This window comes from Hemiscyllium ocellatum, chromosome 26, assembly GCF_020745735.1.
Source record: "Hemiscyllium ocellatum isolate sHemOce1 chromosome 26, sHemOce1.pat.X.cur, whole genome shotgun sequence".
Classification (NCBI taxonomy): domain Eukaryota; kingdom Metazoa; phylum Chordata; class Chondrichthyes; order Orectolobiformes; family Hemiscylliidae; genus Hemiscyllium; species Hemiscyllium ocellatum.
In genome coordinates, this window is record NC_083426.1 from 35,503,279 (window position 1) to 35,791,636 (window position 288,358).

General features: G+C 38.9%; 1 protein-coding gene across 1 annotated transcript; it reads left to right on the forward strand.

Moving 5' to 3' along the window:
- The first annotated feature begins 4,154 nt into the window (after positions 1-4,154).
- nav1a (neuron navigator 1a) lies at positions 4,155-229,354 on the forward strand. Its single transcript, XM_060845494.1, has 27 exons — positions 4,155-4,305; positions 80,690-80,828; positions 95,123-95,417; positions 116,398-117,100; positions 131,887-132,321; positions 144,156-144,197; positions 147,071-147,192; positions 151,454-151,639; positions 160,816-160,868; positions 162,767-162,790; positions 163,104-163,181; positions 164,829-164,912; positions 166,585-166,696; positions 173,180-173,301; positions 188,295-188,470; positions 191,188-191,341; positions 195,038-195,206; positions 195,803-195,900; positions 199,721-199,816; positions 207,045-207,210; positions 209,192-209,427; positions 211,649-211,803; positions 212,351-212,422; positions 215,439-215,635; positions 218,678-218,796; positions 220,525-220,722; positions 227,033-229,354. The coding sequence occupies exons 1-27, from the start codon at positions 4,253-4,255 to the stop codon at positions 227,126-227,128; spliced, it is 4,380 nt and encodes a 1,459-aa protein (XP_060701477.1). The 5' UTR covers positions 4,155-4,252; the 3' UTR covers positions 227,129-229,354.
- The last annotated feature ends 59,004 nt before the right edge of the window (positions 229,355-288,358 follow it).

The window sequence follows — 288,358 nt, forward strand, 5'->3', positions numbered from 1 at the left end:
ATGGGAAATGTTCATCCTGGAGCTCCGTTACCAGTGGTGTGCCACAAGGATCTGTTTTGGGCCACTGCTGTTTGTCATCTCTATAAATTAACTGAATGTGGACACAGAAGGATGGGTTCGTAAATTTGCGGATGACACTAAGGTAGGCAGAGTTGTGGATTGTGCTGAAGGATGATGTGGGTTACAGAGGGACATTTTAAGATGCAGAGCTGGGCTGCAAAGTGGCAAATGGAGTTTAATGTGGAAAAGCATGAGGTAGTTCACTTTGGAAGAAATAACAGGGATGCAGAGTACTGGGCTAATGGTAAAATTCTTGCTAGTGTCGATAAATAGAGATCTCTCTGTCCTGGTGCATAAATCCCTGAAAGTTGCCATGCAGGTTGATGGGGTTGTTAAGAAGGCATATAGTGTATTGGCATTAATTGGTTGAATTGAGGAGCCACGAGGTCATGCTTCAACTGAACAAGACACTGGTAAGGCCGTACCTGAAGTATTGTGTGCAGTTCTAGTCACTGCATTGTAGGAAGGATGTGGAAGCTTTGGAAAGGGTTCAGAGGAAATGGAAGGAAGATCTTACAAGGCTGAGGGAACTGAAGCTGTTTTCATTGGAAGAAGAAGGTTGAGAGGTAACTTATTCGAGATGTAAAAGATAAACAGAGGGTTAGGTAGGGTGGACAATGAGAGACTTCTTCTTCAGATGGTGAAGGCTAACACAAGGAGACATAGCTTTAAATTAAGGGGTGATAGATTTAAGACAGTTTTGGGTAGTTTCTTCATTCAGAGACTAGTTGGGGTGTGGAACAGCCTGTCTGCAACAGTGGTAGACTCACCAACTTTAAGGACATTCAAACGGGCATTGGGCATACAAATGGATAATAATGGAAGGTGTAGGTTAAATGGGCATCAGATTATTTTCACGGGTTGATGCAACATTGAGGGCCAAAGGGCCTGTACTGCACTGTAACTTTCTATGTTCTATGTTTTCACTTTATACATTAAAAATCTAGATGAAGGAACTGAGGGCATTCTGGCTAAGTTTGCATACGATATTTAAGACGGAGATAGATTGGTTCTTGAGTCTTAAGGGTATTAAGGGTAACGGGATAAAGAGGAAGAATGGGGTCGAGACACTTATCAGCCATGATCGAATGGCAGAGCAGACTCAATGGGCTGTAAGTCCTGATTTCTGCTCCTATATCTTATGTTCTTATGGCCTTTCCACAGTGCACCAACATTATGTAAAACCACTGTAGTTCTCAAAGGGTTAAGAAGCGTTTAACTGATGTACATTTGTGGATGAACAGCTGCAGATACATTCATATGGATCCCAGCCAGTTGGCTCACCACTGTACAATTCCCTAGTGTTGAAACAAAAGATGCTTTGGTGGCATTTAGAATTGAAATTTGGAGAATGAATTCCCTAACACCAATCACAGGCATATATTGGTCATAAAATCCTCTGGAAAATAAGAAAATGTCTGTATGAAATGATGGATATATTACATTATGATGAACCGCAGTAATCCATCAGTACAGTTGCCACTCAATGTAATAGTCTAATATAAAATTGAATACATCTTTCAGCATTTGGATTTCAGTGGTATCTATTTAGTTTGTGGGCCATGTGTAACCAACTGGAAGTGCTCTGTGGGAGAGCTGTAACTCAAAATGTTTCCAGAAATAAATTATTCTGTTACTACACGGGCAATCATGAGTAGTATAGTGTTAATTGTATATGCGTCACTGAGGTTGCATTATACTAAACCAGTTTGGACATGACAATATAAAAAGTTACCATGCTTTCATGTGGAAAAGATCCAAATACCAAGCCGGAGGGGAAGGGTTAGAGTTAACACAAGAAATATAAAAAGCAGTCACTTTACAGGGAGAGTTTAGATAACTTATTTTTTTGTAAAGGGAGAGGATCAGTATTATTCCTGTTACGGGGTCATCAGAGCAATTGCATTTGATATTGTTTATGTAATTCTTATATGTGTTTGCAAAAAACAAACATTAGCCAGGCAATTAATTTTACCACTGTCATTAAGAGAAATTATTTGGCATTTCCACTTCTCAAATAACCGTTTCCAAATCGAACTGGACATGGTCTGCAGATTGCTCACTTTGCACCATTTACTACCGTATCAATATTTGATGGTGGATAGAATTTTATTTTTACTGTTACACTGCTCTTAGCAGTGAGACTCTTTGTAATTGCAGTTCATTGCTTTGTAAAGATACTGAATTTAATATTTCAACTCCACTCCTTTACGATCATGAGCTGGGATATAACATATTGCCTATTTCATATAAGCAGCACTAAGATAGTAGTTCAGTTGAGTAAAATTATTCAAACTCTTCAAGATGCTGTTTGAAAATACACTTTGAAATAATTGCATCCATTTATATATATTCATGATATTTATATACAAATCACTGAATGTAATACAGGCAAACTGAAGCTAATTTGTTCAAGTCATGGATTATTTTCCTGTCAGTTTTAAGGAAAAAAGTATTCATTTCAACACTTAATATTTCATCAAGAAACAGTTTTAGTTGTCATGCACCCAACTGATAAATGGTAATCTAATATCCTTTTGTCTTGTGCCACATTAACAGCTGATGTGCAATAAAGTTTGCTCCTGCAGTGTTTAAAAATTGTATGTGCAGTACTTTAGAACATACTTAATAGGTATAATGTTACTTGTGAATTAATATTAATTTCCTTTGACAAGTATTTTGAACTAAAGTTGGAATTATTTCTTAAAATTAAACAACATCTTGCAATTCACTTTTAAAAGACTTTAAAAACATCGCTACATCTTAGCATAATCACGGTTAGCTATGGCATGAAAAGTTGCAATTTATTTTGGAATAAACTTAGATGGCTAGCAATAACAGCTATTCGGGGCAATATTTAATTTCAGCTCAAAATGCAAAATTTAACATTTTTCATTTAAATATTTAAGTTTTTAAAAATAACTATTTGAGAGCATCCCTTTATTCTGACTGCTGACAGGCATTCAATTTTTTTTAATCAATGCATTGCTAATTCTGATTAGGACTTGGATGTAAGATCAAAAGATTGTCAGTTGTAATATATCGTCAAAAAAGTTCTTAATGAAGTGGCAATAACTATGGTAAAGGCAAAGTCCACCATTATAACTTTCCCTTTGATCATGTTATGTTTAAGTATGGTTCTCATCAATTGTTCACCTTTTTAGCCCTTTATCTTTCCTTCAAACATTGGGGTTTCATTCATTTTTGTCCATTTTTATTACATTCATTAATCAACTCTCCTTTCTTACTTTACTGTTTACTGCCTGCTCATATTTTCTTCCCCCTTATTTTTAATTCATTGTTGTGGATTGCTTTTTTGCTGTTAATTTTCTCCAATGGCTATCAGATAATGGGAGAAAACAGTGCAGAACAATTGCAGTGTTCACCTACGTGGTCAGTATGTTCTCGAAACAGTACATAAATGAGATAGTCAAATGGCGATTGTAAAAGAGTCAAATATTTAGAGAAGTTGGTTATGTTATTTGTGGCATTGCAATCAGTTCCCTCAATGCAAAAAGCTACTTAAAAAGTCACTGCAAATAATAAAGATAATCTAAATTTCCATTTTGGAGCAGACAGTGTTTGTATTTTCCATTTCAAACCCTTTTTCTTATTCATTCACTGAAGACCTTCTCTTTTTGTCCCTTTTGGTTTTCTAATAAGTGTGCTTTGGCTCAAAAAGCAGCAACAGGTTGTGGTTAAAAAGATGAATGTTGTTTCGGTTGAAGTAAAAGAATCCGGGAAAATGTGTTGTGCTGGTCAGGGGTGGGATTGTGCTCCCAGATAAACCACATTGATTCAATTAACACAGTTGTCTCAGGCAAACAGAGGGGTCACTTCATTGGTGGAAGAATTTTGTTCGAATCATATATTCCAAATTGAAGACCTGGCTTAACTAAGCAAAAAAAACAGAACCATAAATACATTGTTCGTGGTTGAACAGCGATGCGTTTATCCACAAGGGTGGATGGAAAATTTATTGGTCAGTCTGCTGTTTTGAATTTAAGACTGCAGCTGAAAGCTATCAAAGGGAGTGACTGGGAGCAGCTCAAGTTGCACTTCCCCATGTGGCTCATTTTCTGATTGTGAAGCAGTTGAATGGATGTGATTAGGCCTAACTCTGTGCTCGTTAATGAATATCATTATGTGTTCCAACTGAAACTGAAGAAAGTATTGCGTTGTTATTGAGAGCATGATTCACAGCCCTTTAGTGAAGATGAGCCGGACAATGCATTTCAATTTCAGGTAGGATAACTTAAATGCTCTGCTTGACTTTTGTTGAAAAATTCCAGGGCTTGGGACTATAGTGGCTTGTCTCAGAATGCTTCTAGGGTTTCCTCATTGAAAACTGTTGAATCCATTCATCAAAACATGTTCTGTGTATTGCGCTGTACAATTCTATGTAATTTAATATTATAACAGATTACCAAAAAATTGGCACATTTCCACAGCGGCACTGGCTTGTTCTTATAAAACTTGAGAGATAAGGTTAAAATTTGTTTTGTTTGCTCTGCTGAGCAGATAGTGAGAAAATCCTTTTACTAGTATTACAAGTTGATGTGTACTTTGTGGAAGGAAAATTATGGAAAGAGTTCACTAATCTCCTTATTTTTGAATTGTAAATTTGAGTTTTTCATATTTGACTCAAGCTGTGTGTTAATAATGTGATTGTTCAAGAGTTTTTCACCGCCCTTATTCTGCCTTCTCCTTTCCTGTAGCAGATTGGCTGTAATGTTGAACTCGTCCTTCCTCATACGGAAGTTTTCCTGTTAGAGTAAACAAGGCTATTGTTCTGTCCTCCCCCAAACTCAAGTGGGGAGGCCATTTGAACTGCACTTACTACCGTGCAAACCTTTCATCAGTAATCTCGGGGGAGAGTAATTACTGAACTGAGGATTCTCCCAGCCCTGATAAGCCAATCCTTGCTGCTTCCAATCTTGAACGTCTGCCCAAAACTGGCATGAAATAATTGACCAGTTGTGTCATCCAAAACTTTAAATTTGAGTAATGAGAGACAAGAAGTTGAAGTTTTCTTGTTTTGCACTCATCAGGGCCAGGAAACCGACTTGGAGGTGGGGGCAATTCCATGCCAATGATGGCACAGGCAATCACACCATCAATGCCACCCCCCAAAGCTTGCTCCATCAATTGTTGTCTCTTTTCTCAAAACTGTTTCATGTACCAAAGTCCTGAGGACTGTAAAACAAAAAGCTCCAACTTCTCTCCTCTTCTGGCAATGCTTATAACTATTAGGACTTTAACACGTTAAGGAGAAAAGGTTGCTATTTGTTTATCAGGAAGGCCAGGAACAATAGAAATCTAGCGCATTTAGCCAGCAACAGCGTCTGGAACCACTTTCAGCTTGGACCTCATTTGTGTGCTGTAAGTAAGATTCGGTTGCCAGATAGGGAGCTCATTCCATTTTATGATGACAGGGTAGAAACTGAGCCAGCTTCCATGTTGAACCTACAAGTGGAATCTGGTGGGAGGGAGAGCTGTATGTGCCACTGTCAGGGGCCCTTTTTGTCCTCTCTTAGACACTGCAGCTGCCTTCAGGTAAACCTCAATAAATATTTTAGACAACTTGTTTGTGGTAATAGTTTTCTACAAGAGAATGAAGTGTGTTGTATATGAAAGCAACTAACAACAAGGAAAGACTTATATTTTTCAACAAATAGTTAGGATCTGGAATGTGCTACTGCCTGAGGATGTGGTTGTAATAGATTCAGTTAGTTTCAAACAGGAATTGAATTATTATCTGTGGAGAAAAACATTTTGTGCAGTGTTCCGAAGAAAAGGTGAGATTGTGGGACCGAGTTGCTCTTAAAGTACCAGCATAGATTCAATGGGTTAAAAGACACCCTTCTCTGCTAGAAACATTTTCTGATTGTATTTATACCTGAAATTTAACCAAGTTTTGTATTTAAACAACATTCTCTGTACTTCAAGCAGATATACTATCAAACATGTTGCAGACCTAATCATTATACCAGGTGGTTAAATTTCTTCTCCCTCAGTAGTTCATTAATCAGATGAGCAGTTGTAAAATGACACAATTTTATCTTTGTGTGACTAAGATATTCATTGATGAAAGTCATGAATTTTGAATGATTGTCCCAACGTTTATAATCCGAATATATGAAGTTTAAAAGTTGCGTTTTTGCAGAAACATTTCTGATTCACTGAGTGGCCCAAGGATCCTCTGAATTATTTTTATGAATGGCTTTTGCTCAGTGTTTTTATTTCCATAAACCCTGGTTTCACGTGTTCCAATCAATGAGCGCATCGCCGTTCTTTTTTTTATATAATATATTTTTATTAAGAAAAAATAGATTTTTAAATATTACAACAAATACAAAACAATGCAATTCAAAACAGTACAAAAATAGTACAAAACTAAACCCAAATAATAAAAAAAATTCCCCAACCCACCCTCCTATACGAATGTATAAACATATATAGAGAAGTATAAAATTTTTTAAAAACCTAAACTAGCTATTTAACTAACTAAATAAATACCTAACAACAAACAAATAAATAGTGATAACTCAGCCCAGCCAAATAAAATACTCATACATTCACAGTTCCTCCTCCCTGGATGTTGGACTCATGAAGCACAATCGTTATGGCTATACAAAAGCCCTTGTTAGTGTGGCAGATAACTCTGTGTCCAGGTATTTCAAAAAGGGTTGCCATGTCTTATAAAAATTCTCAGTTTTGTGATGTACCATATTTGTGAGAAAATCCAGGGGAATATGCTCCATAACAATCTTCTGCCAACCCGACAGGCCTAGGGGGTTTTCTGATATCCAACCTAGCAAGATATTCTTCCTTGCACAGAATGTAAGAATATTGAAAAGTTTTACCTTATGCGAGTCTGCAGGAAATACAGTGGGTAGGCCCAAAAGGAGCGAAATAGGGTCCTTCTCCACCCCTATACCTAATATCCTCTCCATTGCACCCACCACAGCGCTCCAATATGTTTGAAGCCTGTCACAAGACCAAAGACAATGGGTAAGAATACCCGGACAGACCTTACACTTGGGGCATGCTGAAGCTACCCCTGGTTTAAATTTTGACAAACGGTCTGGGGCTAAGTGGAGAATCTTCAACTGTAAAGCATGGGTTCTATTGCAAATTGATATCTTCCTTACATTCTCCCAAATATCCTCCCATGCCTCTGAAGAAACCTTAACACCCAGCTCTCTTTCTCACATCTTGCACAGTCGATCAGACTCATCTGAGGTGGCACCCCCCAATTGGTGATATAGAGTACTGACAGAAAGTGTACTCTTAGCCCTTTAGTACCCCTCTTTCTATGTCAGATTTGTAGGGATTAGTCAAAAGTGTGGTCCTTTTTTGAATAAAATCCCTAACTTGAAAAAAACGAAAGAGGTCTCTATTAGGTAACTCGTACTTCCGTACTAACTGATCGAAGGACATCATTACATCTCCCTCAAATAAATCACCCATGCAAGATATACACTTAGCTGCCCAACGTTTAAATCCTGAATCTATCATACCTGGTTGAAAGCTCAGTATACCCACTAAAGGTGTAAACAAAGATGTTTTGCCAATATTACCTTCCCCCTACCGAATTGTCCTCCATACTTTAACAGTATTGATGACTATTGGGTTATGGCAATACTCCCTAACTGTCCTCACCTTGTCCAAAAACAGCAAACTGGGGTAAGGGGGCACCTTGCCTGGGAGACTTCGATATCTAGCCATATTGAAAAAGGGTCCCCACAAACCTAATCACTTGTAGGTCAAAAGCGAGCTTAATTGGTAATTTTTAATGTCCGGAAGGTCAACTCCCCCCAATCTGTGAGGCAACTGCAGTTTGGCTAATTTAATGAGGGGCCATTTATAGTGCCAGATAAAGGAGCTGAACCAACTGCTCAGTCTCCTGAGTGTTTATTGAAAATCAGAGGGAGCATCTGTATGGGGTATAGCAAACGAGGGAGAATATTCATCTTAATAAGCGCTATCCGACCCAACCATGAGACTGGAAGTGCCTCCCATCTTTGGAGATCTTGTTTAATTTTTTTCAAATAATTGAGTAGAATTGGCTTTGAACAGCCAATCCAGAACTGGAGTAATGAATATGCCCAAATACACAAAACCCCCCGTGACCACCTAAATGGGAATCTATAGTCACTCTCAAGAGCCAACTGTTTTGTAAGACCACCCATAAGCATAGCCTCTGATTTAGCAAAATTAATCTTATACCCTGAAAAAGTGCCAAATGTGTGAATGCATTGTATCAGGCAAGGCACGGAAACTGCTGGATTTGTCAAGAAAATTAGAACATAATTTGCATACAGCGAGATCTCACGTAATTTTGACGCCACTTCTGGAGCTGATCTATTGAGATCCCCATGAATAGCCTCTGCCAATGGTTCAATCACCAACATAAAAAGTAATGGTGAAAGGGGACAGCCCTACTGGCTGTCCCTAGAAATATTAAAATTGCTTGATCGTACCCCGTTGGTAATGACCGCAGCAAGAGGTACACTGTAGAGAACCTTTACCCATCTTATGAAAAATTCGCCCAGACCAAACCGGTCTAGAGTATTGAAAAGGTATGGCCACTCAACTCGGTCAAATGCCTTCTCTGCATTTAAAGAAATCACCAATCCCTGTATTGACTGCTGTTGAGATGCTTGAATTACGATAAGCAGCCTCCTAACATTATTGGAGGATCCGCGACCCTTTATGAAGCCCATCTGATCCTCTTTAATAATAGAGGGTAACACAGTCTCCAGCCTTAATGCGAGGGCCTTAGACAGGATCTTAAAGTCCAAATTTAAGAGCAAAATGGGCCTGTATGAAGCACAGTCTTCCGGATCCTTCCCTTTTTTAAGGATAAGTGAAATATTTACCTCTCTCAGAGATGGTGGGAGACAAACATGACTGTATGAATCATTAAACATATTCAGCATCGGGCCTGACAGTATACTTATAAATTCCTTACAGAATTCACTGGGAAGTTCATCAGGACCGGGCGCCTTTCCACTCTGAAGCTGCCTCACAGCTTCCTGCACTTCTTGCTCTGATAATGGGGCATTGAGAAAGGCCTGTTGTTCAGGAGTCACACCCGGGAGCTTCAGATCTCTAAAAGAGGATTCCATTTTGGCCTGCCCCACCTCACAATCCTCAGACTGATAATGGGGGAGTTGGATTGAAGGATCTGTTTCGAAGCTGTATGACTCTATAACACATCCTAGTCCCTGTCCCTCTCCCATTTGGTCATGGGTCTCTGAGCAATGATGATCATAATGCCACTGAGCTATTTTGAAGAGATTGTATTGATTAGTGAGATAATCAGCTTTATGAAGTTCAGTGACGGTCAGAAGACTGATTAAAACATAGTTATTCTGCTTCTGGACCTGGCCAAACTGGCCATAAACAGGTCCAGGCAGCGGGCCGTGGAGGGGACCGTTAGGGCCAACTGCCTGCCCCTCTTCAGCGGTTATGTTGGAGCTTGGGTGTCTCTGGAGAAGGAGCACGCAGTGTCCACCAACACCCTTGAGTTATTCAAGGAGAGGTGGGTGCCGCAGGGAGTGGAGTGCATTATTTCCCTGTCAAATTCTATTTTGATTTAACCCCTGCCCTCCCCTTCACTGTTTGATCATGCAGCATTGCCCTTTGATGTGAAGGGCACTGCTTGTCACTGGCCACTTAGGTATTTCCTTTCTTCCTGGTGGTGGAAACTGAATAAAGATTTGTGCGCCTTGTGTCTTTCACTGTGTCTCACACCTGTACACACACAACATGGGTGCTTGGGGAAATAAAATAAGCACTACTGCAGTTAGGCAGTAGTGTGGGGGTAATAATAAAAAGAACAGGAGGGTAAAAAAGAAACATGGTTATTTTATGGACATTGTAATCTTTATGTAATCTTTTCTTAGAGTCATAGCGTCATAGAGATGTACAGCACTGAAACAGACCCTATGGTCCAACAAGTCCATGCTGACCAGATATTCCAATCCAATCTAGTCCCACCTGCCAGCACCCAGCCCATATCCTTCCAAACCCTTCCTATTCATATACCCATCCAGATGCCTTTTAAATGTTGCAATTGTACAAACCTCCACCACTTCCTCTAGCAGCCTTTCCATACACGTACCATTTCTGCATGAAAAAGTTGCCCCTTAGGTTCCTTTTATATCTTTCCCCTCTCACACTCAACCTATGCCCTCTAGTTCTGGATTCCCCCACCCCAGAGAAAAGACTTTGTCTATTTATCCTATCCATGCCCCTCATGATTTCGTAAACCTTTATAAGGTCATCCCTCAGCCTCCGCGCTCCAGGGAAAATAGCCCCAGCCTGTTCAGCTTCTCCCTATAGTTCAAATCCTCCAACCCTGGCAACATCCTTGTAAATCTTTTCTGAACCCTTTCAAGTTTCACAACATCTTCCTGATAGGAAGGAGACCAGAATTGCAGACCCAATATTCCAACAGTGGCCTAACCAATGTTCTATACAGGCACAACATGACCTCCCGACTCCTGTACTCAATACTCTGGCCAATAAAGGAAATTATACCAAACGCCTTCTTCACTATCCTATCTACCTGCGACTCCACTTTCAAGGAGCTATGAGTCTGAACTCCAAGGTCTCTTTGTTCAACAACACTCCCTAGGACCTTACCATTAAGTGTATAAGTCCTGCTAAGATTTGCTTTCCCAAAATGAAGCGCCTCGCATTTATCTGAATTAAGTTCGATCTGCCATTCTCAGCCCATTGGCCCATCTGGTCCAGATCCTGTTGTAATCTGAGGTAACCCTCTTCGCTGTCCACTACGCCTCCAATTTTGGTGTCATCTGCAAACTTACTAACTATATCTCTTATGCTCACATCCAAATCACTCTCATAAATGACGAAAAGAAGTGGACCCAGCATCGATCCTTGTGGCACTCCACTGGTCACAGGCCTCCAGTCTGAAAAACAACCCTCCACCACCACCCTCTGTCTTCTACCTTTGAGTGAATTCTGTAACCAAATAGCTAGTTCTCTTTGCATTCCATGAGATCTAACCTTGCTAACCAGTCTCCATAGGGAACCTTGTCGAATGCCTTACTGAAGTCCATATAGATCACATCTACCACTCTGCCCTCTGTAAGAGGCCTAGAAATTTCAGTAAGTGGCCTAGATATCACTTCCCTAGCCTCCCACAGAGTTCTAGGGTATACCTGATCAGATCCTGGGGACTTATCTGTCTTTATGCATTTCCTCCATCCAGCACTTCCTCCTCTGTAATATGGACACTTTTCAATATGTCACCATCTATTTCACTACATTCTATATCTTTCATGTCCTTTTCCACAGTAAATACTGATGCAAAATACTTGTTTAGTATCTCCCCCATTTTCTGCAGCTCCACACAAAGGCTGCCTTCTTGATCTTTACCTCCTCTGTGCATGAATTATAAGAGTTTAAAAGCATAAAAGGCTGTTGCTGAATAAATGAGTGGATTTCTATTGCTCCTAGCCCTCCTGGTATCTTTTCTCCTTCACCTGTTACAGTCCTAATAGTTGTAAGTATTTTCATGATTCCTGTTAAGAGTTGTCTGTGAAATAGAACTTTCTTTTGGATCATTTAAACTCAGCGGTATGAAGTCTGCACAGTAGTTATGATGGATTATTTGACCTAGTTATTTCAATCTGATTTGCAATAGTACTTTCTGATTTATATTCTTCAAGGGCAGTATATCTTTTTGGCCAAGAACAAGATCTAATTCTTTGGAAGTAAAATAAATGTATATTTGTACAACTTCCTTCTGATTCACTCGAAGTTAGCATAATATAAATGTTACTTTGTTGGAATTGGTGGACATGAAGCTATTACATGACTTTCATTGAAAACATTCTTCATTTCAAGAAGGACTGAAGTACAAAGTTGAAACAAAACAGCTCTTCACAGCACAACCGTTAATAATGGACCTGGCAGAGGAGCTTTGAGCTTGCAAAAATGATTTCTTGAGATGGAGTAGTGATCTGACTTAATTCTTTCATCAAGATCCAAGTCCTTTAAGCTGACAATAGGGGAGATGTTTTCAGGTGATTGGTATCTTGTGCTGGTGTTTTGATGCTGGTATCGAAAGATGGAGTAACTTGTTGCAAGTTATATTTAAATCAAATGTGATGTCCTTATTGGCATTCATTTAAAAATATTTTAGTTTTATAATACAAGAACCAGATTTGTTTTAATTTAAATAGTTTGTATATTGTGCAGTTTTAGTCATAAGTGTAATTGCTTAAGATTTTTCTTTCCATCCCATATATTAAACTCCATTTGAATTATTGTAACATTGTCCATGTGACGTTCTCTAGATCTTCCTGTTCAATTCACTATGTTCCGATCACGATGATGGATGAGCAATAAGTAGTATCGCTTTAGTTCTGGGCCCAAGAGTACAGATTTAGAGTGACATCGTTTGAATTTTGTTTTCATTCCTGTTTCCCTATGGAAGGAAGTACCTCACTTTCACTTCTAGTTTAGGTGGCTAAAAGCAGAAATTCAGGAGAGGTAGGACTGGATTGTTTTATTGGCTTTTACAAAAGAGATGGAAGTAACTATTCTTACACAAACAGCATCTAAAAACCATTTTGCATACAACAAAGTACATCTGCAACTGAATTCCTTCTATTCTACACACAAAAAAATCACCTGGGTAAAGATATTGTTTGAATTATCACAATGTAATTGATTACAAACTGTGCAAGGAAATGGAGAAGAATTCTGTATAATCAAAGGATGATGCACCCACGAGCAGAGTTGGTTTTGAAGTAATTATAAACTGTAAACCTACCAGATCATTATGTTTGTCTTTGGGGATGTTTGCTGCCCCTTTAGGAGGATGGGTCAGGTGGCCTGGGATGGAAGCTTTACGTTATTCTCAGTCTTACTGTATAGCTGTAAAGAAGTGGAATAGTTTGTTCCTGGTTCTAGTACTAAAGGCTGACCGCACAATCAATTTACAAATTGCCCTAAAACATCATAACTGGTGATGAGGCTGAGTCACAGCCCACAGAGTGTGTGCTACCATCATTTTCAGAAAGAAGGGAGGAGATCAGATGTCACCTGGACCTTTGGAAATTGGCACATAATTGAGGAGAGCACTTGGTAGACTTGCTACAAGACAGAGCAAAATGTCGAGGTAACTGGTCGCAAGGGGACTGAGGTTGCAACCAGCAGCTGAGATGGTGAGTACTCACCCAGGGGCTTACTAATATCATTGTGGAGAGTATCACTGAGGGGATTTGGGTGGCAAGCAGTTACCACCTACCTAGATCCGAGTGGCAGGAAATGTTCCAGCTGGCAAGAAGACAAATAGTGACATAATTTTGAGCAATGGGACTGTTTGACAAAGATGCAGAAAGTTGGATTCTGTAAGCTGGACATGTTTATACCTTACATGAAGTGGCTGAAGACTTAATGGTACCAGTTTTCTTAAACACCAGTTGGAGCAAGTCCTTCCAGATTCTGAGGAGTCTGGTGCAATCAGAGAACCCAGTGGCGAATTATGTGAAGTATTATAAAGTCATTTGGCACCAAAGCCGCAGACTAAGGACAAACAGGAGACAGGTGGACCAGCTGGTTGCTGCACCTCACCAACGGAGGGATGTTCCTCAACATTCAGAGTTTGAACAACAATAGCCACAGAGGGGCTCCTTTACCAAGTGGCAGGAGTTTTTCGAAGTCCAGGAGACTACACCAACAAAGGCTGCTGAGACTAGGAGATAATCTTCTAGAAACTGCTATTCCCCCTGAGATCCTAATCATGTTGATGCAGACTTCTTACATGGGAGGTCGAATGGGGGGAGTGGTAATTTACCCATGTTTTCCATGTTTTTGTAAATATTGCTGACTATGTACAAATGTTGGCTACAATACCTGTATAATATTTACAATTGTTGTATATATAGAATATAGAAAAGTACAGCACAGAACAGGTCCTTTGGCCCACTATGTTGTGCCAAGGTTTAATCCTAATGTAAAATGTAATAACCTAACCTACACACCTCTACTCACTGCTATCCATGTGTATGTCCAGCAATCGCTTAAATATCCCAAATGAATCTGCTTCCACCCCCACAGCTGGCAACGCATTCCATGCATTCACAATTCTTTGCGTAAAGAACCTACCTCTGACGTCTCCTTTTATGCATCCTCCAAATATGTTCAAACTATGACTCCTCGTACCAGTCACTCCTGCCCTGGGGAAAAGTCTCTGGCTATTAACTCTATCTATTCCTCTCATTATCATGTATACCTCAATCAGGTCTCCGCTCTTCCTCCTTCTCTCCAGAGAGAAAAGTCCAAGCTTATTCAACCTTTCTTCATAAGGCAAGCCTTCCAGTCCAGGCAACATCCTGGTAAACCCTCTTTGCACCCTCGCCAAAGCCTCTGTATCTTTCCTATGGTAGGGCAACCAGAACTGGACACAATATTCCAAGTGTGGTCTCACCAGGGACTTGTAGAGCTGTAGCAAAACCTCGCAGCTCTTAAACTTGATCCCCCTGTTAATGAAAGCCAAAACACCATATGTTTTCTTAACGACCCTATCCACTTGGGTGGCAACTTTGAGGGATCTATGTACTTGCACACCCAGATCCCTCTGTTCCTCCACACTGCCAAGAATTCTGTCTTTAATCCGATATTCAGCATTTGAGTTCGACCTTCCAAAATGCATCACTTTGCATTTATCCAGGTTGAACTCCATCTGCCATTTCTCAGCCCAACTCTGCATCCTGTCGATGTCGCACTGCAGCCTGCAGTAGCCCTCGATACTATCGACGACACCTCCAACCTTTGTGTCATCTGCAAATTTACTAACCCATCTCTTAACCTCCTCGTCCAAGTCATTTATAAAAACTACAAAGAGCAGAGGCCCAAGGACAGAGCCCTGCAGGACCACACTCAACACTGACCTCCAGACAGAATACTTGCCATCTACAACCACTCTCTGCTTTCTGTCAGCCAGCCAATTCTGAATCCAGATAGCCAAATCTCCCTGTATCCCATACTTCCTGACTGTATGAATATGCCTACCATGGGGAACCCTACCAAATGTCTCGCTGAAGTCCACATACACCACATCCACTGCTTGACTGTCGTCAATCTGTCTTGTTTTCTCAAAGAACTCAATAAGATTTGTGAGGCATGACTTGCCCCCTCACAAAGCCATGCTGACTGCCTTTAATCACCTTATGACTATTTGGCAAAGCATAAGTCCTATCCCTCAGAATTCTTTCCAAAACTTTGCTGAACACAGATGTAAGACTGACTGGTCTGTAATTGCCAGGGATTTCCCTATTACCCTTCTTGAAAACAGGAACAACATTTGCCTCCTTCCAATCCTCCCATACAACTCCTGTGGAGAGTGAGGTGGCATATATCCTCGCCAGTGGCTTAGCAACCTCCTTTCTCGCTTCCCGGAGCTACCTAGGATAAATCTGGTCTGGTCCTGAGGACTTATCAAACATAATGCTTTCCAAAATTTCCAGCACATCAACTTCATCAATCTTGATCTGGTCAAGACTGTATCCCAGCTTCTCAAAGTTTTAATTCACAAAAGGTCCCTTTCTTTGGTGAAAGCCAAAGCAAAAAACTCGTTTAGGGCTTCCCCTATCTACTCCGACTCCACGCACAAGTTCCCTCTGCAATCCCTGATTGGCCCTACCTTCTCCCTGATCAAAATTCCTTTGTGTTCTCCCTAATCCTTCTTGCCAAGCCTTTTTCGTGCCCCCTCCTGGCTCTCATGAGTCCATTTCTGAGCTCCTTTCTAGCAAGCCTGTAATCCACTAAAGTTGAGTTAGATCCTTGCTTCCTCCACCTGACGTAAACTGCATTCTTCCTTTTGACGAGAAACTCCTCTGTTCTCATCATCCAAGGCTCCCTAATCTTACCCCTTCTTGCCTGTCTCAGAGGAACAAATTTGTGCATCACTTGCAACAACTGCTCCTTAAATAGTCTCCACATGTCTGCTGTGCCCTTTCTGCGGAACAATTGTACTTCCGAACTCCTGTCTGACAGCATCATTTCCTTTTCCCCAATTAAATATCATCCCTCGGTAACTGCTCCTTTCCCTCTCCAAGGCTATTGTAAATGTGAGGCAGTTGTGATCACTGTCACCAAAGTGTTCTCCCACTGCGAGATCTGACACCTGTCCTGGTTCATTGCCAAGCACCAAATCCAAGATGGCCTCTCCCCTTGTCGGTTTGTCTACATTCTGAGTAAGGAAACCCTCCTGAACACACCTGACAATATATCTTCATTAATGGGAGTTTTTGAAATTAAGAGGTAGAGGTGTAATGTATGTCCTTGGGGATGCTCGGTGTCCCTCAAGAGGGTTGGTCAGGTGACCCACAGCGGGAGCATTGGGTTGATCTCGGTCTGACTGTGTAGCTGTAAATGCATTGAATAAATCGTTTTGGGTTCAAGTGCTACTGGTCTATCTCATGGTCTATTTATAACTTTTGTAAATTGATTTAAAACATAATAATCATAGATAAATAAGGATCCACAAAAATCTTTATTTCAATTCTTCAAATAATGGTTTAAACAATATGCACCACAGTTAACTTTTTTTTTTCCTTATTTGGATTATGAGGTTTGTGAAGGATATATTTGCTGGACAGATACTGTTGCTTATCAAAAGGAATAATTGTGATGTCAAATACAAGCAAACCACATCTGATATTAGCATAAAAGAAATTGCAGAAAGTTTTCATAATTTCTTGGTAGAAATGGACCCACAAGTTGCTGCAGTAGTTCATCCAATTGCTATTAGTCAGACTTGTTCTGCACCTTTCAGTTCTTAAATACTTTGCGTAGCAAATTGCTGGAAGTGCAAACTGGTTATGTCACACGTGAAACCAATTCTGAATGAACAGAGTAAGCAGTGTTGTTTCTCCTTAATTAATCAGGTTGAAAGATTGTGAGGTTACCAGCGTTAGAACTGATGTGGAAGCATAAATTGAGTTTTGTGAACTCGGTGCTAAATTGGGTATGGAAAGAAATGTATACAAGGTGTTATAGAGCAAAATAATGGGAATAATATTTTTCATGTTTAATGCCTTATATTTTAAAAATATCTAACAACCATTAAAACCTGAAGGAGTAACAGTCCCTAGCTGTAATGCTATTTCAAAATAAAACTTTTACTCCACAGATTATCTGGTAGTAAGTAACGCTCACCATATCACTAGAAGGTACTTGGACTGAATGGGTAAAACTTTATTTTCAGTTGCTGTAAAGTCAGCAGTTTCTTACATTTATATAGCATCTTGGACAGATTATGCAAAAGCTTCACCAAAGAGGGAGTTTGCAAGGAGCATTTTAAAGGAACAAAGGGAAGTAGAGAGGCACATGGGTTCAGTGAAGGAATTCCTATGAAAATATCCAAGGCAGATGAAGGCACAGGGATCAACAGTGGAATGATTAATGTTGAGGTTGTGTAAGTAACTAGAATTAGAATAGTGCAGTTGTCTTGGAGGATCCTGTGATTGAAGGAGATGGCCGCAATTATAGAGCAACAAGGCCGTAGAAGAAATAAAAGAAAGAGTAAAGATTATGAAGTTGAGATATGGCTTAGCTGTGGTCTAATGATGATCATGAATCCATTGATTGTTCGGGAAAAAACCCATGTGGTTCACTAGTATCCTTTAGGGATGGAAACTGCCTTACCTGGTCTGGCCTACATGTGACTCCAGGCCCACAGCAATGAGGCTGATTCTTAACTGCAATAAATGCTGGCCCAGCCAATGAGGCCCTCATCCCATGAATGAATTTTTAAAAGTGGGAGGCAGTATATAGTCAGTAAGCATTGGGTAGATGGACTTATAGTTCATGTTTATGGCAGGTATAAAATGGGATGTTAACCAGGAAGCATCAGAATAGTCCAGTCTAGGGAGAAGCAATAAAGGCTTGGATAAGATCTCAGTACTGGATGGCTCCATTGATCAAATAGAAATGTTTGGATGCTCATCCCTGGGCCAGCTAATACAGCAGGTTATGAACAGTCATTATACCACAGAGAGAATTGGAGTTGGCAACCAGGAAATTACTTTCACGGCAGGGACTGAAAACAATCAAAACAGTTTCTGAATAGCTGGTTGAAGGAAATTTCTGCTGTTCGGTACTGGGTGTAGAACAAACTGTGAGAAATACAACGCTGTTACTGATAAAGTAAAACTAGATGTTGTCAGTTCACAGTAATTTGAAATTATCTTTTAGACATTGGTGTTGATGTTGAAGTTATCTTTTTGATAGTGATGTTACTGAGGAATAACAAATGGATGAGAACTAGGATGTCACTAAGAACAGATCATTGAAGGCTCCAAAGGGAGCACAAGCAGTTGTGCCTGGACATCCACAAGCAGGTGGTGACTGTGAAGCAGAGCAGCTGAAGGTTGAACAGACTCTATTTGCAAAAGATTTGCCTTGGGGGAAGGAGGCCACATGTGAAGAAGGAGCAAACAAGCATCAAAGATTTCATCAACCCAACGTAAACTATGGGCTTTATTTAATGTAAATACTTCCTTCTTTAGCCTTAATTCTTCTTCATGTTTGGAATGGCCAGATGCTAATGGTAAAGAATCCCTGATTCACAACCTCTCGGCCTTCTGTATATTTAAATCTCATCTTCATGTAAGGCTGAAGAAGTAGAAAGGAGCAGGGTGAGTGCAGTTGCATCCAGTCAGACAGTGGAGGAGAGAGGTATTCAAGCTGCACAATGCAGTGATGTGTGTCAGTACTGTGGAGAAGTAAAGAAGGATGAGGAGGGATAGTTTTCCAAAGTCTCAGCCATCTATTAGTTCATGGATATCATGGAACTACTGAAACTTAATACCTGTTTTGGTACAGACCGCTCTGGGGGTCCATGCATGTTCCCCAGGTGATAAAGCAAGTGGAATTTTGGCATTTTGTTCCTAAAGGAATAGTGTATAAAACTAGGGAAGTGTTGCTGTACATGGCATTAGTGAGACTGCACTTGGAGTATTGTGTGCAAGTTTTGGGCCCCTTACTTAAGGAGGGATGTAGTTGAGTTGGAGGCAGTTCAGAGAAGGTTGGGTAGATTGATTACAGAGTCTAAAGATCTGCAGAGTAGATACATTGGTTATGCTAAATTGCTCAGTGTCCAGAGATGTGCAAATTAGCTGGGTTACTGTGGGAAATGCAGGGTTATGAGGGTTGGGTGAGGAATAGATCTGGGTGGGATGCTGTTCAGAGGATTGGCATGGATTCGATGTGCCGAATGGCCTGCTTCCACACTGTCGAGATTCTATGACGCCATGAAGAGGGTTTTGTTTTAAGAAGAGACATTGAGCAGTTCAGGTGTAAACACTCTGCAATTCCGAAGAATGAGACAAAATCTCCTTGAGGTATAGTGTATGGCAAAGGGGATTGACAAGGTAGACGTAGGGCAATCTAGAACAAGAGGTGACAGTTTTAGGATAGGGAGTGGCAGATTTTTCAAAGGACTATGAATTTGTGGAATTCACTTCACCAGACTGCAGTGGATGCTGGGACATTGAGTAAATTTAAGGAGGAGATAGACATAACTTTTGTTAGTAATGGGTTGAAGGGTTATAGAGTATCATGTTGAGGTTGAAATGAGATCACTTATGATCGTACCGAATTTTAAAGCAAGCTTGAGGGGCTGATTTGCTGACTTCTGTTGCTTGTTCTTGTGTTATTTCAATACAAGTAGTAAGCCAGAGAGCAAAATACAAATTCATCAACCTCCTGCTGAACAGGTAACTGGGTGACTAACTCATGGATATTTGCATTTACTACCCATTTGACCCACCTCGGGTTGCTGTGTCATTTGGCAAAAATAGCAGTGCAATGAGACTCAGGTTTTAATTTGATAGAAAACTCTGAGCCGTCATTTTAACAATTAGTGTGTTTTGTACTGTGATTTGATGTACAGTATCAATTGTTTTCACTGATGTTGTCACGCTACAGGAATGAAACTACCTTTCTTGTGTTATTCCTCTGAATGTATTAAATATTTTTTTAAACCAACAGATTTTTCAAGAGGTTAAGATGTATTACCTTTAATTCAAATTGGTGTTGATCATATGGGCTAAATTGTAATTGCCGGCTGCTCCACTTTAAGGCCTGGATAGCATTTTATAAACTGAAGATAAATCAAAGGGGAAAATCTTGATTTTATCCATTTTTGTTTTTTTAAAAGAAATGTTGAAGTTGGGAAAGGGTACAGATGTCTGTATACACTTGAATATACTTGTTTAAAGTATCTGAATACAATATAGAGTCATAGCAAGTCATGGAAACAGACCCTTTGGTCCAACCATTCCATGTTGACCATGTTCCCAAACTAAACTAGTCCCACCTGCCTGCACTTGGCCCATATCCCACCAAGCCTTTCCTATTCATGAATGTATCCAAATGTATTTTAAATGTTGAAACTGTACCCACATCCACCACTTTCGCTGGCAGTTCATTCCACCCATGAACCACTCTGCGCAAAAAAAAACTTGACCCTCGTCCTTTTTGAATCTTTTCCCTCTCACCTTAAAAGTATGCCTTCCAGTTTTGAGCTTCCCCATCTTAGGGAAAAGACCCTTGTCATTCATCTTATCTATGCCCTCATGATTTCATAATCTCAAAATCACCTCTCATCTTCTTACACTCCATTGAAAGAAGTCCCAGCCTTTCCAGTCTATTTTTAGAACTCAAGCCCTCCATTCTCAGCAACTTCCTGGTGAGTCTTTTTTAAACCAGCTCCAGTTTAATAATATCCTTCCTATAACGTGGTGACCAGAATTGCACTTGGAACTCTTCTAGATTCTCACCCATGTCCTGTACTACCACAACGTGACATGGTACTGCACGCTCAAAGGTCTGAGCAATGCAGGCAAGCATGCTAAATGCCGCCTTAACTACTCTGTCTACCTGTGATGCAAATTTCAAAGAATTATGTACCTGAATCCCTAGGTCTTTCAGTTCTACAACACTACCCAGGACCCTATCTTTAATTCTATAAGACTTGTCCTTGTTTGTTTTACCAAAATGCAAACTTCATATTGATCCAAATTAAACCCCATCTGCCGCTCCATAGCCCATTGACCTGGGTAATCAAGATCTCTTTGTAATCTTGCAGATGATGCCCAAGTTAGTGATAGTGCAGAAGGTTACCTAAGATTGAGGATGATCTCATAAACTTTATTGAAGTTTATAACAACATGAATGGCATAGATAAGGTGAATTCTAAGAGCCTTTTCCTTAGGGTGGAGGAGTTCAATACCAGGTGGATTTTTTTAAGATGAGAGGAGAAAGATTTCATGGACATGAGGCACAACTTTATTACGCCGAGAATCGGTAGTGACAATAATTCAGTTGAATAAAGGGAACTATGGAGCTATGAGGGAGGAGCTGGCCAAAGTTCAATGGTGCAATACCTTAGCAGGGATGACAGTGGAGGAACAATAACAGATATTTCTGAGTATTATGCAGAAGATACAGAATCAGTTCATTCCAAAAAGGAAGAAAGATCCTATGAGGAGGCACGGGTGGCCGTGGCTGACGAGGGAAGTTAAGAAACATATCGAGTCAAAAGAGAAAAAAGTATAACATAGCAAAGATGAGTGGGAAAACGGAGGACTGGAAAGCTTTTTAAAGAACAACAGAGGATTACGAAGAAGGAAATATGCAGAGAAAAAAATGAGCTACGAAGGTAAACTGGCCAAAAATATAAAAGAGGATAGGAAAAGCTTTTTTAGGTATGTGAAAGGGAAAAAAATGGTTAAGACTAAAATTGGGCTCTTGAAGACAGAGCGGGAATATTTTACGGGGAAAACAGAAATGGCAGAAGAGTTCAATTGGCACTTCAGATCTGTGTTCACTGAGGAAGACACAAGCAATCTCCCAGAGATAACAGTGGCTGAAGGCCCTGAACTGAAGGGAATTTATATTTGCCAGGAATTGGTGTAGGAGAGACTGTTAGGTCTGAAGGCTGATAAGTCCCCGGGGCCTGATGGTCTACATCCCAGGGTACTGAAGGAGGTGGCTATAGAAATCGTGGATGCGTTGGTAATTATTTTCCAGAGTTCGATAGATTCAGGATCAGTTCCTGCGCATTGGAGGGTGGCTAATATTGCACCACATTATAAGAAAGGAGCGAGAGAGAAATCAGGAAATTATAGACCCATTAGTCTGACCTCAGTGGTGGGAAGGATGCTGGAGTCAATTATAAAGTATGAAATTACGACACATCTGGATAGCAGTAACAGGATAGGTCAGAGCCAGCATGGATTTATGAAGGAGAAATCATGCTTGACTCATCTTATGGAATTTTTTGAGGATGTAACTCTGAAGATGGACAAGGGAGATCCAGTGGATGTAGTGTACCTGGACTTTCGGAAAGCCTTTGATAAAGTCCCACAAAGGAGGTTAGTGAGCAAAATTCGGGCACATGGTATTGGGGACAAAGTACTGACTTGGATTGAAAATTGATTGGCTGACAGGAATCAAAGAATAGTGAGAAACGGCTCCCTTTCAGAATGGCAGGCGATGACCAGTGGGGTACCACAGGGATCAGTGCTGGGACCGCAGCTTTTTACAATATATATTAACGATATAGAAGATGGTATTAATAGTAACATTAGCAAATTTGCTGATGATTCAAAGCTGGGTGGCAGGGTGAAATGTGAGGAGGATGTTAGGAGATTACAGGGTGACCTGGACAGGTTAGGTGAGTGGACAGATGCAAAGCAGATGTAGTTTAATGTGGATAAATGTATGGTTATCCACTTTGGTGGCAAGAACAGGAAGGCAGATTACTACCTAAATGGAGTCCAGTTAGGTAAAGGGGCAGTACAAAGAGATCTGGGTGTTCTTGTACACCAGTCAATGAAGGCAAGCATGCAGGTACAGCAGGTAGTGAAGAAAGCTAATAGCATGCAGGCCTTCATAACAAGAGGGATTAAGTATAGAAGCAAAGAGGTTCTTCTGCAGCTGTACAGGTGAGACTGCACCTGGAATATTGTGTGCAGTTCTGGTCTTCAAATTTGAGGAAAGACATTCTGGCTATTGAGGGAGTGCAGCATAGGTTCATGAGGTCAATTCCTGGAATGTCGAGAGTATCTTAAGTTGAAAGATCGGAGTGACTGGGCTTGTATACCCTTGAGTTTAGAAGACTGAGAGGGGATCTGATTGAGATATATAAGATTATTAAAGGATTGGACACTCTGGAGGCAGGAAACATGTTTCCGCTGATGGGTGAGTCCCAAACCAGAGGACACAGCTTAAAAATAAAGGGTAGGCCATTTAGGACAGAAATGAGGAGAAACTTCTTCATCCAGAGAGTGGTGGGTGTGTGGAATACTCTGCCCCAGAAGGCAATGGAGACCCAGTCTCTGGATTCGTTTAAGAAAGAGTTGGATAGAGCTCTCAAGGATAGTGGAATCAAGGGTTATGGAGATAAGGCAGGAACAGGATACTGATTGTGATCATGGCTGATCATCCTCAATGAATGGTGGTGCAGGCTCGAAGGGCAGAATGGCATACTACTCCACCTATTGTCTATTGGTTCGTGTGTGGCATGAACTGCTAGTGAACGTGGTGCATGTGGCGACAGTTACAACATTTTAAAATACATTTGCATAAGCACATGAATAGGAAAGATTTGCAGGGATATGGGCCAACTCAGGCAGGTGGGACTAGTTTAGTTGGACTGGTTGGACCGAAGGGTCTGTTTCCATGAGGTGTGACTCTCTCTATGACTCTGTTATTTTCAGAATTGAAAATGTTATTTGAAAGCATAGTTTTCATCTACTCATTTCTATGAGGTGATGCTAAGAACAAAACATTTTTGCTTCTAAAATTTGGATCAATATTTGTTGAGCTGGAAAAGGATTTTCATTTAGTTTACAGTCAATTTCTTTACTCTGAGAATGCACAAGAGTTGTGTGTTATGGTCCTATTTCTGTTGTAGTGAGACTAACAATGCGAGTCCAAGGTTTTTGTGTGCACTTACAAATGACTTTGGGCAGTAGGAATAGCACGCAAAGCTGTTCCAAAGTACTGACAAGAAAGGTTGACATTACAGCTGTTTGAAACCACAGACCTTGCAAATGTATCAGTCACTGTATTCATGCCAAGCGTCACATTTTTGTGGTGCTGAAATACACTACATATTGTGCTTTGTGCTGCTGTAATGTTTTACAATGATTTCATGATAAGTCTTTTCAGATAATTGTTTAATAAAGAGCAGATTTCGGCAGAGAATTTAAATGTTAGACTGTTTCTGTTATGGATAATAGTAGCCATAACCTATTAGACCATTCTTAAGTTGTACAGCACCTTGCATGATTTCAGGGTGTCCCAAGTCCCAGTCAAGTATTTTTGAACAATTGTCATTGTCGGTAAATAGAAGAAAGTTAATGCAGAGTTAATCATTCAATTCATTTTGAGTCATTTTTTACCTTCAAATGAAAATCTCTCAGCACTCTGAACTGTTCTAAAGTCATAGCACATGTCCAGAAATTGCATTTTGTAAAGATGTAGTTTTTATAGATTGTAATAAATATAGAGAAAAAGATTGCTCTAGTTTGAAAATCTGTGATAATTTTTGTTCATTTGGTTAATACAAGTTTTTAAAATTCAAGCACCATATGGTAACAATTTTGGTATAAGAATTTGTTTAGAGGATAAGCAATTCACATTTCCTTATTTTGTTACAGGTAAGCATTAGTGTAGGAGGACAATGCAAATTGTTAAAGCTGTAATATGATTCTGTTTTTTTTAATCATGTAAAGCATATTGTTGCCAGATAAGTGTCTCTGAGTAGGTTGGGAACTTGAAGAGAAGGGATCAAATGATATGTTGAAATTTTAATAGAGATTTCAAATTGTTTTATATCTTTTAAAAGAAGGCTTGGAATGTTAAACGGAACTAGAAAAGTAAACAGGTAAGATTCTGCCACCTTATATCTCACAAGAACTTAATCTTTCATGCATTTTCCAATTGTTGCTCAGGTTTTTTGCCTTTTAGTTTGGAATATTGATGTTGCAAACCTTAATCTCAATGTTTGATCCATAGCTATGTGCACAACTGGCAGTCACATAAAAGTTGTGGGATGAATGATTGATTCAGTGATTTGAATATTTCAATTGTGACATGGTCTATAATGTTTCACTTATTTATCATATTGTAATAAGTGACAATGCAATATTTCCACAATCCCACTGCTGTTTATGCAGATCCAAAGTAGAAATGTAGACAGAACCATTATGTGCTTGCATTTTGTTCTTTCAAAAGTTACAAAAGTTATAATTCTGCAGCTAATAACCATTGTCTGTGGGGAAATGGCAGAGATGTTTAATATTACTTAGCCTCCTCGGTATTTACAGTAGGAAAGGAGGATATGTTTGCCAGAAGTCTCGATGAATTTAATAGCGGATAGGGAACAAGTACTAAATAAATTTCATCACTAACGAAAAAATTAATAGAATTAAAGAGTGATAAATCCCTGATGATTTCCATCCAAGATGTTAAAGAAAGTAGGGGAGCACATTGTAGATGCCTATAATCCCTCCAAGTTCCCTAGATCCAAGAGTTGTTCCTCCTAGATTGACACTCTGCTTTTTAAGGAGAGTGAAAGAGGAAACCCATGGAATTACAGACTAGCTAGTCGCAATTGTGCAGAAATTGTTGGAGTCTATAATCAAGGATGGAGTTTTTGAACACCTTAAATTTTCAGTTACTCCGGGAGAGCGAATGTAGATTTATGATGGGTCAGTCATGTCTGACAAACCTCATTGAATTTTTTTGAAGAGGTGTCTAAGATAGTAGACAAGGAATGTCTGTGGATATTGTTTCTGTGGATTTCCAGAAGGTATTTGATAAAATTCCACATAAGAGAGTGTTAACTATGGGAGAACCCCATAGAATTAAAGGTAAATTATTGACCTGGCTGGGAAATTGAGTGGCAGGTGACAGAAAATAGGGATAATGGGTAAATTCTTAAATTGGCAGGATTTGACCAATGGTCTTCCAAAAGGATCTCTGTTTGAGCTTCAATTACTCATTTATTAACAAATTGGATAATGACACAGAAAGTCATATATCCAAATTTATTGATGTTGCAAGTTCAGGGATATTGTAGACAGTGCAGGCGATAGCATTAAATTTCAAGCAGTTATCAATAAAGTAAAAAGATGAGTTCAGTGTAAGCAAGTGTGAGATTAGCCATTTTGTACTGATAAATGACAGAGCAGGATACTTAAGAACCTTAAGACGTTACCACATCTTAAGAAGGATGCATTGGTTTTGGATGGAGTACAGCATTTATTTACAAGAATGATATCTCGGATTTCAGGAGTTAAGTTATGAGGAGAAATTAGACAAATCAGGTCTATTTTCTCAAGAACTTAGAAGATTAAGGGATTATCTGATCAATTTCTTCAAGATATGAGCAGGAAAAGACAGGGTAGATGAAGATAAACTATTTCCACAGGTTGGAGGTTCCAAAACTCAGGATCATTGTTTGAGAATTAGGGTCAGACCATTCAAGAGCGACGTTAGGAAGCACTTCAATGCATAAAGGATAATCGATGCCCAGAACTCTCTTCCACAGACAGCAGTGGAAGCTGGATCAGTTGTTAATTTTAAATCTGAGATTTTATTTTGTTAAGCAAAGATATTAAAGGATTTGGCCAAAGACAGGCAGATGGAATTAGACAACAGATCAACCATGATTGTACTGAACAGTGTTTGGGGGTCAAAGAACTGAATGGCTTACTCCTGTTCCTGTGTTCCATTGATGGTGGCCATATTTTTCCCAATGTACAAGTGTTATTTCCATTACATGTTTCATCATTTTGAGGGATAGTTTTATAGTTGTGGGTGCCTGACCTTGGAATTAAATTTGACGTTGCTTTACTTATGTGTTTACACAACATTGTGGGCGGCATGGTGGCACAGTGGTTAGCACTGCTGCCTCACAGCGCCTGAGACCCGGGTTCATTTCCCGCCTCAGGCGACTGACTGTGTGGAGTTTGCACGTTCTCCCCGTGTCTGCGTGGGTTTCCTCCGGGTGCTCCGGTTTCCTCCCACAGTCCAAAGATGTGCGGGTCAGGTGAATTGGCCATGTTAAATTGCCCGTAGTGTTAGGTAAGGGGTAAATGTAAGGGTATGGGTGGGTTGCGCTTCGGCGGGTCGGTGTGGACTTGTTGGGCCGAAGGGCCTGTTTCCACACTAAGTAATCTAATCTAAACATTTCTGTCTGATCCAGTAAACACTTTTTTTTGTTCTGTATCTTTTAATTGATTTTCCTTTCATCAGAATGTGGACAAACTCCAATAATATTTACATTTTCAGATAAACCTCTTTCAGCATGACTCAGGCTCCATAACTTATTTATTTTGAAAACATGTTTATGTCAACATTGGATACTGAAAGCTTGGAGCAAAGGGAATCAAATACTGCTGCTTTTACAGATTGCCTCCAAAGTTTAACATTGTTGGGCATCAGCGTGTACCAGCAGAAAGAGAGGAGTCCAAAGTATTGGCAACTTAGCTGAGATACATTTGTTTGCACCAGAATGAAGAGAAAGAGAAGTGTCATTGTTTGAGGTGTGAAACCAAGTCACCTGTAAGAGTCCTGAGAAATATGAGCTGCATGGCTCAGTAACACCAAACCTGAACTTATCTCGGAGGAAGGAGCAGGGATGGGAATTTCATTTACATTCCGCAGGTTCTGCCACCTTCGCTAACAAGACTTAAATACTGTTTTTTGCTGTTTCACCACCAAAGTCTGCCAGATTTAAAGACTGGTTGAGTTATAGGCAGCGCCAGGCTGGAGATATACAAAGAGACAGAGTAGGTGAAGAGAACAAAGAACAAAGAAAATATAGGAAATGGCCCTTCGGCCCTCCAAGCCTACGATGATCCAGATCCTCTATCTCAACCTGTCACCTTTTTTCCAACGATCTGTACTCCTTTGCTCCCTGCCCATTCATGAATCTGTCTCGATACATCTTAAATGATGCTATCATGCTCACCTCTACCATCTCCGCTGGCAACATGTTCCAGGCACCCACCACCCTCTGCGTAAAGAATTTTCCACACATATCTCCCTTAAGCTTTTCCCCTCTCATCGTGAACTCATGAACCCTAGTACTTGAGTCCCCCACTCTGGGGGAAACAAAGCTTCTTGCTATCGACCCTGTCTAAACCTCTCATCATTTTGTAGAACTCAATCGGGTTCCCCCCTTAACTTCCATCTTTCTATTGAAAGTAATCCTAATTACTCAACCTCTCTTCATAGCTAGTACCTTCCATACTAGGCAACATCCTGGTAAACCTCCTCTGCACCCTCTCCAAAGCAACCACATCCTTTTGGTAATATGGCGACCAGAACTATACGCAATATTCCAAATGTGGCTGAATCAAAGCCCTATATAACTGTAACATGACCTGCCAACTCTTGTACTCAATACCACATCCAGTGGAGGAAAGCATGTTGTATGCTTTCTTGACCACTCTACCAACCTATGTTGCCACCTTCAGGAAAAAATGAACCTGACCACCCAGATATCTCTGTACATCAATTTTCCACAGGGCTTTTCCATTTACCATATAGTTCGCTCTTGAATTGGATCTTTCAAAATGCATCACCTCGCATTTGCCCAGATCAAAGTGCAGTTAAGTCAACCAACAAGAACAGAAGTTTCTGGAAAATGATAGCATCTATGAAGAGAAATCAGAGTTAACGTTTTAGGTCTGGTGACCTTTCCTCAGAACTGGACCTGAAGCATTAACTCCGATTTCTCTTCGCAGATGCTGCCAGAGCTGGTGAGCTTTTCCAGCAACTTCTGTTTTTGTTTCTAATTGACAGCATCCGCTGTTTGTTCGGTTTTTAGTTAAGTCGGCCACATTGCTGTGGGTCTGGAGTTATAAGTAGGCCAGACAGAATAAGGTATCAGGCATTCCTTCCCTAAAAGATATTCATGAATCAGATGGAGATTTTACAAAATGAATGATAGTTGTCATGCCCACTATTTATTAATTGAATTTAAATTAAGTTGGGATTTGAGCTGATGTTCTTAGAGCATTAGTCCAGTATTACTGTGAGTGATATTACCACTATGCTATCATCTTCACATAGTATTTTTGAATCAGCCTGTTCAAAGATGTTGTGACGGACTTCTGGAGCAGATGGAACTTCAGCCTAAGCTTCCGGCTCAGAGGTGGGACACTACAACTGCGCCATAACAACCCCTTACCTCCATATATTATTTACTAGAATTTAATTAAAAAGTATGCAGTCTCATTATAACATCTAAATAACAAACATGGTTTCTCCCAATGGAAACTAGTTATACCAATTCTTTTGGAAACCATTCATTTTTTGGCCCTCAGCAAATTGATGGAGTTCTGCAGCATTGCAGGACTGTGTAATGTGTTTAAGAGATGATATGTGTGTGCAGTTTTCTTGGCCTAACCTCCAATTTACTTCCATTAGATCTAGAAATGAATGTGTAAGAGTTGAGTCCTAACATTTTTACCCTCCATCAGTTTAAACGCACCTATTTTTGATAGTTAAAATTCCCTGAAGTGTATGGCTTGTTAATATCAAATGCGTAGAAAGAATGAATTATGTCAAAGAAGCTAAAAACATATTACTTTTGTTCATTCTATGATTTATAAAAAGAAACATTCAAATCCTAAACTACTTTAATGTAGTGGTTTCCAACCTGCAATTCATTGTGTCCTTGTGAAGTCCAATGTTCCCAGCAATGAGATTCTAAATGTTTGAAGAGCACAGCCAGATACATCTGCATTCCAAAATATTCAAAACAACAAGTTTGAAAGTTTCCAAATTGCCCATCCATCCTTGAGTACACTTTGACAATCAGTCTCGATGTCCATTGGAGTTGGCTCTTTCTACGGTGTCACACAGTATATGATTGCGATCTTTGTGGGGTTCAAGTTACACTACAGAGTCAAACTGGAAGTTGACTGCAGAGCTACCTATTCAGTATAATTGCATCTTTAGCAGTTTACTGTCTCAACTAAGTTAAATAAGCATACAGAACATTTGTGACCATATTTCCTCATTGGGTTTCTGCTACATGACTGAGTTGTGCAATTTATTAGGGTGAAATAAGATTTTCAGATGAAGAGTGCACTCCGTGTTCCTGGTTTTTATGACTCACTTGAATAGAAGCTATGCACCTTCAGGGGCTCCAATCTGCTAGCATTGAGGCCTTCTGTCTCTTGCTCTTCAGCACCATCTGAAAGACATAAGACCCATATCTACGAAAGATGAGAAAACAATTATTTTGTCCTATGTGTAAGACAGAAAATATACCAATATATTTAGGCATTTGAGTCAACTTACTTTGTTAGAAGTTAGGAAAGAGATGTCAGAAGCATTATTACATATGTATAATAATTAACTAGTAATGAGAACTGTGCCCCAGAATTCATGAACCCTTAATGTTATTCCTGCACCTGAAAAGGAAGATCGTTTCTTGGATGTGTTCTATGGGTGAGTTGATTTAGATCGATAATGAACACTTTACTTGAAGATTGATTAATTGAAATAATTCTAGGAGACAAAACTATAGTAGTATATATTTTCAAAGAAAAAGTCATTGGTCACAATTTTTTTGAATTATTTAAAGAAGTAACAAACATAAACAATGGTTTGTAATATATTTGTGTTTTTAGCGCAACTGTATAGTAGAATCCTGACTGGAGTTCAAGATAGTTAGCATATCTTGAGCTAGAAAAATACAAAACAGTGTTCTGTTTAAGGTTGCTGTTCAGGCCAGAAAAAGTGGGAAGTGGTTATTCACAGGGATCAGTCTGTGACCACTGTTGTTGAAAATTTTTATAAACAGATTCAACTGGGAATTGAAAATACACTTTCAAAAGATCCCAAAATTTGAGAACACTGACTAATTAATCTTGCTTATGCTAAGCCTTATACAAACCGAATGATCAGTTGGACAGTACATATTGTTCTTATAAACGCTAAAACATAGATCATACATTTTACGCATATTTTAACTCCGTGAAAGCTTTTAGGACAGCCATTCCCTGGTGCATTGCCCATGGTAATGTGTTGACCAATGAGAATCAACTTCCTTGGTTTGAATTTAAACAAAACCAATGACAGTTAACTGTACCCCTGTACATTTTCCATGGAAGTTCATCTTGCAATCAGGGTCTACTTGCCAAACAATTCATACCCTTGTTGTACAACTTGTTGTAGCCTTTGAGATTTTGTGTTTTATGATTCTGTCCTGATGCATACAAGACAAAAGCTTGAATAAATCTGTAGACAACTGTATGGAAGGTGTAGCTGATGCACAATGTGGCAAAACACAGGAAGACATTAATAAACTTGCAAAATAAACCAAATAACTGCATTATTTCATTCATTATGAAATTATATACTGCTAAAATAACAGTCCAAGTTGATATTAAAATCAAAGGATCTAGGAGTACAGATAGTTATGTCTCTAAATAATATGTGTTATCTAAAGGATAGAGAGGCATTGGAAAAGGTGAAAACAGATTTGCAAGGTTGATATTCAAACTGTAAAAGATATTATTATATCAGGAAATGGTGAATGCCTGTTCCTTTTAGAAAAAAGCAGGCGCGGGGAAGCCTGAGAGAGATTTTTTTATATGAAGAGAGGTTTTGAAAGGGTAGCTATCAAAGTGCTTCCCCACTCAAGTAGAGATGAATTTCCGACACATAGAAACCATGATTGACATTCAATTGGGATTCCAGTTTCATACTACATCTTACTCCAGCTTTCCCCAGGATGAGACCTGAATCTACTTGGAAATAATATAATTTTGAGGAAATTGAATGTGTATGTAATCCTGTGTAAATCTTTTTATGCACTCTGACAAAGTTATAGTGGACACAGTTTTGGTGGTGAATGCTCAACTACCTCTTCAAAGCCTGCCTGTGTTGCGTTTGAAATATACAAGATTCTCCAAGGGCTTCACATGGTATACACTGAGATTGTCCCCACTGTTTGTGGAGTTGAACATAAGTTGGGGGCACAATCTTAGCCCCAAGTGATCAGCCCCTTTATCCTGAGATAAGGAGAAATTACTTTATTCAATTGGTTATGAACATTCAGAAGTCTCCATTCCAAGAGTTTGTTGGTACTTCATTGCTGACTACATCTAAGGTTGGGTTGGACTGAATTTGGTCTCTAAGAAAATCACAGGATATGAGGAGTGGGTAGGAAGCTACAGTTGAAGCTGGAGAGTTTCTATGGTGGCACTAAATTGCAGGTCAAGCTTGATGCTCCAATTTCTGATGTTCATGTTGGGAATTCAGTTTCTCAGTTCTCAAGTGTCTCTGCTCTTTTGGTTTAAAAAAACCTAAATATTCAGGACTATACACAAAGAGAAATACATTTTCTTTTTTTTGGGGGGGGGGGGGGCATCCAAAACTAGAAACCACAAATGAGTTCACAAATATATCAATTCAAGAATTCAGGAGAAATATCCTAGGCGTATTTAAAGTTAAGCTAGGTAAGCATAAGAGGGATAAAGAACAGTACAATTTGCTGTTGGAGTTAAATGAAGAAATGGTAAAGGAGTCCTATGTGGATCCTAATTGCCAGCAAAGGCAAGTTGAAAAATAGGCCTGCTTTTGTGTTATAAACAATGTGGCAAAATTCAGTACCAGCTACAAGGGAGCAATTTGATGGAACTTTAACAGCACTTTTTCAAGTCTTGACTTCTGTTGCCTTAGAACAAGGCTGGGAGGCACATAGAAATGCTACCACATCCTCTCCAATGATAGGTCAGCCCAGCATGGAAGTATATCACCATTTATTCATTCGTGTGTCAATTCATGGAAGTTCCTCACTAACAGCACTGTAGGTGTAGCTACATCACATGGACGGCAGTTATTTAAGAATGTGCCAGATCAATGTCTTCTCGAAGGCAACTTGATGAAATTATATAAAAGGAACATTTGTAAAGTGAAGAAAATAAAACACATTGAGAATTAAAATGAAATAAATGACTTAATAGTCTTCAAGTTGATAGTGATTGATTGGCATCAATTGGACAGTTTTCTGCAAAAGCATTTATCGTTTAGAATCTTCCCCAAAGTCCACTTAATCCTGAGCATCTCCAAATGTAGTAACAAGGTTAATTATGCGCTGTAAAGCTGGATCTGTTTTTGAGAAACCAGATAAGCCGGTATCAGGAAGATTTGAAATTTGATTTAATTATAAAGTTATAAGTATAGTCTAGTCAATGACTGAATAAAATGCAAACAAGTAATTTCTGAAGAAATATGAAACTCTGAAGGAGGAGAAAACAAAAGTTTAATGTTAATTTGATACTAAATGAAACGTAACCAACTTTTAAAACTAGGATACAACATTGCCAAAGAGAGAATTAACTAGTTTCTGTGTCAGCAACAAAACTGGGTAGAGCTTCTTGGAAACTCTGATCTTGAATCTGTTCCAACTTGCAGTCTAGTCAATGGGTCTCCCAAGATATTTTCAATCCATTTGAAAATGTAATTGTTTGTGACACGACGATTATGTAATGATGTATATGCTAAGTGCATTTACATGGAGTAATGATCACTGCTGGTTAGTTCACCAGCTGGCAGAAGGTGTATGTCAAATAATAATTTTTGATTTAAGTCATGGAAAGAAAGCAATTGTGTCTAATGTACTGTATTTCCTGGCCTTAGGATATCTCAAAGTATTCATATTCAATGTGCTTTTGCAATGTAGTTCCTGTTATGATCTCGGAAACGTGACCATTTTTATGCACCGTAAAATTCGTGAACAGCCAAATACGTGATGAGAATTTCTGTTTCAATATGACTAAATGTTAAAATATTGAACAGGCCATTGGGAACATTCCATTTCTCCATTTCAATAGCCATGATTTATTTCATACTTACAGAGATGATAAACCAAGGTTAATTCTGTTATCCCAAATACAGCACTTGCCACAACCTTGATCCTTGGTAGGTATAGCATTGAGTGTTAGCTTAAATTGTGTGTACATGTTTCTGAGGTGACTCAGCTAAGCTGCCATCCTATTTCAGTCTTTTACATTAGTCTTAGGCTTTTCCTCCCACTCATTAATTTCACCTAAATTCTTGGTTATAACTTTCCAAAATGAACTTGGACGATAATTATTTAATCCACTGAAACTGACCTGGACTCAGCATTCTTCCTTGTTGTTTTGAGTATCTCTAAAGCATAACATAAAGCAGCACAGTGGCTCAATGGTTAGCACTGCTGCCTCTCAGAACCAGGGTCCCAAACCAGCCTTAGCCCGACAGTCTGTATAGAGTTTACAGATTCTGCCGGTGTCTGTAGGTGCTCCAGTTTCTTCCCACAGTCTGAAGCTATGCAGGGTCGGTGCTAAATTGACCATAGTGTCCAGTAATGTGTACGTTAAGTGGATTGGCTTTGGGAAATGCATGAATAGTGTAGGGGGATGAGTGTAGGGGGGATGCTCTTCTGAGAGTTGGTGTGTGGATTTGTTGGGCTGAATGGCCTGTTTCCACAATTCTTTAAAAAAAATGCTGGAAATAGCTAATAGATTAATCAGTTTTTGCAGAGAAAAATATAGCTTAGCAGTGTATGATATATTAATCTGTAACTTACCATTTTATGAATGATAGACCAATTTCAATATAACTAAATAAGGGAAAAATAAACTATCCAAAATTCTTCACGCTTTAGCTTCTGTCTTCATGTTGCTAAGGGCATAGGTTCATAACTCCAATAGTGCACTCACATTTAAAATGGCTAACATTGACTCCTCACGTTGGTAAATTTTAAATGCCAATGTTTTTAAAATGTTATTTCAATCCATTTGGCAAATTACAGAATTAACTTTGAACTAACTCCTATCTGTAGGAATAATAACAAATGACATGAGTACTGCATGAATAGATATGAAATAGTAATCAACAAATTTGCAAGTCATCTTGCCATACATGGTACTCAACATGTCGAGCAAATACAGAATTCCAAATAAAGAAGCAAGTAGAATGCTGAACCATGTACTGAGAATTGTGCCCAGTTGAGGCCACTGAGACCTAAAGGAACACACTGGGAGCTATTCAGTCACAAGGCTGGTAACTTGGTGTTAGTCTAGAGAATTGGGGATTTTGCAAACTTGACAGTAAAACTAATGATTTTTATTATTTGTTTCAAACTTCTACATTATGTCAAAAAGATAATTTGAATATTACTTCAAACTGAAAGTTCAAAATGACATAACACCAGGTTATAGTCCAACAGGGTTACTTGGAAGCACTAGCTTCTTGAGCACTGTTCCTTCATCGGGTGCTTGTGTATACATCAAACTGAGTATTCACAGAACATAAGTTTATATTAATATAGTAGCCTCAATTTAGTGAAGTGTCTCAAGGTATGTCAAATTGCAAAATCAAACAAAACTTGAGAGCTTGACAAAAAAATTTAGGACAGGTAACTAACAGCATAATCAAAGAGCTAAGTATTAAGGACCGTTCTCACATAGGAAAGAGTTGAAAAGGTTTCGGCAGGGTGTTCTAGATTTAAGATCTAGCTATGGCTACCAATGATAGAATGATTTCAAAACCTGGGATGATCAAGAAACATAGAAACATAGCAAATAGGTGCAGGGGTAGGCCCTTCAGCCCCTCGAGCCTGCATCATCATTCAATGATCACGGCTGATCATGCAAACGCAGTATCCCACTCCTGCCCTCTCCCCATACTCCTCGATCCCTTTAGCCGCAAGAGCCACGTCCAGCTCACGCTTGAATATATCTAATGAATCGGGTCCAACAGCTTCCTGTGGGAGAGAATTCCGCAGGTTCACCACTCTGAGTGAAGAAATTCTTCCTCATCTCTGTCCTGAATGGCACATCCCTTATACTTAGACTGTGACCTCTAGTTCTGTGATCCAAAATCGGGAGCATTCTTCCTTCATCTAGTTCCGTCAGAATTTTCTATACTTCTATGAGATCCCCTCTCACTCTTCAAAATTCCAGTGAATACAGGCCCAGTCGATCCAGTGTTTCCTCATTTGTCAGTCCTGCCATCCCGGGAATCAGTCTGGTAAACCTTCGCTAGACTCCGTCATTAGCAAGAAAGTTCTTCCTCAAACTAGGAGACCAAAACTGTATGTAATACTCAAGGTGCAGACTTACCAAGGCCAAGACTGCAATAAGTCCTCTTTACTCTGATACTCAAATCGTGTTGCTATGGAGGAGAGCATGTCATTAGATTTCCTCACTGTCTACTGCACCTGCGTGCTAACCTTCAGCGACTGTTCCACCATGATACCCAGGTCTCATTGCACCTCACTCTTTTCTCAACAGTAGAGGATTTCTGATAACTTTGAGGATTGTGGGGCTGTAGAGGATAAATAATGAGGCCATGGAGGTCTGGAAAATGGAGTGAAATTTTTAAAATCCAGAAGTTGCTCAAACATGAACTAAAATAGATGAAGCACAGGAATCATTGGTAAATAAGAATGAAAAAGGATTAAAACACGCCAAACACCATTTCACCTGATTTCAACAAGTGGCAAAGAGTGATAAGTAAATGGAATGGATAGCATATTTTTAAATAAGTAACAATGATTCGCTGCGGTGAGGCATGTGACTTATTAAGAGACAACTTCCATTGCAACTCTAACTTGCAGGAGGTCAGTCTCACTGACTTTAAGTACATTTAAGTCGTCATTGGACAAGCAAATGGATGTAAATGGAATAGTGTAGGTTAGATGGGCTTCAGATTGGTATGACAGGTCGGCGCAACATTGAGGGCCGAAGGGCCTGTACTGCGCTGTAATGTTCTATGTTCTATGATTCACAGATTCTCCATCGATTTTAAAGGGAAGTGCACATGATTCCTGCCCGTGTGAATAAGTGTAAAGAATTGTGTTGAAACAGCTTAGCATTAAATTACCAAGGACCAGATTTTGCTTTTGTAATGATAGGAAAATCGAGCATTTGCCATCATTACAAATTTGCAACTTGACAGTAATTATTGTATCCCCAAATGTGCATTGAATGTAAAAATCCAGAAGTTGCTGACACTGATTTAATAATTCTCCAGAAAGTGTGATCTTAAATTCCCCTTGAGTAGCAATCTTTGGTCATGCATTGATATTCCCTCCTGCACTGTAATGTCAACATAAAAAAAAAGTAGAAAAGAAACAACATAAATGTTGTGCTTTGGGAGAATTAGGTTGTTAACTATTTTCTGAGTCAGAACTACTTCTAAACAATCTCTCTGATTCTGAATAACTATTTTCAGTTTTGCAGTGCTGACTTTCTAGAATTTTCAAATAAATAGTTGTTAATGCAATTTTAAAAAACAATAAATCTTGGGACAAATACAAGTTATGCAATATCAATCATTATTTTGCTCTGTTAGATGCACTTTTTAGGGCATCAGTTAATTTTACTTTCTGGTTTTGACTTAAGACTTCAAATTCTTGGCCTCAATTGACATCCTTCGGTCCACAAGATACAAGTCAACAATGTGATGGAAGACTCTCTAATTGGCTAGATTGTGGTAGGTCCAATAACATTCAAGATGTTCAACATCATCCAAGATGCAGTCTCACAATTGATTGGTACCACATCTGCCATCTTCAGCATTCACTACCAATATATCATGACAGCAGGGTGCCAGTCTAGAAGATGCTGTGCAGTATGTCTCTAAGATTCCTTTTGGTAGCAGATGCATGGCAAGTTGCCCTCCAAGCCCCACACCATCCTGACGTGGAACTACATTGCTCTTCTGTCACTACTTCTACATCAAAATCCTGGAACTTCTTCACTAACAATACTGTGGATGTTGCAATGGCCTAAGCATTGCAATGGTCTAGAAGGCAGTTCACCAGTATTTTCTCCTAGACAGGCGTGGATGCCTAGCCAGTAATACCTAGTCCATGAAAACGTAAGGAAACGCACACAGTCTGTTACTGTGGAGGTAGATTTGGAAGTGGTTAAGTACTCTGGATAAACCAGCACGACTCATATCTAAGGTGTCTTTTTAAGATTACTACTTATTTACTATCCTATGAACTATTCACACTCTTAGACTTAGCACCAGGCTTACACAACATCTGTCTTCAGTTTCTTCATCATGTGATATCTTATCACCGCAGACATCGATTACTGTTTACGTGAGCCACTTTATATGAGACTAATAAAAGCATATACTTGCATCTGTTTTCCACAGCTTGTTTAATATTTGTAGTCATTCTTCCTGTGATTAGGGGATGAATCTACTTGATGTCATCCCAGTTGCTGGCCACGAGACCCCCTTGACTTGGGGCCTGAAACTAAAATCAAAAAGTAGAACCTCACACCAGAGATCATTAGATCTTTGTAGACAATGAAACAATGGTACAATTATTTTGCAGCTGAAAGCCTCCGTCAATAATTTTGAATTTTAAGTACTTTTCCTGTCTTAAATCTAAATACGTTGGCTTTTTTGCTTGTTTGGTGCATTTAATTTTTGAGGTTTAGAGGAACTAACACGGCATATGGATACGTGGTGCATGTTAACCTCAACAATATGTGATTTCAAAAGACAAACTACATGGAGAAGTGTACATCTTAACATAGCTGCTGTCGCTGATGGACTTGTATAGCCTGATGTGTTGTTGTCCCTTTGGTCACTGTAAGAGAGGGGACTATTAAATTTTGTTGGAAGAAGTAATGAACAATCTGGTTTTCTTTACTTGGTCTCTGTAACTTCGACCTATATGGAACCACAACTTCATTAGCTTGGCAGTATATTGTGGAAACATCAAAGATGAGCAATTACTGATGGGATGATAAAATTGCTGGCACTTATTTGAAGAAGATAAAACTTCTGGAATCTGAAGGTGCTGGACAAGCTCCTTGCGGTATTTAGTGTTGCTGTTCAGATTCAGTTTAATCTGAGCTGATGTTGTCTGGAAAATCCATTATTGCCTCATTTAGCAAAAATGATATAGATTACGCTGAAATGAGTTGAGTAAATGTCTCCTCTGAGTTTGTGTGGGTGTCTTGGCAATGAGTTTATCATTGCAAAATGGGCTAAAATTCTGGCAAGATTTCCCCTGTTGCAAATAGAGATAAAACAAAGACAAGATAGCAAAACAAAAATGCTGGTGACCTGCTTAGGCAATTTGCTGTCTCCATTTTCTGCCTGAGGCTAGGAGCAGAGCAGGGGGTGGGCGGAAAATCAAAGTCACTCCTTGTTAATTGGGCAGATTGAGGTCATTGGGAACTCATTACAATCATGGTTTGTGACCTGCCAAGATTCTAATGGGGGCAGGCAGTCATTAGGAGGTGACCAGCTGTAATCTGCTCAGAACTGGATGGCAGCACTGGAGCACTTGTTTACTGCCCAAAAAAGGATGAAAGTTTGGACAAAAAAATGTACTGAGTACCTTTACTCGACACACTCTCCGGTCTCACCAACTGTTTGCATTGATCACTTTGAACATGAAGATTCTCTTTCTTTAATGATGCACATTAGATTCAGGTTAAAATGTCATCTAGTGTCCTGTGAGTTGTCATTGACAGCCAAATGTACCCAACCTGTCAGGAAGAAATGGAAAATGTTATTCCAGAATCTAAACATTGTCATTCTCCATGGTTTCAATTTTTTCAGTACCTAAGATTGTATCTGGAATATATAAATGCACACTTCCAATTTTAGTAAGCAAGATATCAATATTTGATGAATGGAAAATATTCAGTTTGCAGCTTTTAACTTATTTGTTTGTGTTTGATGTACAATAACAATCTATTAATCCCACTAGTACCATTTTCCTGCACTTGTCTAATATCCTTAAGTGTTATGATATTTGAACTACTCATCCAAACAATTTATCTGGGAAGGATACAGTCCATTAAGTTATTTTTTTAAGTATTGCAATTCATAAAGTTTTTACAAAAAAAGTTGCAAGATGCTTAAAACCATTAGTGACATGTATAATGACTTCATCTGTGATGGACGAGAGCTGAGCATGGAAGAGTATGCTCGATAAAATTTGATCGTCTGCTGAAGGTCAGACTTATATAAATTCTATTTGAGCTCGACTGCGTGGATGAGAAGGGTGGCAGATGTGATGACAAGTGGCAAAACTGAAGCAAATTCAGGTGGTATTCTATCTACTATTCAATTATTGAGAGTTTTGATTAGATTCCCTACAGTGTGGAAACAGGCCCTTCTGCTCAATCAGTTCATACCGAACCTCCAAAGAGTAACCCACCCAGACCCATTTCCCTCTGACTAATGCACCTAGCACTATGGGCAATTTAGGATGGCCTATTCACCTGACTTGCACATCTTTGGACTGTGGGAGGAAACTGGAGCATCCGGAGGAAATTCACGCAGATACTGGGAGGATGTGCAAACTCTGCACAGTCACCCAAGGCTGGAATTGAACCTGGGATGCAGGTGCTGTCAGGTAACAGTGCTAACCACTGAGCCACTGTGCCACCCTAGCTTGAGTTTGCCATGACTTGATATCAGGCAGTTGGGCAGTGCAGAGCTAGTTAGAAGGACAAAGAACAGCTCCACATTACCCACATTTACTATCAGCAGTAAACTAATAGAAACGAAACAAGTGCTTGTACAAAATCTATTTGTGGAAAAGTGGAGGCAAAAGATACTGAGAAAACACTATAAATGATAGCTGGGAGAGAGAAAAAAAATTATTGATTCCAATAATGCACCTCAGTCAAGGAGTTCAATTTTAAATGAAAAACAGAATCACTGAGATGCTTTTTGATTATAGAGTGAACCTGAGCATTTGAAGGACTGGCTATTCTTAGTTGGAGCACCTGGTGGCCATGCAGCCTATGAATAGCAGAGGAGTGCTAATTATCAGCATCTCATGATAATAAGCAGTCAGCAAGAGTATTATATTCTTCCTGTGACAATACTAGCATAGATTCATATAGTGCAGTAAAGGCCCTTTGGCCCATCGAGTCTGCATCAACCGAACTATAGCTAAAGGCACTTGTCTAATATCCTTAAATGTTATGATATTTGAAGTACTCATCCAATTTTTTTAAAAAAAGTTATAGGATTTCCAGCCTCCACTACCTTCCCAGGCAATGCAGTCCAGATTCCCAACGCTCACTGAGTGAAGAGTTTTATCCCAAATCCCCTCTGAATCTCCTGTCCCTTACCCTAAAACAATGTCCTCTCATGATTGAGTCCTCAACCAAGGGGAACAGCTTCTCTCTACTCAACAGGCTGGTTCATGCATTTTAGTTGCTGTGCATCTATTTATAGGAGCAGTTGCATTTCCTAGCCTGTTTCCCAGTGAGTCTGAATTCCATCGAACATTAGCACGTTTTGTTTGATACTGCATCCAAATTTGTTTCAAAGTTCCATCCATGTATACCATCATGCTGTTTAGCATTTAATGAAGCTGCTCGATTTACAGACAATAAATAATTCCGAAACATGGTAAATGTGAAGGTGATGAGCCGCGCTGCTTTGCAAAAAAAAAACAATTTCACTGGATTTTCTTTTTGGCACAGGTAGCAAAAACTTGCTGGTTTACTGTGTTCATTCTAAAATGGTGTCTGTCTAGTACTGTGGTTTGGAATTAGGTCGAGAACTGAAGGAAGGGTGACATACAAATATTGTGTTATGAATCAGTGGAATAACTGAAACAATGAGTTGCACTTAAGTTGTATGACTACCCTTGTACAGTATGTGTCCACTTTTATTGACCTTTTTAGTGGTCTCTTTATGTTTCCATGTTTAATATTTTTCCATGTTTTTTTTATCAGTTCTTGTACCAAATTTCAATTGTAAGTAATGGCACAATTTTTCAAAATTTCTAACTGGTGTTACCTTTGCAGACTGAGAGTCTGGCATAAAGGGAGTAGATTGCTAAATACTGGTCTGTAGTCCAAACAGCCTCTTTTTCTCCTCTGTATATTGTGGCGTTTATAGCTGTGTTTATAGCCATGTGTTCACACGATCACTAGTAAAACCAAAGGAAAAGATACAAAGCAATCGAATATGTTCATTTATTTTTTGAGAGTTGTACACTAAAATATTTCACTTCGGTACCTTTTTTAACATTTTTTTTTGAATTTACATTGTTACATCTACGTTTGTGTCCAACTTGATTTCTAAAATCCAATTTAAATACTGGGAATGTGAGTCATTTGTATCTGTTTTTGGTTATTTTTCTCCCTATTAGCCTTTTTTTAATATTATTGGCATGTGGCTCAGTTGTGAAGTAGCTCTGAAATTATGTGCTGTGTGCCACTTCCTCCAGCTAGGAAGATTTCAAGAATGATGGAATTATTATGGAAAGGATGAGATGGAACACAAACGTCATCCAATTAAGCAAAATATGAAAAGATGGGGATCTGGCAGTAATCTTAGCTGTAGTGAGCCTGAAATTTGACTTCCCACTGGGGGCCAATTTCAAATATTCTTTGAATGAGTATTGTGCTGGGTAGAGAGGAGGGAATAATAGCACACCTTTTAAAATAAAATGTACTTATTTTGTCACTAGAAAATGTAATATATTACAAAAAACTTGTGCAAATGTCCCAAAGGTGGAAGAAACTATATGCAATTAATTGTTTTATCGTTCACTAAATTAGCCCATGAAGCGATTGTGTTAAATCAAATATTTCAATTCAAATATATAATTTTAATCTTTTAGATGCATATTCATAAAGTAAGCTATCAACAAGCTACTTTATGTGGATAAAATGCTGTTTAATAGGCAATGTTTAATTTTCCATAAACATGAATGATAGATTCATGCTTTGCAAGTTTTTTAGCATGAACTAAAATTAAACAGTACACTTACGTGATTAAAAGCAGTGCAAATAATTTAAATATTTCATTGTCATTTCTATGTAGTTAATTCTCTTCACAGGCTGTTTGTGGAGATGCAACAGTTATATTTTGGTGGGAGGCTGCCTGAAAATTTCATTTTCCGTGTATGTTAAATAATGTGCACCAAGGAAAACATACAGTTTTGTTCTTTCTCATTTGTTGCCATTAGCTAATGTTCCACAGCAAAGATATAAGAAGACATGATGGCACAGTGATAATGTCACTGCGCTGATAATAGTGGTCCAAGTTAATGCTCTGGGGATACTGGTTCAATTCCCACCACTGCAAGTAGTATAACTTAAATTGAGTTGATAAAATATGATAAGTCTGAGTAGTAATGAAAATTTAAACTTACATTATTAAAACACACTTGATTCACTTGTCTTTTTTTTCAGGATGGAAGTCTGCCATCCTTACCTCATCTGGCCGACATATGATTCCAGATTGACAATAATATAGCTAAATCTTAACTTTCCTCTGAAAAGGCCCAGCAGGCAATTCAGTTCCATGCAAGTAGGGCTGAGAACCAAATGCTGACCATGCCAGTGAAACTGGGCAGCACAGTAGTTCAGTGGTTAGCACTGCTGCCTTATAGCACCAGGAGCCCAGCTTCGATTCTACCTACAGGGAACTGTCTGTGTGGAGTTTGCATATTCTCTCCATGTCTGCATGTGTTTCCTCCAGGTGCTCCAGTTTTCTCCCACAGTCCAAAGATGTGCAGATTAGGTGGGTTAGCTGTGCTAAATTGCCCATATTGTCCAGGGATGTGTAGGTTAGGTGGATTAGCCATGATATATGTAGGGTTACAGGGCTAGGGCAGAAGATGGGTTTGTGTGCAGTGCTCCTCAGAGGGTCGGTGTGGACTCCTTGGCCTGAATACCCTGTTTCCATGCTGTAGGGATTCCATGACTTAGATCCCATGAATGAATAAATTCTCTTTTGTAATTTTTATTTGACACTCAGTCCATAATCGACCAGAATTGTTTAGTTTTGCTGTGAATATTGACTGGCTTTAAGGTTGATTTGTATTTATTATTTACCTTTTCTGGCTATATTCATGCTTTGTTGCAACCATTTCTTTAATTATACTCAGCATTTTTATTCTCGGTTAAATTTGTAATGGAACTCTCTTTGCTCTTGCACTCTCAGCACAGCCATGATCAACATAATTCCTTGGTTAGGTGCTCACCACAGTAGTCTTGGTTCTCGCATTCCTTCCATCAGTATTGCAACTTGTTGTTGAACAAGAAAGTAGCAGATCAGCAGGGTGGGGTTGTTGACTAGAGTGTTTTAAAACTATAGGTGTTTATCAGCTAAGTAATATAGCTCGTACAGCAAACAACTGATCAGTTTCTAAGTTGTACCATGGTTGTAAGTTAAATATTGCAGGTCAACTGAAAGCAAGAGAACCAACGCTAAACCTGTGATTGGCTGTTGTGTGAGACATCTAATGAGATTCAAAAATCATATCTATTCAGTGTAGAAATGCTCATTATGTGCAAAAGAAAATCCATCGAAAAGTTATCCACTAAGTGGATAAAGAACTAATGTTCATTCACCATTATGTGTGTTTTGTTTAAAGAAGTGACAGTTAATCATGTATAATAAATGAGTTATTTATACCAATAAATGAGTTATTTAACAGACCAAGTGATGCATCATAGAAATATAATGCTTTTTTCATCTTGTGTCACTCAATTAATTTCTGGGCACTTGCAAATTATTATTGAACCAATTAATGTATAATGTTTTTAATGATGTTTTATCTCCATTGTTATCCATTGGAATTTGAAGCAGTTAGAGCCTAATTTCAGAGTTATTTTAATCAGACTCAATCTAAGAAAACATATTACAAACATTGTACAGTCTGAAAGCAATATGAAGTATGTAGTGATCCCTTTGACTGAAGTTGGAATGAAAACAATATTTTCTTCAGCTAAATAAAAACATTTAACTGATGATAAATTGTTCATTGTTAAGTTTGTTTTTTTAGCATAAATGAAGTAGTATAATAAACGTGTTTTTTTTTCCATGTGATGTAAATAGTCATTAAAGAAAAAAGGATGCATGCAAGTTACCCATGAACTATCATTTGAAGTAATAATCTTGAGAAATGTATTTACCAGCCGGTCCTTATCTCATGCACTTCATAACCTCTGTATATTCCAGTGTGCTACTTTTGCCAGTGAAGTACTCTTAAAGTTTATTGTCTAGTGTGGAAATATATCATTGTATGGAAAAAAAGAAATTGGATGTGTCTTTGCTAGTAGTGGGCTGAGGCTTAGCAGTATTGCTCCCAAGTCAAAGATCACTTCGGGAATGGGATTGACGTTATTGCAGTACTCGTAGAGCTGCGCTGTTGCAGGTTCTATGTTTCAAAGTAAATATTAATCCATATTCCATTGTCTTCAAGTGCAAAATAAAGAGAAAAGGTTTTGTGGCAATATTCAAAGTCATTTTTTTTTTAAAGATATTTTTATTAGAAATTTAATAATTTGACAGATTTACAAAAATAAACAGAACTTTCAAGCACAAACATTAATATAAAAATAGATCTTAAATATATAATCATCAAAATTCAAAGGAATGAAGAAAGGGGAAGAAGAAAGAAAAACAATGAAACTCAGTTAACTACTAATCTAATCCACAATTATCCAGAGTGTATAGTTGAGTCACTTACATCCTTCAAACAAGAGAAAATGTTCTCTAATACACTCATAACAGTATAATAAAAAGAAAACTATTTCCAAACAATAAGAACAAAAAAAAATAAAACATGTTTGAATGGAGATCCTCCCCCTTGTTCTCAGGGGGCCTTACTTCCTTTCTAAAGGTCCACCATATCCTCTCCCAAACAGTGTCCCACCCTTGACCCGGGCGCTCCTTAATAGGATTTAGATATAATACCGAGCTAGAGTTAACAGTGAGCGCCCCACCCCCACCCCTCCCCACCCATACCTGAGTATATCTGATAGCATCAATGCCACGTACAAACACACATAATTATAAAATTACAACTCCAACAAATTACAGTTAAGTATAATAACATAAAATAGCAAGGGAAGACAACCCTGCTCCCAGAAGCAAAAGTAAAGTAGAGTAAAGTATCCACTTCTCCCCACGGAGTGTGGAAGAGGCAAGCCAACATTAATTGTCTCTTACGATTTATTTAAAAGAGTCTAAAAGTTCCTTAGCCTCTTCTGGTGATCTAAAATTATACTTGGATCCTTCGTGGTTAAAGCATAACGTCGCTGGGTAGCGTAAGGTGTATTGAATATTTAAGTTCCTTAGACATTTTTTCACCTCATCAAACGCCTTCCTCCTTCGTGCCAAAGCCGGGGAGAAGTCCTGAAATAACATAATCTTGGATCCTTCATGAATCATGGCTTTAGGATCCTTTCCAAGATATCTGGAGGCATCCAGGAGTATCTGCCTCTCCCTATAACGCTGCAGCCGGAACAGGACCGGGCGTGGGCGCTGGTTTGGGCCAGATCCGCGTACTGCGACCCGGTAGGCCCACTCCACCCTTACCCGGTCAGTTTCAGCCCCCAGGTTTAAAAGCTGGGGCAGCCATCGCTCCAGAAATACTGCTAACTGTCCCTTCTCTTCTTGTTCAGGGAGGCCCAGAAGACGGATATTCTTTCTCCGATTTCTATTATCCAGGTCATCGATGTAGATTTCAAAGGCCCGGACTCTCTGCTCCAGAGCTCGCACCTGTTCTGCAGCTGTTTGTGCTGCAGCCTCGGAGGTCGTGGCCTTTAGCTCCGCCCCCTCCACTCGCCCTGCAGTTCCTCAGTAGCCTGGCTGTGCTTTTGTAGCTTTTCTTCGAATGAGTTCCATCTCTGTCTGGATTCTGCGATGAAATTGACGAGTGTCGTTTCCAGCCTGGCAATCATCTCTACAAGGCCTGTTTTTACATCAGCTGCAGCCGGAGGAGAGGAGGGTGGGGGAGGGGTCTTTGTTTTCTGAGAGCTGCGGGATCCCTTTGGTTTACTCATTATCCACTTAATATTAAACTGCTTAAATATAATAGTAAGCAGCTAATTAAGGTTAGAAAATTTTTTTGGGTGGTTTGGTAAGTGTGGTGGGGGTTAGTAACTCACTTTACCCAGGTTTTGGGAAGAGCTCTGTAAACTCAGACTTGCTGAGTCGCCGCCATCTTGGATCTCCCAAAGTCATTTTTAAACATTTTTGTACATTTTTTTCCATTAATATAGTTCAGCAATCACAATTGTTAACCTGAAACAGGTGTAAAGCTTCCTGAAATACAAGATCCTTGAAACTTACCCAGTTTATGTAGCCAATTTATTATTTGCATATTTCAAATTAATTTTTTACATTGTAAAATTTTTAAAGTCATTTTCCTTCACTGCATATCACATGTGCTGATTCTTGAACAGGTCACAAGTTGATTCATTCTTGCTTCACCGAATCTGATATTGTTTCCTAGGGTGCTGGCCATTATGCACCTCATTCAAGTGATTACAGTGCATGAGTAAATCTTGGTTCTGATTGTACTGGCGACATCTCTGCAGAATATTACCCAATTCTACTGTAATGCCCCTAAGCCCAGGGTGCTCAAAGAGGCTAATGTCGAGAATTAAGAACAGATATTTCACTTTCTAACTCCAAGCTCATTGAAATACTGTACCATTGAGAGCTTAGATTTTTTTAAAATCAGTCCGTTCATTAATGTTATCACCTACCTCTAGAGCAAATACTTGAAACCATGTCTTCTGGTGCAGAGGTAGAGGCACTACTACTGTTCCATAAGAGCTCAGCCCCGCAATTTAGGATTAATTAGGGTTCCTTTCTAGTTAGTACAACCTTTTTTTTTTAAATGCTGAGTCATGGAACTCCAAGAATTGGGAGTATTTGTCAACTTACCTATGAATAAATTTGACATCGGAAGATACTCACTCCTAACAAAATAAACACTTCTCGTTTATTCAGTCTATGTTATTCAAAATGTTTTAAAATTTATCTAAAAAGTTTCTATACTGAAGTCAGGAAATGAATTCCTGCAAGTGGTTCTGTAAAGTTAAATCATAAATACTGATTGAAATGTTTTAAAATACATCCAGTCAGAAATAGCATGGCTCCAGGTTATAGTGTAATAGGTTTATTTGAGATCACACAAGGTTTTGGAGCTCTGCTCCTTCGACAGGTACAGTGAGACAACAGGGCAAAGACATGGAGTTAATTGGCAGAGAGATCAAAAGATCATACAACTGGTGTGAGTGGAGTGTCAGATAATAAATTTGTGCAGGTGGCCAAGAGTGTTAGTATGTAAAATGTTTATAAAGTCAGCGTCCATGCTGTGCTGTCATGACAGTCAGGCAGAACGATCAGAATATACAAAAGGTGACATCTCAGGTCAGACGCTGAATTGTAGACGTGAGCCTTTGTTCAGAATCTGTCGCAGAATTTTAACTTGGAATCAGGCCGGTTTTATTCCAAAAGCGGGAATTTAAAGATACTTTATTGGCTGACTGACTACAAATTGCGTGCTTATTGAACAATATAGAATATACCTACAAGCATCTTGGATGAAATGATTCATCCCATAGATTTTATTTATATATATGTGTGTGTGTGTGTGTGTGTGTATGTATGTATGTGTGTGTGTAAAATGTATGCAGTAGATTTTAGCAAAATCTGATTTCTATTTTTAGCTGTATGAAAACTTTCAAATGCAATTGCATAGCATTTAGAGCACAGAAACAACCATTTAGCGCAACAAATATTTAGTGCTTGCACTTCACACTCTTCCTCCCACCTTAATTAATGTCATTCTTTCAATATATTTCTCCGCTCCTTTTCTTCTCTGTGCATTTATTTACTTAATCTTTTCAGTTTGTTCACCTTTTTTCAACCACTCTGCATGGTACTGACACTCATGTTCTCAAGACTGAGTAAAGGGATTAGAGAGAGAACTCTGAAAAACAATGCAGTACAAAAACTTTGGTCAGAATCTTCACAGCCCCTGAATGACATGAGCCATGGATTGATTTGTTGGTAAAATATAGTGAGATCAGAAAAGTTGTGATTGTTAATATCTGAGGAAAAAATAATCTGATATTCTACCCGATATATTAATGATGAGAAGCGAAGCTGGTTAGTAAGTATGGAGAAGGGGGGCCTATTTGCATGATTTATTGTCTAATTTTGGTGTCACTGGCATGAATCTGTAAGGCGCTGGCAGTGGGAGTACTTCTGCCACTGGTGAATGCACAATAACGTATGTGTTGCAATAGGGGTCAAATGTGTACATAATGTGGAGAAATTAAAAGTCGCTAGAGCTCACGGAGTGAAATCCTCCATGAATCTCCCCAAAATTGACCCTTGGATGATTTTTGGTAAAATTAAACACTGTGAGGAAAATTGAAATCCTCCAAAACCACTGGGTGTGGGGTCAATTAAGACAATGAAATGTCACCTCAAAAGATTCAAACTTGAATATAACTTGCCCCAAAGTATCTACTTCAATTTTAAGGTACTTGGGAAAAAGGTTAGGGGGACCAACATACTCATGAGAGATGATTTGGTCAATTCAATATTGTTATAAGCCTATATGCTAAAGATGTAGTCTTTATTTGAAATTCAATCCTAGCCATCCAGGTTGGGGAAACCCAGCAGCTAAAGGGAGGTGGGAAATGCTGGTTCCAATTGGTAAGTTATTTTCTTTTCTCTTAATTGCAAGACCCAACAGACCTAGTTCACCAGCCCAACACATCCAGGGATAGCAACCTTATCTCATCTTCCAACCTCTTCCACAGAAGGGGAAAATACAAACTTTTCACGAGGGTGGAAGCAGCACATGTATTAGCAGATTCAAGAGCTGCTTCCACCCTGGTGTTATTAGACTTCTGAATGGACCTCTCAAATTTTAAATTTAATGTTGATTTCACTTTTTGTGTACCTGCTTTGCATCTGTAGCATTACCCCAATGCACTTTGTATGTTATGATCTGTCTGTACTGCATGCACATCAAAACTTTTCACTGTACCTAGGTATATGTGACAATAATAAATCAAATCAAATCAAATCAAATATTCCACATTGTCCCCTGATCTTTCAAATTCCTTCCTCCTCTCTGCTCCCTGGTTGCTTTTTCCCCCCATTTTTCTATCCCTCTATTCACATAATACATCTCCAAATACAAGCTCATATTGGGGACCTTAAAATTCTGAATACAAGATCATTTTCAAAACAAATGTCCATAATCCATACTTGCTTTCATGGAGGATCATTGTTAATGTGGAATGATTGAATTGAAGATGTTATTTCATGTAACTCCTATCTATTTGCAAGTGCAGTTTGAAGTGATATTTGTCACTTGCATACAATGCTGACATAAGGAAAACAGTAACTACCTTTATTGCTTTTCATTGTAAGAACCTCTTCAATTAGCAAGGAAGGTCTCTGAAATGAATGAATGAGCAATGGAAATAATGCCTGAATGTTGTCTAAAGTGTTTTTCGATTCTCTCCATTTCATTGCAGTGGAAGTTCCTGTGTGAGTTATTTATCGTTCGAAATAATAACAGAAAACAGCTCTTTGTATAACTGCTGTGACACCTTTCCCTCTACTCCTTGTCAAAAGAAAACTCTAGGTAAAGCAAAATACACTTCTGGTGTTTACAGGAGCAAACTATGACAACTGAGAACAAGTTAGTATGTTTGTCAGAAAAAGTATCAGTTACATCAGAAATGATTTTTTTTAAGAATTCTCCCTCGCACTGTTACTAATAGCTACCAGAACTGATGGGGACAAAGAGGTTTTAAAGCATACATTGTGGGAACAACCATATGGCAAACTTGGCTAATTACAAATGTTACAGTAAATTGTTGGACCATTATAATTACACTGGATATCTTGCATAATGCATTGCAATGTGTGCTTCACCGTTTTAGAACAAATGGACATAGAGACATCAGTTTTGTTTTTGTCCTACTACTAAGTTGTAACCACTATCACCTTGTTACTGTTGAACTCCCACCAAACTGAAAATAAATAATTTCAATATTCAGAAAGAACCAAGAGCTTTGATGGGATCTCACTTAAAGTCTCTAAGTCTTAAAATAAGCTACTTATTTATTCAGCTGTTTTCTACCATGAGTGATTGATCCACTGTCAGAGATCTCACTTCAAGTTCCATTTGGACTTTGCATACTGCATTGGAGAAACTGTGGTCAGGGTCTTTTTTTTACACAGTTTAGAATGGATAGATTGGTTGTGTAAGGAAACAATCTCAACTGTTTGCTTTAGGATGCTCATTGTTTTTTTAGAGATTTAGATCAATCACTGTTTTTGGTTTTAACTGATCATGCTGGAAATAACCTTATTCATTTTTATTTTTCATGCCATAATTTTCACCTGTGTCAAATTTCATGGCTTTGAATCTTGAGACACTTACTTTTGCACACACATATGAGCTTTTTCTTATGAAAACTTTGTTGCTGGCATTTAACACCACCTCTTGCCCAATTAACAATCAAAGCTTGTATAGGTAATAACTCAACCTTTGTATCTAAGCATCCTTGAATTTGAATGCATTTTACAGTGATATGATCTTTTCTGTGGGTTATCCCAATGTACTTTCTCATGAGTGAAGTTAACATTTGAAATGTCTCACTCCAGGATTGCTTAAAGGTCACTGTGTGGATACTCCTCTGAAGTTTGTGTTAAAATACCCTGACTCTCTCAAATTGTCTTTTTAAAATATGACTAACTGACATTGAGAAATGTGACGACATTGTGGACTTGATATGGTACAATCTTTCTTTTTTGGAATTTAATGTTATTTCTCAGTTACATAAATATATTCCATTTTTAAAATTTTGAGAATAGTCACATTAAATAAATAAAACAAGATCTCGCAACTTTTAGAATAAGAGATTTGTATATAATAGTAAGCCTAAAGAGTGGGAATATTATAGAGATCTGTGTAGGGTGTCAGCTTTTACAAAAAAAAGGAAAACATAAAAGAAACGAGACAGGAATGTAAAAATGAGTTGTAACAAATTTTTCCAAGTATATAAAAATAGTTGATTTTGAATGTTGTCACCTCAGTGCATATTCAAGACAGACAGGATGCTCTGGCATCTTTTGGGAAGACCCCAAGCACATAATTGGACAGCAGCTGACTTTACTCAGAATCAAGGAATCCTGCTAACTGGGCGATGCCAACCATTCAGAGGCTGGTAAGACTTCACTGCTTAGCAGCACCAGGGAGGCAGTGGCCAGTTTCAATAGTGCACTGAGTGTCTTTGAATGAGGGTCCCCTCCTGCCCTGAACCTGCAAGGATGAAAGGCTTTGGTTTTCAGACCTCATACATGATGAGTCACCACCTACCCCTTCCAGGATGAGGCCATTTATGTGAGCATTACTTGTCCACCTTAATAATTCTCCTTGATTTTTGTGTGTTGAAAAGAATGGAAGTCAGCATTCAAAAATAATTGAGATTTCCAAAGGAAAATAGTTGTGCCTGATCCTCATCCCCACTTACCTGTTTTTTCCCAATAACCCCAGATTCCCTTTTATCAAATATCCGCCTATCTCTACACGAACATATTTCATGATCCAACCACTACAGCCCCCTGCAATAAAGAATTCCACAGACTCCCTACCCTCACAAGAAATTCATCCTCATCTCTGTTTTAACTAGGCTATCATTTAATCTGAGGGTTTGCTACCTGTCCTGGACTCTCCAACAAGGATAGAGAAGTGGGGATGTTCACCGGTGATTAGTACAATGTTCAGCACCACTTGCAATGACTCCGGCATTGAACAAGTCCGCATTGAAGTGCAGCAAGACCTGGACAATATCCAGGTTTAGTTTGATAAGTGGAAAGTAACATTCGTCCCACACAAGAATGAGGCTTGTGATCATGATTCCTGATGAAGGGCTTATGCCCGAAACGTCGAATTTCCTATTCCTTGGATGCTGCCTGACCTGCTGTGCTTTAACCAGCAACACATTTTCAACTCAAGAATGAGGCAATACCCATCTCAAACAAGGAAGAACCATTGCCCATTGACATTCAGTGGCATTACCATCTCTGTATACTCTACTATCAAGATTCTGGAAGTTACCATTGACCAAAAGCCATACTGGACCAGCCATCTTAATACAGTGACTGCACGAGCAGGTCAGAGGTTAGGAATTCTGCATTAAATAGCTTGACACCTGATTCACCAAAGCATGTCCATCATAAGGCACAAGTTAGGAATGTGATGAAATGTTCCTTACTTGCTTGGGCAGTCACAGCTCTAATAACACTCTAGTAGCTTGACACCATCCAAGACAAAGCAGCTCATTGGATTGGCATTAAAACCTCAAATAATCAATCTCCCCCTACTGTTGCACAATAACAGCAATGTGTACCATTTGCAAGATAATTTGGAGCAATTCAACAAGGTTGATTGAACAATACCTTTCAAAGCTTTGACTGCTACTGTCTAGAAGGGGAATGACAGCAGATATATGGAAGCACCACCATCTGCAAGTTCCCCTCTGAGCCACTGTCCATCCTGACTTTGAAATATACCACTGTTCCTTCAGGGCTGCTGGGTCAAAATCCTCCAGTTTCTTCCTTAATGGCTTTGTGGATATACATACTCCAAATGGATGGCAGTGGTTCAAGGCAGCAGCTCACCACCAACTTCTTCAGGACAGCTGAAGATGGGCAATAATGTTGGCCCAGCTAGTGATGCCCACATTCTCCTGAACAAATAAATGGGAGGAGGAAAAACGCAAAGTATTGACTCTCATTTTCTAACTCTGAAATGTTAGCATGGCTGTTAAGAAACTCTTCATATGTTCACTGCAAAAATTCAGCAAATTGAAGGGGAGTGATCAGGATTACAGCATTGTAGACAGATTTTCAATTATGCAAATGGTGTCCAAATAGATCATTTACAGAATGCCTTACACTGTGGTTAACATATAATGGTGCGCAGCTTGAACATATGTGGCACCATTGTATTGTCTGTCATTAGAGCAGGTGGTAAGTAAGTGACCTAGTGTGAAGGGTTCAACCCTTGGCAAACTTCGAACAGATGCTCTCTGCATTTGATGACTTACGAAGCAGGAGATTGCATTCAAATTATAGCAAGGTTCAAATCTCTCTCTCTCCCTCTCTGTCATTCTTCCCCTTTTGACTGTAATGGGATAGATGCATTAATGTTCTACAAAAGTTTTGGGATGTTTACGGGCCAGCTGGCAGATTTTCCTTTTTGTATTTAGATAAAACTTATTGATTTTGGATTTTGTCAAGATTATAACTCTGAAATATTTGGTCAGTTTGCTCATCAGCCCAGCAGTCTGTATACTTGTCCACATTGGGAGGAAGAACCTTGCTTACATTTTAGGAGAATAGCAAAAACAAAAGTAATCCATTTCACCAGTTAACTAAAAATAAAAGCAAAGTGAACTAATAAATTATAAGTTTAAATTATTATGCCTGATTACGTCAAAATGTTAGGAGTGGAAGAGAGGACAGCTTCTAAGAAAAGGACCCTGTGCTTCTTGAATCAGCACAAGAGAGCATGGACATAAACTAAATAAACAAAGTGGATTTTGGGAGAACCACTTCAGTCTATTTCTACCTGTCATAGCTGAAGTACGATTTAGTAAGAAAGTAGGTGATTGGTGGGTATTTCTTCCATGTCCATTTTGAGTGTCTACGTAGTTTAATTCAGGAGTTGATACTTCAGCTTAAGAGTACAGTTAGGATATTCTTAAAATTTGCAACATACAAATTAATTAAATAGAATAGGGATGGCTGGACATGTGATGAGCTGTCGAATGTGGGAGCTGATGGATGCTCGTGTGATCCATGGTGACTACGTCGACAGCAAGCTTAAAGAACTGCAGCTCCAAGTTGGCAAGATGGAATCTGAGCTGTGAACACTGAGAAACATTATAGAGATTTCAGCGAACAGTATCTATTCTCTTAACTATGTTAAGACAAAGAGTCCCAAAGGAATTGTTGCCTGTGCTGGACAAGAATTTAGACTGTCAAGGGAAAGATTAGTTATTATGGTACCAATGAAATGGGTAATACTAGGAAAGAGGTTCTACTGAGATATTAAAAGTAGCTCAGGGCTGATTCTTTAAAAAGCAGAACCACTAACACACATACAAATTGACACAGGGTAAATAAGATTAGAGGGGTAAAAGATTGTTGGCAGGGAGGGGGAGGGAAGAAATGGGTTCCAATTCATTCAGCATTAGCCCCAGAACTGAAAAAAGAGCTTTTACATTGGGACGGTCACTGAGGTGGAGAAATAGATTGCATGATTTGAATATTATTGCCAAGCCTCAGCATATACATGAGGAAAACATGCAACAAAGGTTTAGGTATATAAATAAATCCTTGGTAGCACAGAATTTGATAGTGCTAAAAGGAAACCAAAAGTTCAATCTTTTCATCTTGTTCTCATCAAAATTATACAGACTTTGCAGGGGAGGAATAAAATAGACCCCAATTTTATGCAGAATGAGAAGTGGGTGCTGACTGGTTGAGTACTGTGACATAGAACTGGAGTAAGAATCATGAAAGGCTTTTGTCCGAAACGTCGATTTTCCTGCTCCTCGGATGCTACCTGAACTGCTGTGCTTTTCCAGCACCACTCTAATCTAGACTCTGGTTCCCAGCATCTGCAGTCATTGTTTTTTTTACCTAAGAATCATTAACAGCCAATCTTAATTCTCAGACAGGTAGATTCTGATCAGACATGGCATTACCATGTGGATGCAACAGAAGTTCACTGTCTCCAAGACCTCTTTGAAAAAGGCCACATCAATGTACAAATTCCTTCTTGCCTTTATAAAGCAAAGGCCAGGAGTATTTATGTATGTCAGTTCCAGCATGTGCAAATGCATCACACTACAGACCTGGCTGATGACCTTGAATTGACATCCAGTGCAATTCTTAGCACAGCATGGGTTATTTTTGCTTATTATTTCAAACATGTATATATTGTTATTTTTTAAACGTATATGTATGAATGGCCAGAACACAGTACTCTAACAAAGAAAGTGAAGGAGTGTTTTATCACTTTTGTTCTTGCTAAAATGCACATTAAATAGATTACCAAGTAATCAATGGACCAACTAATTTTATCCCCCAATTCCATTGCTCTGAGGATAATAGTAGTCTTCATAAGTACAACTTGGCTGAGGGGTAATTAAAAATAAAACTGTAGGGGACATTTATTTTTTCCTGAGATGATATCCATACTAAATTATAAGACCATATGAATACCATGGTCAGTTCTTGGCAGCTGTCCTCATACATTCCATCAGACTCTTCATGCATTGACCCATAGAAATGGGTCACTTTCACTCTGTCTCCAAGCTCCATCCCTTCATTTTAACAGTCACACACACAATTGAAAATTATACAGTAGAATGATCTGAACTCTGCAAATATTTATGAATATATTTTTGTTCCAAATGAATCAGTAAATATTTTGAATCATACATGCATAGACGTATGTGGCTGAGAACTGACTATATTTGATAGGTAAAGCTGACAAGGAGAACCCTTGGGCTAAACAAATGCCGAGCTAACAAATGTAAACCTTTACTCATGTGGGAAAACTCTCTTTCGATTTTATCTTGATTCCAGAATTGATCATTATTCCACAGTATGTGTTAGAGTATGAGGCGTGCTTGATGAAAACTTGCATTGGCATATACGTAATATCTTCACCCACGTTAATCAGTGATGTCTGAATGGATAATGACTTTACCAAACAGCAAAAATTCATAAGAGTGTATTTGACTGTTAGAATACCTGTAAAGCTAGCTAATCATTCTGATTATCCTACAATAATATCATGGAGTGAAATAGATCAAGTAGGTTACTCTTGTCCCTTTTGGATATCTCTAAAGAACAATTATGTGATATTCAAACAGATTGCAACCAAGGTCAATGAACAAGCCTTGATAAAGTGCATGAGAGCACTAGAATAAATTGAGCAGGAGTTGATGTATAACACCATTCAGTGGATGTCTGGCTTTTCTCCAAATAAGTCTTAACGCCAAGCCATCCAAGTAAGAGCTTTTGTAACACACAATACACCTCTGTGCACATGTATAGTTTGATTTACAAGATATGTCATGTACTTCATTCTTCTTTATGGATAGCCATTATTTTGTTCAGCACAACTGGTATTAATTTCTACTTTATGGTATCTTTTTTTATGAGAATGCCCAGTAAATATGCAGGGGTAGGAACTGGTATGAATAGTGTCTATTTTACTGTGGGATGGGGGTGGTAAAAGAACAAAGCTTACCTATGTAGCAGTGGAACAGTCTGCACCCAGTCGCCACGGTGATTTCCGCTACAAAATTCGTGGGGGGTGATTCATGAATATGCAAATGACCCCAATGCAATTTTATGAATGGCCTTTTTAGTAGAATATTTCTTGGCTAGAACCATTCTCCTGTTCAAGATATATGTCTAATTTTAAATGGACTTCCTATCAACAAAGTCATCTATTTTTCTGTAGAGAGTAAATTCAACAGTAGCATTTAGCATTTGTACTATTTGCCTCAGCCCTTCGTAACTGTGTATATCAGAAGGCAGTGACCACCATCAAAAGGGAATTTCTGTTTTACTTCAATAGCTTTATGATCTGCTGAGCAGCAGAATAAAATCTTACATCTAATCACTAAAAAGATTCTGTTCCCATTTTGTTTTCCATATGAGAATCCAGATTCAAACAATTGGAATGTTTTTTTTTCTGTATAAAATGCTCTTTTTCTCCTTTGCACATTCTCCCCATGTCTGCGTGGGTTTCCTGCAGGTGCTCAGGTTTCCTCCCACAGTCCAAAGATGTGCAGATTAGGTGTATTGGCCATGCTAAATTGCCCATAGTTGCCCATAGTGGGTCTGGGTGGGTTACTCTTCAGAGGGTCGGTGTGGACTTGTTGGGCCAAAGGGCCTGTTTCTACACTGTAGGGAATCTAATCTATCTAATCTAATCTAATCCCTTATCAAATACCGGTTAAACTAATTAACCAGCTAGTGATATCCCCTTTAAAAACTGCACAAACATGAGCTAGTGAATTCAGAATATTGTCATTTTAGAAGTGATGACTTATGAAATAAGGCGGGAACTCTGAAATTCTCTTTCTGTTTTGGATTTAATAACAATGTTACCAGCATTGGGGGGGAATTTTCACTTTAGGGATGGGAAACAGAATCTGAAACAGTTTCTAGGTCCCAATTCCACCTGCAGTATTTTTCAACTTTAAGAACTAATATTGGAACCATGAAACCAGTGTAAATAATGGTCTCCGTTGAAGAGAAGCCTGGGATTAACTAGTACAAATATAGAAAGATCAGGCTTAACTTGTGTGTGTGAGTATTTAATCAAGACCTAGTGTGAAATTGGTGAATTTACTCTCCATATTGGTGCAAACTTCTGTAATCATATAAGTTCCCATCTCTCCTCCAGCTCCTTTGTTACTTTCTAATTAATGGTGCTCCAATTTCCTGATGTATGTGGGACGCAGTTATATTGACATAAAATTCCTTCAAACGTCGAAAAAAAGGGCTGTCACCAGATCTTCTTACACAACAGTTGTTACTACTTTCAGGAATACTTTAGGATTTTACAGACTTTGATCCTGGGTCATTCTTGTGATAGAATACTCAAAAAAAAATGCTATTTTGAAAATAGTGTGCTTCAATAGTGCACATTAATATGTTGGCTGTAAACAGTATTCTGTGACTTTCTGCTAATTGTATTGACCTTAAATACTGGAAGAAATCAAATATTTGTCAAGTATGGGCATGAAATTAATTTACCATCGACCTTAGTTTTTAAGTTGTGCTTCACGTGAGGATTCGTGCTCATTAATGTTATTTTAAGTCATGGTGAATTATAAACAGTTGGAATTAAAATAATTTCTTTCAGAAAATACACTGACTGCAGCAGATTTCTATCTGATAGCTTTTGGAGTATTAAGATAATGTAAAACAAACATCCTCCTTGGCTTAAGAGTTTATCTGTTATCATTTCATGAGTGATCGAGTTGATGAAAGATATCATTTTCAAAACAAATTCTCAAACTTGTATGGCAGTAAATCACTTCAAAATACAGTAATAGTGTGTAAACCATGCCTTATCTTGTACATCGAAGGATCACCAGAATGGGATTGCATCCTAAAATGCTAAATCTTTGAAACTATGCAAAATTGCTTGCTGCTGTGTGCAAGATCAAAAATGAGGTTTTGGCATTAATAGCATTCACAGCATCTTGTTTAATTTATCTTTACCTCCCTAGGTAATTGTTCCATTGTTGACTGTATTGAATTAATGTACCAGAGTAATGAATGATACCTTATCTAGCATTTGAAATGTTGAACGTATTAATAACATTACTGCTACTACGAGCATTTTGTCTCCCTATTTGCTGTTAATATAGTAGAAATTCTGTGGTCTATTATGTGGTATTCAGTAGAAACCAATGAATATTGCAAATTAAAAATAATTTCACTGCCTTTGCACCTTCTGGCACTAAACAAGTTTCTGAAATGCCACTGTATTCTTGCTCATAGTTCATTCACCTTGCCCCAAATGTTTTCCCTTGATCCTTGCCCTACTTGCTAATTGCAGTTATTTTAATCAACCTATCCAGATGTGTTATGACACCTCCTGGAACTGTTGGGACTTGAACCCAGGCCACTGGCTGAGAGGTAGAGATGCTACCATTGCGCCACAAGGACCCCAAATTGTCAACCTGTTTAACTGTTGTAGGTAGGAGGAACTGCGCACAATATTAAAGCCCTATTTCAACAACTATAACATCAACAAGCCTGAACAAAACTTAAATGTCTAAAAGAAAACTCGCCAAAAATCCAACATTTCAAAATTGATAGGATTTATTCAACAAATTACCAATTGGATGAATTTGGGTGACAGTTGTGAATTGGGTTTTTACTAGAAAATCATCACCTGTCATTTTTAGTTTGTTTTGGTTTGGTTTCAACTAAGTATATTTTCATTAATGATTAACAATATGTGCCTAAATAACAATCCAGACAGAAGTACAGGAAACTACTTTTTAACTGGCACCATTCAGGTTAGACCTTTTAGATTTGAAACGTCTTGAGTTTCAAGTAGTTATGTAATCAAATGTGACTTTGTTTTCATTTTGTTAAGGATATTCAAGAAATAATACTTTGAAGGACAATGAAAGTGAAAGTAAATTCACAGTTGAAGCTTAATTTAAAATGGGAGAATTCTAGTTGCATCTCCACTTAAGTCTACTTCGCTTGAGTGTTTGAATATCTCCATGTGTTTTGTTTTATTTAATGAGGAATTTCCTAGTTGTGAAACAGAGTAGCTGATGAAGAAGATTATGTATTGCACATAATGAATTGCTGAGGATTTACTGAGTTTTAGTGCCACGTGATGGAGCAATGAAGGTCCACGTTTTTGCTGAATAATTTCAGGGCAGAAAGATGGTATTGAAGATGATTTGTGGCTGAATTGCCACTTAGCTTTAGTACATGACCAAGGAGTGCCATAATTTGCTGTTGAAGAGAACTGTTCCTAGCTTTAGATAGCAATTGAGTTGCCATTTGTGATAGGAAAAACAATTTTCCTTACAAAAGGACTACCTGCCGGAAGCCAAAAAATGGTATGGAAGCATTGTGAAAGAAAAAAAGTCTTCCTCTGCTTACTTGAACTGAAAAACAAATTCTATTTTTGGTAAATTGAAAATCCACTGCCAGATCAACAAGGTTAGTTTTTGCTCCAAGATGTGATATAAATACAAAATTAATGCTTTGGAAAATGTTCCTGAGGTCTTTTCTGTGAGGTTATATTGTAAAACCCATTACTCCTGTTTCAGTTTTTAAGGGTTGACTTAACAGGATTGTGGAATAATCATAGATTGTGATTTTCTTTTTGCTTTTGTTGCCATGCGAAAATTACACAACTCCAGGAAAACACGGGATTGGATTTGTCCTCTTGAATGTTTACAAATATGGCATCTGGTCTTTTGGCTTTGCTTATACCCAATGTTGAAATATTCTAAAGCTACAACAGCTGGAACTATTTTGCAACTAACCATGTAACAAAAATCTACTAAACATAGCAGCAATGGGCTAGAATTGGTTTTTGGGAGTTTTATTAAAATTGCTGTTTAATGTGCTAAATAGGCAGTCATATTCAGGAATAGGCTGCATTGTATTCAGCCACCTCTTTTATCCATCTTGTTTCTTCATAGTAAATTATGACTTAATATCATTCATACACATAAGGTTGGTAAATGTGCTGAAGCAAGAGTATGTGTATACGAAGCTTAGAAATGGATGTGGATGTGGAGTTAGTCTTGGTAGCCAGAACTGTCTGTTGAACTATATCCAATCTAATCAGAATATGGAGAGATTCCTCGGGACTTTTTTTTTTGGAAAATTCACTTGTGGCTATCATGGAGTAAGGTCTGTGTCACATGACCTGACTTCACTTCCTGTGAATTCATCAGTTAGCCTTCTGATAGCTTCGTACAACATATGCCTAAGTTATGTATATCTCATTTTTTATTCCATTTGCATAAATAAAATCATGGAATCCCTACAGTGTGGAAGAAGGCCATTCGGCCCATCTAGTCCACACTGACCTGCCAAAGAGCACCCTACCCAAACCCATCCCCTCTACCCTAGCCATGACTGATCCACCTATCCTGGCACACAATGGGGAATTTAGCATGGCCAATGCGCCTACCCTGCAAATCTTTGGACTTTGAGAGGAAACTGGAGCACCCAAAGGAAACCAACACATGGAGAATGTGCAAACTCTAAACAGCCAGTTGCCTGAGGCTGGAATTGAACCCGGGTCTCAAGTGCTATGAAGCAGCAGTGCTGACCACTGAGCCACCTTTAAGATCTTAGGTTAAATTATTTCATCTGTTACTAATCTTGAGCTGCAATTTTAAAAGGTTACTGTGATGAAGGGGAAGAATATTTATGGTGTAATGAATAGTAAAGAGTCATACTACAAGATTCCGTATTATAAGCAGCAATGCTTGAATAAGTCATGTCTTCCATTGTGGAATTTCAAGAAATACAGCGAGTTCCAAAATCTCATGCTGGAAAATCCTATGAGGTCAAAGAAATATGGATAGCTATCACATGAAGATCATAAGACTTTGTTGCAATTATGGCATGAAAAGCTCGGTTGACTGCTTTGCATTTCATAGGCTTTGCCTGGGAAGCTTTCCTGTACCACAACTCTGCCCCTGACGCTCTGTATCTGGTGTCTGATTTACTGTGTTTGTTTGTCCAACTCATCCATGCCAACCAGATATCCCAACCCAATCTGTTCCCACCTGCCAGCATCCAGTCCATATCCCTTCCTATTCAGATAACCATCCCAATGCCTTTTAAATATTGCAATTGTACTAGCCTCCACCACTTCCTTTGGCAGCTTATTCTGTATAAGTATCACCCTCTGCATGAAAAAGTTACTCCTTAGATCTCTTTTATATCTTTCCCCTCTCACCCTAAACCTATGCCCTCTAGTTCTGAACTCCCCCATCCCAGGGAAAAGACTTTGTCTATTTATCCTATCCATGCCCCTCATGATTTGTAAACCTCTATAATGTCACCACTCAGCCTCCGACGCTCCACGGAAAACAGCCCTAGACTATTTAACCTCTCCCTATAGCTCAAATCTTCTGATCCTGGAAACACCCTTGTAAATCTAGACCAGAATTGTACACAACATTTCAACAGTGGCCTAACCAATGTCCTGTACAGCTGCAACATGACCTTCCAACTCCTGGAGTCAATACTCTGACCAATAAAGGAAAGCATACCAAACGCCGCCTTCACTATTCTATCTACCTACGACTCCACTTTTAAGGAGCTATGAACCTGCACTCCAAGGTCTCTTTGTTCAGCAACACTTCCAAGGACCTTAGCATTAAGTGTATTAGTCCTGCTAAGACTTGCTCTTCCAAAATGCAGCACCTCACATTTATCTAAATTAAACTCTATCTGCCATTCCTCAGCCCATTGGCCCATTAGATCAAGATCCCATTGTAATCTGAGATAACCTTCTTCACTGTCCACTACACCTCCAATTTTGGTGTCATCTGCAAACTTAATAACTGTACCTCTTATGCTCACATCCAAATCATTTATGTAAATGACAAAAAGTAGAGAGCCCAGCACCGATCCTGGTGGCACTCCACTGATCACATTTGCCAAGCTATTAATGCTTATTGTGAGCTGTAAGTACAATTTTAAAAAATTTGATCTCTTTTTAACCAGGCATATTTAACTTTATGTGGATTTCTGATGCCTGTTCACTTCTTCCTCGCTAAACTGTTCTCTCAAGAACAGAATCTATAACAGCCAAGTGTGACTAGCTTCTAGCTTATGTTTGCTTTAATGCTTATCTTACCTAGTCTGAAGGAAAAGGCCTTGCTATTAATTGCAGTTTCTCTCTTGTTCAGCTTTCCATGAAGTTGGCTGCAGGCTGCTGCAGCTGCTGACTGGCTGTCAGAGCAGTAAGAACTTTTTAAAATTCTAAGATTAGATTCCCTACAGTGTGGAAACAGGCCCTTCGGCCCAACCAGTCCAAACTGACTCTCTGGAGAGTAACCCACCCAGATCCGTTCTCCTACATTTACTCTGACCAATGCACCTAACACTACGGGAAATTTAGCATGGCCAACTCACCTGACCTGCACATCTTTGGACTGTGGGAGGAAACCCACGCAGATACAGGGAGAATATGCAAACTCCACACAGACAGTCTCCTGAGGCTTGAATCGAACCTGGGACCCTGATGCTGTGAGGTAGCACTGCTAACCACTGAGCTGCCATGCAGGTTAAGTGTTCAGTACTGCTGCCGGGTCCCCCAGAATTCTCCCCACTGCTTAACACCACAAAGGTCACAATGGTGCCCTTTACTGTTGTCATGGTTTAGCTAAATTGATTCCAGCCCACAACGCAGGTCACTTTTTTGTTTGTGCTGCAATGCCAACCATTGTTAGCTTTGCATTGGGACATCTTATTACCCCCATCATCTTTCCTTTTTACTGGGTGTAAGGACCTCCTCGAGTTATAATAGTAGATGAAAAAAGTAGTGAATCTTCAAAGACCATTGCATAAAACAAGATGTACTTTACTGTATAATGGCTATTTTGATCTGTCAGTCACAGATATTAGTGAACATCGAGGCAATATAAAACATTATTTTCATTCACAAGCTCTTTTCATCTCTCTATTCTCATTTTTCTCTTAGTAAGCTGTTCGGGAAAAGTATTTGAACTTTGACTCAACTGAGGTTTCTGAATCCTATTGCACATTTAAGTACCTAAAAGTGCATTTCTTCTGCCCTGTATCAATCTCAAGGGAGCAACAAAATGCCATCTTCATAACCTCTTCAATTCAGAATCGTACTTCTTTATTGCAAAACCATATAACATGTTGCTTACCCGAACACTAAACATCAGTGGCTAGACTTTATAACTAGAATAATGTTGAAGTCAACAGTATTCATCATTATAATGGCAAAAGCTGACAGCAATGTCTGTTGTACACAAACAAACATGCAGTTAAATGCGCCAATCCAGAAATTGCCGTCACGAGATCCCCAGCTTCTCTACAGGGGATGCTGGTACTTGTGTTTTCCCAGAGGATTACTCCTGGTACTTTGTGGAATTTGCTATCCTTCCCAACTTGTCATAATGGGGTAAATGTTGTTTCAGGGAATTTGCTGACACCATTCCTCCTTAATCTTTGTTTTGTCTTGGGAATATTAAATGATTAGTGGTAGAAGTTATACCAGGCGTATCTACAGAGACACTGCTCTTGGATAAAGAGGCATGGTAGCAATAAACACAACTCCAGTACTAGTGCTCATGAAATCACTGAGTATATAAATAACTATTTCTTTTCAGTAAATTATCTCATCACAACAGATGTTTGTAACATCCATTAAAGGCACTGATATCATGCACAACAAGGTCCATATGGGAAAGCTGGTGAAGTTTACTTCCTCTTGTTGAAAACGTATAGGTTTTGCTTCTCCAACAGGTGCATTTCCACTTTGTACATTGAGTTTGCATTAAACAAAAGAAAAGTTTACCCCCTATGAAAAGCTGTTGACTCCTAATGGAATAACGTTATTAATATTTCAATCTTTTTAAAAAAAAAATCAGTTCCAAATGCATATCTGCCAGCACCAAAATTAGGTAAATGATTGCTTAAATCAGTATGCAGGAAATGTCAACAGACCCTGGCTATCTTTTTTGGGCTGCAATAAAGAGAATATAATGCTTCTGAAATTAGTGATATTGGGAAATGATTAAATGTACATTAAAATGGCCTGTTAAGAGTCATCAGTATGCATTGTAAGTGATATTGTGCTATGCAAATGTGACTACTTGAATGGAGTAGAGAGTACAGGAGGAATAATAGTTTTGGTTCACTTTCTTTCTAGAACCTTCCATGCACAGGACAACCCCAGAAAGGGATGTGAAGTGAAGAGTTTTTTTTAATATCCCCAGCCTCACCTGAACCAGTGTAGACTGGTTGAATGGCTTCCTGCTGCACAGTAACAATTGTATGGTTCTGTAGTAGGGCAGTTAACCTGAAACAGCTAACCCACTTGACCTGACCAAATGGAATTATGCAAGCAAAGAAATGAAGATTTGCATTTCTGTAGCTGCTTTTGTGACCACAGGATGTCTCAAAACACTTTAAAACCAGTGAAGTAATTTTGAAGGCTGATCCCTGTGTAATGCAGTTGGTTCCACAACACGATTAAAGAATTTAGACCGTTACTTGTAGAACGTGAACTTTCCTTACCAGTATTAGCTATGATGCAATTCCGGCCCCATTAGCTCAAATGGTGTGGCTGTTGCATAATCTTGTTATGACACAAGATTGTATGAGAACAAAGCTATCGAGTCATGTCAGAACCAACTGTATTGGAAACATTGCAGCAGGTTTTCACACAGCTGTCTGTTTGTTGTGACGCTGATGTGAGGGGTAAATATTGTCTGATTTCTGAGGGAAAGCTTGCGCTTTTCTTTGAAATAGCGTTCTGGGGCCTTGGAAACTGACACACCTCAACAGTGCATTAACACCAAACTTGTTTTTTTTTGTTCCAGTCCCAGGTGAGCCAAGAACCGAGAACCTTCAGACTCAAAGGTATCAGTGCTACCAAGTGAGCTGTGCTGACTTGTGTACCTGCCCCAACTCTGTGGGGTCTTCTCAATATACAGATCAGACTCTAATGTCTCAGCACTCAATCTGCCACTTTAAATTGAGACTTGAAGAAGCTAGCAGTGATAACCTTGCCCGCCCAGCTCAACCTAATCGATAAATAGGCAAAAAGCCCCAAAAGCTGAGTTCAGAAATTTAGTAAAACAGTTTGTCTGCCTCTTTTCTGTCTTGGACTGCAATTCCACTCCTGAATCACTTCAGGGTTTATTCAGAGTTTAGTCTCCAGGGATAGCTTCTTATCAGCCGATAGTGAGCAGCAGGCAGCTGATTCCCACTCTCTTCTTCCCCATGAAGTCAGAAAGCTGCATGTTAATGAAATCCAGCTGTTAAAATGTAGCAACGCTCCCTGCAATAGCTCTTAGGCCACCCACCCACTTCGCTGTGCTCCTGTCTGGGTGTTAAGATTGAAACCATTGACATATTTTTGTACAGAATATCGTTTGACCCTTACCACTGCCAAGTATAAGCCCACTCATTTATTTCCTCATCTTTCTTTCTCATCAAATCAATCCCAGTTTCTACATTTAGTCCATAATTTTTAAAAAATATTCCTCAAGTAATCTGTATGAACAATGGTAGTAATAAATAACATTTGGAAATTGTGGACATTCTGCATGATCGTTTGCTGATCCACCAGTCAACATTATGACAAATCTAGCTTTTTTAAAATAAAAACCCTTGAAATCAATGTTATATAACATTTAAAGCTGACTGGAATCATATGCCTGGAAAATTAGACAGACTGAAATGTTAAAATAGGCAGTTCCATGTTTTTCACTTATTTTGTCTCGACTTTGTTAACTTTGATCTGTAAGTTGTAAAGCAGATCAAGGTCATATTAAAATTCAGTTTCCACAATTGCTAGAGACAGAATTTCCATATGAGACATTTGAAAGGGTATACATTGGAGGCAAGGGGTCTTTTGAATAGCAGAGCAGGCTCAATGGACCCAATGACCTACTCCTGCCCCTAGTGTGTAAGTTTTGACCCTATTCAGCAGTTCCTCTGCAACAGTCTAGTGTACACTGTGTGATTCTACAAAAGAAGGCACATTCAAAGACTGTCGAAAAGGTGTGTTAAGCTGTGCCTCTGCCAACTAAGGTCCTGGCGCACTTACCTGGCAAAGAGTGTGGGAACCTGTCCTCTCATGGAACGGGTCTGCAGAGAGGCAGGTGCAGAATTGTGCCATCTGCAATCAGAATGGCTGCCATGTAACATGAGTCTGTTACATCAAGCAATGGTAATGGTCAGCTTAGCCTAAAACTTGGCCGTCGATTCAGGTGGACATATGCAGTGATGACCCACATGAAAGGGACTGTGGAGTGGCCCAATAAACAATGTTTCTTGCAGCCAATGTCATATCAATCCATTTTAGCAGCATCCTATAAAGGGCCATGTGTGAAATTGCTTTGTTATTTTGCTCATTCCCTAGCCCTTTTTCCTGGTTTTGCATATTGGGTTTTAATTCCATCTTCAATTTGTCAAGGTGACTTTCATGGATGTTGAAACATGGTACAGATATTAAAATTTCTGAATATTTGCTTAATTAGCATGAGGCCCAGTTTGAATTGTCCCCATTCCCTTAAAGTTTGGCACACGTAATATTAATCACCCATCATCATGCCTTTCTGAACCTGTACTTGAGATTTGAACCATTTCCTAATCGTTTACAACTGACCTATTTCCATGCCTGAATGTAACACATCAGTAAGCAAATCATCATGGTTCCATGTTGAGCAAAAGCTTCAAAGTACAATATTGAACACTCACTTGCTGTTATAGTTACTCATACAAGATTAATGTTGCTGAAGATTTAGCAATGTTCAATTTTTATGTTACCAAGCAATTACAATGCTAATTATATGGGAGCCAGCCTGTATTCACTCCAGAAGGTGACATTTTAACACATGGCAGTATTATTTAATGCAGAAGCATCATTTCTCTGTTCATGATTCAAAACAGTGTATGTTTAATTTACTACAATCATCCCATGATGAGCAAATTAGATCTAGACCATTTTCTCCAACATTTGTTACACTGTAATCAATGTGCTTGCCCTGTAGACAGAATTGTTTGCAGTTAACTATTACTTGGCCAACTCAGAGTGTCTCACATTCTTAAGTTTTTCTTGCACTTCAGTGCAAAGAACATTTTGTACCATAACTTGTAGTGTAAGTTGACAATCCTATAGAGATCAGTGGGATTTTTTTCGTGAAAGATGGGACTATAAGTTAAGGATTGGGAAGAAGCTGAGAAATCAGCGAGAAATAATGTTACGATGAGGTGGGGAGGGTTAAGATGACTTCCCTCTCTCCCTGCATCTCTTTTTCACCACAATAATTATCTTCTTTTTCATTTGTTTGCCAGTTGGTGAATGCTTACCTATCTTGGCACACATTGGCCAAGAGGCAGTTTACAGTGTGTCCTTTCTGGGCCAGAAAGGTTTGATTGACAATTGCACATAAAATAACAATGTCATTTACACAATTCTTATAGTGCTGAGTGTGAAGCTTAACTCTCTCTGGTGAGTTTAAAAGGCAAATGTAGAAAGTCAGCAATTCTTAAAAATGATGTGGAGGATAAGAGTGAATTATAAATTGCACGAAGCAAATGATGTAATGGTGCAAGTAAATCCATATATTATAGTGATTTGTGACTCATGGTGTGTTTGTTTTATGCTGATTCATGTGGGCATCACTGGCGAGTCCAATATTCATTGCCTAGACAATTTGATAATGGTAATAATGTTGAACTACAGCAGTCATTGATCCCAGTGAATTCTCAATATTTTATAGGGTGAGGAATTCCAGCGTTTTGAGTGACAATGAAAGGTAGAATACCAAGAAAGGGTGGTGAGTTTGATGCCCTTGATGCATTTGATGCCCTTGCCCATCTAGATTGTAAAAGTTGCAGGTTTGTGACATATTGTTGAAATCCTGGCAACTTGCTGCAGAGCATCATGTTGATATAATGTATTGAAATCACAGTGTGTTGAGGTTGAAGAACAGAAAAGTATTTAAGTTGGGGAAAGTAGGCTGCTTTGGATGATGAATTTGATGATGTCCAATTTATTGTGTGTTGAAGCCAACTCATGCAGGCAAATGGAATGTATTCATTGATTTACCACCCATTTAGTAGGTGGTGGAAGTTCTTCCAGGAAATAAATCCCTCACCATGGGATAGTTACAGTAATTACCTGATCGGTCTGGTTAAGTTTTTGTTCAGTAGAGACCCTTGGATGATGGGGATTTCATGATTGTAATGATGTTGAATGTCAAATAGAGGTAGTTAATATTTTACCCAGCACTTGTGTGGTGTGAATATTCTTTGCCATCTAATATTTCATTCCACATAAGCATGGACAGCTTCATCTCTTTAGAAATTGTGAATTTGATCACATTGAATACCAATCCAATTGTCATATTAGAAGATAACTTTGAGCACTGATAAGGGGCAAAATATTGGCAAGGACAAATCCAGAGTGGTGTGGCAATGTTTATCAAGAGCAAATGATGGTCTCTTTTCTCTTGATGAGGGAAGGCAGCAAGGTGACTCTTTAATGAATTATGAAAGGCTCTCACAGAATGGACATGTGTCAATGTGTAAAACTACAGGGTATCGATGTAAGATAGCCAGGGGAATTGTGACACTTGAGACACACTCTTACAAGAAGTGGCATTCTTTGAATTTATTCTTTCATGAAATGTAGGTGCTTGCTTTAGTTGTCCATTTCCACATTGCCCTCGAACTAGGTGATTTTCCAAAGCATTTCAGGATCAATCATGTTGCTGTGGATCTGGAGTCACATGTAGAAAGGCCAGGTCAGGTGAGGATCTATTTCATTTCGAAATAACTTTTGCAAAAACTCCACCTGATTTACTACAATTGGCAGTTTCATGGTCTTAATTACTGCAAATTGTTTCCACTTTCAACAGAATTATTAATTATATTTCAATTCCACCAGTTGCCCTGGTAGGATTTGAACTAGTGTTTCCTAAGCTTCAGTCTTTAAATTACTCAATCAGTGATGATGTTACCACTGTGTCACCATCTCCCCTGATTGAGCAGATTGATTCACATTTAAGGGCAGTCTAAATAGGTCGACTTGAGTGAAGGGAATATAAGGCTGTTAGGTGAGGATCCCGAAACGTCGATTTTACTGCTCCTCGGATGCTGCCTGAACTGCTGTGCTTTTCCAGCACCACTAATCCAGAATCTGGTTTCCAGCATCTGCAGTCATTTGTTTTTACCTAGTTGAGAGTGGCTTAAGTGGAGCATGGTTGGGCTGAATGGATCTTTGTGAGCTGTACATCCCATATAATCCTTTGTATTGGGCTGAAGCAATTGGTTTGCTACTGCCCCAACTAATTTTATTTGTGCTACTTGAGTCTCCAGCCAGTGGAGAGTTTTCCCAGTGACTTTTTATCATTCATGTGATGTGGATGTCACTGGCTAGACCAGCATTTATTGTTCATTCTTAATTGCTCTTAAGAATGTGGTGGTGAACTGCCCTCTTGAACTGTTGCAATTTCTTTGGTGCTATTAAGGAGGGTGTTGCAACCCTTGACTCAACAGTATATTTTATTGTGGCTTACGTCTCATCTCGTTGTGTGCCTATGTCTCTGCTGCCATAATCCTTCCAGATTGTCCGAGTCAAAAGTTTAGAAGGTGCTGTCTAATGAGTCTGGATGGATTTCTGCAGTGCATCTTGTAGATGATGCATAGTATTGCTATGAAATGTCAGAGGTGGAGAGAGTGAATGTTTGTGGATATGGTGCCAATGAAATTGGCTGCTTTGTCCTGGATGGTGTCAAGCTTCTTGCGTGTTGTTGGAGCTGCACCCTTCCGAAGAAGTCAGAGGTATTCCATCGCATTTCTCCCTTCTGTTGTACTCTGACAGCTTGATGCTGCATTCAATTTAATGTTACTTTGATGTGAGGGCAACTCATTCAATTTCTCCTTGAATTCTACTATTTTGTCCATGTTTGGTTGGATGAAGATTGCAGTGTGATCCGGAGCCATGTCATCCTGTCAGAAATGAGAATGTTTTAAATTTCTGAATTTAAAAATGGATTTTACTCATAAGTAGTAATGTGTTGTGAACTCTCCTTTATTTTCCTAAATTTGGTTCTCTCTTTATAGAATTGAGTAGTACTTTTCTTCACCTCATGCTTTTTATCATTACATCTGCTGCAACACAGAACCATACTTGTGGTGTATTATCCCTCAGGCACCCAAAAGGGACATTAATGGCATATGAACATTTTTAAAAATCTGGATAGCTTACAGTTTTTATAGATTATGTGCTGCACTATTCATTTGTCTCTCTCTTTTCTATTGTGTCAAATTTTAGTTTCATTTTAAGCAAATGTTACTCCAAGCTGGTAACACACGATATAAAACACACAGCACTTACCTGGCATTTGCTGTAGAGAACAAAGCAATTTCATCCTAAAGGATGAATATTCAGTGTCACAAACTTGGACCAAGTTGCTTTTATATCTCCTATATATTAATCAACTTCATACACTAGCAGAAGGTTGACATTATTGTAACAAACTAATAACAATCTATTTCAGTTTACCACCAAAAGTGAGGCAAAATTGCAAGAAATTTGGGAATACGTGCTAGCAAATTTAATGGAATTCATTCAAGTGCAATTAAGTACTCATTTCAAAAAATTGTTGAAAGCTATTTTCCTCTGGGGATGTCTGACCTACTGTGATATTGAACGGGAAAGGATTTTGACAGATTTTCTTAACTAAAAGACAGATTAAAACTGAGCATCATTATCCAATATCCTGTACAAGTTTCGGTACCATTCATTGTACAGCTGTCACGCAAATGCCACAGGGCCCATATTACATTTTTTTAAAGAGGTGAATCGGTCATTAAGGTTTTTTTGCTACTGTAAATCTGCTCTTCAGAATAATTTCAGCAAAGTTATAGAATTTGGAACAAAATTTTAAAATTGTTTAAGTTTTTCTTAATTCACTTCAGTTATTTGATCACTTTGCAGGTAGGAACTTTAGTTCATGAATTTAGAAGGACATTGGCCAAATGCTGATAAATGGGACTAGATTAATTTAGGATATCTGATCAGCATGGACGAGTTGGACCGAAGGGTCTGTTTCCATGCTGTATTTCTCTATTACTCTTGTAGTAAAATGAACAGCGAAATTTCACATTGAACATTATCACAACAAATGGCACGCTAACCAACAGAATGATTAATTGACCCCTGTGTTTTTAGGGAGCTGGCAGGTACTTGTACCATTCAGAGAGCCAGGCCAAATGAACTGTCTTGAGATCTGGCTGAATCTCAGGGCCAGAACTGATTTAAATGTTTTGACTCTGTTTTCCCAGTCTGCAGAGTGGCTAGAATTTTAACCCCACACCATTGCTGTGGAGTGACATTACAAAAATGGGGAGAGCACGGTCGTGGTTGGAGGCTAATGTGGTTTGAATGGGGGATTTGGTGAATAAATTGGTGCAGTGAGGAGGGACTATGGAGAGATTGGGAGAGTTATTGATAGATGCAGGCGTGCATGTTGAAGAGAAAACAGAGGCCATGGATGGATCAATAGGAATTGAATTGCAGGGACAGAAAAGGGTTATTTTGAAGGATAGGATATAAAACAAAATATATAAAGCAGATGAATTCCTCTGGTCCACACATAAAGCTGAATAAACCCTAATTTCTTTCATTATATCTGCCCTTTAGCAGGTTTTCTAAAGCCATATAGATTAAAGCATCTAAAGAATTATTCTTAGCATCTGGTGGACTGTTTCTAGAGAATTGTGAACTCCCCCTCCCTGCAAAATCCAGCTGAAAGCAAGATAATACATGGCTTGGAAAGGGTGGACGCTAAGAAATTGTTTCTGTTAGGCGAAGAGACTAGAACCCGTGGGCACAGCCTTAGAATTAGAGGGTGTAAATTCAGAACAGAAATGCAAAGACATCTCTTCAGCCAGAGAGTGGTGGGCCTGTGGAATTCATTGCCGCAGAGTGCAGTGGAGGCCGGGACGCTAAATGTCTTCAAGGCAGAGATTGAAAAATTCTTGATGTTACAAGGAATTAAGGGCTACAGGATGAATGCTGGTAAGTGGAGTTGAAATGCCCATCAGCCATGATTAAATAGCAGAGTGGACTCGATGGGCCGAATGGCCTTACTTCCACTCTTATGTCTTATGGTCTTATGGAAATAAAATCGATGTTATCTATGTTTGAAGCTGATTGGGCAGAGATTTCACATTTTTTGAACGGATCTTCTATTCACCCTGCTAGGTTACAGTTCCCACCTTCAAAGCTTCATTAAGCCAAATCTTTGCAAGCAGGTATAATTTTGCCCTCCCTTGAGTTGGTGAGAGAAATGGTAAGGAGGAGAAATAATGGGTGAGTTGGTCCTGGATAGAAATTTTTCGCTATATGACATCAATTAAGTGCTGGGAGAGACTGTGCACACCGGTGAATTAATCACCAGTAGGAGTGCCAGGGTGGTTAGCACTGCCATCTCACAGTGCCAGGGACCCAGGTTTGATGTGAGTCTTGAGCGACTGTTTGCATGGAGTTTGCACATTCTCCCTGTATCTGCGTAGGTTTCCTCTAGGTTTTCCAGTTTCCTCCCACTGTCTAAAGATGTGTAGACTAGGCGGATTGGCCTGGGGATAGGCTAGGAAGGGATGGGCTTGGCTGGGATGCTCTTCAGAGGGTCAGTGCAGACTCAGTGGGCTGCCTGGCCTTCTTATGCACCATAGGGATTCTATGATTCTAAGCTCTAATCAATTTGCCAGTATTGATCCTAAAGTAGCAATTTAATAACCACTAAATGATGTCAATGCACCATTGTCCTTATTACTTGCCTTCCTGGGAATTGGTACAGGGTAAATGGCCTGCAGGGTACGGGGTCTTGTGAAACCCACCCTCTTGTTCCTGATAGACTGGCTAACAATCCATAAAACTTCACAGCGCTGAGGTAGCACCCCAACACTGAATCAATGATTCTGTTATGAAAAATCTGATTTGATCATTGCCATGTTCTCTCTTGCTAAGAAGCTATTCTTCATTTTTAATTAAAGTAAAGGTGCTGCCACTAAAGGGCAAATGGATTCTATCATTTAAACATTTAAAACATTAGTGCTGCTTGTTTATAGAAATGTTAGCATGTTTTCTGTTTTAGAGAACAGCAAAAGGTGCTAATTCACCTGTAGCAATCTGATAATCAGGTTATATTAATTTGACCAAATAGAAGTCATTAGTGACCAGAATGGTGATGCAGCATTGCTAGAACCCCAGTGCAATATGTCATGGTGGATTGTATTTCAGATCCCTCACCTATTCTATTATAGACATGTCAGGCAGACTGAGTCTGTCCACAAACAAGTACAGTAAATGCAAACAGTTGCTGCAGAGCAACATTTGCAGAGATTTGGGATCAGATTGTGAATTACTGATGTGTAAAAAGTGTAAAGTTGGACTGGGTTAGGCTGGTCGGCTTTATATGATATATTGTAATTACCAGTCACCATCTCAGATGATTTGGCCTGCTGACCATAGCATTGCACTTCGAAGCAATTGAGCTATGTTATGAGAGAACAGTTTGCCTATAATTGCAAAGCAGTGTCCAAGTATTTTTAAAGTGTTGTTTCAAAACAGTTTGAATTTGCATTCTTTTGGGTACCGATATCCTATCATAACATACTACCTAAAACAGATTGTTTCAAATTTCTTCTACGGGGACAGTTGATTTGACTCTGATGCCCTGGGACAGATTTTTGCAGACTGGGAAGATTCCTCAGCCATTTTAAAATGGAGAGCCAAGACCCAGATGTGGAAGTCATGCTCCCATTTCTGACAATCCAATTTTTGCCACAATGGGGTGTAGTTTGGGCATGACTGTTGGGAGGAAACCTGAACTCAAGTTCATTTGAACTTGGTGTTAATTTTAAACATATTTTGTTTTGGCTGTTACAGAGGCCTTAACCCACAAAGTGAGAGTCACACATGTATGCAGTAGATGATAGCTTCATGAATGTTGAATAAGTTCTGTTCAACTGTCATGACTGAAGTTCTTTAACCCCACTCTTTAAACATGAAAAGCAAAAGGCTAAAGCTGTCAGTAGGAATTTTAAAACAAAGTCAGGGCACATGGTGTATATTAGGAAATAAATTATTTGGTTTTGCATTTTCAATAGCAGTCCTTGACACTTGAGCAAGGGCTATTTGTTACATAATAAAACACTCAGTCAGTTCCAAAAGCTACAGTTATTTCAGAAGGGGTTCAGAGTTAGCAGTTCTGTTGACCATTTCAAGAGGCTATTAAAGGATTTGCTGTTTTTGATGTAGAATCTGAATACATAAGTGTTTATTTTTGTGGGGGATTTTAAAGCTTCTAATGAGCATCATGAAAACTTTTTACACGATTTGTGTAGGAGTAGAAATTGTATTCCATTTTATTCTTCATCTCCATGCGGCTCATGAAGAGTGTCCATATTGGATATAGTTGGTGTAGCTACAGAAATTGAGTGGGTGATTTGAAGGGGAATACCTTAGGGGGCCTGAGTTGGTATGAAAGTAGTATGGGGGAATGAGGGGCCAGTGAGATTCTGGATAGAGTACATGATTAGCATGGAGGTGTCACAGGTGGTGCGAGGTGTGAGGGCTATAAATTCTCGTATCTTCTAAGGCAACTGACTTAATGAAACCAAGAAGCAAAACAGGCCATCCAATTGTCCACCTGCCTGTCTTTCCCAATGGGAAAGTTGGGTCTAATGTAAACCAAAATGGGTCTGCCAAATTGACTCCAACAAAGTACCTTGGTAACAAAATATACTTTCTACTTCTATTTTCACACCTATGTGTTTCAAGCATATTTTACCAAATGTCAAAATGTACAATTACAACACCCTGTAGTTATCTGACTGACAGAATGGTGACAAATTTAATCATGCAATAGGAATGCATATGGAGGATTACAAAGGAAATCTGGCTGAGTCTATCCATGCCAGTGATTTATAATCCATTCGACCATTTCCCCACCATTCCCCATCCAAATTTCTCATCACTGTCTATTCCTTATATTCTTTAGACCTGCCTGCTTCCCTTTAATTGCCTGTATTCAGTTTGTTTCAACTTCACACAGGACGTAAATGTAAATGGCATAGAATGCCACTTAATCAATTAAAAATATTTAATTTGTGTAGCAAGTTTTCTAGTGACTTTACGCTAGAAAATAAGTTTCATGATATACTCATTTTTTTTTGTATGTAATGATTTGCTTTAAATTGATATGAAAGAAACTTCCACTACATAGTTCTAATTTAGAATCTTGCCACAAATTCTCAAAATTAATGACCGGAAACTATTTTCAATTCAGAACTAAAAACTTCCTAAACCAGTGTGCAACAAGAATAACACGTTTTTTTTAATGTAAAATGATGCCATAATGGGCTTTATTCACTTAATTGAACATTTAATAGCACTACATTTAAATAGATCTTTACTGTAATAACATTCCATCAACGAGGCAACTGGCCTCTTTTAGAGTAGTCATTAAATCGTTGTAAAGCAAGACTCGTCCAGTATTCCTCTTTCTCTCCCTTTTTGAGTTTGATAAAGTTTTTAACCGTAGTACGGATTTTAGTGATTAGTCAAAGACCTGATTCCAATTATCAAATTAAGATTCGATAAACCGAGAAATAACTGACAGCATTAAGAAATGTGGTGCATTAGAATAAAAAAGCGTGTATAAAGATTGAATTGAGAGAAAAGGAAAATTGTGAAAAGATTAACGACTTTGAAGTTGATTCAATAAAAGCTGTAGTAAAAAATAATCTGTTGGAATGATTCCAATAGGTGTTTTTTTTTCCTGAATTGGAGTAGTCGATTGGTATTACAAAAACAATTTTTTTTCATTGAGAAAAACACATGCAACATGTTTAATAATTGGCTCAACTTTCTATGGCACTTTAATTAGTAATCAGTGTGTGAATGATGCAATTTTATGAAGCTCATGGGGGATTGAGAATTAACCATTCTTGGTGCAAATTTCCCAGGCAATAATAATTTGCAATTCACATCTTCCCCAGAAGTTGATGATCGACTTATTAATAATATCAAAAGCCTATAAACTCCCTTTGGCAGCAGAATCTGTGCTATTGTAATGTGGCCTCCCATGACTAGCCAGTCCTTTTACAACTTCATTCTACCTTATTTAAAACAGAACCTATTTGCTTTAGTTGTACCTCTGAAAATGTATTAAAGTATACTGTGTGAGTATGGTATCTGGCATTGTTATAAATGTTTCTGGCGTGTCTGTATAGAAGCTTTATAAAAAATCTAGGAGGCTGTTAAATCACACAAGCATTCTCAATTAGTTTAAATCAACAGCAGTATCAACATATATTGAATTGAAATAATAAACATTTGGGATTAAATAAGCATAAATTTAGGGTGTAGGTTTGCTCGCTGAGCTATAGGATTGATATCCAGATGTTTCATTACCTGGCTAGGTAACATCATCAGTGGCGACCTCCAAGTGAAGCGAAGCTGTTATCTCCTGCTTTCTATTTATATCTTTCTCCTGGATGGGGTTCCTGGGGTTTGTGGTGATGTCATTTCCTGTTCGTTTTCTGAGGGGTCTGGATATCAAACCTACAGCTCAGCGAGCAAACCTACACCGTAAACCTCAACCTGAGCTACAAATCTTGCAATAAGCATAAATTAAATAAAATTTACTTTGACTAATATTCCATTATCTTGTTGGTTGATTAGAGGTGGAGAAAATTGGATAATTTTTAAAAACTTTTAAAACTGTAACTTGCATTTCACATTCAATATCCAGTGGGGTTCCTCTCCAAACGGTATGTTCCTAAAGTTGAAACTAACGTGTCCATATTCCTGATTTACACTTTCAGGAGGTAAGATTAATCACCGGAAATGCAGTAAAAAAAAATCTATCTCTTTCAATTCTAAATGAGAGTAAATCTACAAAAACAGAGCATAACTTTTTAAGTTCAATTGGCGAATATATTTGCATATGTAAATGTGGCTCATTTGGACATTTGACAATCAAATTTCCATACATGTTGAGCAATAAACTCAAATAAAAAGCTAGAAGATTTGCCCAAAAACAAGAATGATTGACACAGATTGCTTTTAATAATAAATAACTTTCATTCAGCATACAAGTTCACCTTGTAAGTTTGCCTCAAGATAAAATATCAATTGACATGAAATCTACTGGTTTCCAAACACAAAGTGACACAATCTATGATTTCATTTACAAAGTAATTCAAAATATTAGTAAACATGTAATTCCAAGGCTTGAATTATTAAAGGTTATGCAAAACTTAAAATTAATGTTTTATTTTTGTAGGTCATTCTTTGCCTACAAAATATTGGAATTACAGGCAGAAAAGATTTTTTCAATATGCTTATTTTATCCTGTAAATTGCTTTGCCATTAATATTTTAAGCTATAATGCTGATTTGAATTGTTAAATTCATTATCTACTGTCCTCCTCCTGCAATAATTTATGATTGCATGCATATAAATGTCAATATAGTTTAGCCTCAGCACAAACAGACATGAATTATTCCTGCCTATTCCAGAAATTAACCTGTCCTGAATGGAGTTAACTCATGCACCTTTAGCACTACCTATTTTATTTCTGTTTATGTTTGATGGTTTCATACATACTTCAGTTTTAATTACTTTTCTCAACAGGAAATGTTAGTACTTCTGTGACCATTCTTGTTAAACTGCTATCTGCTTCTGGACCATGATCATTTTCTCCTTGTTACAATTGTTATAGGCATCATTTCATAGTTATCATTTCTCCACTTTCTATTTGCAAAAGTTATTTTAATTTGGCATCCTTTCTCATCCCTCCCAACTCTGGCATGAATGTACAAGCTTAATTGGCAGGTACGCTTCAGCTAGTCACCTACTGTCCTCCTCAGCTATGTGTGAGAAGATTTGCAAGCACACAGTTCAATTACCTTCGATGAATGATCCCTTTTCTTGACTGACAATCTTACCCAAGCCAAAAATGCACCATGTTACAACACAGTGAAAACCTGTCAACATGCTGTCGCTGTTCCGCTGATGATGCCTTAGACAATCCTCAGTTAAAAGGCTTACTTCAATATTTAAGCCTCAATTTTCCAGTGGTGTCATTTTGTTTTAAACTGGTTCCTGTGTATGTTGAAATAGTGCTGATCATACGAAAAGACTTGGTTGTCTGCCAGCCCATGGGTCTTCAGGTCATTATCACTTCTATTTTGTTTGCAAAATAACTTTATCACCCCATAATGATTAGAATCATAAATCTAACTGTAGAAGCTGTTATAGGTAATCTTCTCAGTTGAGCATGTAATATGCTGGTATCAAGATCTCTCCCCACTATTTTACTGGAAACAATTGTCTGAAAAGTTCTGCAAAATCACTAATGAAATCTGAAATAAAAAAAAACTTGATAAACTCAGCAGCTTCATCAACATCTCTTGTTGCCAAGCTTATTGAATTGGGGTAAAAGGTGGTTTTGGTTTTAGAACAGGTTTGTACTGAAATCTGTAAATAATGACGGTTTGTTTTGTACTCAATTCATTTATTTCATCCTTCATTAAAATAGTGGACAGATGATCTTGATAAGGCTTTCTTCATCATTTGTGCAACAATAAATGGAGAAGTCAAATGTCAGATTTGAACTCTGTAAAGTTAATGTGAGAAATCATTTAACATAACCGTAATGTCAAAAGTCAGAAATAAAATCAGGAAAAGGAAACCGAGTCCAAAGTTGGACCTCGAGCAATAATGAACAGTTTCTTTAAAGATAGACTTTATATCTCATATCTGTCTTTTCCATTTGCATCTAACCCCTAAGGTGCTGTACAGATTAAATTGTGTATTTAAAGGTAATGAATTATTACATTTTCTTCAGAACTAATGGATATGGCAATGGATTTAGTGAATGAGAGCATTGATTTTTCACAGCCATGATTAACTCTTAATTAGTTTATTGAAGATGTTGAACTCCACTGATCAGTTACAGTAACTGGGCCAGATTGAGTATGAATTATCTAGAGTCAAAAAGTGTGGTGCTGAAAAAGCACAGCCAGTCAGGCAGCATCCAAGGAGCAGGAGAGTCGACGTTTCGAGCATAAGCTCTTCATCCTCACCTGCATCTGCAGCCCTCACGTTCTTCTTGTGAATTATCCAGTCCAACTGGAAGAATTGGAATTTTATGTGGAGGGGTGAACTGGATGGACCAAAAGGAGTATTCCACCTGTGCTTATTTTTGTCATCTTTGTAGCAATGCATGTAAAATGTTTGCAAGTTTAATCAAATGTTCTAAATATTTTGTAGAAACCTGATAGCAGAGGCTTTTACGATTTGATTTTATTGCTGATCAGTGTAATGAGTTTTTATTATATCTTTTTTTAACTTTATTTTCATTGTTTGTTGCAGTTGGGATGAAAGTAGTTCTGTAAGCAGTGGCCTCAGTGACACCTCTGACAACCTTAGTTCTGAAGATTTAAATGCAAGTTCATCTCTCAACTCTTATCCAACTACACCAGTTGCTTCCAGAAGAAATTCTGGGATAGCGGTAAGCAAAATATTGTTTTAATAACATGATCGAGATTTTCTAAAAAAAAATCCTTCTCTGGACCATCAGGATAATTCTAGGTTAAAGATCACACGACACCACGTTATAGTCCAACACGTTTAATTGGAAGCACTAGCTTTCAGAGCACTCCTCCTTCATCAGGTGGTTGTGGAGGACACAATTGTAAGGCACAGAATTTATAGCAAACATTTAGTGTGATGTAACTGAAATTTTACATTGAAAAATACCTTGCTTGTTTGTTGAATCTTTCATCTGTTCAAGTACCATGATAGTTTCACTTCTTTCATGTATAAGTCACAAAACCTTTTCTTAAAAGTTGCATTCTCAGATTAGCTGTAACAATTGATGTTAGTTAGACCATATGTTGAAATCAGGATAATTCTAGCCTCTGTTGCCAGAGGCTAAAGTTATAGACAAAAAAACTGCAGATGCTGGAATCCAAGGTAGACAACCAAGAGGCTGGAAGTACACAGCAGACCAGGCAGCATCAAGAGGTGGAGAAGTCAATGTTTCATGTGTAACTCTTCTTCAGGAATAGGGGTGGGTGTAAGGGGAGCTGCAGTTAAAGGGTGGGGTGAGGAGGTTTGTGTGGAAGGGAGCAGGGTGGTCAGGTGGCGTTAGGTGAACGCAGGCAGAGGGTACGACCTGATTGGTTGATGAGAAGAATGAATCCAGTTGGTCGTTGGAAGGAACGGTCAATGAGAGAAATGGAAGGGAGGTGGAGAGGCTGGGAAGGAGTTGACTGATGGGAAGGGAAATAATTTGAAATTGGAGAACAGAGTGTTGAGTCCTCCGGGCTGTAGGCAGCCCAGGCAGAAGATGAAGTGTTGGTTCTCAAGATTTGCAGTCTGATTTGCTGTGGCAATGAAGGAGGCCAAGAACTGCTATGGCAATACATTGAAATATTGACTGCTCCAACTCCTGATGCTGCCTGGCTTGCTGTGTTCTTCCAGCCTCCCGCCGGTCTAGAGAGGCTCTAATTATTTCTGTTATTGGAGAACTATTATTTTCAAAGATGTAACAGTTGCTACTGTTCTTGTCTTTATCTTTATCACAAAGAGCCATATGGTGCCTATTTTTAATTTTACTGTCCACTAGCTTGAATTAAATATTGTAATATGAACGTAGTTCCACCTATGAGAAAAGAACCCTTATTTATGTGATCTTTCTCCATCTCCTGTTTTTTTTAATCTCATGTTTTTGTATCAATCATGAAAGAAATAAAGAACTGTGCATTTCTCAAGCTTTTTAACAAGCCCCCTCCTTCTTTTTATTTGAGAATTTTTGCCAAGTATTATATGACTATGTTGTTTTACACAATCCCCTTTTGTTCGAACATACTACTTGGGTGCAAGCCAAGAAGTGTGTTATAACACTTTGTTTTTGGCACACAACAGGACAGTGGCAAAGGGGCATGATTGATGTTGCATGCAAATGGGAAGTAAAGGGACTGAAGCTATATAGTTTTGCACAGGCGCTAGAGCCCACTGTGTCTATGCTTCGTAATATGTAATGTGGAAAGCAGCCAAATAAACATTTATAATCCAGTGTATTATAACAGAAAGCAGAGCAATTTGTACAGTAGTGCAGCTGTATTAATGTTAACTTTTGAAAGACATATATAGCAATGATTATATTTGCTTGTAACTGCTCATCTGTAGTCAGGAATTTACAGTCAAGACATTTACCAGATGCAGCAACGGTACGTGGTGCTTTCTTTAGCACACAAATCTCTGAGTGTGTGTGTATGTAAATTATGGTGTTCCACTTTGAGACTGAAAGAAGATTGTCTTCTGAAACTGCCATCCACTACCTATACTGCAGACGGTGAATGTGGCAAGCTGTAAATACCAATAGGAAAAGTAAGTCTGGACAAAAATAAAGCTGATTTTCTGATGCTAGTTTTTCAGTTGTGAGTTTGGACATTAATCCTGAAGCAAAGTTTTTGCTCTTGCTATGTTGTTTTTTTTTCCAGTCAAGTATAACAATACTGTGAAGAATATTCTTAACCATGCACCTAGACAAACTCTGCTCTGGCTTTTTTTCTTTCTGCTTTTGAAGTGGTAGGACTACAGGGAGCAGTGGACAGTAACCATGAAATAAACAGTAGTGTGTTCATACAACAGTGGAAAGCTACATAGTTTTAGTATGTTGTCCATATGATAAGACAAAAGATATAACTGTAGGCTAAAATTAGTTATGAGGTTGCTGAAACATGTAGTAGCTTTATTATTGTAAGACACTGCACAGGTTCAGTAACTTTTGAGAGAGTGTATATGTCAGTTGTACAAATTAAATTTCAAGCTTTTCAAGTTTTAATTTCGTGAGGTATCAAATGGCTAAGTTACATTCAGTAATGTTCCTGCAATAATGAGTGAGGGAAAGGAGTCAAATAGAGACTGTACTGTCAGGAACAGATGCTTGAAAATTCTGATAAAGTGCACCACAAGTTTAAACATCTGTTGTTGTACATATTGTGGTCTGTTTAAAATACCAGATTCCAATTTATGAAGTATTTCAGTCATTTGTAGCATGTATCCAAGTAACTTGAAACGAAATGGGAGCCCTTAATTGTTATATGTCAGTATTGAAATGTGTTCTGAAATGTTTAATTTACTAAAATGAAACCTTCATTCTAAATATCGTGCATTTATAAATACGAGCTTGCACTTTAATTTTGTCAAAGTTTGAAATGTAATGATCCCACTAACTGTACAAGTGCTTGCGCTCATGTAGAATAGATCAGATGCATGTTATTTTATAAGCAGTTTAACTTTTTTTTGCAGATAATTAAAAACAAAAATGTCGGATTTGTATACATTCCACAGTTAAATAATTTTGAATCAGCCAGAGCAGTGATAGGGTTAAAGACTTTCACTGCCTTTGTGGATAGTCAGCTGTTCATTTTTGACTCTAAGGCAGGCCACAATAAAGTGCTTTGATTCAAACCTTGATTCAAAGTGCCTTGAATGAGGTTACTTGTATAAATTGTAGCAAAGAAAGTCAAGGAAACTGAATGTGTGCAGGCATGCAGCACTAATAGCTGCTGTTAAAGCAACTTGTTCTAAACTAGTGCTGCATTGGTTATTTAATTAAGTAGCTTGGCACTGGACTTTAGCCACAGCTGACAACAGATGAGTCACAAATCTGCCATTATCATAGAGCACCATGTGTCGAGGTGTTTTACTAATTCCTCTATGAAGGAGGGCAAAAAAAGGGAAACAGATTTTCCATCTTCTTTCCAAAAATATTGAATGTGTATCAGTGCCCAGGCTTGATCTCCAACTCTTCTGTTGGCGAATGATATGATTGGTGACAAAGCTGACATTGCAGTACAGTACAGGGGGAGTTCTGTGCTGTCAGAGGTGCCATCTTTTAGATGGGATATTAAACAGATGTCCCATCTGTTTTCTGAGGTAGATGTAAAATATTCCATGCTGGGAAAGCAACAGATTTGTATCTAATGTCCTGGACAGTGTTTGTCTTTCAATCAACATCGGAAAACATGTTGTTTAGTCAGTACCACATTGCTGTTTGTGGAAGTGTGCTGTATGCAATATGGTTGTCATATTTCCCACATAGTGATAGACACACTTCAGAAGCACGTTAATGTCTGTGAAATGCTTTAAGCTGTCTGGTTGTAATGAAAGATGGTATAAATATGCAACTTCTGTAATGGAAGGATTTGCCACCCTTATGTAAAGAGATTACCAAATGTATTGATACAGGGGGAGGCTGAGTGTCCTGGTCAATCTCACATTGTTAGTCTAGGTATAGCAAATGATTAGGAAGGTAAATGGAACATTGAAATTTATTGCAGGAGAAATGAAAAATACAGGTCAGAAATTTATTGCTGTTGTATGGGCCTTGAGTGAGACTGTACTTGGAGTACCATGTACGCTTTTTTTGTGTTCCTGTCTCTTTGAAATAATTTTGTTCGAAGTTCCAAGAAAGTTCACTTGACTAATATGAGGTAAGAACTTTTCTTATGGAGAAAGGATGAGTACTTAGGGCCTATATCCACTGGATGTGGTGTGAGCTGTCTATTTGATTAGCTGACACCATCCATTCTCTGGTAGGAATCTGCAAGGCATGTTTGGTAAGAGAAGAAAACCCCATGATAGTTTAACAAGAAGACACTCTTGTCTAAACAAAATATGATTTATTGCAGGATAGCAGCTAGGTACAAGTTATATCACTTTCATTGATACCACTCCAGAATCTAAAGGTGAGAGCTAAATGTTGAGAGCCACCTTGATCCTGTCTGTCTGTATGACTCTATCGTAGTGGGTGCTGCTTAAAGCACATCTGTGTATTACTCCTTTTCAATGCTTATACCTTTACACAACAGATTCTGGAGAAATCTTGTAGGGGGGAATGGGACAAAGGAAATAGAGAATTTTCCTCTTAGCCATTGTTGGATGGAATTCTGTTCTACAGAAAGCAATGGAAACTGGGTCATTGAATTTATTCAAAACAGAATTAGATTTTTTTAATGACCATTGAGTCAAGAGTTGCGGGAAACATATAGGAAAGTGGATTTGAAACAACCAGATCAACCAGCCAGTTCAATCTTGATCTTATTGGTTTTCAGAATAGGCTGAAAGGACTAAATCTCCCAAATGTTGCATTGCAGAGGAGTCCATTCAACCCATCCTGTCTGGTTTAAATGAATGATTCAAGTGTCTGTTAGTTGGATCATTTCAAAAGCAGTGTGCAGTGTTACTAAGTACCAGACTCTCACTCTTTTCCAGTAACACTGCACACTGCTTTTGAAATGATTCAACTAACAGACACTTGAATCATTCATTTAAACCAGCCTCCATCGCATGTCCGGGCTGTACATTCCTGACACTATCTACTCATTGTGTTTCATTTTCTTTCACATTCATTTGCATAAGAAACAAATGCAATCATATCTGTGCCTTCTCAATTTTGAGTGGAAACAATTTCTAATAATCATGATTTTGAAAACTTGTATTAAGTATCTTCTAATCCTCTCCTCTCTAAGAAAAATCATCCCAGCTCCTCCAAAATATCCTCTAACTTTTCCCACTTCTCACTGGTAAACCTGTAATGTGTTCTTTCTAATCCATTTGCACCCTTCCTCACCTGTGATGTCCAGAACCATACACAGTACTGTAGCTAAGGATTAACATGCACAAGTTAAATATAACCTCCTCGCTGCCCCTATTAGATTAGATTATATTTAACTTGTACATGGTCATCCTCAGCTAAAGTACAGTTCTGGACATCACAGCTGAGGAAGGGTGTGAATGGATCGGAAAGAACACATTACAGGTTTACCAGTGCGAAGTGGAAAAAGCCCAGGATACCAAATGCATTAATAACTGCTCTTTCAAACTTCCCTGATGCACTTAATGCCTCATGCATGAACACACATCCAGGTATTTCCTCTTGCACACCCTTTTTTAGAGTGGTACTCTTTATAACGTAACTAGATGTTCTTTCTGCAATAATGTATCACTTCCTACTCTCCTCTGCATTGAACTTCATCTGTCATCTACTTGCCCATTCCACCAACTTTGTCAGTTAAAGTTCTACACTATCTTCCTCACAGTTTTCCAAGTTTATATTGATTGCACACTTTGAAATTCTCTCCTACATAACAAAGTCTGGATAATTAATGGCAGTGCTGAGAAGAAAGATGACCCAGAGGATTCAAGACACGGTACAGGGAGTTATCTAAATTGCTACCTTTGGACGTCCTTTTATTTTTATGAATTCATGGGATTTTGATGGTGGAATAACATTTATTGCCCATCCTTAATAGTCCTTGAGATGTTGGTGGTGATGAGCTGCCTTTTTGAACTGCTGGTTTAGATAGATCCAGAGTGAAGTTAGAAATGGAGTTCCAGGATTTTGATCCAACAACATTGAATTAATGGCATTATATTTCCAAGTCAGGATGGTGAGTGGCCTGGAGGGGAGCTCCCAAGTGGCATGTTTATCTTTGCAGCCCTTATCTTTCTTGGTGGTAGTGGTCGTGGGTTTGGAAGATGCTGTATAAGGTGCCTTGATGAATTTCTGCAATGAATCTTGTCAATGGTACACACTGCTACTGAGTGTCGATGGTGGGGATAGTGAAAGTGTAAATGTGATACCATTCAATTCAGCTACTTTGCCTTGGTGAATGGCACCAGCTGCTTGTGTGTTTTTGGAGTTGCACTCATCAAGGCAAGTGGGGAAATATTCCATCACACTCCTGACTTGTAACTTGTAGATGGCAGAAAGGTTTTGAGGAGTTGAGGTGAATGGCTTATTGCAGGGTTCCTAGTTAACGAACTGCTTTTGTAGATACTGTATTTATATAGCTCACTTAATTTCTGGTCAATGGCACTGTCCCAAGATGTTGAATTTGGGGCAGATTCTGTGATGGTAATAATATTGAATATCGAGTGGCAATGGTTGGGATCTCGTATCAAGAAAGTTCTTTGCCTCGCAGTTTGGTGCCATGGAATATTTATGGTACCTATCATCCCAAACCTGAATGTTGTCCCAGCCTGGCGATATCTGGACATAGTCTACTTCGGTTATCTGCAAATAGTGTTGAACACTGCAAAAATCATGAAACATCCCCATTTCTGATATTATGATGAAGGAAAGATCGTTGTTGAAGCAGCTGAAGATGATATGGCATAGGACATTACCCTGAGGCACGAAGGGCTCTTGTTGCGAAGTCCCTACCCTTGAGCCAGAAGGCCTGAGTTTAAGTCCCACCTGCTCCGAACATTTTGGTTCGGAAAATGGTCTGAGGAATGCCTGCAAACTTGTTCTGGAGCTGAAATGACTGACCTCCAACAGTGAAAACCATCTTCCTTTGTTCCTGGTATGATTCCAACCAGCAAAGAATTTTCTCTTGATTCACATTGACTCAATTTTTGCTTGGGATCATTGATGCCATGCACGGTCCAATATGGCTTTGATGTCAATGACCATCACTCTCCTCTTCCTCCCAGAATTTAGCTTTTGTGACCATGTTTGAACCAAGACTACAATGAGGCCAGGAATTGAGTGACCATGGCAGAATCCAAGCTGGGTGTCAGTGAGCAGGTTATTGCATTAGAAGTGCAGTTTGATAACACTATTGATGCCACCTTCCATCACTTTACTGATCAAGAGTAGATTTGATGAGACGGTAATTGGCAGGGTTTGATTTGTCCTGCTTTATGTGTATAAGACATAGCTGGGAAATTGTTCATGTGGCCAGGTAAATTTCAGTGTTGTGTCGTAGTTGTACGAGAACAGCTTGGCTTGGACATGGCAAGTTCAGGACTACATGTCCTTAGTATTAGATTAGATTACTTGCAGTGTGGAAACAGGCCCTTTGGCACAACAAGTCCACACTGACCCTCGAAGAGCAACCCTCCCAGACCCATTCCCTTGCATTTACCCCTTCATCTAACACTCTGGGCAATTTAGCATGGCCAATTCACCTAACCTGCACATCTTTGGACTGTGGGAGGAAACCAGAGCACCCAGAGGGAACCCACGCAGACACGGGGAGAATGTGCAAACTTCACACAGACAGTTGCCTGAGGTGGGAATTAAACCCGGATCTTTGGCACTGTGAGGCAGCAGTGCTAACCACTGTGCTACCATGCTGCCGTATTGTTGTTGAAAATGTCATTAAAGCCATATCCTTTACAGTATCCAGTGCCTTCAGCCTTGAGTGAATTAAATTGGCTGAAGACTGGCATCTGTGATGTTTGGGACCTCCAGAACTTCTGGCTAAAGATTGCTGCAAATGCTTCAGCCTTATCTTTTGCATTGATGTGCTGGGCTCCCAATCATTGAAGCTTTTATAACATTTATAACATCATAAGATATAGGATCAGAATTTGGCCATTCTACCCATTGAGTCTGCACTGCCATTCGATCATGGCTGATATGCCTTCGCCCCCATTTTCCACCTTCTCTCCATATCCCTTCGACCCATTACCAATTAAAAATTTGTCTAACTCCTTAATTTTACTCACTGTCCCAGCATCCACTGTACTTTGTGGTAGAGAATTCCACAGGTTCAAATACCTTTTTGAGAGAAGTAGTTGCTCCTCAAATCTATTTTAAATTTGCTTCCCCTTATCCTAAGACTATGATCTCTCACCCTAGAATGACCCACAAGAGGAAGCATCTGGTCCACGTCTACTTTATCCACACCTTTTATCATCTTGAATGTTCAATTTGATCTCCCCTCATTCTTCTAAAGTCCCGAGAGTGCAGGCAAAAAGTGTTGAACCTCTCTTCATATGACAAACCCTTCATCGTTTGTAGAGTTTCCTGCCTTAGTGAGTTTAGTAAATGACCCCGCAATTCATGATTGGATGTGGTAGGATTGCAAAGCTTAGATCTGATCTATTAGTTGTGAAATAGCTCATCCTTTCTATTATCTGCTGCTGATTTTCCTTTGCAAGCTTTGTGTCAGTCAGTCCTATGTTGTAACCTCATGGGGTTAATGCCTCATGCTGCTCCTGGTATGCCCTCCTGCACTCTTCTTTGAACCAGGGTTGATCTCCTGGTTCGATGATAATAATAGAGTGGGAGATATGCCAGCCATAAGGTTACAGATTATGCCCAGTCTTGAGTTGCTAGATCTGGTCAAAGTCTGTCCAATTAAGCCCAGTGAGAGTGCCACACAACACCTTGGAGAGTGTCCTTAATAATTCAACAGAACTTTGTCTCCACAAGGGCTGTGCAATGTTTATTCCTAGTGATTCAGTCATGGACAAATGCATTCAGATTGAGGATGATGTTTTACCCCCTCCTGTTAGTTCCTTCATCAGCTGTGGCAGACCTAGTATAACAGGCAAATCCCTTCAGATTCAAACTACGAGGTCAGCAGTGTTACTGCTGAGCCCCTCTTGGTGATGAACATTGAACATTGAATTTTCCCAACCAGAGTGCATTCTGTGCCCTTGCCATCCCCTGTGTTTTCTCCAAGTGGTGTTCAACATGGAGTAATGATTCACCAGCTGAGGCACGGTACTAGTGATGATCACTTTCAGATGGTGGCAATGTCACTGGACGTTAATCCAGATTGCCCAGCTCATATTCCAGGAACATGGGTCTGAATCCCAGCATAGCAGCTGGTGGAATTCTGAGACCCCCCCCCCCCCAAAAAAAAATCTGGAATTGAAAACAAATGCTAACCTAAGAGTGGGCTTTAAGGGCTGAATGACATTAGACTGATCCCATTTTCTGTGTTTCTAATGGTGCCCATATAACCACTGGTGTAAAAGCCCTAGTTCACTAATGTACTTGAGGGAATGAAATCACCTGTCTTTCCTTGGTCCCACCTATGTGTCACTCCAAACTCTCAGCCATATGGTTGAATCTTAGCTGCATTCTGGGCAATTAGGAAAGGGTGATAAATGCTGAATTAGCCAGGGACACCCACATCCTCGCAGCAGACTAGGGGAGCAATTCTTCAAGCAGGCTTTGAGGCCCATCTGCCTTTTCTATGGCCACAGTTGTTTGCATGCTCCCTAGATTTCTATGTCTGTCCCTCTTAGTTGTTTGATGCCTAAAGGGGTAGAGAATTGTGTTTGCATATTTTTCATCATCTTTTCCCTCATTGAGCTGGCAATAAAAATCAGGAAGATGCACCCTGATGTTGTTTAAATGTAATTTGAGCAGATGTGTGACACAGTACAAAATTAAATTATACTGCTTAATTATTTTGAAGATTCTTTTAGAGAGCAAGAATCTCTGTTTAAAATATGAAAGAGAGGTCCCAATCAGCTGTTGTGCCACTGTGGTTAAGCATATCCGTGTCTGGTGGTGGGATAGCATTTAACCTAGTTGAATTCACATTTGCAAGACAGAACATATGACACTGTTGGTGAAATGTACAGTATGATGATGGACAATATGGATAGCATCCATGACAATTATGTTCACAATATGCTGATTCTAATCCATTTGTTCTCCTTTTAAAAGCTTTGGTCAAAAAAAAGGTGATAACAGTGAAGTTTGGCATCTGACTCTTGGGAGAGAGATGTAGTCATTAGATATTGCAATTTAAAATAAGTGGTCACAGTTTCTTTTTGTTAAGTTACATTCACTGCTGATTGAATGGCAGCAGCATCTGCCAACTTTATCCCAAAAAGCATAATTTTAAATTAGAGACCATGTGCACGTCGTAATCCTTAATAAATTAAAGAAAACCCTCATTCTGTCCTTTTTAAAGGCAAAACCTTTTGAATTAACAAAAAAATAGTGAGTGCAGCAACCACATCAGTTTTACTATTCATTGAACTGGTTGCCCTTCCAAAGCTGCTCCTAGGAGAAAGTGAGGTCTGCAGATGCTGGAGATCAGAGCTGAAAATGTGTTGCTGAAACCTGAAGAAGGGCTTATGCCCGAAACCTCGAATCTCCTGTTCCCTGGATGCTGCCTGCAAAGCTGCTCCTACCCATGGAGAAGCAAAAAGGCAAACTTGCTTTTGGTTCACAGTTGGTTTAACCCTGTTTTGGTAAGAGATTTTTTTAATTGCAGAGTAATTTTTCAGAAAATTGAAGGTTAGAAAACTACAGATTCCAGATAGATATGATTTCTTGGAAGTTTGACAACAATTAATCTTTTGTATTCAAGAGGCAATGTATGTAAAGTTGACTTATAGCTAACAATATCCGTAAGATCAGTATTTATCATTTGTGGAAGATGCAAATTTTGCATACAATAAGATGGTCGTGTACTGCCTATACTTCAGAACTTGCAAACTTTAATAGGGCATTTATGGAATATTGATCTAGTAGATTGAAAAACATTTTTATGCTCACTTGTGTGTTTTGTCTTTTGTGGTTCTATTTAATACTTCACCTGTTAGTTGTAAAGATTCTCACAACATATGTTTGTTTAGAATGTACACTTTAGGATATTGATAAATCAATGGAATGTCAATCACCAAAGTAGGCAAGGACAGCAGATTTCTTCTCCAAAAGGACATCAGCAAGTCAATATGGTGGGCTTGGAAAAAGGGATGGTGTGGGAAGGACCCTTGGCCAATGGCTCCATATCCACATCAGCCACTCTGCAGTCCAAAGTTGACTCACAGGTGCACCATACCAACCAAGGTTGTTCTTTTAAAAAATATGTTCTTATTTTCAAATCTGAAATAGGTGTCATGATAGTGTCATGATAGTGATAAAACTTGGACTATTGATTACTTTTTAATGATGGGGATTTAATTACCTGGGACTCCTGTGGATCAAATTAAATACACAGGTTAACTGTTTTGTGAAACCAATGCAATAAAGGAAGTCATCTGAGCTTAAATTAGCATTTTTAGCAAGATTTAAAACTAGTCAAAAAAAAACCTGTATCTCCTAATTTGATTTACACCTGTATGATAAGCTTCACATATTGGAGATGAAAGACATCACCTACAGTTATCAAGCTTGAAATGAATGAAACAAGACATTGAAATACACAACCAGTCCACCGTCAAGGTGCGGTTTCTGACAGTTTAAGAGATTTAACTTATGTAAAACTAAAAACTGGGTCCTTGTACTCGATGTGATAACATAAATATTACCAAATCAGATAAAGATGTTGAAGGCAGTACACACAACTGAACTCAAGCAAGTTTATTTTCTCATCATGTCCTAATATTTCAATTTTAAACTAATTCACCTAATATTTTTGCACAAATGGCACAATATGTTTAGGAACCTGCAATCTAGAAAGCTTTTCAGTGTTTAATGATGATGCTTCAGCCATGAAGCTGCATTTTAATAAACAGAAAATTCAGGACAGGTCACTTAAGGACTTTGTTCTAAATCTTTTTTTTAAAAGAAGCACTTAAAAGGTCAGAAATAATATTTTGCATAAAGACAAAGCACAATGTTGAGAGAATCCTGTAAAGGTACTGGCAAAAGAAACCATGGGTGAAAAGTTAAAACATGGTTGGTATTGTTGTGGGAGATCTGTTTGAACACAGTTTAATGGAGAAGCTTAAACTTTTGAGCATTTTTTTTATAGGTACTTGCACAACTAACTGTATCCCAGCAACCAGGATTGTTTTAAGTTGTATTTTTTGGTGACTTATATAAATGTATTTGGCAGCAGTAGTTGAGGAATTGCCCAGACACTTGTGTATGTTCCATCTTTGAAGGTTTTTTCAGCTGTGCACGATGCAGAAAACATTTTTGTTTCCCAAATTGTGCATTTTGTAGAACACCATCTCTCCCTTTCTGAAGTGAAAGGATGATAAAAGTATGAGTTAATCTATTTTGTTTTGAAATTGTATTCTCAAACTTTCCACACAATTCAAATTTGCAAAATTGATATTTGGCAATCAAGACTCAAAACATTATCAAGCACATTGCTGAGACTTTAGTAAAGTTTAATCTGAGTTTAATAAGGCATAATAAAGTTAACCATATTTGTAAATTTTGGAAACTTGTCAGTTTTGTTTCTTGCACATGCCAAACCTACATGTTTACCATTAAAATATTTCTCATGGAACATCATTAATTGTAAAAGGATAGATCATAGTTGTGGAAAAATATAACAGAACCTGATTCAGTGCATTAGACATGTTAGTCATTTCTTTTTCCCTGGAAATCTGAACAAGCAAACTGTCCTCATCCCATTTCAAAGTGGTTAGTGTCAGCTACAAAAAGGAGAATGTGACTTCTGTGTTAGTGGTCAACTTTATCCCTTTCTTTATTATCCAAGGTATCTAGGTGTGACCTTTTCAATATTGTATGCTGAATGTTAAGCTAACATTATATTCTTACTTCCAATCATATGGAGAAGGTAAAAATGTCAGTGCATGACATCAAGACATGACAAGAAGTCAGTTGTCAATGTTATATATTTCTTTCGTTTGCTTACTAACTAGTCAATCAAATATATTTTTCCCTCCTCACTCTCTCTCTATCTCTCTATCTATCTCTCTCTCTATCTCTCTCTCTATCTCTCTCTATCTGTCTCACTGCATGCACACAGACCATCAAACAAGGGACATACATTGTTGGATAGATGGAAGCATTGGACAGGAGTTCATTAGTCTGAGTTCCAAGTTCTGTTTTCAGTTGAAACTTTTGTCTGGTTGGCTGGCCAGCTCAAATGCTTCAGTCGTCTTTCACCATATGCTTCTACTACATGATAAATGGCATAAGGTGGCTGGTTCACTTTTTTTTCAATAAAGTTTCTATCTTATCAGTTAAAAGTCACAGCTCATAATAACAGTTGAAGGAAACATAAACAAGTTCTCTTCAGAGAACGCAGGCCACTCCCAAGCTGAGGAAAACTGACCATGTGTTTTTCCGTCTCTGCTCTCTGTAACTTTGTCATTGATAACTGGTTACTTATTCACAGACCAATGAACTTCTTTTTGCCAGCCAGTGCTTCGTCCACACACCTTGCCTCAGACCCAAATTGTCTGCAACTCAAACTTCAATGACTGCCTGTTCAAACAGTTCTATATATGATGTTTGCTATGGAAGTCTAGTTACTTGCTTGCAAAACAATCAGTATCCTTTCAAATACCGGTTTACAACGCCGCTCTCTCATTTCTGGCTATTGGGGTTTTTTTTTCAAAAAGGCATGGTCCTTGCAAATCTTTTCTGCTAATTATTGTCAGGCTGTGGTGCAGTGGGACCGATTGCGAAACAGCACAGATGTGCTGGACCAAAAGCTTCCGACTCTGTTGTAACTGTTCTAAGACTTAAATTGGACTCTCAACAAACTGATCTGGGGTATAATTGCACTTAAGCTGTTGCAACTGAAGAAAGGATAATAAGTCAATTTTATCAGACAGTTATGTCTATTTTCATAACCTTTAGCCTGGCTCCATACCACATGAGAGTTTCATAAATCCTGAACCAGATGACTCGATTGAATCTTGTTTAAATCAGATATTGTATTTAAGACCATAAAATGTCGGAGCAGATGTAGGCCATTCACCCATTGAGCCTGCTCTGCCATTCAATGAGATCATGACTGACCTGTTCATCCTTAACTCGTCTTTCCCTCTAATCCATTTCTGACTAATTAACAATCTGTCTGTCTCCACCGCAATAGACTTAACAATGCAGCCTTGACAGCCCTCTGCTGTAAGGAATTCCACAGGTTCACTGTCCTCTGACAGCGACAACACCTCAATTTGTTAATAGTTGGTACATAATTTACGTAACAGAATTTAGCTTTAACACTAGTTACAATGTTGACTTTATAGCTTTGAATGGTTGGATTTTCATTTTTGTGCTGAGCACTTGTTGACTGATCAGTATAAATTACTTTGCAGCTCCGAACTGATGCAGAAAAGCGTTCCATGGTTGAGAGTGGTCTGACCTGGTACAGTGGTTCTGAAAGTAAAGGCCCGAAGAAGTCTGAGGGTGGCTATGATGCCAGCAATCTTAAGATGGATCAAAACACAAAGTGGAGACGTATCCGCACTGAGTCAGCAGAAGAAACGACAAAAGGAGAACTAAAGAAACAGCAATCCACTGGACAAACCAGTTCACTGAAAAAGGGTGCAGCACCAGTTGGAGTAACTTCACCAATGACCAGTTCAGGAGCAGGCTCTCTGAAAGTTGCTGGTAAGTACCAAGAATAGTTTTCAAAAAGAAAACACATACTTGCATTACTGGAAACCAAGCAAAATATTTTAAGTATCTGAATAAAACTATGTTTCAGTGCTTATATTAATAACCCCAAACTATTTGAAGATAACAATCTGGTAGATAAGCATCTTAATGCTGTATCTGCTTTTTAAAATGATGTTCTTCTAATTTGAAGTCACCTTAGCGTTGAGTTGCTGTAATCATCATTTATTGTCAACGAGGTGAAACTGTATCTGACTTGTTTGCTTCATTACTATTTTCTTCCATCTTTTCTAGAAAATCTGTGACTTTATAATGTACTTTACAAGGCATAAATATATATTTTAATATAAAGTCAGGAATATCACTTGCTAAATCACAACTCTATACTTTGCACATTACTATGCCAGCATTCAGTCTGAAGCATTCTGTTGAATGTTACTTACTTTTGAATCAAAAAATCATTTCAAATTTAGGAATTTCTTGCACAATGTACTGAGGCCCTTGTGAATGAACAAATGCAAGTCGTTCTAAGTGCAGCACATCACCACATCTTAGCAATAGTTGTGCTCAGACCTAATGGACAGCATTTGAAGCAAATGCATAGAAGTGTGGAGTTGATAGCATCGGGATCAGCTCTCCACCTTCTTATTTTCTGAATATCGCACCTTGCTCAATGAATAGACCATTTATCTACAAGTCTCAGCTAGACTTGGATAAGGTATGCGCTCATAATTCAGTTTGAAAAGTGTGGCCTCAGTATAACCTAAACTGCAATACTGATGGTTAAGTATTCCACTGGTCAAACTGTCTTATTTGAGATGACAGAAATGTTAAACTCAGTCCCGTTTTAACTATTTATGTAGATGTGAAAGACTTCATTAGTTTCTTCTGTTTGTTCATGTGATGTGAATGTTACTGGAAAGGCCCATTCTTATTGTCAACCCCCAATACCTCCTGACAAAATGGTGGTAATCTGCTGCCTTGAATATTGCAATCCAGATAATGTAGGTATATCCACCGTGTTATAAGATGGGAATTCCAGGATTTTCACCCAAAGATGTTAAAGAAATGGAGAAATTTTCAAGTCAGGTTGGTGTGTGAGTTGGAGGGGTTCCAATATATCTGAATCCCTTAATCTCCTTGGTGGTAGAGGTTGTGGGTTTGGAAGATGCTGTTGGAAAAGCCTTGGTGAATTGTTGCAGTGTGAGCTGTAGTCTCTAATATGTCAGTGGTGAGGGAAGTGAATGCTAAAGGTGGTGAATGGAGTATGGAGAATGGATAATCAAGCAGGCTGCATCCTTGTGAGCATTATTGGTGCTGCATTCCTCCAGGTAAAATGAGAAATAATCCATTATTAAAGGGTGGCATTGTGGTTCGGTGGTTAGCACTGCTGCCTCACAGCACCAAGGTCCTCAGTTCGATCCCAACCTTGGGCGACTGTGTGTGGAGTTTGCACATTCTCCCCATGTCTGTGTGGGTTTCCTCCAGGTGCTCCGGTTTCCTCCCACGGTCCAAAGATATGCAGGTCAGGTGAATTGGCCAAGTTAAATTGCCCATAGTGTTAGGTGCATTAATCAGATGGAAAAGGGTCTGAGTGGGTTACTCTTCGGAGGGTCGGTGTGGACTTGTTGGACCAAAGAGCCTGTGTCCACACTGTAGGATCTAATCTAATCCTGGCATGCACCTAATAGGTAGAAGAAAGCTTTGGGGGGATCCAGAGTTGAATTATTAGCCTCAGTTGCTGTTTTTTTTCCTGTTGGTATCAAAGCTGGCCATTTTCAGTAAATTTTAATGTGGGACCCTGACCCGTAGCAACCAGGACACATGGTGTGTTTCTAGCAGATCCCATATGATAAGATCACATCCCAATCAGACCCAAGTTATTCTGCATTACCTTTTGTAGATAGTAGCCATTACCTAGAGCTTGTGTGAAACAAATTTTAATTCCTGCTTATCATAGCAGTGCTGCATGTTGCCATGTCTTGATCTGAGGATACAAACAGCTTTAGTGTTTAAGAGTTGCTAACAGTTCCAAATACTGTATAATCAGCAAACATTCCCAATTTAAACAATGGAAATGTTTGAGCATCTCTGAGAAAGTATTGCAGCATTATTCGAAGGTGGGTCTCAAACAACTATAACCTTCCTTCTTTGCTAGGTCCCTTTGATGTCACACTTAGTCAAGTGTGGAATTGATTTTCAACTGTTAGATAATTTAAACAGCCTTAGCTGCTCTAACCGTTAGCTATCTCAATCAGTGAAATTGAAACAAAACTATTTAAAAACCAAACTCTAAAATGTTACTTCAATCCAATGTATAGTACCCTAAAAATTAGTAACATCAAAATATTAAACTGAGATTTCCTGTTGTGATTTCCTTTGTTCTCTATCTATTCTAACCCTGGCTTCTGGAAATTTCAATGCATTAACTCTGATTTTCCCCCCCCCCCACAGATGCTGCCAGACCCACTGAGCTTTTCCAGCAATTTCTGTTTTTGTTTCCATTTATTACTGAACGTGCTCTAAGGGAGTGTTTTATAAGAAATATCAATTTTGATTGTAAAGCCATTAAGTGAACAGCTGGCCATTGGTCTGTCTAAGGGAAAGTTCTTAATACTGTTGTGATCAAGTGCTGATTATAAACTCAGGATCATTTGGAAAATGTTGGGGGGAAATTCAAAACCTGCCACCTTGACAATAAGGATAAGTACAAAATAAGGATAGATGATGCTAGCATCTTCTCCAACCACGGTGTGTCTCCTCTTGAAAAGGTGCATACTAACTTTTGGTAGCACTGACTAGTTTTAACTGGTACGGTCCCCTCATGATATTGCCTGGATCCATCAAAAGGTGAGCAATGAACAACCCTAGCTAGATACTGCAACCTGACAAACTAGCCATTACGAATTTGATAGTGTTAACTATTTTGTAGCTGACAAGAGTTATTATTCATACGTGTCACCCAAGCTTTTCAGGCCAGTAAAAGTTGCATTCAGTGAATTTTGTCCCACCAGTTTACAGCACAAGAACTGAGCCATGATTCATCCTAGCTGTGAATATTAAGGGATGAACTGAAGGTGACGTATAAGTGAAGAGTTAATTTGTAGGAGTTCTTCCAGCTTGAAGCAAGACTGGTTGGAGTGGAACCATGTGAAAGCAGAAGTGAGGAAATCAGCAGCTAAACCTCATGGTACCAGGAATTTCCCTGCTCACCGCTGGAGAGCCACTAAGCAGTCTGTACTGACCAGAGCTGGCTTTGACTGAATCGCCACAGTATTACAGTGCAGAAGGGGGCCTTTCAGCCCATTGTGCCTACATTGTGCCAACTCATTTAAGTCACTGGTCAACTACCTTCTTTTAGAGATTCCAACTCTGAGTTTGCAGGTTGTCCTGCCAAGAGCCCTTTCTGCCAGGACTGCAGCTAACTCCTGAAACAGCCATGGAGGTGGCCAAAAATGCAGAACCTTTGTAGAACCTACTTGAGCTAGTCTGGTCAGACCAAATTACACAGGTTGGGGTTATATATTGATGGCTGGAGGGGGTAAATGTCATTTTTGACCTGATGTTAGAGGGTGTGTCAAATCAGAATGGTCCTCCTTCCTCCTTGAACATGCTGGAAAGGTAATGGCCTTGTGGTATTATTGGTGGGCTGTTAATCAAGAGACCCAGATAATTTTTTGAGGAGCCCAGTACAAATTCTGCCATAATGAATGACAGAATTTTATTTTAGTGATATTTGTTAAAAAACTTGAAGAATTAAAACGCTAATGATGATGATGAAATCATTGCCAATCATCAGGGGAAAAAAAAACGCCCCATCTGGTTCACTAATGCGCATTAGGGAAGGAACCTGACCTCGAGGTGACTCTAGATGCACAGCAATGGAGATGATTCTTTACTGCTTTTTGGGTAATTGGGAGTGGGCAATCAATGCAGGCCTAACCAGTGTTGCCCTCATCTTATGAATAAAAAAACATAAAAAGAGCTGCCATCTTTTACTGGCCAGCTTCACCATATGGCATTCTGCCCCTCTGTCACTGATGGAACACCAGTAGCAGAGGAATAAGGCTCTTGACTGGCCATTAATTCAATTAACTTCTGCCTCAATGCTTTGGCTGATCTAGTAGAGGAAATTTGAGTGCCTGGAGAGTCTACTGGGAGAGAGATGTGCAAGTTGAATGAATTAGCCATGCTAAATTGTCTATAGTGTTCAGGGATGTGTAAGTTAGGTGCATCAGTCAGGGGTAATTGTAGAGTAATAGAGGAATGGATCTGGGGGGGATACTGTTCAGAGGGTCAGTGTGGACTTGCTGGACCGAAGGACCTGTTTCCACACTGTAGAGATTCTGTTATATTCTATTCTTCTCTCTTGTGCCATTATGTGGTATCTCTGGCTCTGAGCCTGAAGCTCTGGGTTTTATTCCGACCCCGTGAGTTAGTAGCTAAGGCAGATATGTTCATCGTGCAATTACATGTTGAGCACCAACCTGCAACTCCTTCCAGCCCATACTCTTGGCAGGCAGTAAGAGTATGAGAGATCCTTCTTCCTGTGAAGGAAAAAAAATTGGAGCCTCCCCAGTGTCACTCTCCATAAGTCTACACTACGCCATGTATAAACGTGCATGTTGCCATAGCAATGCACATTCCAAATGAACTGTAACACACCATTGCCCCTAGAGTCTCATGATGCTAAGGCACCAAGAACAACTTGCAATAAAAATCAGCCACAGTTACAATCATTAATGATGCAACTTTGATCAGTGTTCTTTTTGTTTTGTTAGAAAGTGTAGAGAAACAGAAATGAGTGGTTAGAGGTTGCCCTTGGAATTTCAACAGTAAACTATATACTCAACAAGAGGACACACTATTCCTGAAGCCACAGTTTAATATTGTGTAATAAAGGTTATTAAGGCTACTTAACTTTGGGTTTAGTTATTTATTTTGATCTTCCTGTTTTTCATGAAATTTAATCGTGTACCTTGTACACATGCACCAGCCTGAGGCAGTTGAAGAATACTGTTTAATTGCTAATAAATCTGCTCTTGTACAGAGCAGTCCTCTGGAATGGAAAACTGGTAAGCATTTGGCAATACAGAGAATCTGTGTTCATAAATACAAGGCTAGCTTTTGAACTGTGACTGTTTATAAATATCGTGTTCATGTTTGAATTCATAAATACTGGGATCACAGGGACTAAGTAAATAAAGCAGAAAACTGAAATGGGCTAATTTATTGACTGAATTAGTGATGACTGAGGAAATGCTGTTCTCCACGAATATTTTTTTGCAAGTGAGTAGAGAAACTATTCACTATCCTTCAGACATTCCGAGCAAAAAGAGCAAGGGACTGTCATTAGTGATCGAGTGCAGTTGGCAATGCCTCTTCCTTAGAAAACCAACTCTGTGTATTCTTCTTATTTAGTTTAACTAGAAGTGTTAAGAACATACTTCTCTAGGAAAGCAGCTATACTGTGCTAATCTATTAAATGGAAGACCTTTCTCAACCTAACAGTGGAAAGTGAATGCAAGCTTTGGATTCCTTTACTCTAGGCAAGTTATTCAAGTTGTTGCTGGTTGACTCAACTCTGAAAGCAGACCATCCAACCTTAGTGTATGGAACAGAATTCAGGAATTTGTCAATTCACATGGGCAGGGAGGAAGCAAAATGTGCCTCACTTCCAAGGAGGACATTTTGACTTTCTCTTTAACATCTTGAACATGTGACACGTTAGATGGAATTGAATGTCAACAGTGATGGTGTTGCCCATTGGCTGAGAGAACCCGGTCTTTCACTTCATAAAATGCCAACTGTGCAGGGCATTCCTGGGATCAAAAGCTACATGCCAATCAGAAGCTGGCACATTGACATTGACAGCACCTTTAACAGGGCTTGTTCTTTTGCAAGCCTGAAAGCAGTAAGGCTTTGACATGAGCATTCCATGCGTACTGGCTTCAATGGATGGCTTCACTCCAGTCATAGGCTAAATTCGTAAAATGTGGCAGTGTCTCTACCTGCTATCTCCCATCTATCACCTCATTCACCCCAGGGACCTGTATTAAATTCCATTGAGCTCTTCTGGTTATCAAAGAAATTTGGTGCCTGATTGTAAGCACTTTTGAGAGCCAATATATTATCATTTGAAATTCAGATCCACTTTACAGCAGCTCATAGGAAAATTGAGTTTAAAATATGCACTTTTTCATTCTTTGAGTACATCATTCAACGACTGTTGGTAAATCAAACCCTCTGCTCAACTCTTTTAAATTGTTGGGTTGAATTTTCTGTTAACAATTTCCTGTCAGCTGTAAAACCAGCCAGAAACACCAAGTGCATCTTCTAAGCTTCACTGGATCTGCTGCTATAGTTTAAAAGCCACTTGCATCTGGAAATCAGATCACTGTGGATGGAAGCCTTTTGTGACCAGGCTAATCAGAGCACTGTGTCACATGGTGTAAAAAGCTGTAGCAGCTGCTAGGAGAACAACTTGTGTCTGAGAATCAAGCACAAAGGCAAGTGATTTGTGTGGAATAGGTTACCACTGGTTGGGGAGAGGCATCTGGGGGTTTGGAATCCAGTCTTGGCCATTCCCCAAGACTGACGCCCATGCCTTCAATGAAGTACTATATCTTTGCCTGAGGTTGCCACCTCACCCACAGCTGACAGCCAGCCCAAATTCTTTGACTCCAGTAAGTCTACTTGGTGACAGATCTGCTTATCATTGTTATTCCAAATGGTGGCAGGCTGAGATGGTGGTTTAGTCAGGGGAGAGGGTGGGAAGGACAGCCATTGATCTTCCTGCGCAGAACTCGATTCTGCTGGAGCTGGGAAGGTGACCGGACGGTGACGCCATGTTGCCAAATTAAAAGCGCTTCCCTTCTCCTGCCTTGCTTCCTCCAGGAGCAGTAGATTGTGCAAGTTTGTTTTCATTTGTGGCAGGTCGGTGTCCACTGACTGGCCAGTATTTAATACCTGTCCCTATTTGCCCATGTGAAGGTGGTGGTAAGCTACCTCCTTGAGCCACTGCAATCCACCTGCTATGGTTTGACCCACAATGCCGCCAGGGAGGGAATTCCAGGATTTTGACCCTGCGACAGTGAAGGAATGGCGATTATACCTCCAAGTAAGGATGGTGAATGGCTTAGAGGGGAGCTTGCAGGTGTTTGTGTTCCCATGTTTCTGCTGCCTTTGTCCTTCTAGATGGAGATGATTGTGTGTTTGGAAGGCGCTGTCTGAGGATCTTTGGTGAATTTCTGCAGTGCATCTTGTGAATAGTATACACTGCTGCTACTGGCTGTCAGTGGTGGAGGGAGTGGATGCTTTGGGACATAGCCTGCTTGATTGGCACTATGTCCTGAATAGTGTGAAACTCCTTGAGTGTTGTTGGGGATGCACTCCTCCAGGCAAGTAGGGAGCATTCAATTAAACCCCTGATGTGTGCATTGTAATTGGTAGACAGGCTTTGGGGAGTCAGGATGTAAGTTATTCTCTGCAATATTCCCAGCCTCTGAGCTGCTTTTGCAGCCACTGTGTTTATGTGGTGATTCCAGTAGAGTTTCTGTACAATCATAACCTTCAGGATGTTGATAGTAGAGGATTCAGTGAGGGTAACACCATTGAATGTCAAGGGGCATTGGTTAGATTGTTGTATTACTTGCCACCTGTTAGTCCAAGCCTGGATATTGTCCTGATCTTAAACCAAAAGAGAAAATGCTGGAAAATCTCAGCAGATCTGGCAGCATCTGTAAGGAGAGAAAAGAACTGACGTTTCGAGTCTAACTGACCCTAATCAAAGCACTGTGTCACATGGTGTAGAAAGCTGTAGCAGCTGCTAGGTAAGCAATTTGTGTCTGAGATCAAGCACAAAGGCAAGTGATTTGTGTGGAGTAGGTTGCCAATAGTTGGAGAGAGACATCTGAGGGTGTCGAATCCAGGAAAGGAGTGGGGCCATTCCCTAAGACTGACACCTATGCCTTCAATGAAGTACTATATCTGTCTGAGGTTGCCACCTCACCCACAGCTGACAGCCAGCCCAAACTCTTTGACTCCAGTCAGTCTATTTGGTGACAGATCTGCTTCTCATTGTTATTCCAAATGGTGGCAGGCTGAGATGGTGGTTTAGTCAGGGGGGAGGATGGGAAGGACAGCCATTGATCTTCCTGCAGAATTCGATTCTGATGGAGCTGGGAAGGTGACCTGAGATTTTCCAACATTTTCTCTTTTGGTTTCAGATTCCAGCATCCGCAGTAATTTGCTTTATTTATTGTCCTGATCTTGTTGCATTTGAACATAACTTCTCAGATACTGAAGCAGCCTACGTGGTTTTTAATGTGTTCATTTTGAGAAACTTGCCCGTCATTGGTAAAGATCCTGTGACCAGAAAACAAAGTTGTGAATAGCAGCTTGTGAACAGCTTTGTTGGTTCATGTGTATGATTAGTACCTGTTGTTCCACGTTATTTCGGAATTCACATTGTAGTATAAATGAGGCACCGGTGGTCTGCTTTAAGAGCAGGCAGTCTATATAACAAGAGCATTAGAAGCCACTTGCACGGTTGGAGGCAATGCCAGTAGTTTATTAAAGCTCCCACATGGCTTTGGGATTAATAAATTTATTTAACATTTCTGGTAAAGCAGTTAAAAATTGTGCACATTTGGAATCCAAATTACACTATGGAAAGGTTACAAGGGCCTGGAAGTTCAAGACACTATGTATTAAAATGAGGTATGTTTATAATAGGGTTTTATTCACAGACTTAGACTCATGCTGTGTGCTCTTTTTTGAGCAGTTAAAAGATTTGTGTAGGATTTTACAACACTTGATTGAAGGCATTGTTTTCATCATGAGACATTTCAATGGCAATAAAACAAACCTGACTTGGAGCTAAACCACTTCCTATTATACTGCCGAGGTGACCTGACCTGATGGTAGTTTGTAATCTCATTAAAAAAATCCAGATAAAGTATGGAATCATTGTGAGTTTAGTTTCAGTACAATGGATACTTTATAGACTGTCATCACATCGCACATAGGAATGAATAATCATAAATCATCAAATGTTATTCATATTGTTGTGACCAGGTGAGGGATTGAATGCCTTCGTTTTTGCCACCCTCTGGTTAAGTAGAAAATGTTTTTTGTTTGACAGGATTGTTGCCAATTCAGAGAGAACTTAACTGTTTCTGCAATGTGATCATAAGAACAGGGTTCTCTTAGTTTTAAGTGTAATAAAATTAGGTAAAACAATAACTAACATATTTTGTTGCACATGTGCATGCACTTGTCCCCACTCATTGGCTAAATTAGAATCTGTAAGTGTACATGGATTCTTAGTTTAGCGAATCAGCTTCAGGTTGAGTTCAGTAACTTTTGACTTAACAATGTAGACAACCAAGTTGATTGTTTGTCTGGAGACAAAGCTGTGGAGTTGAGATCTTTCTTAAATCTGTCTCTTGAACATGAGGTGAGATGGTATTTACCTAAGGAGACCGGCTCCAAATTTGAGTTGAGTGGAAAGAGAGAGGGGCAACAGTGACTCCTCTGAGATTCTCATTTACTTCTCTTGTATGACAGAGAAAATGCGTGCTTAACACATTAAGAGTTGGCTCGTCATGCAATCACTTTGACTGCCAATAATTCAAACATGATCATATATTCTAATTGTAATCTGGATTGGTTTTTGAGACATGATCTATCTTCAAACAAAGTTCCATTGACTTAATAATTGCTCTTTAATGGTTTATCTCCAAAAAGTAAATATCTCAGATTTCCATAGGTGCCTTGTTAAGGAGGTAGAAAATTTACTGCCTTTCATAATCCTCAGGGTGTCATTGTCTGTGGTGGATTTTGCAGGCTAACTGTTTTCATTCCAATGGGGTTAGAATTTAGGTGGTATAGCAATGCAAGATGCATGGCCATCTTGACTATGAGCTGAAATCAATTTGGGTCATTTTTTAAAAAGTTCTGTTTTCAAAATTTCAGTTTTGTGTTTCTACCTGATGAACTAGAAGCAACTGTTTGACATAAAGCTCATTATTGCGATTGTGGGCAATTATTACAGCTCCTTCGCAAGTTAATCTGGCTTCATCTGTTGGAGTTGCTTTAAAACAAACTTTGTTAGAATCATAGAATCCCTACAGTGGAGAAGCAGGTCATGCTGCCTATCAAGTCCGCACTGACACCTCCGCCGCCCCCCCCAAAGAGCATCCTACCCAGATGTTTATCGTGGATGGCTTTGACTGAATCTTTGGCTCTTGCATTGTGACATCTGCTCCCTTTTTGAACAAAGCTTTGCTCCCCAGTTGCCTGCATGATTGCACCTCTAACAACATTTGAAGTTTGACATCATCTAGAAAATAAAGCAACCATCTTGATGGGCACCATATTCAATCCTTCTACCATTCATTCAGAGTTGCAGCAGTGTGTACAATCTACAAGATGCACTGCAAAAATTTTTCAAGGCTCATTTGGTGGCACGTTCTAAACCCATGACAACTACCATCTCAAAGGACAAGGGGAGCAGATAATTGGGGACACCACCACCTGTAAGTTCCCCTCCAAGCCACTCACCATCCTGACTTGGAAATATAACACTGTTCCTTGACTGGGTCAAGGTCCTGGAATGTCCTCCATAATGGCATTGTGGGTCAACCAACACCAAATGAAATGCATCAATTCAAGAAGGCAGCTCACCACCGCCTTTTTCAGCAGCAATTAGGAAAGACCAGCCAGTGACGTCCACATCCCCAAATGAAGTTAAAGAAAATAAAAGTTGCTGTTTCATACATGAATATGATTAAACACCTACTTGATATACAGTTACCATTTCCTGCTCCCCATTCTTACTTCTGCTACTTTTTTGTTCAAGTATATTACCTTTAGCTAGAACTTTTCTGCCACCTTTTGGATGATGCTCACATTGTTTGCATTGTCCAAAGCCCCACCCTAAACTTTTCATCAAGTTTTCCATTCACCTTTCCCTTCTCCATCCTTATGATACATGGTCATTTTTATTTGATGTCAAACTTAATATTCACTCGCCGTGCTGCCTACAGCCTGAATAACTTGCTATGATGTCCAGAGTAATTTCCTCCAAGGGAGTCCAAAACCTTTGAATTTTTCTTCAGCTAGGACGTGTTCATTTGAAATGTTCGCCACCTTGTGGTTGATTCAGGATGGAGTTAATCTGTATTAAGTAAATACATGCTTAGTGAAGGATGTGCTAAAACTGAAACTGTGCATCAATAGGTAACCACATGATAGTTTTACAATGTTTTAATATGTATAATTCCTGAAGATTAAACATGATTTCAAATAACTGAAAATTATACGGAATCATTTTTGTTTCAATAGTACTCTCTAATTGGTTTCTTAAATATTAGATGTAATTTTTAAATTGCATTCTTATTTTAAACCTTAAAATGAATTTAATTTGAACATCCTACTCCAAAGGAGCCATTTGATGCTGCACGATCATTAATTTAATCTGGAAACCAATCAGTTTTCTGGGTGGGCAGCTTCCAGCACAGCCATTTTTAATCAATTTGTATAGCACCTAACTTGTGTTAGTAATTCTTAAGTCTTCTGTGTGGTTTGGCCAATTTTTGGGTGCACTGTGAAAGTAAAATCACTGTCAGCAGCATTATTGCCATGTCTGCAAGTTGATTCTCTGTCCTTTTAGGTTCTCAAAATCATTTCATTCCCTTTATAAAAAGTTACAGGGCAGTTGTTATGGCGGCTTTAACTTTCCAAATATTGACTGGAAATGTTATAGTTCAAGTACTTTAGATGGGTCAGTTTTTGTCTAATGTGTGCAGGAGGGTTTTCTGATACAGTTTGTAGATAGGCCAACAAGAGGCGAGGCCACATTGGATTTGGTACTGGGTAATGAACCAGGTCAGGTGTTAGATTTGAGGGTAGGTGAGCACTTTGGTGATAATAACCACAATTCAGTTACATTTACTTTAGCAATAAAAAGGGATAGGTATATACTGCAGGGCAAGAGTTATAGCAGGGGAAAAGCAATTATAATGTGATTGGGCAGAAGGATGTTGCAGGTTACAGAGGGACATAGATAAGTTGCAGAACTGAGCTGAGAGTTGACAAATGGAGTTTAATGCGGAAAGGTGTGAGGTGATTCAATTTGGAAGGAGTAACAGGAATACAGAGCACTGGTTTAATGGTAAGATTGTTGATACTGTGGATGACCAGAGAGATCTCAGTGTAAATGTGCATAAATCCCTCCAAAGTTGACACCCAGGTTGATAAGGTTGTTAAGCAGGTGTGTTACATTTTATTGGTAGAGGGATTGAGCCATGAGGTCATGTTGTAGCTGTACAAAACTCTGGTGCGGCTACACAGAGTATTGTGTACAGTTCTGGTCACCGCCTTATAGGAAGGATGTGGAAGCATCAGAAAGGGCGGGGAGGAGATTTACCAGGATGTTGCCTGCTATGGAGAGAAGGTCTTATGAGGAAAGGCTGATTGATTTGAGGCTGTTTTGTTTGAGAGAACAAGGTTAAAACGTGACTTAATAGAGACATACAAGATGATCAGAAGCTTGGATTGGGTGGACATCCTTTTCCTCAGATGGCGATGGCTAGCAAGAGGGGGCATAGCTTTAAATTAAGGGGTGATAGATATAGGACAGATGTCAGAGGTAGGTTCTTTACTCAGAGTAGTAGGAATACGAAATACCCTGCCTGCAACAGTAGTAGACTCGCCAACGTTAAGGCATTTAAGTGGCAATTGAATAAACATGGATGATAATGGAATGGTATAGATTAGATGGGCTTCAGATTGGTTTCACAGGTTGGCGCAACATCGAGGGCCAAAGGGCCTGTACTGCGCTGTAATGTCCTATGTACCTTCATACAATCATTTATAACCTTTTAAAACCTTCCTTCCCCTTTAAATTAAAAGTTCCAACCCTATTTAAAAGCTCTCCATGTCTGGATACTTCTCCTGGCCCCGTGCTTGTGCAATGTCCAGCCTCCATCAGGTCAATCTTCTCATGGAAGTCACAAGCTGCAGTGTTTATTCAGCTGATAATGCACGAACTGGATTTGTGACATGTGAGAAATGTAGCTCTCAATTATTTCAGTAGAACTAACCTTTTCTTCTCTCTAGAGATTCTAACTACTGTGGTATTTACTTTATTGCTAGCTTTTGGTACTGCTGGCAGACCAGGGAGGCTTTCTTATTACCAGAGCATGTAGCCCAACAAAGTCATAACACTAAGAATTGCTTTATTACCCCAGAAATCAGTCAGCCTGCTTGTTGCTTTATTAGGGATAGTAGATCACTTATAGACAAACACTTTGTGTGCAGCCAAATAGTTCCATTTGGGAATGGATGGGCCAGTTGAAAGCCATCGAAGAGACATCTGCTGTCCATGAACCCATCCCAGTCCCTCTCTCCTGTGTCCTGGAATCCAGTATAGATCCAATGTTAAGCTTCAAATATTAGCAACAGCAGCTACTGCTCTGGGTGATGCTGCCAGCCTTTATTTGGTTGGAGGTTCTCTGAGGCTTCCTTCACCCTAATTGTGTAGCTAGCCCCATTCCATTGAATGCCTGATAAGCACTTAGGGCGACCTGTAACACTGGAACAAAATCCAGCCCAGGGAGTACAACATTCTTTCTTGGCCATTTTATTAGTTACATGTTCAGCTAAGAGAAGAATATTCCCCTTTTCCAAGGTGATTTTTATGTAAAATTATGAAAACTGTACAATGCACAATGTGCATTCTTATTTTATTACAGCGGGAGGGCATTTGAGTAGTTTATTAATATACATAATTTACTGCAGCAGTTAGTTTAAAAAAAAAGGTACACATTAAAAAGTAAACTTTATTGCAATTACATGGATTCATTCTCTTCATCAAAAGTTCATCAGTGAGATTTTTAAAAATTGCTGCATTATATTTTATGGATCTCATTCAAGGTATTACATCTGTGTACTCAGGAGAAATAATTAATTTTTTAAAATTTTGTGAATGAAGTAGAATACACACAAGTTGCCAATTGCAATGTTGACCATGCTTGATCTAATGCCAGAAGTTGACTCCAATTCTGGTTTCTCTTTGCGATTGTGAGGTGCAGAATTTGTTTTCTGTTTGTCTCTCTCTTCTCCCCACTCCCCTGCTGTAAGCCTGTTCTTTTTAATCATGGAGTGGATGCTGAAGCATAATGGTAGAGGTTCTAATTTGAGACCTAATTTGAAAAGTACTTTTCTCCCTGAAGTTGCCACTCCTTTGTGCATTGACAAAATTAACATTGATCACAGACAAATTGGCAGTATATTAAAATATTGATTCCCTTTCTCCATATACATATGAATTCACATGAATGGTTGTGGCCAGGTTTTGATTTGATTAAAACAACAGTGATAATTAGTTCATGTATGAGTTTGAGAACAGCTTTGTGGGAAAGGTTTCAATTCCAGCCGTGGTTTTAAAACTAGCGCAAAAGATGGTGTGAGCTCAAATTGTGTTATATGCAATTAGCACTTACAATTCCACAACATATTGACTCCATTATGCAGTGTCTGGTGAATTGTTTGATGTAGAATCTTTTTTAAGATGGCATGGATTGAAGTGAAAGTCACTCTGGGCCCAAGGGAACATGTTCTGTCCCTCACTAGAAGGAGGTGGAGATAGTGGTGAATTATAGGTCTGGAAATTTCCACCAGGGTTTATACTTGAATGGCTTTAAGCACCACCTACTGTGATGGTATGAGTAAAGAAGGAGCTTGTAGGAGTCTGACCTGAGGCTAGTTGACTTCTTAATATTTTTCTTAGTAATGCAGGTCATATTCATGTAAACTATAAATAGCTTCATTAGTACAATAACATTCATGACTCGAAACTTTTCTAGTGAGACTAGAAAGGTGGATATCCTATCTACAGTGGATTACTGCAAGATTGCAGGACCCTACACAGCATTGTAGCTATCAGTAGCCTCAACCTAACCTTGATGAAGGTTTGGAGGGATTGGATAGATTCTAGCCCTTCTAGCCCTCCCAACAATGGACAACATCAAATAAAAACCTTTCTATTCTGTAGCGACCTGTGAAGAAGGTTGTAAGTGACTTCAAATGAACGTGCTCTTGGATTTTAGATGAAATATAATAGAGTGAAGCTTGAAATGAAGAACTGTGGGAAGAATGAGAGTTTGGAATAAATGTGAATGTCAGGAAGAAATCCTATTTCTAAATGTTTTGAAAGGAACGAACACTACTAGTGCAGTTAACAATGTATTGGAAGAGTAAGGAGAATCACAGGTTTCACTGAACGATGGATTTGATATCTAGAGTAACCTTGGTAACCTTACTGATACAAATCTAAATACTACTTGGGAAAAATGTTGCCAGCCCTCTCCTGCCTCCCAAAAGGTTTTCCAAGTATCCGATCTTCATTTTGTAAGGCAAGAAACTGAATAAAAGCCATGTCATGTATTCAAATCAATAAACATAACTTTGAAGTTGGTTAAGTCAACATAGAAGTACAATTGTGCATCATCTTAGTCTGCATGAATCAATAATACTGTTGTGAACTAAGGATGTGGGGCTTCTATTAATTTTAAATTGACAAATGGTGGTCTTTAGTTTACTATTTTCCTCTTAATCTTTAGCTCCTGGTTCCTGTCACACAGATTTTAGTAGGGAGCACACTGTACTAAACACATCAGATGTTTTGCAGTTGGGATCAAGAGCGATCTCTTTTTTTTAATGGATTCTGTGGATGGATGAATGACTTAGCCAAATTCAAAGATATGCTTATTGATTTGAATACATGACATGGCTATTATTCAGTTTCTTGCCTTACAAAATGAAGATTTGCCACTTGGAAAACCTACTGGGAGGCATGGAAGGGCTGACGACAACATGTTTCCCAAGTAGTTAGATTTGTATCATTAAAGTTACCAAGGTTCCTTTAGATATCATTATATATTTGTTCAATAAAGCCTATGATTCTATTACTCTTTCAAGTCTACTTGGGGGCAATAAACGAAGCATGTTGCTCGTGATCGAATGTTAGTCCATCATCAAGCATGCGTCCTGTTATTCTGTCTATGAAAAAGCAGCACAAGTCCATAACGAGCTCTCACCAAATTCAAGCCAATTGGGTGTGGAATATTGAGCCCTCGTGCAGTCAGTTCACAGAATGTTTGATTGGCAAATGCATTATAAAAGTAAATGTGGCAGAATAGACTAATTGGCTTCCTTTATTTAGTATCTGCAGAAGAAAGCTGCTATAGATAAAATAAACATCTTTCTTCATTTTATAGTTAATAATCTAATGTTTTATACTTTAATGGATTACTGTCTTGTGATTTACCAAGTGGTGTTGCTTCTCTTTATATAATCTATACATCATGCAGTAATGAATTTATGACTGGAGAAACGTTTTTAGCCATCTAAGCCATCATCATTTGCATGGGTTTTGATGCAATGTTACACCTCAGCTGGCTATATTTTTAGTTATAACTTGTTCAGTCATTTGCATGTAATGGTAAAGTCACTGATTTATATTCCCATTTAGGGAGCTATAGTGCAGGTCAGAAAAGGATCTCCAGCACAGTAACACTGGTTCTTTAGCTTATGCTTCTTTTCAAAAGGCATTCCTTGTTGGACGTCCAACTATGAGTAACTCACTGAATAGCAATTGAAAAAATCTGAAATCAATCATAAAAATCTAACATTAACAAACTTAATTGTCGGTTTCGTTCTTTTGCCCTTCAGGGCTTTCGCAGTGATTAAAACTACAGATTTTATCACAAGTATCTTTATTTAGACAGCTGTATTAAATCCTATTAAACCAGTCATCGATATTGAAATGCCAACGGTGTACTTAACATCCCACTTTTTTTTCTCTAAATGTCATCACAGGAGTGTGAAATGGGAGAATGTTTGCAACTCGAAGGCCAAGGATAGATTTTCTCCATTGACAAGTGAAGGGATGACCTATGATCTGATTAGTTAAGGCAGAGAGATAATGACAGAAAATCAAAGATAAGATGGTGCCACCATTCTTTCACTTGCTGTTCAGGTGTTGACACTTTGCTCTCACTATTTGACACTTTTGATCACCTGTAAAGACTTGTTATTCAGCCTGTCGACTCTCCACTCACACTGTATGTACTACCATTTGACACCCTTGATTACCTAGAATTATCTTGCAATGATCCCTCCGCCTTTAAATTTTGTGCCTGTGTGTTTCCCTCCACTTCACTGGACGAAGGAGCAGTGCTCCGAAAGCTTGTGATTTCAAATAAACCTGTTAGACTATAACCTGGTGTCATGTGACTTCTGACTTCATCTGCCTGAGTCCAACACCAGCATCTCCACATCTTGATTTATACCAGTCAGTCTCACTGCAAACAAAACATAATTCTGTCAAGTGGAACTTGTTCATTGCCATTCACTCAGTTTTAACATTGACATAGTCTGCCAATGTCAGTAGTGCATTAGTTGTATTCGAAGGCAGGAGTAACCTAGTTGCAATGTTGAAGCTACCATCTCTTTGGAATGGACATTAGCTCAAGCTTGGAGCTGCTAGCTACATAGATTGCACAAGGTTCCATGCGTTCTGAATTTAAAGGCGATTAGGAAAATTACTGCTTGGAAACTATTTCAATTCATGAAAATTATTTTAGCCACTCACAACGTTTCCACTTAATCTTCAGTTGTTAATTTTCTTAATTCATGAAACAGACTGCTGCCATTGTTTTATACCTGTATTGTGCCAGTGGTCATTACACATGTTCTGTTGTGCAACTGACCATAAAATTAGGTGTTAATCTCGTAACACTTACAACACAGAAGTTTGCACTGCTAATGCTTTCATTTTCTCCTGAGAGGAAGTAAATTAACATAAAATCTAAACATTGATCATCGTCCTTTCAGATCCTAAATGTTATCTACCTGATGCCCCCATTTTATCCATCATTAACAACTGAAAAAGATGCACACTATGTATGGATACTGGATTTCAGCCACATTGACAGCCTTATTTTGTAAAACACAAGGAATTTATGACTATGACACTAGTAAATACTAAAACATGTGGCCCCACGTACTATATTTCACAAGCTAATTGGTTAAATTACATTTTAGAGTTAGAAGCACAGGGTTCTGACTGAAATATAAATCCTCTTGTTTAGGCTGAGGCAAGGACTGGAAATTTATTTTTTCCCCATTCAAATGTGTTTGCTGCTACCAGTGCTAACATACCCCTGGAGCAGGGTGCACAGGACAAAGTTTTGTTGAGAGTGTTAACAGATACCAGGAACAACCACAGGGCGGGTGATACCAGTAGTTCAAATTCCTAGATTAGTGTTCTAAGGTTGTGGGTTCAGATCCCACCATAGCAGATATTGAAATTTAATTTGAATAACATTCTGGAATAAAAAGCTAACCTAAGATGGGAGCTTATCTAATTCATTAATGTCCCTTCCATCCTTACCTAATCAGGCCTGCATATGACTTCAAACCAACAGTAATGTGGTTGACTCTTAGTTGTCCCTTGGGCAGAAAATCATCCCATGAACAAATTAGGAAAAATAAATAAAAAGACTAGTCCATTATCATTGCAAGCATGTTACTTGTAGATTGACTTTCTAAATATGAAGGTTGAATTCAGCAGCTGTGATGGCATATTTGGAGGTTACTTGTTTGTGTGCACTCAGTAAGCTCCTTGGTCCTCACTAGTTCTGTGACTACAACACTTTCAGGTTGCCTGTACTCGTTTGGCAGAACTTATGGCTAATTTCTGCAAATCTTTTTCTTATGAATTGAGAACTTTTTCTATTTTCTTTCCTGATTATATTGTGTCTCAAAGACTTGGGAGTTCAGTTTTAAAATATTGTGTCACAGAAATATCTGGAATGCCAGAACAAAGACAATGAACCAACTGGACGTCACTGGCATTAGTGTAGTTTGGTGTTAGTTGGTCAGCATAGATGTGGTGGGTCGAAGGCCCTGTTTCTCTACCTATTGCTTCTATGATTCTCCAGATCAACTTTCCTGACAACTCTCTTATTCCATCTTTGTCTTTAAATTTAGCAGATTACATATCCAGTATAAGTACTCTGAGCAGAAAATTGCTTCCAGTTAAATGTTAGGAAGATCAAATATATTGTCTTCACTCCCTATAACATACTCCATTTCCTCTTCCTGTCTGGGGCTTACCTGCTGCAGCTCAGTTTCATGACTGACTCAGCAATGAGATTTCATCCACAAAACCACACAGTCACTAAGGCTTCTGATTTCAATCTCTTCATACCCTTATTACCTCCAGATCTGACTATTTCAATACGTTACTGGCTGATTCTCCATATTTTGCCTTCTACAAAGCTGGCGTCATTTACAATCCTGCCTGTGTCCTTTCTTGAAGTTGTAGTTGTTCATCCATCACTCTTGTGCTCACTGACTCACACTGCCTTCCGGTTAAACAGTGCTCAATTTTACAAATCTTAACCTTAATTCAAAATCCCTCTATTACTTGGCCACTTCCTATCTTTGCAACTTCCTCCAGTTTTACACTGGCTGAGATATCTGTGCTGTTCTAATATTGGCATCTCAACACCCTTAATTTTTATTGCATCACCACTGGTGATTGTGTCTTCAGCTGTTTAGACCCTAAGATCTGGGATACAGCCTTAAACACCTTGACTCATCTTTCCTCCTTTTGAGAGATTCCTTAACATCTACATTATTGGACTTTGCTTTAGTCATCAGCTCTAATCTCATTATATGCCCTCATGATGTGCATCGTTATGCAATGTTTCTGTTCACTACTAGAAAGTACTGATGTATCATTTTTAGGTACAAAATGCATTATGTCATGCTTTTTAAAATCCATTTGCCATTGTTTTGCTTAATCCAGTAATATCTTGTCCTTTCATTTACATCACTTATATGCCTTTATGTTTGTGTTATTGATAAACTTGGATGTGAGGCTCTCTATCCTATTATCTAAGCCATTAAGAAGTACAGTGAATAATTCAGACTCCAATAAAGGACATTCCAGATCACAGTTTGCTAATTAGTCTACTTGTCTGTTTTTCCTGTCTTCTGTCACTTGGCCAATTCTTACCAAATCAATAATTTACTTTAAATTCCACACACTTTTATTTTAGCAGGCAATTTCTTGAAAGTGTTAATGGAATGCCTTTGAAGACCCATATAATTGCCATCCATAGGCATTTCCCCATCTATTACTTCAAATTTCTTCAAATGTTCAGTCAGGTTTGTTAGGCATGACCATTTACAAATTCATGCTGGCTCTCTGAGCAGCAGACAGTTACATTTGTTCAGATACGCTATGCTGGATTTTCGCAGTGAGAGGTGGATCAAATTAGGAAAGTTCATGTTTAAACATGCATTTGAATATCTTGATGGAATTGAGTCTATAATCCCTGAAAGCTGTCTAAACCGTCAAGGGGTAATTGATTGATTGCCGTCAGTAGGGTGACTGATCGCCAATGCTGGCTGGTTAGAAGTTGTGCTCACTTACCTGACACTTTGACCCAGTTGTATTACGACATCTTAGGCAGTCTTGCCTTCAGCAATAGTGACTAAAAGCACCTTCACCAGTGGCACCTGTGCCAAAAATAACCTAAGATTAATAAAATAACCATTTTGAAGAATTGCTCACTATAAGGAACAATCAATAGATCCTTGCACATTATTTGACCAATTGCAAGCAAGCATTTTTTCCATTGCTGTTGTAATAAGGAAAAGAAATTCCTTTTTAGAAAAAGCTGCATATTGAAATAAGAATAGCAAGTAAGTGCAATAAGAAAAAACATTGAGAACTCTTAGTAAATTAGTGAGCTTTTGGTGAGGGAGTTCTTAATCCAACTTAACAGTAGATAACAAGAAGATGTAATATCTTGTGTTAGCAGTGAAAATCATTATATTGTCTGTATTTATTTAATTTATTTCTCCTTTATTCTTTCTTTTGTGTTTTCAGGTAAAATTGATTCTAAAGTACAAGACAAAGGAAAATTGGCTCTCAAAGGAACAACTTTGCAAAGATCTTCATCTGATGCTAGCCGAGACAGAGTTGGAGAAACACGCAAACCTCCATCAGGCATTTCAAGACCTTCTACTGGTGGATCTTTTGGTTACAAGAAGCCCACTACAGGCACAGCAACAGTGATGACATCTGGTGGGAACACGGCATCAGCAACAAAATCTCAGAAATCTACAGGCATCCCTGTGAAACCAACAAACTCCAGGAAAACCAGCCTTGATGTTTCCCAAAACCACGATGGCTTTATGTCATCAGGAGCGAGGACAGCTGTGCAATATCGTAGCTTGCCACGTCCAGCCAAATCAAGTTCTGTTAGCATCACTGGTCGCGGAGGGGTAAATAGGCCTGTTAGTAGCAACATTGACCCAAGCCTCATTAGCAGCAAGCATGGAAGCATCCCAGTTTCCCGACTGAAAGAACCCTCAAAAATTGGTATGGGGCGAGCAAATTCAGTGCCAGTGAATCAAACTGATCGTGAGAAGGAGAAGGCAAAAGCAAAGGCAGTTGCTTCTGATTCTGAGTGCACAACTACATCAAGTTCTACAAAGGCCTCTCCAGCTCCAGAAAGTCACAGTAAACCACAAGGAATGCGACAGCAAAGCTCCAAATTCTCAGAGATATCTTCTCCAACAGCACAAAGGTAATCTGGAGGGATATTTAGATTTATGTAATTGGAATAAAAGTTTAGTAATGTAATTCATATATTGCATGCCTTTACTTAGTGTATTTAGTATCACTGTAGTTCAGTTAATTATTCACAATCATAATTTTCCTCAGCATTTTGTTACATGTTCTTAAAATACTGGAAGATGAACACAATTTTGAGTTACTTGAAACCAGATTGACTCCCATTGTTGTTGTTTGCTTGGTTTCTGGTTTTGTCTCAGATGGCACCTACCTTGATGGCTCACTACTATCTAATTTGTAAGGATTTCTCCAATCCCATGCACCAATTGTTTTTCTGTATTTTCCAATCAACTCCATTTTGTAATGCAGAAAAGGAACAAAACCTCATAGAAGGATCTGCCATGCGAACAACTAAGCCAACCATTAGTTAATTGATAGTTATGTACATTGCAAGTCCAGTACTTCTGTATCATGAAAATATGGAGAGTACAAACTGAAAATATTCTCGTCTTTGCATTCACTATTGTTTAGTACAGGCAACCAAACAATCAAGGGCACAAAGAACAATGCAATTTTCTGACAGTGATTATTTGTTATTAATAATAGAACCACGAGATTTTTGCATGCCTGATGTAATTGTTGAAATATGTTTTTCTTCTATGTAGCATTTTCTAAATGTCTCAGTTTGGTCAGATTTGAATTATAAGGGCATTTCTGATCCAATACACTTGGCACTGTAAACCTATATTAGTTACATGAACAAAATAAGGGAACGCTCATTACTTGTCGATCAAATTGTCGGTGAGATGCAAACCATTTATCATTTAAGATTTATTTGTGATCATTGTGAATTGAGCGTATTGTGGCATTCCTCAACACATGCTTTTCAGTCCATATATACCACTGGGGTTCTCCATTTCCTTGCACAATGCAGATTTCCTCTGTCGTACTGTTTTAGAATTGTATTGTTACTTAAATTAATTTTTGGAATGGGGGTAGAACTGGTTGGGTCTGTATTTATTACCTTTCCCTAGTTGCTATTAAAAATAGTAGTGAGCTGCTGCCTTGAACTGTTGTAGTTCATTTAGTACAGATAGACCCAGTGTGACATTAGGGATGTGTCCCAGGATTCTGGCTCTGCAACATTGAAAAGAATAGCCATTATATTTCTAAGTCATGGTGGTGAATTGCTTTATAGAGGAGGGGCTCTTGTTGGTGGTGGCATTCCTATTTATCTACTTCCCTTGTCTTTCCAGATGATAGTGATTTTGGGGTTGTAAAGCTCTGTCTAAGGAGCCTTGGAGTATTTTTGCATCTTGTAGATGATCGACACTATTATTACTGAATGTCAGTGGTGGAGGAAGTGGATGCTTTGAAAATGCAATGCCACTTTCGTGGGCTGCCTGTCCTGGATGGTATCAAGCAATTTGAGTATTGTTGGAGCTACACTCTTCTAGGAAAGCGAGGATTATTCCATCACACTCCTGAATTGTACCTTGAAGATGGTGGACAGGCTTTGTGGAATCAAGAGATGATTTACTTGTAGCAGGATTTATAGCATCTGACACGCTGTAGTAGCCACAGTATTTGAATGGCTCTGGCAGTTTCAGTTCAGATTTCCAGCATCGACAGTACTTTGCTTTTTCTTGCATTGCTAGTTCAGTTGAATTTCAGCTCAATGGATGTTGGTAGTGGGAGATTCAGTGATGGTAAACTCATTGACTGTCAATGGAAGATGGTTAGTTTTGTCTTTGATGGAAACAGTCATTGCCTAGAAGTTGTGTGGCAGGAACATCACTTTCCATCTCTCAGCCTAAACCTGGATATAGTCTGGGTGTTACTTTATTTGGGCATGGACTGCCGCAGTATCTGAGGAATTGCAAATGGTGCTGAATATTACATCATCAGCAGCAAACATCCCCACTTCTGATCTTGAAGGAAAGATCATTGAAACAGTGGTTAGGCTGAGGCATTAATCTGAGGGACTCCTGGAAGGATGTCCTGGAGCTGAAGTGACTGACCTCCAACAAACTCAACAATTTTCTTTTGTGGTAAGTATGTGGTAGGTAGGTATGATACTAGAAATGTTGCGTGAGAATTTACCATAAAGAACTGCTGAACCAAATGAGCCATTCTGGCAGTTTGAGGTGAAGCTGCCAAAGTTGACACTACATTGAATAATCCATGATGTGGAGGTACCAGTACTGGACTGGGGTGGACAAAGTCAGAGGTTGCACACCAGGTTATAGTCCAGGTGAGGTCTGATGAAGGAGCAGCGCTCTGAAAGCTTGTAATTTCAAATAAACCTATTGGACTATAACTGGTAACATGTGACTTCTGACTTTGAATAATCCAGTACACAGTGTGATGATGATCTATCCAAACACTGGGTTTCCAGATGGTGCTAGGGTCAGCATATATAAAGTGACAGATTGGCATATAAATCTTTGCTATCTCACGTTTTCCAATTTTGTTCTTGTCATGTGGGAGTCACTGACACTAACTGTAGCATTTATGACCCATCCCTCGGTGTCCTTGGTGGGTCTTTAGGCATTATTGCACTCTGGTAAAAGTGGTCCCATAATATGATTAAACACTTTCAAGATTTCGATTCAGCAATAATGACACAATAATGAACTGTTCTGGGTAGTTTGTGTCTTTGTGCAAACTTAGGGTTAATGCTATTCTCACGTAGCTGTTGTGCATGTCCTCTAGTAGTAGAGGTTATATGGTTGGGCACTTATGCTGAAGAAGTGTTAAACACCATTGGGAATAAAGCAGGCAAATGCATTCTGCATCAGCCATCAAATATATTCCCGTTTGCATACAATGCTGTACAAAATCTTTGAGGAACCCAGTTATTCAATACGCTATCACCAGAGACTGAACTCTGAGAGTTAAACTTGGCACTTGACAGTAAGAAAATATGGTCATTTTGTATGCTTAGTTCTATTTGTGAAAAAAAGAACAATTTGAACGATAGTACTTGGGCTTAATTAAAATAAGTTTGAAACACAGACCAAATTAAACAGGGATGATGCCATGCTGCAAGAGATCCCAATTTTTTAGAGTTAATTAAAATGAAGGAAAATCAGACCAACTTTTCTTTAAACATTTTCCCATCTGTTTTCATCTCTACAGTCTGCTTTAACTGTCAGTTAATTACAGCACAGTAGGAGCCCCTTAAACCTTTGTCAAACAAAGATAGCTTGGACTCAATCAGTCAGTGGTAATCCCCTGACCTTCTCCTGTGACCCTCTAAGTTTATTTCCTTCGTGCATGTAAACATAGAAATCATAGATTGTTTCTGCTACCATTGAACTCATGGGAGGCACATTCCTAGTCGTTACAACTAGGCAGTAAATTAAATTCTTCCTCTCACATCCCTTGCATCTCTGAAATCATGTAGATACACAAAAACTGAGGTAAAAGCAGCAATAGCTGTAAATACTCTGTAGTACTTGAAGGATTTGTGCAGAGAGAAGCAGCTAATAGGTCAGATTGGTGATCTTAGGGACTCGGAGTTAACTCTTTTTTTTTCTCTCTCCACAGATCCCATTAGATTTGCTTTTAATTTCCAGCATTTACTGGTCTAATTCATTCTATTTTCCCATTTTAAGAAGTGAAATTGCTCAGCTTTAATTCCATTGCATGAGGCAAGTTGGCAATTTGAATTTCACCATCCTCCCATTATGGCAGTAATAGTGGATTGTCTGAAATATGTCAGTTATCTTGAATTTCTGCCCTCCACGATTGAGTCCTCCACTATCACCTGATGAAGGAGCGTCGCTCCGAAAGCTAGTGTGCTTCCAATTAAACCTGTTGGACTATAACCTGGTGTTATGTGATTTTTAACTTTGTACACCCCAGTCCAACACCAGCATCTCCAAATCTTGAATTTCAGCATTGCAAAATTATTGATGTCCCCTTGACTTCAACTTTAGAAGAAACTGCATTTATATTGGAAAACATAGTACTTCTCCAATTTAATGGTGTCTGAAATGTCAAAATGGAAAATGACAATATTGTTACATTATGCAGAAGCTGCATTTGGTGAAGTTGAGGATCAAAGGCTGGCCAAAGGAAAATTGGAACAGAGGAGTGTGGAGAGAAGAAATGCACAGATGATAGCTTCGAAAGTAGCTGGTTGAGTGATAGTTGGGATGGGGGCCAAGATGCTTAGAGCAGTTTTTGTGATGGACAGAATGTGGATTTATAAACTCAGACTGAGGACATGTGAAGTTGTGAGCAGACTGATCCAACTTGAGATAGCAGCTGGGAAGATTAATGTAAGTAGAGGTAAAGTTAGAGTTTTTGATGACTGTAGCTTTAATGGAGGAAATGGCTAAAAGGAGGAAAGTTCAGCTGTTCCATGATGAAATATTAAGGAAACAATTTAACAATTGAGGCAGTGGAAAGATTGAGAGAGGTGGAGTTGGGTGCCCTGCAACCTACGTACAGAATCTGAAATTATTTTGGACATTTTTGGCATGGTGCATCCAATAGATATTGATGAGGAGAGTGCCAAAACCCTCAGGATTTCACAGCTAATGGTGCGACAGTGGGAAGAAAAGGTATTGTTTGAAATTTCTTGACAAAATTTGTTCAGAAAGAATAGACCAGGTCAGCCCCACTGAATGGAATATTAAAGAAGAAACATTGGAAGGTGACAGTTTGACAGTTGAAGTGCCATATGATCATATGAAGAGAAGTTTGTTCTCTCTTTATCTATTTCTGGTAAATAATTTAGATTAGATTAGATTACTTGCAGTGTGGAAACAGGCCCTTCGGCCCAACAAGTCCACACCGACCCGCCGAAGCGCAACCCACCCATACCCCTACACATACCCCTTACCTTACACTACGGGCAATTTAGCATGGCCAATTCACCTGACCCGCACATCTTTGGACTGTGGGAGGAAACCGGAGCACCCGGAGGAAACCCACGCAGACACGGGGAGAATGTGCAAACTCCACACAGTCAGTGTACAAATGAAAATGGGAATGGATTTCTGGTTGAGCTGAACTGTTGGTGTAAATTTTGCACCAATCTGCAAGTTGGAAAGAGTGGCACGGTGGCTCAGTGGTTAGCACTGCTGCCTCACAGTACCAGAGACCCTGGTTTGATTCCAGCCTCAGGCTACTGTCTATGTGGTGTTTGCACATTCTCCCTGTGTCTTCATGGGTTTCCTACAATCTAAAGATATGCAGACTAGGTGAATTGGCCATGCTAATTTGCCTGTAACGTTCAGAGGCATGTAGGTCAGGGTAAATGAAGGGTAATAGGGTCAGTGAATGGGCCTTGGTGGGTTACTCTTCAGCAGGTCGGTGTGGACTTGTTGGGCCAATGGCCTGTTTCCACACTGTAGGAATCCGATAAACTTCAAAGATTGGCTGATTGAAACAAATGCATGCACGTTGTACAGGAAGTGCACGTTGTACAGGAAGTGCACGTTGTACAGGAAGTTCAGAAAACTGATGCTCTTTGTTGAATCTGGATTGATATTCATACAGAAATGGGTAGAACTATAGCGCAATGCATGCACTAGGTATTCCAAATTTTAAGAGGACTAACCAGTCATTAATTAAGATATTGGCAAAGACTACTCAAAATGGTGCAAAGCCCTTTGTACAAGTTACATCTCTATGGAGTGAGAAGTGGGAGCATACTTCCACGTTGGTCAAAAATACTTGGGGTTACTTCTGTCCCAGATTAATCCACTTTCACATTGCATCACCATGAGTAACTTTCTTGAGCATCTATAAAATCCAAATCCATTTTTTTTAATTCTTTCATTGGACGTGGGTGTTGCTGGGTGTTGTTCATTCATTGTCCATCCCTAATTGCCTTTGAGAAAGTGACATTGGTCTGTCCTCTGGAACTGCTGCAGTGAGCATGCTATAGGTTGACCCAGAAGGCCTTTAGGAAGGGAATTCCAGGATTTGAACCCAGTGAAAGAACTGTGATATATTTCCAAGTGAGGATGACGAGTGTCCTGAAGGAAAGAATGTGTCAGTGTGGCAGGAGTGAATGCTTGTGGATGGTGTGCTAATCAAATGGGCAGCTTTGTCCTGGATGGTGTCAAATTCTTGAAGTTTATTGGAGCTGCACCCATTTAGACAAGTGCAGAATATGCACCTTGTATGTGGTGAACAGACTTTGGAGAGTCAGGAGATGAGTTACTTGCCACAGTATTCCTAGCCTCTAGCCTGTTGTTGTAGCCACTTTATTTATGTGGTGAGTCCAGTTGAGTTGCTGGTCAATGGTAACCCCCAGATTGTTGATAGTGGGAGGTTCACTGATGGTAAACGCCATTGAATGTCAAGGGCTGGTGGTTCGAGTGTCTCTCATTAGAGATGCCCATTGTATGAATGTTACTTTCACTTGTCAGCTCAAGGCTGGATGTTGACCAATTGTAGACATTGTGCGATCATTCATGAACATCTCTACTTCTGACCTTTCGATGGAGGGAAGATCATCGATGAAGCAACAGCTGATATTCGGGCCTAGGGCAGTACCCTGAGGAACTCCATCAGAGATGCATTGGAGCTGAGATGACTGATTTCCAACAATCTTCCTATTTGCCAGATATGACTCCAACCAGTGGAGACTTTGCCCCCTGATATCTATCACCATCAAATGATTTGCATTGGAATGCTACTGTAAATTTTAATTTGTGACTTTAAGGAAGGTCATTTTTGAATTTAAGATTTTTAACTTCAATTATGTATGAATATATCATATCCAAACACTGATTAAAAATAATTTGTGAAATACTTCTGACGGGCAAGGCTTAAATCTAGACCTTCTGGCCCAGAGGTAGGGACACTACCATTAGGCCACACAGCCTTATTGTGTATGAATGTGGTGGTTTGGAAGTTAAACTTCTAATTGTACGGTTCTGGTACCATGCGATATACTTCAAACTGTGATGTGGATGTACATTTATGAGCTAATAATGCATTTCATGCTGTTGAAAGCTTAATTGACCTAATTGAATTGGATTTTTCATGGAAATAATTGCATAATGCTGTTGAGGTTGGAAGTTTAAATTAATGGATTTCTGGCATAAAAATTAGTGTGTGAACAGAGTATGAGCACTTAATGTACTTGGCTGAAATTCTTCTCAGCACCATTTATTGCACATCAACTCTGAACAGTAGAGGAAGTATTTTCTGATTAATGTATCAACTACAATGGTATAGCCTCTGTTTAGCTGCAAATGGGAATAGTAAAGAAGTGTGGGCATGTACTCTTGGGATATATGCTTTCTTAGCAGTAAGTGTTTGGCTTAGAATATTGAGGTCAGTTTTCAATCTTGGGTCAGATGAAAGAAAACTTTCCCCCAGGTGTTCCCTGTGTTGTTGCTTTTCAGGAATGCCTTCTGCATTAAGTGCTAACCAGACATTTTAATGAGGCAGTGTGTTGCAGTTCCCTGAATCAGGTCCTCTTAAGGATGGAAGCCCTGCCTATTGAGAGCTGCCTTTCAACAGCAGGCAGCCCTTCAGTAGCTCGGCAGCGCCACTGGGAGGTAATGACGGACATTGGTAGTACACCCATTGGAAGGTCAGCTTGCTATCGTCCCAGGAACAGGTGGAAGATAATGAGAGAAGAGCTGGGGATATTGTGTCGAGGAGAAATGATGGTCAGCAGTAGGGGTTGAGGGTGTGTTTTCCAAAGCTGTGATCTTCAATCTTGCAGTGAGGGTTTTGTAATTCAGGCACCCGCATGGTAAGTGCTTCACCCTTTCCTCAGTAATTATTGTTCATTATTTGCCCATAAGAGGACCTCAATTGCCAGTGGAGTGGGAATGCTGTGGAGTACAGTAGGCTTTTCCACCACCGACTTCATCAGGGTAGGAGTGGGAAAGTGGTTGGGCTCCCAACTCCATTCTCTCTCTCTCTCTCTCTCTCTCTCTTTTTCTCTCTCTCACACACACTCACTTGGTTGAAAGCCACCAATGCCACCAGACTTGCCAGGGGAGAGGGCACTAACTTCCCCACAAAGTCACTATTTGTAAAGCCAAAGCTGTTGTTTTGCTTTTCAACTTGTCCTGCCAAATTCAAAGCTTTGAACTGTACTCCTAGGTTTCTTTGTGCACTTCACCTCTTTTTATTCTGTGCCATTTTCACTTATTTTGCCACTCATTATGTTTACTAATGCAGATCATTTCATTCTGTGTCATATGTTGCAATCTGTCACCATTAGTCACTACTGCGATCTTTTATCCAAATTTGTAATGATGCTGCCACTGCCCTTTTGTCCTAAGGACTTCAATTTTGCTTTCTTATGTTTTCTTTCTTATGTTAAACCTTGTGGAAGGTATCTTTGAGAAGCCTATACAGAACATAAACCACATTTCCCTCACCAATCTGTGCTTTCATGGTTTCAGACTAAAGTCATAAGTATTTGAAATTGAAAGATCATTCTGTGTAGAAGTACATTTAGCTTTTTAAATAATAAACGGTCCATATGAGTTTAAAAATATTCAAGGCTGTAAATTATGAATATTCAGTGTTTTTATTAACATCAACAGTATCTAATACAGTGGAGCCTAATTCTTGCATGAAAATTCTTGCATAGTAAGTTTGTCTTTTAACACAAAATGATGCAAAAGGAAAATTCCCATATTCTGTTACATTCTTTGAATAATACTTGATTTTCCTGTCGACTATAGCTTTCCCTTGTGTTCCTTTGGCACATTTTCCATCATAGACATCCAAGTAAGAACACATAAAGTATGGAAACAATTAAACTGTTAAATTGGCTTGCTCCAAGATTTGCTTGTTAATGGACAAGAGAAAATAGGAAACAAATGGAAAGTGAGCACAAAAGGCAATCCCAAAAACTACCCAAGAAAATGGAAAGTTTTAAAAAATATTTTCTTTCCACAAGACTTAATACAGCAGCTAAGCCTTGAAAATTGGGTACAGAGACCACAACGCACGACTAACTCTTGGCCTGTTAAATGAAGTGCAGGAAGGACCGCTTCTTCATGATGCCTCTCAATATGATATCTGTATGCAGCCAGCTCTAAACCCAATATTGACTGACCGCACAAGTGCTACCACTTAAAGCTAAATGGTGCCTCTTGTGTGGGAGATGCATTGTGGTTAGTGTGAATGCTGTGAGGCCTCTGGGAGGAGGAGAAAAGTTGAACATGGGACCAACAGGTCTTCGGGCTTCCAGTTGTAGCAGGGGTGGCCTTGATGGACCAGCGACCAAATTATAATTAGTTGGTAACTATTTCTAAATGGGGTTGTCCATTCTTGCACTGAACCTCACACAGATGAAGGCACGTTAAGAGAAGATCAGCTGGATCCTTGAACTGTAGAATTCTAACACTGTCACTAAATTGATGTGAATGTCACATTCTTCCTAGTCTAAGAGTCTGGCGGACATTCCCATGGAGTGTACCTGGCACCTCCTTGGATGACAATTTCAAGGTCTCATGTCAGCACCAGAAAAAAAAATGAGCTTGAGAATGTAGCTCAGGGGGCAACATCTGGGTTTGTTTCCTGTCTTCCTCACATTACACTCCAACTGATCTCTCCAAGACATGTGCTTTGCTTTCCTGGGGAACTTGGGCTTGGAGCCCACAAGAGGGAAAGGTTGAGGGGAGCAGCAATTTGATCATTTTCAAATAATCAGAAGATCTGGGCAATTAAATCCTTATCCAAGTTTGATTTTGTTGCATAGCCTGATTATATAATCATCTATTAGAATCATAGAATTTTACAGTAGGGAAGGAGGCCATTTGACCTATCATGTCTCGACTGGCTCTGGAAAGAGCTACACAGCTAGTCCCACTCTCCAGCCTTATCTCTGCGGTGCTCTATCTTCATCACTTTATTAATTATTATCATATGCACTTTGGTAGCTATAAATAACCATTCATTTAAGCTGATTTGCCTCCTGCATGAGATCTGTCATTCACATGGCTTTGGGGTGATTCATGGCTCCTTCTGTCACACTGTTCCTTTTGTGTAAACCTTAAACATATGTAAGTGTGTAACCTCACCCAAAGTGTCATACAGATCAGACAGGCATGTGTGCTTGTGAAACTTACTAGCTAGCCTTTGTGTTTAGCAGTAAAGGAACAGTGCCCACCATTCACAGTACTGACAGCTGTCAACAAGAGATTGTGCTGATATTTAAACTGACAGTTGCTGCCATTGTGCTAATAATCCAATCCAATGCCATTTTCAGGTGATCAGGACAGGCAACAGCAACACTCTATAATCATTCAAACTGAGCTTTCCTTACTGATGCTTGCAGGGTTTAAACCAGGAATTGTAAATTTGATTAAAATTGGATACAGAAAACAAAGTTCTGGAAAGAAAGATGTAACTGAGAGATATCAGAGAGACACTTGAAGTTTTTGTTTAAGAAAAACTAACACAGCTTAAATTTTGAAACAATAAAATGCTGCACTTGTAAAATAACATTATTAAGAGCTATTTGTGCTGACAATAATTAAATGATCATGCCATTAAAATTCATTTGCATCTCAATGCTTTTCCAGCAACGTTCATAAATAACTGGTGAGTAGTGGCACAACTTAGGTTGGTGGAAATATTGAGGTTTTGTGAGAGAGGTAGCAAAATAATAGAGGTGCAAGTTAATGTGGAGCACAATTTGAGTATGTTTAGGTTTAACTATGTGTGTGTGTGTACTCCAGAAGTTGCTATCTGATTCACTCCGTAATAATAACGATGAATATTATTAGCATCATCATTACTCTTGATGCAAAGTCTGGTGTATTTTCACTTTTACCATTAGTGTCACCTATTCTCTTTGCCTTCACAAATAATAGGATCAACAATACTAGTTTAACCATTACCATCTTGTTACTGGAACCCAGCCACCACCTTCATCATTCATTACCTTTATCAGTGATGTGCAATAGCAGTTGTGTGTACCATCTGCAAGAAGCAGTAACTCACAAGGCTACTTTAACTGTGTCTTCCAAACCCATGACTTCTACTGCTTAGTCAAGCAAAGGCAACAGGCGTACGGAAGCACACTACTGGTGAAAACATCCCCTCCAGGTCCTATATGATCCTGACTTGGAATTATATAATTATTTCTTCTGTTGTGTTTGGGATTCTGATCAGCATGGACTAATTGGACTGAAGGGTCTGTTTCCATGCTGTATGACTATGACTCAGTAAATTTTAGGTGTCCTTTTATCTCCAGTTCAAGACAACTACTCTCCTCCACCCTCTCCAAGGCAGTTACAAATGAGCAGTAAACAGTGGCCTAACCAGTAACGTCCACATCCTATATATAAATAAAACAAAACCCTTAACTGCTAAACAAACCAGCAATGTAAATGTTGTATTCTATCACTTGATCAGGTAACTTTAAGGACACACTTCCTGCCATTTAGGAAGGAGCAGTGTGGCTGAAGTTTGTTTGTTTTCTCCAAGCTCAAGCACATTGAGATTGCCTATGCTGGGCCTCTGCAGTCATGTTCTTTTGAATGCTAATTGAAGCAACAGCCTGATGATTCAACTGTGCCATAAGATTCTGACTTACCTTTACATCACTGCCTATTCTTGCCATCTACTGGCCAACCACTTGACAGTGATTTGAGTCAGTCTACACTGTGTGTGCTTCTAAGTTTTCACTGTGCACCAGAATGAAGCTAATATTGGTCCCAGATGTAGGAGATGGGAGAGTTATAATTATAACTTAGATTATAATTCAGTATGTGATGGGAAGCCATGTCATATTAATAGTGCAGACTAAACTCTGTCTATAGTAGGCACAGCCAAAATTGTAGCGTCTTACCTGTCAATCCTCAGTAAGAAGGTATCAGGAACATTTATAGCAAAACAGAAGGCACAGAGAAAGAGAAAACCTGCCAACTGGTCCCCTGTATTGTTAACGTCCTGATTCTGGCAAACACACACATTGGACTGAATTTAACACTCTCCCAGTGGCAAATTTGGTGATTTAGAAATGGAATGTTTAATTGGGTAATGTTTCCAATAAAAAACAAAATTTAAGACTCATCCAACTCATCAATTCAGTATGATTTGTCATTTTAATTACAATTGGGTTAGTTGATGTATCATGGTTTGCCATTCAGTACCATTTTAGCAGTTATAAGTTTTCAAAGTGAAGATTTAGAAATAAATATGAAAGACAAAACATGGTCAATAGCTGTTGTATATTTTTACTGTATTGAGGTGTAATGGTTGGAATTTCATGCCTCTGTAGTAATGGGTTATGGGTAGTGTGTGAAACAATGTGGTATGGAGGGAACATGTTGTGTGTCACCTATTTCTCTTCGCTGTTTAATTTAAATCAGTGGCTGTGTAGGGGTGTGGGGTCAGCGTGACTGTGCTTGAGCCAATTATTAGGGACTTGAAAGCGCTGCCTGCTGACTCTGACTCGGTAAAATTGTTTTTAAAAAAAACAGGAGGAGTTTGCCACATGAGAAAGCAAACTCAGAATATTGAGGATGGGGGTTCCCTACTAGTCAAGCAGCCTGTATCCAATGTAAGGATGCATACATTCCAAAGCTGGAGTGTCAACCCTTAGTTTGAACACCCCCGACCAACCTATTATGCCTTTCATCCCTTCTCTTGATGCCTGCTCAACTAGCCCTGGCAAGGCCTTCCTGCTTCCATCAAGTCCCCAGTATTGTTCTTGCTCAAGGACTGACTACAGCCCCAGGTCTTGGTGCTGCTACTAGAACTGGACAGCTGCTGCCTGTCTAATTAGCAGCTCATCCAAACAGGCCATCCTCTCCCATGTGGGCAGAAGCACATGTTTGCACTGTGTCTCATAGGCTGCAAGAGCTCGGATCTGCATTGCTGACATTACAGCCACTAAGTGGAGTCTCCCCTTCAATGTAAAATTCAATAAGTCTACCATGTCAAAAAGCTGTGTTTGTAATATTAGGTTAGTCCATTGTCATTATGAAGTGCAAGGTGCGCTTTGAATACTGTTAAGAGGATAACTGTTGTATGACTCTTAATTAGGAGTCCTACATAAATAGAGTACACAGAACACATTTCCCAGCCAGTGTTGATTCACAGTACAAGATGGGGCATTATTTAACATTATTTATATTCCACTTAGAGTGTTTGTGTGAAGCTGGCTGCTGTCGGAAATTTAAGTTACTTGATGTGTAAAGGAGATAATCCATTTTTATTACTCCCAAGAGATCAGTCTACTAATACATAACAATAAATTACAAGCAACTTTTAAACCTTGTCCTGTGTGTCGTAAAAATGATCTCTCCTTTTCTATTAATGCATTGTTTTTATTTATGTGCAGTTTTAAATGCATAACCTTGCTTAAAATGTTGTGTTTGCTTTTTTTTATATAGTTCCTCTAATGCCTTCGCCGAAGTGTCTTGCTTTTGTCTTTTATTAACTTACTCATGGAATCCTCATGTTTGAAACTTTGAACTGCAAATTATAAAACAACCACAGTTTTCCAATGCCAAAAATCAATGTTTTGGTATATGGTTTGTATTTTAAATCGGGCACTATCCTCATTAGTGGACAGCCTCAGTTTCTAACCCCACAAATACTTCCTGGTACCTTTACAACTGGGTGCTCAGGATTGAACAAACAATATAGACTGTAGAGCAAATATGTTTGGTCATTTAAGACTCCTACACTAAATGCAGTAAATGCGGATAACATTTCAAAATGTTGACCATTCACACCTGGCAGTACACTTTGTTTTTGCACAGAGGTTATAAGTTCATTGCCATTTCTAAAGGGAATTAGAGGCTACAATGATCAACATCTATGGTTCCTAACAAGAGTTGAATGAACTTTGCCTGACTATATCTGTGCAAATCCTGTACTGTTGAGGCCTAATCTTAGCACTTCCTTTGACATAAAGCATTCTGGCTTACTTTATTCTTCAATATGTTCTAAATTTATTTATACAGAAGTACTTTGCTTTTAAGTGTCATCACAAGTCCCATGGTACCATTTTTCTGGTTAATTGATCCAATTTTAAAAAAACTCTGCCAACATGGAGTTGGAAATGTTGTTTTTGCTCTGAACAGATCAATGAGGTGATTATAAGTTCTGTTATACTACATATCCAAATCTCTGCTTGGTACCTACACCCTGCAAGGCCTAGCTAGCAATGCTAATTGCAGCTGCAACTTGCACTAAATTGAACAACAAAGCAGCTTATTGCATCTTAATTTTTCATCTTTATAAGAATCATAAATGACTCCTGTTTTCTTTGAATATTAAGATTTTTTTTTCGTTATGCAAGACTCCAGGAATTCATTTGGTATCTCAATGATACAATGATGCAAATCCAAAATATTTTGAGACTAACTACTAGAGATGGCAAAATACCTCTCATCTTTAATCTGATCAATAACTTCTCTTTTGCAGCTCTTAGTATGGACTGATACTGATTTTAAAACTACCTTGTCAACAATTGCAGCTATATAATAGAATTGCAAAAAATACATTAACAGTGGAAAATGATCTTATTTATGATTAATATCATCACTAGTCTCGATTAAAATGTACATTGTCACCTTTCTAAGAAGTTAATTAGAATTGTATCTCATCTACAATCCAGTTAAGCTAAAAACAATAATTTACAACTGAAGTCAAATGTCTTAATATTTTTACATGCTTTTTAACTGATTAGTATTGATGTCTGATTTTAAGTGGTTTTCATTCTCAACTTTATGATTCGTGAGAAAGCGCCATGTTTTTTTTCAATGTTCATCCAAGATCTATTGCAAATTTCTCTTTATATTACATTAACCAAGTGTGTTTTTTTCTCTTCCACACCAGGGTGATAAGTTCAAAAGGAATCAGCAAACCACCACCAATAGCCAATATTGACAAAATCAATTCGAATAGCTTGGACTCTGCAACCTCAGGACATGTCTCTATGACTAGCAATGTTGCCAATGAAACTGTGACCAAAACCCCTGATGTCCAGTCAACCGCAATCAGTTTGGCTCCATGTTTAACACCCAGTCCTGCCCCTGTTCTTAATGTAAATTCTAGTACCTTTAGTCAGGGCCTTGGTCTAGTTAGCAATTTCACAAGCAACAAAGAAAGTCTAATGTACCCTAAACTTAGTAGCCTACATACCAGCATGGAATCTTTGGATCTCCCATTGAGTGTTCCTTGTTCATTCTCTGCGAGTGGTACACTTTCAAGGGAAGAGGATCACACTGGGCTTGCATGGACTGGGAGTTCCAGATTCTCACAAATGGAGAGGTATGTTAGTAATTTGACTAAGATTGATTTAGAGGTATGGAACTGGATACAATAAGGCAGTATCTTTGGCAACCTTTAAGGTGGATAATGCTAATTTATTTCAAGGCTTTTTTTAAGATTGATTTAATAGAGCATTGAGTCATTTTACATTGTTGAATTAAAATATGTTTATACCTATTTCAAAATGTGAAATAATGTCAAAGATTTGAACCACAAGTGATCTCTTAAGCTCTCAGCCAATGAAAAGTCGAGTTGTCAGTTTAATTAAATTTTCTCCTTAAGCAGTCAATCAGGATAGAGGATGTCTTGCTTGAACTATAGAACACAAGATTTGAAGAATTGCCGATTCATTGTGCAAACTGCAGACTCTGCCATGTGTGTACAAGTGGTGCTTGAAGGGTTGGCTGGATGGTTGTTTTGAATGCTCATGCACTCCCTCCAATGCCTTGGCTTAGTCTGTGCACATTCCTTTTGTAGTCATTTTATGCTATTCTGAACAAGTCTTCTCCATTTTCGAGAATCACAAACCAGAGTCTCCCAGAACTTGATGGGTATGCTTGACCTTCTCATGGATGTTTTGAAGACACTGCTAAAGCATTTTTGATATCCTTCTGGCATTGCCTGCTAAAACTGAATTTCAGAGTAGAGCAATTGCTTTAGAGGTCAGAGCTATGAATAGTATGTCCCAACCAGTGGAGCTCATTGTGTTTGATTGGCAACACAATGCTGAGCAAGCTGAAATGGTAAAGGATGCTGCTGTTGGACCAACATTTTTGTCACTGGATTTGCAAGGTCTTGTAAATGCATTGCATTTGGTACTTGCCCAGTGCTTTTGAAGCATCTGTTGTAGATTTCCCAAGTCGTCAGGCCATACACGGATCACAACTGCCTGGTAAACCATTGGCTTAGTCTCCGATTTGAGTTCTTTCTCAAATGTTCTTTTTCTCAGTCAGCCAAAGACTGGCATATTGGAGGCAATGATAAATTTCATTGCCTATGTTGGCCTTTACTGAGAGGAGGCTCCCAGGATACAGAAAATGTTATGTATATATTCTCTTAATTAATCAGGATCTATGAATCTGTTGCTTGAACAAATTTTTGTTTTTTTTCCACAGGATATTACTACTGATGTTGTAAACCTTTTAAGAGATTGAACTAGATGAGTTTACTTTCCATGTCAGTAGGAATGTGCTTTTTTTAACTTATATTAAATGAACACAGCTTCTAAATTTAATGCATGACAAAAGTGTGTGATAAGCACCAGATCAGATTTGTAGAAAGGCATCAGAAGAAGCTGGACTTGTTTGCATTGTTCGTGCTTGACAAAGTTCACACATAATTGATATTGATTCACAAATCAGTAATATTTTATAATGCTTTAAACTGCCTGTGTTGTGTTTCTTGCACAAGAAAATTGCTTCTATAGGTATCCATTAAGTAGAGCAATAGAGTTAAATCTGTAAAAGTATATCTGCATACTTTTAACAGGTTTCATTCATCCAAGTGTGAACAAGTATTTTAAGTAGCAATCACTGTACCATACGTAATCACTAATGCTTTATATTCTTAAATACAATATGGTAAAGAATTTAGGATCAGTGTTTCATATTTGTGTATTTTTAAAGTGGAAAAAACATGCTACGTTTTCAATAAGAAAATCTAATTGAGTATGACTAAATGTACCTTTGCTTAAGGATCAAGTTTGGTCCGCAACATTTAACTTCTATTATAAAACTGTCAGTTTGTTATGATGCATGTTCCCTAATTATTTTAGTGCTGTGAAAATATAGAATCATAGAGATGTACAGCACAGAAACAAACGCTTCGGTGCAACTCATCCATGTCGACCAGAAATCCTAAATAATTGAGTTACATTTGCCAGCATTTGGCCCTATCGCTCTAAACCCTTCCTAGTATATTCATCCGGGTGCCTCTTAAATGTTGCAATTGTACTAGCCTCCATGACTTCCTCTGACAGCTCATTCCATACACGCACCACATTCTACATGAAAATGTTGCTCCTGAGGTCCCTTTTAAATCTTTCCCCTCTCACCTTCAACCTATGCCCTCTGGTTTTGAACTCCCCCCAGCCTGGAGAAAAAGCCTTGTCTATTTACCCAGTCTATACCCCTCATGATTTTAAAAGTCTCTGAGGTCACCCCTCAGCCTCCAACGCTCCATGGAAAACAGACCCAGCCTATTCAGCCTCTCTTTATAGCTCAAATCATCCAATCCTGGCAACAGCCTTGTAAAGCTTTTCTGAACCCTTTCAAGTTTCAAAAACATCCTTCCAAACTTTTTTTATGTGAAAAAGGTTTAACTTTTTTTTAGGATTTAATAACTTGCAATCAAAATGGAACTTTTCAAAATCTCTGTTTTAAAGTGGGAATACAATATTTCAATAATTATCTTGCCACACTCGAGTAGTTAGCTACACAAGTATGACTGGCATAGCATTCCAGAACTACGCACTGTTGTATACAGTATTTGGATAAAGATACCATCAAAGTGAAGAAAGGACAATTTTGCCTAGAAATCTCATTTATTCAAAGTGTAAAGCCCAACATAGAGATTTGTGCTTTCCCAGTTTAAAGCTGTTGTTCCTTTGACAGCATCCATTTGCCATAGTTTCACATCAAACTTTACAACATTCCATTCTGTTGATAAACCAAGTTTATTTGTGGATGTTGCTTTTGCTATCTGCAATCAGTTTAAGAAGCTTTATAATAATGAGCAATAAGAACTAGGAGCAGGAGTAGGCCATCCAGCCCTTCAAGTCTGCTCCGCCATTCAATAACATCATGGCTGATCATTTCGTGGGCCTAGATCAACTTACCCATGCTGTCATCGTATCCCTTAATTCCTTTATTATTCAAAATAAAATCTACCTTCGTTTTAAAATTTTACTGAAGTAGCTTCAACTACTTCCCTAGGCAAGGAATTCCATAGATTAAAATCCCTCAGGGTAAAGAAGTTCTTTCTCAATATAGTCTTCAACATTCAGACTCTGATTTAATTTCATTCCTTTCCAGAATATATTGGTGCATGGAAATGACAATTGAAATGTGAATTGAAATTCTAGCATCTGAAGAACTGTCTCCTTTAAATTGAAGATCACTGTATCTGTGACCTTTGGTACTTGTACTTGGCCTCATTAATGTTCAGTATCATTTTGTAATTGAGCTTGCACTTTGAGAAATCCTTCTACATAAAACTAAGAGCCCCAAAAGCATTTCTTAGATATGCTATAATGATTGCCACTATTTTATTTCTAACATCTGCATGTAATTGTAAATCTCTTTAAATTTAGACAACAACTCCAGATCAAGATTCAAATCTGAATCAAGTAAGGTCATGCAGTAGTATAGCAGTAGTCAGACTGTTGGAGTTGAATCACGAACTGTCAACGACCCATATATCTATACGTTCCATTAAAATATGTATGAATTCAATCTGCTCTCTACAGTTTTGTGAAATTGTGATTCATAAATTTGTTAGATGTCCTGCAAAATTGTAAAATGTACAGAAAAGATCAAATATAGACATGTTAAAATGGATGTTAGATATTCTATGTTGCTTTCTCTCTCAAAACGCTTTATGCCTGGCAGATCAATTGGAGACGTGTATTTAATTTATCACAGTTGTACAAGTTAGCTACATATTCCAAATATTCTGATTTTCTGTCAAATATAAAATGATATCCTTCAAAAGCAGGCATAGATACATGTTGAATATATTCAGTTGTGTGCTAACGTTCAGAAGTATAAATTAGGCATTGAATAAACAATATGAATATACAATATAATAAACAATAATCTCCTTAAACTTGAAGACTATTGTTTATTGCATTGTGTAATTAAGTTTAAGGAGATTCTTCAGAAGCTAGAACCATCCTTTAATGACCACCTTCTTGCATGGCAATCATTTTTCAGTCAATTAAATGAAATGTATCTAAACTCACTAAATCTTCCTGAATTAATTGCAGATAACCAAAGCAGCATTGCCAACTAACCTTAACTTTATATAGGAATGGAATATTGAAATAGTTGTTGGATGACTGTGACAAGTGGATGCTGTCAAATAAACTGTAAAAACACAAGTCTATCTTTGGATAAAACTGTGCTTGCTAGAAATCTAAAAACAGAAACAGAAATTGTTGGAAAAACTCAGCAAGTCTGACAGCATCTGTTGGGAGAAAGCAGAGCTAACATTTTGAGTCCAGTGAACCTTCAAAATTTCTGTTTTTTGTTCTCATTTAGGATTTGCTTTTAATTACTCTCATTTTAATTGCTATTGATGTGACCTTTCAGGAGGCTGGAAATCTCCTGAACAATTCTTGAAGAAGGGTTATATCTGAAACATTGACTTCTCCACCTCTTGATGCTGCCTGGCTTGCTGTGTTCTTCCAGCCTTCTGCCTATCTACTTTGGATTCCAGCATCTGCATTTTTTTTTGTGTCTAATTAATGCAACTTTTGGCTTGTGTCATTAGTTTGATGTTAATGGTTACATTTTTGCACATTATCGCATGCAATATTTTCAAAGGTAGTAAGATTGAATTTAACAAGACAAGGCGTTTAGGATTGGAGTCTGAGTACTGTTTACTAGAGGGTACAGGTTTAAGGTGAGAGGAGAAAGATTTAAAAGGGACTTAAGGGTCAACGTTTTCATGCAGAGAGTGAAATAAGTTGCTGGAGGAGGTGATGAAAGCTGGTACAATTTTGACATTTTAAAGGGCATCTGGATGAGTATATGAATAGGAAGGGATTAGAGGGATGTGAGCCAAATGCTGGAAAATGGGACCACATTAATTTAGATATCTGGTTGGTGTGGACGAGTTGGACTGATGGCCGCGTTTCCATTCTGTACATCTCTATGACTCTGTAACTGAATGGAATTGCCAAACATCTACAGATTATAGGAACATGAATGCAACTCTCAAAATCAAGTGCAATACTACTTTACTTCTCAGTACATGAAGGCCAGTAGTGGGAAAATTGCTCATGCATTCTGTGGGTTTTTTTGCCAAAACATTGTTACCCCTGAAATGTTCTTGTAGTCACAGAATTTATATGGCTGATCCATTTCAGTTTCTGATGAATGGTGTTAAGTATTTAGTTGTTTCAGACATCACAAAAGAGTTGACGGTGAGACTTCCAAATTCTAACAAATTGAAGATACTTTTTTTAGTATAAAAACAGAATTAAGCAGTAATTATTAGATTGTCTCGTTCTTTTTTACTGTTGTTTTCATGTTTCAGCTTTGGTGTGCTGCTCTTTTTATTCCAATGACCTCACTGCGTCTCCAATTATAGTTTTCCCTTTCGCTCTTTGCTCATTACTGCTTGTTTTATTTTTTAACACACACGCGTGACACACAGGCTACGGTATTTGGGTCTACCTTCATATGGTTATATGAAGAGGCACATGATTAGTCCCTGGTGGTCTAGCCCTGGCCCCCTTTCACTGTGTGATAGTTTTGCACATACTTGAACATTTTTACAGTTTCAGACTAATTCAAATCAGTTTGAACTGCCCTGTGCTCCAATTACTTTCCAAATCCTTAGTGTATTTTGGCTTCTCGAACAAAGAACATGACAGCTCAGGAACAGGCCCTTCAGCCCTCCAAACCTGCACCGATCCATATCCTCTATCCAAATCTACCATCTATTTTCTAAGGATCTGTATCCCTTTGCTCCCTGCCTGTTCATGTGTCTCTCTCTGGATACATCTTAAATGTTTGTGAAGACTTATTGGACTTAGTGTTCTGTGTAGCTGCTTCATGTACTCATGTATAAAAGTTACTGCTCTTGTAACAAGTCACATCTGCATGTTCTCACCAGCAGAATCTAAGCTGTTCTTCCATCTAATTCCTCTAAAACTTCACTTCGTTCCTTTTTGGATAATAATATTACAATTTTCTTCTTCGATGTCTTGATTGAACCTACCTCCGCCATGCTCGCAGGAAATGAGTTCTAGATCTTAATCACTTGTGTGATAAAAGTTTTTTCTCATACTTCCTTACTCCTTTTGCCTATTACCTAAAATCTATGCTCTGTTGTTATTGATGCCTCCATGGGAACAGATTTTGTTCAGGTGCCTCTTGATTTTGAATACCTCCATCAAATCAGCTTCCATCTTTCTCTTTTCAAGGAAAAATAGTCCCAGTTCCTCCAGTGTATCTATGCCACTGAAATTCCTTATCCCTGGAAACATGCACGCTTTTTCTTTCCTCAATTTTTTTATTGTAAAGTTTAGTATCTGCAACTGGACACAATGTTGCAGTTGACCACAAATTAACATAACCACTGTTATCAACAGCCCTTGGGCAATGTTCTCCTGTTTATTACCATTTCACATGGGACATCTCAAATTGTCACACTCCCAGTAAAGGAGGATGAGCTGTCTCCCCTTTATTAACCTGCCATCATAGTTGTTGGAACAAGTCTAAAGAGGATCCCTTCCCTTGTGGAAATCTTTCTCTCAATTAAATGTGTTTATGTTTTAAAAGGAGCCAATTAAATCAAGCTTTCTTGAGTTAGCAAAAGAGTGAATTTATTAGTTACTAAATGGAAGAAGAAATATTATGCAACACACACAAATAGCATTGATTTTAGGTGAGTGAATGGATGTTTGAAAAGCTTGACTTTGCAGGTCAAGATGAAAGGCCTTAATTCTATTTCTTTATGACTATGGTTCACTTGCTTGCACACAGGAGAGAGACTTCCTTTTCATTTGAAGTATAAGCATGATTTGCTGTGACCTTCAGAGTATCCACTAACATGGAGAAATCAGAGTTGGAATTGGCTTTTAATCCCTGCTTTTGTATATTCTTAAAGGGAAAAACACAGTTGTGTCCCTTGCCTCATGCCCATGATCTGGAATTTAACCCACAGGGTATGTATTTTTGCTGAGAGGAGGGGACTAGTTTGTCTTTCACCTTTTGACGTTTGCAATCTCATTCTTTAAAACTGCTTTTGCATTCTACAAGGTGTGACATTCCATATTTCCACTCCAGGTGATCACTGGACTGATATTCCCAGTCATCTATCTTGCTCTTTCTTTTTAAGAAAATAAAACACTTTGTCATTAAGAAGTTAAATCTATCCATAGGTGATCCATTGTTGTGATCCATGGCATGGACAACTCAATCATCATTTAACTAAGTTGAAGTGACTATGCGAAATTAACAGCAGCTCAACCTGTCCAGGCAGCATCAAAGAGTTAAGAATTATTAGACCCAGAGTCCTTTGCTCCTGCATCACCCTCAGAATTGTGCCCTTTAGTTTACTTTTGTCTCTCCACGTTCTGCCTATCAAATCTGATCAAATTATACTTCTATGCATTGATATTCACCTGCCACTTTGCCATCCATTCCACCTATGTGTTTGTATACTATGAAATTCTACACTAATGACTCCAAACATCACACTGCTTTTGGATCAGACATAAATTTAAAATTGTGCCCTGTTCACAAGTGTCTAGGTCATTAACCTCTATTAGGCAAAGAAATAGTCCGAAGAAGCCCAGGAGAACTCGTCAACAAATGTGGGTCATGATGAGGGAAGACTTTTGGCCAATAATTTTTGATTGAAGCATCAGGACAAAATACAAGAATGTAAATTTCAGGTGATCACACTTTATACTACAAGAGGAAAAGGCCCTGATTAGTTGGCAAGTTGACTCTTGTTGAGGTGTTGCCATGGAACAAGGAAGAGTGAACTATTGGCCCTTGAGCTCCTTGGCAAATGAAAACTGGCACAAATTGTGAAGATATTCATTTTTTGTGTAGAGAATGAATTTCTGTGTATTAATCCATGCCATTGTAGCAAAGGTAAATAGATCATGTTACAAACTCAACTGATTAACTTAATTTGCTGTCAGTATAGTTATGAGCACATTCAGGATTTTTAAGCATGTGACATTCAATCATGGAATCCTATCTAACAGTAGACCTTTTGGTTTGGATTTTATATGTCTGAGCTGGTTGAGTATAGACAGTACCCATGAATAGTCAAAAGTACACAGCAGTTGAACTGACAACAAACTTTTCTAACTGGGTCAGAGTGTTCTACATTTCTATGGACTGTATATGTCAGAGTGTTGCTATGTTTGTCAGATTTTTGGCACAAATCTCCTAATGTTAATGAAGTGGACTTCCTAGGATTAACTGGGTAAGCTATTCCTGGTCGATAGTTGGTTTTATTTTTCTTTGACTTGTCCATAGCAGTTTGAAGTAACAGAGTAGTTTGTCTATCCTTACTTGAAAGTGTATAAATGCAGCAGCTGGGTTTCTAAAGCAATTCAGTCATCACTATTATTTAAACTACATTTTTTTTTAACTCCAGAGTTATTTAATTGAATTCATTTCCCCCAACTGCTATACTAGGCTTTAAACTCCAGTCTCCACAGCATTAGCACAGACCTTTGCATTACTAGTCCAGTAACATTATCAGGAGCAATAGTATAGTGATACACACGTAATGAAAATCAACTTGCTACGTTGAAAATGATGGCATTGAATTTTATAATGAGTGGTTAGGTTTCTTTTTCTTCGCAGCCATATTGTAATCCACCTTTAAATCATATGATTCTCATTATTTAGTCTTCTACTTGAATTAAAATAAACTGAATCGGGTGATGGAGCAGAAAGAGGCCAATATGATACTTTGCAATATTAAAATGCTGGATGACATAGCATTATAATTGATTGCTATTTATATTGAGCAATTAATTCCCCATTCCATTGTTCTTCAACAAAGCAATCAGAAAGTGTCTCTCTATTTGCCCTTACTTCACCAGAAGCCAGGGCTAGGAGAAAAGGCTGCAAGTGGTGCCAAACAAGAGGGTCCTAGGCTTCAGCAGGGCCAAGGCTCAGGCACCACTGCCCCTCTCTCAATGGCCTCCATGTGCTCACAACAATGTGCTATACTCTGGGACAAATTTCCAAACATCAAGATGCAGTTGCTCTGGAGCAAGCCCCTGTATTATTGGATTTAATGATTTTTGTTTAGAAAAAGAAGTACCCCTCATGATAGCAAATGGCAGATTATATGTCCATCTGTCATTTGCAGATGTGTCCCTACAATCTATGTTGCTAATGGTGTTACGGGAAGTTACAAGGGATGTGTCAGAGATAAAGGTTATAAGAGTTATCTGGTGGGAGTTGGAGACTGCAAGGGGTTTGGAGAAAGGGACACTGTAAGAGAGCTCAGCGAAAATGGGAAAACAACAAATGAGAGTGGTGGGAAGAGAGTGAAAGGATGGAAGGGATGTGAAGAGAGGGAGAACTGCAAAAGTGAAGGAAGAAAGAATTTTCAAATAAGCGAACTGTTGTACTCATGTCAACAAAATGAACGTTCAGCTAACTGAACCAGAAAAGCTTAAAATCACTAAGGTGATTAGTTACTTGCAAATAAATCTGGAATCTTAAATTAAGCTTGCTTGTGTTCAGGAGCTACTTTCTGGAGAAGATGCAGTGAATGTTATTGCACTGTATACTCTATAGCAGGTTGAATTTTGAACTCAAACCTGAGAATGTCAGACAAAGAAGTAACTGCTTTAACATCTGCCAGGGTTGTGCATATGTGATGGGAATGAAATCTGTGACCTCATTAGACTGTAGAAGGTGTGTTTAAGGTGTTGGTTTATTAGTATGTTTCTGTGAGATGAAAAACTAATGTTTCATTGTTAACTTTTATACCTGTTGAACTGATGGCAATTTAAATACTATGGTATATATGAAAATAATCCTTTGTGTGCTATGGCTTTATATTTGATGGACAGTCAAAGATAAACCTTCACTCTGAGATGTGAGGCTGTGCATGTGTTCCATGATAAATGTGCCGACATAGACTGCAGCATTGACGAATAGTTCTGGAGGTCGTAATAGAACAAAATCTGGAGGGTATGCTGATGATGATTATTGAGGACATTGTGGAATTCTTCTTGAACTCTGTTTTTGTGCATGTCCAAATACTCTATCCATGAACTCAAATAAGGAATTTCTGAAAGCAAAGAAGTAGCAACCCAAAAATAAATATTCTGTGCCCTGTTCTAGAATCAGTGGTATTTTGCAATTCAATTAATAGCTCCATAGTGGGCATTATTTAATTATGGTTAGTTTCAGTTTAACATAACAAACAATATATTACTCAGTTGCAAAGTATTTTTTCCATTACCAAATGCCACTCTTCCTTGGATTGAAATAATACATTCTTGATGGTCAATGCTTTGTTGCTCGTTTACTGAAAGTGTTTTTAGCCATATTTTATCTTGTAAAGTTAAACTGGTGAAAGTTAAATACAGTACAATATGTTGATGTTTTCAAGATGCTCCCATTTCCATGTGGAATTATTACTACTTGTGCTTTTTGTGAAATATTGTTGCTGTCCAGATATTGAATCAGTCCAGGTTCAAAGGAATAGCTGCATAATACAAATGACCAAGATGTGTGCAATTGTCTGTAAAAGCTGTGGTTGTAAAGTATATCATAGTGAAACCTGAGATTTTAATGGGCTTTATAAATAGACACATCCTCTGGAAAAATCAAAAAGACTTTGTTTAAAAAAAGAATAATATGTGTGTGTATAAGATATAAGTTATCGTGAGAGTGATCCAGTTTCCCTGACACTAACCACAATGTAGGACAAATTACACAAGGAGAAATATTGGGTTTATGTGATCGAGGGACAGGAATAATTATGGATTAATTTAACCTACACAATAACTGGAAAAATCAGATTGGTGATATTAGCCTTGCTATGAGCTCACTTTTGAGAGAGTTGCTTAGAGTGGTATATTCATGAACTGACCAGAGATCAGGTTATAATAGATTTGGTATTGTGCACTGTGACAGATTAATTAGTGACATTAAAGTAAAGGCACCTCTAACCAGCAACAGTTATAGCATCAATAATTTTACATCAGCTTGAAAGGGAAAAAAGTGGGTCAAAGGCTGATATTTTAAACTTATCAAAGGGCAACTATAAAAGTGAGCATGAAAGTTGAGCTAGCTGAAGTGAACTGAGATCAGTAAAAAAAAAAGTGACAGATATTTTAAGGAGATATTTTTGAGTACTCAATAGGTACATTCATACAATAAAGGAAAATTCCAAGGGGCAGACCCAACATCTGTGCTTAAAAAAAGTAAAAACAGCATCTAACTTAAGGAAAAAGCATATTATTCTATAAAAGTGGGTGGAAGGCCAAATGACTGGTCAAAATACAAAGCACAACAATTTGTAATTGCACTTCTGTTCTTTTTCCAAAAATGAACTACAGACTTTAAGGTTAAAAAATAAAGGCAAATGAGTCCCAAATATAGTTTTTGATTAATTTAAGGTAAGTTTATATAAAATCATTGAGGAAATCTGTAATGCAGAAACATGAATTATTAGTGCTAGAGTGCATCATGCTGTTTATTTGATCTGGATTTGGTCAGTAGGCCCTCAACTTGAAGACTATCTTGATGAAGGATTCATCCAACAAAAACACTGTTGGTAAAGTGGTTCTAGGTCAGGCTTGATGCATGTTGAAACAGCTGTCCCAAACGTGAGATTAATAGATGACTAGCTGAATTTTCTGAGGGTGATGCTGGAGATAGGGCAACAGAAATAAACAGTAAAATCAAAGTGTCAATAAAGTTGAAGTAATATTGGTTAACTGGGTATAAATGTAAAGTGTGCCTCCACATTTTTTTTAGTCATATTCCCATCAAAATTACATCCATTCTTTTCTCATCAGTTGTTTGTTAGTAACTGTGTACTTAAGTTGTAGATGTTTTGTCTGTTCTCATATATGATGTTGTATCAGTGTTCCATGTTTGTTTTTGTAGTGCACAACGTGACAGAAATACTCTGCCGAAAAAAGGACTAAGGTAAACTACCATTTCGTGCGGTTTGTTGCAAACTCTAAATTCCAGGCTAAGTTCCTGTATCCCTATATGTCATGGCATAATAGAGAAACTGAATTTGAAACCTGGGTTGACTGATGTCTATTTCCTCCGGCGTGGGTTTCCTCCGGGTGCTCCGGTTTCCTCCCACAGTCCAAAGATGTGCGGGTCAGGTGAATTGGCCATGCTAAATTGCCCATAGTGTTAGGTAGGGGTAAAATGTAGGGGTGTGGGTGGGTTGCGCTTCGGCGGGTCGGTGTGGACTTGTTGGGCCGAAGGGCCTGTTTCCACACTGTAAGTCTGATCTAATCTAATCTAATCTATTGATTGATGTACAGACAAAACCAGACACCCTGTTGAGCAATTTTTAAAAAAACATTCCTGGATCAAAAAACGTAATATTGAAGAATAAAATAATTATGATTAAGAAGACAGGTTACAGTACATTTCAAAAATGTGGTCTAAGCAATATGATTGATTCATTTCAATTTAATTAATTATGCCACTGAAAATCGTACTTCAAAATCACAATACATGCCTGCTCATGTCCAAGAAGCCGGTGAACAATACAGACCTCAGGTTTGATTTGTGTTATGTTGTGCTGTATTAGCTGTTCTCAGCTGAAGCAAGATTGAGGTCACTACAGAGGAGAAAGTTTGTGAAAGACACTAGTTATACCTCCAGAGCAATTTGCTATGTTTACAGAGTAGAAAACTGAAACTAGAGTGTTGAGTCTTGCACATGAACAGCTGAACTGGGGCTTGGTAACCCGTGTTCACGTACTTGTTCCCTAAACTTCAGGAGGAGTGAGAACTTTTTAAAACAAAACCATGTAAATCCCACATGGTTTTATGTCTATCCTACAGATTATGAAAGAGGATCGAAATGGCAACCACACCCTCTTTGCATCCATTTAGTTTTAAGTAAATCTGAACTGGCACGAGCAAGTGGGGTTTCAGTCATTAATTCACAAACTAAACAAATCCATTCATGGAACTATTGTGTGCTGCAATGTGGACCTCACATGATCCATACCCATCTCATTTAACATACATATAATCCATAACCATCTCATATAACATACATATACACTTGATGTTGATGCATTGTTTTGTTTTTCTTATTTTCTAACAAGTTATCTTCAAATTGCTTCATATTTGTCCAGCCTCATTTTGCCTGGATTGAAAGTTACAAAGTGGATGAACTTCAACTAAATTCCTAAGCAATTTGTCATGAGATAATTCTTCCTGGATACTTTCTCAATTAAAAGCTTGAAGACTTGGAAAGCATGAATACAATGACTAGTCATATAACTCACACTTCTACAATGCTTTTGCTGCATAATGCTTTGAATACTTAAAACAAGAACAGGTGCATTTACTTCACTGGAATTCATCAATAAATATATTAGAAGTGAAACTTTCCTTGGGTAAAACAAATGGTGTCACTTTGGTTCCTAATTATAAAACTTGCTTGATATGTTCTATTGGCTTTTGACTTTGAGGAATTTCTGTAGCAGGATGAGTACGTCCCATAAACAAGATATACTTTGGAGTGGACTTTGGTTATTAGTTCATGTAGCCATCTTGCTAGGTTTATCCCAGATGATTCTAAGTTTAGAAATTAGTCCCTGTATGAAAGTAGCATTGCTAATGCGTTATTGAGATGCAAACACTAATATGAAAGTACAATCAACTGCACCCACATGAATATAACTTCCTGAATTAGAGAAGCCATTTCACTCCCACTGTTCCTCGCTGTCAAACTGTTTTGTGTATAGATAAATATTTTGAAGACACATTTAGAAGTTTAAGACTGTACTGGTCTAATGATCTTACATGTATAATCAAGCACAGTGAATGCATCTTAACATCTCATGTCTTATCTACTATTTTTCTAGTTTCAAAACTTAACTGGCCGTCTCCATTCACTAGAACTTAACTCAACTTCACTTCCCACAGATTTGGCCTGGCTTGCTGAATGTTTCCAATACTTTTTGTTTTTATTTCTGGATTGCTAACAACCTGGTGGTGCTAGTCTCAGCAACATAGCAACTACCCTCTATGCTCGATGCATCTTATGTACTTTAATGGATTGGGCCCCATTATGTTAGCAGTTGATTCAACACCAGATCGAAGTGTTATTGGCATTAATGTCTTTCTCCAAATCTCATTATTGGCTAAAACAAGGCAAGTATGCAAGTTTTGCTTTTCCCATATGTCAGAAAGTACTTTATTTCCTTTGTGGACTATATGTCTTCACTTGCTGTACTTGGGCATTGTAGATACCGAGCACACACAGGGAAAGACATTTGTTGAAGTTAGTTCATTTGCATACCTGAGATCTAGGAAAGACACACTTGTGTTCTGTGTAGCTCAGCAATAGCCCAAACAAGAGATATTTGCCTTCTAAACAGAAAGCTAAGAGTTTAAAGTTTTTCTTATGTGTTATTTCTGAAATGTGAGCAATGAATTGACAATGTTCTCCTTCCTCTCTGATTTAACTATGTTGTTTCTCTTTCAATCAAAAGCATGTTAATTCTGGGGAAGTTGGGGAACTCCGTATAAAATGGCATGGGGGTCAGCAAGCAACCAAAAAGAGGTTGCTCAAAAATATCTGTTTGACTCGGAGTTCCTCAAGTTACATCGTAAAGTTCACACTGTTCTATTATTAATGCATTAATGGTGCAACATTTGAAGTGATCTTGTCTCAAGCTCATTTAGTGATAACAAACATTTTGAAATTGTGAACTGAAATGTTAACGTATGTTTTTACTCCATTAACTTTCACATTCTTAGCATGACTCACACACTTGTCAAGATCTAACTCATTTGTACCTGGCCTCCCCTCATTTATAGATATGGAACAAGTTCACAGCAGGACGACAAGGAATGGCTCCATGCACGTTCTATTGGAGGTCCTGTAGACTCGGAGAGCCAGTTACTCTCTTCCCCATCAGCAGTTCCATTATCAAACTTGGGTCAGTATATTTTTGATTACCAAATAAATTGTAGAAAAAACTGCATTTTAGTGAGTTTGAGAAAATTTGTAGCCCATATTGAGGTTCTGGATGTAGGTTTGCTCATTGAGCTGGAAGGCTCGTTTCCAGACATTTTGTCACCATACAAGGTAACATCTTCAGTGAGCCATTGATTGAAGCACTGGTGTGTAGCCCACTTTCTATTTTTGTGTTTGGGTTTCCTTGGGTTGATGACGTCATTTCCTGTGTTGACATCATTTCCTGTGGTGATGTCATTTCCTGTTCTTTTTCTCAGATAAGATGTTACCTAGTACGGTGATGAAACGTCTGAAAATGAACCTTCCAGCTCAGCGTGCAAACCTACATCCAGAAGCTGCATTTTAGATTTTCTTTTTTACCAATCAATTTGTTTAGCTATTTTGAAAATTAACCATTTCTGCCCTGAATCAGGTGAGTGTAGAATATATTAAAAATAACAAGTTTTATTTAATGATGACATCCAGGGATATGAAAATAGTATGGGAAAGTAGTGTTGAGACATAAGGGAAATCATAATCGAGATTAGCAGAGTAGGCTGGAGGTGAAGGGTCACTCACTCCTGCTCCTATTTTACTGTGTCTCTGTTTAGGATATGTCTTAAAGGCATAACTTGACTGACTGTACAACTTAAATATCATAAGATAAAATATCTGATAACATTTCCATATAAGTATCTGACACGGTGCCATATTTTTGATAGATAGGCATTTCAATTCTCTGAATTTTATAACTAAATCCTGCTACCAAAAAACATTCTGAAGAAGAGTCATATCAGATTCAAAATGGTAACTCTATTTTCATCTCCACAGATGCTGCTAGATGTGCTTTTGATTGCATGATTATTGCACTTTGCAAATGGTAGGAAGAAGTGAATGATTATTGTTGGAATCATTGCTCATAATTTACAGAACAGGACCTCAGGAATCCCCATTGTATCCTGCAGGTCAAAAACTCACCATCTTCCAGTTTGCCATAAAAATAACCTGTTGCTTGCAGTGCTTTCAACTGTCTCTCAAAAAGGGTTTTTTCAGTAGAAATGCCCCTTTCCTAACTGTAGAAACTGAAAACTCGATACGTCAAAGTACCTTGTTAGAATTAAAGTATTTGATGTGATTAGTACAAGCAGAAAATGCTGGAACTGCTGATTTGCGGAGTCCAGCAAGTTCTGTTTGTATTTCAGATTTCAATCATTTGAAGCATTCCACTTTCAGAGATCATTTTTGGTTTTAAAAGGAAATAAAAATAAAATCTCAGTACAAATGTGAACAGCAAATAACTTGTCTATGATTGATCGCTCTTGGATCATGGCATAGAAAGTCATATGTAAATTTGCTGATGACACAAAGATAAGTGGCATTATAGACAATGTAGATGATAGCTTAAAATTACGAAGTTAGTCTAAGTGAATGGACATAACTATGGCAAATGGAGTTTAATGTAAGCAACTGCAAGGTTATCCATTTTGGACCAAAAAAGGATCTATCAGGTTGTTTTCTGGATGGTAAAAAATTATAATGTAATGAATGTCCAAAGAGATTTGGGGGTTTGGGTGCATAGAGTTTTGTGGTATTTTAAACTGGAACTGAAAATAAACAAGAGAAAGCTAATGGAATGCTGGCCTTTACACCTAGAGGGCTTGAGGTTGCAGAAGTTATGCTGCAGTTATGCAAAACCCGAGATAAACTCCCTCGGAGTACTGTGAACAGATCTGGGCACTAAAATTTGGGAAGGATGTATTGGCCTTGGAGGGAGTACAACGTTGGTTTGCGAGAATGATACCTGAACGTTAGGGGTGAAATTATAAGAAGAGATTTGTACAAATTGCATTCTGAAGAAGAGTCATTGGACTCAAAAAGACAACTCTGCGTTTTCTCAAAAGATGCTGCTAGACCTAATGAGATTTTCCAGCAATTTTGTTTCTGTCTTCCAAAATCCGCAGTTCTTTTTTAGTTGTAGCATTTAGGCCTGTTTTCTCTAGAATTTAGAAGTCTTCAACATATTAACAAGAAAAGGCCAGGTAAGTAACTACTTCCATTGGTTTGGGATTCAGAAACAAGGGGGTGCAATCTGTGAATTGGGCAAGATGTTAGGAAACAATTCTTCACACCAAAGGATGGTAGATTTTTGGAACTCTTCCACAATCCCATGACAATAGGTGCTAGGTCAGTTGTTAATTTTAAAGCTGAGATTTTATTTTGTAAAGCAAAGGTGTAAAGAGATATTGGCCAAAGGCAGATATAGTGAATTAGGCCATGATCTCATTTAATGGAGGAGCAGGCTTAGGGACTGAGTGGCTTAATCCTGTTCCTCTGTTTCTATATTTCTATTTCCATAAGCTTATTTTCTTACCATCAAATATATTCAATGATCTCTAAGAGGTGTTACACCAAATATCAAAGTTTAGGTCAGTATTGTTCTTAAGCAATGTGATTACTGTAACACTGCCTTTTGTAACAATATCTGACTGTGCACTGAAATCTTCAACAGTTTTGTGTGCAGTTTGGAATTTCTCAAATTCTCCTACTATTTCAGAATTAATTTCATTGGTAGAAGCAGCTACCTTGTTACATTTTTGAAAGGCAGAATTTGACTTCTGTAAGTCTAACATTTGTTTTATTTGGCAGTATGATGAAGTGATATTGGCATGAACAGTTTGCTGAGATCAGAAGACTCATTCGTTTCTGTGAGACATGACGAATGTTTCTTTCTCACAGAGTAGTCAGTGTGTAAAAGATGTGACATTCAAAGGAATGCATGCCAAACAATGATTACAAACTGGGACATGGGACTTGCATTGGTTACATATGATCTTGTTCACAGATCTTTATCTTTATACCTGAATGAAAAGCATCTGCAACACAAATCCTAAGAAGTAGCAAAAAGATAATAACTTCATGTAATTGCATTTGAGTGCTGTGCTGTAATAACACTTGAAAGTATGGATAATGCAAATTTACAAACTGTTGTACTGAATAGTGAAGCATCTTACTTGCTTCACACTTGTACACTATTAAAACTGATTAACAGAGTCTTAAATTGCTGCACCCTTTTCTGTATTGTTGAATTAAGTTTGTAGCACACGCAACTTCAAACTGCTAGAACAATATTTTAATTATTGTTAAGTGTAATGAAAGCAAGTTCATCATACAGTCATTTGTTTTGAGATTGGCATTAAAAAGAAAGGTGGCAAAGTTTAAATACGTCACCAATATGAACGTAGCTTGGATAAATGACCCTGAAAAGTCTTAAGCTCATTAAAGCCAGAACTCTCCTAAGATAGCTGAGGATGCAACGTTGCAAATGTTTCTTGCTGTTTTTTTAAAAAATATATTTGTTTTGCAATTTTTTTTAACTTTACAAACCTATAAAATTATTGAAAAATACTATCAATAACAAATATCAGTATAATAAAAACAAAAAAAGCACAAATTACTATACAACTACTGTCTACTACCCTACCCTACAATACAAAACAAACCCTAACACTATGCAAAGCAACACCAAAAAAAGAAAGAAAAGCTAAAAAACAAATAAAAAAACCTCAAAATACAGAACAGCTATGCTCGGCGCAAAGCTCCCAAACAAAGGAACGGGAGCATTGTGTAGATACCTGTATTAACTCAGGAGACTCCCTCCAGGGCCCAGGGCTTGACAAATCTAACCAACCTGATGAGACAAACGCCCTAATTAGGATAACTGACAAATCTATATCCAAATAACTCAAGTAGGGCTGCCATGTCTTATAATAATGGTCTGTTATGTGGTGCACCAGGTTTGTAAAAAAAGTCCAAGGGAATGTGTCTTGCTGTATTTTTAACAAACCTTTTTTACTTCAGTCTGACATTTATAGTCTTTTTCGTATTTGTATATGCCTCAAGAACCTGTAATGAAATTAGTTTTGTGGTGGTATGTATTGTTCATTTACCAGTTTGCCAGTGTGTAACTGTCAAGCAAATGTTAAAGCAAGTTTACTGACAGTGACAACGGAATTTGAAGTAACATAACTGTCACCTTATGAACAACAACAGAGATAATGTTCGAGAAATACCTGGTCCAGTTCAACAAATGAGATTCAGGTTAATAAGCAACCTTGCTCAAGTGCAAAATATTTTGCCAGATCTTTTCCTTTAATTTCTCTGTATAGTTTCTCACAACAAATCCCACCTTGTCCTCACTTTGCAATGTGCTGTTTTAATGAAGGTAATTGTTCCTTTATTAACAGCAAGCCCGACTGGAGTGTCCCAACTGGGCAGCCCCACTCCGAAAATGATGCGGTCAAACAGCATTCCAACTCATGATTCCTCTTTCGATTTGTATGGAAGTTTGCAGATGGGAAGCACAGTTTCTTTGGCGGAAAGACCTAAAGGAATGATCCGCTCTGGATCATTTAGGGATCCTGTGGATGAAGGTAGGAGAGAATGTTCAAACTTTCAGCCAATATTATGTAAAATATATTTATCTTGTTTGATGTTGCACGATTACATAGTCGGGTAAGTCATTATTAGTTTGTAGGTGATTTGTACAAGGTACCTTGAATTTTGAATAATTCTCTCAGGGTTGAAGCCAGGAAGAAACAATGCTCTGAATGTATAGTTGTTTGGCACCTTCCATAACATCAGAATCCCAATGCATTAACAAGCCAATTCAAAACCCTACAGTGTGGAAACTGGCCATTTGGCCCAACAAGTCCACACCCATCCTCCAAAGAGTATTCCACCTAGACCCATTCCCCTATCCTATTCCTCTACATTTCCCCTAACTAATGCACCTAGCCTACACATTCCAGAACACAGTGGACAATTTAGCATGGCCATTTCACTTAATCTGCACAGCTTTGTATTCTGGGAGAAAACCTGAGCACTCGGAGGAAATCCATGCAGACATGGGGAGAATGCGCAAACTCCACACAGTTGCCCGAGGCTGGAATCGAACCTGGGTCCCTGACACTATGAGGCAGTAATGCTAACCAATGAGCTACTATGCTGCCCATTTTTCCAGTTACTTACATTGACATTGAATCCTTCTGACTAGGTTACATATTTCATATTATTCAGAAAACTCAAGAATGGCTGAATTTTCCACGACCTTCAGGATAGGGTTTGAGGAGGAAAGGCCCTCCTGAAGCTAAGTTGAGCCATATCAGTGGGTAATCATGTGCTCTACTGGATTTTTACCACTAGTCATGTTGTGGGGATGACATTATGTGGAAATAATCAGGTAAACCCTGGCAACTTTCCAGTGTACTCTGCTGTTGCCTGTCTCTAAGAGACAACATAGCGTCATAGAGATGTACAGCATGGAAACAGACCCTTGGGTCCAACCCGTCCCTGCCGACCAGATATCCCAACCCAATCTAGTCCCACTTGCTACCACCCGGCCCATTTCCCTCCAAACCCTTCCTATTCATATGCCCATCCAAATTCCTCTTAAATGTTGCAATTGTACCAGCCTTCACCACATCCTCTGGCAGCTCATTCCATACACGTACCACCCTCTGTGTGAAAAGATTGCCCCTTATGTCTCTTTTATTTCTTTCCCCTCTCACCCTAAACCTATGACCTCTAGTTCTGGACTGCCCGATCCCAGGGAAAAGACTTTGTTTATTTATCCTATCCATGCCCCTCATAATTTTGTAAACCTCAATAAGGTCACCCCTCAGCCTCCGACGCTAAACATAGAAGATAGATCAGCAACACTTAAAGCTCTGTAAACCTTGATTAATTTATTAAGTAATTAAATGAGTAATATAATGCTTTTAACTACTAGAGATAATTCTACCACTGGGTTCTGTAACTAACCCCAAACATTATTACTGAGATAATTGGCAGTGTGCCAGGCTGGAATTCTTCTTGGTGTCTTCACCACACCTGCAGACATGTGGTAACTTCTGCATTGTTAATCTTTGAAGTTCTGCTGAACAAAAGATTTTCTCAGGCTCTTTGTACATTGGTCTTTGTGCCAAGTGTATGCCTTATTTGGAATTATCTGTGCACGTGAACCAATCCTCAACATTTCATCTTTATTTGGTAGAGACAGTAGTTAGTGAATTCCTGCAACCTTAGTCCTGAATGACTCAGCATAATTCCACTCACGTAATAGCCAATTATGGAGCATCATATCAGTTCCTGTTATCTTCAGCCTTATCCAAAACTATGTCGGAAGAGCTTCTCCTGTTTGGGCAGTCCTGGCCTACAAAGTAACTTACCAGTGCAAAAGACCACTCAGTCAAAATTGGAGTCACCTCTCTTTGGTGACCCTTTCTCCTTCAATCCATCACAAGTGGGGTCTGCCTGACTAACCAGAGTACCTGTAGATTAAACAGACGTGCTGGTGAAAGCATAAATGTATGAATATGTTGCCTTTATCTAGGTGCAGAAACAGCGGTGTTTTCCCTAGCCTAACTGAACTACCAGCCCTCTGACTGGGCTGCTGGCTCTTCACAGATGCCTATTACCTTTAATGGGATGGTAGGCCAGGCTGTAACCACTTAACTGACTCCTACACAATGAAATGTAGTGTAGGTCCCATCACTTGTCAAAATGGGGCAGTCTTTTGTTTCCACCCTGGCAACAATATCACCAGTTTTTAATCCTAACAAAATATAAATGTGTCAACTGTTGCTTTACATAATGTGTAAACTAATTGACCAAGAATATTATGTTGAAGAAGGAATTGTTGCTGTTTAAAGTAATCTGGACATCAAGCTGTTGATACAAGTCCTATTTTTGATGGATGTTTTGAAATGCATGTCTTCTAAAGAGTAATTCTATTCGTCTTGGCCCAGATGACAGTAACACGGATTGACTCCCTTGTGGTTGCAAACTGCCTTGTCTCAGCTGGTAGATTTAAATTATAGCTGTCACTGCATGTTCATATAAAGAAGATCTGTATACTGTTAACATGGATAAGTTCCTTCTAGAAAGGCAGTAGAAAATGTATTTTGAGGAAGGAAACGATAATTCTGTACTAGAGCACACAGCTCCCATTTAATTGAAGTAGTGACTGTGCTCCAGACCCCCAGCATGTCTATTTTGTTTCTATAAAAGATAAGACATATCAATGTTATGGCCCAAGAATTCCTGAGAGTAAGAGCACAATTGGAACATTATCCAAACAGGGGAGGTAATTGCTTTTTTTCCCAGGAGTTATTCTCTTTCTTCACATTTCATACCTTGTTTAATGTTTTGTGCAGCACATCTTTATTAAATTTGTGTGTGTGTTTCAGCACTCACTTATGTATTTGCTGTTTTATATTCTCTTCTTTCTTTTACCTGGCTCCAACTCAATGGAGCTGCCTTTCCATTGTTGTCTGGAACATTTTCCGATAATTGATGTGAAATGTGCACTTGCCTGTTTTTAGTATATCTATTTGAGTTTCCCACTACAGCATTCCAACTCAAACATCCCCCTGGGAAATGACCACACAGTACACCGATCAGATAACAGCAAGATTGTGTGTCTACCTTGGGGGTACAATTAACATTATCAGCAAATGCTATTTATATCCAAGCCTTTAAATTATTCTTTCACAAGTTCTTTTTTCGCTACCCTACGGATTTCTGTACTATTCATAAGAACCAGATGGAGAACTCAGTGGAGGTGCTTTAGCACTGATAAACTGTGAAGGAGTTGTCAGCAAAGACATGAGCTGTTGTCTGAGGCTAAAAATATTTGCTTTGTCACTGCCCGGCAGTATTGTAATTTATATGGGGAGCACAGGTAATTGTACAGGGCCCTCCATATACACTGCTTACAGAACCAAGAGGTTAGCAGTTTTCTGTCAGTTTTATTCCTCTACTTTACTTTTCAATTTTTGGCTGGTTGGCCATCGGAAAAACTGAGCTAGATAGTTGTCATTGCAGCATTGACTAAAATTATGTTTGGGGGCCATATAAAAATTCCAATGCTGAGAAGATTGACCAGCAATTTAAATATTCTGATTGGCAATTATTCTGCATCTTAAAGCCTGAGATGCTGGAGGATTATGATTTGCTTAAGTTTTAGTAGTTACTCAGGAAAGGTTAGAGGATTGAAGACCTACTCTATCCCTTGAGTAACTTTAAAACTGAACTTTCCCTCAACAACAGTCCCTGATTCTGACAGACTTGAAATCTATTCCATGGCCAACATGTGGTTTTCCCCCCTCAGACTGGCTTCACAGCTACCCCATCCTTCCCTACTGCCTGTCCCCTCAAGGTTCCGTAAATGTCCCTCCACCTACCTGCCAATCTATCCCCTCCAATCGTACCCTTTCTCACTCTCTCACCTGGCAACTTATTTCCAGACTTCTCCTACACACATCTCCTTCCACAGCCATTGTCAAATAGTTGGCTGTATAACTGGACATTTAAATCACAGAATTAAAACTCACTATCTGCTGCTAAAGGGGCATGTGGTATCTAAAATGATCCTGTCCCTTGCTGTCTCTGAGGATTTATGCACTGGTCTCCATTGATTTGTAGCAAACTCCTGTCCAATACTAACAGAGTAAAAATCATCTAATGTATCTGTGTATTCTTATTTGGCCAAGGTCCCAAGTAGAATTTTTGGCCATGATTGGAATTTCTGGGCTGTTATGAATGCATTACCTGTCTTCGTGTGTACTTTTTTTTTATTTTCAATGTCAGCCCTGAGTGTTTGAAAGTACCTCTTGTTTTAAAAAAAAGCTGCTGTCCCTACCCCCTCAAACTGCTGCTCTATCAGCAGCTCTTCATTCACAGCAGCGCCATTAGCCAAAGTGGTGGCCAGTCCTGGAACTGTGACCACCAAGATGGAAGTGACCCCAGAATCCAGGCAAGACAAGTCAAGCAGTCAAGATACTGGCGAGGAGTGCAGAGTCGGAGACAGAGGAGAGCAACAGGATTCCTAATCAGCATGGTAACCCCTCACTCCCATTTCCCCAGTCTACAAGGAGTGTAGTGATTGTAATGAGGTCAACCAGGTGGACCACATGGAACGGGTTTCCTGATTGAGCCAGATTAACAGCCCCAATCAGGGAGCCCTGATTGACAGTTAAGAACAGGCGTGTCCCTCCCCTTCACTGTTTGATCGCAAGCATTGCCTTTGATGTGAAGGGCACTGCTTGTCACTGGCCACCCGGGTGTTTTCCTATCTTCCTGGTGGTGGGAATTGAATAAAGATTTGTGCACTTTGTGTCTCACTGTCTCACACCTGCACACACACACACCATGGGAGCTGGGGGAAAAACATAAGCACTACCACAGTTAGGCGGTAGTGTGGGGGTTAATTTAAAAAAAAAGGCCTTTTTAAAAAAAAGAGAAAAAAAGAAAAAGAACATGTTTAAAAAAAAAAGTAAACAGGAAATTTGATCACACAGCATTAAAAAAAAGAACAGGCGTGTCCCTCCCCTTCACTGTTTGATCACACAGCATTGCCCTTTGATATGAAGGGCACTGCTTGACACTGGCCACCCGGGTGTTTTCCTATCTTCCTGGTGGTAGAAATTGAGTAAAGATTCGTGCACTTTGTGTCTCTCACTGTGTCTCACATCTGTACAAAAAAAAGACAAAAAAAGAAAGAAAAGGAAAATAAAGAAAAAAGTACATGAGTGTCAGAGATTCTGTTCACTGAGAGCTGGTTCTGAGGGAGCTGGGTCAGACTTGTTGGCAGGATACTGACCTATGTGGAGCTATTTCAATGAGGCTGTACTTTTATTGAACAGGATCCTTTTGTGAAAGAATGTTCCACATTCCCCAGATCTGCAGAGTTGTCCCAGCAATGTTTGTATTTGTTTCTGATTTCCAACATCCACAGTTCTGTGGTTTGTCTTTCTGATGTTTCACCTTGCTGAGGCCAGAACTGGATGACACAGTTTAAGATTAAGAGCTCTCGCTTTTAGGTAGTCAAGAATATTCAACCTGAGGAATTCTCTTCCCCACAAAGCATTGGATGCGGGTCATTATCTTTATTCAAGATTGAATTAGATTGTTGATTTGTACGAATTCTAGGGTTCTGGGGGAGCAGAGAGGATTGTAGGACTTGAGACCAAAATGAATCAACCATGAGCTTATTGAATGGTGAAGCAGACTTGAAGGGCAGAATGTCTTCCTTCTGCTACAAATCTCTGGATGCACAGCCACTTCTTCCTCCCTGTCTGCTCCCATGGACCGGACTAAATTGTGCCCCTCACTTTGCATGCTTTTCCAAAACTTCCCCAAGTCTGGCATGTAATTAAGAGAGCAATCCTGCTTCTAGCTACATAAATTTTGTGAAAAAGACTGTAATTAAAATTTTAGTTCAAGAAAATTGGCTTACAGATTCCTATTCATTCACATCCCTGTTATTGTGATGGATTTCCTTTCCATTTGTGTCTTTGACTAATATGTTAGACTGTGTCATGGTGTTTAATGGTGGCAAAGCCTAAGAAAGAATGATAAATTTGAAGCTACATATATTTAGGAAATGTATGTGCATGAAACTGGGGATGTCTGAACACTAGGTCGTCTTCCCCTACCCAATCCCATTATTACGGTTCTTCATTGGACCAGTACACTGCAATGGTGCTAGAAATGTTCATGTAAAAGGCTTTAGTTGTTTATAATACTTTTTCTTCTTCTTGAGTTCTCTGCCTAATGCCAGATCTAACCCTCAACTAATTCCCAGCACAGATGGAGCAAGAAGGCAAATCCCAGACCAATGACAGCCCAGAATGGGGGATCGAACCCCACACGGTTGGCTCCATTCTGATGCACATTGTCTAACCAACTGATCCTTCAAAAAGAATCCAAGCTGCTATACTGTGCACACTTTTACACTAATGTTAGAAGCTCCAGTTTCTTTCCATCACATGACTGAGCAAGAAGCCCTCCTTTTACTAAATGCCTTTGGATGTAGAATTTACTAACTGGTACACAACCTGTTTGATTGCATTATGCATACAGCTACCTTGGTTATAACCGTCTAGAGTGCATCTTGAAGCCTAAGCTGCTAACCATGTGTCAGGAATGTTACCACTGAAGTGTTGTGTGCAATATGTTAACAACAGTCCTGTTAACAAAATTCAAAGCTTGCGTTAAATTTTACTTTGTATTTCCCTTTTAATATTCATTCTAATGCAATAATGAAAATAGCACAGTTACCATCACAAATCACAAGATGAGCCTGTGGTAGGTCTGAACGTTTTGTATCTCTACATGGTGTCCTAATAAGGAAATTTCTAAGCACCAATGACTCCCGCATTTCTGGCTTTTGATTTGTTTCAGAATTTAACTAGTGAAAACTAGATAATAAATGTTGATGTGAAACAAAGTTACTCTCTTCCCTGTCAGTAAAACTAATTCCATTACCGTTGAGTGATTCATTAACAGAAATCACACTATCCTGCAGTGGTGCAAGGTTAAACTTCCAGAATTTTGTAAAGAGCCAACTGCAAAGATTTCAATTTTCAGGATTTCCATTGCTCTACAGGTTTTACTGACATTTTGATAAAATGAAAATTGTTTCCCTTGAATATGTACATCTGTGTGTCAGCCCCAATCAGAATAGCAACACAAACTTTGGAGAACTGAATGAGTTCCTGTTTATGTACTGACTGTGAGGGGTCCACATGTAAATTCGATTGGGAATGCAAAGCTCCACCTTTTGAAATGTAGCTGAGTTGGAAGTCTGCAATGTATTCAGTTAACTGGTCCTGCAGAGTTATTTAACCATTTATTCGCTGTGGTTTTGTAGTAATGGCATAAAATATTGAGGATGCTATCATGCCCATTTATATCAAGCTCACTGATCATTGCAAACGTACGCATCTGATTGATGTCTGTAACCACGACAGAACCAAGTAGGAAGGCTTCATTGAGCTGTCTCTGAAATACAGCCTTTAACACAAATGCTTAGTGTCTCTGGCCATGAAGACCTGAAGGTTGATGCCACAGATTTGTGGGACCTGTGTCCCATTGTTTGCACAATGGACTCTAGGACTTATAAAAGTGTTTTTACCATCCTCAAACAACATGAGTTTGAGGATGGTAAATACTTTGCCAGTATACGTCAAGTAAGAATTCTCTACCTCATTTTGAGAGGGTGCCGTACTCTCAAAGATCTGTTTTTTAAAAGGTAAAGGTGCCAGAGTCTGACCAGACAATAGAGCTGTTGCTTCATTAGAGAGACCTGACGAGAGGTGGTCAAACTTGAGGGCCATCGCACTTCAGCCAGGCGAGTGGTTAAGGAGGAGAGTCCTTAATGGTAACCTCAGCCAGTGCAGCAATTCAACCCATACTACTGGTGTCACTGTGCATCATAAACCAACTGTCCAACCAAACTGAGCCAACTGACAGTTATTAAACAGAGGCCCTTGTAGTCAGGTAGATGTAAAAAAATCCTTCAACTCGGTTCAGGGAAGAGCAGAGAATTCTTCTGTTGTTGAGCCAATGATGACAAAAATATTGATTTTTTTTTCACAAATATATTGTTGGAGAGTTCATGTTCTGTTCAATTGGATGTCATGTTTGCCTACATAACAGGCATAGCTTTCAACAGTAATTGAAATTTGGAGATCATTTGGAGCACCATCTCTTAACTACATTAATCCCAAATTAATTCCACTGACTTATTAACTCTTTATTTGAGAGTGTATAACAATTCTGCACAAATAAGGTTTTCCCAGTCCTCTTCTTGCATCTCAGATTCAGTTTTAAAAGGGTAGAATTTAATCAAACCATTTTAGTTGTTAGACGCCCTTACTCAGGCTGTACATCAGTGCCAAAAAGGGTGGCACTGGAAAAGCACGTAGGTCAGGCAGCATCCGAGGAGCATGAAACATCAACTTTCCTGCTCCTCGGTTGCTGCCTGACCTGCTGTGCCTTTTCCAGTGCCACCCTTTTCAGCACTGACTTCTCCAGCATCTGCAGTCCTCACTTTCTCCTGCACTCAGCGCCTCAGTTGTAGGAAAATATTCTGTGATTAAGGTGAAAAAGACCCCATACAGGAAATTTGCCTATTTGCAGTGACAGGTCATTTAGTCTCGTTAATCAATCCATTATCACTATTTATCTCTGAGCTCACCAGATGTTAACGATGGCTTGGGGATTAAACTGGAGTTGCAGAGCCTCTCAGATGTTGTCCAGCCAGCAGTGTCTTTGAGTTCGTCTTTGTTAGTCATTCAGTGTCCAATCACAAAAGGGAACTGAGGAAAATGTTCCTGTGTCTGACTCACTCCTGCCAGATTTGTTCACTGGGCCAGTTTTCCCTTTTGGAAAGGGAAGAACTGGAAATATTAATATCCATTCTGCTTCTCCAAACTGCAACTTTACTCAAGCAAGACATGACAGAGAATGGACATCAAACGTTTTCTCAGCCTGGAGACTTAGTGAGGTGGTGTACCACAAAGAAATGGGCAGAAAACATTAGCAAAGAAAAGTAACATTGGACCAAGGAAGACTTTATGACATAAGTGATGTTTGCAAACACTGATTCAGTTTTTTTTAAAATCGTCTTTAAGAAGTGTGATTGTAGTTTAGTATTACAATGTGCATTATTATAAATCAGGAATAGGGACATGTTATGTTTCTATTTTGTGATATAAATATATTTTGGTGCAATAATCGCCTATGAAAAACTATTTTGCAGTTCATGGCTCAGTGCTTTCACTCTCCTCCACAACATCATCTGTTCATTCCACAGTAAGTCTTGTTAACCTGTTGCTTTTTTAAAATTGAGAATTAAGTTTTATTAGTGTCATTAAATCTCTGACTTTAATTGTATCTATATTTAACAAGAAATATTCACAGGCATGAGTTGATGATTCAATGCAATTCTGAAAATATAAAATAAAATTGCATTTATTTTGTTCATGTATCAATATTCGATATGAAATATTCTGCAGTATGCTGAAGAGTAAAATAGTTTTATGGATTCGGTTTCTGTAAAATCTACATTCTGAATCAATCTACTGTCTCTTAACAGAGGAACATGTTCTGAGCAGCTCTGCAATGTGTGCAGTACAGAGAACATTGCAATACTTTGTGGATTTGCTATTTTCTGTGATGAGAAAATGAATGAGTCTAGAGGCCAGTTGACCCATTAGGTTGGATTTAAGTCTTGTCTATGGTGAGAAAATAGCTGAGTAGGCCCACTTAATTTCAGGAAATGCTGCATGTTTGTCTTCCATGGTGGATCGTGCCTAATTGTGACTTCTGTTGGGTCTCCACAGTATTGATAGGGATCCCCACCAGGTCTGTAACCAATGGGTGAAACCCCAGTCAGATCGATGAAAAAGCTCACTCATTGGATCATGTTGGTACTTAATATAGCTATCCAATTCATCTCACTGCCTACTCTTTCCACATAACCTTTCAAAATTCCTCATGTATATCCTATTCTCTGTTGAAAGTTATTATTTTATTTGTTTTCATCATCCTTTCAGGCTGTGAATTCTAGATTGCACCAATTTGCTGTTTTAAGAAGACTTCTCCACATTAATAAACCTGCCTAACTCTCCTGAAATTTTTTCAATTTATTTGTCTTCTGGTCATCAATGCTCCTGTGAATGTAAACTTTTTAAAATCTATTTCCTTTTTCAAGGCCTCAATCCATCCCTACCCCCCCCCCCCCCCCCCACCCCCACCCCCACCTCACCCACTCTTCTCTAAGGCAAGCAATCTCAGGCTTGCTACATTTTTTCAACTATTGGAAAAGATCAAAAGGCATATGGGAGTTCTTCATAATAGAATAGCAGAAATCTAACGTCAGCACCTGAAATTTGGGGGAGAAGAATGTAATTCCTTAATCTGAAAATTGCAGTAAATGTAGTCACTTTCTCTCCTTTTTAAATCCCCCACTGGCAGGTATTCTGATTTACAGTAGTAAGATACTCTATTTGGAAGAGAATGGTTAATACCCATCATGCCTCTATTGCTAACCTCCTACACAGCGATGAGTAATTGCCTTGGCCATTTGGTTGTCATGTGACAACCTCAGCAAACACTGTGGAGAGTATAGCACTGCTTCTTGAAACAAACTGTTGTGTTGGTATGTTGGAGGAAATAAATGCAATTTGAATACAAATTGATTATCACAAAGAAGCTACTTTGTCAGACACTTTCTCGTTTTGAAATTTATATTGAGGTGGACATTAAATGGACATGAATTCTGCAAGGAATATGATTATCTCTGACTCCACGTTATTATCAGTCTGAGAACTGCCTGTTTAGAAAGTCCCAGATTGTCTCATATTTGTGTGCATCATGCAACAAAATAATCACTGCAAAATGTCAATATAGAGATGCAGTGCAGAGATAAGAGTTATGGCCTTTTCAGAAAAGAAGTATCTTTCCTGTACTTCAATAAACTAAGCCAGTCTTGTTTGATTTTGTGTACTGACATTTACTGTGTCAATACATTGAATATTGACTGCAGCTTGCAGTTGCTTTTAATTTCCTGAGCCATAAAATACATTCAGAGCTCGCGTGCTTCCTTCCAACATCAGCTGTATTTAGATGGAACATATCAACATTTAGAAGCCTTCCTCCATCATTAATTTGAGAGTTTGAATATAATGTTTTATTTTCCATTCCTGCAGAGTGAAGACAAGGCCCAAGGAGAGGTAGGAGCATCCAGTGATTTATTGATTTGTTTCTGTGCAATGTAATAAGTAATGGAGATTTTGTTCATTAGCATGTTCATTTAAATATTTGTTCACCATAAAATGGACACATTCTTTACTCCTCCTTGTGCACATTAATGTAAAGTAGCAATTTTTATCAATTTTTGGCTCCGCCAAGATCTTTTACTGGTAAAAGGAATCAGTATATCAAAAGTGTTTGCTTGATGAGACATATTGAAATAAAATCTGTCTTTCATTTGGTGTTTGCAATCATATAAACAACTTGGAGTCAGTGTGGAAATATTTGTTGCAGCATATTCGCAAACTGCGTAGGGAACTGGAGTCCTCACATGACAAGGTTTCTGCACTTACATCACAACTATCTACAAATGTAAGTTGTTTCTTTGTACTTTCTTCACAACAATGTTCTATTTAATAAACCACATCTGTTGTTGCATTTCTGTCAAAAGTAATGTGATAACGACTAAAGCCATGGAGCAGTACATTATAACAAGTATTCAGGGTATTCTAGATTCTGATTTTGGCCAATATCATCATAATGCCCAGTAAAAGTATCCATAGAAAAACAAATCACTAGGGTCCAGGCTAGGTTTCCTGTAAATGGTGGGGCAAGGTACCATGGAAGAATAGTTAATAACTAACCCCTCAGAAAATGAACAGGAAATGACATCACCACAAACCCCAGGAACCCCATCCATGACAAACATAAATAGAAAGCAGGAGACAACAGCTTCGCTTCACTTGGAGGTCGCCACTGATGATGTTACCTAGCCAGGTAATGAAACGTCTGGATATCAAACCTACAGCTCAGCGAGCAAACCTACACCCTAAAGTTAATAACTAATTAACAGGTTCTTATATCCTATGTTACTTCCTTTAAAACATCCACTCCAATGGGCACTAAATGCCTTTCAGTCAATATATTACTCCTGTTGCATTGCAGTGAAACCTATTTTAAATATTTTTGTTTTCTTAATACCTGCTGTGCTTACTCTGTGCCTGTAATTCCAATACTTTATCCTGAGCAATTTTATTGACTGAAAAATGGTTCTCATGGTTGCAAAACCAGCCACAAGGACAACATATAAGCCCCTACTCTTTGCACTTCTTCACTGTTTCATTTTAATATTTGGAATCTGCATTGGAATTTAATTCAGTGAAGTGAAAAGTTAATCTCAAAACAGTTGACAGAGGGAAGAATTAACATTTGGTGTCCAACTTCCCAGCTGGAATAATTGGTTCATGAATGCTGACTATTGGATATTTTTGATCAGCAAGTGGGATGCTAACGAGACATTGCTTTTCACATCACTATGTGTCCCTGGTGCTGCTGGGCTGCATTCACAACCTGATGATACAATTGGTCCCTTGCTGAAATTACCACTTTTCAACTCCATGTGGGAGCATTGTCCATCTCTTTGCCCATGAAAGACCTGCCGGTTCTCATTCATAATCCAGACCATTTGCAGGTAAATTTTCTGCTCACTGATCTGAGGAAGCCAAAGTCAATTGTGACCAGTGGTATCTCACCTAAGCTCAGCAAATCATTCTAACAGGGCGAGAATTAAATCAGAGTGCTTCTGTTCTGCACTTTATCAAGGCTTCAGTTTGATTTATTGTATTTATTTTGAATTTATCCACATTTACAACATCATGATCATCCCTTGCATCATATAATCCTTTCTTTACCAATTGTTAGCTCCAAAATTATATCATCCGTGAAGTCCTTAACAACATCGTTATGCTTTCTTTTACCATTTATTAACTTTTTGAAATGAAAGTTCGATGTATTTCAGTCACAATTTTTTTTATTGAACTAAAAAAGAAAAGGTTACTCAACAAGTTATCAGGTGCATTGTACATTGAGTGCCCAAGATATACCTGTGATAATTTGTTAACTGTATGTCAAGGAGCAAAACTAACTTTGTGTAAATGTTTTTGAACATTTTAGAATGTGTTTCAGAAAAAGATAAATTAAAAAGTTGTTTTCTTTGGTTGTTTCTCTCCTAATTTTTAGGCTCATCTTGTGGCAGCATTTGAACAAAGTTTGACGAACATGACATCTCGTTTACAGAGCCTCGCTTTGACAGCAGAGCAGAAGGTCTGTGAGAATCAAACTTGATTGCCTCTAAAAGCCAATCTTAGGTTTATCAACAAAGTACCGGGTTGATGATACTAATGTCTAAGTAGTGTGCTATGAAACCATAGCCAATAATCACTACTGTTTAAACTAAGACTACATCAGATCATTCCATCTACACAGATTGTAAAGTTCTACATTGTTGAGACAGATTATGATCTCAGTTCCTAAGTACTCGTGTGTAGGAGTATACTGAGAAAGAGAAAGAAACTCGGTGGAGAATTACCATCTGTTCTATCATATTGGCAGATGGTGCACAGCAGGTTTTTGTGCTGTAATAGGGTAAATAATACAGAACATTCATCGCCATAATGATATTTTGGATGCTGTGTCAATGTGGTATTTATAAACGAAAAGCAAGAAGACAGTTTCTGACATTACCATGAAAATTTAGAGAAGTACAATTGAGCACTGCACTATATTTCAGTGGTGGACAGATGAATTTCAAGTAATGTCGCAACCGAGATTGCTTCTGAATACTGGTATAACTATCAATAGGAAACATGGTCCAGGCAGATATTCTAATACACCAACTTGGGTTTCTTCAATCTGATAAAAGTTTTAACAAGCAAAAATGGCATAAACTGTCTAGTTGTTAAGCTAACAGATTAAAAAAAACATATTTTGCTGTAATCCATCACTCAAGAACAGGAAATGGCTGGTGAAGTATTGATACAGAATGGTCTCTTTGTTGTACAAAATGGCAATTGCATTTTATGAACCAAAAAGGTTACATCTCAAAATGGGTGAATTGATTGGTGAATGACAGTTTATTATTTGCAGTCAACCATGTGTAATTTTTGAACAGTAATATTAATATTGCTGCTGAGACTATCTTTAGATTACTTACAGTGTGGAAACAGGCCCTTCGGCCCATCAAGTTCACACCGACCTGCCCTTCGGCCCAACAAGTCCACACCGACCGCTGAGTTGCATTTCCATTTTTTTCTCTCAAGCAAAGAAACACAATGTTTTGGTTGAACATAGCTTGTCTTCTATTTATAAGCTCATGCAAAGGTTTTATGGAAAAAGAAAAGAGAAACAATGAAGCAGATGGCTCCTACTTGACCTGGACACAGACTGAACCATGTTGAAACCAATAATTCAGAGCTGCTTTAAGGACGTTCCCATTGAGGACATTGGAATACGTGTACCTTCCTGCATTGTGCAACACTTAGACAATACACAGGCTTCACACAAGCACATCTGCAGCAAAGATCCTTTCATTTTTTTCAATCAAAATCTAATTAATATTTAAACTTCAGTAATAAGGACTGACGGTTAAAACTGATTTTGAGCAAAGTCTCTATAATACTGCTGCAAAACTCGGCAAGCGATTTCAGTGTTTCTTTCTCACTACAGATTTAAGCAAAAACATTTTAATCTCAGTTAATCATAACTTTTTCGTGAATTAAATTATTCCCATACCCTGTACAGTAATTGGATTCTTTTCACTGATGTTCTGCATGATGCTGGGTCTACTGAATAAAAAGATTGCAGTCAATTTATCAAAGATTAAATATTGCACACTATTTTTGATATAAGGTGATGTTGTTCACTGATACTATTTTCAGGTTCAGCACTGTGATGTTTCTGTAAAGTTCTTTCTTTTTTATTGTTTAACTTCAAACAGGATTCAGAGTTATTTGATCTCAAAGAAACAATTGATATGTTGCATAAAAAGAATGCAGAAGCACAAGCTGTAATACAGGGAGCATTGAACAATCCAGACTTGACACCCAAAGGTAAGCTTTAATCTGTTATACAAGAACTGGACAATAGCTTCCCTTCAGTCACTAACCCTTAGCTAGCAAAGTGTTCTAATTCCCATGCTTCCTTACTTTTTATTCTTCTTTCTCCCTCTGTCTTTCTAAAATAGGCTATATTCACTATAGAAAAACTGTTGTTAATTATGACTGGACAAACTCTCATAATTATAGTCCAGTTGGCTTAATGTGTATGGTGAATATTTTCCCTCTTTAATTAAAGATGAAATTACTACATATCTAGAGGGAGTAAAGGTGACTAGAAACAATCAACATTGAGTTCATAAAGAAGGACTGTGCTTGACAAACCCTATAAGGAATTTGGCGAACAGAAGTGCTGGGTAGGAGAAATGCAGTGAAAATGCCCCTTGAGTGTAGCAACTCGTCAAAGATTTTCAGAAGGCTATTGATAAAGATTTAAGACTATGCAATGAGGGAAAAGATAACTTTTCAGAAGGGAGGACTTTAAAAATAGAACTTAAGAATATTTTCTCAGTAATTGGAACTGGTAGACTGTACTCAAAAAGGCTTTTTCTCTTGGGGTATTAACATGATAGGAGACATGGCATATAATTCTGAGGACCAAAGGAAGATGAAAGTGGTGTAATTGTTATGGTGGAATGGAAGAAATAGGTATATGGAATTTTGTGAGAGTGTGCATAAGTTGCCACATTTTGGGTGGGGGTAGGAAAATGATTGATAAAACCATTTCTCCATGTAGCTAAAGTCATTCGCATGCACCAAAAAAAAACAAGTTTTATGCTGATTTAAAGCAAAAGGAATATTGAAATGTAAAGGTAAATCTTTATAAAATCCTATAAGATCATTGTCTGTGTGCTGTGTCCAGTTGTAGTTTCACAAAAAGAATGTTGAGGCAACAGGACATAAAGCAACTTTTCCAGCATGCTACCGGATGTACGGCGAAACAATTTTAAAAAATTAGAAATTGAGTCTTATATTGCCAGTGATTTAAAAAGTGAGTAAATAGCACTCTTAACTGTAGTGAAGAGATATGACTAAGTAAAAAAGGATTATACCATTTCTAGTGAATGAAGTGTCTTGATGAAGTCTTCAGCCATCTGATCAAATTTAACAACATTACACAGAGGAAATAAGGTATGAAAGGATTAGGAACAAAGACCATGTTGACATGTTCAATGATGAATGCAATAGAGTATGCAAGGAGCAGCATCAGGCATTCCTGAAAATGAAGGATCAACCTGGTACAGCTACACCACAAGACTACTATATGCTAAGCAGTGTAGGCAACATGTAATAGAGCTAAGTGATCACACAACCAACGGATCAGATCTAAATTCTCTAGTCCTGCAACATCTACTTTTGAATTGTGGTGGTCACGTAAACAACTCAATGTAGGAGGGAACGTCACAAATGCCCCCAGTGATGGGAGTAACCAGCATGTCAGTGGAAAAAGTGTAAGTATCTTTTAGCCAGAAATGCCAATGATAAATCACTGCTTCCTCCCAGGTTCCTCAGCATCACAGTTGTCAGTCTTCAGCCAGTTGGATCAAATTCACATGATATCAAGAAACAGCTTAAGTTGCTGGATACTGACAATGTGCTGGCTATAGTATGCAAGACTACAGCCCCTAAGGTAGCCTTGCTTCTTACTAAGCTGTTCAATACAGCTACATCACTGGGTTCTACCCTGGAAAGTCAAACATAGGTCAAATATATCCTGTTTACAAAAAAGCAAGACAAATCTAAAGCCACTAATTACTGCTGTGCTGTCTGAGCCGGTATTTATTGCACATCTTTATGTTGCTGATGGTAATGAGCTGCCTTCTTGAACTGCTGCCATCCTTTCTGTGTAGTTGCACCCTTAACGGTGTTGGGGAGGGAGTTGTAGGATTTTGACCCAATGCCAGTGAAAAGTTAGCGAGAGTCCCAGGTCAAGATAATGTATGGTCTACAGTGGAATGTGCTTTCAGTGGTTTTACCATACATCTGCTGCCTTTGTCCTTGATGGTAGAGGTTGTAGATTTAGAAAATACTGTTTGATGATCCAGCAGGAAGCAAATTTAAGTAATAAGGTGATCCATTTAATTTGGTCATCAGTATTTCAACATTGGTGAACTGAGCCCAGGAGCCACTCCCTTGTGCTCCCCTAGAGGCAGAGTGAAATAACTCCACACAGGCCAATATCCCATTACTAAGTCTCCCTTTATCTACACATGGAAAGACCTTGACACTTCTCCAGGTTCAGAGCCAGCCGTCAGAGTGTCAGAAAGTCTGTCTGTCTGTCTGCCAGGGTTCCCTGATTGGACTGGATTAACAGCGCCAATCAGGGAACTCATATTCTGAGAGGTCTACCTGGCTGACCTCATTACAGTCATTACAGGAAGGCTAAAAGTTGCATGTAGTTGCGATGGCCCCAGCAACTAGATCAGAGGACGTTCAATGGATTTATACTTTTATAGGTTTAGTAGTTTCTTTAGCCTTTCTCATGAAAGCTTTAAGGCTTTTGCACACCTCAGCAGTGGCAGCATTACAGGTGGGGCTGCACACCTGCCCATGCCTCTCAGTTAGCAAGTCTGGCAGCTGCAAATTCATCAGTTGCCATTGGTACAAATGAGGTGGAATTCCTGTCATCCTCCTGCATACTTTTGACACCTGAATATTGTCCAATGTTGGTCCCTGCCTTCAGAAGTAAAATTCTGTGAAGTGTTGAGGAAGCCATTTTTAAAGCTGTAAATTCCATCGCCCACATTGCCTGTTGTTGGGATGTTAATATTGAGAATTATCATGTGCTTCCCTACTTTTGTTATTCCTGCTATAGCAGATCCTCTGGGCAAAGTTTTCTCCTTCCTGGTGGGGTGAGAGGTCATCTCCTCTGCACAGAAACTCTTCAGCCACGTTCTCAAACAGACTCGTTACCACAGCCACATCTCCTTTCCTGACCTCTCCGCCCCCATCCCACTCCGGCCTATCACCCTCACCTTGACCGCCTTCCACCTATCACATCTCCATCGCCCCTCCCCCAAGTCCCTCCTCCCTACCTTTTATCTTAGCCTGCTTGGCACACTCTCCTCATTCCTGATGAAGGGCTTATGCCCGAAACGTTGAATTTCCTATTCCTTGGATGCTGCCTGACCTGCTGTGCTTTAACCAGCAACACATTTTCAGCTGTGATCTCCAGCATCTGCAGACCTCATTTTTTACCCGAAGATTTTAACCTACTGCGAATCCTCTTACAAGGATGCCTTCCTTGAAGAAGCTCTCTTCCTCCCTCTACAAGGATTTCAGTGAGTCTCTCTCTTACTGCACCCCCCAGGTCATCTCCTCTGCACAGAAACTCTTCAGCCACGTTCTCAAACAGACTCGTTACCACAGCCACATCTCCTTTCCTGACCTCTCCGCCCCCACCCCACTCCGGCCTATCACCCTCACCTTGACCTCCTTCCACCTATCACATCTCCATCGCCCCTCCCCCAAGTCCCTCCTCCCTACCTTTTATTTTAGCCTGCTGGACACATTTTCCTCATTCCTGATGAAGGGCTTTTGCCCGAAACGTCGAATTTCCTATTCCTTGGATGCTGCCTGACCTGCTGTGCTTTAACCAGCAACACATTTTCAGGGGTGAGAGTAATGGCAAATAAGGTCTCAACATAGGGAGAGAATGGGGGAAAGAAATCGGATTCTTAATGTGCAAATTAAGACATATTTTCCTGAGCCATAAATAGCAACTTTGCAATTTACTACTCAGCAGTAACTAAGCTGATTCTGCGTATTTGAATCTCATTAAAACCCCTCCTCGACCTTCTTCTAGCACACTTCCAAAACACCTCCCCTGAGAAAGTAACTGATGCAAAACCTGACATGTAAAACTGAGTGGCTGGTAGGCAGCTGCAGCTTACTGAATGGCTGTCCCAGTCATCACGCAACTGCTTCATCTACTCAATGTTCCTATAGACTGCCATTCTCCTCAACCACTCATTCACACCATTTGGCATCAGAGAACCACTACCAGGATCATTATGTCTGTTATTGGACTAGCAGCACTAGGTCAGACCCTTCAGTATTTTACTCTGGAGCAGACACTGATAACTCACATATTTCATGCCAGGTCTCTTTGCATATGCACCTGGTGTGTCTGCACAGGTTTTTTTTTGTGCTGATATGACACACAGCATCTTCGCACTCTCTGCTTTGTGCACTTATGGGAAGCTGCCAGTCTCTCTCTTTCTTTTTCTGGTAATAGTGCTTTCTTCGTGCACAAGTGATGAGCAGTGAGCTACTGTCTGCCACCCTGTGCTATTTAACATAACTTGTTCACACAAATGATGAGGAAGGCAGCTTGTGACAATACAGAGCATTGAACAGTGAATCTAGTAACAACTTGTCCCTGTATAGGATGATGCTATCTCAGATTCAGAGCTGCAGCATGTGCCAGCAGCTTATACGGCAAACACTTTGCAAGAGCTGCAAGCACATGGCCAAGAGTAAAAGGGATTGTGATGATGCTATAGCTTTAAGAGGTGCTTTTTGTCCTTTTTTTAATGAAGAGAGATTGAGAGAGAGAGACGACAATCAGTCTGTTCCAAGCCAATGAAGTAAGCAGCTTGTGAGGCCTTGGGTTTTTTTCTGTTGGAAAAAGAGAAGTAGCATGAATGTGTAGGGTCAAGCTCCCACAGAATTTCAGTTTAGCTTTGAATAGCAGTTGGGGTTTTGCTGTGCACCTAAAAGCTTGGGTTCTCTATCTCTGCTAGAATTTTCTCTTGATGCTCTTCCCTCCTGGACTGGAGAAACCATGCATGTGCGGCAATCTATTTTACTGAATTTGCCTTTGCTAAGGGTGTGTTTATTACTGCATTGAAACAGTTCTTGTTTAGGAGTTAAACAATCTGTTTTTCTGTTAAGTTTTCCAATAAAATTAAACCTGGACCAATTCTTATTTCATTTGTTTGTATTTTAACTGTAGAACAAGAATAAAGTGTGTTTTGCTTAAAACCAAGTAGTGTAACCAATCAAGTTACATCTGGAACACAGTACCTTATATTTGCCTTTTGATAAGAAAAAGTTAGGGTCTAGGCCATCTCCTTTATATATTTATGGGGGGGAGGAGGGGTTAGTGTGATCCATAACAGGAACCTTGGTGGGTTAAAGGGATTTGTAAGTTGAGAATGTACCATCTCAGACAGTGAGCTTGTCCTATTTAAGCCCTGGGGCGTTGGCCACAGTCAGCCTTGCAGATCATGAAAGGAGTCAGTAACTTACAAGTAGGTCATTCAGAAAGCTGTTAAGATATCAGACCAAGAGGTGCAGTTTTTACCCTGCAGTGAGACAAAGAGATTAAGTATAATGGGAGTGAATGCAAGAGCAGTTAGTGGTCATGCGTGAACAGGAGACACAGTGACACGTCTCAGTGAGGGGGTAGGAAGTGCAGAGGGCCAGTACAGTTAGTAACTGGACATGGAGGTGGGTGAGAGCCCTTCAGTGGACATGGTGCGTGCAATACTGATGATTGTAGTCCCTTAGCCTTGATAAGATGCATGTGCTGAGTTAGACATAATAAATGCTGGTTTTGAGTGTGAGGTAGTACAAAGGACTGTGGCACTTACATTGGGCGGGTTGCAGGTGATCATTGATCATCTTGTGGCATTTCTACAGGTCACAACTCTGTCTTATGCCACTGTCGAGGCTGGCTGTGTCTGTTGGCATGACAGTCAGCAGTGCAAAGAATTGACCTTCTCTCCACCACCAGATTCCTGTCCTTGAAGTGGAGAGCTAGTTTGTCTTTCATTTAAAATGTTTGCAGAGTCAAAGGACCTCACTTCAAGAAGTAATTCCTGTCTTGCAATATCTGAAGTGGTGTACAAGTTACAATCTAAAATGTGGTAACAAAGGTGTGTGACTCCATCAGCCTCACCAGTGATGAGCAATTCTCTGACCATGTGACCATGTAAATTAATGAAGTGAAATGTGAAAGGATATGTGAGAAATTTCACTCTGGCTCATGGCAGACTGGACTGGAAAGTTCAGTCCTTAGTGTGTGGTCTATAACTCAGTTGGAAATCAGAAACTAAACAAATCCTCCTGCTATGCTTAAAAATGCTGCCACGCATCATAACAACAGAAAATATTGCTTACAAACTGTGTATCTTTGTTAATGCAAAACCCTATACAACAGTAACTTTAATTACAGTCTAGCATTTTATGGTTTAACTTGAGCTATGTTAACTGGACTAAATGCCAAAATATTTCTGAAACGTAACTCACCAGCTGAAATGTGAATCCGTGTGTCAATTATCTTATTACACTGAATTATCTCAGAAAAGATTGATTGAGATTTTGGTTTAACATATCTTTCTAAGATTTTGGTAAAAGAACAAATGTTAACTGTGGGATAAATGAGAAATATTCAAAATTTCCCTTGAAAAGGATCCACTTTGTCAACAGATAGCTGTAACGTGCTTCCACTATATCGTCTTCTTTTAACAGAATTGCGTATAAAAAGGCAGAATTCATCAGACAGTATCTCCAGTCTCAACAGCATCACAAGCCATTCCAGCATAGGGAGTGGTAAAGATGCTGATGCCAAAAAGAAGAAGAAGAAAAGCTGGGTAAGTTAATGCATTTCTCTTTACGTGAAGGTCAAATGTGATACACTTGACACCTGTCTAGATTGACTGCTCATACACAGAAAGTGTACCCTCTGCTGTTAGTGTCACCAAGTACAGCCATGTGTAAAACCCATTCATTTTGGATAATAACCTGCCACTGGAGCTGGACGTTGTTGAAAATGCTCATGCTGAGTTATTTTATGGAACTGGGTAACACTGAGCTTCAGGAGCTAGTAAATTGGTTCCAGTCTCTAAGCTGATGTCATTCATATCGAAACATTAACCACTTTCTCAGGCTATTGTGCACAGCTGTGGTATGAAAACAGACGTCCTGCTGCGGTCCATTAAAATTGTGTCTTGATGTCCCAATAGACATATCAGCATCTTCCAAAATAATTCAATTGTTGTCAATGTTTATGTAAGAACACATAAAGAAGTAATATTTTTAAGCTCTACTTTCTACATGAACATTTTACCCTGTAAAATGTTCATGTAGAAAGTAGAGCTTAAAAATATTACTTCTTTATGTGTTCTTACATAAACATTGACAACAATTGAATTATTTTACAGGGTAAAATGTTCAATTGATAATACACGAAACAACATTTTGTATATTGATTTGATTATTAAACAAATGTGAGTAAAATCTGTAATAGCACCATGCAGCCTAAAAAAAAAGTTTAAACCATATCAAGACAGTGTACGTAAAACGAAAAAGAGAATCACTGTAAAGTAAAATACTGCAGGTTTTACAGACATAAGTGAAAAATGGCACATAATGTTAGCTCATCCTTCTGGACATTGATTCTTCCTCAGGAACAACCACAATCTGAATTTAATGGAGGTGACAGGGTCTCATCTACCTGTTGGAGAGCCTTGACTTATCTCTTTTAAGAAAACCTGCCAAATGGTATCCCTCTCAGGCACTTAATTGGACAGCCTGGGTCTTCCCATGGAACCAAAACCTGACACCATGATTAGAGAGGGCATCTGGGTGTCTTTGGGTCAGCATGGACAAGATGGGCTTCATGGGCCTTCTGTGCTGTACCTTTTCTATGAGTCTAAGTCCTGAATGCCAACAGCTGTCAGCTGAAAATGTGTTGCTGGTTAAAGCACAGCAGGTTAGGCAGCATCTCAGGAATAGGGAATTCGACGTTTCGAGCATAAGCCCTTCATCAGGAATCAACAGCTGTCAGCCAAGCAAAGGCTAGGGAGGCAGTGGTTGTTGTTTAAATGTCCTGTCTGAGGGCTAGGGTTGTTGCTGAGTCTCAGTCCACTGATGTAGGATGAGGAGTTTGTTTTACCTCCCTCTGCATGAGAAGTCACCCAATCACCACTGGATTAATGCCAACAGCTAGTTGATGCTTTTAAAGGCCTCAATTGAGAGCAAGGCAGAAAGGACATTTGTGAGGCTTACTGCTGTGAACTTAATCAGTGCATGGGCGATGACATTATATTCCACTTTATATGAGTGATACTAAGAAAACATAATTCTTAATTTACTGTTGCATGCTTGAGAAGAAAGAAAAATCTTTAGTTTAGAACACATCTGTCACATTTTGATGAAAATGACACGTGAATGAAGCTTCTTAATTCATTCACTTAAATAAAGTCGCAGATCTGATTAAACAACTACTCCTGACTAGAATTGTGATGTCGGTAAGAGTTAACAATAATTTATTAAGGTTATTACTTTTAAACATTCATGTTTTATACTGTCAACCACATCTTTAAAGGCATGCAGCGAAGTGTTTATATTTAGCCTGTCAAAAACTCTAGCAATTCCCTCTATACTGCTCAGTTTCTTACTCCTCTCATGGTCTCCACTAACACCATAATGTTAAAAGGTACCCTTAATGTGGAATGTGACTGAGATGCATGATTATAATATCGATGCCATATCAAATAACTTCAAACAATATTTTGAAAGATACCTATGTTTGCCCATATAATTTAATTTTAATAATAAAATTGACCTTTTCTGTTTTACATACAGCTGTACATTATTGAAATGAATCCCATATGCATAAATTTTGGTCTCAGTTCACTTAAGCATTTCCAAATGTCAGATTTTCCAGGCAATTGGGAGAATGATTTGAACTGATCATGTCATTAAGTGTACACATCAAATTTTGGTGTGGATTTCTAAATCATTATACAGAAACACAAATTGAACTGCCACCAACATTTGAAACCCTTCCTTTTTTTTTCTTTTCCAATCTAATTGCTACTTGTTTAAATGGTGGGTGCTGTCGCTGCTTCTAATGATTGGTTTGTGGAAATTGGGGGTTACCTAATGTTCCAAGGATCATGAGAAACCAAAGTACCTTCAATAAAGTTTATTGCAGAATAGATCATCCAAACCAAGTTTTGTCAGCTTTATACTACTGCTCTTGCCAGTAATTCCTGCAAGACCTTACAACTGAGAACATATCTGGCCCTCATGTGGGAGATCTTCTTGCATTTACATCTAATTAATGGAACAAACAAATGCAGCAGGTATCAGACCATTAAGTAAGTACCTATAGCAGACATCTTCTGATTTTCTGTCATTCATTTAACTCAATGAACTTTGACATGTTTTGATATATCTGCTTTTCTAATATGCCAAAAGTTCCAGTATGCCTGGGCACAGACCCAGAACCTTGCCTCTGCTTATGCTTTTGAAAAAGCAAATTAAGTTAACATTTCATGCAATCCCTCGTAACCTTCCAAAAGATGCTGACATTTGCCTTACATCTGAGATTTGAACCTTTGCAGAAATGTGATTAGTTTGAGATTTCCTTAATTTAGAAGCAACAACTCTGACCTGCACAAAAATTAAGTTGCTGATCTCCATCAAATTATATATGTCCTTCAAATCATAGTTTCCTTTTTTTTATGATCAGGTGAGCCAGGATGGAATTGGCTCCTTACTTTTCAGTCTTCCTACTTGACATTGACACAGAATACTCCCAGTGCTTGAATGACATGGTGAGAAATTTGGAAAAGGAATTCAGGCATGTTATCCAAAGGGGCTTTCTTTTCATTAAGACCAAAAACGTTGCAATTTCCAACTGAGACCTGGATCTTAAGACAAGATTCTCAGTAGTGTACAATAAGAGGTTCACTAACATGGATATTCACTTATTGTCACCATCATTATTGGTTAATTTAATTGGTTTAACTCATTTGTACGCAGTCTCCTTTCGCCCACCTGCCAGATAACAATTAGACACCAAGAATTCCTGACATACAAGTACCTGCCAACCCCAGACCTCCCTTGGACACCAGGCACCACCAAGACACACTTCATGGGTAATGATTGCACACATCTTATGTCCACAGACCTTGGTCTTTGATATGTACAGTTTCCATGCATCATCATGGCACATTTCTAAACCACTTGCAACATGTTGCTGCACTTCGAAGCTGCGTTCTGGAGTTCTTCAACACCTCTCATTGGAATGCTGCCGCAAAGATGCTGTGCATGCTGGGACAGACACAGAATGGACCAGACTAGATCTCGGGACTACTAATCCTCTCTCTTGGCTAAGTCACTTAGCGCCTACCTCAGTGTTCAAAGTATTCCTCCCTTGTCCTTTCTATTTGCACTTTCTCCCTTAGATGCTCACAGGACTTCCATCTTGCCTTGCTGTTTCATATGGACACAAAGCCAGGTAGCCTGGCATGGTTTTCAGCAGTCATCTGTCAATGGGGGGGATCCTGTTGCTTTATACCACCACCATGTGCCAGCTTTGCATTTACCATTGTAATTGTGTGTGCTTTAAGTAAGGTGATGGGCAATTTAGCATGGCCAATTCACCTGACCTGCACATCTTTGGATTGTAGGAGGAAACCAGAGTACCCGGAGGAAACCCACGCAGACACGGGGAGAATGTGCATACTCCACACAGACAGTTGCCTGAGGCAGGAAATGAACCCTAGTCCCTGGCACTGTGAGGCAGCAGTGCTAACCTTGAGCCGCTGTGCCGCCCACGTGTTCCTTGTAACAGAACGGTAGCACATGAGCCTTGGTGGGAGATGGGTGTAGAGCAGAGGTCAAATGAGTGGGAGGTAACACATAGAGGTAGTGTGATTTTCCTTGGCAGAGCAGAGGAAGTCATCAACCTTCTTCCTATGCTTCCCTGTTTTTTCATAACTCTGGAGACTGCACTGATCCTAATGGTAACCATTGACTGGATTGGCATGGTCTGTTGTCATGGCATCCTCTGCTGGTCTTGAGGGAAGAACACATCACTCCTCTCCATGCTGTCTACCAAGAGATCCAGGTCCCTATGCATGGTAATGTGCCAATCTCCCCTTGTCTGCCACCTCTGAAGTGAATGTCTCCATTTGTGCTGGGTAGCTCCAGACTGCCAGTGATTGATTGGCTGGACTGACTGACTGAATGGCTGCCTGTTAGATTTGACAACAGGGATCCCAGAATAACCCAGCAGCAATGAGCACTTCTGCCTACGGCAAAGTAGAGAATCAGAATAGCATCAAAACGTAGTGGGTAGTTAATGGAGTGAGTTTGGGATGATCGCTCAGGAATACTCACTCAACCTCATGGAAAGAAACTCAATTAAAATAATGCTTGGCTTATTTCTGGTTAAAACATAGCCCTATGATTTTGTAGAACAAGGCTAGAACTCTCTTTAATAAACATGCAGTTATTTGATGTTTACTGTATTGGTAAGGAAATGGTATTATCACTGGGTTGTTAGTCCAGATGCCCACGTAATGTTCTGGGGACCCGAATCCCACCACAGCAGATGGTGGGATGTAAATTTAATAAAAGTCCTAAATTAAGCATCTACTGATGTTCTTGAATCCATTGTTGACTGTCCGAAAGACCCATCTGGTTCACTAATGTCCTTTAGGGAAGGAAACTGCCTTCCTTACCCGGTCTGGCCTGGAATCACAGTGATGTGTTTGACTTTTAACTGCCCTCTGAGCAATTAGGGATTGGCAGTAAATGCTGACCTAACCAGCAACACCTTCACCCCCTGAATGAAATTTTTATAAAGCCAATTCCAAGTTTTTCTTGAATGAAGGGAATAACAGGCTTATTATCGAACAAACCCCAAGTAAAATAACAGAGACTATGTCTCGTATACATACATATAGATATGGAGTTAGAGGGATAATATCCAGTACAAAAGAAAGATAAATCAAAATATAATTTAAGGTCTTTGGTTCCCTTGAGGTATAAGGTTTTAACCTGAGAGCACAGTTGATTAGCAGTGTCTTGGATCAACATTATCCATGAATATTGTAGATCTCTAAGTTCTCTGTTACCAGCAGTTCTTTTCCAATTGGTGTTTTACTAGGGCTGTGTTCTTTGAAAGGCAGAGAGAGAGAAAGCACTTTCTCAAATTCTGGAAACACAAATCCATTTCCACTGCTGTACCACATGCAGTTCTGTGAAATACTGGCTGGTTTGTTGACATCAATGCCTGAGGTCATTTTTTTTTCAGCTTGACAATTGTGCATGACATCTTTCATCTCCAATATGTGAAACTTATCATACAGGTATTAATCAAAATAGGTGATGGTGACCTTTTCATGCCTAATTGGTGAGCCACATCTTTCCCAAAATATTAATTTCAGTTCAGATTATTTTGTCTATTTCACATTGACTTCATGAATTTTGCCTAAACTCTGTGTTTATCTGATCACTGTGACCATTTAAGTCAATGGTTTTTCATCTTTAGAACTGTGTTAGTCTATGAAAGTCCTCGGTGTTGAAGTCAGATGACAAAATTTAAGTATCAGTAATCCAGATTTTACAAATGGGGCTGTAATGCAGTGTGAATATCAAGTCAACTTGAAATCCAGTTGTGCTTACAAAACTTTCACCAGTAACTAAGTAAAGGAAAAGTATCATAATTTTAAAAATATGGTTATAGTTCAGGAGAAATGACTATTAATGAGCAAATGTTTTTCAATCAAAATTATAGTAGACTGTTAAATCTCATAATCAAAAAACCAAACTTCATTTGGATTAATGAAATACATGCTAAGGGTAACAAGTATTGCTTTGTTCTTCCTCCCATGCTGACACAAACTTTTTTTCAGGTTTACGAGGTAAGTGCTCTCCATATGTCAACCATGTGAGGAAATCGCATAATACATCCAGTCTGGATGAATGCCATTCACTGACATCTGAATCCATCAGACCCATCAAGACTCTTAAAGCACTTTGAACTACTTGCACAATTCAGCGATAGTATATATCCCCGTGGTTTATTAACTTGTTACTCATGTATCATAGCAGTTCATTATTGACTGCTTTGTAGCTTTGTGCAAAATTTTTGTTATTACTGGTTTTGGAATTGCCATGACTACCATTACCAGGGTATTAATTCCACATTACTAAGTTGTGAAATTTAAGTAATGAATGTGATTGTATTTCATAACAAGTGCTTTAAGAGTAGGTATAACCAATATGTATGAAGTATATGCCTTCATTGCTATCACTGAACAGAGTGAATTGGATATTTCAATAATGATCTATTTGTTGCACTCTGTTTGCTGTTTAAGGTAATTTCACAGTTAGGGCTGTCATGAATGTCTTGTGTTAAAACTCTATTATTTTATTTCTGGTCTTCTTTGAAAACAAAGGTCTGAATTTTCAATTAATTTTCTCAGCCGTTGCTGTGTTCCCGCAAAGTACATATTTACAGCCCTTGCATGGCTTAAGATAAAATAAACAGAATCTATCATGAGAACAAATACATACATTTGCAATGTGACCATAATTCCAGGATAAGCAGGGTTACATAAGAAGTGGACAAGGCCATTCAGCCTTTCTAGCCTTTTCCACCATTCAGTGAGATCATGGCTGACCTGTGGCCCATAGCCCTTGATACAAATTTAAAACTAACAACTGATTTAGTATCAGCTGCCACTTGTGGAAGAGAACTCCAAACTTCCTCCACCCTTTATGTATAGGCATATTTCCTAACATCTTTGGGTTGGATCAATTGAGGGGACAGGAGCTTGATGTCAGGAGGAACAAACGTCTCCATGAAAACTAACAAATATTGTTGTGAAGATATTTAGCACCTTCCTGAGGCTGTCTCCACCTTATCACAACTTCTGGGTTTACTGTGCCCTGGGATTCACTGTCGGCCACAGTTAAACCTGCAAACAAAGTTGATGAGTGTGGATGCCTTGATTTAAGCCATCCAGAATGCAAACCCACCCTCTGGGGCTGATTTAACCGCTTGACCATTGTCCTGCCTCAGTAAGAGCTGAGCAGTTTGAAGCTGACACACTTCCATCTTTTGCTCACCCATGTTAAAATTTTCCATCAGGATCTTTAATTCCTTTAGAATCAATTGTCCAGGAAAATATCAACAAACATTTAAAGAGATTTGCATTAATTCAGAGAAAGGAAGAGAACAAAGGATAAACCAGGAAACTACAGGCCTGTCAGTCTAAGTGGTTGGTGGGCTCAGTGGTGGGGAATCTATTGGAAGCAATACAGGGAGACAGACTAATCTACGCGTGGAGAGGCAAAGATTAATCAAGAACCGTCAGCATGGGTTTTAATGGGAGGTCATGTCAGATCAACTTGATTGAATTTTTTGAAGAGGGAAGGTTCTTGAAAGGATCCCACCTGGGAGACTGATAGCAAAGATAAGAGCCCATGGAATCTAAGGATATTTGGCTAATTGACTGACGGGCAGGTAACAGAGTGTGTGGGTGAGCTGTGTTTTTGTGACTGGAAACATGTGTCTAGTGGAGTTCCACAGGGATCAAGTGAGGTACTTGGTATTTATGGTATACATAAATGACTTAGACTTGAATGTAGAAGTGTTGATCAGTAGGTTCACAGATAATATGAAAGTTGGTCAAATGGGAAATAATGACAAAGATAGACTTAAAGGAGGATATAGACAGTCTGGTCAGATGATCAGTGGTAAATGGAACTCAATCTGGATTAACGTGAGGTAATGCAGTCAGACAGGACAAACATGGCAAAGGAATACATGATGGACAGTCAGACCCTGGGAATCCCCAAGGATCAGAGGGATCTTAATATGCAAGTCCACTAGTTCTTTAAGGTGGTAGGACAGGTAAAGTGGTTGAGAAGGCATATGGAATACTTGCTTTTATTAGCTGATGTATAGAGTTTAAGAGCAGGGAGGTAATGCTGGAACTGTATAAAAAAGTTATATCATTTACAGCTAGAACACTGTGTGCAGTTCTGGAATCCATATTATAGGGTGGATGTGAGAGTGCTGGAGAGGAGATTTACCAGGATGTAGTCTGGGCTGGAAAATTTCAGTTCTGAAGAGGGATTGGATGGACTGGGTCTGTTTCCCTAGGAGCATCAGAAGCTGAGGGGGAACGTGATTGAGATGCATTAAAAAGAAGAACGTAGACAGGAAGAAATGTTTCCCTTTACTGGAGAGGTCAATGACAGGGGCATTGATCTATGTTAAGGGCCAGGAGGTTTTGAGGAAATGTCAGGAACGTTCTTTTCACCCAGAGAGCAGTGGGAATCTGGAACTGTCTGCTTGTAGGCCATGGTAGAGGCAGAAACACTCATAACTTGTAAAAAGCATTTAGACATGCATTTGCAAGGCCAAAACATAAAAGGCCATGGAGCAGATGCTGGAAAATGGGATTGGACTCAATAGACCGAAGGCCTTTTTCTGTGCTAGATCTCTGACTCTATAACCAACAGAGATTTATAAAAGGCACATTGTGATTTGGCCAGTACAGTTGATCTAGCTTCATGAAGTTACAGAGAATGTTGATGGATATTTTATCAGAACTTTTGATAAAATTTCACAAAAGTGATGGCCACCTAAACTGGGGTACAGTTCAAAGTTTGTGAGAAGATTTGTAGCTCGGGTGCTCGTTGTTGTGGTTCTGTTCGCTGAGCTGGGAGTTTTTGTTGCAAACGTTTCGTCCCCTTTCTCGGTGACATCTTCAGTGTTTGGGAGCCTCCTGTGAAGCGTTTCTGTGCTGATTCCTCCGGCATTTATACTGGTTTGAATCTGCCGCTTCCGGTTGTCAGTTGCTGTCCGCTGCAGTGGCTGGTATATAGGGTCTAGGTCGATGTGTCTGTTGATAGAATTTGTGGATGAATGCCATGCCTCTAGGAATTCCCTGGCTGTTCTCTGTTTGGCCTGCCCTATAATAGTGGTGTTGTCCCAATCGAATTCATGTTGTTTGCCATCTGAGTGTATGGCTACTAGGGATAGCTGGTCGTGTCGTTTCGTGGCTAGTTGGTGTTCATGGATGCGGGTTGTTAGCTGTCTTCCTGTTTGTCCTATGTAGTGTTTTGTGCAGTCCTTGCATGGAATTTTATACACTACATTGGTTTTGCTCATGCTGGGTATCGGGTCCTTTGTCCTGGTGAGTTGTTGTCTGAGAGTGCCTGTTGGTTTGTGTGCTGTTATGAGTCCTAGTGGTCGCAGCTGTCAGTTCAGAAATGCTCCTGATGTATGGTAGTGTGGCTAGTCCTTTGGGTTGTGGCATGTCCTCATTTCGTTGTCTTTCCTTTAGGCATCTGTTGATGAAATCGCGCGGGTATCCGTTTTTGGTGAATACCTTGTATAGGTGTTCTTCTTCCTCTTTTTGTAGTTCTGGTGTGCTGCAGTGTGTTGTGGCCCTTTTGAATAATGTCCTGATGCAACTTCGTTTGTGTGTGTTGGGGGGGTTGCTTTCATAGTTCAGGACTTGGTCTGTGTGTGTGGCTTTTCTGTATACCTTCGTGATGAATTCTCCATGCGGTGTTCTCTGTACCATCATGTCTAGGAATGGGAGCTGGTTGTCCTTTTCTTCCTCTCTCGTGAATCGGATTCCTGTGAGTGTGGCGTTGATGATCCGGTGTGTGTTCTCTATTTCTGTTTTTTTAATGATTACAAAGGTATCGTCCACATATCTGACCCAGAGTTTGGGTTGAAATTGCGTTAAAATGTTTAAATAGGTACAGTTTAAATGAGGAGATCATTGTCAGCTTGGATAAATTTTGGGTTGAGGACAAAAAAAACACAGTCCTGATAAATTATTGTCAGTGTTTTAGATTAAAAGATGATGTCATGATCCACAAAGAGTGGATCCTGCAACCACTGGTTTTTAACACAAGATATAATTGGTTATTGGACTATAAAGTAAAATTTCAGAACTTTATGATGACTGCACAAATTCATAAATTAGCGAGTCAGCTAGACAAGTAAAAGGTAGAATCTAGTACATCAGGGTGAGACAATATAAACTTAATGTCAGAGTTCTAAAAAGTGTGCAGATGCAGAGGGAGTTGGGGTCTATTTGCATTGATCCTTAGCAGGGGTAAGATAATACAGTAATTTACAAAACATTGGCTATCATGACTAAAGCTGCCTGGCTTGCTGTGTTTTTCCAGCACCACATTTTTCAACTCTGGTCTCCAGCATCTGCAGTCCTCACTTTCTCCTAAAGACATTGAATAAACAAGCAGGAATATTGTATTAAAACCTTAAGAATGTCTGAGTAGATCATTGTTCCAGCCTAAGGGAGGGTAGAGGAAAGAGACCTGACTATTTATTGTGACTACTGTTTCTGGTAGCACTGAAGGGGCAGGACAGCTACTGGCTATCAGGTTGATCAGCAGCTCTCTGGACTAGCTGTGATCTGAGGCAATTACGGCTCTAGAGAAATTAAATATGTTGTGGCTTCACAGCCATGCACTGGTTGACTCATTCACTGATTGTACTGTTTTTATACCGGCCACAGAGTGTGGAATACAACAATGATTCGTGATCAAGAGGGGTTATGGAATCCTTTCAGCATCAGTTATGTAGGTACTTGAAGGAATAAGAGCAATGGAAGAGAATAGGCACATTGGAATAATTTACATAGGGTGAGGATAAAGACCAAATGGATGAGCTGAGCTGAATGGCTCATTTTGTTATAATTTGTATGGATGTGTTAATTAAGTTTGACAACAAATTGAATATGTATAAAATGTTGTAAATTTGGGTTTGTATGAATGTGGTAATTAATGTGATATAATTTCATTAATTTGCAAACTGCATTAAGATACATGGAGTGAGTAACTGATTTAGTGAATCACTAATTTCTATATATTAGTGAATAATTAAGCTAATTATAAATGAGAGTAATTAATGTATTGAATGGCAAGATGATGTAAAGTGTCGCTCACTTACTAGAAGTGCTGTTGGGTTGGGATGAAAGACTGAGGATTTTTGTTATAATTGGTTGAGTGCAGTGATGGAGTGGAGATTTCACATATTATTTCCCATAACAGGCAATTTGCTTTGGATTTGTGTGAAATGGTGTCAGTATGTAAGGAGGACAGTGTACGTTTTAATAGTAAGGAATATATGTTCCAATAGCCAAAGATGAAATCATCACCTCTTTTGTAAAATGGCTGAATCATAAATGCGTTCATGCATTTCTGGGGTAAGGTGGTATTTTGGCATCCTGCTGTGTGAATAAATACTTTAGATGCTGATAGATGAGCACATGACAGAGTGGATTTTCACGCCCAGAGTCAGGACTCAGACATGCAAGGGAGACCGATACAAAAATAGAAATTTCTGGGGAAACTTGGCAGCATCTGTGCAGAGAAAGCAGAGTTAACATTTCAGGTCTTGTGACCCTTTTTCAGAACTAGTTCAGAAGGGAAATAGTTGCCCATTGCTACTATTAAAGTGTCAATTTAGTTAATGTCCAGTAAGTGAGTTCATGATCAGTTCAGGATTGCAAGTAGGTTCCCATGCTGGAGGACCAATGGGAAATTCGACAACAGTGACAAATTTGATACAGGAGTGGGGCTTATCATTAACACATTACCTGTTGTTTGTTTCAAACCCATCTAATCCCCACAATTTAACCAAACATCAGAATGATGGTAGACATGCGAGTTAGCATTAAGAACTTTCATACCTGTCCACTTCCAAACTGTCTATCCCCATAAACCCTTCAATCAGAATTGAGGTATGGACCTGATGGCTTCAGCATGCATTAAAAGTAATCAAATTTGGGTATCTCCCATTATCTTCAGAAAGTCTACTGGAAATAATGTGATGTATTCATCCCAGAGCTTATGTTGAATTTCATCCCTTGGACTTTATTAGAAACAGAGCTGTACACATTAACCAATAAGCTTCAATCTCTTAAATAAATTTAACCATCTGTCAATTTCTGACCTGGAGTTTTCTTTTCTTAAAAACCAATTGTATGCCCCAGCTTGACATTTACGGCTTAAACTGCTCATTAGTACAGTGGAAAATGTTCAATGTTGAAGTTGTATTTATTTGTTCAAACTACACAATATGTATCAGTTTGCAGAAAGTCTCAAAAGATTCAGGTATTTAGTTAGGTTGCTTTACAAGCACCTTATGAAATACTTTACAACCTGATTAACTTGCCTGCCCAGCAAAATTCTCCTGAGCTGCTGAATGGCATAAGTTTCACAGATTCTCCTGTATACACACAAATTGTATGAAAACAAAGTGAATGCACTGCACAGTTAATAAATTTCAGATTCCCTCAGAACAGAATTAATAGTCTGATGTACTGGATTTGGTATCTTTACAATCATGAATAGTAATATGTAGTATTCTAATAGTGTGACTTGGGATTGTAACAATAATAGTTTCATGTCATAAAAGAAACTGGATGTCATAACCTTGCATATAAACTCTGTGTAATACTCCAGTCTTCTAAGATAGAGCATGTCCTGGTCAAATAAAGTCAATGAAACATAAAGAAGCTGGCTTTGTTCATGGATTCTAATTGACAGAACAGCATAATAATTTTCGATGATTAACTTATTTTATGATTCCTCCTTCAACACATGAAGCAATAAAGAATGCTATGGCTACACTGGTAGCAGGCTTAGTTGACTTGTTCTAGTCTGCCTTATCACTGCATTTTCCCAGCTGTCGTCCTAATGGCATCTTGTCTCCTTCATGTCTCCTTTGGCAGCCGTTCTCTGAATTGACTCACTGATGATATCTTAATCTTCTTTTGTTTTGCTCCTGAACAGGGAGTTGACTATTCAATCTCTTAACTCCTTTTCCTTCTGCTGCTGGGTTAGCAGAGCCATTATTTAAGCCAACCAGCACCTCCTGGACCAAAGCAGCTATTATTACCCACTGCTCACAGGATGAATAGAGTCATTCCAACCCAATGGGTTGGGATGGTTCACAGGAACTCTCACTGAACTTGCATTGTTTTATTTGAAGTTTGACACATTTGCCTTGGTTCCTATAGATACATTTCCTCCTCATCCCATTTCTGGCTTTAAAAAAATGTGAATTAAATTGTGCTGGGATATAAATCACATCCACAGTATTTGTGGCTCAAGACACAAGTCCCAAAATAGAAGACTCACTGAATCTTTAACCCAATATTAACCATCTACTTTGTTGTCAGGCAGATACTTTCATTATGATTGAACTTTAAAATTAATACAAATGGAGAGTACAGATAAGTTATAATACTCTTTCTATTGCCATTCAGTGTTAAACACATTCAATTTGTTGTTCACCTGATTCAGTGAACAACCAGTAGAGTAAAATATAGAAAACTTGTTTTTTTGATCTGTACGTCCCTTTTCAATTGCACCCATTGTAATCCAGGAATTCTGCTTGTTCTGTGTTTAATCCATTGCAGTTCACAGTAAACTAATTACATGCAAATGACAAAATGGAATCTTACATGAACAATTATGTGGTTGGACAAAAAATTCATGCCTCAGGATTCCAGCATATTTCAAACACGTTTTTATTTCTTAAAACCAAAAGAACTGCGGATGTTGTAAATCAGAAACACAAGTTGCTGGAAAAGCTCAGCCGGTCTAGCAGCATCTGCAAAGAGAAATCACAGTTAACATTTTGGGTCCATTGAGAAAACTGTTCTGAGGAAGGATCACTGGACCTGCTTTCTCTTCACAGATGCTGCCAGACCTGCTGAGTTTTTCCAGCAACTCCTGTTTTTGCTTTTAAGTGCCATCTATAAAGCATTCATTGCAATTTGATGTGCATATTTTTGAATATGATGTGTTGTTTTGCATCCCTATAGGGTTTAGAGAATGTGCTTTGTTTCTTGAGGGAAAGTCTATAATGAAGCTCAAAGAATCCATGTCATGACAGCCCTAAAATCATCATGTGTCACTCCAGTTTGTATTCCTTTGTAATGTTGTGTATTACTAAAATTGTTACATTTTTACATCTAAGTTTTTTACAATATGTGCCTGAGACTTACTTAGCTCCCTGGTATAGCATAAATGTCATTACTTTTATGTATGTTACTATAGCATAACATTTTGGACAATCATTTTAAATTCAAATCAACTTGGCAGATCTAAATTGGGCCTGTAAAACTGCTAATTCCACTTCTGCTGCAGGTTAAGTATTTGGCAGACATAGAGCAAAGGTGCATAATCTTTAGGAGAACAAAGTGGTGTTTATTTCACTCAGGTAAAACTAAAGGGTCAACGATAGTCAGACATCTAAAGTATTGGACATTACCTCACAGGCTTGGGTGAGACTCCTCAGTTCATATTCTGCAACCATTGAGTCAGCTTTGCCAAATTTCATTAGGATTCCTTCGTGGCATTCCGTTATTGAGATTCAGAGAATGTTTAAAATACAATTTTCTGAAGTTGGAAATAGCTGATAAAGCATACGGCACATTGCTATGTAGGACTTCATGTCCCAGAACAATTTACCTCACTCAGTGAATACTCTTGACAAAAGTAAATGTTTGAAAAAGGAAAACAAAGTTTTGAAGCTTTCTCTAGTTTAAAAGAAAATCACCTTCCCATCATTTTAAAGGCCTGCTGTGGTTTCCACAGAAATGAATGTGATACCTATAGATTGTATATTTTTCAAATTATTTCATTTTTCTTTGTTTTTCCTTCCCACTAACAGAAGATGCATACACAGAAATGAAGCCCATTATATTTTCACACTGTTACCTTTTTATGTTTCTAAGCAGTGCTGTTCCATGCTGTTAAATTTTACTTTATTTTTCAGTTGCGAAGCTCATTTAAGCAAGCCTTTACCCTCAAAAAGGCTCCGAAATCAGCATCTTCCTATTCCGACATTGAAGAAATAGCAACACCAGATTCTTCGGTGCCATCTTCCCCTAAAGTACAGCGTGAAGATGCAGATTCAACAGCCTCCACCAAACCATCACATTCATCCACTGAGTAAATAAAACTATTTTCAGCTTTTTTGCTCGCTGTTCTCTTAGCTGTTCATATAGAATATATTGAACTATTATAATTGATTTATGAAGTTAATTTTGTTCAATTGACATGTAAACCTTTGCATTTATGTAACGCCTTTCATGACCTCAGGACTTCACAAACTGCTGTGCAGCCAGTGAAATTCTTCTAGAGTGTAGACATTGTTCAAATGTACGAAACACACCTGCCAGTTTAAACAGCAAACTCTTCAAAGAATTATGCTGATCACCAAATAATCCCTTTTTACGGTGTTCTTTGATGGATAAATATTATCCTTGTTTTTCTGCAAACAGTGCTATGGATTCTTTTACAGTGAGGGTAAATGAAACCTTTTGCTTAATGCCTCATTGGATGTAATGAAGCATGTTTGCCTTGTGTGTTGATTTGATTTATTTATCACAAAGCATTGAATCATAAGAACTATATTTGCAGAGGTTCTTGGTGGGATTGTGGGGGGTTTGGTGCGGGGTCATTGATTCCTTTCTTAATTATGAATCTTAGAATCCCTACAGTGTGGAAACAGGCCCTTTGGCCCAACAAGTCCACACCGACCCTCCAAAGAATATGCAACACAAGCTCAATCATGATTACTCTACATTTACCCCTGACTATTGCATCTAACCTACATAGTCCTGAACACTCCGGGTAATTTAGCATGGTCAATTCACCTAACCTGCACATCTTTGGACTGTGGGAGGAAACTGGAGCATCCCACACACACGGGGAAAATGTGCAAGCTCTGCACAGGCAATCGCCTGAGGCTGGAATTGAACCCAGGTCCCTGGCGCTGTGAGGCAGCAGTGCTAACCACTGAGCCACCGTGTCGCTCTATGTTAGAATGTGAAATGGTAGAAAATATTTCGTAATTGTGAAGTTTTCCAAACCTTGCCTTGTGTGAGAGCCTGCATCCAATGATGATAAATGATATGTTTACCACTTAAATGATATGCTTCAAGACAAACAAAATCTTTGTTGCAGGTAATAAATTTGGGGTTCTGTCATTGGTAGTATGTGTGGTTTGGCAACAAAGCTTTGATTAGCTTAGACAGCTTTGAAATCTTTTGAAGTTCTTTAGGTAGTCTGTGGAAGTTCTTGAGGTAGAGGTGCCAGTGTTGCACTGGGGTGGACAAAGTCAGAAATCACATAACACCAGGTCATAGTTCAACAGGTCCATTTGAAATACAAGCTTTCGGAGTGCTGACCATTCATCAGGAGAAGTGAAGAAAAACATAGAAGCACAGAATTTACAGGCAGAGAGATCAAAAGATCGTACAAATGGTGTGATTGCAGCATTAACAGGCTGAATGAAAAGCCTTTGCAGGTGATCAAAAGTGTCAGACAGTGTGAGTAAAGTGTCAACAGCTGAATAGTAAGCGAAGAGAATAACCTACAGTCCAATTAATTGATGCAGAGAGATTATTACAATAAATTAAAAATAAGGTGGTGCTGGAGACAAACCAAATGGCTGGAAAAACACAGTAGGTATAACAGTCGCAGGCCGAAGGTCTAACCAGACAAATATTTTGTTGTACGTATGCATCTTCTGCACCTTGAACAAGCAAAATGAATCTTGTTCAGCTAATACGTTGAGCCACTTTGCCTTCAGCCAGCTGGCATCCATATGTCCCTTGTCCCTAATTTTCCTTCAGTCTGCTCATGATCATGTGCAGATCCCATCCTTAATCTATCCTCTTATGATCTGTGCAGTGTCTGATATACTCTGACTGCAACTGCAAACACATAATCCAGTGAGTGTTATACCTTTATTATCACTCTCATCTTGCTGTTCCTAAAGCACCTGGGCAGCCCATATCTTTCGAGGTCTGAAAGGGAAACAAAACAACACAAGGCTAAGGTTGTGTTGCAGAAAATGTGTTCAAATAAGTAATATGTGCTTACATCATCTGTCGCTTTTAAATAAGGAAATAAAGTGGAAAAGGGATAAGTGCAGTATTAAAAGGAGTATTAGGACTGATAATAGTTTCATGATTTGTGGTTTCACCACTGAGTTTCGGCTTCACCAATCACTGTCGTAATCTGTCAATGCAACAATTTTAAAATTCTTATCCTTGTGTTCAAATGTTGTCCTGGCCTCTTTCAATCTATATATGTACCTTCCTCCAACCCTACAACATGTGAAGGTCATTGGTATCCCTGCGCTTACACCTCCTGTTTCCATTACTGCACCGCTGGGAGCCTTAGCTTTGCTGCTGACACCTGATTGTCTAGAATTTACCCTGTAAACCCCTCAACTTATCTGTCTATGTATATCTCGCTCTTTCTCTCTTTCTCTGTCTCTCTTTCTCTTTCTTTGTCTCTCTAATTCTTAAATGCTGTGTATTTGAACATTGCAAAACTCTTAATCTCCCCTTACATTACTAAGTGTGAAAATTGTGTTTTATTGTACAACTATGAAGTATATTGGATGTTTACAATGTTACAAGCTTAATATATTTACAGTTGTTCATGAAGTTAGATTAGAGAAAAGCCATGATTACATTAATTGATAAAATGGGATTGAGGGACTAAATAGCCTACGCTTGTTGCGTGTTCCCATTTGAGTTTCATTTTATTAATGACAGCAATTTAACTAAACTCATCATTCTAACTCAAATTTCTGATATGGTGTGAAAGCACTGCTGTTGTCCTGAGAAGAAAGTAAACTGTTTTTAATGCAGGGTCTATGATTCCCGTGAACCTGAGTTGAAGGAAGTATCAAACCTACGGAATGAGTTGTGGGATAAGGAAAGGAAATTAACAGATATCCGCCTTGAGGCTCTTAGTTCAGCTCACCAGCTGGAGCAGTTACGAGAAGCCATGCATAACATGCAGGTATGTTCCTTATTGAGTGAGGGAATCAATCCTGTACAAATGCAAACTGTATGCTTACTTTTGTCCGGTTATGAAGTACCTTTTTGGTCAAAATTGCCTTTTATGTAAGAACAGTTGGCATTAAGAGTTTTTGTCGAACCTGTCGTTTTTAAGGTGGAAGCTGCTAATATTTGCCTTGCTGAAGGACACATGAATCTGACAACAACAGATACTGTTCTCGATGAATGGATAAGCCCTCACCTGCATTTGGCAAGATTTGAGGGACAAGCTGGTATCTTCTCCACCAGCTTTTGTTGTTGGGAACCTGTTTCACTTTCTTATGGTCATAAGTCAAAACTCAGTTTGTCAGATTTATTTAACATTTGCCTTTGGATATGCCATTAGTGTTTTTCGTATATTTTGAATATTACTGAAAAAAGACTGTGTTGAAAGTTGTTTTTGGAATTTTGAAACAAATGGCTATTCAAACTAAATTATTTTCTAAGATTCAGTCTGAAGCACAACCTGATTTAAATTTAATTCTTGCTGCAAGGAATACTTTTGAAAATAAGACATTTTGAAAAAAAGGTTGATTAAGTATTGAGCAACTCTCATTGGCACATACACCAGATGGTAACGCACTGTGCATCACATGATGATAAATGCAGTGAAAACATGTTACATTGGTGAATATGTCAGAAATAGTTTTCATTTGAGACATTGCAGTAGTGAGAAAATGCAATCTTTTTAAAGCATTGTTCATAATATCATCTCACCTTTTCTTACATTATCCATGTCATTAAAATTACACTCAATATATGCCACAACATAACCAGTCTTCCAATCAGGTTTCCTACCTTTAGTATATCCTAAAGGTTTCTACAGAGAGAAAAGAAAAGTCTGAAATGGCAACCATGTTCATCCCACATTTAAAAGCTATTTTGAAACTTCCAATTACCATACACAGCTTCTCACCTGAGAGAACAGTGGGCTGCTGCATGCAATTTCTTCCAAATGATTCCTGAGAGTAATGGAAGAGAAGCCAAGATCAGACCACCCCTTCGTTTTCTTTTCCCTCCCATGAAGAAACATCCCTCCTTCATTCAGTACTTGACAGTCCAGTTGAAAGCAAAAATTGCTGTGCAGAAATCTGTTGTCAGAAATTTACATCCAGTTATTCTTGTATTATTGTCCATGCAACGTTGTCTTGTTTAAATGTGAGTTTTGAAGAATCAGACTTTCAGAATTGATTGTTGGAGAATATTTCTTGCAAATCTTCATGTGCCTGGTGGGATGATTTGCTTGGCACCTTACTGCAGTGCAACAGTTGATGTGGCACCTCCGGTGTGTATTTCGTAAGTTATATAACAGGCTTGACACAATCACATTGTAAAGTATAGCTAAATTGAGAACACAAGCCATTATATTTCTTGCTTTAACACTATTAACATTCTTACTAACATATTCTCTCAGACAGTACCAGCATAATGTAGCCATACTCACTATAGGGAATTGGTTAGCCCAGTTAGGTGGTTTGACGGTGTGCCAACAATGCAGGTTCAGTTCTTGTACCTGCTAAGGATCACCTTAACTGTGCCAAATTGACCCATTTATTAAAAGGAAGAGTTTCTCCATACCTACCATGACTGTACATCTCAACACTTTGTACAGGTCAGACTCCCAGCTAGCCCTCTCTTCTCTCAGGAAAACAAGCCCAGCCTATCATGTAGTCTCTCTTCATTGCTCCAACCCAGGCAACATCCTGGTGAATCTTTTCCACACCCTTTCTAGTGCAATCACATCCTTCCTATAGTGTGATGACCAGAACTGTACAAAGTACTCTAGCTGTGACCCGACTACCATTCTGTACATCTCCATCATAACCTAGTTTCTCTTGTGTTTAATGATTAGATTAACAAAGGTCAGTATCCTGTATCCCTTCTGAAGCAATTCATGTACCTGTCTTGCCTTCAAGGATATATGGACATATATCAAGTCCACTCTTGTTCTCTACTTCATAGGGCTCATGATCTGATATATCTTTCCCTCTAGCATTGCCTTCATGCCAGAGGATCAACTCTGGTTCAATGAAGGGTGAAAGGAGGGTGTGCCAGGGGCAGCAAGCATTGATTCCTGATGAAGGGCTTATGCTCGAAACGTCGAATTCTCTATTCCTGAGATGCTGCCTGGCCTGCTGTGCTTTGACCAGCAACACATTTGCAGCTTCCTAAAAATCTGGCATCAACCTTGAGAAGGTGAAATTACTGGACTACCTGCATGTCAAATAGTAGAATGAGCATGTGATAGAGCTCAGTACTCCCACGAACAATGGATCAGGCAAATCTTTGCAATACTGCCACATCTAGTTGTGAAATGGTAAGCTGATCTCCATTGAGGTGATGAGCACCTCACTGCATAAGACAAGGCTGAAACATTTGCATCTACCTTCAATCAAGGGAGGAGAGCACAATCCCCTTCTGAATCCTGAAGACCCCAGCATCGTACATGTAATTTTCAGCCAAATCAGTTCACTCCATGTGCTATCAAGAAACAACTGAAGTCCATTGATACTGGAAAGGCTGTAGGCACTGAAATACTTTGGAAATAGTACTGAAGACATCTGCTCCAGAATTAACTGTGCTACAGGGGAACTACAACACTTGGCAATGTGAAAAATCACCAGTACGTCCTGTACACACAATGTAGGACAAATCCAATCCAACTTAATTACCTGGGCCTCTCCTCAATTATCAGTAAAGTTGAGGATGGTATCACTGTTAGTTCTGTCAACACCATTTACGCAGCGATTGTGATAAGCAATAAATGCTACCTTTGTTCAGAATGCCTACATCCTGAGAAAAAATGTTTTAAAAACAAAGTGTGTTGAATTATGATAATCTGATTAAACAAATTTTTGCTGCGGCTTTGTAATTCACATTTTGAACAATATCTAAGACTACTTTTCTCAGAGCACAATATCTGCTTGAATCTGAATCATAATGATATTTTATTTTTAAAAGTTGTGATAGTGTGACTGAGTGAGAATTTTCTTTGCGTGTCATTTTTTCATCTATATTTTGTGAACCAAAGTTTGACGATTCAATGCTGTTTGACTGGAATGTAATAGTTCAATAATTGACTTCATGTTCTTAGTTATGTGACTACAACTGCATAGTTTGGTCACAGTAACTAAATGGGGATAAGTTTCCTTTTTAACAATTTCGGTAGAACCCTGATATTACGGATTCCTTGTCCATTGTAAAACTGACTGATTTCAGTTATATTGCTTTCAGTGAAATGTAAAGCAGTTGAGTTTGAGAGTGCATAGACTTTCTGCTTTGTTAGATCATCATCCAAGCAGCAAAGATGTGAAAGTACATAATTGCTTTCTCAATAATTGCAATAGTTCTCATTTGTTGAACAGTTGATAATATTTTTAAATTTTCTGTCTTCAGTCTTGAGGTGATAGATTTATAACAATCTGCATTATACGCCTCTAAGTAAAATCTGTTAAAGTATGAGGCTTCATCAGTTCTACTGAATAATTTTACAGAGAGCAATTTTCAATTCTTAGTATTGAAAATATCAAAACTCTGTCAAAGTAATATCGGAAGTGAGGACTTCAAAGACTTCCTTTTTATGATTAAATACTTGGTCTGTGATCCCAGCACAATAAGAGACAAATGTGTTCATTAAGTTGTTCTTGCCTTTCCCCAGGTGGAAATTGAGGCATTAAAACTGGAGAATGACCGTCTCAAAGCAGATACCGGCTCTGGGACATCACAGACCGTCACATTATCATCTGCCACCTCCTCTCCTCGGCGATCATTGGGACTCACCTTAGCTCACTCATTCAGTCTCAGTCTGACAGATTCCGTTGACCAAGGTAATGCTTTTGATCCACAAAACAGAAATGCCTCTGATATCCACTAACTCTCTCATCAGCTACAACACTATTAAGACTGCCAGAACTGACTTCATAATAAGTAAGGTCTTCACCTCTGGCATGCTACAGGAAGTCAGCTTGGAAAACTGAAGCAGCTGTCCCCCACAGCCAGCAGTTGTTATTTTTTTGTCATCTCCTCGTGTCATTGTTGCTTGGCCTCTTCCAGTTCAGCCTCCTATTTGATTTACTCAAGATTAATCAGTTTGCTTAAAAGGAAAAATTAGACACTGATTATAGAAACCTGACAGGATTCAGGTGCTCAATTACTTGACTTAAAATCTACATTTCACGATTACCCTTTAGTTCGGAAACTCCCTGATGTTTCCATGGCAATTTATTGTAAACCATAAGTCTGTCATGCTATTAAGCAATGTATTTGTGCCTACTTGGGGAGCTGTTCTCCTTCAATACAATGGAGTTTTTTTCCACCAATATTTGTTATAGATGTGTAATTAATGCAATATAAAAAGAATGCTGAGGTTTGCTCCCACTTGGTAAATGCACTTTTGAAGTATTTTGTCTTGTTTCCAATTCAGATGTATCACCAATGGATGGAGTGACTAGTTCATCCCTGAAAGAGGAAAGGAATGTTCGAATTGTGGTTCACCTCACCGAGGAACAGATTTGCAATGAAGTAAGATGCATGTTAATGTAGACATAGTTTGGAATTACGATATTATGTGTAAACATGATTGCTTTCTCCAGTCAAGGCCACGAATAGTTGAATCATAGAGCTCAATTTTACTGGGCACTCCACTCATGAGCAGAAGATTAGGTGGGGTATGATTAAATTAGGGCACCATGTCATTGGCAGTGGGCTCCCCACTGGCCCACTCATCCTGCCCATACCATAGTTTTGTAGGCATTAAGGGAGCTGTTGGGTGGATTGCTCATCTGTGGCCCAAGTGAGGCACTTGAGTGGACAATGAATGACCAGTTAAGGCCCTCATCCTGGTGCTGCTCCAATCTAATGGGCAATGGGACAGATTCCCACCATTATGTAGCCAAGTAGATTTAGCCTTGCCTTTTGGCATAGCTCCACTTGGATTCCAGACATACCTATGCCCACCGCTGAATGCCACCACCTTGATCTACTTGCAGTACCAGTGATGACCACTGCACCTGATTGGCGCTAGCAGTGTGCAGAGCTGCCAGCCTCCAATTAGCCCACAGCTCAGTGAAATGGAGAGACAGACTGAAGTCCTGCCTCATAGTAATCAAAATGTGATTCCCCTGAAAAAGTACAGTAAAGGAGCCAGCTAAGCAAAGATGGGATCGCTGTTTAAACTGAACACTGGGCTGCAGAGAGCCTGCCGTTTTGTAAAATCCAGACCATGTAGTCAGGACAATCTCTGGTTATTTTCCTTGATCATCAGCTGAAGTAGCTATTTGCAATGAGTAGACCTCTGCAGTCTTTGTGAAGGAGATAAAAACGAGTTGATGTTCATGATCCCATTTGCTATCACCAAGGGCACACATTCCTGTTGGATGTGGGCACAGTCAGGATCTTCTGTTATGACTTTTGTGTTTTCCACATCAAGATTTCATATCCATAAATTACTCTGCCAATATTTCTATGTTTGCTGCTAGTGGGTCAAGATTGGGAGGATGTACCCACCTATCTTAGCTTCCTTGTGAAGTATTCCATTATGAGTGAAAAGGCATGCAATGTTTAGCATCTAGGAAGTGGTATCCCAATGAAGAGTTAGCATCTTACAACAAGAACGAAGGATGAGAAAGTTTTGAATAAAAAAGTAGGGTGAACGAAAACAAACTCCTTGTTCTGTGTTTCATTTTTTTAAATGTATGAACCTTGATTGTCCATTGTTCTGTATTCTCCAAAGTCCAAATGAATTTTGCTGTAAGTTGGGAGACCAGATGGAATTGAGTAGCAAAATAGTTTCTTTGTTTCAGACTATGGTTCTTTCGCAGGCAAGCTGGCAGTACATGAGCTGAGCAGCAGGCTCATAACTTTCCCACTATGCTTGGCCACAGATTCAAGATTGCTGGTAAAACAGCTCCCCCGACAGGAATTATTGCCCATGAGCTTCAAAGATACAGCAATTTGCAGAATGCACTCAACTGTGGTGATGCCATCAGCAGTTTTCCCCTCATTGTTGTTAAAAGTGCTTGCATTGCAGACTGAACTGTTTGTTGATTTTCGTGCTCACCCCATTATTTGGATGGATGTGGTTGTCTTCTTAAAAAGCTCCCTTCTGGATTTAGTGGCTGCATTTATACACAGGTACTTAGGGACTCAAGTAGATCTGTGGTCACAGCAGGAATAATGGAGCTGAATGCTGGTAGAAAGGATTAATTCAGGACTATGTGGAGAGACAGTATCAGCCAAATTTACACAACCTGTCGTCCTAACTTAATCCTTTCAATTTCTGAAATAATTCTAGTGAATTTGCGCTGGTGCAAAATATATTTCCTGAGGTGCAGTGCCCAAAATTGAATAAATTCTTTCCATTGATTTGACTAAAGCCCTTCATAGCTGAAGTATAACATGCTCCCCTTTTGACAGTCATCTAATAAGACTATAATATATTGTTATATTATCTGATCTGGTTACTTTTTTTGTACTTCTGAACTAGTTTATGATTAATGTACAGTACGTGGAAAATCTTGACACTTCTGCAGTTCTCACCTTCTTCATTATTAAACATATATTTTGTTTTTTTTTGTTTAAATTGACCCTTGTATCATTTGCACACTGGATGAACAATATTAAATGAAGCATTTTATTGGGCAAAAGCAACAAACGGCCTCTTCGTGGTTAATAGCAAAAAAAGTTCATTGCGGTTTTAATTTATTGCAATGCAAGGCAAAAGAGTGTAATACAATTTTACTAGAATTAAAGAAATAGGCATCTCATGAATAATTTACCCAGTTGTCAGTTCTCACGTGAAATTATAATAAAATAAGACTATGATAACCTTGGTCTAAAACATCACAATTTGATTGACAATTAGCACTTTTCCTTCTTTCCTTCTCTCATCCAAAATTCAATCATAAAATTTTCATAATTACTTAATTGTTGTTGATCCAAACTGGTGAGAGTATGTTACGATGTGAAGGTGCCAGGTTGGACTGGGTTGAACAAAGTCAAAAATCACACTACACTAGGTTATAGTCTAACAGGTTTATTTGAAAACATTAGTTTTCAGAGCATTGAGCCTTCATCAGAGGTACAGAGGGAGGAGGCATTAGACACAGAATTTGTAAGTAAAAGCTCGAAGGGTCATACAACTGATGCAAATGTATTCAACAAACCTTAAATGGCTGACTCCCTCCCATTAAATCCTTAATCAGTTAGAAAGGAGATGCAGGTTTCAAATGATGAAAATGCAAATCCCAGAATTTCTTTCAAGACACTGCCACACCAGAGGTGACATATCAGGACAGACAATACATTTTAAGTGTGAGGCCTCCATCTGTGTGGAGTCAGAGTGGTTTTATTTCAAACCAGGAATTTATAAACCTGCTACACTGACTCACTGGGTCTACAGATTGTGTATGTTTTTTGACCAAAACAGAATGTATCTGCAAATGCAAATTTACCCCATAGACTTATGTGCATTTGTGTGTGCATGTGAGATAAAGAGTGGATGGGTTTAAAATTAGTGGTTATACTAAATAAGGCCAAGGAAATTTATTGATATTCCTCCTTAAAAGCCTAATTCAGTGTTAACTGGTGATGAAGTTGAAGCCTATTAACTCTTGCCACATTTGAACCCTTCTGGCATAACCATTGTAAGACAGTTCTATCCTTTAAAAGAAATTTTAACACTTGCAACTCCTCTAATGCTTGGCATTCTTAAATAGTAATTGAGGATAGATTAATTTTTGAATTCCCGAGCAAAATGACGGGAAACGTTATGACAACGCTCCCACATCATTTGCATTGAGTACAGATGTGACCGAGACTCCATTTCTTCTGAATCCCGTGCTAAAAAGAGGAAGCATGTAACACTGAGGATAATATTTTCTTGGTCTCTTAAAAAAACTGTCAGAACTTGCACTTTGCACAGTGCTGTTTTGATTTGAGGCAAAAATATCGCTATTTAAACATAAAAATATATGTTATTTCTTCAGCAAAACCAACAATTTCTCTATCATTTTAAGTAAGTTGGAATAACCTGTGTCTGATCTGTCTGGGAGTTGATGTTGAACTGGCTAATTGAACATCTTAGCTTGCAATCAAATCTTTTTGTTTCGTCCCCAGTGTTGTACAACACACTTGATATGTTTTGTTTAATGTGCAGACCTCATGAATTTCCAGACACTGGAAAAGACTTCCCTATTTCAATCCTCTAGCACCTTAAGCTCCAATTACAAAGTAACTGCATTTACTCCATATTTTGTGTGTGTGTGTGTCTGTGTGTGTGTCTGTGTTGTTTCAAACTATTCCAATCAGGGACATAATCCTACCTCTTTTTCTTCCCCAACAGACCCAAAAGCAGCAAGAATTTTTCATTGGTTCCACCAAAGTAAATGCAACAACTGACTGGACTATGTTAGATGGAGTTATCTGTCAAGTATTTAAGGTTTGTCTGCTTTATTGTTATATGAGATGACTTTTCTACCTAGCATCCTTCTGACAATTGTTTGCAGTGGAAGAATTCATGTATGTAAAGCTAGTGAGCAGCAGACTCCAATCAAGCTTCCCAATGCTGCTTGTCAGTCGAGGGCATCTGAATATCAGTCAGCTCAAATGACAAGCTGGATTGGGAGCAAGCCTTTGAAGGGGGGAAGTTTGGCAAGAGGGTTGTGAAACCAGAATGGGTCTGGTTATAATCAAAGTAGATCTGGAAAAGCTGACCTCAATACAAAAAAAAATGTAGGTGTTTGGACTCAGAATAGTATTTTGCAAAGCATTTCACACTTGATATGTGCCATTTTCAAATTTGGCAGGAAGCGTGCCTGAACTGAAATATTTTCTAGAAGAGGAGACCACTGCTCCAAGTGTGCATCTGGGCTCTAATTTCACCCTTCAATTGTACCGTGACACAACTTAGGATCATCGAATTTTACAGTAGAGAAGGAGAACATGTGACTTATCGAGTCTGTACCAGCTCCCACCAGAGCTACCTAGCTTGACCCATGCTCCAACTCTATCTGTATAGCCCTTTAACCTCATCACTTTCTAACATACATCCAGCTCTCTTTTGAAATCACCTCCTCCATTCTCTCGGGTGGTACATTCCATTTCCTCACAGCTCTGAGTCAGGAAGTTTCTCCTCCTCTCATTCTCTCTTGCTGACAGCCTTGAAATTGTGACCTCTGGTTACTGACTTACCAACAAGTGGAAACAGAATATCCTCTTTACCCTGTCAATAATCTTTCCTTGTATTTAAAATCCTTCATTGCTGGTATCATTCTAGTAAATCTCTTTCGAACTCTCTCCAGGACTGCAACCATCTTTCCTTAAATTCAGTGCCCAGAACTGAACACAATACTCTAAATGTAATCTGGCCATTGATTTGTAGAGGTGCAGCATCACTCCCTTGCTTTTATACTCTATGCCGCTATTCGTAAACCTAACTTGCTTGCCCACTTTTAGAGAATTATGCACATGATCCCCAAGTCCCTCTGCACCTTTGTAGAGTCTATTTACTCCAGTTGCCCCTTACCACTGTGTCTGTAAGGACAACTTTTCACAACATCTAGATTTCTGAGATAACTAACTGACATTCCTTTTACAGATTTTTTCCCTTGAGTGCATAAAGTCAAAATAAGATTTTATTTTTCTTTTTATAAACAGAACTGATGTTGCATTAATGTTTTCTGATGAGTAATCCAAAATCCCAGGCTAATGTTCTGGGGATTCAAGTTCAAATCTAGTCATAAAAGATGGTGAAATTTGAATTCAATAAAAAAAACTGTAATAGCAACATATAACCGCTATCAATTGTCGTATGAAAAGGAAAAGACTCTTTAATGTCCTTCAGAGAACAAAATCTTCCATCTTTACCTGGCATGGCCTAGTAAATGAATCAGTTCAAGGGTAATTAGAGATGGTCATAAACGAGGAGCGGCTGAGGATCCTGGGATTGTATTCATTGGAGTTTAGAAGATTAAGGGGAGACTTAATAGAAACTTACAAGATAATACATGGCTTGGAAAGGGTGGACGCTAGGAAATTTTTTCTGTTAGGCGAGGAGATTAGGACCCGTGGACACAGCCTTAAAATTAGAGGGGGTCAATTCAGAACAGAAATGCGGAGACATTTCTTCAGCCAGAAAGTGGTGGGCCTGTGGAATTCATTGCCGCAGAGTGCAGTGAAGGCCGAGATGCTAAATATCTTCAAGGCAGAGATTGATAGATTCTTGATGTCACGAGGAATTAAAGGCTATGGGGAGAATGTGGGTAAGTGGAGTTGAAATGCCCATCAGCCATGATTGAATGGTGGAGTGGACTGGATGGGCTGAATGGCCTTACTTCCACTCCTATGTCTTATGGTCTTATGGTTCCCCAGCCAGAAATTCTATGAATAAATAAAAAAAATTATTTCTTCTGCCTTGGGATGTAATTATGTATTATGTTTATGGTGTAATTAATATGTTAGAGCTGTTCCTGCTTAGGATTGTGATGTTGTTGCATTCATTCATAAATGATAGAGGTGGGTCTAACAATATTAATCAATGTTGATATTTCAGTTGTGAAAAGAAGAAATGCACTCATTTGTTCTATAAATGAATCAATTAGAATTGAATAGAGAGGGGGTGTTTTATTGCTGGGTGGGTTTTGTGGTGCTGTACACAGTCAAAAGAAGAGCAAATGTGTTTGGCAAATTTTAGTTGTGTGACAAAAATAAAGCAATAGTATGTTGTGTTCTGGATTAACAACCACTGACAGCTTTCGGTTAGGGTGTAAGTGCTGTCACCAATCTTCCTTTCTTGTCCAGAACTAGAAGGCAGAGGTTTAGGGTGAGAGGGGAAAGATATAAAAGAGACCTAAGGGGCAACTTTTTCACACAGAGGGTGGTACATATGGAATGAGCTGCCAGAGGAAGTGGCAGAGGCTGGTACAATTACAACTTTAAAAGGCATCTAGATGGGTATATGAAAAGGAAGAGTTTGGAGGGATATGGGCCGGGTGCTGGCAGGTGAGACTAGATTGGGTTGGGATATCTGGTCAGCATGGATGAGTTGGACCGAAGAGTCTGTTTCCATGCTGTACGTCTTTGAGTCTATGACTCTAGTCTTTGAAACAAATCATTAATCAGGTGAGACAATCTCTAGTGTGGCACTATAACATTAATTACTTTATTTTACCGATATCTTTTCTTGATCCAATTTTGTAATGTTATTTTGAACTATTATGCTTTGAATTGTGTTAGAATTCAGACACTGGTTGACAGTGATTTGATTGTGAACTTCTTTGTTCGAAGTTGTAAACCATGTGATCTAGTTCCATTGCCAAGTTTCATGCCTACGTTTAGTAAAGTTTTACTTTTCATGCTCCAAATATTTTTGTAAGATTTGCCACAGCATGTGAAGGATTCTTAAACTACGTAATAAAGCTGGACAGTTAAGCAATAAACTAGTCATTAAGTTTATTTGGTGGTCTCCAGCAGCACCAAATAATGGCTCCATTCTAACTATAAAATAGGCTTGTTTTGTGAAATGCTAGCATAATTCACTTGTTCCAAATACCTTATTCAAAATTAATGCAAGGCATATAGGCCTCTCTGCTGCTCTCTTTTCATTGCAGTTCCCGAGAGCAGGCCAAAAGATTGTGGAATTTCAGTGCAAGTATAGTCAGTGTGAATTGAGTTTAATGATCTCTTGCCCTGGATTAAAAAGAATCATACTGGATGTTAACCTCACCTGCAAAACAAGCTACGTCCCCAGATCTAGTTCACCACCATTGCACATTTCTGCCAATCACATGCCTTTTGCAGGCCTTCACAGTAGGTGTTAAACTTGACCTTTTTAAAGTGCAAAAAGGCCCTAATTGCCAGATTTTAAAGTAAGCTTTTGAATAAATTTTATGTAATTTAGTAACATAACAATTGGTTACTTAAAACTAGGTTACTTAGTGGTTTTTTTAAAAAGTTGGTGTTATGTGCGATAAACCAAATCTTATTGATCAAATTGCATGCACTAAGTTACCACACTTGCGTTTATTAAAGACTGTCTCTTGGTGAGTGTGTTTAAATTTTGCACTCTGCTGGACCCTGATACTCATTTGCTAAACTCAAGACTTAGCTTGAAGTATGAGCAGTGGCCTCCTATGTCCACCCTTAGTTGAGATAGCTGACCTCAGATAGTCTCAGCACACATATGCCCAGGCAAAGCATGCACTAGTCGCACATTTTGTTTTCGTACAGTTTATAAGTTCGGGAGCTTGCCTGAAGTGTTACTCCATTTTAGTTTCATTGCAGTCCATGTGTGTTTTTATCAAGATGGTATTGTAACTGCACCTGTCCAGTCTGCATTTTTAAATGGACCACCAGGTTGCTCCCAGTTCACTGATTCTCACTGTCTCGCTTGACCATTTTGTTCCTTCCCACTGCTGGTGAGGCCTTCAGACAGCAGTAATGAATGAGGGGGGAGTGAGAGAGGGAAGCACAGAAAGTAAGGCAACCAGAACGAATTAGTAAACAGGAGAGAGTAGTTGAGCAATTGATAGTGACGTACTTGTGAGTAAGAAATGTCAAATTAGAGGCAAGTAGAACAAGTAGCAAGTTGAAAGCAGACTTTTGGGCCAGTTATGTTCAAGGCAGCAAATAGGATTTTAATGTAGAGATTCCAGGCCAAGGACATAATCCATCTCATTACATGATTTCTTTTGGGAAAGGGATGTATATTTAACATATTCTCAATTATTTGGGGGAGGGGGGGCACATTAGGAGTGCAGAGTAAGAAATTGCTGGAGTTTATTTCATGGTTTCTGGGATGTGAGGTAATTTGAGGTTATGAAATCAATTAGCATTCCCACTTCCAATTGTTAGCCAGTACCAACAGCTGAAAGTTCTCACAATTACAGGCTGGACAGTCAGTGAGTTTAGGAAACAAACCAAATCTTGGAAAGACTGTGCAGGCAGCATCTATGAAGACTGAAATCGAGTCAGTGTTTCAGTTTGATGACCTATCTTTAAGTGATAGCAAGGTTGGCCTGCCTTTGGCACTCGCTCGTGATCAAACATTCTGCTGACAGGCATTACCGAGCCTCATGTGAGTGGTGACCAGCCAAGCAACGTAACTGGCAGCAGTTGGCTGGCATGCTGCCAGAACTCAGCAAGGAATTCAACTGTTCAAGAGCAAATTGGCAATAAATATATTCTGCTCTGCAGGCCAATGCACTTCTGAATTGCATACGTCTGTGCATTCTGTGTGCTGGAAGATCTGGCCAACACTGTGCCCCTCATTATCCTGTTGAGTCACTGGCAGTATCCAAGCTTTACTGAACGCAAGAATATAATTCTGATTTCCATGTGAGTTTTCCATAATTGTCTTTGAGGAGCTTGTCTCCTTTGCACCAGAGTCCACTATCAGGGAGGTTTGTTGTAGTGGGTGCTAACAGAAGAAGAGAAAAAATTGAAGGTTTGAAAAAAAAAGACAATATCCACATAACCAATGCATCAAACCAACACTTTTATACTTAACTTCTTGCCTCCTGTTTTGAAATTAAGGAGATAGTCCTGTACTCACTGTCCAATCTGCAATTGTGGAATCAGCTGTTGGTACTGGCTAACAATTGGAAGTGGAAATGCTGATTGATTTCATGACCTCAAATTACCTTACATCCCAGAAGCCATGAAATAAACTACAGCTCTTTCTTCAGCACGGAGTGCACAGTCCCACCACTTGTGTGCAATGGAATACAGTTGCCCATTTTGTAAAGAAGGGGTGAATGTTTTGGAGGATGGAGGTCTACTTGCTGAAGGATTGACAACTTGCCAACATTCAATGCCAGTGTCCCCTTAGAATCTGATTCAAGCTCAAGATATTGGGCCGGTGCAGATTCCAGAAGCTGCAGCTGTCACTCAGGATCTGTTGGGATCTGGATCCACTGTTACTGAAGTAGTGTTGGATTATAATTCCATAAGTAATTTCAAAAGGCAGTTGCCCAGGTACTAAAACCACACTTTGTCACTCAGGGTTCTGACACAGTCTAAACTGTGGACCTACTAAAATCAGTGAGTATTTTAATATTCACATTCCCTGTCACTGTGCGAACATTGAACAGTACAGCACAGTAAGGCCTTTCAGCCCTCTATGTTGTGCTGACCTTTTATCCTACTGTAAGATCAAACTACCTGACATAACCTTCCTTTTTTTTTCAAAAAAAAGGTACACCAGTTCAATCAAATATGACTGGGTTATTACTGTCAGTGATTATTTTATGAACAACTGAATATGTCCTTAAACAGTGGTGCTATTTTTGCCGAGTACTGTCAACTGAATATTTTAAATAAGATTTATTTTTAGTTTCCACCTTCAATTATGCGCTCTGCCTTACACACATCATGGACTCTGACAACTCAGGAAGGTGGCTTATCACCAACTTCTTGGGGGTAATTATGGATGGGCAATAAATGCTGACCTTGCCTGTGACACTTTTTAAAAATGCCTCACTATTTAGATAAGCACAGGTTGATTTTTTCCCAGTTGCCCTGGAGGAGATGGTGGGGAGCTACCTTCTTGAGCCACTGCAGTCTGTGATATAGGTACACCCATAATGCTGCTCGGAAGGGCATTTTGACCCTGGAACACTAATGGAAGGCTGCTATAGTTCCAAGTCAGTGTGATCAGTGGCTTGGAGAGGAACTTGCTAGTGGTGAAACTGACATGCATTTGCTGATCATATCTTACCGATAGAGATCACAGGTTTGGAAGTGGGCAGCTGCTGCATTGCACTTTGTATATGGTGCAGACTGCTGCTACTCTGTGCCAGTGTTCGACAGAGTCGATGTTTAAGGTGTGGATAAAGTGTTATTTCAGTGAGCTCCATTGTCCAGGATGATGTCAAGCTTCTTGAAGCCAAGCAAGAGGAGGGTATTCTGTCACACTCCTGACCTGTTTCTTTAGATGATAGATAAACTTTAGAGAATCAAGAGGTGTGTTACTACAGCATTCTGACCTTGTGAAGATGCAGTTTAGATAGCTGGTTCCAGGCTACTTCCTGATGAAGTGCTCCTCGGATGCTGCCTGACCTGCTGTGCTTTTTAAACACAACTATAATCTTGACTCAGTTCACTCATGTTAATGGTAACCTCCCTGATATTGCTACAGGGGATTCTGCAATAGTAATGTCACTGCCTGTCAAGGATAGATGGTTAAATTCTCTCTTGTTGGTGATGGTCATGACTGTCATGCATAGTTGTTACTTGCAGCTTGTCAGCTCAGACTTGAATATTGTCCTATACTTGCTGCATGCGTTGCTTCAGTCTCTGAGTAGTCATGAGTGTTTTAATAACCGACTCCTCTAATAAAGCAAAGGATCAGATATGTTTACTTAATAGCCTTATCATGTTTTCTTGAAAGTTTGTGTACATTTTACAGAGAGGTATCTCTGTTTCTGCACTTTCTTTAAATTAACTCAATCTCGCTTTACAGAAATGTCTGAACTGCTTCAAATGAAATAGAGAACCAAGTGCTTACTTTGTATTTGAAGATTCAATTCAAATTTAAGGTTCAACAATGGTTTTAATTGTAATTACATTTACTGTATGCACAAAATAGATACCTACGAAATTTTGCACAAGTTAAACAAAATATTCAGTAAAATGTGTCCCCATCTTATGAGGCTGTACTTTTCTCATAGGACTACATTACAAAGGTGGATCCAGTTTCTAGTCTTGGATTGAACACAGACGCCATTTACTGCTACAGCATCGATCACGTAAAACGTGTATTTGGAACAGATGCACCAGACATGCTGCCCTATAGATATATGGGAAAAGATTCCACATTCTCTGTAACTTTGAAAGGTCAGTGAATAAAAGAAATAGCACACAATTTCCAAACACTTCGCTCAAATTTTACCCTTTTTTTGTTATAAAATGTGCTTGCTTTTCGTTGATGATCAGTTCAAGATTGTTGGTCACTGTTTTGATTTTTGGGAGTCATAGAGAATGTTTGTGATACTTTGAGAGTTGTAATGGTCTAGCTGTATCAATGAGTCTCTATTTGTGCTGAGACAGACTCAATAATATCAACCCAAATGAAACAGTTCCAAGATCATCATTATTTAGACATGGCATAACCACACAACATTGATTATCAGAGACAGAAAATATTTGGCTGGTTCTGCACTTGAGTATCTACCCAGTATCCAAATAATTATGATTTCAAATATTTTAAAACATCTGTTATACCTGTTATAAACTATTTAAGTACCATCTGCATTTTTGTAACACCTTTGAAAGTTTGCTGGCATCTATCTCCAATGCATTGATGCCACTCAGGACCCCGTGGCTCTGCACAGCCTCTAACCCAGGCTCCATTTACTCTGATTCTCTGCTGTTCCAGCTGTTACCATCCCCCCCTACCCTATGCCCTGGCTCCCCACTGCTGCTTCCCTGCTTTATTAATCCCAGCCAGCTTTCTGTACCCCCTGGGCTCCTCCTTTTTAAGATGCAGCCTCTGATCTTTTCTACTGTGCCCTGGATATCCAGCTTCCCTTTTCATGCCAATCACAACCCCTTCCAGCACATAGCATAATCGGGCTTAGAAATGCTGCGTTAAATAAGGAGACCTTTGAAAATAACAGGAGGCTTATTCCCCATGCCCATGATGCACGGTACAGTGTAAACATGATGAGTCAAATAGAAAGCAAAGTGTTGTAGAAACTCAGCACCTCTGATAGTTCCTGTGGAGAGAGAGAAAAAAAATACAAAGCTAACATTTCAAGTTTGATATGAGTCATCATCTAAATTCAAGCCAAGTTGGGTCCAAATTGTCAGCAATTTCCACTAACAGAATGACCCTTAATCAATCAAAATTCCTGATTGGTAACTCCAGATCGGTCAGCTGAGCTTCGGCCAGTTGGACCCGAGTTAGACCAGGCAACAGAGCAAAATAATAGAAAAGCCATCTTTAATGTCCGATCCCTGTCTCTGTCTCCCTGCAATACCTCCTCCCCCACCCTCCCAGGACCCCGCTGGTCAGTTTAAGGAGGTTGATGACCTAGACTCTGAATACTGTACTTGCCTGTTTCCCCTCCTGTTTGTCTAGCTGCAACAACAAAGGCTGCACAGTTGCTCCTGGATTTTGCACTCCAGTAACAAAACGCTGAAAACATGTTTGACTGCATTGACGATGTTACGGACTGTATCACAATCATCTGAAGACCACGCCATTAACAGGAAGAATTTACTGATTTTTTTTTCCAGAGCTAACTTCGAGCAATGTTCATGATTTTTACTGTAAAAATTCAGGCCATTTTAAGATCTGAATAAATAGTACAATAAGGATCCCAATCGCATGCTTGCTGTGCCACTGTATGTTCATTTTGTTTTTGACACGAGGTGAGCTGAAACCAATTGCAAATGGGCTTCCTTGGCTTTCCCAAAGCTCAGCTTAACATGAATTTGTGGGCAGGCCCCCTGCAATTCAACTTGTTGAAATTTTATTGTCAATGTGCCCTTCCAATTGCACTGTTACTGCATAATGCAAGGAAAATCCCTTTTGTGATGTCAACAGAATTTTTTTAAATTTAAGCCTAATATTGCAAATTTTGGAACCAGATGCAACACAAAAAAAAGTCTAAGTGGCAATTGCGAAGACAAACTTAGCTGGTACTTTATATAGGAAGGTTATGACATTAAAACTCACAGATCTATTAATGAATGCGCAATATAATGAGTTGCTAGTAGGTAGAGCATGATTTAAGCTTTCTTTGTGCATTGAACAATATTTGAAAAAAAAAGGATGTATTTTGGAGAATTAATCCAACTGGTTTTCTTTCAGGATTGAAAGAGAAAAGTGTGGACAGTTTGGTTTTTGAAACCCTAATTCCGAAACCGATGATGCAGCATTACATCAGCCTTCTCCTGAAACATCGAAGGCTTATTTTGTCAGGGCCCAGTGGGACTGGGAAGTCCTACCTATCCATTCGCTTGGCCGAGTACTTGGTTCAGAGATCAGGACGAGAGGTCACGGATGAAATCATTGTAACATTTAATATGGACACACATTCATGCAAGGTAATTATAAGAAGGTATTGCCAGTTGATGAAACTCCTTTGTGTAGTTTCTTTGTCTCCCAGACGTTGCAGAAATGGAGTGACTTGAAATTTTAAATCCGTAGGCATGCAGAATTATTTTCTTTCATGTGCTCTGAATTGTTGCATGTTTAAGTCTGTGGCGAAACAAAGCTCCATTATGCCTCAAACAGAGAGATTTCTGTTTTCTATTTGGTTTCTCGATGGCGGCGTCATTAAACAAGATAATGTGATTTAAAAACTGACTGAAGTCAGCTGTATTTTTAAAATGGGTCTTTTGTCATTGTCTGTGGAAGCCAAGTACACACAAGTGTGTAGCTGGAAAGCAGGAAGAATTCCAGAAGCTCAAATCTTGTTCTGCCAAAAAGACAGAGCAGGATTTTATGTTCACTGTCTGATTGTACCCTGACCCCAATTCCAGGGTCAGGTTTTGTTCAATAAAATTGATATGTCCCCTTGGAAGATTCAGCCAGCTGGTTGAATATAGGATGCCACAGCATGTGACAGTGGCTGGGACACAATCCCAGCTTTCCTTGGGTCAATCACTCATTTACAAGGATACCAGCCTTACCTCCTTCTCCAACATTCATTCCAAAGTGGGGGAGCAACAGAAGGAAAAACAAGTCACCATCCCAGGTAGGAATGGAATTTCAAGAGCATGGCAAATGTAATTTAAAATTAAAGCCATATAAGCATTAGAACCCTTGTCAATCACACTTAAAGAGCTCTATTCATCATTGGTCAGGTAAGTTGAAAAGAATGCAAATTGAAAAGTTCTCTACTTGCCTCATACTCTGCTTTTATGTAAATGTTTTGTAAATAAATCAGTTTAGCTTGAGAATTGTGGTCTGACAGTGGAGTCAGAATGTCATCAGAGAATAGTCAGTGGTGCATAATACTGTGAAAAAGATAATTGTGGGTATTATGTCATGGTACTCAATTCGCGCAATGGATTCTGTCCAAATCCTGTCACTCAGTGTATTGGAGTCATGGAGCTGTCTATGGAACCTGTTTTTTCCAGTGTGTGGTGAAAGTTAAGGGATTGGAAGACAGCCAAAATTGTAAAACTGCTTGCTTACTTCATACTGCTGTTTGGAGATAGAATAACCAAATTGCACTCAAACTTACCAACTTTGATTAGATTAGAAAGTAGCCTGGGCTTCTTTTCTCTAGAAGACTTAAAATATAAGCTTCAAATTTTGAATGGGTCGTCTAGGTGTTGTATTATGTCTCATGATTAGTACTATTATTACTATTATAGCATGTGACCTAAGGGTATAAAAGTCTCAAATGCAATCATCTTTGGGATCACTTGAGGTAGGATGTAATTGAAGCATGCTTTTCTTTGGAACTGAATAGTTTAATCTGAGTTCAGACGCACTGCTTGTATATGTAATATTTGTATATATTAGTTAGCTGTAATAAATGTTCTTTTCTTCAATGTGCCAGCAGTGGTGCATTTATCCAAAACCAGTTTCTAATATTACAAGTGAGAATATGAGCATTGCCTCATCATGTAATAAAGACCGTGCTGGAGGCACAACCCGCATGAGTATATTAGTTGTCAAGAAAGTGCTCATGAGGAGACCAAAATCTGGAGCATGAGATCTAACGTAGTCACCAAAACAATCCAAAAGAGAATTTTGGAGAAACATCTTCTTCACATGGTAGAATTTGAACATTGTTATCAAGTGGGATAATTGAGACCAAACATACAGCACGTAATACCAACGGATGAAGGCCAATGCTGATAGGGTTGGACAAGAAAGAGAAAGAGACTCATGTGAAACAAAACTGCAAGTCTGAGTGGTGGGCTGAATGGCCAGTTTGCGCTATATAATCTATGCAGAATAGAGCAGAAGGCAGTGAGTTGAAATTGCACTCTCTGGCTATTATTTAACTTTTCTTCAAAATGGCTGACCAATATCATTGAGAAGTATCAACTCAGTTATAATTGGCAACAAAAAATTTGAAGTTTTGCTGGACTTGAATATTTGGAGCCATATTTCAAGACTCTCAAAAACTTTAATGTCATTGGTTTAAAGAGAGTTTGTAAGGAGAAACAAATTAGTCCGGATGAACATGATGTAATTTTATAAATTAAGTGAAACCACTTTGGAGCCTCGTTCATTAATACTTTTATATTGAAAAATCCAATCCAAACATCATTTGTTTTTTAAAACATATTTGTTTTATTTCTGTAGGATTTGCAGCTGTATCTTTCCAATCTTGCCAATCAAATTGACAGAGAAACCAGCACTGGGAATGTCCCATTGGTGATAATCCTTGATGACCTCAGTGAGCCGGGTTCCTTGAGTGAACTTGTCAATGGTGCTCTTACATGCAAATATCATAAATGGTTTGTTTTTTTCGATCTACTAATGCATGCTATGACTCCTTTACAATTAAATATACATCAAATTGTTAAAAGCTTGTAGTAAAACCTAGCGTTTGTTGGGAAATCACAAAAGTCAAAAGCTCCAGAGTAACAAGGCAGTTCAGTGTTGGACTAAAGTGATTTGCAGTGTTATTGCTAGAGTAACAGGACACAGAACATACAGCTTCTTTCATTACTTTCACACCAAAAAAGTGGAACATCTAAACAATGTGCACAAACCACCAAACTTTTATCATTGTGAGCTTAAAAAAAGCTGCAGTGCTTCAAACTATGAAATGATTATTAAATGTAGATGTTGTCAACTGTTTGTGCACTACATCTCTTACACTGATTTTTCTGAGCATCACCAGTCTTTCTAGCCGGAGCTATTCTAAGTGTTAAATAGGTATTCAAAAACTCCATGCTATTTGCAACTAAAGAACATGCATTTCAGACAATCCTGAAATTGATAACCATTTAACATGGCAGTTTAAACAGTGTATTTTCTTTTGTTTTTCTTACAATATAGCCCATATGTAATTGGAACGACTAACCAGCCTGTCAAAACAACACCAAACCATGGCCTTCACCTCAGTTTCAGGTAAAGTGCAGATCTGTGTATGTACTAAGTAGAATTCATACCTTTTTCATCGGGTGAGTTGGACCTTTCATAAAAGAAAAATAAATGAATAAATCTCAGACTAATTTAGGCCAAATCTTTCCCTAACTGAATGTTTGAAATCAAAATAAACCATACTGATCTGTCAATCACTGAAAGGAAAATAGCGGGTTAATGTTTTGGTCTCAACTTGCCATGATGCCATACAATGAAGATTTGTAAAAATAACGAATTAATTACAAATTAGAACTCTTACTTGTTTATTTTTTTCTGATCTTTATCTCCCTTGACAGTTTTTCTGTATTCTGCAGCACCATTTGATTTTCATGCACATGTCTCGATGTCGAGAAACGAAAATTGCTGGAGAGACCCAGGATCAGTAAAGAGAAAACATTTAGTCCAGTGTCTTCTCTTCAGAACTGGTCACAGCACAGGAACCTTTGTATTTATGTTGCTGATAGGATTGAAAACAGAAAAGGAGTGAACAGATAGAAGGAGAGGGAGCCCAGAGAGAGGGGTGGGGGGAGCAAGAGAGAGAGAGAGGAGGAGTGAGGGAAAAGAAAGGAGTCAAGATTAGAGTGGCACTGGAAAAGCGCAGCATCCGAGGAGCAGGAAAATCGACGTTTTGGGCAGGAGCCCTTCATCAGGATTTTCCTGCTCCTCGGATACTGCCTGACCTGCGTTTTTCCAGCGCCACCCTAACCTTGACTCTAATCTCCAGCATCTGCAGTCCTCACTTTCGCCTGGGAAAAGAAAGATGTCAGGCAAAGGGTTTGTTGGTAATAAGCAAGAGAGAAGAGAAGCTGCATAGGTGATAATAATGATTTGGAGGATCCAGTGTTGGACTGAGGTGGACAAAGTTAAAAATCACGCCACATTCAGTTATAGTCCAACAGATTTATTTGGAGGCACTATCTTTCAAAGGCTGCTCCTTCATCAGGTGGTTCATCAACCACCCAATGAAGAGGCAGCGCATCAAAAGCTAGTGCCTCCAAATAAACCTGTTAGACTATAATCTGGTGTGTGATTTTTAGCTTAAATGATAACAGGTACAATGAGTAGGTGAAAATGGGTTGGCTTTTTTCATGACAGGACCTGTGGTGTGAGGCAAGATAATAGACAACCTAAATACTACAATTTCCTATCTACAATCAATTCTGAAGAAGGGTCACTGGACTTGAACTGTTAACTCTGTTTTCTCTTCACAAATGCTGCCAGACCTGATAGGTTTCTCCAGCAATTTCTGCTGTTGTTTGTTTCAGATTGTACAGTTCTTTGTTTAATTTTATTTAAAATGTCTGGAGCTAGAGAAGGCTTAAGTGGAGGGAAGAATTTAGTATGGTACCCAAATAAACGTGATTTGACCTCAACCAAATGCCAATAGAAGTGTCTTTCTTTCCTCCCTTCCACTAGTTCAGTGCTGTGATGGTTTTCTGCTTACACTAAGGGCTTGTACCCAAGCTGTCCTGGAAATATGCCTCATAACATTCCATGCAAACTTCAGAAGAGCTGATGGCTGGACAAATCAAGTTTTATTGAGGAAACACAACTAATCCTGAGGAACACATTGAGTACATTCCAAGAGATGTCCATTTGGTTCTTGAATAATTCATTCATGGGACATGGGCGTCACTGGCTGGCAGTATTTTTATTGCCTGTCTCTCGATGCCCTTGAAAAGATGGTGGTGAGCTGCCTTCCTGAACTACTGCAATCAATGTGCTGTGGGTTGACCCACAACGCCATCAGAGAGGAAATTCCCAGATTTAGACTCCGCAATGCTGAAGGAATGGTTGTATGTTTTCAAGTCCGAATAGTGAGTTGCTTGGCGGGGAACTTGCAAGTGGTGGTGTTCCCATGTACCTACTCTTCTTGTCCTTCGAGATGGAAGTGGTTATGGGTTTGGGAAGTGCTGTCTGAGGATCTTCGATGAATTTCTGTAGTGCATCCTGTAGATAGTTCACACTGTGCCCTATAGATGGTGAACAGGCTTTGGGGAGTTAGGAGGTGAGTTATTTGCCACAGTATTCATAGCCTCTGACCTGCTTTTGTAGCCATTATGTTTATGTGGTGAATCCATTTGAGTTTCTTGTCAATAGTAATGCCAAAGATGTTGTTAGTGGGGGATTCAGCGATGGTAATGCCATTGGTGTTCAAGGGATGGTGGTTAGATTGTCTCTTATTTGCAGGTTGTCATTGCCTACCTTTATGTGTCATCAAAGTTATTTGCCAATTGGAAGCTCAAATCTGGATATTGTCCAGATCTTGTTGCATTTTACGTAGATGGTTTCAGTGTCTGAAGAGTTGTGAATAGTGCTGAACATTATGCAATTGTCCATATGAGTGGTTGATAAAAAGGGGCCAGTTTTATTCAGGAGCTCACTATACTTTTGAAGTAACACTTGCTGCTGTAGTATTCTTGGCTGGTAGATCTCCTAGCAGCTTGTGGTGTATCTGAGCTGACTATGCAAGCAACCTCATCCCTTGAGGTTTGGTGCAGATTTCTGTCTTGGATTAATTGGAAGTTCAGTTTTGCTGTGTTTGCACCAGCAACTCCCAAGGAATTAAGGGCTGTATGTTTTAGAAGTCAAGTCAAAACCTTCTTAAATTGTATTATACTTTGATTTTAGCATACATAATATTTGGAGGTTTTTTTTACTTAAAATTAAATTCTGCGAAGAATTGTTTTATAAAAGTTAAAGAAAAGGCAAACTGGACAATTAACAGATTGAAGTCCCAACATTTTCTTTACAATACAATGAGACAGTTGGGCTCCATTGAACTAATTACATGTTCTTCAGTTGAACAACAATAATTGCAGAAAATCAGTTGATGAATTGTATTTGATGAGTAAGGAGTATTTCTCTTCCTTTTATGAATATGAATAATTGTGGTATTATTCTCCTGAGCTTGTACCAAAACAAAATATTTTTTCCCATAGTACTTTCTTTATCTGCAAACAGAAAATATTAAATGACAATGCTTAATTTTGATCTCTAGGCTGGTGCCATTTTCAAACAATGCAGAGCCTGCCAACGGATTTCTAAGTCGCTATTTACAACGGAAACTGATTGAATCAGAAAATGTTGCAAATGCAAACAACAATGAAATCCTCAATATTCTTAACTGGGTGCCAAAGTTATGGTACCATCTCCATACATTTCTGGAAATGTATAGTACATCTGATTTCCTTATTGGTAAGTGCTCGTGCTTTGGTATTAAAGATCACTTGATGTCCATCAGTGACTGATTCTTTAACTTATTGTCTGTTAATTTGCTAGAAAGGCATCTAAATCTTAATATTTTAAAGTTCATGTGTTTTAGTCATAATTCGTCTTGTCAGTGTCTTACTTTGAAAACTTCTTGTGAAATCTAGCTGGGTCTATGAAAAATGTTTGAATTAATAAACAGCCCTGACATTTTCTCTCAATTTGCTAATGTCCTGGGCAACAGCATCAGTTAGTGTGTGCTCTTGACTATCAACTACAAAGCCAGTGAGAAATGCACACTAAACCTTTGAAGAGGGTACATCAGACCTTATGCCAGTTGGGCAGTTCCACAAAAGTTGAGAGCCTTTGTCTAGAATCGGGTCCCTGTCGGTGAAAATCCTCCTAAACAGAAGCTGACTGACAGATCCTGCACTCAACAGCCACTCGTAGGAGGCAGTGGCTGCTGACCAGGAAAAAAACAGTGTTGATTTGTGGAGATATGGGTTGTTGTGGGGAGGTCCAGGGTTGAGAGTTGAGGGATGCCATGGAGTTGACCACAAGTGCAGTGGTGATGGCTCTCAGCAGCCTCTCCCTGCCCTCCATAACACTTTGAGTGCCATTATGATCAAGTGCTCCCAACCCCTCCTAGTTGATGTTCAGCCGCGTTGTTTTTGACTTTGGGATTTCAGCGTTTCCGAATAGAGTAGGGTTGTATATATAAGCCAGTCTTCAGGGGAGCTGACGACTACCAGTAGGCCATTCATCTTCTTAAGCTTACTCCACCATTTAATCAGGATCGATCTATGCCTTGATGCAATTGATCTGCCTTTGATCCCAGCGATTTGAAGGAAGTGAGGACTGCAGATGCTGGTGATCAGAGTTTAGAGTGTCATACTGGAAAAGCACAGCCGGTCAGGCAGCACCTGAGGAGCAGAAGAATCGACGTTTCAGGGATAAGCCCTTCATCAGGAATATCTGGGGTGCCGAAGGGGGCTGACAGATAAATAGGAGTGGGGAGTGGGGCTGGGGGGAGGTAGCTGAGAAGGTGATAGGAGATACATGTGGGAGGTGATGGTGATAGGTCGGAGCAGAGGGTGACACAGATAGATGGGAAGGAAGATGGACAGGTGGGACAGTTGAAGAGAACGGTGCTGAGTTGGAGGGTTCGATCTGGGATGAGTTGGGGGGGGGGGGGGGGGGAAGGGAATTTGAGGAAACTGGTGCATTCGCCATTGATGCCGTGTGGTTGGAGGATTCTAAGGTGGAAAATGAGGCATTCCTCCTCCATGCATCAAGTGGCTAGGATTTGATAATGGAGGAGACCCAGGACTTGGTGGAGTGGGAGGAGGAGTTCAAGTGGTTGGCCACAGGATGGTGGGGTTGTTTGGTGAGTGTGTCCCAGAGATGTTCTCTGAAATGTTCTGCAAGTAGGCATCCTGCCTCCCCAATGTAGAGGAAACCACATCAAGAGCAACGGACACAGTAGATGAGATGCTGGAAAAACACAGCAGGTCAGGCAGCATCCGAAGAGCAGATTCCTGATGAAGGGCTTTTGCCCGAAACGTCAATTTTCCTGCTCCTCGGATGCTGCCTGACCTGCTGTACTTTTCCAGCACCACTCTGATCTAAACTCTGGTTTCCAGCATCTGCAGTCCTCACTTTTGCACAGTAGGTGAGGTGTTTGGATGTGCAGGAAAATCTCTGCTGGACATGCAAGGATTCTTTGGGGCTTTGGAAGGAGGTGAGGAGGGTGGGTGTCGGAGCAGGTTTTGCACCACTCGCAGCAGCAAGGGAAGGTGCCATGAGTGGATGGTGCGTCGATGGGAGGCGTGGACCTAACAGGGAGTCACGGAGGGAATGGTCTCTGTGGAATGCTGATAGGGGTGGGGAGGAAAATATATCTCTGGTGGGGTCTGAATGTAGGTGGCAGAAGTGGCAACGGATGATATGTTGTGTCCAGAGATTGGAGGGGGGAGGGTGTAGAAGCTAGGGACCGGGGGGGGGCTTAATCCTTGTTGCAGTTGGAGGGGTGCACTAGAGGGCATTGTTGACCATGTGGGAGGGGAAATTGTCCTTGAATTAGGAGGCCACCTGGGATGTTCTGGAGTGGAATTGTTCCTCCTGGGAACAGATACTGCGAAGGCAGAGGAGGAAAAATTGGGAGCAAGAGATAGCATTTTTGCAGGAGGGTGAGTGGGAAGATGGTGTAGTCCAGATAATTGTGGGAGTCGGTTGGTTTGAAGTAGATGTTCGTGTTGAGTCAGTTGCTAGAGAGTAGAGACAGAGAACCTCAGACATGTGTATCCCTGTTCCTTTGTTGCCTGGAATTAGAGAAGTTTTCTTTGGGTGAGGAGAGATGGGGTGGGGGAAGGTATCTTCAGCAAATGGGCTGTTGGGGTGTCAGAGAGCTACTGTCACTGAGGATCCCAGTCATGGAAATTTCAGGTGATCAACATCAATGTACAGAGATTTCGATTGATAGTTGTATGGGGGAGGAAGAATACTTGGGCCTGATTTTCTTCTTTGTGAAGTGGAATTTGGTGCCAAATTGACATCTACTGACTGTTCCTGGTTTCCAGAGCATGGTAAGCACTCTGACACCGCCTACAGCCCATTTGATAAAGGTGCCTCTCCCCATGCTCTCCCCCCTTCACCCCCCAAAAACAACTTGTGTCGTTAGGAGTTCCAGGCAACAAAGGAACATGGATCCATACGTCGGAAGTTCTCATGTGACTTGGAGGGGAGCGTGGATATAGAGGTGTTCCCATTCATCTATTTCCCTTGTGGTCAGGGTTTATTACTCTTTATTATTCTACCTTTCTTCCTCACTTTAATTTCTGGTCCACATACTCAGTGTGATTGGCAGTGTCATGTAGAGCTGGTAGTTAGTCAGCCATCATTTGTCTACTTCACTAAATATTTGAATGTATACCCTCTCCTTCATCTTATTAACTTCTAAAATAATAAAAGTCTGAGACATGTAGCCATTTTAGGATATGGATATGACTATTTTTATCTATTCCTTTGCAGGTCCTTGTTTTTTCCTGTCCTCTCCAGTCAATGTGGCCGAGTTCAGGGAATGGTTTATTGACTTATGGAATTATTCCATTCTCCCCTATCTTCAGGAAGGAGTTAATGATGGCATCAAGGTGATTATATGTATTTGATTAAATACCTACATTAATTGAGATTAGTTGACTGGATGATTAGTTTATGATACAGACTGACACTAACAGCTCAGGTTCAACTTCCATATTGGCCAAGGTTGGCATGATGGTCCTGCCTTTTCAACCTTGCCCTCACCTGAGGCTTTGTGACCATCTCGCTTTTTTTACAAGCAACCCTATGCTCCTCTTGGTTGTCTTCACTATCTTCTGGTCTGACAGACAGGAACTCTAATGCAATAAAAATATTCAGCATTGCATCTTATCATCTAGTAACCTGTCTGGGAATGTTTAAAAGAAAGGGAAATTTAACATGTCAAAGGCTGAGGTTCAAATGTAAATTAAGATTCTGATTACAACCAGTGCCAATTCAGTGTGAATCTTGCTTCCAAATGCAGGAGCTGTGTGAGATTTATATGGAGGTGGTGATTCCTGGACCCCAGGTGAAAAGTGTTGTGTTGTACAGAAATCTGAGGATTTTGAAAATTTAACGTCATAATGAAAAACTTTGTCAGTTCCTATATTCCGATTGCTATTACCAACAAAAAACAAAATCCAATTTCATCAAATTCTGCTTTGATTTAATAAAACTTGAAATTGAATTCTTCAGTGTTTGGATGGAATCGTCTGACATTTTGGTCTGCTGGATTTTCAAAGCTGTTCCTAATTTAAAAAAACAGTTTTCCATATTCTAACCTAATTCCTTTCATCTGTTCCCGTTTGTGTCAGGACCATATCTTAGCGCCAATGTTCAAATAAAAGAAAACAAACTTGTTCCCCTTCTTTGTTGAGACCCAGAGCTAATAAAATCTGAGGACATCCTTGTACTGGATTTTATGTCTCATAGAGTGTGCTTTTGACAGGGGATTCACAAAATGTTTTAAATGATGAGCCCATCAGCCCTCATCCATCCAACCCCTTGAACTCATCCTGAGAATAGAATGCGAAGGTGCCAAAATCAATAGCCTAGTCACAATATATAAATGAATAATTCATGGCCAATTGAGCTTTTAAGCTAGTATTCACCTCCCTTCCTATTTATATAGAGTACACGCTTCCCAGAGTGGGCAATTGCTCAGAACTCCTGGCTTCCTTCTTTTCAGGATGGGATTCATTGAATTTCTTCTGTGGTGATTCTAATAACTCGTAGACCACCACTGACTTTTGTCCTTAGATGGGAGAAGGACAAGCATCATTCCCCCCTTATCTCTTGCATTCCTAATGCAATTCTCTACCCCATCTTTTCTAAGTATCAGTCTGATTCTTGACATTTAGTGTTGATTATTCACAAGTTTAAGAAGAGAAATCAAAACTGCTTACAATGTAACTGCAGTGTCACGCTAAGTCTCTCTCCTCAAAAGTATTGTCTACTTGAGAACTTCCTCGAGATTGTTGAAGTAATCTCGAGACATCATACTAATAACATTTGTATTGAGAACTAGAGCAGTCAAATACTTGGGTCAATGAGATTTCACTAGCCTTTTGAAGTTTACAATTGTCTGAAGTTTGAAGAAAGGAAACATGTATAATCATCAGCAACCATTTAAATTGACATTTAAGAGAAAAAAAACAATACATGTCAGTATCATGCATTCATTTACATTGAAATTCACAATTAGCTTTAGAAATTCATTTTTGATATGTCTGATAGAAAGTAGTTTTAAAATAAACTTGACCTTTTAATTGTCTCTAATCTTTCCGTTTTTGTCTTAGACATATGGACGAAAGGCTGTGTGGGAAGATCCCGCTAAGTGGGTGCAGGATACTCTACCTTGGTCAACTGCTTCACAAGATCGCTCCAAGATCTTCCATTTGCCTCCACCAAGTACGGGATCCCAGGTTCCAGGTCCTCCATCGGACAAAAGAAAGATCAAAGAGACCGCACCGACTTCACTTGAATCAGACCCACTTGTAAGTGTTGCAGCTATGCCTCTTCTTTCTGTTAAAGTTCACACAATGCCAAGTTATAGTCTAAACAGGTTTGGAAGTACAAGCTTTTGGGGTGCTGCTACCTGATGAAGGAGCAGCGCTCTGAAAACTAGTGCTTTCAAATTAGACTACAACCTGGTGTTGTGTGATTTTTAACTTTGTCCACCCCAGTCCAACACTGACACCTCCACATCATGGCTATCATCTTTCAGTGGCTGTGAAATTCGGAGCTTCACTAGCTACAGAGTAAAAGTAGGCATGAGCCTCAAATGTTGAAATAACACTGTGTATCATTTTTGTGATATTAACAAAAATTGCTATTGCCTTGGAAAGGAATGCTTGGTGGGAAATCTATTGATGTTCTTTGAGTTGTGGAATATCATCATAAAGGTCCAAAACATATCTGAAGAAGGGTCATGGAAATGTTAAGCCTGCTTTCTCTCCACAGATGCTGCCAGACCTGCTGAGTTTTCCCAGCATTTTCTGTTTTTTTTTCTTGTGTTAAATTAGTTTGAAGTCCACATAGAGTGCAACTTCAATCACCATTTCAACACTATTTTCTGACAAGGTAATGTGCAAAACTTTGCTACATTGCATTTATTTCTATTGTGCTAAGTTGAACATGTCTCCTTATACATTTTGCCTTTAAAAAGTCCTTATTCATTGACTCATCTTGTGTATATGTTAAACCCTGATTTTTGACCAAAAATATTCAGTCACACTCTAGTTACCATCACTTGACATTGAAGTTAAACATGGGCTGATGAGAGCCACTGCATTTGAAGACAGCAGTTCAGTTCCCTGTGTCTGTGCCGAATAATAAAATTACAATGTGGCTTCCTCTGTGTTCATTTTTGACAGCAGTGTTGGCAGGAAGTGTCTCTGACCTAGCAACTCTGCAAGCATTTGCATGGCAGTGAGACAATAGAGAGGTGGATTTCACCCTTTCAAAATCAGCACTCGTGTATGTCTCCTTTTTAAGTTTTTTTCTAAAAATTTAGTCTCAGAAGTACTACTGTCTCACAAGTATATACAGTAAAATGTTTGAGAGCATTTGGGCTCTTTTAATTGTCTATCAGTCTTTGCTATGATGATCTCCTGAAGAAGTAGCTTACCAATGTTCACTCTCCAAGATATAACAGAAGGAATGGTTGCTTCAGCCAAGCATTGGTCAAAAGAGAGTGACGAAGCAGCACAAGGATATAGAATGAGGGAAGAGAAAATATTAACAGTACTTTGGAGAGGAAAGAGGAAATACATGTGACAAATGCAACAAAAGAGGCAATTGTGTGGAAGAACAAAAGAAGCTCAGTTTGCTTCACTGAGGAATCAGTGAGTCATTCAATCAACCCAGCAATTCCACTCCATCTTTGAATTAAATTCTATTCTAGGATTGGCAATCTCTGTTTTTTCTGTACTTTATTCATATATTCTTTCATCTCCAGAGCACCGATCCTGCATAATGTGTCCCTGACCTCAAATACAGTTATCTCTAACAAATGACATAACTTATTAGCTACTCCTTAAAAAATATAATGATCTTTCATCTCTGAGCATGCACACTGAATTTAAGAGAAAACTAAAACCCTCTTCGCTGAAGACCGATTGTTGTGGAAGTATTCCATTCACTTTGGTTTGTAACTTTTGATGTAAGGGACATGCGGATCCTTCATTCAGAGGAATTATGTGTGCTCCAACTTCACAGTCTGATAACTCGGTTAGAGCAATATTGAGGTGAAAATCAGATCTATCCCTTTATCCAAACTCAGCAGGTATTTGTCATTTCAGCAAAGCACCACATGACTTGAACTCCACATCGAATCCACTCTCAATAACATAAGAATACTTAAGTTATTCTTATGGAATAACATAAGTATCTTTAAATATCTCATTTCTGAACTTTTGGCAGACTTATTTCATATTTTCAGGTAAGTTAAAATGAATTTCACCTTTCTATAGCACATGCACTGAATGTTGATGAAGAGCCCGCATCTTTATGGTATATCACGTTAGTGGCTTGCAGAAGCCAGCAGCATTAACTTGGAATTAATTATGTTGTTAGTTAAAGCTGAAACTGTTTAATTACCAAATTCGTTGAAAAAATGTCTTCATCTTTCTTCTCATACATACTGTAATAAAAATCAAATGTAGCATCAATTGATCACAATGCACAGAATAGGAAATTCTCATCTAATGTTGCAGAGTTACATGAGTTAGAAACGTGCATACTTATTTTACTTGAAATATAATTCAATCTAATTTAACAGGGGGAAGTGTACTCACATCATATAGGATTCATATAGGGTTTGACAGGTTAAAGGTTGAGACGATGGATCCCTTCATGGGACAGTCTAGGACCAGAGGGCACAGTCTCAGAATAAAGGATTGCCAATTTATGACTAAATGAGGAGGAATTATTTCTCTGAGGGTTTGAGTGTCTTTGGAACTCATTAACTGAGAGGGCACAGTACTCGTCTAGATTTAAGGCTGAGATAGATCCTTGATCAGTCAGGAAATCAAGGGTTACAGGGAAAAGGCAGGAAAGTGAACATGAGGAATGTTGATCAGCCACAAACCTATTAAATGATGGAGCAGTTGAAAAGGGCTAAATAGCTGACTCCTGTGCCCATTTCGTACGGAATAATATACAGAGCAACATTTTTTAACATAGATAATTTAATATTTTTGTGTATTACTGGTAAACGCAAGTTGCCATGGACAATAAACATATTTTTGTCAACCAAATATTGATACCAGAAATTAATAACTTATTAGAAGACACAGGAGATATAGTATTAATTTCACATAAGAATTTCACTTCGTTAATAACCTTAATTTATGATAGTGTTGAAAACTTAGATTTAATCTCAAAACTGTTTCGTTTCATGCCTGAACTTTAAGTTGCCTCTTCATTTGGTGCTGGTCACTAAATTGTAAGTTTTAAATTATCTAAGGGAACATCCTGAGTCTGATTAATTGTGCTCCCTGATGATATGAAGCTTGATGTTACTCAATGGGTGATTGTTTTATTCACTAATATACGCTCAACTTCCATGGAGAGCTGATTGGACAGTTGTGTATCTTTAAGCTGCTGCAGGGTTTAAACATCGTCACTCCTAATAACAGTTTTAATCAAACTCTTTGTGGACTTCAAGTCAAATAGCAGTGTCAAAACCATTGATAATTTGAAGTGAATCTGTAACCTCTCCTCATCCGAGTGTTACAGAACTTCAGCAACAGCTGGTGATGGTGAGGGAGAGCACTGAACAGAGGAGATCAAGCAGTTGTGCTGAGACCCTCAGCAGCAGATGGAGATGGTGAGCAAAGGCAAGTGAAGAAGTCAAGCATACCTTTATCTAGAAACAAGATAAGGGAGATGGAATCTCTTTGGGAGATGGAATTTCTTAAACCAGTGTTAGCCACAAGCTTCATTTCATGTAAATATGTCTCCATCATCCAGATAGGATAGTGGAAATGAGTCAACAGTAGTCTGCACTTTCATTCTGAGAGTGAATGAAAATGGCCTGAGTTCTTTCTGGAGCTAGTTTATGCCAATGAAGAAGATGATTTTTAAAGCTGCATTTTGGGCTCATCAATCACTTGATCTAGAAAATAGAAATACGCGTTGTTTGAATTGTTTTATTTCAGTAAAGCTGTCATTGAATACCGAATCAATAGTAAGGTTTCTGTTATGTTCTACCTTATATATCGGACTCTGCCACCTTAAGCTAATTTTTGTACCATTGCAGAGCAAACACTCCTTTCTTAAGAACACAGACTTTGCAGCTGCTATTTTGATAAACTGTAACTGATTTACCAGCTATCAAGAACAGAACATTCTTACCTACACCTTCTAGCTTGTAATGCACTTATTTTGTATTCCATTCAAAGATGTACATCAGCCTTTTTTTAGTTTTGTTTTCTTTTAATTAAGACAAACTTAGAAATGTACTTTATTTTGGAAGAACTTGCATTCTATTCAGAAAAAAGATATTAATACTATTTTTGGGGGGTCAATGCCTTATCTACAGATGTGTACAGCTATCGTGCCAGAATTGTCTGTTGTCTGGTCGGACTTCAATTTATTTTCCAAATTTCTACCACTAAGATATTGATCATTTATAGATGACTACCGCTACTTCCTCTAACTTGTTGCATATACCATTCCTCAAGAAATAAACAGTGTGGGGGATGTCATGGTATTTAAGATTCCAACAAAGAGTTATTAAGACTAACTGTTATGTACAAACATTACCTTCACAGGTACATAATTGAGCTGACATTCTGCTATTCAGTTAAACAGAGAACAGTTACAACATGTTTAATGTCATGCTTAGAGTGAATTTTGGGAAGACAGAATACATATCTTTATGGCTGAAAATGTGTTGCTGGAAAAGTGCAGCAGGTCAGGCAGCATCCAAGGAGCAGGAGAATTGACGCTTTGGGCATGAGCCCTTCTTCAGGAATGAGGAAAGTGTGCCAAGCAGGCTAAGATAAAAGGTAGGGAGGAGGGACTTGGGGGAGGGGTGTTGGAAATGCAATAGGTGGAAGGAGGTTAAGGTGAGGGTGATAAGGTGTGGGTGATAGGCTGGGGTGGGGCGGAGAGGTCAGGAAGAAGATGCAGGTTAGGAAGGTGGTGCTGAGTTCAAGGGTTGGGACTGAGACAAGGAGGGGGGGAGGGGAAATGAGGAAACTGGAGAAAACTGAGTTCATCCCTTGTGGTTGGAGGGTTCCTAGGCAGAAGATGAGGCGCTCTTCCTCCAGCCATCGTGTTGCTATGGTCTGGCGATGGAGGAGTCCAAGGATCTGCATGTCCTTAGTAGAGTGGGAGGGGGAGTTGAAGTGTTGAGCCACGGGGTGGTTGGGTTGGTTGGTCCGAGTGTCCCAGAGGTGTTCTCTGAAACGTTCCACAAGTCAAAATTGTCTATTGTCTGGTTGGACTTTTCCTACTTGCGGAACGTTTCAGAGAACGCCTCTGGACACCTGGACCAACCAACCCAACCACCCCGTGGATTAACACTTCAACTCCCCCTCCCACTCTACTAAGGACATGCAGATCCTTGGACTACTCCATTGCCAGACCATAGCAACACGATGGCTGGAGGAAGAGCACCTCATCTTCCGCCTAGGAACCCTCCAACCACAAGGATGAACTCAGATTTCTCCAGTTTCCTCATTTCCCCTCCCCCCTCCTTGTCTCAGTCCCAACCCTCGAACTCAGCACCACCTTCCTAACGTGCATCTTCTTCCTGACCTCTCTGCCCCCACCTCCACTCTGGCTTATCACCTTCACCTTAACCCCCTTCCACCTATCGCATTTCCAATGCCCCTCCCCCAAGTCCCTCCTCCCTACCTTTTATCTTAGCCTGCTTGGCACACTTTCCTCATTCCTGAAGAAGGGCTCATGCCCGAAACGTCGATTCTCCTGCTCCTTGGATGCTGCCTGACCTGCTGCACTTTTCCAGCAACACATTTTCAGCTCTGATCTCCAGCATCTGCAGTCCTCACTTTCTGCTACATATCTTTATACACATGCTATGGTGCAGTGATCATATCATGGGCATTTCTTTTAAAGGTATATGGGAAAACTGACTCAGACATTATACAACATTGCACCTATTAGAAGACTACTTGTGCCCTCCAATTTTTCACTTTTTTTTCTCTCTGTGGTACCTGGGTGAGAAACAGTGAGACCAAAAGCTTGAAGCAAATATCTCAGTCTCTCTAAACTGGCTACTGGAATGTAACTCGGTCTCCCACATGATTCACTTACCTGCAACCAAATGAAATAGATGTGCAAATTTGAACCAATAAGATGTTTGTGGTGAATGTGTTGAACAGTTAGCAGAGACTAGTACCTCGTAGAGCTTGTTGCTGCGAAGAGCCTCTGATCTGAGGTCTTCTCTGTGATAAAAAGTTTTGTGGTGTTGCTGTGAAAAAGTGTTTTGTATGAGTTTGGATGTTAAAACTTTATAATGTCATTTCTGATAGTGCAATATATCTGGCACACACATACAATAGCCTGAGTGCCCTCTTCCTGAGCTTTAACAATCCTGTGATTCTGTAAAATACACAAGCTGGTACTGCCAAATTATTGAAAACCGAAAGAGCTGCGGATGCTGGAAATCAGAAACAAAAACAGAAATTTGCTGGAGAAGCACAGCAGGTCCAGCAGTATCTGTGGAGAGAAATCAGTTAACCTTTTAGGTCCACTGACCGTTCCTCAGAACTGAGGAAAGAAAGAACTTTTTAGTTCAATCCTAAAGCTTTGTTTCTTTATATTTATTTGCAGATGACAATGCTACTGAGGCTCCAGGAAGCAGCCAATTATACCCAAAGTTGTGAAGGCGAAAACATCATGGAATCGTCTTTGCAATCGACACATTGAGAGGAAAAATGCATCAAGGAATATGGGAGCCATCTTGTTTTTAATCATGCCACAACTACACTTTGGATATTGTAGTCATGAAACAGAAGTATATTCTGTCATAGATGTAGTTAGGTAGAGGGCTAAATTAATGGATGGGTAAAATTGTAGGTGTAAAGCCCAAAATCATATGTAAGTTAACTGTGATCATTTATTGTAAATCATATTACCTAGCCATCTGGAAGAAAAAGAAACATCTAACTATATGGACTGTTAATGCTGTATTTGTACTTTATAATTCAAACTTCAAAAGTGCATGGCAATCATTTAAGCAGAAACAAATAAGATTTTAGTGAGCTTTATTAAGGTTAACTCCTCATCTACAACTCAAACAATTATAGGAGCCATCGCTGTTCCACTACTGCTGCCATCTCAGATGTCACACTGGTGCTGATTGGAGAACCTCTCCACTAATTTCTACCACTTATCGAGCTCAACACCTCATTAGTTCACACAGCTAAGATGTGAATCATGGTGAAACCACTAAAGCAGAAATTTGTTGTTTTCCAAGTTCTAACCTAGTAATTGTTCATCTTGTAATTGAAATATCTTTGTGCCCTGAATTTAAAAGTGAAATGTTTTCTGAAATTAGGATGTGCTTTCAGTTTTAAGGTGGTAATGCGAATATATTCTATCACTGTTCTTGGTAGGGTGAAATATTCCAGGTTACTGGGCACTTAGAACATAGAACATAGAAAAATACAGCACAGAACAGGCCCTTTGGCTCACAACGTTGTGTCGAAGATTATTCCTAATCTAAAATAAGATAGTCATGATTTGGAGATGCCGGTGTTGGACTGGGGTGTACAAAGTTAAAAAGTACACAACACCAGGCTATAGTCCAACAGGGTTAATTGGAAGCACTAGCTTTCGAAGTGCCGCTCCTTCAACAGGTGGTTGTGGACAACCTGATGAAGGAGCGGCGCTCTGAAAGCTAGTGTGCTTCCAATTAAACTTGTTTGACTATAACCTGGTGTTGTGTGATTTCTAACTGGAATAAGATAACCTTACCTACGCACCCCTCAATTTACTGCTGTCCATGTGAATGCCCAGCAGTTGCTTCAATGTCCCTAATGACTCTGCTTCCACCACCACTGCCAGCAACGCATTCCATGCATTAGTACTAAAAATGGTGATTCCCATCCTATGCACTCTGGATGCAGAGGCATAAATTAAAGATAAAGGCCATCATATTAGAAGAAATATTTTTCTTCTGCATTGAATTGTACCTGATTCCTGCCTATGTTTTAGTTTCCAAAATTTCCAGAATTTGAGGAAAAATCAACTGTCAAGCACAAGATCATCAACAAATAAATAGCAATGTGGCTGTGTTCTCTGATTCAATGTCCTGCTAAATGCAATTACTACTTCATAAAAATATGAAAACTATATAAACAAGGAAACAGTTGCTGAAATCTTACTAAAGCAACATTCCATTTCACATCTAACACTAGACATTCGTCCTGTACAATGGCATGAAACCGGCAACCAAAGATAATTTTACATGAGGGAAATTGCTGGCTACTAATCCTTTCTGAAAATTTTCGAGTGGTCGCTATTTTCAAATGTGATCTATATACTATGGTATTATGAACATCAGTAGCATAGGTTTGTTGCAGCCAAATCTGACAACAAAGAACATCCATTTCTGATTACAAATGTCAATTTTCTAAAGGATGTTCTATCAAGGTTCTGGAATTTATATAATTGACGTTTAGATGTGCAACTATACCATGGGACTTTAAATGTAGCTCTTTCAAGAAATCTTTTACCATTTTCTAAACTTCTGCCTCCTGATCTAACAACAATGCTCCCTGTCCTTACTTGCAACTGTTCCCATTTTAACAGAAGGTTGTCATTGTGCAGAAGTTATTACTGATTTGTAGGATATTCAAGTAGAAATGGCATATTGCAAAATTAGTTATACAACTTAATGTAAAATTCTGAAAGTATTGCAGTACGTCAAAGTAGTTTCATCAGGCAGCAGCATAGAAACACTGCCTGTCAAAATAAGAATTTTTATTTGTGCTGCATTATTGACCAGTCTTCAGCAGGAAAGTGGAGATTATGATCATGAACCTGAGCAAAGAAAGTGCATTTCAGGTCATAGGATTTTATTTACAATCAGCCATATTCAACTATAACATAGTTGGACATATGAATCTTGCAACATTTCTATCAAGTGTTGTTGCTGGCTATTTAAGAAAACATGAAGGAGTGTTTTCTACAATTTGGTCATTCAGAACGTTTCATTAATTTCAATGAAACAGATTCAGGAATTTCGCATTCAAGGATAAATGTTTGAAGTTCACTAATTTCAACAAAAAGACTTAAAAAAAATCAGATCTATTAAATGTTCAATTATCACAATGAAGCTTTTGCTGTTAAAATGATATCCTGAGAACGGAAATGTTGCACCCTGTTTCATTTCAATTCATAATTTCACTGTAACAAGAAATACAACAAAATTATCTCAAACATTCAGTTACAATTAGGAAAATAAAAAAAATAGAAAATAGGGAATAAGAATCATTTATTGAAATGATTCCTATTTCATTTTGACAAACCTAATGTAAAATTGAGCTTTCTCTATTCTTACATCAAGATGGAAGTCTGCCCCTCAGCCATGATGAGCTTAGGATTTCATCTTCTGTGCTATTTGGCAAAATACTTAGCATTCTTTGGCACAATTGCTTCCCTCAAGTTTCTGATTTTTGTGCTGAATGTAGAAAACAGTTTGGAAGCAGTTGCATTGCATATTTCTGGCTTTTTAAAGTATTGTACTTTAGAGTGTTCCACCACCAAAACCATGATAGCACATCCTAATTTGACCTAGGGTCTATTTTCAGGATAAATTTTTGATCGCAGTGTGGCCTGACAGATATTTCAAACAAAGCATACCAACTTTACTATTAAATTGAGGTGCTCACATTGAGGTAATTTTGTTTCCCATTATTCACTTCACAGGTACTGCAAGCTGTGATAGCTAAATATATGGTACATTCTCAAAGGAAAGCTTCAGGCTTGGCTGTTGCTTGCCTCAAAGCAATTCAAACTTAGAGCCTTTCATATTTTATCTTCTGTCATTAATTACTTTCCTGTTTATCTACACAGTAATAATGTTTGAGTAAAGATTTTCACTCATGGATTATTTAATTCAGTAGGAAATTGAAGTGAATATCAAATATGAATATAATTGACTGAAATGTATTTGAAATTAAATATATCAATAGTTATTAGTTTTGCTTTATCCTAGTTTGGAAAGACAACTAGCCTTTTGCTATTTCACTTATCATCCTGGATCTGGATTCCTACATTTTGCAGTCTTTTTAAGAGTGATAGACTGAAAACTTCTTCCCTTGTATAATATATTTTGACAAAAATTTGAAACTTTTTAGTAGTCATAGTGAGCGTTTACTTGATACAACGTCCATCTTATGGAGTGATATTTAATTTGACATGGATTGCCAAATTGGCAATTTCATTCAATGAAGTAACATGATTCATTAATGTAGGAAGTAGAAAACTCCACATCTTACCATTAGGAAGATGTGATGCTCTGGTGTTTGGGAAGTGTTAAATAGAACTTGCAAATTGTGCTTTTATCCTAGTAATCCTTGTTGCTGATGCTCAGAATGAAAATGGGTTCCATTCACCAGAACACGTACTTTCCATTTTGATTAGAACAAAATCAATCTACTGGAAAGAAAGAAAGAAACAAACAAACAGAATTCAGACAATGTGTTACTGTTGGTGATTAGGCAGATGGTATTCTGGCAATCCTCTTAAGAATAAAACACACAACTTTTTTGTTGCCTTCTCATCTGATAAGTAAAATCTTTTTTTCTTTCCAAATCTGATGGTCTTTACATATCATTCTACAAGAAATTTCGTTCTTTTCAAATCATCCATTTATAATAATAAAGGAAAACTAGTTCCCACAGTATGAAAATTATCCATTGAAGTAAAGCTATTTGAATTTAAATAACTAGTATTAGAACAGTTCCTTCTGAGATATAAATGTTCAGCCTTTGTTTTTTCTTATTCACTCTAGTAATAATAATCTTGACTTTTATTTGGTCAGATTTATTCAGAGCCTATACTTTTGCATCCAAACCATCTTTCTGTTTTCTAAAACTGGGACATTCTTAGGTAGATTCTTGAGCTAACTGAAAGCTGAAACATTAAACTTCAACCGAACAGTGTCATTTCAGCAAATCAACTAAATTGGGATTTATTAAGCTATTGTTCAAACATGCAACAGCCCCATAAGCAACAAGGAAGCAGGCATGAAAAAGTTGGACATTGAAATTATGGAACTGTGTGGTTTATTTTGTGCTATCTTCTTGTGTGATTTAAGTTCATTTTTGTTCATTCTTGTTTAACTTGTCTATTCCTAAGTACCAATGCATGCCCTGTCTGCAACATTTGGTTGTGTTGGTCTATTCACATCTGAAAAATTACATCCGTTTTATAATTTTAAGAAGGACACATTTTAATTTGACAGAATTTCAGTTATAACAATTTCTCTTCAAAAAGTATTTGGGAAGAGTGAGTGGAAAACATCTCTAAATTAATTTTACTGTGCAGGTAGATTTAGACAAATTGTTGTAATGAACCAGATATTGTAATGAATTATTTAGAGCCTGAAGATTTCCTTTGACATTCTAATATCAAGCCTTTCTGTACTTAAATCAACTGTATGGTGCTGAAACTACGCCTTAAAGATTACAATTTAATCACCTGATCCAATTCTTTCTATTGGAATACTCAAGGTTAATAGTACTGTTTCAAACCAGCTAGAAGTACTGTATACAAAAATATTAACCTAAAACCTCTGCAACGTCTAGTAGTCTAAGATTAAGAGCAAGTTCACATTTTGAGTGTACTCTGTGTATGAATAAGTACCACATTTATACTATTGTTTGTCAGAACAAAACTATCATAAATATTAAATGTTTATTTTTGAATACACAGGTGAGAGTTGGCACAGAGTCAAAAATTATCCAACAGCTTCTTTAATTGGTTTAAATTTCAAACTAGTAATATACTTTCTCTCAGAAACCCATTAAATTATTTTGATGTTTTTGAAACATACTTTGTAAAACGTGAATGACAGTTGTATCTGTGAGGTGTCCCAGTAGCTTCAGTACTATATCACTAAATTCTGAATAGAAAATTCTGACAGAATTGTTTAGGCTTCCCACCGGAAGCAAGCTGATCATGTTGTATACAATTTGTAATGTGGCAAAAGTGGAATGGGGTGTGATCTCTTTCTGCAGCATTCAATTGCTTTTGCCAGTAATTCAACCATGGCCAAGCGCTGCCTATCAAGCTGTAACATCCAACTCTTAGTGAATGTGAAGAGTTGCTTTTAAAAGGGTGAAGGGGAATGTTGTAAAACCAAATACAAATTTAGAGTAAGGGATAATATCAGTAATTGTAATTCCATAGCATTATTTAATTTCCTTGATGTGGAAGCTTTTTATCTAATAGTGACACCAAATCAAGGCAAAGATGACAATAGTTGACTGACAATAATTATTTTAATTTTTGGTGTTTTATTAATTCTCAAGTTTTCACTCAGCAGGATTGGCCAGGTGCATACATTCGATTACATTTTCTGTAGGACTATTACACAAGGTCTTGTAGTGTGTCACTTCATGCACACGTAATTTCATATCTATGTCTTACTATGCTGCTCTCAATTCTTCAACCTCATAGTGAACAAGCACATGCAAAATGAATCAAAGCACAAAAGTTTTACACATCACTCAACCTGGCTGAGCACACTGAAATCCACCTATTACTATGAATTCCAATAAGTCACATTTGCACCAGGAGGTGGTTAGATGTTTCCCATGCTACTTATCATCAACATCTAATATACCGCATTATCTGGTCATCTGGGTCTTGCCATGCAGTGAAGGAGGGAAACAGCTTTTAGTTTCCTTGCAATTGGCTAGCAGCAGAGTGGTAATTTTAGTTTAAATTTCAATGGTTTTTGATATATATCTTGAACGTGGTGCAAACTTCAATGGAAAACTTTGTGAATATGATGTTAAATAAAATGGGTAACAGTATCATAATTCATTATGCAGCTGGAATACAAAGAAACTTTACAGTCCAAATAGAAGAAATTTGGAGTCAAGAGTTATATTTACTCCAAAGTATATCTTTGGATTCATATGGATAATATCCAATTGCTGACAGTTGTTTTCATTGAAAATCAAACAATTGGAAGTTATGAACCTGGATGTTTGACAATGATCACCAATATCAGATTTTTTTTTGTGGATGGCTGGGAATGACTTGAATGCTGTTTTTTTTCCCTGGCTTTCACAGCGTAACTACTTTTAAAATTATAACTTTGGAGGTTTCCTTCTTGAACCATTGTTGAATGAAATGCACTTTAGAAAATCCAAATATTTTTCCTTCCTGCATATACATTGTTTGGTATTGGTTGGGAGATAAAGATGCATTCGTGTGAATCAAGTCAAAATATATCTCTCTCAATTTGGAATGCATAGTAAATTAGCATCTAGGACGATAAAGGTATGGTTAGTTTTGAGTTGTTTTCTATTCCTAATGCAAATGTTTTTTGTGTCTTAGGCGTTGTCCTACTCAATAGTCACTCAAAATTGTTTATTCAGAAAGTCACGCAGTAATAATTTGTTTTGGACAGTGGTACGTAAAGGGCCATGATGGATTGTCCATTCATGATACAGAGTGCCTAATACTCAGTTTAATTACAGCTAATGGAATCAAATACCAGATACCGCACATATCAGTGGCTGGTCCAATACTGTTCACTTTCTATTCCTATTCAAGACGTATTATGTCTTCTGGTTGTGTATTTTTAGACACACCATTGTCAAATTAGCCATCAAATAAATTACAAGCAAAGGTAATCTTAGAGGAAATTATACAAACCTGTTGTTTAAGGGATTTCTGTAACTCTCTTAAAATCTTACACATTTTAGCACTGAGATTTTAACATCATATTCAAATATCCAACCATATAAAATTGGCACCACTTCCACAAATAAACACCACCAAATTCTAAATAAGCAAGTTTGAAGAATTCTTTTGATTTGTAATCAGTTAGTCTGGCCCAAATTATTTTATTTAATTACTCATAATTATTTTACATTGTCTTAAGATTGGTGATTATAGAATGGTTATGGAATTTACAACAAAAAAAGTTCTGAGTTCATTTGAAACCATGGTAAATGGTTGAAAATTGACTTCTGCAGATCTGTTCATTTGTGACACTGCAAAATGACCTTGGAAACGTTTTTTAATACATATATCTAGTACCATAAATGCCCAATTGACTTTGTAATGTCGTAGAAGAAAAGGGAGCTTCCTTCCCCACCACATCTGATATACATATGATTTCAGTTCTGATCTTTTTTCAATCATTTATGTTTAAGCGTGTAATTTTTTTGTTGTTTTTTGGACTCTGATATGTTTTCCAATGTGTGATAGAACTAATTTTCTTCCTCTATTATTCGTGTTAATATGTTCTGTTAAGAGTGAAAAAAGTTCTTTGAACTGGTCACTAAGTGGAAATTCACTATAACTTTAAAAACATTTTGTGCAAGATGCCTACAGGTAATGAGTAGCTGCCATTTAGAAATGATTAAATATTACCAATGAAATAATCAAAGTAAGATTCAAATTTTAAAAGATGGCAAACGTTTACAAATTGTGTTTCCTATGGTTGAATCTGCTGGCAGTACCGTTACATTTTCTGGTCATATATTTTAAAAAATACTATTTTTGAGCAAAATATTGCAGAATGCAATCTTATCTAATAAAGTAATTTAGTTGAATTAATTAAATTTTGAGCATATTCCTCAAGTTAATTTTGAACCTTATTCATGTGAAACGTATCTGCATCAGTTTATAATATTTGTTGCTACAGCAACATGAAACTTCTTATAAAAGCAAAAAAAAAGTAAAATGCAGATTAAGTATTCACCATTGTGCCACAGTTTTCAATTATATAAACATATATTTGGTGCTTGTTTCTTCATGTAAATATACACTGCAGCAACCAAAAATTGAAATGTTTAATCCTGGTCAACTGTGTAAATATGCAGTATGGAAAAGCTCATTGACAATGGTCTGTTGTTGCCCTCAAATGTTGTCCACGAATAACTTGCATTTCTGGCATTTAAAAGAAAAATTCTTCTCTCTCAGCTGTTTCCTTTTAGTGCATATGACCTTGTGTAAATGATAACGAGTGAAACAAGGTCATGGCAATTGATAGAGATGAATATCAAGGCTCTTTACATGCAAGTAATTTCATTATTTTTCTTTAATTGATACCTTCTGGTATTGGAAGGTATCTGTGATATTTAGACAGTGTGCTTGATAGATGCACTATAAATAATTTATGTGAAGCAGTTGTGGACCAGCGGGTGTTCCTTTTGTGTTTATGTATAAGAAGACAATTGAGCAGAATTTTAAAGGAAGCTGAAATCATATAAACAGTAACTATCTGTTAAGCATGATAATATGTCATGGCATCGTAATATTTTGCTATTTAATTTCTTTTGAATGTTATTCAATGTAACTAGAAATGTTATTAATGAAGTTAAACTCTTAATTTTACTTGTGTTACTTTTATAATTCAAATGGTTCTTTATACAAATGTAGAGGTGAACAGTTACTCTGAATTTATTATCAGAGTATTTGCACAGTTACTGGTTAGGTAATTAAAAAGAAAACTGCCTTTTACAGTATAGAATTTTTTACAGGTTTCTCTTGTGTCATGTTTTTGGAGTTGTAGGATATATTTGAAGAGGTTTTTTCTGTACGTATAGAGTTTGGACTACCACTTTCAATCAAGCCTATGTGATGTGCTTCTAATGGTTATTTCTGATAGTGTGTGTGGATTAATGTGCTAAACAGAAGCAATGATTTATTGTGAGAGGCTAGGCAACAATTTCTATTGGCATTTTAAAGATCCGCTCCACATAGATGATTGGAAACCTATTTTATTAGATTGCTCATAAAGCTCCTTTTTGATAAACCCTTAGAATTTGTAAGCAACTATTTAAGGAATTAACTAAATTAGTGGAGTCATTTCCCTTTGGTTTAATTGCATTCAATTAGATGGCTGAAATACTAATTTTGATTGGATGATTTTAGGTCTGATAAAACTCAAATGTTCTCATCTTCTTCATTGAACATATTGCATATAAAGTTGAGAGATTTAAAGAGGTATGTGTTAGGCATTATTCTCTTTCATCCGATATTAGAAGTATGTTCAGTCAGTGATGGACTGTTTAATGCACAACATCCTTTATTCTTTAATTATACATAGACTTGGGTGTAATGTTTAAACTTTAGTAAAATGAGTATCCAAAACTCTATGCAATTTTGCTGTAATGCCTCAGCCTTAAAGTGATATATTAAAATCCAAAAGAAACTAGAAATATCTTAAGACTGGAAATATCAACAAATATGATAATATTTTAATAGTTTTCAAACCCTTTGTAGACCACACAGAAAGGATGTTGTTTCCTCTTTTATCCATTTTAACAATTAAAGATAAGTCAGTTTTAATTTTACAACCCATATGCATTGATATTTACTTAAACACAGAATTAATGTATGATTTTATTTGTTAAAACAACTAAAGTGAAATAATATCCACTGGGAGAGTCCTCTAAAATGTAAACTGATTTGATAATCTTAATTGGAAAGATCGATGTTTCTCTAATCCCAGAAATACATCTGTGTCAGATCATAAAAGAACACATGTATGATTCAGTTTCTACCCCAACCACTGAAAGTGGAGCAGCACAGCCAATATAGATTGCTGAATGGTCTTGTTTATATGCCATTAAATTGGATTTGCTAGAATTTAAAAGCATTAACATTACAATGTTTACTAAACTGTGAAGTCATAGACTCCCATGTTAGCATGTTATTATGTTTGCCTAGGTGCTCAGTTTTCAGTTACTTTTTATGAACAAGTTTTGCAAAGCAGTTCTTTGTAAACTCGCTTTATATTTTGTACATTATAATGTATACAATGTAAATAAGCAATGTCAGCGACAGCAATCATTTAAAATGTCTGTAGTCTTTCAAAGAAACTAATGGATTCTGTATTTTGTGCCAGAGTAAGTTATTGACCACCCTTGCTCTTGGCCTAATACCAACCTGAAGCATGTTTCTTCGACAACAAAATTATCATCTGTCTAACCTTCTGTCCATTAAAGTGATGCTACATAGCTGTCTGTTGTTTTTTTTCTACTATCAATTGGAAGTTAAATCGGGCTATTTACATTTCAATTCTATGTTGCATGTCATGAAGACAAACTTAAAGATGCAAATAAATGCAGCCAGTATAGATTAGTGTAAAATAATCTATGAAATACTGTATTTTGCTGGTCTACAGCACTTTATTGCAAAGTTGTATGGAGCAGCTAGAACCAGCTTCATAGTTGCTCACACTTCTCTTTCTAGAAATCTAGAACCATGAACTTGTGAACTTCTCTCTCTCCCTCATTCTCTCTCAGCATAATCCCTATAAACCCAAGATGCTTAAATATAACTAATATTAAAGGAACATAAAAGCTGACATAAGCAGGAAATTTAATTTTGATCGTTAGAGGCCATTCGGCTGAAAATCTAACTGCAACATGTGCCTCAACACTATTGGACAATTTGTTAATGATGATGATTGTTTCTTATCAATCAGTATATTTAATATAAGCGTTGGAAACTCAGCATGAAAAAAAATCAGTCAGATATGAGGCTGGAAGTAATTGTTTCGGTTATTCGTGATTATGCAATGCTTTTATATGGCATTTGTTTATTCCTTTAAAGCAGACAGCTAATTTAATTTGAATAGATGAATGTGTTTTAAGGTAGGATATGGTGCACTTTCATATGTCTGACTACATTCCTGTTACTGACAATAGTAATATGAATTGCCTGCTCCACAAACTCAGCCTTTAAACTCGCCACATGGACTTTGCAATTTCAGTAGTGGGTATGGGAGGTCACCCAAGGAAAAGTGAAGTTTGGCTCCTGGATGGGCAGGGTAGAAGTCGCCATAGCCCTGGCTCTGTTCAAAGTTGAAAAATTAAGATTAAAGCATAATCAATCCCTCCAGCTATCTGCCATTCACTTCCCATGCCTGTTTGTGCCAACTATACCCACCTCATGCCAACCTATGGACCTATTCCCCTAGCCCTATTCTATTATACCTCTCATGCCCATTACCACAATCTGTCATATCCAATTAGCCCGATTGCCCTTTTATGGCCCTTATATTGATTCTATTTCCACTTGTAACACTTTGCCCTTCCCTCTCAGTGCAATCATTTCATTGAAATTCCTTCAGCTAACCCCTTATGGAAATAAGCATTTCCATTTTGTAAGTAGTTGGAGCTGTCTGTTGAAACCTCAGAGATGAGTGGTGGTAGCGTAATGGTGTTGTCACTGGAATAATAATCCAGAGACCCAGGCTAATGTACTAGTGACATAAATTCAAATTCCAACAGGACAGCTGGTGAGATTTGAATCGATGAATATCTAGAATTAAAAGCCAATCAAGTGGTAACCATATGACCATTGCTGTTTTGGAAAAAAAAAGTGTGGTTCTCTAGGGTCAAACAGCATGGAAACAGACTCTTCAGCCCAACGAGTCCATGCTGTACTGTTACAACACAGCAATAAACCCTTCTGTTAATTAAATCAAACACCCAGAAAAACTCACCCTTGCCTTATAATCTGTTAAAATATGAGTGACTGAGTACTCTCAAATTCCACTATCTGAAGAAAATAATATCAATTTATTCTTTAACGCTAAAAGTGAACATTAAACAATTATTCACAATTCTCTGTCCTCCCCCTTTCTTTTAACTAGTTATTACATGCGTCCAACTCCATAAAAATATACTGTTCCAATAAAACATTTATTAAAATTACATCAACTTAATTTCAAAACTGTACAGCGGCTGTCATCTCCGGTGTCTTCTTAGAGTCATAGAGATGTACAACATGGAAACAGACCCTTTGGTCCAACCCATCCATGCCGACCAGATATCCCAACCCAATCTAGTCCCACCTAACAGCACCTGGCCCATATCCCTCCAAACCCTTCCTATTCATATACCCATCCAAATGCCTCTTAAATGTTGCAATTGTACCAGCCTCCACCACTTCCTTTGGCAGCTTATTCCATACATGAACCACCCTCTGTGTGAAAATGTTGCCCCTTAGGTCTCTTTTATATCTTTCTCCTCTCACCTTAAACCTATGTCCTCTAGTTCTGGACTCCCTGACCCCAGGGAAAAGACTTTGTCTATTTATCCTATCCATGCCCCACATAATTTTTTAAACATCTATAAGGTCACCCCTCAGCCTCCGATGTTCCAGGGAAAACAGCCTCAGCCTCTCCATGTAGCTCAGATCCTCCAGCTCTGGAAACATCCTTGTAAACTTTTTCTGAACCCTTTCAAGTTTCACATCTTTCCGATAAGAAGGAGACCAGAATTGCACACAATATTCCAACAGTGACCTAACCAATGTCCTGTACAGCCGCAACATGTTTTCCCAACTTTTGTACTCAATACTTTGACCAATAAAGAAAAGCATACCAAACGCCTTCTTCACTATCCTATCTATCTGCGACTCCACCTTCAAGGAGCTATGAACCTGCACTCCAAGGTCTCTTTGTTCAGCAACACTCCCTAGGACCTTACCATTAACTGTAAAAGTCCTGCTAAGATTTGCTTTCCCAAAATGCAGCTCCTCGCATTTATCTGAATTAAACTCAGCCCATTGGCCCATCTGGTCCAGATCCTGTTGTAATCTGAGGTAACCTTCCTCGCTGTCCACTACACCTCCAATTTTGGTGTCATCTGCAAAATTACTAACTGTACGTCTTATGCTCACATCCAAACAATTTATGTAGATGACAAAAAGTAGAGGGCCCAGCACTGATCCTTGTGGCACTCCACTGGTCACAGACCTCCAGTCTGAAAATCAACCCTCCACCGCACCCTCTGCCAGTTCTGTATCTAAATGGCTAGTTCTCCCTGTATTCCATGAGATCTAACCTTGCTAATTAGTCTCCCATGGGAAACCTTGTCGAACGCCTTACTGAAGTCCATATAGATCACATCTACTGCTCTGGCCTCATCAATCTTCTTTGTTACTTCTTCGAAAAACTCAATCAAGTTTGTGAGACATGATTTCCCATGCACAAAGCCATGTTGACTATCCCGAAATCAGTCCTTGCCTTTCCAAATACATGTCCATCCTGTCTCTCAGGATCCCCTCCAACAATGTGCCCACCACTGAGATCAGGCTCACGGGTCTATAGTTCCCTGGCTTGTCTTTACCACCCTTCTTAAACAGTGGCACCACGTTAACCAACCTGCAGTCTTCCGGCACCTCACCCGTGACTATCAATACAAATATCTCAGCAAGAGGCCCAGCAATCACTTCTCTGGCTTCCCACAGTGTTCTTGGGTACACCTGATCAGGTCCTGGGGTTTTATCCACTTTTATCCGCTTCAAGACCTCCAGCCCTTCCTCCTCTGTAATCTGGACATTTTGCAAGATGTCACCATCCATTTCCCTACAGTCTATATCTTCCATATCTTTTTTTACAGTAAATACTGATGCAAAATATTCATTTAGTATCTCCCCCATTTTTTGTGGTTCCACACAAAGGCCGCCTTGCTGATCTTTGAGGGGCCCTATTCTCTCCCTAGTTACCCTTTTGTCCTTAATATGTTTGTAAAAACCCTTTGGATTCTCCTTAATTCTATTTGCCAAAGCTATCTCATGTCCCCGTTTTGCCCTCCTGATTTCCCTCTTAAGTATACTCCTACTTTCTTTATACTCTTCGAAGGATTCACTTGATCTATCCTATCTGTACTTGACATATGCTTTCTTCTTTTTCTTAACCAAACCCTCAATTTCTTTAGTCACCCAGCATTCCCTATACCTACAGCCTTCCCTTTCACCCTGACAAGAATATATTTTCTCTGGATTCTTGTTATCTCTTTTCTGAAGGCTTCCCATTTTCCAGCCGTCCCTTTACCTGCCAACATCTGCCTCCAATCAGCTTTCGAAAGTTCTTGCCTAATACCATCAAAATTGGCCTTTCTTCAATTCAGAACTTCAACTTTTAGATCTGGTCTATCCTTTTCCAAGACTATTTTAAAACAAATAGAATAATAGTCACTGGCCCTAAAGTGTTCCCCTACTGACACCTCAGTCACCTGCCCTGCCTTATTTTCCAAGACTAGGTCAAGTAGGTGCATCCACATACTGAATCAGAAAATTGTCTTGTACACACCTAAGAAATTCCTCTTCATCTAAACCTTTAACACTAAGGTAGTCCCAGTCAATGTTTGGAAAGTTAAAATCCCCTACCATAACTACCCTATTATTCTTACAGATAGCTGAGATCTCCTTACAAGTTTGTTTCTCAATTTCCCTCTGACTATTGGGGGGTCTATAATACAATCCCAATAATGTGATCATTCTTATTTCTCAGTTCCACCCAAATAATTTCCCTGGATGTATTTCCGGGAATATCCTCTTTCAGCATAGCTGTAATGCTATCCCTTATCAAAAATGCCTCTTTCCCCCCCCCCCCCCCCCCCCCCTCCTCTCTTGCCTCCCTTTCTGTCCTTCCTGAGGCATTTGTATCCTGGACCATTAAGCTGCCAGTCCTACCCATCCCTGAGCCATGTTTCTTCTGGCTGACGATCTCCCTGGGTCATCTTCTTTCTTTTTACTACAAAGGTGTTTCATATGAAAAGGTACCTTTGATAGAGAGTGTTTCAAATAGCAATTGTTCTATCTGACTTTCAAATTACCTGCCTTTTTATACCCCCAACATCGAATTATGTCAATGGTTGGATGTTGGCAAAACAAGAAATTCAAACTTGATTGGGTTTCAGTGCCCTGGCGCTTAATTTAATTTAATTGGTTAAATTCAAATTGTTGTCAAAACAGCAACCAATTCAGGTGTCTATTTCACAGCCAAATGTTACATATTTTCAATTTTCTAGTATACTCTGAGACTGCTAGTTAGTCAAATGACAGGTGTTTGTAAGTTGTAAGTGCAAAACAGCATTCACTTTCTCTTAAAGGTACAGTATATGCCTTCAACTTCATAGCAGCACATGATCCCAAACTACACTAGTCCCACCTGCCTGCTCCTGGTGCATATCGCTCTAAACCTTTCCTATTCATGAACTTAAACTAAGTTTCTTTTATGCATTGTAACTGTGCCCACATCCACCACTTTCTCAGGAAGTTCATTTCATATGCGAACCATCTTCCGTGTAAAAGCATTTGCCACTCATGTCTTTTTTAAATTTCTCTCCTCTCACTTAAAAAGTAGATTAGATTACTTACAGTGTGGAAACAGGCCCTTCGGCCCAACAAGTCCACACCGACCCGCCGAAGCACAACACACCCATACCCCTACATACACCCCTTACCTAACACTACGGGCAATTTAGCATAGCCAATTCACCTGACCCGCACATCTTTGGACTGTGGGAGGAAACCGGAGCACCCGGAGGAAACCCACGCAGACACGGGGAGAACGTTCAAACTCCACACAGTCAGTAGCCTGAGTCGGGAATTGAACCCGGGTCTCAGGTGTTGTGAGGCAGCAGTGCTAACCACTGTGCCACTGTGCCGCCCACTAAAATATGCCCTCTAATCTTGAAATTCCCCATCCTAGGTAAAAGACACCTTCCAATAACCCTATCCACACTGCTCATAATTTTATAAACCTTCAGTGAAAAAGTCCCACCCTCTCCAGCCTTTCTTTACAATTCAAACCCTCCAAATCCAGCAATATCCGGGTAAATCTCTCCTGAACCCTATCTAACTTATTAATATCCTTCCTCCGACAGGACTGGACGCAGAACTCCAGAAAAGGTCTCACCAATCACCTGTACAACTTTAACATGTTTTCCCAACTCCCATAATGTTCTTGAAGGAAGAAAATCTGTCATCTTACTGGATGTGGCCTATATGTGGTTCCAGACTCTGTGAAGTGGTTGACTCTTAACTAGCCCTAGCAAGCCAGCCAGTTCAAGCAGCAATGGATAATACCTTGAGTAGTCAGTCATGCAACATATATATAATGGCTTACGTCATCAGGCACCCTGCATTGTTTAGCAGTTATTTTTTAAATCTCATATTTTAATTGAACAGTTCCTAGGCACTGCAAAAGCTGTCAGTCATTTGCAAAATGATGGAAGGGGTCACCCACAGTGCAATTAAGTAGCACTTGCTTAGCATCAATCTGCTCAGTGATGCTCAGTTTAAATTCTGCCACAGCCATTGGAATCATTGGGGTGAGGAATGGGAACACTCCTATCTGATTGGAGTCCTACCGAGCAAAAGAAGGCAATTGTTGGAGGTCAGTCATCTTCATTCCAGAATGGTACTGCAGGAGTTCCTCAGTTGGCTTATGGTCAGAGGAGAGTGCGATCACCCATTTTCCTTTCTAGATATTTTGGATTAACTCATTCATACTTGTTTTTACACTTCTCTGAAACAGTTGGGACGTGAAACTAGATCTTCTAGTTCAAAACAAGGGACACTATCACTGTGCCACCAGAACCCTGTAGTTCTTTTTTAAATGAACTAACGTCTCACCTCTGTACCTGGCTCAGAGGTAGGGGCCCTATCACATCAGCCCTCCTTTCCTTAGCATTGATATTTTCTAATCAGCCTGTTTGGAGATATTATCACAAACCTCTGAAGTATGTGGGACTTGAACCCAGGTTTCCTGGCTCAAAGGTGGGAACACTACTGTTGTGCCACAACAGCCCCTTCTTTCCTTAGAATATCTTTCCTCTGATCAATCTATTCAGAGATGTTGTTACATACATCTAAAGTGGATGGGACTTATATGTAGGCCTCCTGGCTGAGAAGTAGGGATACGAGCATTGTACCAGATGATATCTCTTTACTTAGGGTACTGTCTTAGGCACAACCATCTTCAGCTGCTTTGTCAATTACCATAGCTTCATGAAATGGTCCAAAGTAGGGATCTTTATTGATGCTTTCACACTTCAAGTCTATCTTTCAATCCAAGAAACTGCAGTAGCTTGTGTTCATCTGCAGCAAGCTTGGATAATATCTAGGCAACATTTTGGTAAATGATTGGGGGTGCTGGGGTCACAGTGAAGTGCCAATAATATTATTGGTGCATTTGTGCTGAATCTGCTATTATCAATATATTGGTGGTTATCATTGGCCAGGAACTGAGTTGGACATGGCTACAACAGTAGCTTGGAAAATGAGAATTCTACAGTGAATAACTGCTCTCCTGCCTCCCCAGTCTTTGTCCACCATTTACAAGGCACAAATCATGGGTGATTGAATGCTTTCTACTTGCCTGGATAGCATTTGAGAAGCTTGACACCTTCCAGATGATCAAATCCATTGATCAACATGCAATCCACCACTTTCAACATTCACTTTCTTCACTCTGATGCTACTTTGAATTGATGCCACACTATCTACAAGATGCACTGCAGTAACAAGTATCGTACCGCAGCACTGCATCAGTTCATGACCCCTGCCCTTTCAAAGGACTAAGAGTAATAGATGAATGAAACCCAGTACCACCCTGCAGGTTCTCCTTCAAACCACACATTTGGGAATATTTTTCTGTTCCTCCACCGTCAAAGTCCTTGAACTCTTTCTCTAATAAAGTGCACCTAGACCCCAAGGATAGAAACAGTTGAAGACAACAGCTCATGTTCTCCACCACCTTGAGGGATAGTTGATAAATGCTGGCCTAATGTGCAATGCCTACATCCCATGAACATAAGTTTTAAAAATTATGTATAACCCTCTATACACACAAGCATGCCTGACCAGAGAACAGCCTGCCACCTAAAAAAGGTATCCAGGGATACCCTGGAAACATGCCAAATAAAATGGCAATGAGAACAAACCTGCTGTTATGGGGTTTGGTTTCCATTCTCCTTTCCACATTCCAGGAACTCCACTGTCTGATTTTGTTGGGAGGCAACTGATCATTCAAGCATCCAGCTGATAGCTGCTACCTCCCCATGATTTCTATCTGAAAATAAAATAATGAAATGTGCACCATTCAAAGTTTAAATTATCGTTTTCAAAGTGACATTCATTGCTGTACAATGATCATGAATCTTGGTGTTAATCATTTTCTAGCTCATTTGCGTCAGGACCATGAATCCCATATAAAGCTTCTCTTCACATTTTGAGGCTGTCACGGCTGTAACACAGAAATCAAATAACTCAGTGGTTTAGGGCTGTACCAGAAAATTCTTAATAGTTTTATGAAATATTGATTATAATATTGGTCGATATATGACTCACCAACATTGCACATTTCAGATAAGAACCAGGTGAGAGTGAAAAACAATTAGATTATAGCAAAGGACTCTTTCAAAGTACATTTTAACCTAATGATTTGTTACTATATAGCCACAGGATAAATGGAAGCAGCCAAGAATAATGCTTAAAATAGCACAGTGTGTCCTTGTGAAGGTTTTGAATCTCAGATTCAAATGAAAAATACTTTAAACAAAGTCTTGAATGACTTTGAGCACTGGACAACAGAGGACAATGAAAGATCAGCATTAAAGATAGGCTTCTGAAGATTATTTTAAGAGACAACTGAAAATGGTACAGTAAATGATGTAAATGACCTTGGAGATAATACTGAGAACTACTAAGATCCTTATGTTGAAGATCCTGAATTACACAAGCAGATTAGAAAACTGGTTTTGTTTTCTTTGAAACAGAGAATATTAAAGTGGGATAAAATATATGTGTTACAGTCATGAGGAGTTTAAGGATATAAAGAGAAAATATTTCTACTGGCAGATAGGTCAGGCATTAAAGAATAGAAATTCAAAATATTGACAGAAGAACCAAAGGGAAATGAACAGAATTATTTGATACAGTGATCAATTATGTCCTAAGCCTTCAATAGTAACATTTAAAAGACAATTAAGTAGATACTATAATAGTAAATGTTTGCCAATCTATGGGAATTGATGAAGAACATGAATTTAGGAGAACAAGTTGGCATTCAAGTCCATTTGATAAGATCATGGTTGATCCTGAAGTGGGCTCAGCTCCACTTTCTTGTTTTGCCACATAATCCTTGACTCACTTGTCTGCTATAAATCCAATTAACTCAGTCTTGAATAAATTCAGAGACACAATGGGGAGTGAGATGAATTGGTAAGTTTGTTTTAAATCTAGTGAAAGCACTATGGCTTTTAGATTCTACATGAAACTGATTTGACAAATTTCTATCCTATCTATGGACCTTCATTCACTCAGAATTCAAATTCTTAAAATTACCTATATTTATGATGTTTAAAACCTCCAAAATGGTAAAATGTGAGGAAGCCCTTAAGGAAACAAAATACCAGAAACTCTTTTGGGATCCCTTTTAGTCTCCCATTATAGATTTGTTGAAAACTGGGATCTTTGTTCTTGAATTTCCCCACATTCTCCATTAGCATTGAAAATGGAAGAGCCTGAAAATCGTGTTTTTCTCAGCAATACAGAGTAATAGTATCCTACGTCGCAGTTATGTTTGTATCTTCTGTAATAATATCAGCTGATGGTACTATCGAATAATAGAGATCCCAGAATAATATCTGGCTGGATGGAGTTTTTTTTTGTTAGTAAACATGGTGGTTAGTCATTGTGACGTATTCCTGTAATGCTGCAGAATGTTTTTAATAGCAGAAGAGGCGGAAGAAATGGCCCTCTCTACACAGATGCTCCCAGAGCGGCTGAAAATCCCCAGTAGTTTCTGCTTTTAATAGATATTACAAATCCCTGTAAAAGTTTTTATGAAAGCTGAAGGAAAATCATGTACCTCAGGAATTATTGTATTGTAAGACCAATACTAGATCAGCCTGTGCTGTTGCTTCAAATTTGATTTAGTCGTGGTAGTTAATGAGAGTTAACCTATGATGCAAAGCAGGATTCTGTACCAGTTTATTCACTTGTCCATTTTCATTTTACTTTCTTTCATGAAGAAAATGAATACTTCTCTCATTATGAGGTTCTCAATGGATGATATGCCATTACAATTATGGAAAAACAACTGTGTTTTTCTAATATGAATTGTGTTTGCAGACAAGTTGTCTGGCTGCATTTGAAGGTCATAATATGCTGGAATATTAATGGTCGGTTTGGAAATGTGATAGGGTGAACATGTTAAAAAACAATGCAATAATTCTAGACGATTGCATTTCATGTTGTACAGCCTGTTTCATTTCACTCATTCTAACCTCTGCTTGCTGGATGCTAATTGTGGCATAACCCACCGAATCAACTTTGCTGCAGTAATGTACATAACATCATCCTACAATGCTTTACTTCCTTATATCATGAACTATTTCCCCAAGTTTTCAAAACCAGCATAATCTGTTTGCAGGTTTTTGTATTTTATACAAAACAAAAAGAGATAAAGCTATTTCTGAACCAAATATCTTGTGGAATTTTCTTTTTCAATTAATTTTTAAAAATCAGACATTCCATTACTAAAAGTGCATTATCCCTGAATAAAATATGGCTTGATGGAGTTTTTTTTTGTTCGTAAACTTGGTGGTTAGTCATTGTGATGTATTCATGTAATGCTGCAGAATTTCTTTAATGGCAGAAGAGGAGGAAGAAATGGTCCTCTCTACACAGATGCTCCCAGAGTGGCTGAAAATCCCCTGTAGTTTCTGTTTTTAATCAGCTTTCCAGCATCTGAAAAACATGGCTTTAATTTTTTTTATCTATAAATTAGCATAGCAGTCATAAAAACTGTAAATTAGAATAGCAAATAGATCGTTGCAAATCTCTGCAAAGCTTTTAATGAAAGCTGAAGGAAAATCATATACCTCAGGTATTATTTATTTTAAGACCAATACTAGATCAGCTTCAAATTTGAGGAGAAGAATCATAACCCAGATGAGTGTGAGATTTTGAGTATGGGGTGACAGGAATAGTAGCAGGTGGGTAGACTCAGCAAAACTATTCATACGCTGTAAAGCAACACCAACCTTCCAACTTCTACACTTCACTGGCGACTGATGAGCTGCTTGCACCCTACCTCTTCATGTGAGATGAGTAGCCCCTTATTCTTTCATTAATGGCTCAATTAAAATGATGTTTCAACTGACTTTTAAATTTAATGGTCCCTGAATGGGTTTACTGGGCTCCTTGAAACTCACCAACAAAAGATAAGGTTGAAACTCAGTATGGTTGAGGAGGCCCAATCAATCTCAGGAATATAATGTATTGAATACCAAAACAGCCAATACCGGTCTGCTATTCAGAGACCTCTTGTTGGATAGCAGAGAAGAGTGAAACTTGCACGGGATACAATCGGTGACTTCTTGTTTTACAGGCAGACGCTAAATGTCCTTGATGTGCCTGGTTAACAGTTTGGATTGAAAAGGAAGCCAAAGATAAAAGCCATCCTAGTCTGCACTTGTAATTTGACCTGTACCACAAGACAAACTGTAGGCAGTGGTCTTCAGTTTACTTTAATACCTCATCCTGAACACTGCTGCTTGGTGCACTCAACATGGATTCAGAAGCTACATTGATATGACTGTTATGCAGCTGTTAGAAAACACAGACACTGATAGGGATACACAAGTATACACAAAGCTGTGAACTGCCACTAAGGAAAACAAAGAAGCCAGGATAGTTGAAACATTAGTTAAAAGAAAATGGCGGAACTTTTCCCTCACCAGCTCCTGCTCGAATAACAGTGGATACAAAGCAAAAGTACAACTCCTTCAATACACAACAGTCGAATTATGAAATAGCAAAATACTTTGATTTGACCTTTCAAGAGGAATGAAGGACTGGAGCAATGAAGGACTTGCAAAGCAATTTTTCAAAGTGTATATTCCAGTGAAAAGGAATGGCTGTCAGAAAAGGTGTAATCTGCCATGGGTGCCTAAGGAAATAAGGGAGGCTATCAAATCAAAAGAGAAGGCAAACAAAGTGGCCAAGATCAGTGAGGAACGAGAAGATAGGGAAAGCTGTAAAGGTCAACAGAAAGCCACAAAAAGAGCTATAAAGAAAAGTAAGATAGAACATGAGAAAAATCTAACTCAGAATATAGCAAACGTTTCTATAAATATATAAAATAACAAAGAGAGGCTAAAGTAAAAAATGTTGGTCCTTTAGAGGATAAGAAGGGACATTAAGTCATGGGATATGATCAAATGGCCGAGGCATTGAACAGGTATCTTGTGTCAGTTTTGACAGTGGAGGACACGAACAACTTCCAGTAATTGACAGAAGAGATGAAGGTGGATGAGGATCTGGAAACAATTATAATCACGGTAGAGGTAGTGCTGGGCAAGATGATGGAGTTAGGGATCAACAAGTCTCCTGGCCTTGATGGAATGCATCCCAGGGTACAAAAAGAGATGGCAAGAGAAATAGCAAGTACACGTGGAGTAATTTTCCAAAATTCGCTGGACTCTGGGGCAGTTCCAGCATGTTGGAAAACAGCAAATGTGATACTACTGCTTAAAAGGGGCGGTAGACAAAAGGTGGGAATTAAAGACCAGTTAGCTTAACTTCTGTAGTGGGGAAGATGCTTGAGTCTATTATCAAGGAAGGCATCTAGATAGAAATTGTTCCATTGGGCAGACGCAGCATGGGTTCATGAAGGGCAGGTCATGCTTAACTAATCTTTTGGAATTCTATGAAGACCTTATGAACACGGTGGACGATGGGGACCCAGTAGGTGTGATGTACCTATATTTCCAAAAGGTGACAAGGTACTGCACAAAAGGCTGCTGCTTACGATAAAGATGCATGGCATTATGGGTAATGTATTAGCATGGATAGAGGATTGGTCCAGGAAGCAAAGAGTGGGGATACATGAGTGCTATTCTGATTGGCAATCAATAATAGTGGTGTGCCTCAGGGATCGGTGTTGGGACTGCAATTACTCACAATTGGAGTTGGGGACCATATGTAGTGTGTTAAAGTTTGCAAGTAACACTAAAATGAATGCCCGAGCAAAGTGTGCAGAGAACTGTGGAACTTTGCAGAGGAACATTGATACTTTAAATGAGTGGGTAAAGGTCTGGCAGATGGAATACAATGGTAATAAATATAAAGTCATCCAATTTGGTAGGAGTAACAGGAAAAGAAATTATTACTTGAATGGTTATAAAGTTGCTACATGCTGCTATGCAGAGAGACCTGGATGTCCTTGTGCATAAACCACAGAAGGCTAGTCTGCAAGTACAGCAGGTAATTAGGAAGGCACATTTTGTCCTTCATTACGAAAGGGATTGAGTTTAAAAGCAGGAAGATTATGCTGCAGTTGTACAAAGTGCTGGTGAGGCCACAGCTGGAGTACTGCGTGCAATTTTACTTGAGAAAGGATGAACTGGCATTAGAGGGGGTGCAGAGGAGGTTCACAATAGACAATAGACAATAATAGACAATAGACAATAGGTGCAGGAGTAGGCCATTCAGCCCTTCGAGCCTGCACCGCTATTCAATATAATCATGGCTGATCATTCCTAATCAGTATCCGCTTTCTGCCTTATCTCCATAACCCTTGATTCCACTATCTTTGAGAGCTCTATCCAACTCTTTCTTAAATGAATCCAGAGATTGGGCCTCCACTGCCCTCTGGGCCAGAGCATTCCACACAGCCACCACTCTCTGGGTGAAGAAGTTTCTCCTCATCTCTGTCCTAAATGGTCTACCCCGTATTTTTAAGCTGTGTCCTCTGGTTCGGCACTCACCCATCAGCAGAAACATTGTGAGGAGGGACTGAGTAGACTGGAATTATATTTATTGGAATTTAGAAGTATGAGGGCTGGCAATCTTATTGAAATATGCAAAATTATGAAGGGAATAGATAACGTAAACGTGGAGAGGAATGTTTTCACTGGCAAGTGAAACTAGGCCAAGAGGGCATGGCCTCAGAATTAGGGGAAGCGGATTTAGGACTGAATTGAGAAAGACCTTCTTCACCCAGAGGGCTGTGAGTTATGGAATTCCCTGTCCGGTGAAGGAGTTGGCGTTACTTCAATAAATGTTTCTAAGGCTAAGATACAGTTTTTCTTTGAACAATAAAGGAATTAAAGATTGTGGTGAGAGGGCGGGTAAGTGGAGCTAGGGCCACAAAAAGATCAGCCACGATCTTATTGATTGGTGGAGCAGGCTCGAAGGGCCAGATGGCCTACTCCTGCTCCTAGTTCTTATGCTCTTATGTTCTAAGATCAGAAGCTGCTAAGTCATCGTATTGCACCTGAATAAAAGCTAACTGATGAGATTATTTAACTCAGGGTCCACAGTTGCATGAGAAAACACACACCTTTACACATAAACATACTGGTCATGGGCAGTAAAGGAAACATTGAATTAGGAATGCATTGAAGACCTAAATGTGGATCCTAAATTTTTTTTCACTCTCCTGGTCAATAGAACTAATGACCAGGATGTGATGATATTGTGCACCCCAACTATTATATTTAACACTAAGGAAAGAGAGCAACACGATTTATATTGTGAATTTTAAAACATTATTAATATGAAAGGTAAGTGAATTTTTAGACATTCTTAATAGGAAAGGTAATGATGGATTCATTAGTATGTTAAAATATGTTAGTGGAATCAATACTTTAATTGTATTGAATATAAAGTGGGCAAAATGGATTGAAGGGAATAATGAGCGCATCATCATAACTGAGCTTGGAGACAGCAGAAGACAGGCTTGAAAATCACTGGATCACTAACCATAGAAATGAAAGAATGAAAATAACGTAAAATAGAAAATTTCATCGACAATAGAACTGTATTTTTTAGGAAGGACATTAGGAATTGTAAAGAGAAGAGACAATGAAATAAAAGATTGTGAAAAATGAAATACTCAAAAAATGCAATGCTGGTGATGTGAAATTTTCAGTTTCAAACTGCAAAATCTTGATTGCATGTCTAAGTCTGCAGCAATAAGGGCACAGTTTTGATTGGTTTTGCATTCAGTTGCTTGGCAACCATTTTTTCTTATGGGTTGAAAAAGCTGTATCTTTTTTTGATTTTCAGTCATTTACAGCTCGAGGGAATTCACAAACATTTGGATTGTGACTGACATGAGGGAACACAAGTAATAATAATTGCCTTATTAACCAACAACGGGTACAAACCTTTATGACCAATTCAATAAATTCTTTCTGTAACTCTATTGGAAAGTCAGTGAGAGAAACAGGTATCAAATGTAACAATAGACTCTAGATTTCCATAGGAGATTCCTCTTACCTTATTTGGGATTGCAGCAGCCTTGTTTTCCCAATCAGGGAGACTGGCTTGGAGGACGTAATGAAGGACAAAGAATCTTCACTTCCTTAGCCTTGATGAATTGAATATATTTATGGAGGCTAGAATGTTTAATGGTTTCAGGCAGAAAGGTGCTCCACTATGAGAAGATTTAAGGTAGGAGATGGGGGCTAATACCAATGTTTTCTATGGCCTTGGTAGGGACAGCGTGTGAAAAATGAAGTCTGCAGATGCTGGAGATCACAGTTGAAAATGTGTTGCTGGTTAAAGCACAGCAGGTTAGGCAGCATCCATGGAATAGGAAATTCGACGTTTCGGGCATAAGCCCTTCATCAGGAATCTTCATACATTCCTGATGAAGGGCTTATGCCCGAAACGTCGAATTTCCTATTCCTTGGATGCTGCCTAACCTGCTGTGCTTTAACCAGCAACACATTTTCAACAGGGACAGCGTGTGAGCCTACCCAAGCACCTCCTGCTCCCCTCATCCTTACCATCAAAAAGATTGTCCAACAGGTGTCACCCATTTTTATAACAAAAAGAGCATGTTGGGAACACACCCATGCAGAGAAAAAATATGTACTTATTTTAAAATTTAAAAGCATAAACTACTGTAATAAATCATATCAATATCACCCCAAAGTCTTCTGATTTACATTTACTCTCTGCAAATAAGTTTTGACCATTTTTATAAACACTTTTAAGATAAACAGATAAAACTTATTTGTGAATATTTCCTCATTTCTTATTTTGTGAACATGACCAGTACATTTTCCACATGCAACAAATTCTTCAACATTTAAGTGTCGAACCTTATTTATAAAGAATATATGAAAATAGTTATTAAGTTAAGATTTAAATTAAATAGAGGAAAACGAGAAGGATTGGGAAGAACTACTATAGAGAATGAGGAATCAAGCCTCAGTTGTATTTGAGCTTTGGACTTAGAAGACCTGAAGTATTATTAGTATATTTTATTTCTCTTTATTCTTTCAAGACATCTAAGCTATCATGTGTTACCTGCCTAACTCCAACTATTCTTGACATGAGTGGTTACAAGACCATTTCAGAAAACGGCTAAGAATCAACCCTATTGTTGTGTGTTTGATGTCACATGTAGATCAGACAAGGATGGTAGACTTCCTTCCTGAAACAATATGACTAAACTAATGGATGTTTTGCAAGAATCAATGATAGTTGTTCTAGTTGTTGTGTAACACAATGGTCCTTAAAGAGTTAATGTTGATATTACATTAGCTCCAACCAGCCTGACATCTCTCATTCTTTGGATGGGGAAACAGTTAATCTTGAACAAGGTCCTGCGAGAGGCAGACCTGACATATCTAGCTCCTGATAGTTGTAATTATGTCTAGCTCATTAATATTAATTATATCTTTTGCTGACATGCAATACACTATAAAGTCACCATAGCATTACTGGAACATAGGGTTGCTCTCTCCTCAGAGAGAAATGAGTTGCAGTGGTTTAGCCTGAGGATCACCATGCCCAAGATGAGGGGAAAGGTTGAGAAGGAGAATCCTTCACAGTAACCTGGACTAGTGCAGGAATCGAACCAGTTGGTGTCATTCTACATTGCAAACCAGCTGTCCTGTTAGCTGACCGCCCCCACCCCCCCACCACAGACAATAAATTTGAAATAAATATTGAATCATACCTGTTGGCCAGTACAATTCCACAATTTCCCTGATCATGTTTGCTCTGTGCCACAGAATATTCTACATCCAGCTGCATCAGTAGAAAGGAGCTCAAGTTTAACAGCTCACAGAGCAGGCATTGATTACTATACAGTGCAAAAAGGTGCCTTTTACAATAATTCCAGACCATTATTTTCTACTCTATAGATCTGAAAATATTTAAGATGCTTCCTGTTTGCTATTTTTAAACAAACATGGAACATTGAAAATGGATGTTCGCTTCAGACCCGCTGAATCATCCAATCTTTCTGTTGATATGAAGTAGCTACTGATTTCGCTGCCACTCACCTGCAACACCCACATGAGAAACTTATAGTCACAAGGCCGACCATTCAAACAAAACAGCCTGAAACTCTTAATGATCAGAAAGCTTCGATATGAATGGCTTGAGCCATTTAAATAAGGGATATGTTAAATGGTCTTTCATTTGACAGGAGAAAACAAACGTGACCAAACATAATGGACAGAATCTTATAGGAGTTGAGAATGTGTTGCTAGAAAAGCACAGCAAGTCAGGCAGCATGCAAGGAGCAGGAAAATCAATGTTTCAGGCCAGAGCCCTTCATCAGGAATGAGGCTGGGAGCCCTCGGGGGTGGAGAGATAAATGAGAGGGGGTGGGGCTGGGGAGAAGGTAGCTAAGAGTGCAATAGTTGAATGGAGGTGGGGGTAAAGGTGATAGGTTGGAGAGGAGGGTGGAGTGGATAGGTGGGCAGGAAGATTGGCAGGTGGGACAGGTCTTCCACCGCCTCTGCCTCCATGCCTACCTTTACAACCAAGACAACCACTCTTCACCGAGGACCCCTTCTCCCACCTCCAGCACACCCCATCCACCTGGACACCCCATGCTGGCCTGCTACCCGCCCTTGACCTCTTCATTTCAAACTGCTGCTGTGACATCAACCGCCTCAACCTGTCCAACCGCTTCACCCACTCTAGCCTCTCGCCCTCAACCTCCATTCCCTCCGCTCTAACCTCAACTTCACCATCAAACCAGTGGTCAAAGGGGTGCAGTGGTCATTTGGCACACTGACCTCTACACCACTGAAGCCAGGCGCCATCTCGAAGACATCTCCTCCTACCACCTGCTCGACCATGACCCCACCCCCCATCACCAAACTATCATCTCCCAGACCATACACAACCTCTCAACTCTGATCTCCAGCATCTGCAGACCTCACTGTTTCCTAGAATCCTATAGGAGCTTGAATTGTGGAATTCATTGCCGCAGAGTGCAGTGGAGGCCGGGATGCTAAATGTCTTCAAGGCAGAGATTGATAAATTCTTGATGTCACAAGGAATTAAGGGCTACGGGGAGAATGCTGGTAAGTGGAGTTGAAATGCCCATCAGCCATGATTGAATGGCGGAGTGGACTCGATGGGCCAAATGGCCTTACTTCCACTCCTATGTCTTATGGTCTTATGGTCTTATGGAGTGATATGTGCTGTGGTGAGATTTGTTGCAGAAAAGTCTGTGAAGTCAATCTTGATGTCATGAACAATTTGCTGCATTTTTAATGTATTTACAGAGTGGCTCACGAGACAGTGATGGAGTTGGTCACTCAGAAGGATTAATGCCTGTCTAATGCTTTGTTAATGCCACAATTCACAAATATTAAAACTCCTACCTTACGAAGGGCACCAAACAAGGTACATGTTGCAAATTCTCGACATGGAAGCCAGAACAAATACCTGGCAACATCCGTTTACGACTGGCTATAAAGAGTATGCTGGTTAACAGGCAAAGTGATCTCAGGGCATGATCCTGCTGAAAGAGAGAGGACATCTCCATCGTTAAGTACTTTGAAATGTTTCCATTAGAAAAAATGACCACAACAGCCAGTCAGGCAGGCTCACATGCCGCTAGCACCCTCCAGTCAGCCTCTAACAGTTGCCCTCAATATAATTGCCATTTGTGACTGATAACCTTTCTGACCCTGCCTCGTGAAAAATTGCCAGGGGCACAAGGTTATCTTCTATTCATAAGAAATCAGACATGTTACATGACAGAGAATATGTGGTATAACATTGCTACCTACTGGTGTAAAGGCATATGGCACTTAAGGAGCATATGACAGTAACTACAGAAAATACTATAGAATCTCAACAGAGTGGAAACAGGCCAATTCGGCCCAACATCGACTCTCTGGAGAGCATCCCAACCAGACTCACCCCCTACTCTATAAGATAGCTTAATGGTTACTATGAAAACATTGTTGATTTTTGTAAAAATGAATCTTGTTCACTAATGTCCTTTAGAGAATGAAATCTGAGATCGTTACTTGGTCTAACCTACGTTGGACTCCAGACCAAGCCTAGCAAACCGCATAGTTGTTGCAAATTTTTTCCAGTGAAATTCATAGGACTACTTGGTATTGAGCTAAACACCAGGAAAAGCGACAGCAGCCTCAGTGCTGTTGCAATTCCAAGTTTTCCTTGCTAACATCTGGAGTCTTGTGCTAAAAATGGGAGGGTTGTCCCACAGACTAGTCAAGCATTGACCATACATAGTCATATTTACAGATTCATACCTGGAAAACATTGTCCAAGTCATCATAATCATCATGCCTGGATGTGTCTTGCCCCACGACCAGGACAGGCCACCCCCAGAGATGATGACACTATGATATATAGAGAGGAGTGAGTTGACTCAGGAGTCCTAAACATTTACTTCAGACCTCTTCTGATCTCATGACATGCTTTCTGAAAAAGCTGCAGAAATTGTTCAATTTGAAGCACAGTAATTGCATCGTGGTGGGCGGCACGGTGGCACAGTGGTTAGCACTGCTGCCTCACAGCGCCAGAGACCCAGGTTCAATTCCTGCCTCAGGCGACTGACTGCGTGGAGTTTGCACATTCTCCCCGTGTCTACATGGGTTTCCTACTGGTACTCTGGTTTCCTCCCACAGTCCAAAAATAAATGTGCAGGTTAGGTGAATTGGCCGAGTTAAATTACCTGTGGTGTTAGGTGAAGGGGTAAATGTAGGACAATGAGGTGGGTTGCGCTTTGGGCGGATTGATGTGGACTTGTTGGGCTGAAGGGCCTGTTTCCATACTGTAACTAATCTAATGGAAGATCATGAAACAGCTTTGACCGCTAAGCAGATCAGCATTGGCAGGAGATAGCCTGGGGACTGAGCATTGACATAGCCAACTCAATATCACTTTAAATTTCATTATTTTATCAAACATTGTTTTGAACCAGACCACAGCGGTATAGGATTACCCAAATCTCTGGAGAGCCAGAATTAAAGATAAATTCCACTGTCGCTCTGCCATGTCAAAAGTGGGCAAGGAAACAGTCTGCTAATGACCAACAGCCACAACCCGAACACCACCAACACCTCCCCCACATTGATGAATCGGTGTTTCTTCATTTCGAACACCACATGGAAGAAACAGTGATGATGGTGAGGGTCTTCAGTGACCAAAAGTGACCAAAAGTCAGGTAGAGCTGGCTGAGATCTCAAGGATGTTACTGCTATCCTGAGTCTGCAGCAGGTGTTGAGGGTACCAACAAGATATAAAAACTGACTATTCCTGATGAAGGGCTTTTGCTCGAACGTCAATTTTCCTGCTCCTTGGATGTTGCCTGACCTACTGTGCTTTTCCAGCACCACTCTAATCTAAACCCTTGATTTTATCCACGCCAAGCTACATGTCACAAATACTGGGGAGATGTTGACATAGTGATAATTACACTGGATGAACAATCAGAGGCCTGGTTTAATGCTCCAAGGATCTGGATTCAAATTCCAGCACAGAAGAAAGTGGAATGTAACTTCAATTCTGGCTATCCAGAAATTGGGGTGACCTTTGTCATCATGGTCAGTGATTGAACAACTTGTGCTAAAGAAACTTAACTTACAGTGGTAAGGAGTTGGCTACAATACTCAATCCCCTGGCTACGTCTTTTCAATGTTGGTCTGTTACTCATCTTGGAGGTAAATATTGGTTCATAACTGGACTACACCTCATATAAATTTTGCAGATTTGATTAAATTGGAAAGCTTTTTGTTTTTTTTCATTCCTAATCATCGTAAGGCCTGCAGCATCACGCAAACTCCAGTGCCATCACTTTCCGTTAACCCAATCTCCATTCCCCACTTGCCAAATAATTGGCCCACAATTGCTCACCTTTGTGGCGAAGGGGAACACAGTGAAAATTTTGGAAAATGAACATTGACCCCAGAAACACAATGAGGGTCACCAATCTGTCACTGGGTAGGTGCAAACTGCATAGGTCTACCCTGGAATTCATTCAAGCTGAATTACAAGACTTTTTTAAGTGATGAAAAATACAAAATCCTTCAAAAAGTGGTTGAACTAGAAGCAGATACTGTAGATATGTTACAACTGACCATAAAATGTCTCTTCTGAGGTGAAATTTTCCTTTGAAGTGCACTAAAGAAGTGGTTGGTGTCTTAATGTGCTGAACTTTGTGTGTTCTAAAACTTGAACAGCAAAAGCACCTTCTCAGTACATTATTTATTGCAGGCCAAGGGTAGGACTACACTGAATGGGCACTCTGTGTTATATAAAAGAAATAATTGCAGAATGGCATCCACTGATTTAAGCTTGCATCTCAAGAAAAGCTTTTTACTTGTGTGAAGAATATAGAAAACCATAATAGTTTTAAATGGTCAAGACTTACTTATTTTCTAAGAAGGATAATAACCTTTCAGTAATCATTACATTTCAACAAGGTCAACACCACCATTACTGGACAGTATCCAAGTCAGCTGAAACTTCCAGCTGCATGCTGGTAAATGTTGTGAATCTGTCAAACCTCAATTTATCTCTGAGACAGGTTTTCATTTTTATAAAAGTGGCTTTATTAAATAAACCAAAAATAGCACGAGTCACCTTCAGGGATTTTAAGGCATATCTTCAGGATACAGTAATGGAACCATGTAAACTTCAGAAATTACAGGGTTTGATTGAAAGTATAGCATTCAGCAAATATAGACTGAAGATAGGGGGAAGCAATTGCGATACCTCTGTGATACAGCCCACTGTTTATAATCTACAACTAACAGGAGTTGTTTGTATATGTGTTTCAAATCAGAATTCGCAACCATTTGCCTTATAATTTAACACACTTGGAGACTTTATAATTTAGAAGATATGATCAAAAGACAACTATCTACATCCATGATGGTGTAACAGGGAAATGGAGTTAAACAATGTGATCACATTTTTCCATTCCACATAAACTCAATTGTTTGGAACTAGACACCTATTCTCTTTTTCTTATTAAAATGTCAAAACACTACATAATGCTTTTTTGTGAGAATGAAAGCCTGTTATTTTCTTTTGAAGTAAAAAATTGATTCTTTTAAAGTCACATCAGACAACAAACATTATGAAAGCCAAGCTATAATATTAGCATGTTTTTCACTTCTTGAGGAGAAAGAATCCATTCAGAATGAATAAATCTTCTCTTTCCTGTCCAGTTTTGACCTTCTTAATCAATTTTCAGAGGAGCCTGTTTTCATTTCTCACTGTTCATATTTCCTAATTGAAATATTAGTCTGGATATTACACCAGAGTAAATAATATAATCTGTGTAGTCATCAGGTGGTATAAGGAAGTCCATCTGACAAAACGTTCTTCGAAGTGCTGTAAAGAGTTGTGAAAATGCATGAGCTAGATTTTACTGTTTTTGTGCAACAGGCAAAGTAAAATGTCCAGCAAACCTTGCACCAAACCAATCATGTCTTAGACCAGATTTGTATTTGGTTTTAAAGAGGTGGTCTCTCACTGAAACACAAAATGTTGCAGATATACTTTTAACAATAAGACAGGAGTTTATTAAGGAATGACATTAAAATAGAATAAATCAGACTATGAGGTTAGAAATAGACAAGTTAACCCATCTAATTTGCAGCAGACTGTTTACTTATAACACAAATTATCCTTGGTGAATCCAATATTCTGAAAGGGCCAGGTCATTTCCCAGAATAAAGTCAATTTCTTCTAGAGAGATTTCACTATTCATGCTGCAACTTCTCAATTTATCATAAACCTCTTTAATTCAACTCTCTTTAATTATATCATTTTGTATATCTCCAATTAATATTCTCTCCTTCTTTAAATCCTCTGGACGACAAATTGCATCATCACTCAGCATCATGACTGACTTACTCCAATGTCTTTCAATATCTTTATTTTTACTAGCTTGATTGGAAGCATAATGGCATATCTACCTTTTTGTGATATAATACTTAGAACATTCAGCTGGCTGATTTTTCTTGTCAAACTTGAAAATTCTATGGGTTACTATTGACCAGACATGCTATCTGTATACTGTAGCTACAAAAACAGGTCATAGGCTGTAAATTTTGAGGTGAGTGACTCACCTCCTGGCTCCGCAGAACTTGTCTGCGATCTACAAATCGCAAGTGACATGTGTGATGAAATACTCCCAAATGCCTGGATCAATATACCTCCAAATACATTGAAGAAACATGATGCCATCCAGGACAAACCAGCCAGCTTAATGGGCACACCTTCCATAAATATAAACATCCAATTTCTCCATCACTGAAACACCATTGCAGTAGTATGTACGATATACAGAATGCACTGTAGCAACTCACTGAAATCCTTTGACATTACCATCTAAACCCACAACACCTGGAAGGACAAAGGCAGCAAATACATAGAAACACCGCCTCCTGCAAGTTCTCTTCCAAGCCATTCACCAACTGATTTGGCAATATTTGTCATTCCTTCAGAGTTGCTCAGTGAAAATCCTGTAAATGTCTTCATAATAGCACAGTGGGTATATTTATACCATGTGGATTGCAGTGGTTGAAGATGATATCTCTCGAACACCTTCAAGGTAGACAGCAAATGATCCCTTAGCCAATGACAAGTACTTATAGAGTCATAGAGATGTACAGCATGGAAACAGACCCTTCGGTCCAACCTGTCCATGTCGACCAGATATCCCAACCCAATCTAGTCCCACCTGCCAGCACCTGGCCCATATCCGTCCAAACCCTTTCTATTCATATACCCATCCAGATGCTTCTTAAATGTTGCAATTGTACCAGCCTCCACCACATCCTCTGGCAGCTCATTCCATACATGTACCACCCTCTGTGTATATTCCAACAGTGGCCTAACCAATGTCCTGTACAGCTGCAACATGATCTCCCAATTCCTGTACTCAATACTCTGACCAATAAAGAAAAGCATACCAAATGCTTTCTTCACTATCCTATCTACCTGCGACTCCACTTTCAAGGAGCTATGACCTGCACTCCAGGTCTCTTTGTTCAGCAACACTCCCTAGGACCTTACCATTAAGTGTATAAGTCCTGCTAAGATTTGCTTTCCCAAAATGCAGCACCTCGCATTTATCTGAATTAAACTCCATCTGCCACTTCTCAGCCCATTGGCCCATCTGGTCCAGATCGTGTTGTAATCTGAGGTAACCTTCTTCGCTGTCTACTACACCTCCAATTTTGGTGTCATCTGCAAACTTACTAACTGTACCTCTTACGCTCACATCCAAATCATTTATGTAAATGTCAAAAAGTAGAGGGCCTAGCACCAATACCTGTGGCACTTCACTGGTCCAGGCCTCCAGTCTGAAAAACAACCCTCCACCACCACCCTCTATCTTCTACCTTTGAGCCAGTTCTGTATCCAAATGGTTAGTTCTCCCTTTATTCCATGAGATCTAACCTTCCTAATCAGTCTCCCATGGGGAACCATTCCGGTGACTTGTGGGACGATAACAGACCACTCATCCACAAATTCTATCAACAGACACATCGACCTAGACCCTATATACCGGCCACTGCAGCGGACAGCAACTGACAACCGGAAGTGGCAGATTCAAACCACTATAAATGCCGGAGGAATCAGCACAGAAGCACTTCACAGGAGGCTCCCAAGCACTGAAGATGTCACCTAGAAAGGGGACGAAACGTTTGCAACAAAAACTCCCAGCTTGGCGAACAGAACCACAACAATGAGCACCCGAGCTACAAATCTTCTCACAAACTTTGACCATAACAGACAATTTATAAAAAATTTATTATTTCATTTGATGGACTTTCTAATGCTGTATGTACAATGTAATTGCAATTTTTATATTAAAATTAAAAGTAGCTTCCTGATATAAAACAATAAGACCGTGAGAGATAGGAACAGAATTAAGCAATCAGGTCTGCTCTGCCATTCGATCAGGGATGATGTGTTTCTGAATCCTATACTCCTGCCTTCTCTCCATGACCTTGATCCCCTTACCAATCAAGAATGTAATGTCTCTGTCCTAAATACACAGCTTTCTGCAGCGAACAGTTTCATGTATTCAGCACCTTCTGGCTGATGTAATTCCTCCTCATCTCAGTTCGAAACGGGCATTCATTAACTCTACGGCTGTGCGCTTGGATTGTAGTCTTTCCTACTAGTGAAAACATCTTCTCTACACCCACTTTATTCAGGCCTCTCAGTATTCTGTATGTTTCAGTGAGATTCACCTCACCTTTCTGAACTCCATCAAGTACAGACACAGAGTTCTCAATCACTTTGTTCTGATCTCACCCTTATGCACCTCAGTAGCACTTTACTGTTCTTGCATTCTGGTCCTCTCAAAATGAATATTAACATTGCATTTTCCTTCCTAGCTGCCAACTGAACCTGCATGTTAGCCTAAAGAGAATCCTGAACTAGGGCTCTGAAGTCTTCTTTTTTCAATTTCCAAAACCTTCCATCATTTAGAAAATAGTCTAAGCTTCTAATCTTCTTACTAAAGTGCACAACATCACACTTTCCCAGATTGTATTCCATCTGCTACTTATTTGCTCACTCTCTTAGCCTGTCCAAATGCTTCTGCACCCTCCTCAACACTACCTGTCCCTCCGCCTCCCTTTGTGTTATCTGCAAACTTAGCTATAATGCCCTCAATTCCTTTCTTCAAATTGTTAATGCATAACACAAATAGTTGGGGTCCCAACACTGACCCCTACAGAACTCCACTCTTCATTAGCTGCAATCCTGAAAAAGACCCCTTTATCCCCACTGTCTGTCTACTGCCAGTTAGCCAATCCTTTATTCATCCGGTACCTTTCCCCTAAGACCATGAACTCATCTTATTTAGCAGCGTCCTGTGCAGCACCTTGTCAAAGAACTTTTATGTCCACTGGCTCTCTTTTGTCCAACTTACTCATTGCCCCCTCAAAGAATACTAACAGATTTGTCAGGAATGATATACACTTGATGAAGCCATGCTGACTCAGCCCTATTTTAAGATGCACTTCTAAGAACTTTGCAATCTCATCTTTAATAATGGACTGTAAAATGTTTGAGATTTTGGAGATTTTTAATTGCGGTTGTGGATCAGGCAATGGGACTCTAAAATCTTATCGATGACCAAGGTCAGGCTAATCGGTCTATAATTTCTCATCCTCTGCCTCCCTCCTTTCTTTAACAGGTGTGTTATATCAATCATTTTCCAATCCTCTGGGAACATTCCTGACTCCAGTGATTCCTGGAAGGTCACCATCAATTCCTCCACAATCTTCTCAGATATCTCCTTCAGAACCCTAGAGTGTAATCCACCCAGTCTGGGTGATTTTTCAACATTTAGACCTAGCCCCATCTCCTTATTAATGGCTAAAACACTCACCTCTGCCCTCTGACTCTCTTGAAGTATGCTGCTGGTGTCTTCCACTGTGAAGTCTGATGCAAAGTACCTATCCAGTTTCTCTGTTATTCCTTTGTTCCTTATTTCTACTTCTCTAGCCTCATTTTCAATGATCCAATGTCCACACTTGACTCTCCTTACCTTTTATAGAGCTAAAAAAAAAAGTTCTTGCAATCCTCTTTTATATTACTGCCCCTTTATGGCCATCTTGCATCTTCTCCCCCTCTTAATTTTTTTTATAGTTGGGGCATACTGGTTTTCAAAGGCATTTCAATCCTTTGGCTTCCGACTAATCTTCACCACATTGTGTGCTTTTTCTTTTCCTTTTATGCCCTCCCTGTCTTCCCTTGTCAAGCATGGTTACCTTTTCCTACCCTTAGGAAGTTTCTTCTTCCTTGGGATGAATTTCTGCTGCGAGCTCAGAAACTGAACAGGGCAGCCAGTTCTGGTTCATAACCAGAAACGCTTTTAAAGAAAGAGATAGAAGTGTGAGAATGAAAGGAAGCACAAATGAAGGAGAAGTGAATATTTTTGGCATCACTCACAACAGCAAAGACATTAACTTTGGAAGTTTAAAAGTTGCAAAATACACTAATGATGGACACACAGAAGCAATCCAAACTTGCATCAACCTTTCCCTGACTGCAGCTAAAGTGGCTAAAAAGTGCTACCTCTAGACATGGAGCAAATAACTTAATCGATTGGAAACAGGGAACAAATGATAACTTACCAGTCAGAGAAAAGAAATGGCACAAGGGATATTAATTTGTCCTTTTGAAAACAACTTCCATATGTGACTCACCTGTTCCAAAGGATATTTCCTTCTTGGATTAATGGAAGCTCTATGGTTTCTCTTTCACCAATTCAGTTCCACTTCTGTCTGATTTTTCACAAAACTTCTGCTGTTCACTATCTATCTGAAACCTTTCTGAATAGGGATGCTGAAGCAAAGCTGGGAATGAGTTAATTGTTTTGAAAAACTGATGATTTGACTTTGTAGAAACAATGATTTGTCACCAGACTTGATTATCACAACCATGCGCAGGGTTTTGTGTTTTGGGTCGAGCTGTAGCCCTTAGAAGCTCAGATGTGGAGTGTGATCACTGGAGCAGGAGATTAAAATTCTTCAAAAGGATTGTGAAGATCATGTGTATTTCTGTGGTGGTTAGATCTAAAACCAGTGAAGGCTTCTGATGTTCACAAAAAGGTTTAGTTTTACTTTTAGCATTTATCCCTCAAACTTTTACCATCATAGCTATCATCCCAATGATTCATATGTTTAAATGAGAGCAACATGAATAAGCCCACAACAGCAAGTTCAGAAATGTCAGTGTTTAATTGGCATAAGTCAAAGCAACCTCAAAACAGCACCATCTTTGTCAAGCAGAGTAAACCTGCAGATTATTTCAGACTCATCAAAAGTTATTATTTTCCCAAAACACCATCAGTAGAATCTGAAATAACACATGAACAGCTTTCTCTCTACATTTCAGCATTAGCTAGACCCAAGTAACATTAGAACAGACCTGCTCATATTGAAAATTGATCTGTTACAAATGCAGATCTACCACATCTGTCTACTTAATTTTAACCACTCCCTAGGTCCTTTGGCTTCCTATTTTTAATCAAAGTTAAATCCAATTGTTAGCTATTATTAGTGAAGTACAGTCTCAAGGGTGTAACAATGAACTCCTGAGCTCGCAGTGCACCAATCCTTCATTTGAGTGCACAGTTGATAAAGTGCCCAGAAACCAAACCTGAGATTGGAAAGTCACCTGATGTAATTGGTGCAAATTCTGCTTTTACAAGAAGTAAAGAACATGCCAGACCTGGCATGACCCAGTGGGTTATCAAAGCAAAGTAAACCCCTCACTTTCTATCTTTGAACTCACAAGGCAGAATTTAAAGTCCTCTCTCCATCTCAGGCTTAGAGGCAGGGAGGGTATTTAATTGTGCGGGAGAGTAGCACCTGGGGACCCAGACACCTTGATTAAGTGCAGACCAGGAAGCCTTGTGGATGGCCTTCCTGCCCTGACATTGAGTGGGCAATTAGAGTCCAATTAAGAGGTTCCTTACCCTGCTGCCAGCACGATAAGTATATTCTTGCTTTTTAAAAAATTTATTCATTCACACATTGTAGGCATAACTGGCTGGGCAGTATTTATTACCCATCCCTAACTGCCCAAGAGTCAACCACATTGTTGTGGGTCTGGAGTCACATGTAGGTAAGGATGGCAGTTTCCTTCCCTGAAGAGCATCAAAGAACCAGATGGATTTGTCCGACAGTCAGCAATGGATTTGTGATCATCATTAGATTCTTAATTCCAGATATTTCCATCTGCCATGGTGGGATTCAAACCCTGGTCCCCATGATGTTACCTGGGTCGCTGGATTAGCAGTCCAGCGATTATACTACTGGGCCATCACCTCCACATGTCTGCATTTCTGCTTACAGAATCCCAGAGTAAATCCTTCAATCAAAGGCGCTGGGTGCCTAAACAAGGGTCCTGGTATCTAGAAATGGGAAGATACTGACAGCCACTTGGCCTTCATTCCAAACCCCTAATCGCTGCCCTGCATCTCCCTTCCTGCAATCACTCACCTGTACTTTGGTTTCACTTGATGCAAAGTCTCAAGTGGGTGCAGTACCAGCAATAGCCACCACCTCCAAGTGTTGCTGCTGGGCACAAAAGAGCTGCTGGCTTTTGATTAACAGGACTAATGCCCCTTGCATTATTGAACTTAGGAGAAGGCCCACCACTGCCTAAGGTGCCTGAGAGACATTCAATCCACAAGGCATTCCCTAAATCACACAATGAGGGCTTCCCATGGCTGGACAGCCAATGGTTCTGACCCCTGTTGCCCATATTTTTAAATTCAGCCCATATTATGCATTCAACCCTTTAATTGCCTATGTTCTGAAAAGGTTCTTTTTATCCTATAGCTGCGAATAAATGTTTCCAACTCAGTACAAAATAACCTTCTGAATAATCAGACATGTTTAACAAATTCTCTGTTGTCTGGGTAATCTGATCAACAATTATCATTCATCTGCTCATTGATACATTGTTCAGCATAGAAAAAGGATACCAACCTCACCTAGAGGACTGTAATTGAGGAAAACAACTTAACTGAACGTATACCCAAAACTTTCAAATGAAATTTTACCAAATCCTGAACCAGGACTGGTTGTTATACTTAAATTACTTGTACAGAATCCTTCATATCTGTGTGAACACACATTTTCACAGACACATTGCAGATAGCTAAATAGTTATTTAACAAAGTGTAAAAAAGGAGTATCAAGCAGAAGCATATAAATACTGTGGCTCCAGGAAAAAGTCAGAAACTAGGAATCCTGTCTCTCCAAAGCCTGTCCACAAGACACAAGTCAGAAGTGTGATGGAATACTCCCCATTTGCCTGGATCAGTGCAGCTCTAACAAATTCAAGAAGCTCAACATCATCCAGGCTAAAGCATCCTGATTAATTGACACAGCATCAACCACTTTCAGCATTCATTCTGTTCACCACTGATGCACAGCAGCAGTACATACCATCTAGAGGATCTACTGTGATAACTTACCAAGGCTCCTTCAATAGCACGTTCCAAACCTACAGCCTGTGCTGTCTATTGGTGAAGGCATCAACACATAGGAACACTGAGATCTGCAAGTTCTCCTTCAAACCACGCATCATCCAAAATTGGAACTATAGTGTCATTCTTTCACTGTAATTGTGTCAAAAATCCTGGACTCCTTTGCTAATAGGACTGTAGGTGTCCCTATGCTTCCAACAAATGCAGTGATTCAAGAATGCACCTGACCCCCACCTTCTCCAGTGCAAGTAGAGATGAGCAATAAGTGCTGGCCAAGGCAGCAGCATCTACATCCCATGAAAAATTCTAAACATATACATGCCTAGGCCTTTTTAATCATCCCATGATTTGTCCATAATACTACACATTTGATATTCATTTAGTGATCGGTAACTCCTACCGAACACGCAGCAATATTAGTCACACGATACTCGATCTAGTTACCAACGCACAAACTGAAATCATTCTCACCAATATCATACTGCAATTGAATTGCTGAATTTCCTAAAGTAATACCCATTTAGCCATTTGAGCTGATCCTCTGATGCATTATTGTGGTCACATCATTTTAAGTGTTGTCAGCAGAAAGCTTTAGGGTTGATGGCTCATAGTTTCCCACCAAACATTTTGTAGGATGTTAAGCATAGAAAACTACAGCTGGTGTGCTTTCAAAATAATGCCCATTAACTGCATGTTGAATTGTGCAGTTTTATATTGAACTCCGTAGCTCACAGTTAGTTATCCTCACAGTTTCTGCAGTGAAAGTTACTTGTAAGATCTTCCTTTTAAATTAAGGATCTGTCCTTTCTTTTGGAACACTTGTCTGAATTAATACCTCAGTTTTCATTATTATGACCATTTGAAATTTTGTACAACAACATATCCTGCAGTATTCTTGATCCAAAGAAACCTCTAGTCCAAGTAAAATATTGTCAAAAATGTTTCAAATTCCATTGGAAATTCTTAATTTAAAATGGCAAAATTTCCTTAATAGCTTTCTGATTTCTTATGGATCAGAACAGTCTCCCTCAAAACATTTTAAGAAGGTAGCCTAGATTCCAACATTTTCTTATTTTAAAGGCAAAATTGTTGTGTCCAAATGCAATTTGACTGGTCATACTATTAGATGTTAACCAAAACACAATTTATTCAAACATTGTTGTTAAAATACAGCAAAAGAAGGAAGAACTAAGAATAACTCTATTAGAAAATTTAACCGAATAGTAGATACAGTAACTATTACTAATTAACTGTTCCAATATAGTGACATCTCATAAGCATACCCTTGGACAAAGAGGCAAATTCAGAAATCAAATTTCTCACATGAATACCTGCAATAGGAAGAGAAACCCCAGCTTCAGTAACTGAGTGAGGCAAAGAAAAAGTTTCTACTTCATTAAGACTCCTGCAGCTTCTGCTGAATCTAAAAGCTAAGAAAGAAGCTGGAAATCCAGATCTGTGAGAGCTGGCCACACCCATCCTGGCAGCTTCTATTGTTCAAACTTTTAAAAGAAAAGGCTTCACAAGCTGTTTACATTACCACAGACTGCTCACTAACTCTCGTTCAATCTCCCTCTAAAAAGAAACAAGGACAAAATACATCTCTTAAAGACACAACCTCAAGACAGATTGCACCTTAACCTTGATAATTTTGCTTGAGGGGATTTCTGATCTGCTCAAAAATCAGAAAAAGTTTGAGGCATATAACAGATTTGCAAAACCAAGCACTTGTAATATAAAATCTGATTGATAAGTTACGATGGTGTGTCTGTTGGGGAATATATATATAGGACTTGGCAAGCTCACTAACCACACAATTCCCTGATTTTCATAGGACTAAATATCATTTAAAGAATGATTACGGAGTATAGTTTGTAACCTATTGTTGTACGAACATGCACTGCCAACGTGTTATTGGGGTATATGAATACCACCATCCTTCTTTTCTGACTGGATTTATACGGTGACTATGACCTAAAGTGCTAAAGGGAAGGCACTTGGTAGTTTAATGAGAAGACGCTCTTGTCTTGAACAAGACTGCATGATTATAATCATGTTATTTTAGTCAGATAGACATTTAGATGGAATATGAAGAAACCTGAAAACCAGGTTTATCTTCACTGAGATTCAGAGACCTTATAGCAACACCAGCAGACTGGGTAGATATAAATACAGGTTTTCACATTATTGATCTTTTGAATTTGTAATGTCTCACAGCTGGCCTACATATTACTAATCAATCTAGTTACCAACCTTAGAAGAAAACCGTTTCCAATTAATTTGAGTCTTCAGTAAGAATATGGATACCATTTTACATCTGTCTCTCTCCTTTACAACCATTGGAACTGCATTTGTTTTACTCTGGATACCTCACAATTTGTTCTGTTTGCTCCTACACTCCCTTTACAACATCATTTTAGCTCTGAAGTAGAGTCACACTGGATGCAAAATATCAACTCTTTTAGCCTCTCTACAGCTGCTGCCACAGTTCTGAGTTTCTCCAGCAATTTCTGTTCTTTTATTTCAGATTGCCAATATCTGCAGTATTTTGCTTTTATTTGCCTAGTGATCTGGTTGGGCCAGACCTTTACAAGTGTTTGTCCAGTTCCAATGTCCATGAAACAAAGGAAGCAGTCAAACTCAGAAGACAGTGGGAAGAATAGATCTTTTCACTCATCTATAAAGGAGGATTTTAGTCGCTCCTCCATCAATTATTAAGGAAAGTAAATGAAAGGACTCAAGAAAATGCTCCTTTCTGGTGTCAGGAATAAATTATGTGGAAAGCCCAAAGAGAATTTTTAAAAAGATAAGGTGGCAACTCAAAGATAACTTTACACAGGTATGTAATATAATAAATAGTATGAAAAAGATTAATGAAGAATACTCCTTTAAATTAAGCAAGAGAGTGGAGTAGGTCAAGAGAACATAGGTGCAATCCAATATAAACTAACATTAGGACTGACATCAAGAAACTCTAATTCTTGTGGAATGTCACTAAAACAGGCAATATATTGTATACAAAAAAAAACTATGGATCATTTAAGAAACAAATAGAGCAATTGGGGAGTGCAGAAAGGTTAGGTTAGGGTCACAAAGTGACCTCACATATCCATAAATAGCTTTTTAAACATATTCAATTATTAGTGAAGATTATTGATGCTGAATTAAATCTTGACTTATACCAACTTATGCCTTTTAGTAGGTTAGCATCAGCTGTAGGAAGGCAGGTGGAAAATCATTAAATTAACTAATAATGGTGATTGTATAATCTGAGAAAATGTCAGGATAGTATCAGCATGAACTGAAGAGTGGTCAGAGAGTGTTAGAATGAATAAAGGAGTGGAAGAAGAGTACCATGAACTGAAAGAAACAGAGGTGAATACATTAGAATATAAACTATTGCTGCTCTCCCAGGTTGGCTCATATTATTGTCAGGGGTAAAGAATGTTGTTAGATTTCAGGTGTACTTTCAGATACAGTACTTGAAAACTTTCAACACTGCAGAATTGCTCAGTTTTGTAGAAAGGACATGGATTTTTCATTATCAATATTCATGAAACCTGTTCCCTGAAGTCTAATTCTGGATGCAACTGATTCAAGACAATTTGGAGCAAATCAATATTTCTGTTTAATACAGTTCCCTTTCTGTTAAGGACAGATTTATTATTTACTAGTGAAACACATATGATTGAACCTGATTGTTGCAAAAATTTTGAACTGGATATCAATGGAGAGTAATAGGCTATAGGGAAATAAGTGTATATGTGGCTTGGAGTTAAAGAGTGCATATTCTTAAACTAACAAATTTGCTTTTCAACATTATTCATAAAGCAATCTTCTCTTTTAACTGTTTCAACTCAATGAAAAATTTGGCAATTAGCTTGTAAAAGCAATTATGAGATATACCAATTTACAATGCTATTGCCTTGACATTGCTGTAATATCAAAACAGTCAGTTCTTCTATAACGTGATGGTTGCGTTCTTGTGCAACCCTTCATTATAGGAAAATCATGCTTTAGAAGCAGCGCTTAAAGTGTGGCGATGTGATTGCACTTTAGGAATAGTGTCTCCAATTTATCAATCACATTACAATGAATTCTCATTGATGAAACATGTGATATAGCTGAACGATCTGTATTAGAATTTTTACTTTTTCTAAATCTTTATTGTACAAAGGCCAGGACCATCAGTTTATTGCTGCACTATTTAAAAACAGTGACATTCTATGCCTGCAGATGACTAACAAAGTTTCAAAGCATTGGAAAGAAATTTTGTACTATCTAAACATTCATTATCTCTGTTGGATTTTGCAATTAATCAACAATCATCTGACTCCCTGTGGCTTATGGTTCAAGCAGATGTGCAATGTACCTTTAAGACATGTGCTCACAACGTCATCATGACATAATGGCATGTGGTCTCATGGCATAAAGATCTCAGTCTCAGCATGATACACTGAGGGAAGTGCCCAAAATGCTTTGCTTGATTCCAGAAACAAAAGGTCTTTGGTTGGAGTGTACTGATGAAGACTTTTCATTTATATTAATTGAATTTTCAGTACTAAGTAACCCACATCTCATTTATATGTTTGTAGAACTAATATAGGTTTCACATTAAGATTGTTGAAGATCTCTGCTATCACAACATATCACACCAACGCCAAGTAAATCGTAACACATGGCAACTGAAATAATTTATCTGCTAATGGCAACACATTGCCCCGCATCTCACAGATCTTGACCCCTGAAATTTAACATCTATGGGTGTGAAATTTATCAACTCAATAACTTTGTTGTGTAAAAGCCACATTGCTTTGTTTCCTTTATTTTCAGACAGTGGGCTGAAAAGAAAGAGAACTGCTTTAAAACAAGGAGACTGTTCAAATGCAGTTTTACCAGAGCACGTTGTGAGTTGTATAGAATGTTGTATTTTTTTCCTGGAAAAGGCAGACACCACAAAGTCAAGGGGTTCTGAATTAAGGGAAAACTGCATGACAACAATGTTCTGATTGGCTCCTGACCAAGTGCAAAGAGAAAATATCCCAAATGTCTGTCTCTGTTTTTCTTACCCCTGTATAGAGGTATCAGAAAGTCTTCAGTAGTTGGGGCAGTATGGTGGCTCAGTGGTGAGCACTGCTGCCTCACAGCGCCAGCGACCCAGGTTCAATTCCAGCCTTGGGTAACTGTCTATGTGGAGTTTGCATATTCTGCATGAGTTTCCTCCCACAGTCCAAAGATGTGCTGGTTAGGTGAATTGGATGTGCTAAATTGCCCATCATGTTCAGGGATGTGTAGATTAGCTGCATAATTTAGGGGCAATGGGTCTGGGTGGACTCTTCAGAAGGTTGGTGTGCGCTTGTTGGTCTGAAGGGCCTGTTTCCATACTATTGGGATTCTAATTTGCAAGCTGCCTTCCTTTCAACTTTCTTTGCAACTTACCTGTTGAAAGAGAAATTGGATACATTTAAATACAGTGAGAGAACAAATTCTCAACCAGCAAATGAAAAACAGTATCTGTGTTCAAATAACCTCATATCATTGGCAAAAAGTCTTAAAAGGAATTGAAAGGAAGAAAAGTAAACAATTAATTAAATCCTGTCATTAAAACTGATCATATTGAATTGTGTTTTCCTGATTTTCTTATTATTATTTTCTTTTTCTTTATCACCCTTAATACTATGCCTTGTGGAAAACTTGTGATTTAAATAAGCTTCAAAACAGTAAAATGCACCTAACAAATGAGTCAAGCTGAAAAAGATGCCAAATTTGCCCCTTGGAAATCGATGCAATTGATTTTGAGCTCTAAAATAGCCTTTAAGCCAATAAAGTCTGAAACAATCAATCTTACACAGTGACCATTGTTCATATCCAACAGAAAGTCTGGAGACTTTTCAGTAACCTTGAAACTACAGACATTTCTTCATCCAAAGAGTGGTGAGCCTGTGGAATTCATTACCACAGGAAGTAGTAGATGCCAAAATATTGAATGTATTTAAGAGACGGACAGATATAGCACTTGGGGGTGAATGGGATCAAAGATTATGAGGAGAAAGCAGGATTAGGCTATTTAGTTGGGCATGATCGTGATGAATGGCAGAACAGGCTTGAAGGGCTGAATGACCTCCTCCTGCTCCTATCTTCTATGTTTCTATGTTCCAATGCATTAACCAACTATGTATCCCATGTTGAAGCAGCTACAAATGAAGTGCTATCTCTGGGATCCCTTTCTGTTTCAGGAGAGTGGGTGCCCTACACAATCAGGAGAGCCAAGAGAGTGAACGAGGCTCTGGGTGGTCAGCAGCCCCACTGAGAGAAGTAGGGGTCACTGGGAGGCTATGGATTGGGGATAGTGGTGGGGAGGGACAATTGACAAAGACACCTCGAAATAAAACACCCTCTGAAGACCTGTTCATGATACATGATACATTGTGACACAGTTTCCAGCCAACAATATTGAGGGACACTGTTTTATAGGATGTTTTGCAATCATGTCTGTCTCCAGGCTGGGCGACCTTTTAGGTCATGTCTCTGTCCCAACAACTCCAAGAATGATGAAAATGGCCAGCCACCATGCCATCATTGACTCTAGCCCCAGATTGCTGGGACCCCCTGTGTTGAAAGAATACTCTCAAATGGCACTTTGATTGACCTAATTGGCTACCTGCTGCTGGCTGATGGCTAGCTCTAACCTCCACTGACACTGCTGCTTTGAAAATGTGCCAGGGCAGGAATATGCCAGCAGCATGCCAGTTGGAACCAAATCATTGCTGGCCTGGCTTGCCTGCTTCCAAACCCCACTCCACCTCACAATGAAAATTCTGTTTGGTGTGTCTCCTGAGCATGATATTACTCTTGTGATACATACAGAAATCTTTAGAAAAAGAGCAAAATCTAACAGTTCAGATTTTGAAAGTGTTTATTATTTTCCCACAAAGTTTGCTGATGCAGTCTACCCAACATTTGGGTAATTGCATATCTGTTTATGTTCTGTTGCAAATCAAGACATGAAGTCTTGAAGCCACAAAATAAATCTGCTCCAGAAAACTTGTGGAATGGCTCTTGTTCCTGATGTAATCAAGCACAAGTACATTTTGTTGGATAGGAACTAAGAATGTGCTGATACGTTTAATTTTATAGACTGCCAAGATTCTAAGGGCTGGACTTTCCAGATTCATGCAGAATCTCACTGCTAGAAGGCTCACTGTGCACAGCTTCTGAGAGATCAATTAGGCATGCAGTGTACATTATGGGGTTAGGTTCACACATAAAAAGTGTACATTTTTATGACTTCAAGTGATACTGAACCTTGTCATATTATGGCTTTAGAGGAACAAATGTGGATTTCAGTTTGCATGCTTGTCTGCCTCTGCTTGAAAAGATAATAAATAACTGCAGCTGTGTGACATTTTATGGACAAACCACCAGTGAAAAGGATACCATTCAGTCAAGTGGCGCCGATGGTTGCCTGCTCCATTAACCTTTTGCTTGAATGCCACAGCTATGGCTGCCTGAGCAAATTTACATTGAAGTCGAATACTCTGGCATTTTTCATTTTGATTTAATATTTTACCAGTGTGGTTGGTTGTCTATTAATTGCCATTGACATTGATTATTAATCTGTTTGCAATCGTGTTTATCTTTAGTACAATAATGCAATACGTCAACATGACCTTTTAAATTTATTTGATAACATTGGGTTTATTTAATATTAGCCTTGTACTTTTTGAATTCTGTTCTTTATCTTTTCCTGAAATAAACCTTTTGCTTTCATTTCTTTCACTATCAATTTACCCACTACACATCCAATTTTTGCCTGACGGTGTTTCACTTATTCATTCAGGGAATGTTGCTGGGCAGACCAGCATTTATTGTCCAACCCTAACCGCACTTGAGAAGGTAGCAGCTGAGCTAGTTTTGAACAGCACTCCAAGTGATGCTGCTAGTGGAAGTGTTCCAGTCATTCAGAAATACAGTATTAAGTGTGACTGAAAAAGACATATTTTGTCAAATCGCTTTATCCTGTAAGACATATCTACATAAAGGAAGTGCAATCTTTTTATGAGAAGAGAATGCTAATTAATTGGCAAGTGGACTTCGCTTGGTAGAAGTATTGCCATGGAGAATGCATGAGTGAGATGATGACTGACAGTTAACTGCAAAGCTTTGTTTAAATATAAACCAGATAGGTTGATTCTAGTTAATCCATACTTCACATCAGTTCTATGGCAATTCAATCTTTTTCAATAAATTTTATGTCCCATAATCCTGTCCCACTAGCTACCTGATGGAAGATGCAGCACTCCGAAAGCTTGTACTTCAAAATCAACATGTTGGACGATAACCCAGTGTTGTGTGATTTTTAAATTAGTTAATCCCGACAACAACGGACACCCGAGCTACAAATCTTCAACCAGACTTTAGTTAATCCAGATATTGCTCTGAGTAAAGAATCAGAGAATGGCTGTTCAGACCTTGTGTATCAATATATATAAAAGGCATTTGGATAGGTATATGAATAGGAAGGGTTTAAAGGGATATGAGACAAGTGCTGGCAAATAAGATGAGAGTTATTTAGGATATATAGTCAGCGTGGATGAGTTGGAGTGAAGACTCAGGAGGTCATGGTGCAGCTGTACAGGGCATTGGTTAGGCCACTGTTGGAATATTGCGTGCAATTCTGGTCTCCTTCCTATTGGAAAGATGTTGTGAAACCTGAAAGGGTTCAGAAAAAGTTTACAAGGATGTTGCCAGGGTTGGAGGATCTGAGCTACAGGGAGAGGCTGAACAGGCTGAAGCTGTTTTCCCTGGAATGTCGGAGGCTGAGGGGTGACCTTAGAGAAGTTTACAAAATTATGAGGGGCATGGAGAGGGTAAATAGACAAAGTCTTTTCCCTGGGGTCGGCGAGTTCAGAACTTGAGGGCATAGGTATAGAGTGAAAGGGGAAAGATATAAAAGAGACCTAAGGGGCAACAATTTCACATAGAGGGTGGTACGGGACTGGATTGAGCTGCCAGAAGAAGTGGTGGAAGCTGGTACAATTGCAACATTTAAGAGGCATTTGGATGGGTATATGAATAGTAAGGGTTTGGAGGGATATGGGCTGGGTGGTGGCAGGTGGGACTAGATTGGATTGGGATATCTGGTCGGCATGGATTGGTTGGACCGAAAGGTCTGTTTCCATGTTGTACATCTTTATGACTATGACTCTATGGCTCTCTTTCTGTACTGTACAGCTCTCTCTCTATATGCCGCTTCTAGTACACACAAGTGGCCTCACTGTGAGCTCGACTGACCATCTAAAATTGGATGTCCTTGAGCATAATTCTTTACTTGCTCAGGATTAATTAGCAAATATTATCAAAAATAACAGGAATCCTTCCCTGATAGATTGGTTAGATTTTCATGACAAACTGACAGTTTCATAGCTAGTACTGATTCTAGAATTTTATTCCAGATTTATTTAAACCTATAAACTGCCATGGTGGGATGCTGAACTCATGTCTGTCAGATTGTTAGTCCAGGTCTCTGAAATGCTAGTCTTCTAATCTAACTACAGTACTACCAAAGCATATGGCTTCGCAAGTCTCGCAGGGACCCTAATTGAACAGCAGGTGGAGCACCTTTTCCTGCTACTGTATATTGCATTCTATAGTTGCTCAAATAAGATTTAAAACTCCCAATCGTGTAACAAATACTGGGCAGGCTGTTCAAGTATTAACTTAACCATTGCAATTCAGTTGAAGAAAAGACTTATGAAACTAAAAGTCAAATAAATACTAGTCAACGTCAAGGACAATGCTAGTTCTATGTTATAAAAATGTGCATGGAGTAGGTCATGAAGAGTTGTTTGTAGATTGAAGGTCAATGTTTCATTTTTATTAAATATTGATGATTAGCTGTTAAATTTTCCCTGCTGGGTAGGCAGCATTCTGCCAGTGTTCGCTGTTTAGAGGGTCCTCAGCAAATGGCTTAATAGTTCTGTCCCCAGCTCATTTTCCCCTCAGCGCCCGTGGTTTGCTTCATGCTTTCATAAATTAAAATTTTAACCATGGTGCATGTGCTTTTGCCCATGTAGCAAACATTTATTGTTTTCCTGTCAGAAGCATTTTATATTCTGCCAGTTACATCAAATTTTATTTTATACCTTTTGTTATAAAGCCAGACTTCTGAAATTCCTGTTGAATTGTTGTACAACTCATGGACTGCACCAAACAGTTACTGCATCAAAGTTATTCAGTCCACAATTCAATACTTTGCCAACTTGCAATGCAATGCATCCATGAAAATAGAACTTCTAATGTATCCTGGTTGGTCATAGAGTCTATTCTAACAGACTTACATGGGCTTTTCATGCAAAGTAACTGGTTTTGAAAATCAATTCATCCAACCCAGTGCTTCCAGACAGCCCCATGTCACTGCCAAGAAGCATGGAGGAGTCACTCCATGATAGATAATCAAGGGAGCGCTCTAAAAGAAAGGTAAAGTCATTATTGTCCTAGTGGGCCATGCAGTTGACCTCTTGTTAGAAAGAGATGACTATTGTTGGTTCAACCTGAGGGCCACTATGTCTCAAGTGAAGGGAGAGATTGAGAAGGAATGTTCTTCAGGCACCCTTAGTCTCTGCGGGAATTGAACCCACCTGGTTGGTGTCACTCTGCACTGCAAAGGTTGAGGTTTACTCTAGTATCAGAGGAGGCAACCCTGGCTGAGAGAACAGCCGGCCCTGTTGTCCCTGTCCTGGGTGTGTTTGATGGGGATGGAGTTAAGGGGACTTAAGTTTACTTTGAGTTCAAATAAGTAGAGAAAAGTTTACTCTGTATATTAACCCCTTCTTGTCCCTATTCCATGAGTATTTGATGGGGATGAAGTTGAGGGAATCTTAAAAGGGTCAAAGGAACTTTATTTTGAGTTCAAAAGAGTGGAAAGAATTTGAAGTTCCAAAGAGTCAAGGAAACTTTATTTTTATGTTTAAAAGGTAGAGTGAGCTTTACCCTGTATTAACACACCTCAGTCCATATCCTAGGAGTGTTTGATGGAGATGGTGTTGAAGGAACTTGATTTTTCTGTTTATGTTTCATTTAGGAGAGTGGAGAACAATTAAAATTTAAATTCTAAAATCTTAAATCTAAAACTATTAAACTAAAGTTAAAGCAATAGTATTATTAACATCTTAAGAGTATTCAGGAAGTCCTTTAACAATCTATAAAAATTTGGAGCAAATCTAAGTTAAAAAAACTGAGGAGGTTAGAGATTTCACAGGTAAATGTTATAAAATTTTGTATACCCAGACGTTTCATCAAGGAGTTATTCTCTCCAAACCATTTGCCTCTAGTCCCCATTATGAATCCAAAAAAGGATGTGCCTTTGCCTTGCATGAGATTTAACATTTCCTTTTCCAAGTGCTGATAATTTGATACCTTCTCCGACCTGGCCAGTCTGATTGGCTGGCAGCACTGCAGTCTCAGCAGCACCCATTTTGAGCAGTGGTTACTGCTGGGACTTCAGGCAGAACCCGAACAATTGGAGAAGATACAAAGCCAAGACCTTAAAGGCACTTCTAGCATATCAGCTATCACCAAGGCCTACCTGCCAGTCCCTAATCGGGATTGAGAGGGACAATGATGATGGTGGGGGTGCAGGATCAAGAGGCCACAAGAAGAGAGTTAAAGGGATGGGTAGCTCTGGTAGGCACAAGGGAACTGGAAAGGAAGGTCAATCCCCTGCCTGACATCAAACCATGCAGTACAGGTTGCCAGGCAAACCACTTTGCAAATGTCTCTTCCTAAAAAGCAGCAGAAATAGAATTGGGCAGTTTAATAGTCCTTAATTTGATTCTTGTTGCATGTACTGAGATACAGTTAAAAATGTTGTTTTGCATGCTCGACAGGCAGATCGTACTTTGGTAGTCTCCCTAATGCCTCTTTGTAAAATGGGAGCCAGGTAAAGGTGGATGGTAATGTGGTACTGCATTTTTCAATTCCTCTGACTTCAAACCTATCAATGTAAGGGGTGGCTGTACATACTGCTACATTTCTTTCTTCATGGATGCTTCATGAATATTTCTAGCATGCTCTGCTAAATTGAAGCAATGTAGAACCCTCATTCCTGAGATTTTGGTTATTACTTTAAAATACTGTGCAAAATTATCCTTTACGCCATACAGTGACACATTTTAATTTACACTGGAGCAACTCTTTCTGCTTAAATACAGCCAGGCACTAACAATACTTCCTGACAACATTCCCTAAGTTGAGTGTTATTCTGTGTGATTGTTCTTGGTTGGAAAAACTGAAGTTGATTCTGGAAGCTTGCAGGCTGAAGTTTGGTTTACTGAACATAGAAAAGAGAGCATGGTTTCTATAAGCATTAGTCCATTTCCCAGTTCAGACACATGTTTTATCCAAGTTCTGTGGTTCCAATATACATTTAGAGAATTTGCAACAAAATTAATAAACTTTCTGACAATATTAAAACTAGGAAATCATGAAGATCGGACAGCATCTGTAGAGAAAGAAATAAACTTAAAATTCCAAGTCAATGATGGTTCAGCAGAAAACGTCAATATCATTCTAATTTTCAAGCAAGAATGGAGGGAACTGGTTGATAAAAAGGCAAAGGCATGGTTTTTAAACAACAGAAGAGTTGTTGGCAGAAGGCAGAAAGAAATGGTAATGGGACAAGACAGAAAATAGATTGCTTCGCAGGGGTCATAGAATATTCATTACCAGCATTACCAGTTCTGAAGAAGGCCCACTGGGCTCAAAACTTTAACTCTACTTTATCTCCACAGATGTTGCTAGCCCTGCCAAGTTTCTCTAGCGCTTTCACTTTTTGTTTCAGTTCAAGCATATTCTATCTGAAAAGAAGGAGGGCAGTACTGATGCTGTGGATATTTTTGGAATTATTGCCATACAATTGTCTAAACTTTAGGATCATAGAATCCCTACAGTGTACAGTAGGCTATTTAGTCGATCAACTCCACACCACCCCTCTGAAGACACCACACCACCCAGACCCACTCCCCCCCATCCCAGTATCCCTGCATTTCCCAGGGCTAATCTACCTACTCTGCACATTCTCTGAACATTTCCTGCAAAAAGGCAAGACTAGGCAATGTAATGCAGGACTGCTGTGAGTCTTTAGGTAGTCTCAGAGGTAGTGAGCACTATGACAGCAAGCCAAGAGTTGTAGGTGCAGTTCATAAGTTGGATACATGTCCCTGAGTACACGACGTTACAATGCCAGTTGCTAGTACAACCCTTTTTTAAATTATTTATTCATGGGATGAGTGTGTCATTGGCTAGGCCAGCATTTATTGACCATTGAGTAAAGAGCCAACCATATTGCAGTGGATCTGGAGTCACATATAAGGCAGAGAAGACTAGGAAAGGATGGCAGTTTCCATTTTTTTAGTGAACCGGAAGGGTTTTTACAACAATTGGCAATGGATTCACGTTCATCCTTCCACTCTTGATTCCAAGCTTTTTTTAAATTCAAACTCCACCATTTGCTGTGGCGGGATTTAAATCTGGGTCCCCAGAAACATTCTTGAGTCTCTGCATTAACAATCCAGTGATAATATCATTCGAGCATTTATTTATCCTAGACAGCTTTGAAATGCATAAGTGTCCCGTAAGTGGATCAAAGATCTGCCATCAGATTCCATAGATGCTGGCACATGTCCAATACCACTGTTCGTGGAGATGGGTCTGGGCGGTTGGTGACCATGGAGTTTACCCAGAGATGTTGGAGCTGAGTTTCTAATTTGGTTTTCATTCAGATCAAGTGATGAGCTGAATCCAGCAGGCACACCTTCTTGTTTCCTTATTGGGTTTTCCCAACGTCTAACTTATTTATTGAGTTTGATCAAATAGGAGTCTGAATATTAATTAGGTGAATTATGGCTTTAACAAGATGTTTGACAATTAATAATGAGCGTCAGTGGCATCTCAATGTTGTCCAGTGAGAATCTTAGCACACTGCTTGTGAAAACATAAAAGATGGAGTGAGATAATCCTGATGTCAAGGTGAGTCTTGCTGCAATGTTCTCCCGAATCTTCCGCACATTTCCGTATATTCTACATCAATCAGATTGCTATACGACTCTGCCCTTGGTATTTTTCTTAATCATCACAAAACAGAACACACAGTACATTATGTTCAAAAACACATTAGATTTATGATCATTTAGTAATTACTTTGCAATTTTGGACAATTAGAAAAGGCTTGTATTGGCAGAGAGCAGGTATCTGAAAAGTAACCTTCAGTTTCCCAACAGTATTTTGTCATTTTACAGTCAGAGGTTTAAAACTCATTACTGTTGACCTTGAGAGACATTAACAACGGTAGTTTCTAAACGGAATCAGAACAATAGTTAATATATTTTCCTCGCAGGATATTTGATTAGTGTGCATAGGTTGCATTTAAAACTCAAAATAGATACAGACTGAATGCATGTTCAAACGAGACCCGGCCCAATTCAGATTGAAACAGACAGTCTTTATTAGTGTGCATTGTGTAAAGCAATCTATTTCATCCTGTAGTTAACTCAATATCCTGTTGTAATAGTATAAAATTTCAGTTCATCTGCAGACCTAGAGCTCTGTGTAAATGTTGTGATTTATCATAATAGCAGTGAGACGTCTCTTGTCACCAGCCATCTGTGTGATATAGTTGGCCACATGTCTGCACATGCTCATTGAGGAAAAAAATGACCTGATGGAATTATTACCCTGCACATGAGTGTTTTATTTTCCTTTTATGAATGAGATGAAGTAGTACTGACTGCAGGTTCAGTACCAAAGGCATCATAAGTTCATAAGAAATAGAATCAGGAGGAGGCCATTCTGCCCTTTGAGTCTGCTTCACAATTCTAAAAGATCACACCTGATCTGATTTTGGCCTGAAATCTACTTTTCTGCCTGCACTCCATACAACGTATCTGCCTTGTAGATTAAAGACCTCTCTAACTCAGCCTTAATTACATTCAATGACCCAGCCTATATTGCTCCCTGGGGAAGCAAATTGCAAAGATTAACTAACATGAAAAAATCCTCTTCATGTCAGCATATGAAGGAGGAGCAAACCTGTTGTACCACCAATGAGATCATGGCAGTCTGTCTGTGCTCTGAATTCCACACTCCCATCATCCTTGATTCCCTTGTCTAACATGAACCTGATCACCCCTGTCTTTGAAATTAGATTAGATTCCCTCCAGTGTGGAAACAGGCCCTTCAGCCCAACAAGTCCACATCGACCCTCTGAAAAGCAACCCACCCAGAGACCCATTCTCCCCTGACTAATGCACCTAACACTAGGGGCAATTTAGCATGGCTAATTCACCTAACCTGCACATATTTGAGACTGTGAGAGGAAACCTGAGCACCCGGAGGAAACCCACGCAGACACAGGGAGAATGTGCTAACTCCACACAGACAGTTGCCCGAGGCGGGAATTGAACCCAGGTCCCTGGTGCTGTGAGGTAGCAGTGCTAACCACTGAGCCACCGTGCTGGTCACTATTCAACCATTCTGCCCCCAATGCTTTCTGAGGCAGGAAGTTCCAAAGTCACATAACCCTCAGAGAAATTAAAAAAAATCTCATCTCCATCCTGAAAGGGTGACCTTTAGTGTTAATTTTAAAAATGCCCTCCTAATTCTGGGCTCACTGACAAGGTGCCTGCAGATGTTATAACTACAGGCACTATTGACATTAAGTGAAAAAGCAGCATGAGAGAGGAAAAGTGAAGGATAGATCTAATTGTCCCCAGCAGTGACTGGGCTTTACCTGCACCCACTGTGGAAGAGTCTGTTGGTCACAGTTAGGCCTGACTAGTCACCACCAGGCCTGCAAACAGTCACAACAAGCTTCCTAAAATATGCACCTGCAAATAAATGACAGGAAAACCAAAAGAGATGCATTTTATGCTGCAAAAGATGGTCAGCTGTCGCAAATATTTAACAGCACAGTTGTGTCTAAAAAGCCACCTTTAAAACATGTGGAGTGCAGAACAAATTAATATTCCTATTCCAAAGTTCAATCACAATAAAAATAATGAGAGCTTCATTGCATCTTACAAGGATTTTCAACTAATTAATTTTAACAGTGCAAACAGATGAAAGCAAAACAGAGTTTCTTTCATTTAACTGACCTAGTTGATTTTTTTGCCACGTACTTTGCTAATATATTTTGACCACAGTCAAATAAAACAGAGGGACAGGAGCAGACAAATTAATGATTTGACTCTGCCTTGCCATTAAATTAGATTATGACTGATTTATGTCTTAATTCCATCTACCCACCTTAATTCAATAACACTTCATAACCTTGGCTAACAAAACGCTATGAAACTTGGTTTCACATTTGCTATTGACCTACTTTCAACTGCTGCTTTGGAGAGAGAGAATTGAAGCTTTCCACTTGCCTCTGTGTGAATAAGTACTTTCTGACTTCTTCCTTTATACAGTCTGTCTCTCATTTTAGGGATATGCCCCTCAGTTCTGGAATCTGCTGCATGAGGAAATAATTTCTCTTTAAATTCTTATTAAATTCGTAATCATTTTATAGACCTTAGTTAGATTGTCTTTCAAACTTCTATTCATAATGTAATATGACCCTAGTCTATGAAACCTGTCCATATAATTTATATAGCTGCAGCATCATTCAGGTAACTTTGAACTGCACTGCTTCCAAGGTTAATGTGGTTTTCTAGTGTTGTAGTGCCATTAGGGTTGAACCAGGGCTCTTCACATCTGTATCATAGTTCCATTGAGATTAAATCCAAAATAAAAGTAGTCTTTTATATTATATTTTTCATTAGTTTTAGTGATTTCACTTCATGAACTATTACTATGACTGGATTTTCTGTTTAATGTCAGGACTGAAAGTGGATCCTGATCCTGCACTGTGTTAGGAACAATTATCTGATGACAATGCTCAGTGAGTTGAATGATTAGAAGCCAAAAAGCAGTTTCAGCAACCAGTTAAGGATGGAGGGTGGGTTCTCTGACCTTGAGCTCTAGCAGGAAGCTCTCCAGAAATGACACAACAGCTGCACAGTCTGAGATGGGAGTCAGTTTGCTACCAAGGGGAGAATGTTAGTCCATCATAATGGAGTTGTCCTTTGTAATTACACTTTGTAAGATGCAGTTAAACTCTCATTATTTTTGTTGTGATTGAACTGCGAAATGGAAATGTTGATTTGCTCTGCATTTGAGATGTAGTTAGGTGGCTTTTCAGGGACACTCCTGCTGTTAAAATAACAAAGTAGCCAGGCTGAGATTACAAAGGAGAAGCCTCTTCACTGGTTGGTTAGAGGTTGTGGTTGTGGCCAATGACCAGAGCAGCTATAAGAGGTTCCCAGCCGGATCTAATTTATTTAATTTCATTTATTTAATATTGTAATTTGTACTTAGGTACAGTAAAAAGTGTATAATGTTGCCACGCACTGCCATCTTGGATTTCAGAATAAATTAATGAATAAATGACTGAATAAATTATACAAATTGTAGAATATTGAATAAATTGATTTTGCTGGAACTGAAACAGTTCAAAAGTTCATCTGTCCCTCTCCGTAGACTTTACCTCTCTACTCATCCAATCACTGCTGTCCGAATCGTCCCCGCAGTCCTGGTGATGTGTTTCTTTTCTGCCATCATCGAGCTGAACGTAGTCCTACTGCATGGACTTTGCACCTCCTTCGACACTGGACATCAACCACTCCTGGCTCTTCTTCCATCACTGCCTTCAGAGAAGGAGTGGGAATGGAGGATGAAGTTTTTCCTACCTGTCCACTACCTGGAAACAGTTTCCTTTCAGACATCATGTTCCAGTCAATTTCTGGGGCCTGTAAAACTCAATTTGACATGAACCAAGAGCCTCAAATGCCCCTGAGCTACATTGTTGGTCTAGCCATTGCATGCAACTCAGCCTTATTGAAAATGGGTTGAGGACAGGGTGGTGTTGACTAACTGACACACTGGGGCTGGCACCACACAATTCTAGGCACATTTAGCTGTCATGTTACCCCCCCTCCCCCATGCGGATGAGGTCTTTATTCCTCAAATAAGGACATGCCTACTTTAAAAAACTCCTCTTTACGATATTAGCACCTCAATGGTAATTTAACCAAACCTGAAGAGCAAAGAGAAAGGAGGTTTAGAGGTACCTAAGTTTAAAAGAGACAGGAATTGAAGGAACTGAATAGGCTGGCTTTGTGTATCCATCAAAATGGTGTTTGGAACTTGGAGTTTTTTATGTTCAATGACTAACTTTTGTAAGGGAAGGAAGATTCAAAGAATAAAAGTCTCTGTAACACTGCTCATCCATCATCCCTAACTTCTTGCCAATTAGAAAATGCACTTGTACATATTTCTGCATTTGAGTGCTATCGACTTATAATCAGTACATTATTATGGATAGATTTGCAAACATAAAATGCTCTAAAACTTGGATTCTCCGTCCTCAGTCTAGACATTCTGCCTACAATTTATTGATAATTAGTATAAATAGCATAGATGCTAGACTTTGGCACACTTGAAATCTGATGACACATTAATAAAAAACATAAATTAGTGAGGCAGATGAAGGAAAAGAGTGAATTAATCATCCACTCATATTAGGCAGCAGGTTTTATTTACTTGTGATTAGACTGAATGATGCATAACATTTCTTGGTACTGATTGATTTGTGTTTATCACAGAAGAATATAAGAAACATTAGATGGAGAACACGTAATTCAGACACCCTGAAGTTGTTCCTCCATTCAATTTGATCATGGTAGAGATGTAATCTATTTCTCCACATTTGCACCATGCTCCATTCTAACATTACTGAGCAAAAAGTGACCTATTTTTCATTACCTGCCAAAGTTTTGAATTTTTCCAATGACTCATATTTGGCAATCAGACTAGAAGAGCTGAGGGAAGAAGCCTCAGAAGGGTGCTAATGTACCAGCCAAACAAAAAGGAACTCTTTTGAGGATAACCATTCAGTGGAGGGCAGATTCCACTGTTTGAGGAAGACTTAAAGATCATGGAATCACCAGAGCATACATTACAATGGAAAGTCCATTTGATTATATATAAACAAGCAGAGGGATCTTTGTTTAAAAGTTGATGGTAGATTGGCTCCAGTGAACCAGAACAAAGAAACCCAATAGAGTCAGGAGGAACTTTAAACATTAATCACAACATAGGAGAAAGTGAGGTCTGCAGATCCTGGAGATCAGAGTTGAGCTGACCTGGAAATGTGGCTTTTTCTGCTGATTCTGCTGGAGGGTCTGCATAATGGATTACATTTTGTAAGCAGTTTCCAGATCCCAGTCTGTTAAATTTTAATGGTCCTGTCTATTCAAAGTAGACAAGTCCCAAATACCAATGTCATGTATTTACACTGAAACACAATGGGAATTAGAGAATTCAATGGGAAAATTTCCACTGCCTGTTAGAGATGAATTTGGTGGCTGGAGCCAGGGATATTATTCAAGCACTTTGTCAGAATGTAACTCAGACTTCATCGATATGAAGGGAGTGCTTCCCAGAGACAGACTACCATTGGAATTGGAGCACGTTTGCCATAAGTGCATCTATATATGGACTTGGAAGATCTTAATTAATAGCCATTTACAGAAAGGATCAGAAGTGTGGTTTCTGTGTTCAGAGACCAGCAACACTTGGGACCGCCTTGTGGGGGAAGGTCTAAGGGAAAATTGTAGGCTGATGCACATACCCTGACTAATGATCCTCAAGGAACAAATCAATATATTTGTGGCTAGATGCATTCTTGTGGAGTTGTTCTTCTCTGTACTGACAGCATTGGAACTCAGTTTTAAACAAGACATCTGTCCAGCTTATGAGCACATCCATTTTGCTGAACACTCCTTCCTCCCAATCTCTGTCTGTCTCAGAAGCACATACTGCACCCGATGGGTCTGCTGGCCAGCCATACATTCTAATCACCATCCTTAAATGGGCACCATCTAGAGGGCTGCCTCCTATAAATTCGTTTTTGGTGTCTGTTGGGGATATCTTGAACTCGAAGCACAGATACAAAATAAGTGAACACTCATTTAAAACTGAGATGCCAAAGAATTTATTCTCCAAAAGGCAGTGAATGTACGAATTCTTTATCCCCAGAGGGTATGGAGGCTAGATCACTGAAGGTATTTGAAAAGGATTTAGATAATTTTTGTTAGAAAGGGAGTTGAGGGCCACAAGGAATAAGCATGAAACAGCCTGAGGCACATCAGCCTTGCTTTTGTGAATGACTGGCTAGACTTGAGGGGGCAAATGGCCTGATCATGCTCTTATTTCTTGTCTTTTTATGTGTGTTGTCAAAAATGAAGGGCTTGGGAGGTACAATTTTGGGGTTCCTACACTTTGGGAAGAGTCAGTCTTCCAAATGCACAAACTTCACAGTCATAAACTGCCATTTAAAAAATCTTGAGTTAAGAATATATTATTACAAATACATATTATAAATACTATTACAAGGATGTAAAAGTCTTCTTAACTTTGTATTTGGTTGTCAGCGTTCCGCAGTGCAGCTGTTTTATATGATGTGTTTTTTCTATCTTGTACCGATGCATATCCAGCAATAATGACAAATAATTATCTTTGAACTGTTCTGGCCAAAAAAGACATTAGGTAACTTTTTGTATTGCTGTGTATGGGATATTACGGTGAGCCAACTGACGGTGTATCTCTCTAAATAATGCATTAATATCCAGTTCCTGCCCACAGATCTTCCTTCCTGTTGTTAACATTTTTGGCCATGCATTACAGGCAGTGTTCAGTATACTGTGTATACATGTAATCTTTTTCTTAAACAAGTGACTGGATTAGAGCTGCAGGCAAATTACTGATACTTTGCC

Excerpts from the sequence above, each read along its gene's own strand:
- nav1a (XM_060845494.1), top strand. The coding sequence starts at position 4,253 with ATGATTCACAGCCCTTTAGTGAAGATGAGCCGGACAATGCATTTCAAT. Across the intron at positions 173,302-188,294 it reads AGAAGAAGAAGAAAAGCTGG|TTGCGAAGCTCATTTAAGCA; the intron begins GTAAGTTAATGC and ends TTTATTTTTCAG. Across the intron at positions 195,901-199,720 it reads AGGAACAGATTTGCAATGAA|ACCCAAAAGCAGCAAGAATT; the intron begins GTAAGATGCATG and ends CTTCCCCAACAG.